General features: G+C 47.4%; 1 protein-coding gene and 1 pseudogene across 3 annotated transcripts in view; both read left to right on the top strand.

Annotated features, from left to right (window-relative positions):
• The first annotated feature begins 107941 nt into the window (after window positions 1–107941).
• LOC143975800 (inactive carboxypeptidase-like protein X2) lies at window positions 107942–270644 on the top strand. 2 transcript variants are annotated; one of them, XM_077478339.1, is made up of 14 exons: window positions 107942–108260; window positions 133077–133178; window positions 158701–158810; window positions 167774–167913; window positions 170836–170920; window positions 226414–226564; window positions 230680–230768; window positions 233152–233275; window positions 241291–241487; window positions 254273–254443; window positions 258559–258856; window positions 261128–261267; window positions 265077–265179; window positions 266074–270644. In XM_077478339.1, the coding sequence occupies exons 1-14, from the start codon at window positions 108014–108016 to the stop codon at window positions 266337–266339; spliced, it is 2223 nt and encodes a 740-aa protein (XP_077334465.1). In that variant the 5' UTR covers window positions 107942–108013; the 3' UTR covers window positions 266340–270644. The 2 variants fall into 2 exon arrangements, with proteins under 2 accessions (XP_077334465.1, XP_077334466.1); XM_077478340.1 differs by lacking the exon at window positions 133077–133178.
• Window positions 270645–286231: 15587 nt separating this feature from the next.
• Window positions 286232–288358, top strand: part of LOC143975799 (putative N-acetyltransferase camello) — an 8493-nt pseudogene continuing 6366 nt past the window's right edge. Inside the window, exon 1 of the transcript XR_013272419.1 lies at window positions 286232–286355. The product of XR_013272419.1 is annotated as a putative N-acetyltransferase camello (transcript). The remainder of the gene's footprint in view (window positions 286356–288358) is intronic.

Here is a 288358-nt window from a genome sequence, read left to right as displayed (position 1 = left end):
GACTTTGTGTAAGAAGATCTGAGGCTTGTCTCTGTGCTGTTTGGCGTATCGTAAGCCGGATACTTTGTGGCATTTGCGTAGTAATGGCTTTCTTCTGGCTATTTGACCATCTTTCTTCAAGTGCCTCCGTATTGTGCATCTTGAAAACATTCACACCACATGTATTCAGAGTCCTGTATGTCACCTGAAGTTATTTGTGGGTTTTTCTTTGCGTCCCGTACAAATTTTCCTGGCAGTTGTGGCTGAAATTTTAGTTGGTCTACCTGACCGTGGTTTGGTTTCAACAGAACCCCCTCATTTTCCACTTCTTGATTAGAGTTTGAACACTGCCGATTGGAATTCTCAATTCCTTTGATATCTTTTTATATCCCTTACCTGTTTTATACAGTTCAACTACACTTTCCAGCAGATCCTTTGACAGTTCTTTTGCTTTCCCCATGACTCAGAATCCAGAAACGTCAGTGCGGCACTGGATGAAAGATGCAAGGGTCTGCCAGGAGTCCAAAAACTCATTGACCTTTTATACACACAGACTAATTACAAGCAAACAGATCACAGGAGAGGATGGTTACCTTTAATAGCCATTCAAACCCCTTTGTGTCAACTTGTGTGCATGTTATCAGGCCAAAAATCACCAGGGGTATGTAAACTTTTGATCAGGGTCATTTGGGTAGTTTCTGTTGTCATTATGATTTAAAAAGAGTAAAACACAGTAGATTGATAATAAGTAGCTTCAGCCAAACACTAACCATGAGTGAAAGAAATGCTTTTGTGTTATCATTCATATTCTCTGAAAAATGGCGAGGAAATCATAAATTCTTCCAGGGTATGTAAACTTATGAGCACAACTGTATATAAAAATTTGCAACGTTATTCATCTTACAAAACTGCATGTAAAAAAAATTAATAAACTGTAAATTAAATTGTACTAAGCTATTTTCTCTCCAGGTTGGATGTTCTTCAACCATAAGAATGGTGTGAATCGGGATAATATTCTGTCACAACCACTAGATGGAGCTGATGGTCATACTAAATAAGTCTTAATTTCCCCCTTTGCCCGCTGCCTTCTGATATGCCCACTTCCCAGAAGGCAGTTTTAGTACCGGTCGTATGCACAGTCATGTCACTGGTGTCTTCTAAGTACGTTTGGGACCAGGCAGAGACACCTGTGTCATGTCTGTGAATGTGTGGGATATTTCATGACGGTGGCATGGGAGCAACACCGAACTTCATAGACTAGCAAGTATGCTTGCTTGGTTTTCGCATTACCATATAGGAACAGTTATTAGATGAAGGAATTTAGTTAAACCTGGGGAGAGTGAAGACCCTCTTTCAGGGGGTGTTGTCACTCTCCTTTAAGGATGGCATCTTAGGAACATCATAGAAAATTCTTACACATTGTGCCCATAACTAAGTAATTCTTAAAACATGGATTTTCCTTGATTAATTATTTTACTTGTTAATGTAAACTATTTCTCCCTGGATAATGTAGTCTAGCCAAGGAGAAATGTTTTGCCGGGTGGCTTAAAGGGTCAAACTACATTGGCCAAGGAGAAATGTCTTGCCGGTCGGCTTAAAGGGCCAATGTAGTCTGACCCTTTAAGCCACCCGGCAAAACATTTCTCCATGGATAATGTAGTCTGACCCTTTAAGTAGCCCGGGATAAATTTCTCCTTGGGTAGTTTAGTCTGGTCCTTTAAGCCACCCAGCAAAACATTACTCCTTGGCTAATATAGGCTGGTCCTTTAAGCTACCCAGCATAACATTTCTCCCTGGCAAATGTAGTCTGGCCCTTTAAGCTGCCCGGCAAAACATGTCTCCTTGGCTAATGTAGTCTGCCCCCTTAAGCTGCCCAGCAAAACATTTCTCCTTGGCTAATGTAGTCTGTCCCCTTAAGCTACCCAGCAAAATATTTATCCCTGGCTATTTGTAGTCTGGCCCTTTAAGCCACCCGGCATAACATCTCCCCCTGGCCAATGCAGTCTGGCCCTTTAAGCCACCAGGCATAAGATTTCTCCCTGGCTAATGTAGTCTGACCCGCTGCCCAGCAAAACATTACTCTCTGTTGCAGCTCATTGCAGAAGGTGTAAGACCCCAATGCGTGTCGCTGGTTAAGCTTCCTCAGGGGGTACAGAGCTATATTATTCATCCAGAATGTATTAATCCTATTCGGTGTGAATGAAGACCTGTAAGGAGAAAAACATCAGGGCAAATAAAGTTCAACAGAATGGGGCAATGGGCCCTCAAAGGGGCCAGCTAGGAAGCCCAGAGGTGACTAGCAAAGGAGGTGCAAAGCATCCACCTTGTAGAGCATTTCAAAAGATTCAAAGAAGGTAAAGATATAGGCCACCTGACCTGTATGTAAATTGTGAACTTGGTTCCTCTGACTTCCTGTGATCCCCAGGAGACCACTGTCTGATTGGACGCTGGTGCCCCATATGACTCCAGTGGCCATCTTGGGTAAGGAAAAGTCTATTTAAGACTTACTTCATGCGAGTGGTTAGCATAGGAAAAAGGCTACCTATCTAGCAGGGACAGTGTTTAGAGGCAGAGAAAAGTTCCAGATGAGTAGGGATAATGCAGGGACTATGTCTACCTTTCTCCAGAACGCCTCCCCTTTGGGTGTAGACTGGCCAGGCCACATTCCGTTCCTGTCGGCACATTCAAGTCTTCAGACTGCTGTCACAGTTCGTAAGTGGCCTTGGAAGGGTGTGCCTACCAGCTGGGCCTGAATCAGTTGTGTGGAACAATATATCGTTATTGCCTAACTTGGACTCTGCGTGTTTGCTGCCCGCCACACCACGCTCCACCCTGCTCACAAGCCTGCTGGGCATACTATTCTAAATCCATGCCCATTAATATGGAGTTAGTCCTACTTCTGGGCTTCCACTCTTCCAAGAAGGCTTTCCACAAAGTTTTGTGGAATGTCTTTGAGAATTTGTGGGCTTGCAGTCAATAGAACATTTGTGGGGTCAGAGACTGATGTTGAATGAGAAGACCTGCCTTATTTTTGGCATTCCAATTCATCCCAATAGTACTCAGTAGGGTTGAGGTCAGGACTCTCTGCAGGACTCTCAAGTTCCTCCACACCACACTCATCAAACAATGTCTTTATTAAGCTCCCTTTGTACACATGGCATGATGAAACAGAAAAAGGACCCAAACCGTTACCACAAGGTGGGACGAGCACAATTGTTCATGTATTTGTATGTTGTAGTATTAATAGGATCTTTCACTGGAAACACTTGAACTCCATTCTTTGGAGGGGGGGGTCTTCTACTTTAGGCCAGGGTTTCTCAACCAGGATTCAAAACCTAGGGTTCCTCCAGAAGTTGCTAGGGTTTCCTTGATCAATGAGCAATTTCTGCCTCTCAGATAAGTTCCTACTGACACCATTGATCTTTATAGCTACCCTGTTTCCCCTAAAATAAGACCTAGTGTGATTGTCGGTGATAGCTGCAATAAAAGCCCTACCCCCCAAATAAGCCCTAGTTAAAGTCCTTGTAGGTCTTCTTTTCAGGGTAGGGCTTATTTTTGAGGAAACAGGGTAGGGATTATTTGGGTGGTAGGGCTTATATTGCAGCCAACACCGACAATCAGGCTAGGTCTTATTTTAGGGGAAACAGGGTATCTGTAAGGGGGTAAATCTTCCCAAAAATGTAAGGAGCATTCTTTCCACTTACCATCAGCCTAATGGATCATGAGTTGTAGATATAGTCATTAATAGCAGGGGTTCCCTGAGACTGGAAAGTTATTTTGAAGGTTCCTCTGTGCTAAAAAGGTTGGGAAAGGCTGTTTTAGGCCATATATACTGTAGGTACAAATGCACACAAGTACAAGCTCCTCAATACTTATGCGAAAAAATAAAACACTACACTCCCAATCGTAACCTCCGATCAACCATCCAAAACCTCCTCCTCATCCCCAAGTCCCGGTACAAATCAAGGGGAGAACGAAGATTCGCAGTCCAAGGACCACGGCTATGGAATGCTCTACCCACCACGAACATCCGCTTGGAAGGAAACCATCGGGCCTTCAGGAAAAAAAACGCAAGACCCACCTCTTTTAACCACTTTCAGAGCGGACCAATTTGCTGGTCAAAGACCAGACCACTTTTTGCGATTCGGCACTGCGTCGCTTTAACTGACAATGGCGCGGTCGTGCGACGTGGCTCCCAAACAAAATTGACGTCCTTTTTTTCCCACAAATAGAGCTTTCTTTTGGTGGTATTTGATCACCTCTGCGGTTTTTATTTTTTGCGCTATAAACAAAAAAAGAGCGACAATTTTGAAAAAAAACGCATTATTTTTTACTTTTTGTTATAATAAATATCCCCCAAAAATATATAAAAAAACATTTTTTTCCCTCAGTTTAGGCCGATACGTATTCTTCTACATATTTTTGGTAAAAAAAAATCGCAATAAGCGATTATTGATTGGTTTGCGCAAAAGTTATAGCGTTTACAAAATAGGGATAGTTTTATAGCATTTTTAATAATAATTTTTTATTACTTTTTTTTTACTAGTAATGGCGGCGATCAGCGATTTTTATTGTGACTGCGACATTGTGGGGGACCCATCGGACATTTTTGACACATTTTTGGGACCATTGTCATTTATACAGTAATCAGTGCTATATAAATGCAGTGATTCCTGTGTAAATGACACTGGCAGTGAAGGGGTTAACCAGTGGGTGGCAGTGTAGGGGTTAAGTGTTCCTAGGGGTGTGTTACTAACTGTGGGGGGGTTGGGCTTTCATTTAGTGAACACTGATCTCTGCTCCAATCACATGGAGCAGAGATCAGCGTCACTAGTTGCTAGGCAGAATGGAGAAATGTTGTTTACAACGGCACTTCTCCATTCGGCGATCGAGTCCGCGGGTACCCGCGACCGGACTCACGGGGGTCCCGACCAGCGCGGGAGCGCGCCGGCGCGCTCCCGATGGCAGGGTGGCAAATTTAAAGGGACGTACATGTACGCCCATTTGCCTGCCCATGCCATTCTGTCGACGTACATCGTCGTGCGCTGGTCGGCAAGTGGTTAAGAAGGAATCAATGCAGGTCGGATCAAGCGCCTTGAGGCGATTAAGTTCGCATTTGCAGCGCTATACAAGTCATTCTAAACCTACTAAACCTTCAAAAGACTCATTTTAACCCTTAATGAAAAAAAGACACGATTGCATTAATAAAGTGTTACTTCCAACGCACTGCAGCTCATCCCGGGGCCTTAATTATAGTCAATTCACGATTCATTGCATTAGGAAACCTTCACCCACACAGACCTCTAATCCTGTTTGACAAGTGAAAGTCACTTATCGGGATCATTATGCAGTGATCATTAAATAGGTTGTAAACGTTGGGGACGTGGTGCGACACAAACAGAGTCAAACTGTCAAACGGGGCGAAAGAACACAGCAGCAAGCTGTGAGAACGCTGCGAGTCACAGAGCCACAGCAGGAGAAACATTATCACGGCGCACGCTATTTTTATTGCAGCACTCAGTGTGTAGAGAGCAAACAAAAAAAAAAAAAAGCCTGGTGTCTGGTGCAGGTCTGGACCGCCACAACCACTATATCCAAATACTAAATAAACACAAACTTACGAACAAAAATTGGTACGCTGTCTCTTTAAATGCAACACGCTAAATGTGGAAATATATGGCAAAATAAAATATCAAATGTTATCAATTCACATCTCAATACATTAGCAATAAAAAATAATACTGTACTATCTTCTTATTAGTTGCTAATGTGCCATAAACTAATTTTTATCATAATAAAGATATTCCGCCAAAGTGCCATGTGCATAAATTACTCCAATCAATGAAGTGGATAAAGTCCAACATAAACATATAAAAATGTCCATGCAACTCATGCATTCAAGTCTATCCACTGCACCACCACCAATGCTGTGATGACAAAACCATACCTTGAAGTGCGAGACCACCACCACAAAAAAAAAAAAAAAAAGGGTGGCTGCCTACCAAAGGACTAACCTCCACATTATAAGAGGTTAAGCCAGCAATTATTCTCCAAACTCCCCCAGGTGTCAGTTCAGAATCCGGAGGAACGCTGCAGGATCATACCTCAGACACCGTTCTCCACAGCCTCAGTGTCAGGTCACCTGAGTCCAGGTGATAGATGCACACCGTTGGAGTCAGGAGTGCACCGCTAAAAGTAGTGGACTCTACGGCTGACTGCTGCGGATGGAACTCTGGGTGGTTCAGGAAGGCAAGTCTACTGGAGCACCAACACGGATCCCACTGGGAGCTAGAGCATAAGATTCCCCAGGGCGCGAAATCTAAGAGCCAGCAGGTGTTCACCAGAGCCTCTAGTGGTGAGGGTGGACTGTGCTGCAACTGACTCCAGGTCGCGGCTTCCAGGGTCTCCCAGCTCACGGTAGGCTACAGGAGGACAGAGGGGAAGCAGTAGCCCCGGACAACAAGGGATAGTAAGGAGATAAGCCAAAGGTCAGGGTGACTAGCAGACAAGGATAGACAGAGAACACGCAAGCAGGGATAGTCAAGAACAAGCCAAGATCGGTAAACAGGATCAGACGTAGGACACAGAGCAATGAGCACAGGTTAATACAGAGTTCCCTGATAGGGGCTGGGGTGGAGCCATGCTTTGAGCAGAGATTACTTAAAGTGGAAGTAAACTCCCCTATCGTTTTCAGCCAAGGAAGCTGCCATCTTTGCCTCTGTTTAATCTTCAACTGCTATGGTGCTGCACATGTGATTCATTATGACACCAGCCATTGGACGGTTTGATAGTTTGGCTGAGAGCACAGCCAATGAGCAGTTAGCATTCCCGGCATGCCTTTTTTTTTTTTTTTTTAACTGTTTAAATTGATGGGTTTACTTCCACTTTAAGCAGCCAGGTGAGAGTGGCTGGCCTCTTAAGCTGAACACATGGAGAGGTAAGCTAACAGACAAACATTACTGCATAACCATGACACTCAGCGCTAGGAAACATGCCAGTTTCGCGCAAATAAAAAGAACATATATCATGGCCCAATATCTTCCACACTTAGTATTTATTTTATTAAGTGGTACTCAAAAGCATTGTCATGTAAAAGCATGTAAAATGGCAACACCACTGCCCAGCAGCATATGTGCTGATGTCACAAAATAAGCTCCACCCAACGTGTTTCGTGAAAAGACCACATCATCAGGGGATCGTGCCTGCACTGACACTGCACAGAGTCGACATACACAGCCGCTGCCTCCCCAGTTAGAATTCAGAACATTGTGTCCATTCTGCATGAGCTATGAATCTGGAGGGCATCAGAACAGATTTGTAAGAGTCATGTAATTATAAAAATGCCTTGATGGGTGGATGCCAGTCTAGAGGACTGGGTGTTCTTCGGTAGGCTCTCTAAGTAATGCACACATTGATGCTGATGCTGAGCCTCCACGATTGACAGGGCTGAATTCCAGTGAATGAAAGGGGCAGGCCAGGGACAGTCAAGTTGGGGAGGAAAGTGCCAGACGTTGCTGGATATTCTCTAGCCAGGAAATGGCCACTATCAAACCCAGGACTACAATGAAAAGCAGAGTCGGTTGGCTCCTGGACTGCAAGAAAAAGAACCGCTGCTGTAGGTGTATAGAGATAAGGCTGATTGGAGAATCTTGCAGAGCGTTGGCCCCGGCCCTCCTCCGTGGGAAACTTGGAAAGAAGAAAGAAATAGCTGCACATCCAGAACTTCCGATTGCCTTTTATTTTGTTTCACAAAAATAACACCAAAGACACCAAACTGTGGTCACGTGCATGACCACAGTTTGGGGTTATCTTTGTGAAACAAAATAATAGGCAAGTGTGGATGTGGGGAGAAGGGGATTATTGCGGTGCCTAGTATTAGTAGGATATGACATGAGGTACCCAGATTAAAGACAGTTAAATACAGTATATGACATCAAAAATAAACATGGGTTCTTTATTTGAAAAAATTATTCATAAAATGATGTATTATCAAAAGTAATACATTACACAACACGGTACAATAGATAAAATAATCGTCTACTCAATGTGATATGATCAAGATTTATTTTGCCGGTCAAGAGAGTCCCAACATGTTTCACCATTACCATGGCTTCTTCAGGGGAACCATTCGTTTGACCCACAGAAAGACGAGCAATAGCTATAGATAACAACAAATGAACAAACAATTATTCTTTACAATATGATTAAGTGAACACCGCCTGTTACCTTAGCCAAAGCAATTAAATGTATTAGTAATCTAATCACTATTAGGAACTAAACAGAAGGAGAATGAAATTAAGTTTGATTTAAAAAAAAATTGTTCATAGTTCCATACATACCCCTGGCTCATCCACAAGCCCACAACTGATGAGGTGCTCACAAGGGGAGGAAAAGGGGACATCCAGCCCTTTGCATCCCCAATGGTGTCTGTAGGGGGTAGAGGGGAGACCGATCAACACAATTAATAGCAAAGGAATTAGATATACATATATAGGTATGCAGGAAAAATGTATACCTCATACATACCAAATGCAGAATTAATGTAGAGAGACTACATATCAAAAACGCAGAGAATTTCTAAGGATTTAGGATAAAAGATAACACATTGTCAGGCGACCTAAATGCACACAGTGATACAAGGAGACCCAAAAGACATACCCATAAGACAAGGGGCCAATTAAGGATAACAAAAATAAAAAATTAAATAGTCCATAGATAAGCTCACCTGAACCCTAATATGGAGTTCTATAGGTGTCCACCAGCCAAAGGCAATGGTTTGTATCCAACATAAGAGCCCAGCCTGAACATAGGCTATATAGTAAGTAAGATTTTTTTTTATCAAACTTAATTTCACTCTCCTTCTGTTCAGTTCCTAAATAGTGATTACTAATACATTTAATTGCCTTGGCTAAGGTAACAAGCGGTGTTCACTCAATCATATTGTAAAGAATAATTGTTAGTTCATTTGTTGTTATTTATAGCTATTGCTCGTCTTTCTGTGGGTCAAAAGAATGGTTCCCCTGAAGAAGCCATGGTAATGGTGAAACATGTTGGGACTCTCTTGACCAGCGAAATAAATCTCGATCATATCACATTGAGTAGACGATTATTTTATCTATTGTACCGTGTTGTGTAATGTATTACTTTTGTTAATACATCATTTTATGAATAATTTTTTCAAATAAAGAACCCATGTTTATTTTTGTATGTCATGTACTGTATTTAACTGTCTTTAATCTGGGTACCTCATGTCATATCCTATTAATACTAGGCAGCGCAATAATCCTCTTCTCCCCACATCCACACTTTTCTCTTGAATTTTGGGATGAGGTGCCCTATACAGTAGATTTTCTCACCAAAACCCTCCATTTCTCCAAAATAATAGGCAATCGGAAGTTCTGGATGTGCAGCCATTTCTTTCTTTTCTCCATGGCTCCTGGACTGCAAAGTCCAACATGGGAGCAGAGAGTCAGGACTTGGAAGTATTTAGGTTTTCTTTTGGATTAGTCCAGTTTTTTTCTTTGCCAAGACAAACAATGAGATGGTTCCAGCTCTGACTCCTAAAGGTTTAGGAAACAACCAAACGGAGTTAACTGTTCTCTTTGTAAAAGGTCATTCAGACATCTCACGATGAGGATGCCCTGTAAATGCTGCAGAGCAAGCACAGGGGCTAGCACCTTAGTGAAAAACGAAAATCCTTATTGTCCACAGAGGCCAGAAAATCTCCCAGGTTTTGGAAAGCAATGACTGACCTGGTGGATTCCATTTTTTGCAATTGTACAAAGACATTGAGTGCTTTTAGATCCAGAATAGGGCGCATTGTCCATTTGGCTATGGAAACAGTGAACTGGTTTTGAGTAGAAACCCATATAAATGATGTCCTTTACACAGGCAGCAGAGATTTATTTTAATTTTAGGAGGCCACAAAGGCTAACAGATATCTCTCCACTTTGAGAGGTAGGAGAGTCTCCTCATTGTCAGGAGAATTTGCTCATAGGCTTAGAAGATTTTGGAGTCCAAGGTTTGTGATGGAGTGGAGTTCTGGAAAGTACTTATAGGTTTGGTAGAAACAAAAGGAACGCTGCTTCTTAGCCTCAGAAGTAAAAGTTTTACAAGCCTGGTAAGCCAGAAACTCGTTTGTCCAGCGATATCTTTAACCACTTTCAGACCGGACCAATTTGCTGGTCAAAGACCAGACCATTTTTTTGCGATTCGGCACTGCGTCGCTTTAACTGACAATTGCGCGGTCGTGCGACGTGGCTCCCAAAACAAAATTGACGTCCTTTTTTTCCCACAAATAGAGCTTTCTTTTGGTGGTATTTGATCACCCCTGCGGTTTTTATTTTTTGCGCTATAAACAAAAATAGAGCGACAATTTTGAAAAAAACGCATTATTTTTTACTTTTTGTTATAATAAATATCCCCCAAAAATATATAAAAAAAACATTTTTTTCCCTCAGTTTAGGCCGATACGTATTCTTCTACATATTTTTGGTAAAAAAAAATCGCAATAAGCGATTATTGATTGGTTTGCGCAAAAGTTATAGCGTTTACAAAATAGGGATAGTTTTATAGCATTTTTATTAATAATTTTTTATTATTTTTTTTTTTACTAGTAATGGCGGCGATCTGCGATTTTTATTGTGACTGCGACATTGTCGGGGACCCATCGGACATTTTTGACACATTTTTGGGACCATTGTCATTTATACAGTAATCACTGCTATATAAATGCAGTGATTCCTGTGTAAATGACACTGGCAGTGAAAGGGTTAACCAGTGAGTGGCAGTGTAGGGGTTAAGTGTTCCTAGGGGTGTGTTACTAACTGTGGGGGGGGTTGGGCTTTCATTTAGTGTACACTGATCTCTGCTCCAATCACATGGAGCAGAGATCAGCGTCACTAGTTGCTAGGCAGAATGGGAAAATGTTGTTTATACAGCATTTCCTCCATTCGGCCGCTCCGTGAGACGATCGCGGGGATGCCCGCGGCGATCGAGTCCGCGGGTCCCGCGACCGGACTCACGGGGGTCCCGACCAGCGCGGGAGCGCGCCGCCGGCGGCGCGCTCCCGATGGCACGGCGGTAACGAATATTGGACGTACATGTACGCCAATATGCCTGCCCGTGCCATTCTGTCGACGTACATCGTCGTGCGCTGGTCGGGAAGTGGTTAAAAACGTTGTCCATAGAGCCACCAAAGTGTCATTCTCCTTCAAAAGGCATACACAGTAAAGTAAGCACTTTTTTTTTGCACTGTTATGCCGCGTATACCCGATCGGTCTTTCCGATGGACTTTCGGCGGAGTTCCGACGGACTTTCTGAATGAACGGACTTGGCCACACATAATCACACCAAAGTCTGACGGATTCGAACGTGATGACGTACGACCGGACTAGAATAAGGAAGTTCATAGCCAGTAGCCAATAGCTGCCCTAGCGTCGGTTTCTGTCCGTCGGACTAGCATACACACGAGCGGATTTCTCGGTCCGGCTGAGTTCTGGTGGAAAAATTTAAAACATGTTCTATTTCTAAAGTCCGCCGGATTTTTGGCAAGCAAAGGTCCGATGGAGCCCCACACACGATCAAATTGTCCGACGGACTCGTTCCGTCGGACCTTTGCTGTCAAAAAGTCGCGTGTATGCGGCATTAGACAGCAAACCAGCACGTAAGCAAGAGTCCTTCGTATATTCACAGACAGGAGACTCATTCTGGATAGGAGATGTTTGAAATCGACAAGCCCATCAATACAGTAGTTCAGGACAACAGAACAGAGTTCTAATTGTTCCAAAACTAAACGATGAGTTAATATCTGTACAATTATATCCTTGGTCCATGCTCTCAAGTAGGGATGAGCCGAACACCCCCCGGTTCGGTTCGCACCAGAACTTTCGAACGGACCCCAAATTCGTACGAACGTTAGAACCCCATTGAAGTCTATGGGACTCGAACGTTCGAAATGAAAAGTGTTAATTTTAACGGCTAATATGCAAGATACTGTCCTAAAAAGGGTTTGGGGACCTGCCTCCTGCCCCAGGGGACATGGGTCACTGCAAAAAAATACTTTTAAAAACAGCCGTTTTGGCGGGAGCACTGATTTTAATGACGATTAAAGTGAAAAAAAAAAAAAAGTGAAATATTCCTTTAACCACTACAATACAGGGCACTTTCACCCCCTTCCTTCCCAGCCCAATTTTCAGCTTTCAGCGCTCTCGCACTTTCAATGACAATTGCGCGGTCATGCTACACTGTACCCAAATGAAATTTTTATCATTTTGTTCGCACAAATAGAGCTTTATTTTGGTGGTTTTTATTCACGACTCCGTTTTTTATTTTTGGCGATATAAGCGCAAAAAAGGCGGAAATTTGGAAAAAAAAACAATATTTTCTTTTTTCTATTTGAAAAGAAATCCAATAAAATCAAATTTGTCATAAATTTAAGCCAAAATGTATTCTGCTACATGTTTTTGGTAAAAAAAATTCCGTTAAGTGTATAATAATTGGTTTGTGTGATCACGGACATATGTACGCAAATGATCATGTACATATGTGTGCAGGTGATCACGTACATATGTGTGCAGATAATCACTGGAACATGTGATTTTAGTGGGACATATGTGGGGGACATGTGTTTTTTTATTTGGGGACATGTCTTTTTATTATTTGGGGACATGTGTGTTTTGGGGACATGTGTGTTGACATGTGTATTGTGGTGACTTGTGTGTTTACACTGTGTGGTGTGTTGTGTGTTTACACTAGACTGATGATCAGTTAGTAAAAAGCTGTAAAAACAGCCCATACTCACTGATCACCAGCCGGCTGCAGCGATCTGCTCTCCTCTCCTCAGCGATGGCTTCTGTGTGAGGAGAGGAGGAGCTGATTGCCTAGCAACCGGCTGTTTGTTTACATCACATGACGGCCGTGATTGGACACGGCCGTCATGTGATCAGGAGGGCCAATCACAGAGCCCTCCTGCCGATCCGAGATGTGCCGTGTCCGGGTGACACGAGCACATCGGGATCGCGCCGCTGCGCGGGCACGCGCGCGCGATCCCCCTCCTTCTGAGAGGACGTTCCTGAACGTCCTCTCAGAAGTAGAGAGCTCCCACCCGGCCGTATATGTACATTGGCCGGGTGGGAAGTGGTTAAATATCGTTCCTGGGGGGTGTCTATAGTATGCCTGTGAAGTGTCACGTGTTTCCCGTGTTTAGAACAGTCCCTGCACAAAATGACATTAAACGGAAATAACGTCATTTAAAACTGCTTGCGGTTTTAATGTTATATATGGTTGAAAATCATTGAGAAGAATGGCATGGGTAGCCCTCCCTGCCCATTACCAGCCTATTTGGGTCTTGGACGCATATTAAGGGGAACCCTGTACCCATATTAAAAAAAGGAAAGGCGTGTGGCCCCCAGGCCCTATATACTCAGAACAGCAGTATACAGGCGGTGCAAACAAGACAGGGACTGTGTAGGTTTGTTGTGTTAAGTAGAATCTGTTTGTAATTTTCAACCGGTACATTTTTAAAGTGTAGCTCCAGTCAAAAAAACTATTTTTAAGCTTTTTGGAAAACATAGGGAAGGGTTATCACCCCTGTATAATTTGTTTTGCCGTCCGTCTTTTTCAGAGCATGCAGACAGCACGCACAATCTGCTACCGCTGACTGCAAGCTCTATTTAAAACGAGCAAGATATTTAGCTATATAGGTGGATATAGCGGTGTATACTGGGTTCAGAGCACGCACAATCTCCCAACACTGACTGACAGCTCTATTATAAAAGATAGATATATCGCTAGCTATATAGGTGTATATAGCGGTGTATACTGCGGTCAGGGCACGCAGACAACAACCACTACAGAAGAGCAAGAACGAAAAATCGGCCGATAACGATCGGTGTGTACTGTGTTGAAGGTACACAGAACACCCACTAACTGCTACAGATGCCAACACACTACACAAGGCCGCCGCGCTGGCGGCCTTATATAGTGTGGGGCGTGTACTACACAGTCAGAGCATGCAGACAGCACGCACAATCTGCTACCGCTGACTGCAAGCTCTATTTAAAACGAGCAAGATATTTAGCTATATAGGTGAATATAGCGGTGTATACTGCGGTCAGGGCACGCAGACAACAACCACTACAGAAGAGCAAGAACGAAAAATCGGCCGATAACGATCGGTGTATACTGTGTTGAAGGTACACAGAACACCCACTAACTGCTACAGATGCCAACACACTACAGAAGGCCGCCGCGCTGGCGGCCTTATATAGTGTGGGGCGTGTACTACACAGCCTGAGCTATGATTGGCCACAGGCATCCTGCCTGTGGCCAATCATGGCTCTCCTCGCTGCCGGCGCTGTGATTGGCCAAGCATGTGGGGTCACAGTGCATGCTTGGCCAATCATGAGCCAGCAATGCACTGCGATGACGCAGTGCATTGTGGGCCCTGAGCGCCACACGAATTTGGTGCGAACGGCCCATAACGTTCGGAATTCGCCGAACGGGCGACCAGCTGATGTTCGAGTCGAACGTATGTTCAACTCGAACACAAAGCTCATCCCTACTCTCAAGTTTTGGAAAACGGACATGACAGCAATGACAGGTTGCAAGGCAAGGAATGCTAGGGTGAACAGCGATTCAGAAAGTGTTTCCAATCTCTTGTAAGCTAGACCCCTAACCACTAAAATGCCCTCAACAGAAAAGGTCAGTGTTTTGTTATGGCAAGTAATAGCTTGTAGGCAGGTACAGTCAAGTTTCTCGCTCGTCCGGAGTGGCAATGCAGCTGGAGGGATAAGTAAAGCGATACTTGGTTTCTTTAGGATTCCCTTGGGTCCCTGGAGCAGAGTTCCAGTTGGCTACACTGGATTCAGGTGACCCTGGCGGCCATCTTAAGTCATGCAGAGTCTTTTTAAGTCCCTGCCCCTAGGTTTTGCCATGCAGTTGCAAAGTGGCTAGTGTAGGGAGAGCATAGTCATCTGACCGTGACAGCACTAGCATTAGGGACTAGACATGTGCAGAGTGAAATATTTTGTTTCGGAATTTCGTTTTCGTCCGAAAAATACATTTATTTAGTTACTCCCGAACTTTGTTTTTATTTATTTCGTTTTTCGTTCAAAAATTGCATTGGTCCGAAAATCCACATGAATTACAGTCGAATCTGTCTTTGAAGGCTTATGGTGTCTGTCGAATGTATAAAGAAGATTCGACGGAGCTGCTAAACTCTATATTGCCTATAGGTGGAGCATTTGACTCCGGAAATGTAAGATTGCAGCGTCGTACAGTTTCGATGCTCCGTCGAATATCATTATAAATGTGTGTGTTTTTCGTTGCTTTGTCGAATCTCCGTCGTTCATGTTGAATGAATGGTCTAAGGCCGCGTACACACGAGAGGATTGTCTGGCCAACTAAGTCCGTCAGACAATCCGACAGACAGTCCGTCCTACTTTTGAATGAATGGACTTGACCACACACGATGAACAGACAGTCCGCTGAAAGCTTGCGCGATGACGTGTACAGCACGTACGACGGGACTAGAAATAGGACGTCCAATACACTGCAATGCAACCTTCCGCCGTGTAAATCCTTTCTGAGCATGAGCCATACTTAGTCCGTCCAACTAGCCTACTCACGAGCGGACTGTCCGCTGAAACCAAAGATGGACGGACTGTATTACGGAAATTCCGAAAGACTTAGTCCGCCAGACTGTCCGCTGAAAAAGTCTGCTGAAGCCCACACACGAGCGGACTGTCCACTGAAACACGTTTCAGCGGACTAAGTTGGACGGACAATCCTCTCGTGTGTACGCGGCCTTAGGCCGCGTACACACGCGGGGACTGTTCGCCCAACTTTGTCCGCTGAACAGTGTTTCGGCGGACAGTCCGCTCGTGTGTGGGCTTTCAGCGGACAGTTTCAGCGAACAGTCCGCTGAACAAGGTTTTTCGGAAATTCCGTAAAACTGTCCGCTGAAACTTTGTTTCAGCGAACAGTCCCCTCGTGTGTAGGCTTGTTCGTCAAACTAAGTTCCGCGCATGCTCAGAAAGGATTTACACGCCGAAAGTTATAATGCAGTGTATAGGACGTTGTATTTTCCGTCCCGTCGTACGTGCCGTTCACGTCATCGCGCACGGTTTCAGCAAACTGTTCGTTCGTCGTGTGTGGGCAAGTCCGTCCATGCTAATTTTGAGCGGACTGTTTGCTGAAACTGTTTGACGGACAAAGTTGGGCGAACAGTCCCCGCGTGTGTACGCGGCCTAAGTCTCACAGTGTCAGGTGTCGTCTTTTCTCTCTGTTGAATCTTTTCTCTATATAATCTTGAACTAATAGAGGTAAGGTTAGGCACATTCGACAAACAGGTTCAATAGACACAGATTGTTATTGTCAGGCCGCGTACACACTGGCGGATTGTCTGCCCAACTTAGTCCGCTGAACCGTGTTTCAGCGGACAATCCGCTCGTGTGTGGGCTTCAGCTGACTTTTTCAGCGGACAGTCTGACGGATTTTGTCTTTCGGAATTTCCGTAATTTTGTCCGTCCAAACTTGGTTTCAGCGGACAGTCCGCTCGTGTGTAGGCAAGTTGGACGGACTAAGTATGGCGCATGCTCAGAAAGGATTTACACGGCCGAAGGTTGCATTGCTGTGTATTGGACGTCGTTTTTCTAGTCCCGTCGTACGTGCTGTACACGTCATCGCGCAAGTTTTCAGCGGACTGTCTGTTCATCGTGTGTGGTCAAGTCCGTTCATTCAAAAGTAGGACGGACTGTCTGTCGGATTGTCTGACGAACTTAGTTGGGCAGACAATCCGCCCGTGTGTACGCGGCCTTAGAGTCACGTCGAATCTCCTATTCTATATCGAACTGTTGTAACAATGAAAATGAAAATAAAGCATTTATTTAGGTCGGATCTTTCGTTTTTCGGATTCTGCGCTTTCGTTATCGTTTGTCAAAACGAAAAGGAAAATACCTGAAATTCAGACGAAAATGCATTCGGACGAAAACGAATGCACATGTCTATTAGGGACCAGTTCCCGGAGGAGTAGGGACATCTCAGGGTCTACGCCTTTACCGGCTATACCAATAACCCCACCCCCTTTCTTTTAATGACCACACCACACATAACTGGAGTAAATTGGCTCCCTTTTGGGGTTTGACCGGCCAGGCCACATTCTACCTCCCTTGGCAGCGCTGTCTTCAGTTCAGGCTCTCCGCAACATTGATGGTAAGTTTCTGGTCGAGTAATTTCCCCTTCTGGGTTGTTGTACTGTTGGAAAATCCTTCAATACATTGGTTACTGCACTCTGGGCCTCTGTGTGTTTACTGCCGCCGCACCGCGCTACACCTATCCAACAAGCTGGGTCCACAATTCTTACAAATGCCTCCTCAATAGGGTATTGTTCAGCAAAAGGCTTTGGGAGGAGAATATCGTTTTTCAGGAATAGACCAGTCAGTTATTTTGCAGTTTAGGGACTTTTAAGGGAGCCCAGACTGGTAACCTTTGAGTATTGTAATGCAGGCTGCTCCATTTCCAGACATGGACTGCGGTAATAAGAACCAAAATTATATCCAAAGGCTTAGGAATGATGTCAGCAGACCAAATCTCCTCAGGTACAACATTATCCAAAAAGGATAGGTTGCACTCCTGATTATATTCAGCTATGTGTGCAGAAGTATCTGCAGGCGTATCAGAGACAGACTCTGTAGGAGAGGTCCTAGAAGTACGCTTATGGCCCCTGCGTTGTGAGTCACAGCAGTGATTTTTGTCACGAAGTCTGAAATAGCCACATAAAATTCCTCCCTTTATAAAGAAGAGGAGGAAGCCAAGCTGGATGGAGCAAGGGAAGACTTCAAGGAAACTGTTGACTCAAGAAGGGGACAATAGTCCAGCCTATCAGCATCAGGTCCTCGAGGAGGCACACTACAAGCGGCCCAGGAGCCGTTAGCAGCTTGTGAGCTGGAAGGGCCTGAATGACCGCTTGCTGTGCGCTTATGATCTGACATACTGAAGGTGAGTGTGGAATGTCCAGTAAAATTCTAGGCAGGTGCAGTCTACTTTCTCCACTGCAGGTGGCGCTCAACCGCAGCAGCATTGCAGAGGGAGAGAAAGTCAAGAGTAACATGGTTTCTCAATGGCTTCCTGGGCCACTGAGGGAGTGACCTGATTGGATGCTGGCCACTCATGTGACTCTGGTAGCCATCTTAGGTGTGGAGGAGGCTATTTAATCCCCCTGGCTCCTGGGTTTGATGCACATTCTAGCAGAGCCTGGGAAACATCTCCACGTGGAGATAGTGACGTTCTTCATCCAAACAGATCCATATTTGGACTTTGGCTTCAGTGGATGATCTGACCACATCCAATTTGGTGTTGTCATGGTTATGCAGTGATCTTCCTGTGTTTGCTTACCTCCCCTCATGTGTTCAGACTAAGAGGTCAGCCACTTCCACCTGGTGCTTTTTATAACCTCTCCTCTAAGCATGGCTCCACCCCAGGCCCTATCAGGGAGCCCTATATTAACCTGTGCACTGCAGGCCATCAGTGCTGATCAACCATTGTGTATACCTTTGTGTGTTGGCTTCCTGTTTCCTGCTGTGTGCTCTTCTACTGTTTTCTGTTACCGACTTTGGTGTGTCTTCGACTATCCCTGTTTGCCTGTGATCCTGACCTTTTGGCGTGTCCCCGACTATTCTTGTCTGCTTGTGGCCCCGACCTTGGCTTTGTCCCTCACCATACCTATCCTCCTGTTGCCTACTGTGGGTGTGAGCTGGGGAACCCTGGGGGTCGTGACCTGGAGCCAGTTGCCCCAGTGGGATCTGTCCCCACGTCCGCAGCAGTCAGCCATAGGGTCCACAACCTTGCGGTGCACTCCTGATCCCTACGGTGTGCACCTGTCACCTCGCCTCAAGGTGACCTGACAGGTGTGTTTCATCTCTCCAGGCCTTTTATTACTAATTTGATTTTAATTCAAAGATGCCCTGTCTCATTGCGCCCCTTTTGAAACTGACCCAAAGCATGGGTGTGGGGGATTGGGGTCCTGCGTTTGGGCCCTTGGATGGTTCTTTTCACCCTTTGTCTTTCTGGGACGTGTTTCTCCCCTCCATCTCTGGCCCTTGATTCCATCTGGGCGTAACCTTTGGGAGCCTTGTTATACCGTTGCACTTAAATACTTAATGAAGAAGCCACTTTGGCGAAACACGTAGAAGATATAAGTGCGTGTGGGCATTCAAGATAATGTAACAAGACACGGTTCAAACCAAATATATGTAATCTGTCTCTATATCTATAGGTTTTAACTTGTGTACAAATAAAACACTATTGTTTTTATACTACTCTTGTTTGTGGACTCGAATAGCACCCTACAAATCCCATCCTATATACTTTCTTCATCAGTCTAGCGCGTGGGTAGTGTAGGTAGGTCTAGTGCGTGGGTAGTGTAGAGACAGGACACCCGTCTGTCAGGGGGGATATGATCACCATGATCATTTTGCCCCCCTGTACAAATCATTAGTAAGACCTCATCTGGAATATGCAGTTCAGTTTTGGGCACCAGTTCTCAAAAAGGATATCGGGGAACTGGAGAAAGTGCAGAGAAGGGCAACCAAACTGATAAGAGGCATGGAGGAGCTCAGATATGAGGAAAGATTAGAGGAACTGAATTTATTCACTCTTGATAAGAGGAGTTTAAGGGGGGATATGATCAATATGTACAAATATATAAGGGGTCCATATAGTGAGGACAAGGGGGCACTGTTTATGTCTAGAAGAAAAGAGATTTCATCTCCAAATACGGAAAGGTTTCTTCACAGTAAGAGCTGTGAAAATGTGGAATAGACTCCCTGCAGAGGTGGTTCTGGCCGGCTCAGTGGATTGCTTTAAGAAAGGCCTGGATTATTTCCTAAGTGTACGTAATATAACTGGGTACTGACATTTATAGGTAAAGTTGATCCGGGGAAAATCCGATTGCCTCTTGGGGGATCAGGAAGGAAATTTTTCCCCTGCTGTAGCAAATTGGATTCTGCTTTTCTGGGGGGGGGGTTTCACCTTCCTCTAGATCAACTGTGGGTAAAGGATTGGGTATATGGGATTGTATGATATTTTTTTATTTTATTTATTTTATGGTTGAACTAGATAGACTTTTTTCAACCTGACTAAGAGCCCATGGACATGTCCGTGTATGGGCTCCGCTGAGCGGGGCAGATGTCAGGTCTGCAGGGACGGACCCATCAGAGCGCTGCTCTCCTCTATGGAGGATCAGGTGAAGGCGGACCGTAGACGGATGGAAAAATAGGGTTTTCCTCCGTCACACTTTTTCGGGTCGGATGTCAGCGGACATGTCATCGCTGACATGCATCCCTCCATAGGAGGTCTATGGAGTGTCCGTTCAGGTTCGCCTAAAAAAAACTGACAGGCGGGCCTGAACGGTCCGTCCGTGTGAAAGAGGCCTAACTATGCAACTATGTATTAGCGGTAGGGAAAGGTTCCAGACGAGGAGGGAAAGTGTAGGGATTTGCCACTCTCCTGGAAACCTCCCCAGTTGGGTTTGGACTGGCCAGGCCGCACTTTACACCTCGACACAGACACTGTCAGCTGAGCGGAGACCTGCTTCACTAAATGCTGCTGTGATCCATGAGCACATACTCCACTTGAGCATAATCAGCCCAGATCATTACACTATAATAATATATATATATATATATATATATATATATTATATATAGCGCCCTGCTCCCAATGAGCAGACGCTTTTTTTTTGTAAATTTAAGTTGTCTGAAGCTGCAGTTTGGCTCAGACTAATTATGTCAAAGTTCTGGTTTCTGTGCCAGTTTCCACTTGGCCGTGGGTGTCGCTGTCACCACCGGTAAGTGTTGGAAATGCAACAGGCTGGATGTATTGAGTACCCCTTTTACTCAGAAACAGCCCGGTGGGAGTGGTTCACCCGCTGTGCATTCTGGGTAAGGGTACTTAAGGTACTGACGCCATATTTGGCTCTCGCTCTTGCCATCCCGACCTCTTGGCCCTCCTGGCCTGGGGTGTGTGCTGCCTGTTTCCATGTCACGGAGCCAGGTGGCCCGGGGCCTTGTAACTGAAAGGGTGGGCCCAAAAGTCTTGGGGCCTACGGATCCAGGGGTGGTTCTGTGCTGTCTTGCCTGCGAGGAGAACCCGAGCGACTGGAGGATCCAGGGAAGTACTTTTTCAGGAGAGGACTGAGCAATAAGGCTGGTATCTCTGGAAGAGCCTGGAGACTCAGTTGGAGGATGCATCCTGGGTTACCTACCAAACAGTATCGCCATCCCGACCTCGTGGCCCTCCTGGCCTGAGGTGTGTGCTGCCTGTTTCCATTATTCGGAGCCGACTGGCCCGGGGCTTTGTAACTGAAAGAGTGGGCCCAAAAGTCTTGGGGCCTACCGATCCAGGGGTGGTCCTGTGCTGTCTTGCCTGCGGGGAGAAGCCAAGCATCTGGATGATCCAGAGGAGGACTTTTTCAGGAGAGGACCGAGCAACAAGGCTGGTATCTCTGGAAGAGCCTGGAGACTCAGTTGGAGGACGCATCCCGGGTCACCTGCCACACAGTATCGCCGGATCGGCTGAAGGAAACTGGTACTGTGTGACAAATCTTTAATTTCTCAACTAGTTGCTGGTTGTGCTTTCCTGTGGCAGAGGATCGCACAACGATTTCATTTGAATTGACAAGTCTGTGGCAGAGACTTTGTTTGAGCATCTCACCGGCTGCTAGGTCAGTGAGAGGGGCCAATAAGGTGATTGCTGGATCCAGTCTGTGGAAGCTTGTTTGTCCTCTGGATCAAGAAAATACCTCCAACCCGCAATTACAAGGTACCTGAACTTCCCTTAACCCTCTATTGCAAAACTTCATGTTTCTTTCAAATAAATCTTGGAAAAAGGACTAAGTGTCGGAGCTAACATTCTTTAATTCAAGCTACAATGGGACCCTTAAGATGGATACAGTGAGCAACTGAGGTAAGCCCAACAAAAACCAGTAGCTCCTTTGGGGGTCAGTGCTACATTATATATATATATATATATATATATATATATATATATATATATATATATATATACACACACATACATATACATACACATACATAAACATATATTATTGTAAATTCACATCAGTCCCTGCCATCAAGGAGCTTACAATTGAAGGTCCCTAACTCACATTCATGCATACACTATAAAAGTATTGGGACGCCTGCCTTTACACGCACATGAACTTTAATGACATCTCAGCCTTAGTCCGTAGGGTTCAATATTGAGTTGGCCCACACTTTGCAGCTATAACAGCTTCGCCTCTTCTGGGAAGGCCGTCCACAAGGTTTAGGAGGGTGTCTAGGGGAATGTTTGACCATTCTTCCAGAAGAGCATTTGTGAGGTCAGGCACTGATGTTGGACTAGAAGGCCTGGCTCGCAGTCTCTTCTCCCGAAGGTTCTCTATCGGGTAGAGGTCAGGACTCTGTGTAGGCCAGTCAAGTTCCTCCACCCCAAACTCGCTCATCCATGTCTTTATGGACCTTGCTTTGTGCACTGGTGGGCAGTCATGTTGGAACAGGAAGGGGCCGTCCCCAAACTGTTCCCACAAAGTTGGGAGCATGAAATTGTCCAAAATGTCTTGGTATTCTGACGCCTTAAGAGTTCCCTTCACTGGAACTAAGGGGCCAAATCCAACCCCTGAAAAACAACCCCCACACCATAATCCCCCCTCCCCCCTCACCATAATCCCCCCCTCCACCCACACCATAATCCCCCCTCCCCCCACACCATAATCCCCCCTCCACCAAATGGTTTGGACCAGTACACAAAGCAAGGTCCATAAAGACATGGATGAGTAAGTTTGGGGCAGAGGAACATAACTATCCTGACCTCAACCCGATAGAACATCTTTGGGATGAATTTGAGTGAACAGAATCTCTCCAATGGGGGTCACAGACTGTAAATGTAGATTTTTTTAACACTCTATCTGGAACTAAGAATACAAAATTTGTCTGTGGTTAGCATCCTTGCAGAAACTCTGATTGCACTTGTTTGACGTGCAAATAGCTACCAGGGTGATAATCTACATCAGGGGTCTCAAACTGGCAGCCCTCCAGCTGTTGAAAAACTACAAGTCCCATGAGGCATTGCAAGGCTGACAGTTACAAGAAAGTTACTCCCACAGGCAGAGGCATGATGGGACTTGTAGTTTCGCAATAGCTGGAGGGCCGCCAGTTTGAGACCCCTGATCTACATAATCTGCACATTAACAATGTCATTATAATAATTATTCTTAAGCCGCGTACACACGGGCGGATTGTATGGCCTACTTAGTCCGCCGAAACACATTTCAGCGGACAGTCCGCTCGTGTGTGGGCTTCAGCGGACTTTTTCAGCGTGCAGTCTGGCGGACTAAGTATTTCGGAATTTCCGTAATACTGTCCGTCGTACTCGCATTTCGGCGGACAATCCGCCCGTGTGTGTGCCAGTCCGCCGTACTTTTGAAATGAGCGGACTTTTCCCGCCCGGAGAAAAGTCCGCCCATTTCGAGCGGCTATACAGGTAGGCGGGGCCCGCGAGGGAGACGTCGCTGGCCCCGCCGCCTGGTATGGACTTAAAGGGGACCCCCCCAAGTCCACAACAGACCCTTGTCCGAGCACGCTACCCGGCCGGCCAGGAAAGGGGGGCGAGCGAGCGCCCCCCCCCCCTCCTGAGCCGTACCAGGCCGCGTGCCCTCAACATGGGGGGGTGCCTTGGGGAAGGGGGGGCCGCGACAGAAGACCGGGCCACCGCCTGTAAAAGAGCTATAAGAAGGCGCGGTGGCCCGGCAGAAGAACCGAAGAGGGGGACAAGACCCCCGAAGTCGGGAGAAGAGGCCAGCGGCGAGGAAGAAAGCCGGACTCCTCCGCTAGTAAAAGAGCTACAAGAAGATAGCGGAGGAGTCCGGCGAGAAGACCCCCCGAAGACGGAAGACCCCCGGAGCTGTGCAATAAAGTATTTTATCTCGTGTGTTGTGTTTTTTTTTGTACTTTTATTTTACAGGTGAATGGGTAGGGGTACATTGTACCCCATACTCATTCACATAGGGTGGGGGGCCGGTATCCGGGGCCCCCTTATTAAAGGGGGCTCCCGGATTCCGATAAGCCCTCTGCCCGCAGACCCCGACAACCAACGGCCAGGGTTGTCGGGAAGAGGCCCTTGTCCTCCTCAACATGGGGACAAGGTGCTTTGGGGTGGGCACCCCCCCATGTTGAGGGCACGCGGCCTGGTACGGCTCAGGAGGGGGGGCGCTCGCTCGCCCCCCTTTCCTGGCCGGCCGGGTAGCGTGCTCGGACAAGGGTCTGTTGTGGACTTGGGGGGGACCCCCACGCCGACTTTTTTCGGCGTTGGGGTTCCCCTTTAAGTCCATTCCAGGCGGCGGGGTCAGCGACGTCTCCTTCGCGGGCCCCGCCTACCTGGAGACGCGCTCGAAATGAGCGGACTTTCCTCCGCGTGTGTGGGCGAGCCCGTTCATTTCAAAAGTAGGGCGGATAGTATGGCGGACTTAGTACGCCGTATTAGTCGGCTCAAAAAGTGGTGTGTGTGGTCAAGTCCGTTCATTCGAAAGTAGGACGGACTGTCCGTCGGATTGTCTGACGGACTAAGTTGGCCATACAGTCCGCCCGTGTGTACGCGGCTTTACACAGGACTTGAATAGTGCCAAACGTTTGTACAGCTACAATACAACTCAATACACGAGGGTTAGGAGGGCCCTACTCATGAGTTTATAATCCAAAAAGGAGTTGCAAATAATGTGCAAAGTAATACCTTTTGTATATAAAATACAGCAATGAATATATTATGTAAAATGATTATCAACGATCAATATATCAATTTGGATTGTGTACACCCGATACACCCAACCTGGTAATACTGTAACCAGCACTCATTTGCCCCATTGTGCCATCAATATCATTTCATCCAGATAGTTCCATAGCTGCGAGGGTCCACATGGGTAGGTCTTTATCTATGCACAAATTTATGGCAAGTTTTGCCCATCTATTAAAGTAAAGTTGGGGGTCGGTGCCCCCCCCCCCCCCCATTCCTGACTGACGGCAGCATCTGTCGGGGAGGATGAATAAATCGCAGTCTGAGGTGGCTGAGAATCTCAGAGGCGGCCAGGCAGCTGCAGATCTGGCATCGTTCACCCCCCCCACCACCCACCCCCCCGCTAATTAACAGATTGCACTCCTAAATGATTAAAAAGTCAGAGCTAATTCAGGCGCTGGCGCTCATCACTTATGCAAGGGAAACGGCGTGCGTCGAGAAACATTGCACCCAAGATAAATTCATTTACTCCAATTAGCCCGGGCTGTCACCAGGCGTCATTGTCTGGCGCATTAAACATGCCGGCAAACTCTTTCAGCGACGGGGGGAAAAGGTGGCACCAGGCTGATGGGGTTAATCCTAAAGGAGGGCTTCTAATGCAAGCATGAAGACGCAACTGTTAAAAAATATTATCCCGCGCTCAATATCCTATCTCATGCACAAACATGTGCGAGGAACGAGCGAGAGATTTGGTCTTTCGCTGAAATTTTAGCACAAATTAAAAACATTTTAGAAAAATGGCAAAATGAGAAAAAAAAAAAGGAAAGAAAGAAAGAAAACAGAAATGAAAATAAAAAATAATAAAAAAGATTAACAAAAGAAAAGAAAAAAAATGTAAAAAAAATAATAAAAGAAAAAATGTATTCTTTCCAATTTTTCTTTATTAAAAGTCTTGCAATCAATAAGCATAAAATCACTATATATAAATATACATAAATATATACTTATTTACATAAATGAAAATAAATATAGCAAATCTGCTCTCAAAATAAACAAAAAAAACTTAACAGCAAAAACATAAATCCTATTACTACTCACACCATTACACCAGACATCAAACTTGTGAGGTTAAGAAACAATCCCGCACCTATTATTCATGCAGCCCTTCTTCAAAAGGAAGATACTAACCAACAAAAGCTAAGGAAGTGAAAGAAATAGAAAAAGAAAAGAGCTCCTCACCCAGAGATGGGCAGTTCACCAAAAGCAGGTCTGATATTCCTCCACACCCTTATCCAGACTGCCTGAGGCTCCCTGCCCCTCTCAAGACCCCAAATTTTCCCAACCTCACCCAGAATATCGTGCACCACCACCTCAACAGAGAGGACTTTCTTCCGCAGGGTAATCTGGCACCGTGCATGCCATGTGAAGTAACGGACAACTATACTAACTAAAAACAGTGTATCAAAATCCCAGCGAGTCGGGAATGCCCCATACACTCACTCCGCATAACTCATGCGATAGAAAAAGGGGATGCCTAGAGCCCAACCCCACCCATTTATACACCTCTATGTTAAAGGGACACTGCAGCAAAAAGTAGTCCATAGACTCCACTTTACCAACAAACTCTGCTCTAGGACAATCCCAATCATCCACAGGGCGATGCTTCAAGTTCTCTCTCACATAGAGCCTTCCATGGAAAGCGAGCCAGGCTTGATCCCTAAACTTCAAGGGGATTCTTTCTAAATTGATTAAACGCAACCCTTCCCTCATTACAGAGCCTGGGCAATCCCTTAAGGCCAGTGACACACTGAAAGCAGAGCTCAAAATCCTCTTCTCCGGAAGCTTCCTGGGGAGGGACTTGATATCCTCCACTGTCACCTGCCACTGTCAAAGTATTTTCAGACACGGGGCAACATAAGCTGGGAGCTTGCCATGTCGGACTCTCAGACTTTTCACTGGCCCGCCATCTTCCCAGCATCGCAGAAAAGGCCTAAAACAAGATTGAAAAATACCCAACCATCCCGGCGGGTTTTCTGCTAGCATGTTACCAAGATTGTACTTTAAAAACAGCAGAGAAAAGAAAACTATTGGGTTGACCATTCCTAGGCCACCCTCCCGCCTAGACAGGTAAGTTACATTGCGTTTGATCAGGTTCAGCCTACTTCCCCATAACAGTTGGAAAAAGCAGCTGTACACCCTTGCATAGAGAGATACTGGCAAGATACAGACGAAGCTGACATATAAAAAAATTGGGACCAGGTACGTTTTGATCAAGTCAACCCTCTCCCTCAATGAAAGCTTCCATTTCTTCCAGCTTGCTACTTTGGCATTGGCACACACCAACCTGCTTTCCCAATTTCGATGACCATAGTCACCAGGACCAAATTTGATGCCCAACACTTTAATTTCCTGCTGGAGCTCTGGGAAGGCATCCGGAAGTTCAAAGCTTTCACCTTCATCACCCATCCAGAAAACTTCACTCTTTTCATGGTTGACTTTAGAACCAGAAGCCTCCGTGTACTGCTCTATCATAGAGACCACCTCCTGCGCCTCCTCTGTTCCAGAGACAATAACAGACACATCATCGGCATAGGCCACGACCTTCAAAGGTGGCACACCAGCAATGCCCAAAGGCACCCCGCACAAAGATCCACTCTCTAGCCTTCTTATGAAGGGGTCGATTGCGAATACATATACCAGGGGGCTCAGAGGACATCCCTGGCGCACACCAGAGCCAACCTCAAAAGGCCGTCCAACCCAACCAATAACCAGTGGGAAGCTCTCAGCCCCTTTATATAATGTCTTCAGCCAATCTATAAACCTCCCCTGCAGGCCGTATCTACCAAGTAGCAAATACAGGTACTCGCGATTGACTCTATCAAAAGCCTTCGCCTGATCCAATGCCAGCAAGTACTTTCTCCATCCAGCAGCCCTGCATCGTTCCAAAGCCTCCCGGACAGCTAAAACCACTGAAAAGGTACTTCTACCTTGGACCGAGCAGTGCTGATGACTGGACAACAAATCGCCTGCCACTGACGACAAGTGCCAAAAAAGAATCTTCGCCAAGATCTTTCTATCAACATTGAGAAGACTGATGGGGCGCCAGTTCTCAATCATTGAGGGGTCTTTACCTTTTGACAGAAGAATCACAGCGGATTGCCTCATGGAGGGAGGGAGCGAACCCTCTTCTAGACAGCTGTTATAAACCTCCGCTAAAAAGGGAGCCAGAATGGACTTAAAACACTTGTAGAATTCAGCTGTCAACCCATCTGGCCCAGGCGATTTTTTGGTAGCCAGCTTCTCTATAGCATGAACTACCTCATCCACTGAAATTGGTTCTGTCAAATCCATCAAAGGCAATGTACCATTTCCCAATCCTGGAGTAGAATCCAGAAAGCTTTCCATCTTGTCCCGACAAAGGTCCTTTCTTCCTAGAAGATCTGCATAATATGATCTGAAGATCTCCAGGATCCCTGATCTGGACTTCACCAGGGAACCCGTACTATCCCTCAGGCCTATGACCGTCTTAACTGCTATGCCTTGCTTACAGTTCTGGTAAGGATCAGGCGAGTGATATTTTCCATAATCCCTCTCCAGAACCAAGGAGGCATGCCGGTCGTATTGACACTTTCTAAGAAGAAACTTCACCTCAGAGATCTCCCCTGGATCTCCTCTATACGAGACAAGACGATCAAGCTTCCTCCGCAAATGCTGGTAGGCAATGTACATACCAAGCTGCTTCTTCTTACTTATGGCCTTGAAAAGTCCAATCGCCCTTTGTTTCACAAGTTCCCACCACTCTGACTTACTGCTGCAAAAGTCCAGAATAGAAACCTGTGCCTGGAAAAAATCCTCAAAGGATTGTCTTACCTCTACATCTTCCAGGAGAGCCAAATTCAGTTTCCAGGTACCCCTTCCTTTGGGTGGAGTGTCCGAGGCATTCAGAGTTACAGACAGCATACAGTGGTCAGAGAACTCCACCGCCCTCAACTCAGGAGCCGAGAAAGCAGAGTTCTCCTTTAAAAAAAAAAACTATCTATCCTACTCTGACTATTCCCTCTCTGAAATGTGAATCCCGTGCTGCCAGGGCAGTGCTTAATATGCACATCTACCAGGCCTGCTTGTCTCACCATATCTCTAAGAAAAACGCTATTGTACGCCAGCCTGTCTATGGAGCCTCTCGTGTCTTCAGGCCTAATTATGGTGTTAAAATCACCTCCAAAGACAACCTGCTGGGACGTAAAAAGGAAGGGCTTGATCTCTGTGAGGAGACATTTCCTGCCCCATCTTGACTGCGGTCCGTAGATATTGATCAAACGCAGGTCCTGCCCCCTAACAGAGACGTCCAAGACCATGCATCTCCCAATCTCTACCTCAATTACCCGCCGGCACGTTACCATATCGGTTTTAAAAAGGACCGCAACTCTGCTGCAGGGCTCAGCCGCAAGAGACCAAAAGGAGGGACCGCATCTCAACTCCCTTTTTGCTAGATGGACATCGGCCAAAGTATTGAGCCAGGTCTCTTGCAAAAATAAAATCTCGGCATCAAACTCGCTGAGCAAAAATAAGGCAATATCACGAGCTCTTGCAGATTTAATGCTGGCGACATTAATGGTCGCCACCTTTATCGGAGTGGGAACTGCCATCAGGATGATTGGGGTAGTCATTTCTTAACCTTTGCCACACTCTCATCACCAGAAACAGCTCTCTTCAAACTATGTGACACCCCCTCATCCATGGATGATAAAGAAAAAGATATATCAGACATCCCATCACCTGACAAAACTGAGAAGGTGTTTCCAAGAGGAACCCCTCCTGGGTCTGACTCTGAGGAAGAAATAACTACTTTATTTGTCTTCCTCTTCTTCTTTTTCTTCCTCCTAAACGTCTCCCACCCCTCATCATCCGAATCCCCCCCAACAGAGGGTGAGACATGGGATATGGACACCCTTCCATCAGCCCCACCCCCATCCAGCACCCCCACATTCCCCTGACCACGTTTGCGCTGCCGGGGGACAGGGACTGGCGGCTGAGAAGGAAGATGCGCTAAACCTGCCCCCCCAGCAGCTTCCGGTAGTCTGGAGGATCTACGTACAGCAGGAATAGGGACCACCACATGGGGGACAGAATTAGGGACCACATCACTAGAGGGAACAGAATCTGAAGCAACAGAAGGAACTGACACAGGAGGGACAGACTCAGGGACCACATTACCAGGGGAAACAGAACCTGAAACAGATGGAACAGACACAGGAGGGACAGACTCAGGGACAACATTACCAGGGGAAAAAGAACCCAAAACAACAGATGGAACAGACACAGGAGGGACAGACTCAGGGACCACATTACCAGGGGAAACAGAACCTGAAACAGATGGAACAGACACAGGAGGGACAGACTCAGGGACAACATTACCAGGGGAAACAGAACCCAAAACAACAGATGGAACAGACACAGGAGGGACAACAACAGTTACAGCGGCCTCATCCTCCTTATTCAGCCTCTGCAGCTCAGCCTCCAATCCTGACAAGTTATGTAAAGCCTCTGGACACTTACTATAAGGATGGCCAAGCTTTTGGCACAGATTGCACCGAATTTGGGTACAATCCTTTGCCAAATGGTCCAGATCCTGGCATAGCGAACACTTTTTACGGGTGCAGGTAGATGCAAAATGACCCTTTTCACCACATTTATTACAAACTTTGGGCTGACCCTGATAGAATATAGTCAGCCGATCTCTTCCCAGAAAAGCTGAGCAGGGCAGATGTTGGACTACATTGCCCAGCACCCCCAATTTTAGCGACACTGTCCAGGCCCCTGTCCATATCCCATGTTCATCCAGGACCTTCCGCAGTGGAGTGAGGACCTCACCATATCGGCGTAGCCATACTATCAAATCAGCCTCTGTATGGATTCGTTACGCACCAGGATGGTCACCGATTTTATCAGAGGCTGCCTGGAAATCACCTTTGGCACCAAACCACTCCACTGCGGAAGGCCCTGGCACCTCCTATGTCGCTCCCAAAATAAATCCAACCCCTCAGGTTTTACAAAAGATAAATCAAATTCATAACTCCCCACTGGGCAAATCAAAGCAAAAATATTCACAGCTTTAAACCCCACTTCCAAAATCAACTCAGCCACCCTCCCCCTCACTGGTGGGGTCCCCTCCCCCTCCCACTTGAACTGAACCACATTCCTCCTCCTGTACCCACCACCAAAACTGCCCAAATTGTGACCACCAATATTTACAGCATTCCCCCCACCCTCCTTGGTGCGACTCCCCAAAACAGATGCATAACTCCCCATATTCCTCCCAGCAGAAGAGACATTTGTTTGTTTTGAACTGTCTGAGAGATCTCTAGCAGATATCGATTGTACAGATTTGGTCTGCACAATCGATGAGTCTTTCCTCTGCTGAGCAGAGGGAGGAATGTCATTTTTATTTTGCCCAGCAATATTAACCCCTCCACCACCACCACCCATCACATTCACTGTCTTATCAATAATATTACTGTCATTATTTCCTGTCACATTCATAGTTCCTGCCGTGTCCTCAGTCACTGCTGTCCCCATACACACGTCACCTCCAGGCCGACTCTTCTCCTCCATCAGGACAGGACTATCAGCTGAGCTGGGTGAATGTTGTTCTAATACAGCAACAGGTGAATCACTGCAGGAGACTTCCATGGCTGTCTCCACTTCACATGCTGCACTGTGCAGATCCCCTCCCCCACCTGCATCAATCAGCCCAGGTGAAGGAGAAACAGGCTCTCTGGAGCTGGCAGCCATCTTGCTTGTAGGACTACAAGTCTCAGCAGTAGTAGCAAAATCCATGCGTGGGGTGCATGATGGAGATCCATCCACATGGTGGGCTGATGACACCTCTGCCAGGGGCTTTCCCTCCATGTCTGCAGAAAGTTTCTCCACAGCAGAAACTCCAACAGGCAGCTGTCTGCAGATCTCCTTCCCTCTCTGTTCCTCAGCCGGGACACCATCCACTACAGCAGGTGGGGCAGACATGTTGGATGGAGGCTGTACAGCGCACTGGGATCCCTCTACCAGTGCTGGCTCTGCCGGTCTGTAATCCCTCCGCTCATCCTCAGGGACCTCCGATGGCTCACCAACAGACCTGTCTGCCCTCAGGGGTGACTCCATCTGCTGGATGAACTGCAGGGTGCCATGTTGACTCTCAACCCCCTGGCTGGTTGCCGCTGGCGATTCCCCAGCCTGACATGGGGGGAGAGGTGCAGAGACAGATGAAGCCGGGTTGTCTGTTACCTGCGGCTGCTGATCCACAGAACTCACCGATGCCTGGCTGGAAAATCTCCTCTCATTTTTAAATTTTTCTGAAAAAGCTCCGCTTCTGTCCTTCAATTTATTCAAAAATAAAGATTGCTTCTTTACCTTCTCCTCCATCTGCTGCAACTCTGGCTTCATGGCCAAACGTTTTTTTTTTTTTGTAATTCCTTTATTATTTTCCACAATGAAACAATTTCACATACCATAACAAAAAATGACAGTAATTAAGATAAGAAACAGAGACAGGAATCAGATGCAGTGTGGCATAACAACAGCATTATCAAATATCAGACAGTAGATAGTAAACATCAAATCTCAAAACCCGAGGCTGTGCATCCAGTAACAAACATAAATGGTTATGAATACGAATAACGGCTAGTGGTACATCGCCCCGGGGGGAACCATCCGACCGTTATCTCAGCAATCTCCTACCGCCAGTTGAGTCACCAGGGCTAAACTGTAGTAGACTCACTGAAACCTGTCATGGAGAACTGACCCACCACCAGCTAGGCCCGGCCGTGTGGTGCACCTGATAAGTTATGAAGAATAGGATATTCAAAGTATCTGAATGGGCCGGCCTAGGGTGGGAGGCGAATCAGGTAAAGGGAAGGGGAACAAAGGGAGTGAAGAGGCAGGAAGGTGGGGATGGGAGAGAAAACAGAGAAGCAAAGCAAGGGAAAGCGGGGTGGAGTGGCGGCACCTCCTGATCATAGGACGGAGTACATTACAAAGACTGATCAGGGATAGCAACCTCGCGGAGGTAGTCTTCCGTGTAGATGTATTGTAGCCATGGTCGCCATATCTCCCGGAAGGCCTCCTCCCCCCCACGCAGAGTGGCAGTAAGATCTTCCATGTTTCTGATTTCATTCACCTTGGCATACCACAAGGATTTAGTTGGCGGAATCTCCGATCTCCAACACAAGGGAATGCATGCCTTGGCGGCATTCAAGAGATGAATGGTAAGAGAAGCTTTGTACTTCTTTATCGATCGCTTAGAGAGGTGTAGTAAACAAGCCGCGGGGTCTCCCTCCAGAGCAGCACCAGTCAGGTGTTCGATCGTGCGTGCCACCTCCGCCCAGTAAGGTTGAATTCCGGGGCAGTCCCAGAAAATGTGCAGCATCGTCCCCTCCCCCACATTGCACCGCCAACATAGACTGGGGACCTGCGGGAAGAAACGGTGTAGAGAGGTGGGCACCCTATACCAGCGGGTCAAAATTTTATAGCAGGATTCCTGAACCCTAGTGGCAATAGAGGACTTCTGGGCGAAGTAGAGGATCTTCTCCAGCTGTGGGCTAGTAAATTGGACACCGAGGTCCAGCTCCCATTTGGCGAGATAAGGGGGGACAGACCCTGCAGGCGGAGAGATCAGCGAGGAGTAAATCAGAGATAAACAGTGACGAGTCGGTTCCCTATGGTAGCAGATGCGCTCCAGCTCCGTGAGCGGGCGCGATATGCCGGGTGTCCTTGCACATCTGCGCAGAAAATTGCGAAGTTGGAGACTACTCCAGAAGTCCAATGGGGGGTCAAAAGTGGATAGCCTTGCTTCTAGTGCAAGTGTGCCGTCCAGATCCAGGAAGTCATAAAAATGAGAGCGCCCCGCTGATGCCAATCGCCCAAAAGCGGGGTTCTGCCTGCCAGGCGGAAAGTCAGGATTACCCAAGATGGGCACCATGGGGGAGGGCATCGGGGAGATCGAGGAACGGCGAAAAGTGTCCCTGATCACCCGTAGGGTACTGCCTAGCGTAGGATGGTCATTTAGGTCCCTCGGAAACGGGGTAGCGACCCATGGCCAGCACCCGGCCATACCCTCAGAGTCTTCCAGTTCCATCGCCACCCACTGCTTGGCCTCTGCATGGCAATACCAGTCGACCAGTCTAGTAAGGTGGGCCGCCCTGTAATACGCCTTGATGTCTGGGAGACCGACTCCTCCCCTGTGCTTAGCCATATGAAGGATCTGCAGTTTGATGCACGGTTTTTGATGGGACCAAATGAAGTCGCGAAACAGCGAGTCAACACGCTTGAAGAAAGACGGAGGGAGACGGATGGGGAGGGCTTGTAACAAGTACAATATCCTAGGCAATACGGTCATCTTAATGGCGTTGCAGCGGCCGAACCAGGTTAAAGTAAGAGAATTCCAGTGTTGAAGATCGGACTTGAGTCGGTGGAGGAGCGGAGTAAAGTTCGCCTGGTACAAGTTAGAGGGATCCGCACAGATCTCGACACCCAAGTAATGAATGGTATCAGTCGCCCAGCGCAGCTGATGAGCTGCGCGCAAGTGGCCGACAACGGCCTTGTCTACCGTAATGTTCAGGAGGGATGATTTAGTCAAATTGATCGAAAACATAGAGAGGGCTCCATAGCACCGCAGGGACTGGAGAAGGTTGGGGAGCGAATTCAGAGGGTCTGTTAGGAAAAAGATTAGGTCATCCGCAAAGGCGGCCACCTTGTGGGACCCAGAGGATTTATGGAAACCTGCAATGCCAGAGTCCTCCCGAATCCTGCACAGGAGGGGCTCCAGCGAAAGTATGAAAATCAGGGGGGACAAGGGACAGCCCTGCCGAGTGCCGTTGCGGATGTCAAAGAAACCGGATCTCGTTTCATTCACTTTGACCGCAGCCGTGGGATGAGAGTAGAGGGAAAGGATCCACCCAAGCATCGAGGGACGAAGACCTATGTGTTCCAGGGTGGCCCGTATAAAGGACCAGTCCACGCGGTCAAAAGCCTTCTCCGCGTCAGTGGACAGCAGGAGAAGGGGTCGTGCCGAGGATCTGGCCGCGTGGACTAGGTTCAACACCCGAATGGTGTTATCCCGGGGCTCCCGATGTGGGACAAAACCCGCTTGGTCCCTGTGAATCAAAGCCGGGATATGTGGGAGCAGCCTATTGGCCAATATCTTGGCGAACAATTTAAGGTCGGTGTTCAGGAGGGCTATCGGACGGTAACTACCGCACTGAAGTGGATCCTTCCCCTCTTTCGGAATGAGAGATATGTAGGCTCGCAGTGTGTCCACCGGAAAGGAATTACCATCCGTAATCGAGTTAAGGGCCGAGACCAACGGGTGAGAGAGCGTCTCAAAAAACGTTTTATAATAGGTTGGAGTGAAGCCGTCAGGGCCAGGGGCCTTCTTCGGCTTCGAACTAGCTAGCGCAGCCCCCAACTCCGTGATCGTAATAGGCTCCTCCAGTTCCATCTGAACCTCGGCCGGGAGTGAGGGCATGCCAGACGTGGCCACATAGGACTGTGGGGTGAACCCACCGGCAAAGTCGGAAGCGGCCGAATGTGGCCTGCCCAAATTGTAAAGGCCTTCAAAAAACGATCGGAACTCCGATGCTATGCCAGAAGATGTGGTTGCTTTTTGGCCAGTAGACGTCAGGATATGAGGAATGTAAGTTTTGGTGCGAGGACCACGCAGAGCCCTAGCCAGCATGGAGCCGGGTTTATTACTAAATTCATACATCGAGCGGTGAGCCCAAGCCAATTTTTGTTTTGTTTTATGGAACAAAAGTAAGCGAAGCTCTTCGCGTGCTTTAAAAAGGTCCTGATAGGTGGATCGCGCAAGACTGGCTTTGTGGGCACATTCTAAAGAGCGGATCAGGGCGAAAAGCTCATCCACTCGACGTGTCCTCTCCCGTTTCAATCGAGCCCCTATGCGGATTAAGGTGCCCCTTACCACCGTCTTGTGGGCCTCCCACACCGTCAGAGGGTTGGCAACTGAGGCCACGTTGACGGAGAAGTACTCCCGTATCGAGGCCAAGACCTCTGCGCGGATCTCCTCCGACTGCAACAGGGCCTCGTTTAGTCTCCACGACGGGGGGGACTGAGTCACAGGGCCCAACTGAAGTGTCAGATGGATCGGAGCATGGTCCGAAAAGGAGATAACATCTATGGCAGTCGAAACCACCCGGGGCAAATCCTTGTGGGATATCAGCAAGTAGTCCAACCGCGTATAGGAGTGATGGACGTGAGAAAAATAGGAATAATCGCGGGCCTGCGGATGTAGTACACGCCAGGGATCCACCAAGCGTAGAGTATGTAGATCCGCTTTCATCCGCTTAAGCCGAGCGTATGAGAGATGGGAGGCGCCACGAGAAGCATCCAACAAAGGGTCCATAGCAAAGTTAAGATCTCCCCCAAAGATAAGTATACCCTCCGAGAACTCTAACAGTTGGGGTAACAACTTCCGTAGAAATTGTGGATGATCAACATTAGGGAAATAGACATTGGCGAAAGTGACCTGCACATCGCACACCCTTCCCTTCAGAAGGAGGAAACGGCCTTGGGAGTCCACCCGTTGTGCCTCATAGACCCATGGCAGCGACTTGGCCAGGAGGATGCCAACCCCCTTGGACTTGGAGATAGGCGATATACTGTGGTATGCCGTCGGGAAGGCCCCGTTCGTCAGTTTCGGAATACGCTCTCCATGGAAATGCGTTTCCTGCAGGAAGGCAACGTGGGTTCCACTTTTGCGCAAGCTAGTCAGGAGCTGCGAGCGTTTTTCCGGGACGTTAAGGCCTTGTGCATTGAGGGAGGTGACCTTCAGGAGACCCATAGTGCCGTCCAATGTGGCTGCGACCGTTAAATAACGGACAGAAAAGATGGCCCGACCTCACCAGAGACCCCACCAGGAGGCACCACCACCCAGGGGAGGGGGAGTAGAGGAGGAGAGGGAGGGGAGGAGGGAGACAAGGAGGGAAGATAAGAGGGGAGAGGGAGGGAAGGGTAAAAAGGTAGGAAGGATGGGGAAACCTGAGTACCAAATACTAAAGCTCAATAAACCCCCGTTGAGCACTGGCGGTGCCCAAGCAAGGAGTCGCCCTAATTGGGGGTGGGCAACAGAACTAATGTAGCTACAGACTAAACAACAATATAACAGATAAAATACAAGTAAATGCAAAAAACATGTCAGGAGATGCACAGGATAAGAGCAGCGAGAACCATAAAAGAAAAAAGAGAAACAGTAACACAGAGAGAGGACACAAGTGCCATCGTTTTATCTAGCAAAACAAAAAGAGAGATCCCCGGTGACCGAGATCAAGTGCCCGTGTTGCGAGCAAGCAGGACAAGCCCCTCCCACATGACCTACACCCATCATCTAAACAGACCCAGAACCCCTCCGCCCCACCCACCCGATGCCAGGGCCCGAGCGCGGCCCCCTCCGTAACGTCCACACTTACCATATACGGGGAGGCTATAGGGTCACGGACGTAAAAAAACATATCTGGGTACAGAAACATATCACCGTCCGTCGTCCCACAGAGGGCCCATCCGCCCAACCAGCCCCACCACCCCCCACCATGGGGAGGCCGGCGGCACAAGCCCCGCAGGACGGGAGGGGGGAGGGCACGACCCAACGGATACACCCGCAACCAATACAACAGTCCCCCCCACCCCCCAAAGAGACATGATCACCCCGACATGAAGTACTGGCCAAGGGGTGCTACCCAGAGCAAGAGGCCCGTCCTCCTCCGACCCGCCGGGCAAAGCGCCCATCCCCTAACACAGGGAAGTGCAGGCCGAGAGAGGAGGGGGTGCCCATCTGTGAAAGCCAGCACCGGCCCAACTGAAATAATAAACAGAGTACATTGAGGGAGAGATACATACAGTCCCCCCTGGCAGAGTTCTTGGTAAGTCAAGGGGGTCCGCCACAATCCGAGGCCTGGCGAACCCGATAGTCAGGAGGGCTTGGGTAGATGAGGTCCGGAGAGAGGGCCAGGATGTCGCAGGCAGGCCAGCAAGGGGGGATAAGGCAAAGTCTTACCAGTCCACAAGGTCGACATCACGGTCACGCCTCAGAGGATGTTGGATGCAGCCTGGTGATCTCTCGATTCGGTGCACGGGAGCGGGACCGCCGTACCCGCTGTCGCCTGGGCAAGGGTGGGCCAGATGAATCCTGGGTGAGTAGATAGTCAAACCAATTCGGAACAGTGATGGCCGCCCTGTCGATGAAGCCAAACAGATCAGGTAGTTGGTCAGGTGAGTGAAGATGGAACTCCGCACCACGGTTCCGAACAATCAGGTGGAAGGGATGGCCCCAACGATACGTGGCATCAGCCTCCCGTATCAGATCCAGGAGCGGCCTCAACATACCACGCATGACACGGGTCTGCCTGGAGACATCAGGGAAGATTCGTATGGAGGCACCGTCGAAGTCAATCGCGCCCTTGTCCCAGGCCAGGCGCAGGATCTCTTCTTTAATGGTGAAGTAATGCACCCTGCAGAGGACATCTCGCGGGTAATCCAGAGGAGTCGAGGGCGCTGATGCTGCAGGGGGGGCCCTGGGGCCCGGCACACGATGGACCCTGTCCAATTCCAGCGTCGCAGTAGGAGGCTTGTCAAGAACCTGGTTCAGGATAGCCGTAACAGTGGCGCGGAGATCTGGGCCCGCTGTGGCCTCGGGGATACCTCGGAGGCGCAGATTGTTTCGCCTACTTCTATTCTCGCCATCGTCCAGGCGAAGCTGGACATCCACAAGATGGCGGCGGAACGCCCTGTGTTCAGTCTCCAGGGAGGTGAGGCGGGCCTCGGTGGAAGCATTGGAGTGTTCAATAACATTAACCCTCTCCTCCACTGTATCGACTTGCTGCTTGAGGTCATGTAGTTCCCTCGTGAGGGCATTAACAATGGAAGCCGCCATGGCATTTAAGTCCTGCTTGGAAGGTAGGCCGGAGACCAGCTCCCTAATGGATCCCTCTGAAAGGCCACTCACCTCCCCTGCATGCTCAGTGTGCAGCTGCGAGTCCGTGGCTGGGATGGATGGGGATGGAATAGGAGAGTGTGCCCCGGGAGCAAGGGGGGGGAAGTCCTCCTCCGATGTCGCGGTCCCCGCTGCAGCGCCCTTCTTGCCTGTGCTTGCAGCGCTCGTCCGGGGAGCGCGCGGCGGCGCCATCTTGGTCCGCGCGGCCGGCGAGGAGATCGGATCCTGCCGCAGAAAGTACTGTGAAATTTCGGGACCCCTCCGATCCTCCGTGGCCAGCGGGTGTTTGCGGTCTCCGGGCATGTGAAGCTGGCTCGGTTACGTGCGTGCTACGGGCGGTTCTCGGCTCGGTCCCGTGCAGAGCTCCTGTCTGTGCTTCCTTACTCCGCCATAGCTAGGCCACGCCCCTCCAAACGGTTTTTACTCCAGGCCTGGAAATATTTGGTCTTGAAGTTTTTATGTTCAGATTTTAAACATTTAAGTTTCTTCTCAGCCCTTCCGATTGCCCGAAAACGGTCCACAATCTTCTGTCTGTAGGCATCCACGTTCTCAGCAGGGCCTGGACCCACAGACAGATCCTCCACCTCCTCCTCCTCACTAGGCCCCATATCATCAGGGGAATCCATCCCAGGGCCTCCCCCAGGATCAGGCATTATTCCTGGGCCGAGCTAGCAGGCAAGGCCCAGGCTTGAATAAAAGGTGTGGTTCTCAGAGAGCTCCTTGGGTGTGTCCTCCTCCTCCTTCCCACTGATCACCAATGTAAGGAACATTCTTCCCACTGATCACCAATGTAAGGAACATTCTTCCCACTGATCACCAATGTAAGGAACATTCTTCTCACTGATCACCAATGTAAGGAACATTCTTCTCACTGATCACCAATGTAAGGAACATTCTTCTCACTGATCACCAATGTAAGGAACATTCTTCTCACTGATCACCAATGTAAGGAACATTCTTCTCACTGATCACCAATGTAAGGAGCATTCTTCTCACTGATCACCAATGTAAGGAGCATTCTTCTGACTGATCACCAATGTAAGGAACATTCTTCTTAATGATCACCAATGTAAAAGTCATTTTCCCACTGAGCCCCACTGAATTGGTTTCAGCAGGGGTTGCCTAATACCTGAAAAGGATGTCACGTACACCTCCGGGGTAAAACGTTTGAGAAAGGCTGCTTTAGCCTCTTCTCACAATAGCCTGTATGGTTTTATTGATTAAGAAATAATATTACCTTTAAAAAATGTACAATACTGGGTGCCATTCTGTATTGTGTATAATATATCCCATGATCTCCTGTGGCCCATGTCTCAAAGAGGGTCAGTCTGAACCGTGTTCCATTGAATTTTAGCCATAATAAATAACCATAGGTTTGGATAAGTATGGAGAACAATCTGCAATATATGAGCTCGGTCCTTGAATCTACAGTTTTGGGCCCTAGTTTACAAAAAAAGTTGTTGCAGGCCTGTTGAGAGTACAAAGAAGGGCTGTATTTGTTATGTTCCTATATATATTATTATTATTATTATTTTCAAATGTATTTATATAATAAATATGTAAAATAAACTTGGTGTAAATAAAAGCCAGCTTCAGCCGGAGGATGTCAAACTTGATGTCCTACGTAAGGTGAAGGCTGAACCAAACACCCAGATCATTGCCACTACTAGTGTGCAAGACCAGAACGTATGAAGGCCCGGTCCCATCGTAAAACCCTATGTACCTCCTGGACCACCCTACTCCACAACAATCCTGGAACACCAATCCTCCTGATGCTAGGAGCCCAGCTGACAGCCATTAGGTCTGACATCAGCCCTCTTGGCCCCCCAATGAATGAAGGAGTATCCCAAAATCCAAACGAGGCAAGCATGATCTGAAAAAAAATACATAAAACATAACACGGAACCTGCCACAAAAAATGCATATTAGCACACGTAATAGGAATAACACATAAGATGCTTCAGGAATCCGGTGGTGCTTAAACCAAATGAGGACATCCATAAAGTTTAAACCTGTTCGACTCCCACCTGCTGTTGCGTTTTACCACCGAATATCAAAATGCTCAGTGAGGTGCTGAACCGTAACCAGCAGAATACCACATAAATTCGAAGAGGGAGGGCCAAAAACAGAAAGTCCTCCAATAATGAATAACTGAATTGAACCCCGCCACGTGACGAACCACCCATTCAAGGATAAAGCTAAAGGTCTTGAAAAAGGCGCAAGAGATGCAACAGCCCATAGGAAGGCAGCGATCCACATAAAAGGTGCCCAACCATCTACAACCCAAGAGATGAAAATTGCGTAGGTTGACCGGCGAGAAGCAAAAGGTAGAGTCCATGTCAGTCTGAGCCATAGGAGCACCCTTGCCGTAGTGCCGTACCTAAAAACTGCAGCATCAAATGAGGTATAAAACACCACGCATGGCTCAGGGTCAATAGCATCGTTGACCGACCCACCTTTTGGGGACGAAAGATAGTGAATCAATCAAAACTTATTGGGCTTCTTCTTTGGGAACAGAGTGTAAAAGAGCCGACCACAAATTGTCTGCCACGGGAGAGATCTCAGAAAGAGAGCAATGGATCAAGAAACCTTCAGTGAAACCCACCTGCAACAACCAGGCTGCAGGCCAGTCCAGATATCTGCTTAAAAAGGGGGCCATCCTGTCCACCCTCACCGCCGTCTTGCCTTTTTCACTAGAAAAGTCCCTGCCGGCCTTAAAACAAAAAGACAGGGGGTGAGCCCCCCCGCAGTGAAAGCATTCGTGCTTGTTTCGGCAGCCCTGCCGAATCTGCAAGAACCCTCATCGAACAAGCAACACTGACCCCGCAGTTTTGCAGTCAGTTGTCTGGGGACAGTCGGACTCCTGGCCCCCCCGCTGTAAAAAACGAAGTGGAGGCCCGTGCCGAGGACATACGTTTCGTCCATAAACTGACGTCCTTATGATCCCAGTGCAAAGAGGGCCAAATAGACTTACGTTGACTAAACTGTTCATCATAACACAGCCAAGCCACACCCCCATACACTCTCTGGGCCCCGCTGATGGCATCTAGATAACCAAAGAGGGGGGAACAATTCTCAGCACATTTTTTCCCCGATAACGCTTGCAAAAATGGCGAAGGCCTGGAGCCAGTTACGAAACATCCGCGGAATCAGATGGTAGCAACGTTTTTCCTCATCCTCTTTCTTGGATTCTTCCGGTTTAATCCTATCCAGGTTAAACTTCTCAAGAGGCAACAATGTGACAATATCCACATAATCCCCCGCCGCCAAATTTTTCCCGCACCCCAGATTTGAGATGCACACCCAAAGGACCCTCAAAACAGACATACACTTCGCATTTTGTCGAATCGGCCAAGCGAACCCTGTCTGGGCTTTTACTAACATCTCTTGGCCGCAAGAGTCCGCCGAGGTCTTTGCAGCTATCCCCAGAGCTGCCGTGTCCCCCGATGTCCCTCAAGACACCTGCCCCTGACCCAGCGCAGTAACAGAAACAGCTGGGGTATGAGCTAGAAGCCTAGCCTGCATCAAAACTCTGTACCAACGAACGCAAGCTAGCCAAAAAATAATGGACGGCGGGCCCTGGGAGGGGGGGGTGAGGGGGTCTTCGCTGCAACATCCTGCTGAGTCCTCCAACGAGGAGGGACCTGGGACAACACAGAGCTCCGCCTGCGATGCGCGCCCCGGAGCTAACCAGTGGAGGCTGAGCCAGCTGGACTGGAGGGTCCAGGTCTGGGCTCCCTGAATGGCGCTGAGCTCGTGAGGGAGGTGAAGGGCTGTGCCCACTGAGCACGTCATGCCAGTGCATCTGCTGCAGCCGAGGAAGAGGCTCCCAGCATGTAGGATACCTGTGACTACAGCCAGTCTGTCCCCATCGATGCCACCATGGAGCGGAGCTGCTCCTGCAGGGTTTTCAGGTCCGCCATGGAAGAGCCAGCAGAGGTGTGGGCGCAATGCTTCTTGAAAGCTTCTCCTCCTCTTGTCTTCCCCCTGGATGTCCAGTTCCATGTACATCCTCCAAGACTACCCCTCCAGCCACTCCACCTGCTGGCAGCCCAATAAACATCAAGGCTAAGTAACTGACAAATGTTTTAACCCCTGACTTCCCTGGATGGCCCTGTGCCCCTTTTCATGCTAGCCCTGCGCTTGTTTTTTGGGGTTTTTTTTTTTTTTGCTTCAGGCTATACTTTGCCATGGGTGTAATTCATGGGCTGTTTCGAACTGATCACTGATCACCGATTACACATTGGTAACCTATGATGCATTGATCACCCATGATGTTTTAAACCCCTTGACAAACCGATCAACCATGATGCATTGATCACCCATGTCTAACTGATCACCCATCATGCATTGATCACCCATGACAAACTGATCACCCATCATGCATTGATCACCCATGACAAACTGATCACCCATGACACACTGATCATCCATGATGCATTGATCACCCATTAAACACTGAACACATATGATGCATTGATCACCCATGACGCACTGATCACCCATGATGCATTGATCACCCATGACATACTGATCACCCATGACGCACTGATCACCCATGATGCATTGATCACCCATGACATACTGATCACCCATGACAAACATCACCCATGACATACTGATCACCCATGACATACCGCTCACCTATGATACACTGATCACCCATGATGCACTTATCACCCATGACAAACATCACCCGTGACATACTAATCATCCATGACATACTGATCACCCATTATGCATTGATCACCCATTACACACTGAACACACATGACGCATTGATCACCCATGACACACTGATAACCTATGACACATTGATAATCCATGATGCATTGATCACCCATGACTAACTTATCACCCATGACAAACTGATCAACCATGACACACTGATCACCCATGATGCATTGATCACTCATTAAACACTGAACACACATGATGCATTGATCACCCATGACATACTGATCACCCATAAAGCACTGATCACCCATGACACACTGATAACCTATGACACATTGATAACCCATGATGCATTGATCACCCATGACAAACATCACCCATGACATACTGATCACCCATGACGCACTGATCACCCATGACACACTGATAACCTATGACACATTGATCACCCATGATGCATTGATCACCCATGACATACTGATCACCCATGATGCACTGATCACCCATGACAAACATCACTCATGACATACTGATCACCCATGACGTACTGATCACCCATGACACACTAATAACCTATGACACATTGATAACCCATGATGCATTGATCACCCATGACAAACTGATCACCCATGGCATGCTGATCCCCCATGATGCATTGATCCCCTGTGATAAACGGATGCATCGAGGGTGGCCGGTGCATCATGGGTGATCAGTTTGTCATGGGTATTCAATACATCGTGGGGGGTCAATACATCATGGCTGAGCAATGCATTGTGGGTGATCAATACATTGCGGGGGAATCAATCACCCATAATGTATTGATCACCCATGATGCACTGATCACAATGCTCTGCAAGCTTTGTAAAAAAAAAAAATGTGATCATTAGATCAATGTTTCTCATTTATTACTTTTTGCAAAAGGTGGACAGAGCCTTTAAGTGTTCAGAGGATGGGGGTTTCATTGTATTTCTCTTCTGCATGAAGTCACTGAACATATGTCTTCCTTTTTAACCTGATTAACTCTATAACTCTACATAACCATATAGTCTTGACTCCACAACAACCCCCCCCCCCCACCCCCGTTTCATTTATTCATTTATCGGCACCGATCCTTGCCTTCAGCGCGCCCGGACAAATAGCTGAACATCTTTTCCTCCCCTTCCCAGGAATTCACACGATGGATCCCGTGTGGACCATCCCGCTGCCTAATGAAAGCGCTCACCAGCTGCCGTTGGGTTATTATACATGTGCCCATGCCGGAGGCAATGCGGGGAATTAGTCTTTTCATGCCACACACAGCCTGGCCTGAGATCGACGTGCCAGCCAGGAGGTCCCAGCTCAGCCATTTCTACATGGAAGATAAATCTCTCAATTACCGGATATGGCCGGTGAAGGACTCAGAATGTGTCGCGGCATAGATTCAACGAAGGAAGCGTTTGCTGGCTTTTCGGGGGAATGTTAATTCATATTATTATTTTTTTTTTCCAACAATCAAAACCAGGTGGCATCCATGACATTCGGTTTCCAGCAGATACTGGGATTTGTGATAAGAAAACCCCAGCACTGGTTTTAATGGTTGTAAAGTAAGTAAAGATGGCCCCACCAGTGCTAGGGGGTGCGTCCCTGGTTTGCACCCTGATCTGATCTCTCCTGCAAAATACATTGCTCTAATGCCGCGTACACACGACCGAACTTTTTGACGGACTTGGTCCGGCGGACAATCCGACGGGCTTTGCAGCTGAGGTCCGCCGGACTTTTCAAACGAACGGACTTGGCCACACACGATCGCTCCAGAAGTCTGACGGATTCGAGCGTGATGACGTAGAATAAGGAAGTTCATAGCCAGTAGCCAGTAGCTGCCCTAGTGTTGGTTTTAGTCCGTCGGACTAGCACACAGACGAACGGATTGTCCGCTAAAAGCCGAGTCCGGCGGACAAATTTGAAGCCAGTCTTATCGCTAGGTCTTGGGAAGAAAAAGTCAGCTGGAGCCCACACGCGATCGAATTGTCCGACGGACTTTGGTCCGCCCGGAAAGTCTGATCGTGTGTACGCGGCATTAGACTTGTGTCCTGAGGGAGGTGTGAGGACTGCCACTGTTGGCTTCTTTCTTAAAACAAAAGAGGCTTGTTGCTTTTTTACGTACTGTAAAATGAATGTCAGAAAAGTGTCAGAATTTCTTATCTGCATGCTGCTCTGGGTCAAACGTAGGGCAGCACACAGTCACTGGAACCTCAGTACTCATAGTGTTCTGGGGCAGCTACAGGATGACCTCAAGGGGGGCAGCAGCCCCCCTGACTGAGGACTTCTTCAGTAGGAAAAAAAATGGAAAATTGTATACTTACCTTTCCGTAATTTTCCTTTCCTGTCGCATCTTCATGGCAGCATACACTCTGGGTTGTGACTCCGCCCCCACAACCTGATAGGACCACATAGCTATAAGATGAAGATACGCCCCCCGCCCCGGTATTCTCTGTATATATGAATCACCTTTGTGGGTGGGATATTGTATGCTGCCATGAAGATGCGACAGGAAAGGAAAATTACGGAAAGGTAAGTATACAATTTTCCATTTTCCTGTCGCATCATGGCAGCATACACTCTGGGGATTAACTCGCAGACTGGGTGGGAGATGCAAAGGTAAACGTTTATTAGCAAGGAATAGAAGAGTTGGCTTGAATAATGGACTTTCCCAATTCTACTGTTGATAACTGAGCTGAGTCCACCTTGTAGTGAGAGATAAAGGTGTTCCTGGAGGACCAAGTGGCCGCTCTGCAGATGGTTTCCGCTGAGACCCTACAATACACTGCCCAGGAGGTGGCCACTGCTCTGGTGGAATGAGCCCTCAGGTCTTCAGGAATTTGCGACTCACTCAGCAAGTAGGCCTTCACTAACCAGGAGGCAATGGTTCGGGCCGATGTTGCTTGACCTCTCCTAAGGCCATAGGGAATGATGAAGAGGTTCTCCGATCTTTTAAAGGATTTGGACAGGGAAAGATATTTTATGATGTTGCCCCTTACATCCAGAGGATGAGGGTCGCCCTGGTCTGTGTTAAGAGCTGGCAAGTTGATTTCCTGGTTGAAGTGAAAAGAGGATGCCACCTTTGGGATAAAGTGATCCAAGGGTCTTAGAACTACCCTGTCTGGATGAATGATCAGATACGGCTCCTTAATCAGTAATGCTTGCATCTCTGAAACTCTCTTCGCTGATGTGATTGCGACCAGGAAAGGTGACTTTTAGTGTCAGGTGCCAGAGGGAGATGTTTTCCAGCGGAAAACAGGGTTCTTTGGATAGTACCTCTAAGATGACTGATGGGTCCCATGTTGGAAAGGAAGGCTTCCTAGGTGGTCTTAGTTTAAGACAGGCCTTCTGAAATTGTATAACAAGGGGATCGTGAGCCCATTTAACCCCTGTCAGGGCGGATAGAGCTGACACCTGAACTTTCAGAGTACTAGAGCTAAGACCATTGTCTAAGCCTGATTGCAGGAACTCTAGGATCAGAGGAGCCGAAAGGGAGGACAGATCCCGGCCACGGTCCTGAGAGAAGGCAACAAACTTCTCCCAGACCCTGCAGTAGGTGCAGTTGGTGGTAGGTTTTCTGGCCTAGAGCAGGGTATCAGCTACCTTCTGGGAGCAGCCCTGACATAGATACCTAGCCCTCTCAGCCCCCAAGTGCAGCTTCCCCGAATCTGGGTGTAGTAGCTGGCCCTGGGAGAGCAAGTCGGCTGACAGGGAAGAGCAAGAGGGTCTGCCGTGCTCAGTTGTAGGAGGGTGGTGAACCATGGCCTCCTGAGCCAAAAAGGAATCACCGCCATCACCAATGCCGTTGATCTCTTGAGCCTTAAGAGAAATCTCGCATCAGGGGAGTCAGAGGGCAGATATACCCGAGATGGAAGTTCCAGGGATGCTGGAGGCAATCTGTCCCCTCCGCTAAGTGAAAGGGAAACCTCGACAGGAACCTTCGGCATTTGGAGTTTGCCAGAGTCGCAGCAAGGTCTATGTCTGGTTGACCCCAGGTCTGGCAGATGAGGGAGAAGGCCTGAGGGCTCAGGGACCACTCGTTGTTGAAGGCAAACTCCCTGCTGAGCGTGTCGGCTAAGATGTTCTCGAACCCCTGGATGTAAGTCGCCCTCTGGTTCAACTGTGCCCATTCAATCACAGGGAGAACTTCCCGCATCATGGAGGGACTCCTGGTCCCTCCCTGTCTGTTTATGTAGGCGACAGCAACCTTGTTGTGCATCGTTAAGAGGACCTGCTTCCCCCTTAAAAGGGAGCTGAAAGCCAGGAGAGCCTGGAGGGCCGCCCTCATCTCCAGCACGTTCGATACCAAGTCCCGTACTTCGAAAGGTCAACGGCCCTGCGCTGCATGGGACTGGTAGTGGGCTCCCAAACCTTCTAGACTGGCGGCCGTTGTCACTACCTCCTGAGGAGGGATGACTATGTGTTTTCAATTGTTTAAGTTGTGGGGACCACAACGCAATGAGCGCCTGACTGTCTCCGAGATCCGGATCGTCTGGGTCATGGATGAACCATCCCACTGATGTAGGAAGGAGTTCTGCAGAGGTCTGGTGTGCCACTGAGCCCAACGGACCATAGGAATTGTCGCTGATAGGGAGCCTAGAAGGCTGAGGCATACTCTGGCCGAAAGGGATCTTGCTAGAATGGCCTTCTTCACCTTCCGGACCAACAGGACTTCTCCGGAAGCAGCTGCACTGTATTCAACTGGGCTCCTAAGAAGATCATTCTCTGGGTGGGCCGAGTCTGGCTCTTCCCACAGTTTATGAGCCATCCCAGATTCTGCAGAGTGGAGACGAGGATCTTTTGATGCTGTAACAGCGACTCCCGGCTGTCTGAGAGGAGGAGAATATTGTCCAGTTAATGGTGGACTCGCAGCCCCCTCTCCCTCAGATGCGCGATAACGGGAAGAAGGACCTTTGTAAAGGTCCTGGGAGCCACAGAAATTCCAAACTGAATACTTCAGAACTGAAAGTGTCTGTGGTTTAGCGAAAAACTGAGGAACTTTTGGAGTTCTGAATGGATAGGGATATGGAGGTAGGCGCCCTGTAGATCTATGGAGAGCATCCAGTCCCCCAGATTTATGGCCTGGAGGATAGACTGTAGGCTCTCCATTTTGAATGCTTCTACCTGGATAGAGCGGTTTACGTTTAGATCCAGGACCGGACGTAGGTCCCCTGATTTCTTTTTTACTAGAAATAGAGGGGAATAGAACCCCCGACCTCTTTGGGATAGGGGCACCTCGGTAATTGCTTCCTTTTGGAGCAGATCCTGAACATATTGGGTCAAGGCTAACCTCTTTTGCCGGGATGACGGGAGGTTTGTTGGGCAAAAATGGTCCCCTGGGGGAAGTCACCTGAATGACCATCTGTGCCCGATGCGAACGGTGGTTAACGCTTATTGTTTCCCCCCAGACCAGCGTGAACTTTGAGAGTCTGGCCCCCACCACTGCTGGCTGGGTGGACGCACCTTCAAAAGGACTTCTGGTCAGTAGATGCCGGGGTCCTGGGCTTCTGGGACGTCAGGAAGGACGTTTGATGGGCCTTCCAGTTCCTTCTGTACTCCCTACCAGGCCTGTAGGACTTGGCATCCCTGTACCTGTCCGGGAGGTTACGCCTAAAGGGAGGAGGCCTCTGAAGCTTTGGCTTTCTATCCAAGGGGATAAGCCCTGATTTTCCGCCAGTAACCTTAGAAATAGCAGAGTCCAATATTGCGCGGAAAAGGTTCTCACCATCATACGGGATGCGGCACCAATTGGACTTGGAAGCAGGATCTGCTGCCCAGGGTTTGAGCCAGAGAGCCCGTCTGGCCATTACCGAGGACAATATAACCCTGGATGCAGACTTAATAGCATCCACAGATGCCTCTGCCACAAAATCCCCTGCAAGGCTTAGTTCTTGCAGGGCCCTAACTATCCGGTCCTGATCAGAGTCTTGGATACAAGCTTTTCTGTGCTTGCTGACCAACTGGCAATAGCCTTACCCACAGCTGCAAGAACCACTGCTGGCCTGCATACGCCTCCTGCTGCTAAGTAAGCTCTTATGAGATCAGTATCGATCTTCCTATCCAGGACATCCTTGAATGACACAGCGTCCTCGATAGGGAGCGTAACGTGTCTGGCCACGCGCATGAGGGATGCATCCGCCACTGGCGGGGACACAAGAGATTTAATTTTAGCCTCCTTTAGAGGATATAGTTTGGCAAGCCGATTGTTAAGATTTGCTTTCTTCTCGGGTCTCTGCCACTCGTCTCTGATAAGTTCTTCCAACTCATCAATGAAGGGGAAGGCTTTGGGTTCTCTCATCAGGTTCGGGAAATATTTTCTCCTTTTGGGTTGGGCCTCCTGGGGTTCCTCCCAGCTAATGGCCCCCTTCACTGACCTCACAAAAGCTCTATTAGGGAGAAGTCAAAGCCCGCTGAAGCCTCTAGTTCTTCCTCATCTGAAGGAGACTCATGCTCTCTGGAAGTACTTGGGGGAGCCAGCGAAGCACCCCGTGGAGATAACTCCGTGTCGGGAGCGACACGTGGGGCAGAAGACTCTGTGAGCTCTCTGTGTTCTTGCCCTTTCTCTCTGGTGGCTTCTTCAAAGCACCGGCGGCATGCCGACATATCTGGAAGGGCAATGGCCCCGCATACCCAGCAGGTATTTTCAGAAGGATGGCAGTGGCATGCTGGTGAATGGCACCTCCGGTCAGGGGGATCTTCTTTGGCGCGAATGGCTGCGCCTTGAACAAGACCTGGAGCGACTCCTTCTGCGACTCCCTTTCCCTGAGCGACTTCCTCCACCCGAATGGCTCTGCCTATGGCCAGAGCGGCTTCTTCTATGCGAGGAATCTCTGCGAGATGATCTTGTGGACCTGATGGGGCTAACCATTTAGGTAGCGCTAGTGCGTCCTGCTCTCTTTTTCGATCTTCTCTACTTACCAAACTCCTCCCCTCTTACCTATTACGCTGGTGGTGATCTGCTGGAGCAGTGGTCTCCATGGATAGGGAAACAGAGGAAGCCTGAAGACACAGGTAACACAAAAAGGGTAAGGAAGATAAAGCCATAACAGAAACAAGAGGGGAATAGAGAGAAGAAAAATACAGGGGAGATACTTACCAAACAGAGAGGCAACACTGGGGTAGAAAAAAACAGAAATGCAGCAGTCATGAAATTCAGCTAAGCACAAAAAACAGGCAAAAAAAAAAGGCATCTGCGTTAAAAAAGGCATCTTCCCCTTTTAAAATTGGAGCCGGGGTCATGTCCCGTCTGCACATGCTCAGTAGTGCCATGCGGCCCCCGGCGCCATCTTGGAAAAGGGAAAAGACATAGATAGACATACACAGGCTGCCCAAAGTGCACAGTGAGCATGTGCAAAGCGGCAGAGTGACCAGGAAGAGTGGTGATGTTGATGTGAGACTACAGAGCTAAGGAAAAGGAAGTAAAATATGGCAGAAAGGCAACACTGGGGTAAAGGCACCAGAAAACCTAAGGTGACAAGAGATACTGAAGGCAGAGAGTATGCTGTCAGGTTGCAGACAGAGTGACACCAGGGAGGAACAGGAAACTGGAGACCACCGCAGGTACTAAGCCTGTTTAAGGCTTAAAGACCGATCTTTTTATTTTATGCCTTCAGCCTGTTTAAGGCTTACTTTCAACGGCTATAGAGGCAATGCTCTGTTTGCAGAGAAAAAGTATTCATACCCCTGAGATCACCAGAGTGGGGTTCCTTCCATTTAGCTTCCTTTAGAGGCTGTACCGGTAAGGACTTCCACCCAGGAGAGGCTAGAACCTGGCTGGGGCGAAACGGTAAGAGGGTGATGATCCATGCGGTCCCAACAGGTGAGGAAAAATAAGAGAATACCGGGGCGGGGGGCGTATCTTCATCTTATAGCTATGTGGTCCTATCAGGTTGTGGGGGCGGAGTCACAACCCAGAGTGTATGCTGCCATGATGCGACAGGAAACAAGGCTGCACCCCGCATTATTTATGTTCCCCCCAGCCACCTACTGGGTACACCTCCAGAGGGATTGGCTGAAGCACAATAAATATTCAGGCTGCCTGTTTGACTTTTCCCAGCCCTCTATGTTCTGGAAGCCTCCAGAATGCAGGGGGGGAAGCAATTAAACCTGCAGCCTGTGAAGTCTAGAACAGCCCCAGCGATTATAGCAGAGCCAAGAAACAAAATGTACCTAATGTGAGGGGGAAAAAGATCCCCTGCTGATTTTATTTTAGATTTCTGAGAAATGTTCAGTCTATAATTGTAATGGTCAGTTTATTTTAACAATGGTGAGACAGAACAACAACAAAAATATCCAGAAAAGCATTGCAAAAAAAGTGATTGATGTGAAAATACAGTAAGTATTTGATCCCCTATCAATCAGCAAGATTTCTGGCTCCCAGGTGTCTTTTATACAGGTAAAAAGCTGAGATAAGGAGCATTCTCTTAAAGGGAGTGCTCCTAATCTCAGCTTGTTACCTGTATAAAAGATACCCGTCCACAGAAGCAATCAATCAATCAGATTCCAATCTCTCCACCATGGCCGAGACCAAAGAGTTGTCCAAGGACCCAGGTGTCTTTTATACAGGTAACAAGCTGAGATTAGGAGCATTCTCTTAAAGGGAGTGCTCCTAATCTCAGCTTGTTACCTGTATAAAAGACACCTGTCTACAGAAGCAATCAATCAATCAGATTCCAATCTCTCCACCATGGCCAAGACCAAAGAGTTGTCCAAGGATGTCGGGGAGAAGATTGTAGACCTACACAAGGCTGGAATGGGCTACAAGACCATCGCCAAGCAGCTTGGCGAGATGGTGACAACAGTTGGTGCGATTATTCGCAAATGGAAGAAACACAAAATAACTGTCAATCTCCTTCGGTCTGGGGCTCCATGGAAGATCTCACCTCGTGGAGTTTCAATGATCATGAGAACGGTGAGGAATCAGCCCAGAACTACACGGGAGAATCTTCTCAATGATCTCAAGGCAGCTGGGACCATAGTCACCAAGAACACAATTGGTAACACACTACACCGTGAAGGACTGAAATTCTGCAGCACCCGCAAGGTCCCCCTGCTCAAGAAAGCCCATGTACAGGTCCATCTGAAGTCTTCTAATGAACGTCTGAATGACTCAGAGGAGAACTGGGTGAAAGTGTTGATGAGACCAAAATCGAGCTCTTTGGCATCAACTCAACTCGCCGTGTTTGGAGGAGGAGGAGGAATGCTGCCCATGACCCCAAGAACACCATCCCCCACTGTCATACATGGGAAGTGGAAACATTAGGCTTTGGGGTTTTTTTCTACTAAGGGGACAGGACAACGTCACCGCATCAAAGGGACGAGGGACGGGTCCAGGTACTGTCAAATCTTGGGTGATACTGTCAAATCTTGGTTGAGAACCTCTTTTTCCTCAGCCAGGGCACTGAAAATGGGTCGTAGATGGGTATTCCAGCATGACAATGACCAAAAACACATGGGCAAGGCAACAAAGGAGTGGAAGCGCATTTAGGTCCTGGAGTGGCCTAGCCAGTCTCCAGACCTTAATCCCATCGAAAATATGTAGAGGGAGCTGAAGGTTTGAGTTACCAAACGTCGGCCTCGAAATCTTAACCACTTGCCGCCCGCCATATAGCAAAATGACGGTGGGAAAGTGGTTTCAATACTCTGACATATGACATCTTCAGGATATTGAGCCGCTGCATGCCCCCCCCCCCCCGGGGGTGTGCATCACGCCGATCGTTGTTGCGGGGCGTGAGTTTGACACCCCACAACACCGATCTAGGTAAAGTGTAAGGATGAGCTCAAGCGTGTTCACATGCCAGAAAGCCGGGCACTGAACATCGCTAATCACAGGCAGCGAGACATTGCCCCGATGCGTGGCTGCAGAGATCGGGAAATGTCTCACTACCTGTGATTAGCGCAACGAAGCGCCGACTTCCTGGCGGGCTCTGCACGTGGAGCGTGCGAACACGCTGGACCTCATCCTTAGTAAAGAGTTTCTGACGGAGACTTTACCACGTGATCAGCCTTGTCCAATCACGGCTGATCACAGTGTAAATAGGAAGAGCCGGTGATCGGCTTTTCCTCACTCGTGTCTGTCAGACGCGAGTAGAGGAGAGCCGATTGGTTGCTCCTCTGAAGGGGGGGTCTGTGTTGATTGATTATCAGCGCAGCCCCCCCTGAGGATGCCCACACTGGACGACTAGGGACACCACTAGGGCCACCAGGGACGCCACTAGGGCCACCAGGGTCGCCACTAGGACCACCAGGGATGTCACCCTAGACCACCAGGGATGCCAATCATTGCCCACAATGGATGCCAATCAGTGCCCACAATGGGCATCACTGATTGGCAGGCATTATTGTTTGGCACTGATTGGCATCCATCAGTGACATACATTACAGTACTTCAGTGCCATCTATCAGTGCCCATCCATGCCCATCCGTGCCACCTATCAGTGCCCATCCATGCCACCTATCAGTGCCCATCTGTGCCGCCTATCAGTGCCCATCCATACCGCATATCAGTGTCACCTATCAGTGCCGCCTATCAGTGCCCCATTAGTGCCACATGTTAGTGCCCATCATCAGTGTCCATCAATGCCACCTCATCAGTGCCGCCTTATCGGTGCCCATCAGCGCAGTCCCATCAGTGAAGGAGAAAACGTACTTATTCACAACGTTTTGTAAATGAAACAAAAAAAATGTTTTTGTTTAAAAAAAGAGGTGATCAAATACCACCAAAAGAAAGCGCTATTTGTGGGAACAAAATTATAAAAATTTTGTTTAGGTGCAGTGTAGCATGAACGCGCAATTGTCATTCAAAGGGCGACAACGCTGAAAGCTGGTCTGGGCAAGAGGGTGTATGAGTGCCCGGCATTGAAGTGGTTAACGGCTTATGCCACGTGCACACGACCGGGACTTTCCAGCAGACTAGGTCCGAAGGGATTAGTCCGTTGGTCAATCTGATCATGTGTGTGGGCTAGTCCGATAGTTTTTCGTAAAAAAAAAAATAAAAAAAAAAATAAAAAAAAAAAATAAAAATCAGACAGAAATAGAACATGTTTCAAATATGTCCGACGGACTCAACTCAGACGGACTAAAAATCGGGGAAAACCGTTCGCCTGTGTGCTGGTCCGGCGGACCAAATACGACGCCAGGGCAGCTATTGGCTACTGGCTATTGAACTTAGTCCCGTCTTACGTCATCACGTTCAAAACTAACAGACTTACGAACGGAACGCTCATGTGTGGCCAAGTCCGTTTGTTTGGAAAGTCCGTCGGACCTCCGCTGAAAATCCATCAGGGAAGACCGCGGGGACCTAGTCCGCCGGACAGTCCGGTCATGTGTAGAGAAGGTCTGTAAGGAAGAGAGGACCAAAAATCCCTTCTAAGATGTGTGCAAACCCGATCACCACCTACAAGAAACGTCTGACCTCTGTGACCGCCGACGAGGGTTTCTCCACCAACTACTCAGTCATGTTCTGCGAAGGGGGTCAAATACTTATTTCACTCATTAAAATTCTATTTCACAACTTTTTTTGAAATGTGTTTTTCTGGATATTTTTGTTGTTATTCTTCCTCTCACTGTTAAAACAAACCGACCATTAAAATTACAGACCGATCGTTTCTTTTGTCAGTGGGCAAACAAACAAAATCAGCAGGGGATCAAATAGTCCCCCCCCTCACTGTAGCATCTTATACTGGGAGGGTACTACACATAACTCCCCCCAAACACAGAGACCACGTGATGATGTCACTGGTTGTAAACTGCCACAGGCTATCACAGGGGATGTTGTTCACCCCTTGTAAAAACAAAGTTAATCCAAAAAAAAAGTATAGTGTAAAAAAACAAAACAAAAAAACACATTTAGGCTACGGGCCCATGGACGTTTTAAAAAATGAGCAGCAAAGCCAGGAAAAAAGCGGCGTTAAAAACGCAATTTTTTTTTCATGTTTTGCATTGGCGTCAATGCGCGTTTAGCCGTGTTAGCTTTCAGCTGTGTTTCTCTGTCTCTATTCAAAATCAACGGTTCCCAATGGGAGCCCATTGATTTGAATAGAAGGCGCACCAGAAGTTCTCCCCTCTCTGGTTCTTCTCCAGTTCTTCTGCCCTCTCCGGTTCTTCTGCCCTCTCCAGTCCTTCTGCCCTCTCCAGTTCTTCTCCCCTCTCCGGTTCTTCTCCCCTCTCCAGTCCTTCTCCCCTCTTCAGTTCTTCTCCAGTCCTACTCCCTTCTTCAGTTCTTCTCCCCTCTCCGGTTCTTCTCCCCTCTCTGGTTCTTCTCCCCTCTCCGGTCCTTCTCCCCTCTCCGGTTCTCCTCCAGTCCTTTTCCCTTCTCCGGTTTCTCTCCCCTCTCCAGTCCTTCTCCCCTCTCCAGTCCTTCTCCCCTCTCTGGATCTTCTGCCCTCTCCAGTCCTTCTCCCCTCTCCGGTTCTTCTGCCCTCTCCGGTTCTTCTCCCCTCTCCGGTTCTTCTCCCCTCTCCGGTTCTTCTCCCCTCTCCGGTTCTTCTCCCCTCTCCGGTTTCCCTCCAGTCCTTTTCCCTTCTCCGGTTCTTCTCCCCTCTCCAGTCCTTCTCCCCTCTCCAGTCCTTCTCCCCTCTCCAGTCCTTCTCCCCTCTCCGGTCCTTCTCCCCTCTCCGGTCCTTCTCCCCTCTCCAGTCCTTCTCCCCTCTCTGGTTCTTCTGCTCTCTCCAGTCCTTCTCCCCTCTCCGGTTCTTCTCCCCTCTCTGGTTCTTCTGCCTTCTCCCCTCTCCGGTTCTTCTGCCTTCTCCCCTCTCCAGTTCTTCTCCCCTCTCCAGTTCTTCTCCCCTCTCCGGTTCTTCTCCCCTCTCTGGTTCTTCTGCCTTCTCCCCTCGCCGGTTCTTCTCCCCTCGCCGGTTCTTCTCCCCTCTCTCCGCTATCTTCTGCTCTTTTGCTGGGTCTTCTCCCTCTGTTCTTCTTCCGATGTTCACTTGACGCGATCTCCCGGTGTAATGCTGGGTCCGCCGTGTGCAATGACTTATATTGGCATGGGGCGGGGCCATCCGATGACGTAAGTTAGAGGCCATGTCCCTTGTGATGCCATCACCCGGGGCATGATGGGATGATCCGAACACTTTAGCTGCTCATGGCAATTTTTTCTTTTTTTAAGGAGGAGGAACGCTGTGGACTCAGGTATAAAGGAGAACTCTGATATATGGGGGTTTCTTACATACATCAGAGTCCACAGGGCATCCCTTACATCAGAGTCCACAGGGCATCCCTTACATCAGAGTCCACAGGGCATCCCTTACATCAGAGTCCACAGGGCATCCCTTACATCAGAGTCCACAGGGCATCCCTTACATCAGAGTCCACAGGGCATCCCTTACATCTGAGTCCACAGAGCATACCTTACATCTGAGTCCACAGGGCATCCCTTACATCTGAGTCCACAGAGCATACCTTACATCAGAGTCCACAGGGCATCCCTTACATCTGAGTCCCTCTTACCTTTGTGTATTCACTAACTCGGAGGCAGGAGAGAGAAGGGAGGGAAGGGGGGGAACTTCAGTCACAGACATTAGAAGGCATCGACAATGGTCATCAACAATATACCTGCCGGTTGCTGAGCTTCAGATTTCCAGCCAACACATCCATTTCCTGAGGCACAGAACACCAGGGATTGGAGTGTGGGTGGGCAGACAGAGGGGTAGGGGCGGGAGGATGAGGAGCAGATCAAGCCCTCTCTCCTCTCCTGTCCGTGTATGGGAATTGGTCGTGTGGGCAGCCCTATGCACTCGGCGGTAGTGGTACTCGGTTTCTTGGGGAGCCGCAGTCCATTATGAATATTGTGTCCGGGTTTCAGGTGGTCTGAAACCTGGACACACAATTCAAAATCTGAACTCTCCGGGTGAATCCCGGATGTGTGGCAACCCTAGTTGCAGCTTAGGCGGTAGGTTTAACCACTTGCCGGCCACCTCATGCCGATTCACGTCGGCACGATGGCAGCAATGGGCAAATGGGCGTACCTGTTCGTCCCCTTTAATTCATGGGGCTAGCAGGTACAAGCGCCGCGTACAGCGTGACCGTGCCCGCCGGACCCGTGGACTCGATGTCTGCTGGTCTCACGGCTATCGTGTCAAGGAGCCGCAGAAAGGGTAGATGCAAATGTAAAAAAGGCATTTCCCTGTTCTGCCTAGCGACATTACAGAGATCTACTACTCAGGAGCAGTGATCGCTGTCATGTCAGTGGTAGCTCACCCCCTCCCCCCCCCACAATTAGAATCACTCCCTAGTGTTTAACCCCTTCCCTGCCAGTGACATTTTTACAGTAATCAGTGCATTTTTATAGCTCTGATCGCTGTATAAATGCCAATGGTCCTAAAAAGTGTCAAATGTGTCCGCTACAATGTCGCAATCCCGATAAAAATCGCAGATCATTGCCATTACTAATAAAAAAAAGTAATAATAAAAAATGCCATAAAACTATCCCCTATTTTGTAGACGCTATAACTTCTGCGCAAACCAATCAATATGCGCTTTTTTATATATGTAGAAGAATACATATATAAATAATATGTATAATATAATACATATATAAAAAAAAATTAATAAATAAAATGCCATAAAACTATCCCTTATTTTATAGATGCTATAACTTTTGCGCAAACCAATAAACATATGCTTTTTTACCAAAAATATGTAGAAGAATACATATATATTAAAAAAATTATAATAAAAATGCCATAAAACTATCCCTATTTTGTAGATGCTATAACTTTTGCGCAAAACCAATCAATATAAGCTTATTGCAATTTTTTATTTTTATTTTTTTACCAAAAATATGTAAAAGAATATATATCGGCCTAAACCGAGCAAAAAATTGTTTTGTTTTTTTTAAATATATATTTTTGGGGGATATTTATTATAGCAAAAAGGAAAAAAAAATATTGCGTTATCTTTTTTTTTTTTTCACAATTGTCGATCTTTTTTTTGTTTATAGCGCAAAAAATAAAAAAAAATAAAACGCAGAGGCGATCAAATACCACCAAAAGAAAGCGGTATTTGCAGGGGGAAAAAAAAAAAGGATGTTTGGGTGCAACATCGCGCCAAAACGCGCAATTGTCAGTTAAAGCGACGCCGTGCCAAATCGCTAAAAAAGTGTTCTGGCCAGGAAGGTGGATAAAATTATTCCGGTGCTGAAGCGGTTAAACAGCGCCGTTTTTTATAGAGATATAGAGAGATAGAGATAGAAATAGAGATAGAAAGAGATAGAGAGAGACAGAGAGAGACAGATATATATATATATATATATATATATATATATATATATATATAGAGAGAGAGAGAGAGAGAGAGAGAGAAATAGAGGGATAGAAAGAGAGAGAGGGGAAATAGGGAGATAGAAAGAGAGAGAGAGATAGAGAGATAGAGAGAGAGAGAGAGAGAAATAGAGATAAATAGAGAGATAGAAAGAGAAAGAGAGAGGGGGGAGAGATAGAGAGATAGAAAGATATATATATATATAGAGAGAGAGAGAGAGAAATAGAGAGAGATAGAAAGAGAGAGAGAGATAGAGAGTGAGATATATATATAGAGAGAGAGCGAGAGAGAGATAGAGAGATAGAAAGAGAGAAATAGAGAGATAGAAAGAGATAGAGAGAGAGAGAGAGAGAGAGATAGAAAGAGAGAAATAGAGAGATAGAAAGAGATAGAGAGAGAGAGAGAGAAATAGAGAGAGAGAAAGAGAGAAATAGACAGATATAAAGATATATATATATATAGAGAGAGAGAGAGGGAGAGAGAGATAGAGAGAGATATAGAGAGAGAGAGAGAGAGAAAGAGAGGGAGAGGGAGAGAGAGATAGAGAGAGATATATATAGAGAGAGAGGGAGAGGGAGAGGGAGAGGGAGCGGGAGAGGGAGAGAGATAGAGAGAGATATAGAGAGAGAGAGAGAGAGAGAAAGAGAGGGAGAGAGAGATAGAGAGAGATATATATAGAGAGAGGGGGAGGGAGAGGGAGAGGGAGCGGGAGAGGGAGAGAGATAGAGAGAGATATAGAGAGAAAGAGAGAGAGAGAGAGAGGGGGAAAGAGAAATAGAGAGATAGAAAGAGAGAAAGAGAGAGAGAGAGGGAAAGAGAAATAGAGAGATAGAAAGAGAGAGAGAAATAGAAGAGAGGAGGGGAAATAGGGAGATAGAAAGAGAGATAGAGAGAGAGAGAGAGAGAGAAATAGAGAGAAATAGAGAGAGATAGAAAGAGAGATAGAGAGAGAGAGAGAAAAAGAGAGATAGAAAGAGAAAGAGAGAGGGGGGAGAGATAGAGAGATAGAAAGATATATATATAGAGAGAGAGAGAGAGAGATAGAAAGAGAGAGAGAGATAGATAGAGAGAGAGATATATATATAGAGAGAGAGCGAGAGAGAGAGATAGAGAGATAGAAAGAGAGAAATAGAGAGATAGAAAGAGATAGAGAGAGAGGGAGAGAGAGATAGAAAGAGAGAAATAGAGAGATAGAAAGAGATAGAGAGAGAGAGAGAAATATAGAGAGAGAAAGAGAGAAATAGACAGATATAAAGATATATATATATAGAGAGAGAGAGAGGGAGATATAGAGAGAGAGAAAGAGAGAGAGAGAGAGGGAAAGAGAAATAGAGAGATAGAAAGAGAGAGAGAGATAGAGAGAGAGGGAAAGAGAAATAGAGAGATAGAAAGAGAGAAAAAGAGAGAGAGAGACATTATATATATATGTAAAACGCTGTATAAGTACCTGTAATGAATAAATATTAATAAGTAATAAATAAATATAAATATGAATTGGCTTGGGAGGGGGGGGCGGAGTCAAGTATTTAATCCAAAAGTTTCCCGTTCTTTTTCCTCTGCTATAAAATTGATACATTTCAGGAATCTTTCGATACAATAAAACTTCATCGCACTTCTTCTTTAGGACTTTTTTCTCCCCCCCCGGTGTGCACAGAATGTAAGGAGGGCCTCTCAGGTTCCCCTTTCCATCTCGTTATGCGCCTCGTCTCCGGCGCTCGCCTGCCTCGTTCCCATATTATTAGCCGCCCGTGCCTGCTCTCCCCTCATTTGCACAGCGGAAGGGTGGGGGGGGGGGAAACATTGCGGCTCTGCGGGCCTCGGAGGTACGCCGCGCCTGTCAAAAGCATCTCCATAAATAAATACGTGATGAACGCCGAGAGACACAGGTGCAGCGCCGGATACAAACAACGGCGAAGAAGCCAGGACGGAACGTGCGGGGAGTGGGGGGCGACGACGTCACAATCACCAACAGGGGGAGCTACGAGCCGCCTGACCACTTTAAAGCTCCGCTCTGCCAATCCGAAGACTAGAGGCCATCACCCTCCGACGACACGGAGGTGACAGTGAAGGGTTACATTAGATATAAACCATAAATCATCGAAGGCATTCATTCAAGTCATTGTTTAACCGCTTCAGCCCCGGAAGATTTCACCCCCTTCCCGACAGGAATACAGCACTTTCTTTTCTGATTCGGCGCGGCGTCGCTTTAAACTGACAATTGCGCGGTCATGCGGTGTTGCAGCGAAACTAAACTGGCATCCTCCCCCCCCCCCCCCCCCCACAAATAGAGCTTTCTTTTGGTGGTATTTGATCCCCTCTGCGGTTTTTATTTTTTGCGCTATAAACAAAAAAAAAAGAGCGACAATTTTGAAAAAAAAAATTTTTTTACTTTTTGTTATAGTAAATATCCCCCCAAAAATATATTTAAAAAAAATATATTTTTTTCCTCAGTTTAGGCCGATATGTATTTTTCTACATATTTTTGGTAAAAAAAAAAAAAAAAAATCGCAATAAGCGTATATTGATTGGTTTTGCGCAAAAGTTATAGCGTCTACAGAATAGTTTTTTGGCATTTTTATTATTTTTTTTTAAAAAAATATAAAGAACTAATTTTTTCCTCACTTTAAAAAAAAATAAAAAAAATCGCAATAAGCGTATATTGATTGGTTTTGCGCAAAAGTTATAGCATCTACAGAATAGTTTTTTGGCATTTTTATTATTTTTTTAAAAAAATATATAAAAAACTAAATTTTTCCTCACTTTAAAAAAAAAAAATCGCAATAAGCATATATTGATTGGTTTTGAACAAAAGTTATAGCGTCTACAGAATAGTTTTACGGCATTTTTATTTATTTTTTAAAAAAATATATAAAAAACAAATTTTTTTCCTCAGATTAAAAAAAATAAATAAAATCGCAATAAGTGTATATTGATTGGTTTGCGCAAAAGTTATAGCGCCTACAAAATATAAATTATTATAATTTTTTGATTATTATTAGTAATGGCGGCGATCAGCATTTTTTTGTTTTTAACGTGACTGCGACATTATGGCAGACACGTCGGACACTTTTGACACTGTTTTTTCGGACCGTTGTCATTTATACAGCGATCAGTGCTATCAAAAATGCACTGATTTCTGTGTAAATGATGCTGGCAGGCAAGGGGATTAACCGCTAGGGGGACGATCAAGGGGTTAAGTGCATCCTCGGGAGTGATTCATAGACACCTTTCACACTGCGGGCGTTTTTTTCAGGCGCTACAGCGCTAAAAATAGCGCCTGAATAGCGCCTGAAAGAAGCGGCTCCATTCGCTCCAGCGCTGGCGGGGCATCACAAAAAGTCCTGCCAGCAGCTTCTTTGGAGCGCTCCTCCCCCGCTGCTCCCCATTGAAATCAATGGGGCAACGCTGCGATACCGCAGGCAAAACGCTGCTCTGTCGGCTAGCGCCCGAATAGCGCCGCTAAAGCAACGGTAAACCGGCGTTAAAAATAGCGCCGCTTTACCGCTGGCGCCCTAGGTGGCTCGGTGTGAAAAGGGTCTCACTGTGTGGGGGAGGGGCTACCACTGACATGGCAGTGCCCACCGCTCAGGAAGCATTGGCCTCTATCATGGCACAAGTCAGAACGGGGAAATGCCTTGTTTACATAGGCACTTCCCCGTTCTGCCTCTCCGAAAGACACCATCGCCGGCGGACGTCAATTCCGCCGGTCCCGCGGGGGCACGGTTACACTGTGCGCGGCGGGCGTGCGTGCCCGCTAGCCCCGCCAATTTAAAGGTGACGTACAGGTACGCCCATTTGCCCGCCCACCGCTGCCATTGTACCGACGTATATATCGGCGTGCGGCGGTCGGCAAGTGGTTAATCTTTTTTTTAAATCTGCAGCTTTCAGTAAAATAAGCCCTGGTGATCCCGCCATGGAGGACCCTGTTCAGGCACTTCCTGTTGTAGAGTGACAACGCTCCGCCCCCAGATGAAAAAAAAAAAAAGAAAAGGTGTCACTAGGAGACTTATTACAATGTCCAGCCTTTTTATTGGGAGATCACAGAAGAATATTTCTCAGCCAACGCTCTGCCCCCTCCCCCCCCCCCCTCCATATTGTGCTCTGGCATCGTCACCCTCCCACGCGGGCTTTTCCTGGAGGCTGCAAGTAGTTGTTTAAACTTTCATGACACAGGCATGGCCTGCTGTTGTCACCATCAGGGAACCGCCCCCCCCCACCCCCGCGCCCTGAGATGTACCATGCAGTCATTCCTGGGAGTGCATATAAAACAGAAGTGGCTGCAAAGAGGCTGCAGCAGATCAGCAGCACATGAAACATGGAGAAAAAAAAATAAAAGAAGAAGAAAAAGATTTTGGGAGAAAACGTTGCAGTTGTTTGGATGACTTTAAGACCCCTTTCACACTGGGGCATTTTTCAGGCGCTTTAGCATTAAAAAAAAAGTGCCTGTAAAAAAAGCGCTTGTAATAAAATAACAAAAATAATTAAAAAAATAAAATATCAAAAATAATAAAATAACTAAAATGCGCCTGTAAAGCACTTGAAAGAAGCCTCCGCTGCAAGGAAGCTGCTTGCGGGACTTTTTTTTTTTTTTTTGATGCCCTGCCAGCGCAGCGCCCCAGTGTGAAAGCACTCCGGGCTTTTACATTGGCATTGCAGATGAGGCTTCTTTCAGGTGCTTTTTTTTTTTTTTTTTTAAAGCTAAAGCTCCAGAAAAACGCCTGAAAAATGCCCCAGTGTGAAAAGGGGTCTTAGTTTGCTCTGTGCCTTGTGAATGCATACAAGGCAACTATAAAGCTGTGTAATAGCACCCTCTGGTGGCTGGAAAAGAGACCATTCATTCCAATGTGTAACTATAAAGCTGTGTAACAGCTCCCTCTGGTGGCTGGAAAAGAGACCATTCATTCCAATGTGTAACTATAAAGCTGTGTAACAGCTCCCTCTGGTAATAACAAAAATAAAATAAAAAATTGTTAAAAAAATAAAATAACTAAAATGAATAAAAAAATGTTAAAAAATAAAATAATAAAAAATAGTTAAAAAATAAAATAACAAAAATAATTAAAAAAATAAAATATCAAAAATAATAAAATATAGTTAAAAAAATAAAATAACTAAAATGCGCCTGTAAAGCACTTGAAAGAAGCCTCCGCTGCAAGGAAGCTTCTTGCAGGACTTTTTTTTTTTTTTGATGCCCTGCCAGCACAGCGCCCCAGTGTGAAAGCGCTCGGGGCTTTTACATTGGGATTGCAGATGAGGCTTCTTTCAGGCGCTTTTTTTTAAAAAAAAAAAAAAAAAGCTAAAGCGCCTGAAAAACGCCCCAGTGTGAAAAGGGGTCTTAGTTTGCCCTGTGCCTTGTGAATGCACACATGGCATTTTAACAGCCGCTTTTAGCAGCCGCGGGCGTTTTTTTAATTTTTTTTATTTTTACAATTTAAAAACGCCTCTCTGCGTTATTCTATGTGCCCATGCACACATGGGCTTTTTTAGGAGCTTTTAGTTGTATTTTCAAGCTGCAAAAAAACAAAACAAAACAAAAAAAACAGAGCCAGCGTGTTCTGGAGCAGCAGCGTTACGACTATAAAAAAACGCCTAGCGCTACTAAACGCGGCTAAACGCCGTATACGGGTCGCGTCAGGCGTTTTTTTTTAAGCTGCAGCAATTGTATTTGGGAGTGGAACTGGTTTTGCAGCTTTTTTTTTTTTTTTTTAACTCCCTTTGTGCACGAGGCCTTACAGTTTAAATATAAACAAATGTAACTAATATATTATATTAACCGCTTCGGCCCCCCCACCCTGGAAGATTTTACCCCCTTCCTGACCAGAGCATTTTTTTTTTTTGCGATTCGGCACTCCGTCACTTTAAATGACAATTGCGCGGTCGTGCGACATGGCACCCAAACAAAATTTACGTCCTTTCCCCCCCCCCCCACAAATAGAGCTTTTCTTTTGGTGGTATTTGATCGCCTCTGCGGTTTTTATTTTTTGCGCTATAAACAAAAAAAAAAAAAAAAAAAAAAAAAGAGCGACAATTTTGAAAAAAAAAAAAGCAATATTTTTAACTTTTTGCTATAATAAATATCCCCAAAAAATATATAAAAAAAACGTTTTTTTTCCTCAGTTTAGGCCGATACGTATTCTACATATTTTTGGTAAAAAAAAAAAATCGCAATAACCGTATATTGATTGGTTTGCGCAAACAGTTATAGCGTCTACAAAATAAGGGATAGATTTATGGCATTTTTATTATTCATTTTTTTTATTTTTATTAGTAATGGCGGAGATCTGCCTGAATTTTAACGTGACTGCGACACTATGGCGGACGCATCGGGACACTTTTGACACTGTTTTGGGACCATTGCCGTTTATACAGCGATCAGTGCTATAAAAATGCACTGATTACTGTGTAGATGACACTGGCAGGGAAGGGGTTAAACAATAGGGGGCGATCAAGGGGTTAAGCGTGTACTAGGGAGTGGCTCTAACTGTAGGGTGGGATGGGCTACCACTCACATGACATCGATCACTGCTCCACGATGACAGGGAGCGGTGATCGCTGCCATGTCGCTAGGCAGAACGGGGGGGAAATGCCTTGTTTACATAGGCATCTCCCCGTTCTGCCGCTCCCCGTGACACGATCGCCGGGACACCGGCGGACATAGAGTCTGCAGGTCCCGCGGGCGCGGTTCCGGAGCGTGCCGCGGTGGTAGCACAAAATGCCGTTTTTGAAAGGGGACGTATCTGTACGCCCTTTTGCGCAGCCGTGCCATTGTGCCGACGTATATCGCCGTGCGCTGGTCGGCAAGCGGTTAACTAATATACAGTACATAGGATGATGTACACTTTTCTGAAGTGGATGGGCCCTTCCATGACAGATCCTGCCGGCCAGCTTGGGGATCTTATATCTAAAGGGATAGAGAGAATAAAATGTCCGGACAGAGTTCCTGTACATCTCACTATCCTTTTTTTGGATATAAACTCTATAGATTGTTTAGAGGGGCTCCTGGCCGTTTACACATCTATCACTGATCAGGCACATGAAATTCTAATTGTATAATCTGTTTCAAAGATATTTTTTAAAGCTCTGCCTAACATGTCGGTGCTTTAAAAAACATGGTATAACCATATTAAAATACTAGAATTATTAACATTATTCCTCTGCAGTGTAACAGCTCCCTCTGGTGGTTGGAAAAGAGACCATTCATTCCAATGTGTAACTATAAAGCTGTGTAACAGCTCCCTCTGGTGGTTGGAAAAGAGACCATTCATTCCAATGTGTAACTATAAAGCTGTGTAACAGCTCCCTCTGGTGGCTGGAAAAGAGACCATTCATTCCAATGTGTAACTATAAAGCTGTGTAACAGCTCCCTCTGGTGGTTGGAAAAGAGACCATTCATTCCAATGTGTAACTATAAAGCTGTGTAACAGCTCCCTCTGGTGGCTGGAAAAGAGACCATTCATTCCAATGTGTAACTATAAAGCTGTGTAACAGCTCCCTCTGGTGGTTGGAAAAGAGACCATTCATTCCAATGTGTAACTATAAAGCTGTGTAACAGCTCCCCCTGGTGATTGGAAAAGAGACCATTCATTCCAATGTGTAACTATAAAGCTGTGTAACAGCTCCCTCTGGTGGTTGGAAAAGAGACCATTCATTCCAATGTGTAACTATAAAGCTGTGTAACAGCTCCCCCTGGTGGCTGGAAAAGAGACCATTCATTCCAATGTGTAACTATAAAGCTGTGTAACAGCTCCCTCTGGTGGTTGGAAAAGAGACCATTCATTCCAATGTGTAACTATAAAGCTGTGTAACAGCTCCCCCTGGTGGCTGGAAAAGAGACCATTCATTCCAATGTGTAACTATAAAGCTGTGTAACAGCACCCTCTGGTGGTTGGAAAAGAGACCATTCATTCCAATGTGTAACTATAAAGCTGTGTAACAGCTCCCTCTGGTGGTTGGAAAAGAGACCATTCATTCCAATGTGTAACTATAAAGCTGTGTAACAGCTCCCTCTGGTGGCTGGAAAAGAGACCATTCATTCCAATGTGTAACTATAAAGCTGTGTAACAGCTCCCCCTGGTGATTGGAAAAGAGACCATTCATTCCAATGTGTAACTATAAAGCTGTGTAACAGCTCCCCCTGGTGGTTGGAAAAGAGACCATTCATTCCAATGTGTAACTATAAAGCTGTGTAACAGCTCCCTCTGGTGGCTGGAAAAGAGACCATTCATTCCAATGTGTAACTATAAAGCTGTGTAACAGCTCCCTCTGGTGGTTGGAAAAGAGACCATTCATTCCAATGTGTAACTATAAAGCTGTGTAACAGCTCCCCCTGGTGGCTGGAAAAGAGACCATTCATTCCAATGTGTAACTATAAAGCTGTGTAACAGCTCCCTCTGGTGGTTGGAAAAGAGACCATTCATTCCAATGTGTAACTATAAAGCTGTGTAACAGCTCCCTCTGGTGGCTGGAAAAGAGACCATTCATTCCAATGTGTAACTATAAAGCTGTGTAACAGCTCCCCCTGGTGATTGGAAAAGAGACCATTCATTCCAATGTGTAACTATAAAGCTGTGTAACAGCTCCCCCTGGTGGTTGGAAAAGAGACCATTCATTCCAATGTGTAACTATAAAGCTGTGTAACAGCTCCCTCTGGTGGTTGGAAAAGAGACCATTCATTCCAATGTGTAACTATAAAGCTGTGTAACAGCTCCCCCTGGTGGCTGGAAAAGAGACCATTCATTCCAATGTGTAACTATAAAGCTGTGTAACAGCTCCCTCTGGTAATAACAAAAATAATAAAAAATTGTTAAAAAATAAAATAACAAAAATAATTAACAAAATAAAATATCAAAAATAATAAAATATAGTTAAAAAAATAAAATAACTAAAATGAATAAAAAATAGTTAAAAAATAAAATAACAAAAATAATAAAAAAATAGTTAAAAAAATAACAAAAATAATAAAAAATAAAATAACTAAAATAATAAAAAATAGTTGAAAAAATAAAATAACAAAAATAATAAAATATGCTTAAAAAATAAAGAAACAAAAATGAATAAAAAAAATGTTTAAAAAAATAAAATAACTAAAATGAATAAAAAATAGTTAAAAAAATAAAATAACTAAAATGAATAAAAAAAATAGTTAAAAAATAAAATAACTAAAATGAATAAAAAAATAGTTAAAAAATAAAATAACAAAAATAATAAAAAATAGTTAAAAATAAAATAACAAAAATGAATAAAAAATAATTAAAAAATAAAATAACTAAAATAATAAAAAAATAGTTACAAAAATAACTAAAATGAATAAAAAATAGTTTAAAAAAAATAAAATAACAAAAATAATAAAAAATAACATATAACTATAATGAATAAAAAATAGTTAAAAAATAAAATTACAAAAATAATAAAAAATAGTTAAAAAATAAAATAACTAAAATGAATAAAAAAATAGTTAAAAAATAAAATAACAAAAATAATAAAAAATAGTTAAAAAATAAAATAACAAAAATGAATAAAAAATAGTTAAAAAATAAAATAACAAAAATAATAAAAAATAGTTACAAAATCAAAAATGAATAAAAAATAGTTACAAAATAAAATAACAAAAATAATAAAAAAATAGTTACAAAAATAACAAAAATGAATAAAAAATAGTTAAAAAAAAATAAAATAACAAAAATAATAAAAAATAGTTAAAAAAATAAAATAACTAAAATGAATAAAACATAGTTAAAAAATAACAAATAATAAAAATAGTTAAAAAAATAAAATAACAAAAATAATAAAACATAGTTTAAAAAAATAACTAAAATTAATATAAAATAGTTAAAAAATAAAATAACTAAAATAATTAAAAATACTGACAATAGTGGTGGAACTACCAGGGTCATAAGTGTACTTACGACTGGCTCATAGAGAATGACCCAGGCTTTTCATGGTTTCTTGCACTGGGGCCCTGATGGTTCTAGTTGTCTAAGTGGGAATTCAGTCTACCATACATACATAAATCTTTGAACAGGCAAGGTGCCCATGGCAGAACACACCACAGAGATAGACGCTTCTCTACAAAAAAAAATATTGCTGCGTGTCTAAAGTTTGCCAAAGAGCACCTTGATAAACCGCAACACTACTGGGAAAATGCTTTGTGCATTGCATGAAACATAAGTTGAATTGTTCAGGGAGAATTCTCAGCATTATGTGTGTGTGGCACAAAAAGGGTACAGCTACTTACTAACATCAAAACATCTTCCGAACCATGAAGTATGGTGGAGGGAACATCATGATGTGGGCTTGCTTTGCTGCCTCAGGTCCTGGACCATCATCAAGGGAAATATGAAATATGAATAAGTCACCAAGTCTCCAAAGTGTCCTGCAAGATAATAACAGGGTGGCCGTCCGACCAGCTGAAGCTTGGTAGAAGTGGGGTGACGAAGCAGGACAATGACCCTAAGAAGTAAATCCACCACAGACTGGCTTCAGAAAAAGAAAATGTGCCTTTTTTGGAGTGGCCCAGTCAGAGCCCAGACCTATGGAAGGACCTCAAGAGAGACGTTCACACCAGACGTCCTACAAACGTGTCTGAGCTGAAAGCAGTTTTGTAAAAATTAATGGTCAAAACTTCCTCCTGAACGTTGTGCCGGACTGATCCAGAGCAACCAAATGCTCTTGGCTTTAAGTCATTGCTGCCAAAGGAGGTTTAACCAGCTTCTTCCCCCCCAAGGGTTCACATACTTAGTCCTTCAGCACTGTGAATGTGTAATGCAGGGGTCTCCAAATTTATTATTCAAAGGGCCAGTTTACTTTCCTTAAAACTTTAGGAGGGGCATCAGGAGTAGAAAAAGTTCCAGCATCAGTTGGTGTAAACAATGTCCCATCTTTGGTGTCATCTTTGGTGTCAGTGGCAGGAATTGTGCCCTATCACTGGTGTCATTGGGTGGAATTGTGCCCCATCTTTTGTGTCATTGGGTGGTATTATGCCCCATATTTGCTGTCTTTGGGTGGTATTGTGCCCCATATTTGCTGTCATTGGGTATAGTTGTGCCCCATCTTTGCTGTCATTGGTTGGTATTGTGCCCCATCTTTGGTGTCTTTGGTTGGAATTGTGCCCCATCTTTGGTGTCATTGGGTGGAATTGTGCCCCATCTTTGGTGTCATTGGGTGGAATTGTGCCCCATCTTTGGTGTCATTGGGTGGAATTGTGCCCCATCTTTGGTGTCATTGGGTGGAATTGTGCCCCATCTTTGCTGTCATTGGGTGGAATTGTGCCCCATCTTTGCTTTCATTGGAAGGAATTGTGCCCCATATTTGCTGACATTGGGTGGAATTGTGCCCCATCTTTGGTGTCATTGGGTAGAATTGTGCCTTATCTTTGCTGTCATTTGGTGGAATTGTGCCCCATTTTTGGTGTCATTGGGTGGAATTGTGCCCCATCTTTGGTGTCATTGGGAGGAATTGTGCCCCATCTTTGGTGTCATTGGGAGGAATTGTGCCCCATCTTTGGTGTCATTGGGTGGAATTGTGCCCCATCTTTGGTGTCATTGGGTGGAATTGTGCCCCATCTTTGGTGTCATTGGGTGGAATTGTGCCCCATCTTTGCTGTCATTAGGAGGAATTGCCCCCCATCTTTGGTGTCATTGGGAGGAATTGTGCCCCATCTTTGCTGTCATTGGGTGGAATTGTGCCCCATCTTTGCTGTCATTGGGAGGAATTTTGCCCCATATTTGCTGACATTGGGTGGAATTGTGCCCCATCTTTGGTGTCATTGGGTAGAATTGTGCCCCATCTTTGCTGTCATTTGGTGGAATTGTGCCCCATCTTTGGTGTCATTGGGAGGAATTGTGCCCCATCTTTGGTGTCATTGGGAGGAATTGTGCCCCATGTTGGTGTCATTGGAAGGAATTGTGCCTTATCTTTGCTGTCATTTGGTGGAATTGTGCCCCATCTTTGGTGTCATTGGGAGGAATTGTGCCCCATCTTTGGTGTCATTGGGAGGAATTGTGCCCCATCTTTGGTGTCATTGGGAGGAATTGTGCCCCATCTTTGGTGTCATTGGGAGGAATTGTGCCCCATCTTTGGTGTCATTGGGAGGAATTGTGCCCCATCGTTTGTGTCATTGGGAGGAGTTGTGTCCCATGTTGGTGTCATTGGAAGGAATTGTGCCTCATCTTTGGTGTCATTGGGAGGAATTGTGTCCCATGTTGGTGTCATTGGGTGGAATTGTGCCCCATCTTTGGTGTCATTGGGAGGAATTGTGCCTCATCTTTGGTGTCATTGGGAGGAATTGTGCCTCATCTTTGGTGTCATTGGGAGGAATTGTGCCTCATCTTTGGTGTCATTGGGTGGAATTGTGCCTCATCTTTGGTGTCATTGGGTGGAATTGTGCCTCATCTTTGGTGTCATTGGAAGGAATGGTCCCCCATCATTGGTGTTATTGGGCCCCATTGTTGGTGTCATTGGGAAGAACTGTGCCCCTTTGTTGGTGTCTGTAAATGAAATAGTGCCCCAAGGGCCAGATAAAAGCAAGCAAAGGGCGGCAGTATGGAGACCAATGGTTTAATAAGTGTGTTCAATGAAGACACAAGAAAATGACAATGGTTTGTGTGTTATCAATCTTAAAGCACACTGGGGTTTATTTACTAAAGGAAAATAGTCTGTGCACTGCAAGTGCAGTTGCTCTAGATCTGAGGGGAACATGCTTGCACATGATTGGATGAAAGAAATCAGCAGAGCTTTCCCTCATTTCAGAGCTTCCCCGCAGATCTAGAGCAAACGCAGTTGCAAATGCGCAGTATATGTTCCCTTTAGTAAATCAACCTCGTGGTGTCAATCTATTGTTGTGACTTTTTATGACAAATTACTGCAGAAAAAACAGTTCGTTCCAAGGGGTTCACATTTTATTTTCTTTTTTTTTTCTTGCCACTGTACATTAAATGACGCCTTTCTGTTTTTGTTGTGTGTTTTATGTTATTGCTGTGTATTGCATTAAAAAAAAAAAAAAAAAAAAACATGCAAAAAACAGGTGTGCAAACTAATTTCTCACTTTAGTGAATCGGGTGTCTTGTCTTTGTCACTGGGCCATTGTTTCCTTGGTTCATTTCATTGCCATTGTCTCATAGAGACAGCATTGTGAAAAGGGGACAGTATTTTGCTGCCATCTTGTGGAACAAATGCTAACTGCGCACCCTGCAAAATCATGAATGTCCATAGGTCATAACATTTATTAACAAGCAGCAAGTTCCTAAAGCCCCCGACCTGAAAGTGAATATGGGGGGGGGGGGGGGTGTATTTGAATAAAACTGACACCAAGTGAAGCTGCCAAACCACTGGGAAATGGAAAACTGCATATACATAAAACTAAGGTAGCGCTCCATGGGGAAAAGTCTAAACTTATGCCCATATATGTATTAAAGCGGAGGTTCACCCTAAAGTGGAGCTTCCGCTCATCAGAACCCTCCCCCCTTCCGGTGCCACAATCGGCACCTTTCAGGGGGGAGGGGGGTGCAGTTACCTGGATAATCCAGGTAACTGCACCCACTTCCGGGACAGCTCTCTGCGGAAAGGGGCGTAACTTACGCCCATTTCCACAAGTGCCCGCCCCTTCCCGCAAGTGCCCCGCTGCCTGCTGGGAAACACACAGCTCCCAGAGGCAGCGGGGAGCGTCCTTATTGCGCAGCGCAATTCACGCATGCGCAGTAGGGAACCGGGAAATGAACCCAAAAGGCTCCATTTCCTGATTCCCATACCCAAGATGGCGGCGGCAGGACCCGACAGACGACCTAGCGATCGGCTTCGGGTGCCGACATCGCGGGCGCGCTGGACAGGTAAGTGTCACTATTTTAAAAGTCAGCAGCTGCAGTATTTGTAGCTGCTGGCTTTTAAAAAAAAAAAAAAAAAACGTGGAGTCCCGGTGGACTCCCGCTTTAATATATAAAATTGTATACACCTTGGAATCAATGAAAAAAAAAAAAAAAACTATTTATTGCGCTTAAATTAGAGCCCAACAATATCCATAGGGCTATGGATGTTAGTGTAGACCAGCCTTTCTCAACCTTTTCAACACAGAGGAAGCCTTGAAATAGTTCTCCGGTCTCAGGGAACCCCTGATAAAAATGAGAAATCTACAACTCATGATACAATAGTGTGATGGTCATTGGGAAGAACGGTCCTTACACTTGTGGTCAGTGGGAAGAATGGTCCTCACACTTGTGGTCATTGGGAAGAATGGTCCTTACACTTGTGGTCGTTGGGAAGAATGGTCCTTACACTTGTGGTCATTGGGAAGAACGGTCCTTACACTTGTGGTCGTTGGGAAGAATGGTCCTCACACTTGTGGTCATTGGGAAGAATGGTCCTTACACTTGTGGTCGTTGGGAAGAATGGTCCTTACACTTGTGGTCATTGGGAAGAATGGTCCTTACACTTGTGGTCATTGGGAAGAATGGTCCTCACACTTGTGGTCATTGGGAAGAATGGTCCTCACACTTGTGGTCAGTGGGAAGAATGGTCCTTACACTTGTGGTCGTTGGGAAGAATGGTCCTTACACTTGTGGTCAGTGGGAAGAATGGTCCTTACACTTGTGGTCATTGGGAAGAATGGTCCTTACACTTGTGGTCAGTGGGAAGAATGGTCCTTACACTTGTGGTCGGTGGGAAGAATGGTCCTTACACTTGTGGTCATTGGGAAGAATGGTCCTTACACTTGTGGTCAGTGGGAAGAATGGTCCTTACACTTGTGGTCATTGGGAAGAATGGTCCTTACACTTGTGGTCGGTGGGAAGAATGGTCCTTACACTTGTGGTCATTGGGAAGAATGGTCCTTACACTTGTGGTCGGTGGGAAGAATGGTCCTTACACTTGTGGTCATTGGGAAGAATGGTCCTTACATTGGTGATCAGTGAGAAGAAAGTTCCTTACATTGGTGATCAGTGAGAAGAAAGTTCCTTACATTGGTGATCAGTGGGAAGAATGTTCCTTACATTGGTGATCAGTGGGAAGGAGGAGGAGGACACACCCAAGGAGCTCTCTGAGAACCACCCTTTTATTCAAGCCTGGGCCTTGCCTGCTAGCTCGGCCCAGGAATAATGCCTGATCCTGGGGGAGGCCCTGGGATGGATTGGGAAGAATGGTCCTTACACTTGTGGTCATTGGGAAGAATTACCTCCTTTCAGCTAAAAAGATCAATGGTGTCGGTAGGAACTTATCTGAGAGGCAGAAATTGCCCAATGCCGAAGGAACCCCTAGCAACCTCTGGAGGAACCCTAGGGTTCTACGGAACCCTTGTTGAGAATCACTGGTGTAGACAGTAGTAGAACAAAATTATAACTATACAATGGAAAAAAAAGTTTAAAAATGGTACCACCTTATAATCTTGAAAGAGAGGGCTTAGGTGCTCTCGGGAAGTTCACACACCTCAGGAGAACTTTTTTCCATCAGTGAACGGCGGAAGACAATCTAGCTCCAATCTGAAGGAGTGGGGTGACAGAGAACTCCGCCTTCTGACACAAGATCGATGGGTGTGCAGATGGAAAGCAGAGGGAACTCCCGTCGGGGCGCTCACTTCTATGGTCCCCAAGCACGGGGTCTGACTCAGGTGGCGTGTGGGCGTCCGTCACTATGGTGGAGCCGAGCCAGAAGAGACGGAAGTACCACATGGGCATGTGCGTGTGATGTCAGCCCCTCCTCCGGGAACAGGAACCTGATCGATGAAGGTGGACCACAGACTGAAGGGTGGCAGTAGCTGACATGTTTTGCGTGCCTGCGCTTTGTCAAAGCTCAGGTGTGCAAACTAATTTCTCACTTTCAAGGCCGGTGCCACCACTAGGCAAACTAGGCAGCTGCCTAGGGTGCACTGCTGCCTAGGGTGCCCGGTCGCTGGTGTTCCTACTTTCTCCTCTCTGCAGCAAGCAACTAAGTCTCAGCATCAGCAGGCACATAGTGGCAGAGGCGGCAGAGGACTGTGTCTGTGTCCCAACTCCCTGATGAATGGAAGCAAGCAAACATTCATTGATGGGCACTGGTGAGGCTGCATTGATCGGCGCTGGTGAGGCTGCATTGATCGGCGCTGGTGAGGCTGCATTTGATGTGCGCGTGATTAAAAAGGTAGGGTATACATAGACAGGAAAAAGGGGTGGGGTCAGGGGTGAAGCCAAGGGGGGGGGCAAAATGAGGTTTCACCTAGGGCAGGGATCTTCAAACTACGGCCCTCCAGTTGTTCAGGAGCTACAATTTCCATCATGCCTTTTCATGTCTGTGAATGTCAGTTTTACAACGCCTCATGGGATGTGTAGTTCTGCAACAGCTGGAGAGCCGTAGTTTGAAGATTCCTGACCTAGGGTGTCAAAAATCCTTGCACCAGCCCTGCTCACTTTAGTGAATCAGGTTTCTTGTCTTTGTTGTTGGGCCATTGTTTCTTATGCCGCGTACACACGATCAAACAAGCGGGTGGAAAAGTTCGGCAAACTGAAGTCCGCCGGACAATCCCCCCGTGTGTAGCCTCCGGCATACTGTTTTGACCCGAAAGTACGGTGGACTTAGAATGTAGTTTTACACTCCAATCTTCCCGCCGGACTCGCATTTCGGTGGACAATCCGAGCGTGTGTGTGCCAGTCCGCCGTACTTTTGAAATGAGCGGACTTTTCCCGCCCGAGAAAAGTCCGCTCATTTCAAGTGGGTTTCCAGGTAGGCGGGGCTGGCCCCGCCACCTGGTATGGACTTAAAGGGGAACCCCAATGAAAAAAATCGGCATGGGGGTCCCCCCAAGTCCACAACAGACCCTTGTCCGAGCACGCTACCCGGCCGGCCAGGAAAGGAGGGGCGAGCGAGCGCCCCCCCTCCTGAGCCGTACCAGGCCGCGTGCCCTCAACATGGGGGGTGCCTTGGGGAAGGGGGGGGCGTGCAGCCCCCCACCCCAAAGCACCTTGTCCCCATGTTGATGAGGACAAGGGCCTCTTCCCGACAACCCTGGCCGTTGGTTGTCGGGGTCTGCGGGCAGGGGGCTTATCGAAATCCGGGAGCCCCCTTTAATAAGGGGGCCCCCGGATACCGGCCACCCACCCTATGTGAATGAGTATGGGGTACAATGTACCCCTACCCATTCACCTGTAAAATAAAGTACAAAAAAAAACCACAACACACAAGATAAAATAATTTATTGCACAGCTCCGGGGGTCTTCCGTCTTCGGGGGTCTTCTCGCCGGACTCCTCCGCTATCTTCTTGTAGCTCTTTTACTAGCGGAGGAGCCCGGCTTTCTTCTTCGTCGCCGCGGCCTCTTCTTCCGACTTCGGGGGTCTTGTCCCCCTCTTCGGTTCTTCTGCCAGGCCACCGCGCCTTCTTATAGCTCTTTTACAGGCGGTGGCCCGGTATCCTTCGCGGGCCCCGCCTACCTGGAGACGCGCTCAAAATGAGCGGACTTTCCTCTGCGTGTGTGGGGGAGTCCGTTCATTTCAAAAGTAGGGCGGATAGTAAGGCGGACTTAGTATGCTGTATTAGTCCGCTGAAAAAGTGCCGTGTGTGGGCAAGTAGCCCGTTCGGAACGTCCGACGGACAGTCTGGCGGGAAGTCCGCCAGACTAAGTACGTCGGACAGACGGCTACGTGTGTACGCGGCTTTAGAGACAGCAATGGGAAAGGCCACAGTATTTTGCTGCCATCTTGTGGAATAAATGCTAACTGCGCACCATGCAAAATCCTGAATGCCCATAGGCCATAACATTTATTAAAGCCCAGTGGAACCTTTGTTATTTATTACAGTAATGCAACCAGGCTGTTAGCACATTAATACATACGGGGCTCTTAAAGATCCCATTCACATGGGTGAGGGGAGGTAAAACCCTGTGGTTGAGTCATTTTTACCTTCTGTCCCCATTTGCTCCCCTTTTAGCTGCAGAGGCTGCACACATGCTACGGCTGTGGCAGGAATTATACCCCATGTCACTTTCGGTGCGTGTAGCACCCCTTTCAGCAAATGGGGACACTTTGCAAGTGCCCTGCAACCACGTGTTTGCCTTCTTCTAATGAGGGGTTCGAGGTGGTAAAGCAGAAGGTGAGGAGACATTGCCCCCTCCCCTGCCAAATGCTCTCTGAAGAGCAATCTGAGCGCAGATCTTTATAGACCAAAGCAAGTGTGAACAAATCCTTACTTGGTTGTTGGATGAAGCCGCACCACTTGGGGTCCTCTGTAAAAAAAACTAAAAATGTTTGCTGTGCGTAAGTGACGAATACAGATCTAAAACATGTAATTCCTATATCATCAGCGCCATCTAGTGACCATCGTGGGGGGGGAGGTTAATTACTAAAAGTGAAGAGTGCAAAATCTGGTGCAGCTCTGCATAGAAACCAATCAGCTTTCAGGTTGTTTTCTTCAAAGCTTATTTGAACAAGCTGAAGTTAGAAGCCGATTGGCTCCTATGCACAGCTGCACCAGATTTTGCACCCTCCAGTTTTAGTAGATCCACCCCCACTGTGTTTCAGGGAATAAAACATTACGGCCGCTCAACTGAATCCTCCTTACCCGTGTCCAGACTGATTTGTTCGGTGGAAAATCCAGAATTTCATAAAGATTCACCATATTTATCACAGCGTCACCAATCAATAAACATTGACATTTTCAAATGGGAATACATTCATTTTGTCAATGATTTTCCATGGATTCCCATTATGCCCTCAGTCTGAATTCATCTGTATTCATTGTATGACAACTGAGGATTTCAGCTCCGGTATAACAGCTTGGTGGGTTGAAGGTCTACCTCATGACTTGGCACCAGCCACAGGCCGCTTAACTCTTCAGTAAGACACAGAGGTTGAGTCTAATACATTTTTACTTTAGCTAATTGCAGTACAGGGGATGTTTTTCCAGTCCTTTTGAAGTTTAAGATGGACAATAACTTTCCTAAACTCTGTCTCTGGAAATAACTAATACTGACTGAGGAAACATGGAAGAAATAAATTAAAGGTCTATCTAGGAAACATGGAAGGAAGGAAGGAAGGAAGAAAGGAAGAAAGAAAGAAAGAAAGAAAGAAAGAAAGAAAGAAAGAAAAGAAAGAAGGAGTTTAGCTAGGAAACATGGATGAAAGGAAGTTTAAAAGGACAATAACTTTCCTAAACTCAATCTCTGAAAATAACTAACACTGACTGAGCAAACATGGAAGAAATGAAAAAAAAAAGAAAGGAAGGGTCTAGCTAGGAAACATGGAAGAAAGAAAGGAAGTACCTAGCTATGAAACCTGAAAGAATGAAAGGAAGAGTTGAGCTAGGAAACATGGAAGAAATGAAAAAAAAAGAAAGAAAGGGTCTAGCTAGGAAAAACTGAAGAAAGAAAGGAAAGGAAAGGAAGGAAAAGTCTATCTAGGAAACATGGAAAAAATAAATTAAAGGTCTAGCTGGGAAACATTGAAGAAAGAAAGGAAGGGTCTAGCTAGAAAATATGGATGAAAGAAAGGAAGGGTCTAGTGAGGAAACATGGAAGAAATAAATCAAAAGGTCTAGCGAGGAAATATGGATGAAAGAAAGGAGGAGTCTATCTAGGAAACATGGAAGAAAGAAAGAAAGAAAGAAAGGGTCCATCTAGGAAACATGGAAGAAAAAGAGGAGTTAAGCTAGGAAACATGGAAGAAAGGAAGTTTAAGAGGACAATAACTTTCCTAAACTCAATCTCTGCAAATAACTAACACTGACTGAGGAAACATGGAAGAAAGAAAGGAAAGATCTAGATATGAAACATGAAAGAACGAAAGGAAGAGTTGAGCTAGGAAACATGGAAGAAAGAAAGGAAAGGAAGGAAAAGTCTATCTAGGAAACATGGAAGAAATAAATTAAAAGTCTAGCTGGGAAACATGGAAGAAATAAATTAAAGGTCTAGCTGGGAAACATTGAAGAAAGAAAGGAAGGGTCTAGCTATAAAACATGGACGAAAGAAAGGAAGGGTCTAGCGAGGAAACATGGAAGAAATAAATCAAAGGTCTAGCGAGGAAATATGGATGAAAGAAAGGAGGGGTCTATCTAGGAAACATGGAAGAAAGAAAGAAAGAAAGGGTTAAGCTAGGAAACATGGAAGAAAGGAAGTTTAAGGGGACAATAACTTTCCTAAACCCAGTCTCTGCAAATAACTAACGCTGACTGAGGAAACATGGAAGAAAGAAAGAAAGGAAAGGTCAAGCTAGGAAACATGGGAGAATGAAAGGAAGAGTTGAGCTAGGAAACATGGAAGAAAGGGGGAAAAAAAAGTCAGAAAGGGCCTAGCTAGGAAAAACGGAAGAAAGAAAGGGAAGGTCTAGCTAGGAATCATGGAAGAAAGAAAGAAAGGGTTAAGCTAGGAAACATGGATGAAAGAAAGGAAAGGTCTAGCTAGGAAACATAGAAGAACAAAAGGAAGGGTCTAGTGAGGAAACATAGAAGAAATAAATTAAAGGTCTAGCCAGGAAACATGGAAGGAAGAAAGAAAGGAGGGGTCCATCTAGGAAACATGGAAGAAAGAATGAAAGAAAGAGTTAAGCTAGGAAACATGGAAGAAAGGAAGTTTAACAGGACAATAACTTTCCTAAACCCAGTCTCTGCAAATAACTAACTCTGACTGAGGAAACATGGAAGAAAGAAAGGAAGTATCTAGCTATGAAACATGAAAGAACGAAAGGAAGAGTTGAGCTAGGAAACATGGAGGGAATAAAGGAAAGTTCTAGGTAGGAAACATGGAAGAAAGAAAGGAAGGGTCTAGGTAGGAAAAAAAACTAACTAGCACTAAACAGTAGGGGAGGATGGAGGGAGAAACGAAAGTCACTTTTATAAACAAGCTGTAGTGGTCCAAAACCACCTCTAGATGTCAGCATACTACAAAACAATGATAATCTCATGTAGTTGAACACACCACTGAAAATCACATGAAAGTGGGGCAGAACAGTTCCCATTCACACAACATACCTAAAATAATTGAAAAAATATATACATTTTTTTACTTACTTCTTTTAGAACAGGATTATACATAGACATCTTTAAGTAGCTTGTATGGCTCAGAATAGCTTACAATGTGTAATTAGGGGACAGACTGAGGGGCCGCACATTACCATACAAAATCCCTCAAGCCTTGATATCTTTAACCCTTTGTTAGGACACACAGTATACACATCTAGTTTACAACTGACAGAGATCTGCAAGCACAGCATGGACAGGGCTAAAGAGGAACTTTAGGCAATTTTTTTTTCCTAGGGAGATGCTTTATAACCCCTGTTGGGGTTTTACTGCCATCTGTGTCCCCATTGGGATGCTTTCACTTCACTTCCTGTCTTATTGCCAAAACAGGAAGTGAGAGGAAATCCCTCCAAGGTGAGGGAATTCCCAGCCCTCTTGCATATATGGAAAAGCTAAAGTAGGATTTTACAGGAAGTAAAAAGTTGAGCAGCAATTTTTAAATATTTTCAGTTCTGTTCTGTGAATGTGGAACGATAAATATAAAGTAAGGCATTATCCCAATTTGGCTGGAAAAGTTAAAGTACCCTTTAAAAGATGCACAAACAGGATGTTGGCGTGTTTGTGGAGATACATGGGGGGGGTCCATTTATAAGATATTTATTGTCTGAACGGCAGAACCATAGAGAGGAAATGTCCCCAAGGGGTTTTGTGTTGCAGACAAAAATTCTATTCAGCCACCAATTGTCCAAGTTCTTCCACTTATAAAGATGAGAGAGCCCTGGAATTGTCACCATAGGTGTCACCTCAACTATGAGAGACAAAATGTGGAAACAAATCCAATCACATTGTCTGATTTTTGAAATAATTTATTTGCAAATTATGGTGGAAAATAAGTATTTTGTCAATATCAAAAGTTCATCTCAATACTTTGACCTCTGTCATTGCCAACAAAGGATATATAACAAACGTTTCCTGTAAGTCTTCACAAGGTTGTCACACACTGTTGCTGGTGGTATGTTGGCCTCCATGTCCTCCATGCAGATCTCCTCTAGAGCGGTGATGTTTTGGGGCTGTCGCATAGCGCAGCATATTTACAGTATGAAAATTGGTAATCAATTTCTGCCACTTGGTAGACACAGTCTCCAAACATGGCTACCAGATGCCCAAACTGTCCTTCGTCGCCCTGGACTGGATACACATTCCTGCCAGGGGCGGCGATTGGAATAAACCCATAGTTGCCAACTGTCCCGAATTTCCCGGGACATTAGCAGGATTAGGACATTTGTCCCGAATTAATTTTGTCCCGGGAAATGTTCCGGGAAATTCGTTTTTTTGCCGCCAGCCGCTAGAGGTCTGCGGCCGGCGGAGACAATGTCTCCGCTGGCCGCTATTTTTAAGAAGACCAGAAGCTGGTCTTCAATAGAGAACCCGCGCGGCAATGTGAAGGACGGTATGTAGGGGGCCAGTCTGTGAATGGGATGTCAGAGGGGGCCAGTCTGTGGATGGGATCTCAGAGGGGGCCAGTCTGTGGATGGGATCTCAGAGGGGGCCAGTCTGTGGATGGGGTGTCAGAGGGGGCCAGTCTGTGGATGGGATGTCATGTCAGAGGGGGGGGGCAGTCTGTGGATGGGATGTCAGAGGGGGCCAGTCTGTGGATGGGGTGTCAGAGGGGGCCAGTCTGTGGATGGGGTGTCAGAGGGGGCCAGTCTGTGGATGGGGTGTCAGAGGGGGCCAGTCTGTGGATGGGGTGTCAGAGGGGGCCAGTCTGTGGATGGGATCTCAGAGGGGGCCAGTCTGTGGATGGGATGTCAGAGGGGGCCAGTCTGTGGATGGGGTGTCAGAGGGTGCCAGTCTGGGGATGGGGTGTCAGAGGGGGCCAGTCTGTGGATGGGGTGTCAGAGGGTGCCAGTCTGGGGATGGGGTGTCAGAGGGGGCCAGTCTGTGGATGGGGTGTCAGAGGGTGCCAGTCTGTGGATGGGGTGTCAGAGGGGGCCAGTCTGTGGATGGGGTGTCAGAGGGGGCCAGTCTGGGGATGGGGTGTCAGAGGGGGCCAGTCTGGGGATGGGGTGTCAGAGGGGGCCAGTCTGTGGATGGGGTGTCAGAGGGGGCCAGTCTGGGGATGGGGTGTCAGAGGGGGCCAGTCTGTGGATGGGGTGTCAGAGGGTGCCAGTCTGGGGATGGGATGTCAGAGGGGGCCAGTCTGTGGATGGGGTGTCAGAGGGGGCCAGTCTGTGGATGGGGTGTCAGAGGGTGCCAGTCTGGGGATGGGGTGTCAGAGGGAGCCAGTCTGTGGATGGGGTGTCAGAGGGTGCCAGTCTGTGGATGGGGTGTCAGAGGGGGCCAGTCTGTGGATGTCAGAGGGGGCCAGTCTGTGGATGTCAGAGGGGGCCAGTCTGTGGATGTCAGAGGGGGCGCCAGCGAGTCTGGATGTCAGAGGGGCACCAGATGTTAGGAGGGGCTCTGCTGATGGACACCCGATGTGAGGAAGGCTGCTCTGATGGGGCACCTGATTTAAGGAGGGACTCTGATGGGGCACCTGATGACATCTGGTGGCTGGCAAAGTGGCTAGTGACGCGCTCTGGGCTCCCACTGATTCTGCATTATGTAGAGTTGAATGATTTCATTTCATATTACAATGTAATAATAGAAGTAATGCGCTTCAATCATCCTGAGACCATAACAATCATGGCGCCGGGATGATTGAAGCGCTAACACCAGGTATTAGGAGTATCTTTATCTGCTGATTGTCAAACTCTGGAAAACACATTGCTATTGTGGTGTAGGATCGGGGGGCTGCTGTCCCTCCATCCCCCCCCCCTTCCCTCTCCCTCTCCATCCCGCATTCATCTCAGACACTAACCACACCCCTTTGAGCCATGCCCACTATTTTACATAAACCACGTCCATATTTTGCAGCTACACGCGCCGCATTTTATCCTTTTCCTATGCCACACCTATAACCCCATGCCCCGTCCCCTAATTATAACACAACTCTGCCTACTACCAAAAAAGTGCCCCGAATTTTTTTTTTTACAATGTTGGCAACTATGTAAACCCCTCCTCCAGCGGGAACAGAGGTTTATATTCAGGCTGCAGGCAACAGTCTGTCTAGGCCCGAACGAGTGCATCAGGCAAAGCACCCTTTTAGGCCTGGCGCCCTTTTGCAATTTTTTTTGTGTAATTTGGTAGTTTTCTATGGTTTTTGACAGAACGTTGATTCTAGAAGATGCTCATGTATTGCGGGCGGCATGACGGCACCATTTGCTGTCCTTTTCCCTCAGTACCTGCGTTCCCAGGTGGCCTTCTTTTAGCTCTCCGCCAGAGGGAGCACTTCCCTGCCGGCGGCGTCCTGAGATCACTCCGTGCCTCTACGATTTAATGGTCGAAACGTGTCGGGGGGGGGGGGGGTGTTATAGCATGACTATATATACCTATACCATGCTATGTTGCTCATGTAACTGTACGGTTGTATTACCTTTTGTATGTGCAATGGCCTCACTTGCAGAGCTCATGTTTTAACATTTTTTCATGCAATTGTATGCTAATACTTTTCAATAAAATCTTTCTATTTTTCTATTCCAATTAGAATTTTTGTCTGCAAAAACAAAACCCCTCGGGGACATTTCCTCTCTATTCATACTCATCGGGGTGTGAAGCAACCCTTATCTTACCATTTGTATCACTTCCTTTTTTTTTTCGATTATTGTATTTAGGTGGTTAAACACCCGTTCCCCACTTTTCGATACCTTGTGAGTTAAGACCTACGTTTTTCTACGTTTGATGTTACCTTAGATGTTTTGTTGATGAACTGTATGTTTTAATAGTTATTTTGGCATTATGAATACCTTTCAAGCATGGGCGTCCGCAGGTAGGGGCAAGGGGGGGCGAGTGACCCCCCCTGGAATCGGCAAGGGTCTGCCTTGGCCACATCTGTAGCTGTGTTGGCTCTCTGGGTAAGTGCAAGTTGGCTCCACAGCTGCTGCTGACCAGTGTCACTGAACTTACAGAGCTCTTTACTGCCACCTCTGGCTGCTTCCTGTATGTGCGCCCCTCGTGTTTGCTTTGTTGCCTGTTGTATTTTCACAGGGACATGTGGAAACAGGACTTGGGAGAAGGAAGACCACCTTACAAGTTGGGGCTGTGAGTACAAGTGAAGGGAGGAGGCTGTTTGTGTACAGGGGGGGCATTGTTGTGTGTATGTGTGTGGGCCTCACATATATACAGAGTAGGGTTGCCACCTTTTCTTCAAGTCAAACCCGAACACTTTAGCGGCGCACAGCAATTTTTTTTATAGTATAAACTATATATAAAGCATATATTTTGCTATTAAATAACATTTCTAATCATATGAAGTTAAGAACAAGAGTCCCCCTTTACATCAGAGCCCACAGAATTCCCCTTTTCAATCTGAACTCGCTGAGTTCCCTTTTACTGTAAGGGGGGACTCTGCAGACTCTGATGTAAGGGAGAACTCTAACATAAGGGATGCTCTAGGAACCCTGATTTAAGGGGGGACCTTGAGAACTCTGATGTTCGGATGACGGAGAAGACTCTGATGTAAAGGGGGAACACTGTGGCCTCTGGTGTAAAAGGGAAATCTGATGTAAGGGGTGCTCTGAGAACCCTGATTTGCCTTGGTGTACTTACTCAGAGGCAGAAGAGAGAAGGGGGGAGACTTCAGTCACAGACAGGGATGGATGGTGAGCTCACTCACCACCTCTCATCCAGATGTATCTGAGGCTGCTGGAATTCAAATTTCTGGCCCGACTTACTTTCTTATTCTGGGGCTCAGCACCAGGGATTGGAGTGTGGGCAGACACAGAGGGGTAGGGGTGGGGGGCGCAGATCGCGCCCTCTTTCCTCTCCTGTATGTGTGTTTGGGGGGATTGTTAGTGCTGGCTTTGGGCAGTGTTAAAGAGTGTAACAGACACTCTCAGTTTAGACAACTGCATGCAGCAACCCTGCTGGGAGGCCATAGTCCAGTGTAAATAATGTGTCCGGGTTTCAGGCAGTCTGAAACCCAAACGCATGACACCAAACCCGAACTGTCCGGGTGAATCCTGGACAGGTGGCAACCCTAATACAGAGGAGGGGGCAGGTGATCTGAGTGCATACAGGTATGATCAGTGAAAGGGGTGCCAGATAGAGGGAAGATCATATCATCTGTCCTGTCCTGTATACAGCTATATACACCCATCTTCCTTCCTGAATTCCTCCTTTATCACTGACTGCACATATACATCATCTGTCCTGTATATATAGCTGTATACAGGACAGATGATGTATATCTGCAGTCAGTGACGATGGAGGAAGGTCTCTATATACAGGTAGCAGTATATACCCACCTTCCTTCATGTATATAGAGACCTTCCTCCATCATCACTGACCGCAGCTATACATCATCTGTCCTGAATACAGCTATATACACCCACCTTCCTTCCTGTATATACTAATACCATCCACCCCCTATATATACACATACTGTACACCCTCCGTACTGTACAGGCCAAATTTGATGGGCACAATGAGGCTGCAATTGATGGGCACATGCCTGCGCTTTATGAGATAATGACTAAGCCCCTCCCCTTCATGACATTGTTGAAAAGGGGTGGAGCATGGGCAACCTAAAATTATGCCCCCCCTGAAAAAAGTTCTGCAGACGCCCATGCTTTCAAGGGGCTAATTTGATGTCGGGTTATGAAACCGAGTTTGGAAAGGGAGATAAAATTGAAACTCAAATTTCCTCCATTTTCCAAAATTGAGGTCGCATCTTAGTAAAAAAAAAAGTCTACACTTTTCTGGCGTACCAAATCTTTTGATAAGTATGTGAGGGAACTCATTAACCTCTATGGGTTACGTATGTACATTTTTCCCAACATTGAACATATCGGCGTTGAATGTAAGAAGGAATGGGAAGACAACTTGAAACAATGTTCTCGGGAAATGATGCTCATCCTCACTAGGGAGCATAATAGGCAAATTTCTGTCTTGGACAGTGAAATCAACAGTTTGGAATCTCCTTTGGCCTCTTTTTTTCGGGCCATCAGCTGTTTTCCAAGCTACAAGTTAAATTAAATGAGAATCGATCTATCTTTAACAAACATATTCTACAGAAGAAGGAGATAAAATTCTGGAGGGACCAGTCGGCCTTCTCAGAGGGGTGAGCTTACAAATGGCACACTACCAATTTACAATCTAGAAAACTACATCAGTTGGAGGGACACTAAACCTAATGTGGATTTTTTTAAAACGAATGGCGCGTACACGCGACCGGACCTTTCGACGGACTAGGTCCCGACGGTCTTCCCGACTGACTTTCTGAACGAATGGATTTGGCCACACACGACCGGACTAAGTCTGTTAGAAGAAGTCAGTTCGTTTTGAACGTGATGACGTAAACGGGACTAAACAAGGATGTTCAATAGCCAGTAGCCAATAGATTCCCTTGGTTGTCCAAAAAGGACTTCTACTGGGGCATCAACCTACTCCCCTATATTGCACTTATATATATAAAAAACATACATGAACCAAAAACAATAATTAACCAATCAGTGATGATTAAAGTAAGAAGGTCACTGGTTGGGCGAAAACCGGTCACATGATCACATGATCAAATGGACTGGAGTTCACCATGATGATATTATGTCTTTGTTGAATTCTAATGACAGAGGCATACATCTGATATCCATGAGGCTAGCCTTACCTCTTTGCATTTATTGGACCTTGAAATCAAGGTGGTTGACCATCATTTGGAATTTACCACCTATTTCAAACCTACAGACCGGAATGGGTACATTCCGGTTGATAGTTGTCACCATCCTTCCTCAGTAGCTTAAGTCTGTACCACGTAGTCAGTTCCTCCGATTATGGAAGAACTGTACTAGAGTGGAAGATTTTACCATTCAGCCTGCCATCTTGAAGGATAGATTTTTGGAAAAAGGCTATGCTTCCATGGACCTTGACACTGAGATCGATCGGATCTCTCGGATCGATCAAAACTCACTGTTACAGGTGCATCCTAAAAAGGCAATGGAAAATTAATTTAGATGGTCTTTTTTTTTTTTTAACCACCTATTCGATTCAATCCAGACAGATTAAGGAGATTTTCAAAAAACATTGGGGAGTTCTCCAAAATGACAGATATCTGGGATCCGTACTACCTGAGACGGCTGGTGTGATTTTTTTTAGGGGGGCTCGGTCCATTCAAGGCCAGATTGCCCCGAATGTGATAGACCCCCCTAAAAAAGTTTTCTTTTTTTCACAAAGCAAAGGGATATTTTCCTTGTCGAAAGTGCAAATATTGTTCAAAAGTTATGGAATTCCTTAATGGAAGAGGGTGAAAACTATCGGCAGGTAGCACAGTGTTTCCAGCCATCTCGTTCCCAAATAGAGTGCTGCACTGTCTCCGTTCAGCAGTTGAAGATAGCCCAACGTCAAGAAAGGTAATGGTGCTGCGGTCAAAGGTCATGGTAAATTTAAAATTTTGATTATTAATATTAATCTGATCAAAAAACTTTTTGAGCATATCTTCTGAGCCCTTCCAGACGATGAAGACATCGTCGACGTACCTGAGCCATGTTGTGATATGGATGTGAATGGAGAAAATTATTGCGCTTACCCAAAAGATAAAAAAGGGCATGAGCAGCTACACAAGAATGTGACAAAATTCAAAAAAAGATGTGGGTGAAAGTGTAGCGCTAAATAATCAAACCAGTGAAATGTGTATAAGTCACTGAGAGTAAAGGAGTAAAACCAACGTGGAAAATAATATTAAAGTGAGACAAATAATATTAAAAGTCCACCAAAAAAGCTGAAATAATAATAAAAATGTCCATCATGGAGGTAGAAGAATGTTTTACGGTAACGATGTCACAAAAGCCATATAGACCATCACATGGAGATTTCTTTCAAGCAAGTGGTATGACTTAAACATGCTTACCGGAACGGTTGGACCCGACTGTCAGCGACAACAGGTCAATCAAGCTAGGATTACCCCAATTGGCAAATGGACCAAACTGTCACAGGAGTCCTGGAGGATAGAGGGTAACGCCCCGCTGATCTCCCGATGCTTTTTTTTAACTTTATATCTTTATTCATTTCTTTTTCAATTCAATACAACTCATACAACCTTCCAATAAAAAAAACAGTATTAACACAATACCTGTTTGCATATCCCTCTCCCATCCTTCCCTTCCTACATTCATCACCTACCCCACTCATACATTCCCATTCATCATACTTCCTTCTTACTAAGAGGTACCTTCATTCATCATTTTTGCACACCATTCCCTCCATATCTTATCAAACTTTTTAATACCCCCTTGTCTCATATACGCTACTCTCTCTTTAAGGATAACCCTATTCATATTTTGCACCCACTCTCCACTCGTGGGGGGTGTGGCAGATTGCCATTTCTGGGCTATGAGTTTTCTAGCCTGAAAGAGACACCTTACTTTGGCTAAATTGCTATCCTTAGGGTGACTACTCCCCTTGATCCATCCCAATACACATCCCATTGGTTCCATTTCCACTGCCATCTCAAAAACCCTGCTAACTATCATCACAACCTCCCTCCAATACCGATGTAGCTTGGGACATCTCCAAAACATGTGGATCATATCTCCTTCTGTCCTTCCACATCTCGGACACGCTGCATCACTCCTTCTACCAAATTGGGCCAACCTCTTGGGGGTGTAGTATGCTCTATACCAGGGGTCTCAAACTGGCGGCCCTCCAGCTGTTTCAAAACTACAAGTCCCATGAAGCATTGCAAGGCTGACAGTTACAAGCATGACTCCCTCAGGCAAAGGCATGATGGGACTTGTAGTTTTGCAGCAGCTGGAGGGCCGCCAGTTTGAGATCCCTGCTCTATACAATAAAAGTAGATGTGAGAACTTTTGAGATGAGGAAATGGACACCCATGGCGCCACCTCGAGGATCCTCTCCCATTGATCCTCCGAGATGTCACCCACATCGGACTCCCATTTTTTCCTGTTTTTTTGACCCAGTTTTTTTTCCTGAGATTTCTTACACAACTCCACATACACTTTAAATATTAAACCTTTCCCTGATTTTGCTCGTAATATGTCCTCTATTACGGGTATCTGACTCCATACCATTACTGTTCCCTGGAACTGTTTATCCAGAGCATGCCTGATCTGCAGGTATCTAAAAAAAGATTTTTTCGGAATTAGGAACTGATTCCTTAACTCTTGAAATTGTTTTATTCTACCGTCTCGATAGATCTGATGAACCAAGTGTATACCCCTTTTTTCCCATTCCCTTTCTAATTTTTAAAACCTCTTCCAACTTATTATTTGCCCATAAGGGGGAATATTCTGTAAGTCCCTCATAACCCAATATTTTTTTAGTTGTCTCCCACACCTTGATCATTAATCCTAGGGTAGGGACCTCCCGTATGAATGCCCCTGCCTCTAATGCTACTACTAGTGACCTTCCGAGGAATTGCGTGAGAGGAGAACCCTTTTTCCACCCCTCTCCCCCCACTTCCTCTCCTGATAGGTGTTGTAGCTGAGCTGCCATGAAGTTATTAAATGGGTGTGGGAGCGCAACTCCCCCTCCATTACTTGGAAGTTGCAGAGTCTTTAACCCAATGCGTGCTCGTCCCCCCTTCCACATCAGTTCTCTAAATATGGAATCTATCTTATGGAACCAGTCCTTATATATCCATACTGGGGAATTATGTAATACATAGAGAAGTTGCGGCAAATGAATCATTTTAATAAGGTTGCATCGACCTGCTACTGAAAGTGGTAATTTCTTCCATATCTTAATTTTTTGTTTAAATTTGAATAACAGTGGAACCAAGTTATTTATCACATATTGCTTAGGGTCTTTAGAGATGCAGATACCCAGATATTTCATCTTACTCACTATCTGAATATGTGCAGCTTCACAAGGTAGGGGGCTATCTAATGGGTCTATGGGCAATATACAAGATTTGTCCCAGTTTATTTTTAAGCCCGCAAGATGTCCAAAATTAGTAATTCTATACATCACTTCCCCTATTGAATGCTGAACATCTCCAAGAAGCAAAAGGAGATCATCTGCGAATAATACTACTTTTTCTTCTTCCTCCCCTCTCCTAAAACCTTTTATTCTCGATCTCCCGTTGCTGTTAACGGCAAGAAAACCACTGGGCCACTCACAATCACTCGGATGTCGATCTCCAATCATGTAGATGGATCGAGTAGCCAGAGGTGTCAGCAAGGAATCCAAAGGGGACCAGTGGGTGAATATGGAGTACCCCCAAAAGGGTAACCCAAACACAATAAGGAACCCAAAAAAGGCTTTTATCCACAGAACATAGGAAAAAAAGAGAAAAAATGGAGCAGGTCAAAAATGGTAGGTTTTAATTCATAAAAACCGACATACATGAATAAAAGTGATCACAATTTGAAATAAAAGCAATATGGGGAAATGGTGTACCTGGTCCGATGCGTTTCGTCGAAAAAGGACTTCTACTGGGGCATCGACCTACTCCCCCATATTGCACTTATATATATAAAAAACATACATGAACCAAAAACAATATTTAACCAATCAGTGACGATTAAAGTAAGAAGGTCACTGGTTGGACGAAAACCAGTCACATGATCACATGATAAACTGGACTCGAGTTCACCATGATGATCTTTTGGCAATCTCTGGGCATAGCACCTTGGAGGCCATCCATACGGCCGTCAGTGGTAAATATGAGCTTTAAACTGTATATTGTTTCCTTTTTTAATGTGCAACTATTGACTCACATTGTTGTTTAAATGCAAGTATTTTCACAATACGTCCTCTTTGTAGAGTTCTTGTACCCCTTTCCCCGAGAAGACGACCTCCACGATTTAATGGTCGAAACGTGTCAGGGTGTACTAGCATGGCTATATATATACCAATACCATGCTATGTTGCTCATTTGACTGTACGGTTGTATTACCTTTTGTATGTGCAAGGGCCTCACTTGCAGAGCTCATGTTTTAACATTTTTTTCATGCAATTCTATGCTAATGCTTTTCAATAAAATCTTTATATTTTTCTATTCCAATTAGAATTTTTGTTTGAAACACAAAACCCCTTGGGGACATTTCCTCTCTATTCCTACTCATCGGGGCGTGCAGCAACCCTTATCTCACCATTGGTATCTTCTTTATTTTTTGAACAGCAGAACCATTCATGGCAAGCTGGCCCAATCGTCCCGTATCTTTTCTAATAGATCAATTCCCCTTTCATGAGCTCCATCTGGTGGCCAAAATGGGGTATAGCTTTCTGAAATTCCTCAATGAGAAAATATACCACATTTTGGCCACTAGATGGAGCTGTCGATATAGGAGAGCAAACATACTTGGGGTTTGTGGATGCTGATGTATGACATATGTTGGTTGTCAGCAAAAGGGGGATTAACCTGGGGAACCCGAGGTTTCGAATCCAAAGATGCAAAGTCTAATAGGAGGGCCAGACCAATGGGGGAAGAGGAGTATTTATAAAAACGTTGTCCATTAACATGACCCGTAGATCCATCCTGTGCTCTCCTTGGGCTATATTCTCTGCAGATTAAAAGTTATGCTTTGAAAAAAAAAAATGTGAAATAGTGTGAATTGGGGGCAAAAAATACAGCCACCAGATGGCGCTGAGTAACATAGGAAAAAGTATAAGAAGAGTAAATACTTGATGTAATTGTAACCGTTTACTAGATGTGGCCCGGCCTTCTCTCACCGCCGCCTCTTCTTCCGACTTCGGGGGTCTTGACCCCCTCTTCGGGGATCTTGTCGGGCCTCCGCTTTCTTCTCCCAGCTCTTTTACTAGCGGTGGCCCGGTCTTCTATCGCCGCCTTCTCTTCTCTTCTTCTTCTCTTCTTCCTTGAGATGTTGACTCGACGCTCTCTCTGGCCGCAATCACAGGGACGCGTTGTGCGGCGACTTATATAGGGACAATGGGTGGGGTCACCGGGTGATGTCCCCGCCCCTCATGATGTCACAGTCCCGGAGGATGCTGGGACTGTGACGTCATAAGGGGACGGGGTCACCATGTGACATCACCCAGTGACCCCGCCCATTGTCCCTATATAAGTCGCTGCACAACGCGTCCCTGTCATTGCGGCCAGAGAGAGCGTCGAGTCAACATCTCAAGAAAGAAGAGAAGAAGAAGAGAAGAGAAGGCGGCGGCGACAGAAAACCGGGCCACCGCTAGTAAAAGAGCTGGGAGAAGAAAGCGGAGGGCCCGGCAAGAAGAACCGAAGAGCGGGACAAGACCCCCGAAGTCGGAGGAAGACCCTCGGATGGCGGCGACGAAGAAGAAAGCCGGGCTTCTCCGCTAGTAAAAGAGCTAGCAGAAGATAGTGGAGGAGTCCGGCGAGAAGATCCCCCAAGACAGAAGACCACCGGAGCTGTGCAATAAACTATTTTAAAAACATGTGTTGTGTTTTTTTCTTTACACTTTTTTCACCAGGTGAATGGGTAGGGGTACATGAAACCCCAATACTCATTCACATAGCGTGGGGGCCCCCTTTTTAAAGGGGGCTCCCGGATTCCGATAAGCTCCCCGCCCACAGACCCCGACAACCAACGTCCAGGGTTGTCGGGAAGAGGCCCTTGTCCACATCAACATGGGGACAAGGTGCTTTGGGGTGGGGGGGCCGCATGGCCCCCCTTCCCCAAAGCACCCCCCATGTTGAGGGCACGCGGCCTGGTACGGCTCAGGAGGGGGGGGGGGCGCTCGCTCATCCCCATCCCCTTTCCTGACCGGCCGGGCTGCGTGCTCGGATAAGGGTCTGATATGGACTTTGGGGGGACCCCCAGGCCGTTTTTTCGGCATAAGGCTTCGCCTTTAAGTCCATACCAGGTGACGGGGCCAGCGACGTGTCAATCTCGCCCCGCCTTCGGCGACATTGACCTCCTGCGCTAGTCCCGTCTACCTGGAGCCGCGTTCAAAATGAACGGACTTTCCTCCGTGTGTGGGCAAGTCCGTTCATTTCAAAAGTCCGGCGGACTCCCGCCATAGTCCGGCAGTTTGTTCGCCGGAAAAGTGTGGTCATGTGTGGACAGGTCCGCTCGTTTGGAAAGTCTGGCGGACCTCCGCTTCAAAGTCTGGCGGCTCGGCAGCACGGCCGCCCTGTAGCTGTAAAACATTCGATCTGCAGGGAAACATGTATGAGAACATTCAATTTTGCTCCATTTGTACAAAAATAAATTACATGCAGTTTTGAAGACATAATAAAAATAATAATAATAATAATAATAAAAAATATTAAATATATTAATATAAATAAATAATATTATATATATATATAGATCTAAAATATATTATTTATAAACTATATAAAATATAATATATATATTTTATATTTATAATAATATAAATAAATAATATAAATATGGTATATAAATGAATATATTAAGTAAATTAGTTAAAGCATCTTAATAATAAATATTAAATAATAATAATAAATATATAACATTTTAAAATAATGCTATATTTACCCTACGGTAATGTGTTTGGCTTTGCCTGCAACTTTCCGAACCATTTGGTTAATGCTTTGTTCTTTCCAGGACAAACAATTCTACTACTTAAAGAGGAAGTAAACCCTGATGGGTTTACTTCCTCTTTTTTTCCCTGCAAAGGTAAAGCATAATGGACTACTATGCATCGCATAGTAGCTCATTATGTGTCACTTACCTGACACAGGAGCCAGCGAAGTCGCCGCTGATCCCTGTAGTCCGCTGCGTCCATCTTGCTGGTGGCGTCTCGCAGCTCCGACCAATGACAGCGGCGCAACCGCGATGACGTCACTCCCGCGCATGCGCGCGGGAGTCGCGCCTCGCAGCTCCGTTGCTGTCATACGGCGAAGCCGCGATGACGTCACTCCCGCGCATGCGCACGGGAGTCGACAAATTTGGCAAATCCATTCTTGGATTTGCCGCATTTAGTGCGCCTGCGCGCCGCTGTCTACGGCGCATGCGCCGTAGACAGCGGTGCCCATTTTCGGGCAAATATCTCCTAAACCATATAGGTTTAGGAGATATTGCTTGGACCTACAGGTAAGCCTTAATCTAGGCTTACCTATAGGTCCAAGTTGTTTGGAAGGGTTTACAACCACTTTAAAACTTTTATGTGTCTTTTCTTTCCCTTCAATTTCCTTCCCTATCTACTACTACTACTACTACTACTACTACTACTACTTAAGCATATTTTGTTCTGCTTAATTTTGAAAAACAATAAAAATAGTGCTATAAAAAGAAGAAGAAACAAAAAAAAACAACATAGTAATAATGGCAGCAATGGCAGCTCTCGTAAAAAAAAAAAAAAAAAAAAACAACCCCACCCAAAAAAGATAATGAATGATAATTCGCTATATAAACAAAATAATAACGAATTTGTTATTATTATTATTATTATTAATATTAATAACAACAATAATAATAGTAATAACGTATATATTAAATATTATTAAATTAACTTAACAGGCAATGGCAGCTCTTGTAAAAAAAAAAAAAAAAAAAAAAAAAAAAAAACAACCCCACCCAAAAAAGATAATGAATGATAATTCGCTATATAAACAAAATAATAACGAATTTGTTATTATTATTATTATTATTAATATTAACAGCAACAATAATAATAATAGTAATAATGTATATATTAAATATTAAAATTAATTAATTGAATTAAATTATACACACTTAAAGCGGAGTTCCACCCAAAAGTGGAAACTTCCGCTTTAAGTACTCGCGACCCCCTGACATACCACATTTGGCATGTAATTTTTTCCGGGGGGGGGGGGGGGGGGGGTTGGGAGGGGTGGATCGGTTACCTAGTTTTGACAGGTACCCAGTTCCCACTTCCTCCCATGGCGCCGCGGTGCAGAGAGGAAGTTCACCTCCCCCATCCCTCCCTGCAATCTTCTGGGACACATCACAGGTCCCATAAGATTGCCTAGCCGTTCAAGATACAGCGCAGCGCAACTTGCGCATGCGCAGTGTAACTCGCGCCATGCGCAGTGTGCGCCCCGGCTGTGATCATCAGAAATCCAATGACACCAGTGTGAGTAAAATGCAGCTAGTATAAACACCCGAGGTCTTTGATCTATATGACCTTAGTGACGCGGCCTGCGCTTTATACATGTAATGCAGGCGGGGCCTCTGATAAGGCAGTACAGCCGGTCCTGTTGTTCTGGGTCCAGGCCCCATCAGCTAAATGGGAAGGTGGGGGGGGGGGGGGCAGCTTTATTGTTCATTTCTTCTTAAATGAATATTTTTTTTATTTATTTTTTAGTAGACCCCCCCCCCCAGCTCCTACTTGCTTACCAGGGCTTAAATTACATTTCCCAGGGCCCCATCAGGTTAACAGAGGGGCCAAGGGGGGTGGGGGCAGAGGAGGGACTTTTTTTTTTAATGTTCAGGGTGTAGGTGGATAAAGTCAGCGCTGCCTTTTCACTGCACCTCGGTGAGGGTAGGTGTTGTGTAGGCGTGGTTGGGGGGCTGTATGGGGCCCCCATGTTTTCTATCAGTGGCCCCTACATGCAGGAGCTCATTACGAGGGGCTCCCTCCATCCCTGATGGATTTTTTATTAATTTTTTATTCATTTCATATTATGGGGGGTGGAGCCCGGGGCACACTACCTAAAAAGCTAAAAAGGTACATCAAGGAGATCTCACAGTGAATTCAAGGCCTATAGCAAAGCATGGGAGGGGGAGGAGCTATACTACACAGCACCCCACCAGCCACGATCTGCCTGCATTGCCTGGAGAAGCACAGAGACTGGCTCTTAAAGGAGATGTGTAATGAATGTTAAGGGATGGGGGGGGGGGGGGAGGGGAAGGGATTAAACTTCAGATGTGAGACTTGCCGTCTGTTACAATCAGATAAAGACTGGAAGAAGAAAAAAAAAAGTGTTGTCTGCCATCCAAAGCCTGACTCCGCAGCTGAACAAATAAAAAAAATAAAAAATAAAAAAAATAAACCTCTCACCCTCCGGTGACAACACACAAAGCCGAGGAAGTCATTACACCGACAATACAAAGGATACAATGATAGAGCAGAATCTGGCATCTCCGTACTGTACAGAGACCACGGCAGTGGGGGGGAGGGGGGTTAGGGTGGTAGGAATGATGAGAAATCCAGACACGTCTACAATTCTACTCAGTCAGTCTTGTGATTAGCAGCCTGTTGGGGGGTTTTTTTGTATTTTTTTTTTTTTTTTTGCCCATTTGCCCCGCTTTCAGTGGTCACATTTTTTTTAAAAACTGAAAATATCGCTTACTGCCACTAGATGGCACTAAGTATCATCATACCTAGCACCACCTAGTGGCCAAATTCAGTCATTTCTGTTTTCGATGAAAAGTCTTATACTGATTTAAAGTACCCTGACACCTAGCACCATCTAGTGGCCAAATAATTTTTTTTATTTTATTTTTTATTTATTTTTTTAATCAGTAAAAAAAAGAAAAATTTGGACCAGCATAGGGAATGGCTGAAAATTGATTTAAAATGAAAAAAAAAAAAAATAAATAAAATAAATGCATTTGGCCACTAGATGGCCCTAGGTATCATGATATAAATCCGATTGCCTCTCGGGGATCAGGAAGGCATTTTTTCCCCAGCTTTAACAAATTAGATCATGGCTCTGCTGGGGTTTTTTGCCTTCCTCTGGATCAACTGTGGGTATAGAAATGGGTATATGGGATTGTATGATATTATTATTATTTTTTTTTTGTGGTTGAACTGGATGGACTTGTGTCTTTTTTCAACCTGACTAACTATGTAACTGGTGGCAATATTCTGTCATTTCTGTTTTTAATGAAAGGTTTTATACTGATTTAAAGACAGTAAATACCACATTGGTACCCTGACATCTAGCACCATCTAGTGGCCAAATGCTTTTCTTTTTTTTAATCAGTAAAAAATAAAAATTGGACCAGCATGAGGAATGGCTGGAAATTGATTTAAAATGAAAAAAAAAAAAAAAAGAAGAAATGCATTTGGACACTAGATGGTGCTAGGTATCATGATACCTAGCACCATCTAGTGGCCAAATGCATTTTTTTCCATTCCCTGTTTCGGTTAATAAAAAAAAAAAAAAAAGCATTTGGCCACTAGATGGTGCTAGGTATCATGATACTTAGCACCATCTACTGGCCAAATGCAGTATTTTCTGTTTTAATACAATTAAAAAAAAAAAAAAACATTTGACCAGCACGGGAAATAGCCTAATACCTTTTTTTATTTTATTTTATTTTTTTATACACCCATTGGCACAGGACTAACTCTTTATGGCCCTTCGCTACTTCACCCCAGCAAGTGCCCAAATGTGGTATTTTCTGTTTTAAGTCAGTATAAAACCTTTAAAAGCATACAGACTGATTTTACTGTTGTGGATTTAGTAGCACTTTGTCAGCTATTTCCTGTGTTGGTAGATTGTTTTTCATTGATTTAAAATGAAAAAAGACATTTTGGCCACTAGATGGTGCTAAGTGTCACGTGACTTATCGCCATCTAGTGGCCACATGCATTATTTTTTCTATTTTAAAGAGAATCCGTCCAGTGAAAGTGCGTGATTTTGCCAATGTGACAAATTGCTTTGCAAAGTATTTCTTGAAATACCCGCGGAGTGGAGTGGATAATATTGTTCTTTCCACTGAATATAATTACTATAAATAGCAACAATTTCCAGGTTCTTTTTTTAAATCATAATATTCCGTTTTTGACTTTTTTTTCATTCTTCTTTCTTCATCTCAGTGCTGCTGTTCTCCTCCAGACCTTTTCAGCCACTTCCTGTCTGCATGTCAGTACATTATATAACAGTGTGTCAGTACATTAAGTAGCAGTGGATCAGTGTCAGTACATAGCAGTGTGTCGGTGTCAGTACATTATATAGCAGTGTGTGAGTGTCAATACATAGCAGTGTGTAAGTATTAGTACATTATATATCCGTGTGTCAGTGTCAGTACATAGCAGTGTGTGAGTGTCAGTAGATAGCAGTGTGTCAGTACATAGCAGTGTGTCAGTGTCAGTACATAGCAGTGTGTCGGTATATAGCAGTGTGTCGGTATATAGCAGTGTGTTGGTGTCAGTACATAGCAGCGTGTTCAGGTCAGTACATAGCAGTGTGTCAGTACATAGAAATGTGTCAGTGTCAGTACATAGCAGTGTGTGAGTGTCAGTACATAGCAGTGTGTAAGTACATAGCAGTGTGTGAGTGTCAGTACATAGCAGTGTGTGAGTGTCAGTACATAGCAGTGTGTGAGTGTCAGTACATAGAAATGTGTCAGTGTCAGTACATAGCAGTGTGTGAGTGTCAGTACATAGCAGTGTGTCAGTACATAGCAGCGTGTCGGAGTCAGTACATAGCAGTGTGTGAGTGTCAGTACATAGCAGTGTGTGAGTGTCAGTACATAGCAGTGTGTCAGTACATAGCAGTGTGTCGGTGTCAGTACATAGCAGTGTGTCGGTGTCAGTACATAGCAGTGTGTCAGTACATAGCAGCGTGTCGGAGTCAGTACATAGCAGTGTGTGAGTGTCAGTACATAGCAGTGTGTGAGTGTCAGTACATAGAAATGTGTCAGTGTCAGTACATAGCAGTGTGTCGGTGTCAGTACATAGCAGTGTGTCGGTGTCAGTACATAGCAGTGTGTCAGTACATAGCAGTGTGTGAGTGTCAGTAGATAGCAGTGTGTCAGTACATAGCAGTGTGTCAGTGTCAGTACATAGCAGTGTGTCGGTATATAGCAGTGTGTCGGTATATAGCAGTGTGTTGGTGTCAGTACATAGCAGCGTGTTCAGGTCAGTACATAGCAGTGTGTCAGTACATAGAAATGTGTCAGTGTCAGTACATAGCAGTGTGTGAGTGTCAGTACATAGCAGTGTGTCAGTACATAGCAGCGTGTCGGAGTCAGTACATAGCAGTGTGTGAGTGTCAGTACATAGCAGTGTGTGAGTGTCAGTACATAGCAGTGTGTCAGTACATAGCAGTGTGTCGGTGTCAGTACATAGCAGTGTGTCGGTGTCAGTACATAGCAGTGTGTCAGTACATAGCAGCGTGTCGGAGTCAGTACATAGCAGTGTGTGAGTGTCAGTACATAGCAGTGTGTGAGTGTCAGTACATAGAAATGTGTCAGTGTCAGTACATAGCAGTGTGTCGGTGTCAGTACATAGCAGTGTGTCGGTGTCAGTACATAGCAGTGTGTCAGTACATAGCAGTGTGTCGGTGTCAGTACATAGCAGTGTGTCAGTACATAGCAGTGTGTGAGTGTCAGTACATAGCAGTGTGTTGGTGTCAGTACATAGCAGTGTGTGAGTGTCAGTACATAGCAGTGTGTGAGTGTCAGTACATTGCAGTGTGTCAGTACATAGCAGTGTGTGAGTGTCAGTACATAGCAGTGTGTCGGTGTCAGTACATAGCAGTGTGTCAGTACATAGCAGTGTGTGAGTGTCAGTACATTATATAACAGTGTGTGAGTGAAAGTACATAGCAGTGTGTCAGTACATAGCAGTGTGTCGGTACATAGCAGTGTGTCGATGTCAGTACATAGCAGTGTGTCGGTACATAGCAGCGTGTCGGAGTCAGTACATAGCAGTGTGTGAGTGTCAGTACATAGCAGTGTGTCAGTACATAGCAGTGTGTCTGTGTCAGTACATAGCAGTGTGTGAGTGTCAGTACATAGCAGTGTGTCAGTACATAGCAGCGTGTCGGAGTCAGTACATAGCAGTGTGTGAGTGTCAGTACATAGCAGTGTGTGAGTGTCAGTACATAGCAGTGTGTCAGTACATAGCAGTGTGTCGGTGTCAGTACATAGCAGTGTGTGAGTGTCAGTACATAGCAGTGTGTCGGTGTCAGTACATAGCAGTGTGTGAGTGTCAGTACATAGCAGTGTGTCGGTGTCAGTACATAGCAGTGTGTCGGTGTCAGTACATAGCAGTGTGTCAGTACATAGCAGTGTGTCGGTGTCAGTACATAGCAGTGTGTCAGTACATAGCAGTGTGTGAGTGTCAGTACATAGCAGTGTGTTGGTGTCAGTACATAGCAGTGTGTGAGTGTCAGTGCATAGCAGTGTGTGAGTGTCAGTACATAGCAGTGTGTCGGTGTCAGTACATAGCAGTGTGTGAGTGTCAGTACATAGCAGTGTGCCGGTGTCAGTACATAGCAGTGTGTCGGTATCACTACATAGCAGTGTGTCAGTACATAGCAGTGTGTGAGTGTCAGTACATAGCAGTGTGTCGGTACATAGCAGTGTGTCAGTGTCAGTACATAGCAGTGTGTCGGTGTCAGTACATAGCAGTGTGTCAGTACATAGCAGTGTGTCGGTGTCAGTACATAGCAGTGTGTCAGTATATAGCAGTGTGTCGGTGTCAGTACATAGCAGTGTGTCAGTATATAGCAGTGTGTCGGTGTCAGTACATAGCAGTGTGTCAGTAGCAGTGTGTCGGAGTCAGTACATAGCAGTGTGTGAGTGTCAGTACATAGCAGTGTGTGAGTGTCAGTACATAGCAGTGTGTCAGTACATAGCAGTGTGTCGGTGTCAGTACATAGCAGTGTGTCGGTGTCAGTACATAGCAGTGTGTGAGTGTCAGTACATAGCAGTGTGTCGGTGTCAGTACATAGCAGTGTGTCGGTGTCAGTACATAGCAGTGTGTTGGTGTCAGTACATAGCAGTGTGTCAGTACATAGCAGTGTGTCGGTGTCAGTACATAGCAGTGTTTCGGTGTCAGTACATAGCAGTGTGTCAGTACATAGCAGTGTGTCGGTGTCAGTACATAGCAGTGTGTCAGTACATAGCAGTGTGTGAGTGTCAGTACATAGCAGTGTGTCGATGTCAGTACATAGCAGTGTGTGAGTGTCAGTACATAGCAGTGTGTCGGTGTCAGTACATAGCAGTGTGTCGGTGTCAGTACATAGCAGTGTGTCAGTACATAGCAGTGTGTCGGTGTCAGTACATAGCAGTGTGTCAATACATAGCAGTGTGTCAGTACATAGCAGTGTGTCGGTGTCAGTACATAGCAGTGTGTCGGTGTCAGTACATAGCAGTGTGTCAGTACATAGCAGTGTGTCGGTGTCAGTACATAGCAGTGTGTCAGTACATAGCAGTGTGTGAGTGTCAGTACATAGCAGTGTGTCGATGTCAGTACATAGCAGTGTGTGAGTGTCAGTACATAGCAGTGTGTCGGTGTCAGTACATAGCAGTGTGTCGGTATCACTACATACAGTGTGTCAGTACATAGCAGTGTGTCGGTGTCAGTACATAGCAGTGTGTCGGTATCACTACATACAGTGTGTCAGTACATAGCAGTGTGTGAGTGTCAGTACATAGCAGTGTGTCAGTACATAGTAGCGTGTCGGAGTCAGTACATAGCAGTGTGTGAGTGTCAGTACATAGCAGTGTGTGAGTGTCAGTACATAGCAGTGTGTCAGTACATAGCAGTGTGTCGGTGTCAGTACATAGCAGTGTGTGAGTGTCAGTACATAGCAGTGTGTCGGTGTCAGTACATAGCAGTGTGTGAGTGTCAGTACATAGCAGTGTGTCGGTGTCAGTACATAGCAGTGTGTCGGTGTCAGTACATAGCAGTGTGTCGGTGTCAGTACATAGCAGTGTGTCAGTACATAGCAGTGTGTCGGTGTCAGTACATAGCAGTGTGTCAGTACATAGCAGTGTGTGAGAGTCAGTACATAGCAGTGTGTTGGTGTCAGTACATAGCAGTGTGTGAGTGTCAGTGCATAGCAGTGTGTGAGTGTCAGTACATAGCAGTGTGTCGGTGTCAGTACATAGCAGTGTGTGAGTGTCAGTACATAGCAGTGTGTTGGTGTCAGTACATAGCAGTGTGTGAGTGTCAGTACATAGCAGTGTGTGAGTGTCAGTACATAGCAGTGTGTCGGTGTCAGTACATAGCAGTGTGTGAGTGTCAGTACATAGCAGTGTGTCGGTGTCAGTACATAGCAGTGTGTGAGTGTCAGTACATAGCAGTGTGCCGGTGTCAGTACATAGCAGTGTGTCGGTATCACTACATAGCAGTGTGTCAGTACATAGCAGTGTGTGAGTGTCAGTACATAGCAGTGTGTCGGTACATAGCAGTGTGTCAGTGTCAGTACATAGCAGTGTGTCAGGTGTCAGTACATAGCAGTGTGTCAGTACATAGCAGTGTGTCGGTGTCAGTACATAGCAGTGTGTCAGTATATAGCAGTGTGTCGGTGTCAGTACATAGCAGTGTGTCAGTATATAGCAGTGTGTGGGTGTCAGTACATAGCAGTGTGTCAGTATATAGCAGTGTGTCGGTGTCAGTACATAGCAGTGTGTCAGTAGCAGTGTGTCGGAGTCAGTACATAGCAGTGTGTGAGTGTCAGTACATAGCAGTGTGTGAGTGTCAGTACATAGCAGTGTGTCAGTACATAGCAGTGTGTCGGTGTCAGTACATAGCAGTGTGTCGGTGTCAGTACATAGCAGTGTGTCGGTGTCAGTACATAGCAGTGTGTGAGTGTCAGTACATAGCAGTGTGTCGGTGTCAGTACATAGCAGTGTGTCGGTGTCAGTACATAGCAGTGTGTCAGTACATAGCAGTGTGTCGGTGTCAGTACATAGCAGTGTGTCAATACATAGCAGTGTGTCAGTACATAGCAGTGTGTCGGTGTCAGTACATAGCAGTGTGTCGGTGTCAGTACATAGCAGTGTGTCAGTACATAGCAGTGTGTCGGTGTCAGTACATAGCAGTGTGTCAGTACATAGCAGTGTGTGAGTGTCAGTACATAGCAGTGTGTCGATGTCAGTACATAGCAGTGTGTGAGTGTCAGTACATAGCAGTGTGTCGGTGTCAGTACATAGCAGTGTGTCGGTATCACTACATACAGTGTGTCAGTACATAGCAGTGTGTCGGTGTCAGTACATAGCAGTGTGTCGGTATCACTACATACAGTGTGTCAGTACATAGCAGTGTGTGAGTGTCAGTACATAGCAGTGTGTCAGTACATAGTAGCGTGTCGGAGTCAGTACATAGCAGTGTGTGAGTGTCAGTACATAGCAGTGTGTGAGTGTCAGTACATAGCAGTGTGTCAGTACATAGCAGTGTGTCGGTGTCAGTACATAGCAGTGTGTGAGTGTCAGTACATAGCAGTGTGTCGGTGTCAGTACATAGCAGTGTGTGAGTGTCAGTACATAGCAGTGTGTCGGTGTCAGTACATAGCAGTGTGTCGGTGTCAGTACATAGCAGTGTGTCGGTGTCAGTACATAGCAGTGTGTCAGTACATAGCAGTGTGTCGGTGTCAGTACATAGCAGTGTGTCAGTACATAGCAGTGTGTGAGAGTCAGTACATAGCAGTGTGTTGGTGTCAGTACATAGCAGTGTGTGAGTGTCAGTGCATAGCAGTGTGTGAGTGTCAGTACATAGCAGTGTGTCGGTGTCAGTACATAGCAGTGTGTGAGTGTCAGTACATAGCAGTGTGTTGGTGTCAGTACATAGCAGTGTGTGAGTGTCAGTACATAGCAGTGTGTGAGTGTCAGTACATAGCAGTGTGTCGGTGTCAGTACATAGCAGTGTGTGAGTGTCAGTACATAGCAGTGTGTCGGTGTCAGTACATAGCAGTGTGTGAGTGTCAGTACATAGCAGTGTGCCGGTGTCAGTACATAGCAGTGTGTCGGTATCACTACATAGCAGTGTGTCAGTACATAGCAGTGTGTGAGTGTCAGTACATAGCAGTGTGTCGGTACATAGCAGTGTGTCAGTGTCAGTACATAGCAGTGTGTCAGGTGTCAGTACATAGCAGTGTGTCAGTACATAGCAGTGTGTCGGTGTCAGTACATAGCAGTGTGTCAGTATATAGCAGTGTGTCGGTGTCAGTACATAGCAGTGTGTCAGTATATAGCAGTGTGTGGGTGTCAGTACATAGCAGTGTGTCAGTATATAGCAGTGTGTCGGTGTCAGTACATAGCAGTGTGTCAGTAGCAGTGTGTCGGAGTCAGTACATAGCAGTGTGTGAGTGTCAGTACATAGCAGTGTGTGAGTGTCAGTACATAGCAGTGTGTCAGTACATAGCAGTGTGTCGGTGTCAGTACATAGCAGTGTGTCGGTGTCAGTACATAGCAGTGTGTGAGTGTCAGTACATAGCAGTGTGTCGGTGTCAGTACATAGCAGTGTGTCGGTGTCAGTACATAGCAGTGTGTTGGTGTCAGTACATAGCAGTGTGTCAGTACATAGCAGTGTGTCGGTGTCAGTACATAGCAGTGTGTCAGTACATAGCAGTGTGTGAGTGTCAGTACATAGCAGTGTGTTGGTGTCAGTACATAGCAGTGTGTGAGTGTCAGTGCATAGCAGTGTGTGAGTGTCAGTACATAGCAGTGTGTCAGTACATAGCAGTGTGTCGGTGTCAGTACATAGCAGTGTTTCGGTGTCAGTACATAGCAGTGTGTCAGTACATAGCAGTGTGTCGGTGTCAGTACATAGCAGTGTGTCAGTACATAGCAGTGTGTGAGTGTCAGTACATAGCAGTGTGTCGATGTCAGTACATAGCAGTGTGTGAGTGTCAGTACATAGCAGTGTGTCGGTGTCAGTACATAGCAGTGTGTCGGTGTCAGTACATAGCAGTGTGTGAGTGTCAGTACATAGCAGTGTGTCGGTGTCAGTACATAGCAGTGTGTCGGTGTCAGTACATAGCAGTGTGTCAGTACATAGCAGTGTGTCGGTGTCAGTACATAGCAGTGTGTCAATACATAGCAGTGTGTCAGTACATAGCAGTGTGTCGGTGTCAGTACATAGCAGTGTGTCAGTACATAGCAGTGTGTCGGTGTCAGTACATAGCAGTGTGTCAGTACATAGCAGTGTGTGAGTGTCAGTACATAGCAGTGTGTCGATGTCAGTACATAGCAGTGTGTGAGTGTCAGTACATAGCAGTGTGTCGGTGTCAGTACATAGCAGTGTGTCGGTATCACTACATAGCAGTGTGTCAGTACATAGCAGTGTGTCAGTACATAGCAGTGTGTGAGTGTCAGTACATAGCAGTGTGTCAGTACATAGCAGTGTGTCAGTGTCAGTACATAGCAGTGTGTCGGTGTCAGTACATAGCAGTGTGTCGGTGTCAGTACATAGCAGTGTGTCAGTACATAGCAGTGTGTGAGTGTCAGTACATAGCAGTGTGTCGGTGTCAGTACATAGCAGTGTGTGAGTGTCAGTACATAGCAGTGTGTGAGTGTCAGTGCATAGCAGTGTGTGAGTGTCAGTACATAGCAGTGTGTCAGTACATAGCAGTGTGTCGGTGTCAGTACATAGCAGTGTGTCAGTACATAGCAGTGTGTGAGTGTCAGTACATAGCAGTGTGTCGGTGTCAGTACATAGCAGTGTGTGAGTGTCAGTACATAGCAGTGTGTCGGTGTAAGTACATAGCAGTGTGTCGGTGTCAGTACATAGCAGTGTGTCAGTACATAGCAGTGTGTCGGTGTCAGTACATAGCAGTGTGTCAGTACATAGCAGTGTGTCGGTGTCAGTACATAGCAGTGTGTCGGTGTCAGTACATAGCAGTGTGTCAGTACATAGCAGTGTGTCAGTACATAGCAGTGTGTGAGTGTCAGTACATAGCAGTGTGTTGGTGTCAGTACATAGCAGTGTGTGAGTGTCAGTGCATAGCAGTGTGTCAGTACATAGCAGTGTGTCAGTACATAGCAGTGTGTCGGTGTCAGTACATAGCAGTGTGTCAGTACATAGCAGTGTGTGAGTGTCAGTACATAGCAGTGTGTCGATGTCAGTACATAGCAGTGTGTGAGTGTCAGTACATAGCAGTGTGTCGGTGTCAGTACATAGCAGTGTGTCGGTATCACTACATAGCAGTGTGTCAGTACATAGCAGTGTGTCAGTACATAGCAGTGTGTGAGTGTCAGTACATAGCAGTGTGTCAGTACATAGCAGTGTGTCGGTGTCAGTACATAGCAGTGTGTCGGTGTCAGTACATAGCAGTGTGTCGGTGTCAGTACATAGCAGTGTGTCAGTACATAGCAGTGTGTCGGTGTCAGTACATAGCAGTGTGTCAGTACATAGCAGTGTGTGAGTGTCAGTACATAGCAGTGTGTTGGTGTCAGTACATAGCAGTGTGTGAGTGTCAGTACATAGCAGTGTGTCAGTACATAGCAGTGTGTCGGTGTCAGTACATAGCAGTGTGTCAGTACATAGCAGTGTGTCGATGTCAGTACATAGCAGTGTGTGAGTGTCAGTACATAGCAGTGTGTCGGTGTCAGTACATAGCAGTGTGTGAGTGTCAGTACATAGCAGTGTGTCGGTGTCAGTACATAGCAGTGTGTCGGTGTCAGTACATAGCAGTGTGTCAGTACATAGCAGTGTGTCGGTGTCAGTACATAGCAGTGTGTCAGTACATAGCAGTGTGTGAGTGTCAGTACATAGCAGTGTGTTGGTGTCAGTACATAGCAGTGTGTGAGTGTCAGTGCATAGCAGTGTGTGAGTGTCAGTACATAGCAGTGTGTCAGTACATAGCAGTGTGTCGGTGTCAGTACATAGCAGTGTGTCAGTACATAGCAGTGTGTGAGTGTCAGTACATAGCAGTGTGTCGATGTCAGTACATAGCAGTGTGTGAGTGTCAGTGCATAGCAGTGTGTCGGTGTCAGTACATAGCAGTGTGTCGGTATCACTACATAGCAGTGTGTCAGTACATAGCAGTGTGTCAGTACATAGCAGTGTGTCAGTGTCAGTACATAGCAGTGTGTCGGTGTCAGTACATAGCAGTGTGTCGGTGTCAGTACATAGCAGTGTGTCAGTACATAGCAGTGTGTGAGTGTCAGTACATAGCAGTGTGTCAGTACATAGCAGTGTGTCGGTGTCAGTACATAGCAGTGTGTCAGTACATAGCAGTGTGTGAGTGTCAGTACATAGCAGTGTGTTGGTGTCAGTACATAGCAGTGTGTGAGTGTCAGTGCATAGCAGTGTGTGAGTGTCAGTACATAGCAGTGTGTCAGTACATAGCAGTGTGTCGGTGTCAGTACATAGCAGTGTGTCAGTACATAGCAGTGTGTGAGTGTCAGTACATAGCAGTGTGTCGGTGTCAGTACATAGCAGTGTGTCGGTGTCAGTACATAGCAGTGTGTCAGTACATAGCAGTGTGTCGGTGTCAGTACATAGCAGTGTGTCAGTACATAGCAGTGTGTCAGTACATAGCAGTGTGTCGGTGTCAGTACATAGCAGTGTGTCGGTGTCAGTACATAGCAGTGTGTCAGTGCATAGCAGTGTGTCGGTGTCAGTGCATAGCAGTGTGTTGGTGTCAGTACATAGCAGTGTGTGAGTGTCAGTACATAGCAGTGTGTTGGTGTCAGTACATAGCAGTGTGTGAGTGTCAGTGCATAGCAGTGTGTGAGTGTCAGTACATAGCAGTGTGTCAGTACATAGCAGTGTGTCGGTGTCAGTACATAGCAGTGTGTCAGTACATAGCAGTGTGTGAGTGTCAGTACATAGCAGTGTGTCGGTGTCAGTACATAGCAGTGTGTCGGTATCACTACATAGCAGTGTGTGAGTGTCAGTACATAGCAGTGTGTCGGTGTCAGTACATAGCAGTGTGTCAGTACATAGCAGTGTGTCGATGTCAGTACATAGCAGTGTGTGAGTGTCAGTACATAGCAGTGTGTCGGTGTCAGTGCATAGCAGTGTGTCGGTGTCAGTGCATAGCAGTGTGTCGGTGTCAGTGCATAGCAGTGTGTCGGTGTCAGTGCATAGCAGTGTGTCAGTACATAGCAGTGTGTCGGTGTCAGTACATAGCAGTGTGTCAGTACATAGCAGTGTGTGAGTGTCAGTACATAGCAGTGTGTCGGTGTCAGTACATAGCAGTGTGTCGGTATCACTACATAGCAGTGTGTGAGTGTCAGTACATAGCAGTGTGTCGGTGTCAGTACATAGCAGTGTGTCAGTACATAGCAGTGTGTCGATGTCAGTACATAGCAGTGTGTGAGTGTCAGTACATAGCAGTGTGTCGGTGTCAGTGCATAGCAGTGTGTCGGTGTCAGTGCATAGCAGTGTGTCGGTGTCAGTGCATAGCAGTGTGTCGGTGTCAGTGCATAGCAGTGTGTGAGTGTCAGTACATAGCAGTGTGTCGGTGTCAGTACATAGCAGTGTGTCAGTACATAGCAGTGTGTGAGTGTCAGTACATAGCAGTGTGTCAGTAGCAGTGTGTCGGTGTCAGTACATAGCAGTGTGTCGGTGTCAGTATATAGCAGTGTGTCGGTGTGGGCTCTCTGTGGCCTCAGTGGGGCTGGTTGAGGAATGTTGGGTTGGGGGAGGTTGTGGAGGAGAGGAGGAGGAGGGGGGATGAGGTTGGGACGGAGGGGGGAGACTCTATAAAGCTGCTCTCAGTGATTCTCTCTCTATAACACTGACTGGCTGCTCAGTGCTGTGTAAGTCTGTGCAGAGCTGTCAGTGCCATGTACCTGTGCCCATTGCTCCTGCTGGCCTCCTGGCTCTGCCTGGCATCCCCGGCCCCCCACACCAGCACTGCCAGCACTGTCTCCAGCACAAAGAGGACTCCCACCAGATCCAGCAGCCCCAGATCTACTCCGGGAGCCAATGGGACCGCTCAGCCTCCGGACTATGTCAGTGAGGACCTGGATGAGCCAATACCCCGAGACCGCAGGATAAGGATATCAGAGGAGAAGACCAAAGACAAGACAGGTGAGGATCACCATCACTGCTCACTGCATGCCTGGCTGTCAATTGCTTCTCTACCTATCCTGGCACTATGGGGTCCCCTGGGGATTACCAACTCTGAAATGGGGAAAAAGGGGTGCATGGGGAGAATGCATACAGGAACAGGGTCTATAGAAAGACTATGTGCAGGAACAGGGTCTATAGAGGGACTGTTTGCAGGAGCAGGGTCTATAGAGGGACTGTGTGCAGGAGCAGGCTCTATAGAGGGACTGTGTGCAGGAGCAGGCTCTATAGAGGGACTGTGTGCAGGAGCAGGGTCTATAGAGGGACTGTGTGCAGGAGCAGGGTCTATAGAGGGACTGTGTGCAGGAGCAGGGTCTATAGAGGGACTGTGTGCAGGAGCAGGGTCTATAGAGGGACTGTGTGCAGGAGCAGGGTCTATAGAGGGACTGTGTGCAGGAGCAGGGTCTATAGAGGGACTGTGTGCAGGAGCAGGGTCTATAGAGGGACTGTGTGCAGGAGCAGGGTCTATAGAGGGACTGTGTGCAGGAACAGGGTCTATAGAGGGACTGTGTGCAGGAACAGGGTCTATAGAGGGACTGTGTGCAGAAACAGGGTCTATAGAGGGACTGTGTGCAGGAACAGGGTCTATGGAGGGACTGTGTGCAGTAACAGGGTCTATAGTAGGACTGTGTGCAGTAACAGGGTCTATAGAAGGACTGTGTGCAGGAACAGGGTCTATAGAAGGACTGTGTGCAGGAACAGGGTCTAGAGGGAGACTGGGTGCAGGAACAGGGTCTAGAGGGAGACTGTGTGCAGGAACAGGGTCTAGAGGGAGACTGTGTGCAGGAACAGGGTCTAGAGGGAGACTGTGTGCAGGAACAGGGTCTAGAGGGGGACTGTGTGCAGGAACAGGGTCTAGAGGGGGGCTGTGTGCAGGAACAGGGTCTAGAGGGGGGCTGTGTGCAGGAACAGGGTCTAGAGGGGGGCTGTGTGCAGGAACAGGGTCTAGAGGGGGCTGTGTGCAGGAACAGGGTCTAGAGGGGGGCTGTGTGCAGGAACAGGGTCTAGAGGGGGGCTGTGTGCAGGAACAGGGTCTAGAGGGAGACTGTGTGCAGGGACAGGGTCTAGAGGGAGACTGTGTGCAGGAACAGGGTCTAGAGGGGGACTGTGTGCAGGAACAGGGTCTATAGAAGGACTGTGTGCAGGAACAGGGTCTATAGAAGGACTGTGTGCAGGAACAGGGTCTATAGAAAGACGGTGTGCAGGAACAGGGTCTATAGAAAGACTGTGTGCAGGAACAGGGTCTAGAGGAAGACTGTGTGCAGGAACAGGGTCTATAGAAGCACTGTGTGCAGGAACAGGGTCTATAGAAGGACTGTGTGCATGAACAGAGTCTATAGAAGGACTGTGTGCAGGAACATGATCTATAGAGGGATTGTGTGCAGGAACAGGGTCTATAGAGAGAATGTGTGCAGGAACAATGTCTATAGGGAGAATGCATGCAGGACAAGCAGGAACAGGGTCTATAGAAGGACTGTGTGCAGGAACAGGGTCTATAGAGAGAATGCATGCAAGAACATGGCCTATAGGGAAATGCATGCAGGAACATGGTCTATAAGGAGAATGTGTGCAAGAACAGGGCATATAGAGGGATTGTGTGCAGGAACAGGGTCTATAGGAAGAATGTGTGTAGGAACAGGGTCTACAGAGAGAATGCATGCAGGAACAGGGTCTATAGGCAGACTATGTTCAGGAACAGGGTCTATAGGGGTAATGTTTGCATGACCAGGTCTATAGAAGGACTGTGTGCAGGAACAAGGGCTATACAAGAAATGTGTGCAGGAACAAGGACTATAGAAGGACTGTGTGCAGGAACAGGACCTATAAAAGGATTGTGTGCAAGAACAGTGTCTATAGAAGGACTATATGCAGGAACAGGGTCTATAGAAGGACTGTGTGCAGGAACATGGTCTATAGAAGGACTGTGTGCAGTAACAGGGTCTATAGAAGGACTTTGTGCAGGAACAGGGTCTATGGAAGGACTGTGTGCAGGAACACGGTCTATAGAAGGACTGTGTGCAGGAACAGGGTCTATAGACGGACTGTGTGCAGGAACAGTGTCTATAGAAGGACTGTGTTCAGGAACAGGTTCTATAGAAGGACTGTGTGCAGGAACAGGCTCTATAGAAGGACTGTGTGCAGGAACAGGGTCTATAGAAGGACTGTGTGCAGGAACAGGGTCTAGAGGGACTGTGTGCAGGGACCGGACCTGTAGAAGGACTGTGTGCAGGAACAGGGTCTATAGAAGGACTGTATGCAGGAACAGGGTCTAGAGGGACTGTGTGCGGGAACAGGGTCTATAGAAGGATTGTGTACAGGAACATAATCTATAGAAGGACTGTGCACAGGAACGGGATCTATAGAAGGACTCTGTGCAGGAACAGGGTCTATAGAAGGGCTGTGTGCAGGAGCAGGGTCTATAGAAGGACTGTGTGCAGGAACAGGGTCTATAGAAGGACTGTTTGCAGGAACAGGGTCTATAGAAGGACTGTCTGCAGGAACACGGTCTCTAGAGGGAATGTGTGCAGGAACAAGGCATATATAGAGAATGTGTGCAGGAACAGCGTCTATAGAGGGAAAGTGTGCAGGAACAGGGTCTATAGGGGAAATGTGTGCAGGAACAGAGTCTATAGAGGGACCGTGTGCAGAAACAGGGTCTATAGAGAGAATGTATGCAGGGACAGGGTCTATATGGAGAATGTGTACAGGACATGCAGGAACAGGGTCTATATAAGGACTGCTTGCAGGAACAGCTTCTATAGTGGGAATGTGTGCAGGAACAAGGCATATATAGGTAATGTGTGCAGGAACAAGGCATATATAGGGAATGTGTGCATGAACAGGGTCTATAGAAGGACTGTGTGCAGGAACATGGTCTATAGAGGGAATGTGTGCAGGAACAGGGTCTATAGAGAGAATGCGTGCAGGAACAATGTCTATAGGGAGAATGCATGCAGGACAAGCAGGAACAGGGTCTATAGAAGGACTGTGTGCAGGAACAGGGTCTATAGAGAGAATGCATGCAAGAACATGGCCTATAGGGAAATGCATGCAGGAACATGGTCTATAAGGAGAATGTGTGCAAGAACAGGGCATATAGAGGGATTGTGTGCAGGAACAGGGTCTATAGGAAGAATGTGTGTAGGAACAGGGTCTACAGAGAAAATGCATGCAGGAACAGGGTCTATAGGCAGACTATGTTCAGGAACAGGGTCTATAGGGGTAATGTTTGCATGACCAGGTCTATAGAAGGACTGTGTGCAGGAACAAGGTCTATACAAGAAATGTGTGCAGGAACAGGGACTATAGGACTGTGTGCAGGAACAGGACCTATAAAAGGATTGTGTGCAAGAACAGTGTCTATAGAAGGACTATATGCAGGAAAAGGGTCTATAGAAGGACTGTGTGCAGTAACAGGGTCTATAGAAGGACTTTGTGCAGGAACAGTGTCTATAGAAGGACTGTGTGCAGGAACAGGGTCTATGGAAGGAATGTGCAGGAACACGGTCTATAAAAGGACTGTGTGCAGGAACAGGGTCTATAGAAGGACTGTGTGCAGGAACAGTGTCTATAGAAGGACTGTGTGCAGGAACAGGTTCTATAGAAGGACTGTGTGCAGGAACAGGCTCTATAGAAGGACTGTGTGCAGGAACAGGGTCTATAGAAGGACTGTGTGCAGGAACAGGTTCTATAGAAGGACTGTGTGCAGGACCAGGGTCTAGAGGGACTGTGTGCAGGGACCGGACCTGTAGAAGGACTGTGTGCAGGAACAGGGTCTATAGAAGGACTGTATGCAGGAACAGGGTCTAGAGGGACTGTGTGCGGGAACAGGGTCTATAGAAGGATTGTGTGCAAGAACATAATCTATAGAAGGACTGTGCGCAGGAACGGAATCTATAGAAGGACTCTGTGCAGGAACAGGGTCTATATAAGGGCTGTGTGCAGGAGCAGGGTCTATAGAAGGACTGTGTGCAGGAACAGGGTCTATAGAAGGACTGTGTGCAGGAACAGGGTCTATAGAAGGACTGTCTGCAGGAACACGGTCTCTAGAGGGAATGTGTGCAGGAACAAGGCATATATAGAGAATGTGTGCAGGAACAGCGTCTATAGAGAGAATGTGTGCAGGAACAGGGTCTATAGGGAAAATGTGTGCAGGAACAGAGTCTATAGAGGGAACGTGTGCAGAAACAGGGTCTATAGAGAGAATGTATGCAGGGACAGGGTCTATATGGAGAATGTGTACAGGACATGCAGGAACAGGGTCTATATAAGGACTGTGTGCAGGAACAGCTTCTATAGTGGGAATGTGTGCAGGAACAAGGCATATATAGGTAATGTGTGCAGGAACAAGGCATATATAGGGAATGTGTGCATGAACAGAGTCTATAGAAGGGCTGTGTGCAGGAACATGGTCTATAGAGGGAATGTGTGCAGGAACAGGGTCTATAGAGAGAATGTGTGCAGGAACAATGTCTATAGGGAGAATGCATTCAAGAACATGGCCTATAGGGAAATGCATGCAGGAACATGGTCTATAAGGAGAATGTGTGCAAGAACAGGGCATATAGAGGGATTGTGTGCAGGAACAGGGTCTATAGGAAGAATGTGTGTAGGAACAGGGTCTACAGAGAGAATGCATGCAGGAACAGGGTCTATAGGCAGACTATGTTCAGGAACAGGGTCTATAGGGGTAATGTTTGCATGACCAGGTCTATAGAAGGACTGTGTGCAGGAACAAGGACTATACAAGAAATGTGTGCAGGAACAGGGACTATAGAAGGACTGTGTGCAAGAACAGTGTCCATAGAAGGACTGTATGCAGGAACAGGGTCTATAGAAGGACTATGTGCAGGAACAGGGTCTATAGAAGGACTATATGCAGGAACAGGGTCTATGGAAGGACTGTGTGCAGGAACATGGTCTATAGAAGGACTGTGTGCAGTAACAGGGTCTATAGAAGGACTGTGTGCAGGAACAGTGTCTATAGAAGGACTGTGTGCACTTATAGAGCCCTCAGACATTTTACTGAAGCAGAGTCTCAGAGGAGCACTTTTAGAGGAGGTTGGTGAGGATGTCAGCAGGTGGACTATGTGCAGGAACAGTGGTCTCCTGTAGAAGAGAGTGTAGAAGGGGATTGCACACAAGATCTGCAGAAAACTGTGCAGGAACATCATAGTGTCTGTATGCAAAAAAACAGGACTGTCGGCTAGACCACACAGAAAGAGCATCTCCTGGAAGACTTAATGCAGGAACAGAACGTTCCTAGAGAATGTAGGCAGGAACAGAACGTTCGTAGCGTTTGTATGTGGGAACAGATCTTTCATAGAGTCTGTATGCAGGAACAGAATGTTTGTAGAGAATGCATGCAGGAGCAGAACGTTCATAGAGACTCATTGCAGGAACAGGACTCTCAGGGAAGCTACCTGCAGAAAGAGCGCCCCCTGGAGCGTTTCTTTATTCTTTATTACTCCTCTCTTCTTCTCTCCTCTCCTCTTCTCTCCTCTCCTCTTCTCCTCTAATCTTCTCTCTCCACCTCTCCTCTTCTCTCCTCTTCTCTCCTCTTCTCCTCTCCTTTCCTCCCCTCCCCTCTCCCCTCCGCCCCTCTCCTCTCCACCACTCTCCTCTCCACCCTCTCCCCTCCGCCCCTCTCCTCTCCTCTCCCCTCCACCCCTCTCCACTCCTCTCCTCTTCTCTCATTTCCTCTCCTCTCCGCTCCTCTTCTCTCTTCTCCTCTCCTCTTCTCTCCTCTCCTTTCCTCCCCTCCCCTCTGCCCTCCTCTCCTTTCCTCTCCCCTCCGCCCCTCTCCTCTCCCCTCCGCCCCTCTCCTCTCCTCTCCTCTCCGCTCCACTCCTCTCCTCTCCGTTCCACTCCTCTCCTCTCCCTTCCTCTCCCCTCCGCCCCTCTCCTCTCCGCCGCTCTCCTCTCCTCTCTGCCCCTCTCAGCTCCTCTTCTCTCTTCTTCTCTCCTCTTCTCTCCTCTCCTCTTCTCTCCTCTCCTTTCCTCCCCTCCCCTTTCCCCTCTGCCCCTCTCCTCTCCTTTCCTCTCCCCTCCGCCCCTCTCCGCTCCTTTCCTCTCCTTTCCTCTCCTCTCTGACCCTCTCCTTTCATTTCCTCTCCCCTCCACCCCTCTCCTCTCCTTTCCTCTCTCCTCCTCTCCTCTCCGCTCCTCTCCACCCCTCTCTGCTCCTCTCCTCTCCCTTCCTCTCCCCTCCGCCCCTCTCCTCTCCGCCGCTCTCCTCTCCGCCCCTCTCCGCTCTTCTCTCCTTTCCTCTCCTTTCATTTTCTCTCCTCTCCACCCCTCTCCGCTCCTCTCCTTCTCTCTCCTCTCCTCTTCTCTCTCCTCCTCTTCTTTCCTCCCCTCCCCTCTCCTCTCCACCTCTCTCCTCTCCTGTTCTCTTCTCTCTTTTTCTCTCCTCTCCTCTCCACCCCTCTCCATTCCTCTCCTCTTCTCTCCTTTACTCCCCTCCCCTCTCCTTTCCTCCCCTTCCCTCTCCTCCCCTCCCCTCTCCTCTCCTCTCCACCACTCTCCACTCCTCTCCTCTCCTTTCCTCTCCTCTCCTCTCCTCCTCTGCAACGCATTTCACTATAATTTAATGTGAAAATATGTGCCATGCTTCATTAAACTCACCCCGATGAACGTTCTAATGTTCCCTATAGTATCACATGGGTCACTTTCCTCTCCTCTGCTTTCCTCTCTTCTCCTTTCCTCTCTTCTCCTCTCCTCTATAGTATCACATGTTATTTTATGTATGCCTAGAACGGCACCTCTCCTCTCCTCTCCTCTTCTCTCCTCTCCTCTCCTTTCCACTCCTCTCCTCTTCTCTCCTCTCCTCCTCTGCAACGCATTTCAGTATAATTCAATGTGAAGGTATGTGCCATGCTCCATTAACCCCCCCCCCCCCCCCCTCGATGAGCGTTCTAATGTTCCTTGTCTCAGAATATAAGAACTTATTTACATCGGAACGGGGAAATGCCTTGTTTGCGTCTCCCCGTTCTACCTCTCCACACCGTAATCGCCGGTCACCTGGCGAACGACGAGTTCACGGGACCCGCTCCCTCCCTCCCTATCACATCTGAGCAGCCCATATGACTATAGAGTCACACATGTGGGGCGTATACACAGTGGTAAATGACAGCCCGCTCCCTCCCTCCTCCTCCATGCCCACTAACCAACATGGGGGGGGGTGGGATAATACATACATAATAGATTGATGGAGGCTTCACCTTCCTCTTGCTCTAAGACATAGGCTGGAGACAGCAGAAATCCGCCCACACCATGTTTTTGCCAAAAAAAACAATAAAGATTTGATTTCAAATATATATTTGTATGAAAATGTAAAACATTTTATTGATATTAATTATTTATTTTTACTCTGTATTCCAAAGGCTGTTTTTTTTTTGTTTGTTTGTTTTTTCAACATGTGACCAGCAGCAGAGGACTAGAAGCTCCTCCTGCTTATGTTTCCCTGCAGAGAGGCTGGGAGAGAGCCGGGTCATGTGACAGCTGGATATCGTTTAGGAAATAGGATACTTAGTTGTGTTTTTTTTTTTTACTCAAAATAATTACACAGCCCTAACGTGTGCTTGTTATTGGTGTAGAATGGTATGAAGAAGCACTACTGACAGTGTGAAACGTGTCACCTCCTGGGTCCCGCGTCTTGGCGGCTGCCATGTGGGATCAAATAAATCTCGTCGGATCGTTTCCGTTGGTGTGCAGCCTTTCCTTCTTTTCCCATTAGTGTAGAATGGTTGGTGTAGGGACATTTTATTGCAGCTCAGGGCTAAGCCAGGAGGAGAGGCTGCCCTGGGCACTGTGGTATGGGAGGGGGATGTCACAAGGAGATTGGGGGAAGGCTGGGGGGGGGGGAGGGAGAGACTTCTCCATTACCAGGATGCAGGCGGTTATTGCCACCTAGGGTCTTCCATTGCTAAGATGCAGACAGGTATTGCCATCTAACATCTGCAGTTGCTAGGATGCAGGCAGCTATTGTCACCTAATAACTTCCATTACTACATTATAGGATGCAGGTGGCTGTTGGTACCTAGGTTCTTCCGTTGCTAAGATGCAGACAGCTATTGCCATGTAACATCCTCAGTTGCTAGGGTGCAGGCAGCTATTGCCACCTAATAACTTCCATTACTACATTATAGGATGCAGGTGGCTGTTGGTACCTAGGTTCTTCCGTTGCTAAGATGCAGACAGCTATTGCCATGTAACATCCTCAGTTGCTAGGATGCAGGCAGCTATTGCCACCTAATAACTTCCATTACTAGATTATAGGATGCAGGTGGCTGTTGGTACCTAGGTTCTTCCGTTGCTAAGGTGCAGGTGATTATTGCCACCTAGGGTCTTCTGTTGCTAAGAAGCAGGCAGTTATGGCTGCCTAGCATCCTCCATTACTAGGATGCAGGCAGTTATTGGCACTTTAGTTGCTAAGATGCAGGCAGCTATTGTCATCTAACATTGCCAAGTTGTGGGTGGCTGTTGCCAGCTGGCATCCTCCATTACCAAGATGTAGGTGGTTATTACCACCTAGGGTCTTCTGTTGCTAAGATGTAGGCAGCTGTTGTCACCCAATGCCCTCAGTTGCTAGGATGCAGGAGGCTATTGCCACCTATCATTCTCCATTTCTGGGATGCAGGTGGTTATTGCCACCTGGGGTCTTCTGTAGCTAAGATGCAGGCAGCTATGGCTGCCTAGTATCCTCCATTACTAGGATGCAGGCAGTTAGTGGCACTTTAGTCGTTAAGATGCAGGCAGCTATTGTCATCTAACATCCTCAGTTGTCAAGATGTGGGTGGCTATTGCCAACTAGCACCCTCCATTACTAGGATGTAGGTGGTTATTACCACCTAGGGTCTTCTGTTGCTAAGATGCAGACAGCTACTGTCATCTAATGCCCTCAGTTGCTAAGATGAAGGAGGCTATTGCCAGCTAGCATCCTCTGTTACTGGGATACAGGCGGTTATTTCCACCTAGAGTCTTCTGTTGCTAAGATGTAGGCAACTATTGCCATCTAATGCCCTCAGTTGCTAGGATGCCAGCAGCTATTGCCACCTAGAATCCTCCATTATTAGGATGCAGGCGGTTATTGCCACCTAGGATGCAGGTGATTGACACCTGGGGTCTTCTGTTGCCAAGATGCAGGCAGCTATGGCTACCTAGCATCCTCCATTGCTAGGATGCAGGCAGTTATTGGCACTTAGATGACAATAGCTCCTTGCTTCTTAGCAACTAAAGACCCTAAGTGCCAATAACTGCCTGCATCCTAGTAATGGTGCTAGGAAGCCATAGCTGCCTGTATCTTAGCAACAGAAGACTCCAGGTGGCAATCACCACCTGCATCCCAGTAATGGAGAATGATAGGTGGCAATAGCCACCCACATCTCAGCAACTGAGTGCATTAGATGACAGTAGCTGTCTGCATCTTAGCAACAGAAGACCCTAGGTGGTAATAACTACCTACACCCTAGTAATGGAGAGTGCTAGGTGGCAATAGCCACCCACATCTTGGCAACTGAGGATGTTAGACGACAGTAGCTGCCTGCTTCTTAGCAACTAAAGAGCCTAACTTCTTCAGTTGCTAAGTTGCAGGTGGCTATGGCTGCCTAGCACCCTCCATTACTAGGATGCAGGTAGTTATTACCACCTAGGGTCTTCTGTTGCTAAGATGCAGACAGCTATTGTCATCTAATGCACTCAGTTCCTGAGATGTGGGTGGCTATTGCCACCTAGCATCCTCCATTACTAGGATGCAGGTGATTACCTCCTAGGGTCTTCTGTTGCTAAGATGCAGGTGGCTATGGCTGCCTAGCACCCTCCATTACTAGGATGCAGGTGATTGCCACCTAGGGTCTTCTGTTGCTAAGATGCAGGTGGCTATGGCTGCCTAGCACCCTCCATTACTAGGATGCAGGTGATTAACACCTAGGGTCTTCTGTTGCTAAGATGCAGGTGGCTATGGCTGCCTAGCACCCTCCATTACTAGGATGCAGGTGATTAACACCTAGGGTCTTCTGTTGCTAAGATGCAGGTGGCTATGGCTGCCTAGCACCCTCCATTACTAGGATGCAGGTGATTGCCACCTAGGGACTTCTGTTGCTAAGATGCAGGTGGCTATGGCTGCCTAGCACCCTCCATTACTAGGATGCAGGTGATTGCCACCTAGGGTCTTCTGTTGCTAAGATGCCGGCACCTATGGCTGCCTAGCATCCTCCATTACTAGGATGCAGGCAGTTAGTGGCACTTTAGTCGCTAAGATGCAGGCAGCTATTGTCATCTAACGTCCTCAGTTGCCAAGATGTGGGTGGCTATTGCCAACTAGCATCCTCCATTACTAGGATGTAGGTGGTTATTACCACCTAGGGTCTTCTGTTGCTAAGACGCAGACAGCTACTGTCATCTAATGCTCTCAGTTGCTAAGATGAAGGAGGCTATTGCCACCTAGCATCCTCTGTTACTGGGATACAGGCGGTTATTTCCACCTAGGATGCAGGTGATTGTCTTCTGTTGCTAAGATGTAGGCAACTATTGCCATCTAGTTCCCTCAGTTGCTAGGATGCCAGCAGCTATTGCCACCTATTCTCCAATGCTAGAATGCAGGACCTTAAGATGCAGATCTTTCTTTCTATTTTAAGAATACAGCGTCTTTGTCCATAGAAGTCACGTGACCCCCATCGAACGATCGCACATGTGTTTATGTTGGAGAGCGGGCTCTACATTCTCTTCTCCTGATATCCTGTTTATAGAAGACTACGGAGGAGACAGATGAGAGTTCTCCCCTGGGGGGGGGGGGGGGGGATTCTGCTGAGATCGGCAAATGGCGCCAGTTTACCCTCTTGCTGCCCCCAATACGGGGATCAGACCACATGTTATTAAGAAGACGCCTGCGCTTCTACCTGACATTCAAGACGTTTTATGAGCTCCTCTCCTAACTGAAGAGCGGGCTTTTCTTGGGGCTCTTGCCTGGGACTGCGACTTCTTGTTGGATGATTCCACGTTGTGCAGCCTTCCTGAGAACTTCAGAGGGCGCTGTTTGGGGGCCACTCATGAGGTGACCTAAGGTTAGGATCCCACTTGTCCATTCTGGTCATTTAACACCTTCATGTTAGGGTTGCCACCTCATCCCTTTAAACCGAACACCTACGAAGGTGGTTACTAACCCTTTCATGCCTGAGCCTATTTTTTTTTTTTCAGAAGAGACCCTAGAGCAGTTGTTCTCAACCTGGGGGGTCCAATGACGATTTGCCAGGGGTCACCGAATCCTGGGCTGTTCCTAAAGCCGGCAAAGCTCTCCCAGACTTTTCGCGACTGCCCAACAGCCTCTGCACAGCCGCCCATTCAGTTCATGGCATGGGTGGGGGGCAGAGACTAGAGGTCAGCTGACTGGTGAGGAATGTGAAGTGGGAGGGGCTGGAGGAGACCCCATCTCCTGATTTCGGCATAGGTGTCACTGCTGCGAGACACCACAAAGTCGGAGACACAGTGAGTCACACTACCTGTGATTAGAGTTGCCAATAAAAGTCCTCACTATAGTTCTCAGAGCATCAGATGACCTCGATCAAGAGCACCTTTGGCCACTCATCTCGACTCCCCGCCAGCACTGCCACTCATCCCCACTCCCCACAAGCACTGCCACTCATCCCAACTCCCCGCCATCACTGCCACTCATCCCCATAGCCCGCCAGCACTGCCACTCATCCCCACTCCCCACAAGCACTGCCACTCATCCCAACTCCCCACCAGCACTGTCACTCATCCCGACTCCTCGCCAGCACTGCCACTCATCCCAACTCCCCACCAGCACTGCCACTCATCCCAACTCCCCGCCAGCACTGCCACTCATCCCAACTCCCCACCAGCACTGCCACTCATCCCCACTTCCCGCCATCACTGCCACTCATCCCCACTCCCCGCCAGCACTGCCACTCATCCCAACTCCCCACCAGCACTGCCACTCATCCCAACTCCCCACCAGCACTGCCACTCATCCCAACTCCCCACCAGCACTGCCACTCATCCCCACTTCCCGCCATCACTGCCACTCATCCCCACTTCCCGCCAGCACTGCCACTCATTCCAACTCCCCGCCAGCACTGCCACTCATCCCAACTCCCCGCCAGCACTGCCACTCATCCCAACTCCCCGCCAGCACTGCCACTCATCCCCACTTCCCGCCATCACTGCCACTCATCCCCACTCCCCGCCAGCACTGCCACTCATCCCCACTCCCCGCCATCACTGCCACTCATCCCAACTCCCCGCCAGCACTGCCACTCATCCCAACTCCCCGCCAGCACTGCCACTCATCCCCACTTCCCGCCATCACTGCCACTCATCCCCACTCCCCGCCAGCACTGCCACTCATCCCCACTCCCCGCCATCACTGCCACTCATCCCCACTTCCCGCCAGCACTGCCACTCATTCCAACTCCCCGCCAGCACTGCCACTCATCCCAACTCCCCGCCAGCACTGCCACTCATCCCAACTCCCCGCCAGCCCTGCCACTCATCCCCACTTCCCGCCATCACTGCCACTCATCCCCACTCCCCGCCAGCACTGCCACTCATCCCCACTCCCCGCCATCACTGCCACTCATCCCAACTCCCCGCCAACACTGCCACTAATCCCAACTCCCCGCCAGCACTGCCACTAATCCCAACTCCCCGCCAACACTGCCACTAATCCCAACTCCCCGCCAGCACTGCCACTTATCCCAACTCACCGCCAGCACTGCCACTCATCCCAACTCCCCGCCGTCATTGCCACTCATCCCAACTCCCCACCAGCACTGCCACTCATCCCCACTCCCCGCCATCACTGCCACTCATCCCGACTCCCCGCCAGCACTGCCCCTCATCCCCACTCCCCGCCAGCTCTGCCACTCATCCCAACTCCCCGCCAGCACTGCCCCTCATCCCAACTCCCCGCCAGCACTGCCACTCATCCCAACTCCCCGCCAGCACTGCCACTCATCCCCACTCCCCGCCAGCACTGCCACTCATCCCAACTCCCCGCCAGCTCTGCCACTCATCCCAACTCCCCGCCAGCACTGCCCCTCATCCCAACTCCCCGCCAGCCCTGCCCCTCATCCCAACTCCCCGCCAGCACTGCCCCTCATCCCAACTCCCCGCCAGCCCTGCCCCTCATCCCAACTCCCCGCCAGCACTGCCACTCATCCCAACTCCCCGCCAGCTCTGCCACTCATCCCAACTCCCCGCCAGCACTGCCACTCATCCCCACTCCCCGCCAGCACTGCCCCTCATCCCCACTCCCACCAGCACTGCCACTCATCCCCACACCTCGCCAGCACTGCCACTCATCCCCACTCCCCGCCAGCACTGCCACTCATCCCCACTCCCCGCCAGCACTGCCACTCATCCCAACTCCCCGCCAGCACTGCCACTCATCCCTACTCCCTTTTCCTGTCTTGGGTGCTGACAACCCAGTCTACGAAAATAATTGTACTGCTAGGGGGTCCCCACAACTTGAAAAATGTTATCAAGGGGTCACGGCACCAGAAAGGTTGAGAGCCATTGCTCTCTAGAGAATAAAATGGCAAGCTCTTATTTTTTTTATTTTTTTTTTAACATTGTCCCTAAAAAAACAAAAAAAACAAACAAAAACTCTGATCATTTTTTATTGCTGTCACAAGGAAGGTAAACATTCATTGTGACAGTAATAGGTGGTGACAGGTCCTCTTTATGGAGGGATCGAGGGGTCTAAAAGACCCCAAATCTTTTCTTTGCACTTAAAAGTATTCAAAATCTGCTTTTCTGAATACTGTAATTTTTTTTAAATCGGTGCCATTGGCAGCCGAACAAAAAGGAAGTAGCGTTGTGATGTCACTTCTGGAATTCAACAAGAAGGGAGAGAAGAATCCACACACAGCCCGTTCTATGTGTTCGATCTCTGCGCTGATGTTGGACAAGAATGCCTGGCTTAAAGTCTCTGCTCTAATTCATTCCATAGGTGTTCTATTGGCCTGCACAGAGTCCTGCACAGGACTCTGTGCAGGCCAGTCAAGTTCCTCCACCCCAAACTCGCTCATCCATGTCTTTATGGACCTTGCTTTGTGCACTGGTCCAAACCATTTGGTGGAGGGGGAATTATGGTGTGGGGGAGGGGGGATTATGGTGTGGGGGAGGGGGGATTATGGTGTGGGGGGTTGTTTTTCAGGGGTTGGGCTTGGCCCCTTAGTTCCAGTGAAGGGAACTCTTAAGGCGTCAGCATACCAAGACATTTTGGACAATTTCACGCTCCCGACTTTGTGGGAACAGTTTGGGGACGGCCCCTTCCTGTTCCAACATGACTGCGCACCAGAGCACAAAGCAAGGTCCATAAAGACATGGATGAGAGAGTTTGGGGTGGAGGAACTTAACTGGCCTGCACAGAGTCCTGACCTCAACCCGATAGTACACCTTTGGGATGATTTAGAGTGGAGACTGCGAGCCAGGCCATTTCATCCAACAATCAGTGCCTGACCTCACAAATGCGCTTCTGGAAGAATGGTCAAACATTCCCATAGACACCCTCCTAAACCTTGTGGACGGCCTTCCCAGGAGAGTTGAAGCTGTTATAGCCGCAAAGGGCGGGGCCAACTCAATATTGAATCCTACGGACTAAGACTGGGATATCATTAAAGTTCATGTGCGTGCAAAGGCGGGCGTCCCAATACTGTGTGTGTGTGTGTGTGCGCTTGTGCGTGCGTTTGTGTGTACGTGCGTGCGTGTGTGTGCGTTCGTGTGTGCGTGTGTGTGAGTTTGTGCGCATGCGTGTGTGCATGCATGTGTGCGCCAAGAATACACTTCACCATTTAAATATGATGAACATATACGGCAGCTGAAAGTCGGTGGGATAGGTTTATAAACAATGTTACGTTGTATCTCTCCATCTCCTGTCTGATCAATGTTTATAAACAATGTTACGTTGTATCTCTCCATCTCCTGTCTGATCAATGTTTACAAAGTAACATTGTATTCCTCTATCCCCCGTCTGATCAATGCTTATAAACAAAATAACATTGTTTATAAACATTGATCAGACAGGAGATGGAGAGATACAAAGTAACATTGTTTATAAACATTGATCAGAAGGGAGATGGAGGGATACAAAGTAACAGTGTTTATAAACATTGATCAGATGGGAGATGGAGAGATACAAAGTAACATTGTTTATAAACATTGATCAGAAGGGAGAAGAGGAGATACAAAATAACATTTGTGAAGATTTAATAAAGCTAGAGAGTGCCAAATCGGATGCAGATCTGCATAGAAACCAATCAGCTTCCAGGTTTTGTTGTCAAAGCTTAATTGAACAAGCTAAAGTTAGAAGCTGATTGGCTACCATGGACAGCTGCACTAGATTCTGAGTGCTCCAGTTTTAGTAAATCCCCCCCCCCCCCTTGTTTATAAACATTGGTCAAAAAGGAGATGGAGAGATTCAAAGTAACACTGTTTATAAACATTGATCAGACGGAAGATGGAGAGATACAAAGTAACATTGTTTATAAACATTGATCAGACGGGAGATGGAGAGATACAAAGTAACATTGTTTATAAACATTGATCAGACGGAAGATGGAGAGATACAAAGTAATATTGTTTATTAACATTGATCAGATGGGAGATGGGGAATTACAAACTAACATTGTTTATAAACATTGATCAGAGGGGAGATGGAGAGATACAAAGTAACATTGTTTATAAACATTGATCAGACGTTAGATGGAGAGATACAAAGTAACATTGTTTATTAACATTGATCAGATGGGAGATGGGGAATTACAAAGTAACATTGCTTATAAACATTGATCAGAGGGGAGATGGAGAGATACAAAGTAACATTGTTTATAAACATTGATCAGATAGGAGATGGGGAGATACAAAGTAACATTGTTTATAAATGTGAATTAGATAGGAAATGGAGAGATACAAAGTAACAGTGTTTATAAACATTGATCAGAAAGGAGATAGAGAGATACAAAGTAACATTGTTTATAAATCTGAATTAGATAGGAGATGAAGAGACACAAAGTAACAGTGTTTATAAATGTAAATTAGATAGGAGATGGAGAGATACAAAGTAACCTTTGGGACGATTTACTAAAGCTAGAGAGTGCAAAATCTGATGCAGATCTGTATAGAAACCAATCAGCTTCCAGGTTTTATTGTCAAAGCTTAATTGAACAATCTAACATTAGAAGCCGATCACTTTGTATTCCTCTATCCCCCGTCTGATCAATGCTTATAAACAATGTTACTTTGTAAAAATTGATCAGAAAGGAGATGGAGAGATACAAAGTAACATTGTTTATAAACATTGATCAGACGGGAGATGGAGAGATACAAAGTAACATTGTTTATAAACATTGATCAGACAGGAGAGGAAGAAATACAGACGAAGACATACAAAGTAACATTGTTTATAAAAAAATTAAGGGGGTAAAATCTTCCGGAGCCCAAGTGGTTAAACCTTGTTCAGATAGGAGATGGAGAGATATAAACAATGTTACTTTGTATCTCTCTATCGCCTGTCTGATCAATGTTTACAAGAGAAGAGGAGAGTAACATTGTTTATATCTCTCCGTCTGGTCAATGTTTACAAGAGAAGAGGAGAGTAACATTGTTTATAGTCTCCTCTCAGAACAGTTTTAATATAAAAATAAGAGATACCAATGTTACTTAGTCTCATTCATATGCAGGTAATGGGAGGAGCTTCGATCTGCATAGGATGTCAGTTAAAGAAACCCGACAAGTACAATAAATAAATAACAATAACTTGTTAACTGTTGATAACTGTCGTTCCCATTTAAACCGTTAGCCCTAAATCTGGCCATACATGGATTGAAGTGGGGCCAGGTCAGCGGGGCTCCTCTATGGTTGAATATGATCATCCACCATGTTGGGTTTTGGCCACTGAACCAGCTCTGTGGGATATAAACACAGATCTATACCCAAAGTCAAAAATGTAAAAAAAATAAAGCAGGGGGTGCCCACCTTGGACCGCCTTGTCTTTTTCTGCCATCACTTCTATATTTCTATATAAAAAACCTCAAAGTCAGGGAATGAATGAGGCAGCCAGATAACTGGCATTTTCAGGTGGAGAGGCCAGCAGTGACAGCCTGTGCATTCCCCCTGTATAATTGGGAACTGTAGTGTGTTTGTATATGATGGGAGTGGGGTGTAATTACTATCGCTCACACTCTGTGTATAGAAGCTCGGCACGCATTGCGCTGATTAGATGAGGATTTTCTTACATTTGGAAGCAGCTCTGGAACAGATCCATTGCCTTGTGAGTGGAGAATCAGGTTACTGAATACATGAGGAACAGAACCATCCACATGGAGTAGTGCAGACCCCTTATTTTTTACTATAAGGTTTGTATTATTATAGGCTGCATGCATGGTGCAGAAGATAACCCCGGCTGCTGGTCAGTAAACCCATAAGAGACATAAGGAAGTAAAAATATCTATTAATAGGTTGTTATTTATAGCCCGAAAAATGATAGATCTAAAGTGGGGGTCTTCTGGTGCACCCACATATGAGGAACGGAGGTTACACGTTAATGATGCCTTATTAAAAGAAAGAGAGGTATATCAGAGTAGGGGTTTGCTAGATAAATTGGGAACCATGGATAGTAGCACCTGGCTTGGCGCCTTTCTCCATAATACCTGACTGTACTATAAGACCCCTTTCACACTGGGGCCCCTAACCCCAACCCTAAACCCTCAACCCCAACCCCAACCCTATCCTCAACCCCTAAACCGTAACCCTAAACCCCAACCCCTAAACCGTAACCCTTAACCCCAACCCCTAACCCGTAACCCCAACCCCTAATCTCAACCCCTAAACCGTAACCCTAAACCTCAACCCTAACCCCAACCCATACCCTAACCGTAACCCTAAACCCCAACCCCTAATCTCAATCCCTAAACCGTAACCTCAACCCCTAAACCGTAACCCTAAACCCCAACCCCAACCCTAACCCCAACCCCTACCCTAACCCCAACCCCTAAACCGTAACCCCAACCCCTAATCTCAACCCCTAAACCGTAACCCTAAACCCTAACCCCAACCCATAACCTAACCGTAACCCTAAACCCCAACCCCTAATCTCAACCCCTAAACCGTAACCCTAACCCCAACCCCTAACCTCAAACCCTAAACCGTAACCCTGAACCCTAACCCCAACCCTAAACTGTAACCCTAACCCCAACCCCTAAACCGTAACCCTAAACCCCAACCTGAACCCGAACCCTAACCCAAACCCCTACCCTAACCCCAACCCGTAACCCTAATCCCAACCCCTAATCTCAACCCCTAAACCGTAACCCTAAACCCCAACCCCAACCCTTAAACCGTAACCCTAAACCCCAACCCCTAATCTCAACCCCTAAACCATAACCCCAACCCCTAAACCGTAACCCTAACCCCAACCCCTACCCTAACCCCAACCCCTAAACCATAACCCCAACCCCTAATCTCAACCCCTAAACCCCAGCCCTAACCCCAACCCATACCCTAACCGTAACCCTAAACCCCAACCCCTAATCTCAACCCCTAAACCGTAACCCTAAACCCCAACCCCTACCCTAACCCCAACCCCTAATCTCAACCCCTAAACCATAACCCCAACCCCTAAACCGTAACCCTAAACCCCAACCCGAACCCTAACCATAACCCCTACCCTAACCCCAACCCCTAAACCGTAACCCTAACCCCAACCCCAACCCCTAATCTCAACCCCTAAACCGTAACCTTAAACCCCAACCCTAACCCAAATCCATACCCTAACCGTAACCCTAAACCCCAACCCCTAAACCATAACCCTAACCCCAACCCCAACCCCTAACCTCAACCCCTAAACCGTAACCCTGAACCCCAACCCCTACCCTAACCCCAACCCCTAAACCGTAACCCTAACTCCAACCCCTAATCTCAACCCCTAAACCGTAACCCTAAACCTCAACCCCACCCTAACCCCAACCCATACCCTAACCCCAACCCCTAAACCATAACCCTAACCCCAACCCCTAATCTCAACCCCTAAACCGTAACCCTAAACCCTAACCTGCGTAGACTCATCCCCTTCATCCCGGAAGGAGATGCAGCAGCAGTAGTTGGAACAATCATCAATTCCCGACCCGACTACGCAAATTCCCTCTACCTAGGACTTCCAAAATACCAAATTTCACGTCTACAAACCGTCCAGAACACAGCAGCCAAACTGGTAACTGGAAAAAAAAACCCTGGGAATCAATCACCCCGTCCCTGAGGACCCTCCTTCGGCTAGACGTGAAGGATCGAGTCACATTCAAGACCCCCTGCCTCACTCACAAGTGTGTACAAGGAAAAGCCCCGCAATACCTCTGCCACAAAATAAAATACTACACCCCAGGTCACCCTTTCCGATCAACTAACCAGAACCTCCTCCACATCCCCAAGAGCCGTTATAAATTAAAAGGAAAACGAAGGTTCGCAGTCCAAGGACCACGGCTGTGGAACGCTCTACCCGCGGACATCCGCTCGGAGGAAAACTATCTAGCCTTCAGGAAGAAGCTCAAGACCCATCTCTTCTGAAAACCCAGACGGACATAGGCAGCAAAAGCGCCCTGAGGCAATTTAGTTCACATATTTAGCACTATACAAGTAATTCATTCATTCTAACCCTAGCCCCAACCCCAACCCCTAAACCATAACCCCAAGCCCAACCCCAACCCCTAAACCGTAACCCTAAACCCTAAACCGTAACCCTAACCCCAACCCCTAAACCCTAACCCCAACCCCAACCCCTAAACCGTAACCCTAAACCCCAACCCCTATTCCATAACCCGAAACCCCAACCCTAACCCCAACTCTAAACCCTAACCCCAACCCCTAAACCGTAACCCTAACCCCAACCCGCCTGCTGACCTTTGACCTTTGGATGAGGTCCCTATTCCAATCCCTGAGTCCTAACCTTGTTCTTCAAGGGGAAACCCTAACTATAACCCTAACCACTAACCTTAACCCTAACCCCTTAACCCTAACCGCTGTTTAAAGGGTGCTTTTTTGCCGCTAGCGGGGCGCTTTTAACCCTATAGAAAGGGGTTAAAAACTCCCGTGTTGCAGAGCTTCTGAAGTGTTGCCCATTTATTCCAATGGGCAGTTTAATTACAACGCTCCCAACCCACCCTGAAGATGCTCCTTGCCAGACTTTTCGGAACATCCCGCAAGCGCACCGCCCGAGTGTGGAAAGTGACACAATGGGAGGCGGTTTTCAGGCGCTTGGCACTTGGCAGAGGCTATTTTCAAGGGCTAAAGAGCCTGAAAACTGCCCCAGTGAGAAAGGGGTCTAAGTGTGGATGGATTATCCTTAGAGAGGAAGTAAACCCTGATGAGTTTACTTCCTCTTTGATTCCCTGCAAAGGTAAAGCATAATGGACTACTATGCATCGCATCGCATCGCATTGCATCGCATAGTAGCCCATTATGTGTCACTTACCTGACACAGGAGCCAGCGAAGTCACCGCTGCCCCCTGTAGTTCAGAGCCTCCATCTTCTCGGTGGGTCTCCGTGGGTCTCGCTGTTCTGGCGCTGTGATTTGCCAGGGCAGCGATAACATCACTCCCGCGTATGCACACGGGAGCCGACACTCGCGGCATACCGCCACGATCTGCGGCTTACCCAGTGTGCCTGCACGCCGCTGTCTACCGTGTAGGTTTAGGAGATATTTCTTGGATCTACAGGTAAGCCTTATTCTAGGCTTACCTGTAGGTCAAAGTGGTTTGTAAGGGTTTACAACCACTTTAAGATACAGGGGGATTTAGGAATGATAATTATACCCAAATAGGCCTTAAAGCGGGAGTCCACCGGGACTCCGCGTTTTTTGTTTTTTTTAAAAGCCAGCAGCTACAAATACTGCAGCTGCTGACTTTTAAAATAGTGACACTTACCTGTCCAGCGCGCCCGCGATGTCGGCACCCGAAGCCGATCTCTAGGTCGTCTGTCGGGTCCTGCCGCCGCCATCTTGGGTATGGGAATCAGGAAATGGAGCCTTTCGGCTTCATTTCCCGGTTCCCTACTGCGCATGCGCGAATCGCGCTGCGCAATAAGGACGCTCCCCGCTGCCTCTGGGATCTGTGTGTTTCCCAGCAGGCAGCGGGGCACTTGCGGGAAGGGGCGGGCACTTGCGGAAAGGGGCGTAAGTTACGCCCCTTTCCGCAGAGAGCTATCCCGGAAGTGGGTGCAGTTACCTGGATTATCCAGGTAACTGCACCCCCCTCCCCCCTGAAAGGTGCCGATTGTGGCACCGGAGGGGGGGAGGGTTTCCGATGAGCGGAAGTTCCACTTTAGGGTGGACCTCCGCTTTAAACATCTAGGGGAGATATATGTTCTGTAGGGGGGGGGGGGGGGGGGTAGGAAGGAAGGGGTAAGAATATAAATTGATGAAATATATACAGTTGTGGTCATAAGTTTACATACCCGGGCAAAATGTATGATTTCTTGGCCTTTTTTTCAGAGATCATGGATGGTAACACAAAAACTTTTCTTTCACTCATGGTTAGTGTTTGGCTGAAGACATTTATTATCAATCAATTTCTGTTTACTCTTTTTATATCATAATGGCAACAGAAAGTACCCAAATGAAAAAAAATAAAATGAAAATAAGATTTTTATCTAAAAATGTCTCCTTCCCATTTCCTCCATTTCCCTTCCCACAAAAGTGAAATTTTAATTGTGATTACCCACAGCGCCGGAGCCGCGATACCCGGAAGACATGCCGAGGGAACATGTCAGCTCCCTCGGCGTGGACCGGGACAGATGTCGGGGGCCTCGTTCTAAGGTAAGTATTTCATAATGAGCTAGTATGCTGTGCATGCTAGCTCATTATGCCTTTTCCTTTGCAGGTCAGCAAAAAATAAATAAAAAATCAGCGGGTATACAACCGCTTTAATTTATTTAGGGGTGAATACTGAGACAGCAATATACACCTATCCACCCGATTCCCCTAGATGCCTGTGTCCTCAAATATTTTTCCTAGTGAATTCCTTTATCCTAATACTAGAAATCATAAATTCCGAGAGGGTGTGCAAACTTATGAGCACAGCTGTAGGCGTATGGTGAAGGTAAAGTGAAAAATAAAGAAATCGGAAGTAAAAAATGAGCTAATAATGAAATGTTGCTATGATGCGATAATATGCTTGGGAATAATATGTATTTTTTTTTTAATCTTTTATTTTCTTTTATTTATTTATTTATTTATTTTTTAATTTGGTGTTGTTTGTTTTTATAGGTTGTAATAGGAAAATTGTGTTAATAAAGGGAAATTTAAATGAAATGGGAAAATTTATTGAGTCGGGGTACACCCAATAGGCTTTTTTTTGTATTAAAGAAAAATAAAATAAAAAATTCTCTTAATAAAAAGAATACATAAAAAGAATACATTTATAAGAGACACTACAAACAGCAACAGCAAGTAACTCATTTAAAGAGACCCTGTCACTGACTTAAAACACAAAGAGGTATTTTCAATGTTAGCTTGCAGTGATTTTTATTTTATTTTTTATTTTTTTGCATAAATAATTTTTTTTTATTCACTTACATTGTGCCTCTGAACATGCTAGAAAATATGACTACTCCAAGAAGAGTCAATTCCCTAGCACAGAATGCTTCCGCTTTGCACTCAGCATAGCCCTCTCCCCTTTTCTGTGACTGTCTGATTACTGCCTATGCTGACCCAGCTCCTCTATCTCTTCCTTCGCCTTTCTACCTAATGTTTTATATAGGAGGAGTGAATGGGGAAAACTATAGAGACACTTGAGAGTCTGCTGGGAACATTGACACATCACCAGAGATCAAGATGGCAGTGCCCAGCAGCAGTCTCAGGGCATCTGGATGTCTACACGAGGGAGGATTTTACCCCAGGGGCGGACTGACCGTTTGGCCACTCGGGCACTGCCCGAGGGCCCCAGGCTTCTAGGGGGGCCCCATCTGGGTTGCCAGCCTCAGTAAAACCAGGGACAGTATGTAAAAATCTGTGGTTTTTGTTACATCTGTCTCTGAAATGTCCCTTACCGACATCCTTTTAGTCTAAAAATCCCGAGATTATAGATGCCCCACCTCTCCAGTACCTTCTCAGCCAATAGAAACATGTCTGTGTATACTGTGTGTACATGTATGTGTATACTGTGTGATTGTATACTGTGTGTGTGTATACTGTGTGGCCTCATAATCTCTGATTGCCTGGGGGGCCCCGTAATCTCCTTTTGCCCGGGGGGGCCCCATGAGTTGTCAGTCCGCCCCTGATTTTACCCTTAACCACTCGCCGACCAGCCGCCGCAGTTAACTGCAGCAGAATGGCACGGCTGGGTTAAACGACGTTATGTTACGTCGCTTCGCCCTGTGGGCACCAGGGGCTGCTCACCCCTGGAGCCGAAGCGAGTGCTCGGCGGGTGTGATGACACCGAGAAGCAGGATCTGCGTGTTTGAACACACAGATCCCGGTTCTCCGAGGGGAGAAGAGACTGATCGTGTGTTCATACAAAGTGTGAACAGCGATCTGTCATCTCCCCTAGACAGTCTCCTCCCCCCTTCAGTTAGAACACACTGAGGGAACACATTTAATGCCTTGGTCGCCCCCTAGTGTTAACCCCTTGCCTGCCAGTGACATTTTGACAGTAATCAGTGCATTTTTATAGCAGCGATCGCTGTATAAATACCAATGGTCCCAAAAAGGTGTCAAAATTGTCCGATGTGTCCGCCATAATATCACGGTCATTCTATGCATGAAGGTAAAAAAAACGTTTGTGTGCAGCTCCCCCCCCCTCCCGTATACTTACCTGAGCCCCGTCTTGATCCAGTGATGTGCATAAGAACACCAGTTCTCCCAGGTCTCACTCTCTCATCATTGGCTCACACAGCAGCAGGAGTCATTGGCTCCTGCTGCTGTCAATCACAGCCAGTGAACCAATAAAGGAGACAGCAGGGGGCGGGGCCAGTCTGCGCTCTCTATGTGTGTGAATGGACAATGGAGCGAGCCTGATTGAGTGCCGAATTGCTACTGGGGGCACATGGTGAGGGGGGGGGGCTTAGGGGCCAGGACTGCTGGTGGGGGACCCAAAAAGAAGAGGAGGATTGGAACTGCTCTGTGCAAAATCATTACACAGAGCAGGTAAGTATGACTTGTTTGTTATTTATTTTTTTTTTATTACAAAATTTAGAAGCACTTTAAATTGCAATACACACATAATATAATGGGAAGATTGTTGTTGGAATAAATGAACTCTTCCCTACTCTAATCTAAAACAGATGTCCCATTTTATTACAGTCTGTGACTCCACTGTGAAGATTTCTCTCACTTCCTGTTCCAGTGACATTATTGTAACACATTAGGGGAGTGGGGCAGGACTCAGGCTGCAACAAAAAACCTGACAAAAGATGTATTGTCTACCCGCTTTTCTAAAGAAGATTGTTTATGTTTAAATCTCTATCTACACTGAAGAATAGAACAATACATACGGGCTACATGAATTCATTTTCTGAATGAGCTGGTGGTGTGCCTAAAATTACCGCTTTCTGGTTGGCATAATTTCAAGCTCAGAAATGGGGAGTCTCGGAATAAAATGTTTTTGGTGAATGTCTAATGTTGAGATGACACTGAGCGTGTGGTGGGGGTACATACAGTATGTTGTGCTGCTCGTGTATGACTATTTTTGTGCTGCTCGTGTATGACTATTTTTTCCCCGATATCTGTTAGCAGAGAATGACCCTCTATACTCTTCTGCATTTTTCCAGCAAAGGTGGCGAAAAAAGTTAAAATAGTAAAAACGGTGAAAGTCTTGAAGAAGGCCAAAAAAGAAACTAAGGCAAAAAATTCAGGAGGACCCCAACAAGAACGTATGTACTGCATGAACAATGACGCTTTATATACTATAGGACACTACGACAGGGCCCTGCACCCTCCTGCTGGCTTCCTGCCTGTGCACACAGCATGTTTTCTGCCATGTACAGGGCACCGAGCACCTCCTATACTGCCTGACTCTCTGCTTTCCCATGCCGATCCTTATCAGCCATGTACAGGGCGCAGAGCACCTCCTACACTGCGTGACTCTCTCTCTGCTTGTCAATACCAATCCTTATCAGCTATGTACAGGGCACCGAGCACCTCCTATACTGCCTGAATCTCTGCCTTCCCATACTGATCTTTATCAGCCATGTACAGGGCACCGAGCACCTCCTATACTGCCTGACTCTCTGCCTGTCCATACCGATCCTTATCAGCCATGTACGGGGCACCGAGCACCTCTTATACTGCTTAACTCTCTGCCTATCCATACCGATCCTTATCAGCCATGTACAGGGCACCGAGCACCTCCTATACTGCCTGACTCTCTGCCTATCCATACCGATCCTTATCAGCCATGTACGGGGCACCGAGCACCTCCTATACTGCCTGACTCTCTGCCTTCCCATACCGATCCTTATCAGCCATGTACAGGGCACTGAGCACCTCTTATACTGCCTGACTCTCTGCCTTCCCATACTGATCTTTATCAGTCATGTACAGGGCACCGAGCACCTCTTATACTGCCTGACTCTCTGCCTTCCCATACCGATCCTTATCAGCCATGTACAGGGCACCGAGCACCTCCTATACTGCCTGAATCTCTGTCTTCCCATACCGATCCTTATTAGCCATGTACGGGGCACCGAGCACCTCCTATACTGCCTGAATCTCTGTCTTCCCATACGGATCCTTATCAGCCATGTACAGGGCACTGAGCACCTCTTATACTGCCTGACTCTCTGCCTTCCCATACTGATCTTTATCAGCCATGTACAGGGCACCGAGCACCTCCTATACTGCCTGACTCTCTGCCTTCCCATACCGATCCTTATCAGCCATGTACAGGGCACCGAGCACCTCCTATACTGCCTGAATCTCTGTCTTCCCATACCGATCCTTATTAGCCATGTACAGGGCACCGAGCACCTCCTATACTGCCTGAATCTCTGTCTTCCCATACTGATCCTTATCAGCCATGTACGGGGCACCGAGCACCTCCTATACTGCCTGAATCTCTGCCTGTCCATACCGATCCTTATCAGCCATGTACGGGGCACCGAGCGCCTCTTATACTGCCTGACTCTCTGCCTATCCATACCGATCCTTATCAGCCATGTACAGGGCACCGAGCACCTCCTATACTGCCTGACTCTCTGCCTTCCCATACCGATCCTTATCAGCCATGTACGGGGCACCGAGCACCTCCTATACTGCCTGACTCTCTGCCTTCCCATACCGATCCTTATCAGCCATGTACAGGGCACCGAGCACCTCCTATACTGCCTGACTCTCTGCCTATCCATACCGATCCTTATCAGCCATGTACGGGGCACCGAGCACCTCCTATACTGCCTGACTCTCTGCCTTCCCATACCGATCCTTATCAGCCATGTACAGGGCACCAAGCACCTCCTATACTGCCTGACTCTCTGCCTTCCCATACCGATCCTTATCAGCCATGTACAGGGCACTGAGCACCTCTTATACTGCCTGACTCTCTGCCTTCCCATACTGATCTTTATCAGTCATGTACAGGGCACCGAGCACCTCCTATACTGCCTGAATCTCTGTCTTCCCATACCGATCCTTATTAGCCATGTACGGGGCACCGAGCACCTCCTATACTGCCTGAATCTCTGTCTTCCCATACCGATCCTTATCAGCCATGTACAGGGCACTGAGCACCTCTTATACTGCCTGACTCTCTGCCTTCCCATACTGATCTTTATCAGCCATGTACAGGGCACCGAGCACCTCCTATACTGCCTGACTCTCTGCCTTCCCATACCGATCCTTATCAGCCATGTACAGGGCACCGAGCACCTCCTATACTGCCTGAATCTCTGTCTTCCCATACCGATCCTTATTAGCCATGTACAGGGCACCGAGCACCTCCTATACTGCCTGAATCTCTGTCTTCCCATACTGATCCTTATCAGCCATGTACGGGGCACCGAGCACCTCCTATACTGCCTGAATCTCTGCCTGTCCATACCGATCCTTATCAGCCATGTACGGGGCACCGAGCGCCTCTTATACTGCCTGACTCTCTGCCTGTCCATACCGATCCTTATCAGCCATGTACAGGGCACCGAGCACCTCCTATACTGCCTGACTCTCTGCCTTCCCATACCGATCCTTATCAGCCATGTACGGGGCACCGAGCACCTCCTATACTGCCTGACTCTCTGCCTTCCCATACCGATCCTTATCAGCCATGTACAGGACACTGAGCACCTCTTATACTGCCTGACTCTCTGCCTTCCCATACTGATCTTTATCAGCCATGTACGGGGCACCGAGCACCTCCTATACTGCCTGACTCTCTGCCTTCCCATACCGATCCTTATCAGCCATGTACAGGGCACCGAGCACCTCCTATACTGCCTGAATCTCTGTCTTCCCATACCGATCCTTATTAGCCATGTACAGGGCACTGAGCACCTCCTATACTGCCTGAATCTCTGTCTTCCCATACCGATCCTTATCAGCCATGTACAGGGCACTGAGCACCTCTTATACTGCCTGACTCTCTGCCTTCCCATACTGATCTTTATCAGCCATGTACAGGGCACCGAGCACCTCCTATACTGCCTGACTCTCTGCCTTCCCATACCGATCCTTATCAGCCATGTACAGGGCACCGAGCACCTCCTATACTGCCTGAATCTCTGTCTTCCCATACCGATCCTTATTAGCCATGTACAGGGCACCGAGCACCTCCTATACTGCCTGAATCTCTGTCTTCCCATACTGATCCTTATCAGCCATGTACGGGGCACCGAGCACCTCCTATACTGCCTGACTCTCTGCCTTCCCATACCGATCTTTATCAGCCATGTACAGGGCACCGAGCACCTCCTATACTGCCTGAATCTCTGCCTTCCCATACCGATCTTTATCAGCCATGTACAGGGCACCGAGCACCTCCTATACTGCCTGAATCTCTGCCTGTCCATACCGATCCTTATCAGCCATGTACAGGGCACCGAGCACCTCCTATACTGCCTGACTCTCTGCCTTCCCATACCGATCTTTATCAGCCATGTACGGGGCACCGAGCACCTCCTATACTGCCTGACTCTCTACCTTCCCATACCAATCCTTATTAGCCATGCACGGGGCACAGGGCACCTCCTATACTGCCTGACTCTCTGCCTTCCCATACAGATCCTTATCAGCCATGTACGGGGCACATGGCACCTCCTATACTGCCTGACTCTCTGCCTGTCCATACCAATCCTTATCAGCCATGTTCAGGGCACAGAGCACCTCCTATACTGCCTGACTCTCTGCCTTCCCATACAGATCCTTATCAGCCATGTACAAGGCACGAGAACCTCCTATACTGACTGACTCTCTACCTTCCCATACCGATCCTTATCAGCCATGTACAGGGCACCGAGCACCTCCTATACTGCCTGACTCTCTACCTTCCCATACTGATCCTTATCAGCCATGTACGGGGCACAGAGCACCTCCTATACTGCCTGACTCTCTGCCTTCCCATACCGATCTTTAGCCATATACAGGGCACAGAGCACCTCCTATACTGCCTGACTCTCTGCCTTCCCATACCGATCTTTATCAGCCATGTACAGGGCACAGAGCACCTCTTATACTGCCTGACTCTCTACCTTCCCATACCGATCCTTATCAGCCATGTACAGGGCACCGAGCACTTCCTATACTGCCTGACTCTCTGCCTGTCTATACCAATCCTTATTAGAAATGTACAGGGCACCGAGCACCTCCTATACTGCCTGACTCTCTGCCTGTCCATACCAATCCTTATTAGCCATGCACGGGGCACAGGGCACCTCCTATACTGCCTGACTCTCTGCCTTCCCATACAGATCCTTATCAGCCATGTACAGAGCACCGAGCACTTCCTATACTGCCTGACTCTCTGCCTGTCCATACCAATCCTTATTAGAAATGTACAGGGCACCGAGCACCTCCTATACTGCCTGACTCTCTGCCTGTCCATACCGATCCTTATCAGCCATGTACAGGGCACCGAGCACCTCCTATACTGCCTGACTCTCTGCCTGTCCATACCAATCCTTATTAGCCATGCACGGGGCACAGGGCACCTCCTATACTGCCTGACTCTCTGCCTTCCCATACCGATCCTTATCAGCCATGTACAGGGCACCGAGCACCTCCTATACTGCCTGACTCTCTGCCTTCCCATACTGATCTTTATCAGCCATGTACAGGGCACCGAGCACCTCCTATACTGCCTGACTCTCTGCCTGTCCATACCAATCCTTATTAGAAATGTACAGGGCACCGAGCACCTCCTATACTGCCTGACTCTCTGCCTGTCCATACCGATCCTTATCAGCCATGTACATGCCTGGCTCCCTGGCTGTTCAGTGAGAGAAAGAGCTGGGAACACACCGCTCAAAGCCACCTGTGAGGATCTGATGAGCTGCTGAAGAGATCCGGGTGCCTGCCTTGTCCGCAGCCAGGGAAATCCAATGGAAACAAAGGAGAATGGCGGCACATCCGGAGGTAAAATCAACAGTATTTATCGAAAGCCCGTAAAATCAAGCGAACACTCAGTGGACGCGTTTCACAGAGATGTGCTCATCACGTGATGAGTAACCATGTCTGTGTGAAACGCGTCCACTAAGCACCTTTTTTTTTGGATTGATGTTTGTCATGTTCGCTTGATTATATGGACTTTCAATAAATTCTTTCGATTTTTCTCCCGGCTGTGCCGCCAATCTCCTTTGTTCTCTGGCTTCTCAAACAACATTTTGCTAGAGGGGACGCTGTGCTGACTCATTTGCATGTGTGTGTGTGTGTGTGTGTGCCAGCTTGAGCTACTGAGCTCTGTAAACAACAGCAACAGGGTTCTTCAAGAAAAGCTGATCAGGAAACACTGCTTAGCTTGTGAAAATGAGACAAAAGCTCCTCCAGCTGGCCGTTTATAACATTTCCAAAAGTCTTTACCATACAGTACGGGACACAGGATTGATATTCATGGATATGGGGTTATAGGTAGCTACTGGCAAGTGATTGGACACTGGTAAAGGCTTTGATGGGCACTCCCCCTATGCATACTCCTATTGCCCTACTCCGCCCTGTGAGACTTCAGATTTTTCTAGTGTACTTGGCAACATCCATTGCATCAATTCTTTATTGGCTACATGGCAGGACACAGCAGTACACCAACGTGTTTCAGCCGAAAGCCTTACTCATAGGAATAAGTATGGCTTCAGCCGAAACGCGTTCGGGTGTTACTGCTCTATGTTGCCATGTAGCCAATAAAGAATGAATGCAATGGATGTTACCAAGCAGCTGGCTTCATTATATTATAGGGTTATTGCTACATCCCTGAACTCCAAGCTTTGGGGATGGCCTGTAATGCTACTTCGGGCACTGGATCCTACATGGCCACTCACCTTGGCACTGAATTCAATAAGTGTGGTGCTATACAGGTGCGGGGCTGTGGTCAGTTCCTATGTTTCCCAGACTCTGAAGACCCCCCTCCAGGGGGTATCCCCACCATGCCAGGTGAGGTCTGGACCCCACATAAGGACCAGAGACATGAAAAGTTAAGACAGGCTATTGGACCGATACTGTCAATTCAGGGCAAATACAGTGGAACCTCGGTTTTACGAGTAGCATGGTTAACGAGCGTTTTGAAAGACGATCGACTTTTAAAAAAAAATTCTGACCTGGTTTGCAAGTGTTGCCTTGCAAAACAAGCAGAATTCAAGCTAATAGGGTGTGCAGTACCGCATTTGGCCAGAAATGCGGGGGACACCAGGGACACTCGGAACGGTTCGAAGCCGTTCGCAAATACTCGGAATCACTCAGAAATACTCAGAAACACTCGGAAATACTCCATTCCTGAGTGTTTCTGAGCCTTTCCCAGTTCAGCCAAGCTGTCCCCAAGTATTTCTGAGGCTCCCCGGCACCCCACCCCCCCACCTCTGGCCACATGCAATATTGCATGCAATAGGAGTCAATGCGGAACAAATTATCTTAGTTTCCATTGACTTCTATGGGGAAACTCGCTTTGATATGCGAGTGCTTTGGATTACAAGTATTCTCCTGGAACGGATTATGCTCGTAATCCAAAGTTCCAATGTATGAGACTAATATGCAATACTTCATAACTCCCTAACTTAAAAAAAATATATAAATAAAAAAAATGATATATACACACACACTATATATATATATATATATATATATATATATATATATATATATATATATATATATATATATATATATAGTGTGTATATATATATATATATATATATATATATATTTTTAGGTTAGGGAGTTATGAAGTATTGCATATTATATATATATATATATATATATATATATATATATATAGTGTGTGTGTATATACCATATTTTTCGCTCCATAAGACGCACCTGACCATAAGACGCACCTAGGTTTTAGAGGTTGAAAAAAGAAAAAAAAAATTCTGAACCAAATGGTGTACTAAAATATTTTCCAGTGCCCATGAAATGCAGAGTGACCATTACCATAGAAAATGCAGAGTGACCATTACCATAGAAAATGCAGAGTGACCATTACCATAGAAAATGCACAGTGAACATTACCATAGAAAGTATTGGCAGGGTATGGCAGAGTATTGGCAGGGTATTGGCAGGGTATGGCAGAGTATTGGCAGGGTATGGCAGAGTATGGACAGGGTATGGCAGAGTATTGGCAGGGTATTGCAGAGTATTGGCAGGGTATTGCAGAGTATTGGCAGGGAATTGGCAGGGTATTGCAGAGTATTGGCAGGGTATTGCAGAGCATTGGCAGGGTATTGCAGAGTATTGGCAGGGTATTGCAGAGTATTGGCAGGGTATTGCAGAGTATTGCAGAGTATTGGCGGGTATTGCAGAGTATTGGCGGGTATTGCAGAGTATTGGTGGGTATTGCAGGGTATTGTAGAGTATTGGCAGTGTATTGGCAGGGTATTGCAGAGTATTGGCAGAGTATTGGCGGGTTTTGCAGAGTATTGGCAGGGTATGGAAGAGTATTAGCAGGGTATTGCAGAGTATTGGCAGAGTATTGGCGGGTATTGCAGAGTATTGGCAGAGTATTGGCGGGTATTACAGAGTATTGGCAAAGTATTGGCGGGTATTGCAGAGTATTGGCGGGTATTGCAGAGTATTGGCGGGTATGGAAGAGTATTGGCAGGGTATGGAAGAGTATTAGCACTTAGCAGGGTATTGCAGAGTATTGGCAGACTATTGCTGGGTATTGCACAGTATTGGCAGAGTATTGGCGGGTATTGCAGAGTATTGGCGGGTATTGCAGAGTATTGGCGGGTATGGAAGAGTATTGGCAGGGTATGGAAGAGTATTAGCAGGGTATTGCAGAGTATTGGCAGAGTATTGGCGGGTATTGCAGAGTATTGGCAGAGTATTGGTGGGTATTGCAAAGTATTTGCGGGTATTGCAGAGTATGGAGGGATGGCTGTGACTGCACTTGTCACAGAGCAGCACTGTGGGCACTACAGATGCAGCGCACAGCATGACGCCGGTTTGTTTACAAGTGATCGCTCCGCGATGGAGCGATCACATTGCAAACGGCGGGTGCACCAAGATGGCCGCTGCTCCAGAGCTAGGCCGAAGGCATGGCCTTTCCTAAGGCCGAGGCCGCAGACCGCTCCGGATTGTGGCGGGGGCGATGCCAATCGTATATTCGCACCATAAGATGCAGGCACACTTTCCCCCATATTTCTGGGGGAAAAAAGTGCGTCTTATGGTCCGAAAAATACGGTGTATATGTATGTGTGTGTATATATATATATATATATATATTTTTTTTTTTTTTTAACTTAGGATATAGTGTGTGTGTATATAAGTTAGGATATAGATATTTTTTATTTTTAAGTTAAGAATATATATATATATATATTCTAACTTAAAAATAATATATAGCTACAGATATAGATATAGTGTGTGTGTGTATATATATTTTTTTATTTTTAAGTTAAGATATAGATACAATAGATGGATAGATAGCTATATACACATTTATTCATTTAATTAAAAAGATTATACAAAAAAGAAGCCTCTTTGAAGGTTCCAGAAGTGGCGCCAGTTTAAAATGTATTATTCAGCATTAAATTACATTCCCCAGTGTAGAGCATAGTCCTCCTGTGCCTCCGCCCGGTGTCCAGCTGTTTCTTCTCTTCTGGAAGGGAATGGTACAGAGCTCTCTTCATGTCCTCCAGAGATACTCACAGAGGTCATTAGAAGTGGGAGATCATTGTATGTAGCAGAGGATGGAGTCAAGTATCTCTACAGAGGGCCCTCCTCCTCCTCCTCCTCCTCCTCCTCCTCTTTTGGGCTCTGATCTGATATTTGCTACATTATATTACGGCTCAAAGATTCAACACAGGAAGTAAAAAAAATAAACCAAAAAAGTAGCGAGGTTAAAAAAATAAAATCACAGCTTGACACACAACATTCCATCTTCAGGTATTTTCCATGCAATGCCCCTCCCCTCCGACCGCTGGCCCCCCCTCTCATGCATTTCTTTGTCTTTGACAGGATAGAAAAAGCTAGAACCAATCAACTTCCAGGTTTTTTTTTTTCCTGTCAAAGCTTTCTTGCTGAAGTTAGAAGCTGATTGGCTACCATGCACAGCTGCACCAGATTTTGTACCGCTCCGGTTTTAGTAAATCAACCCCACCGTGTTTATAAACATATTTTAGGAATAGAGATAAAAGGTAACATTGTTACTTTTGTGTCCGCTCTGCTTTGTCTTTTTATTAAAAATTGTTCCATATTAAACACTTGCCGACCGGGCCATAGCCGAAAGACGGCTAGTTCTAGGAGGGCATTTAGGGACTTCCTCCCGAACTCGCGCCCCCTGGGGTGAGCACATGGAAGTGTCTGTGATGGCCGTGTCGCCCGGACCTGGCGCATCACGGATCGGTGTAAAGGGCCGATGACAGCGGCACTTTACCTTGTGATCGCGCCATTCAATGAAGGAGCGAACACTTGTAAACAAGTTGGCATCATGTCCAGTTCACTGATTGCTACGGTGTGTAAGGAGAAAGGGGGGAGGAGGGAGCCTTAGTGCCGCAATCAGTGCTGCAGTCAGTGCCAATCGGTGCCAATATCAGTGCCGCTATCAGTGCCTCAATCAGTGATGCCCATTAGTGCCAATCAATGCTGCCAATCAGTGCCACAATCAATGCCACTATCAATGCCACAATCAGGGCCCATCAGTGCCAATCAGTGTCACCTATCAGTGCTGCTAGCAGTGCCAATCAATTCTGCCAAACAGTGCCAAGCAGTGCTGCCCATCAGTGCCAATACATGCTGCCAAGCAGTGCCTATCAGTGCTGCTAGGAGTGCCAATTAGTATTTGCCCATCAGTGCCAATCAATGCTGCCAATCAGTGCCCATCAATGCTGCCAATCAGTGCCACAATTAATGCCACTATCAATGCCACAATCAGGGCCCATCAGTGCCAATCAGTGTCACCTATCAGTGCTGCTAGCAGTGCCAATCAATTCTGCCAAGCAGTGCTGCCCATCAGTGCCAATACATGCTGCCAAGCAGTGCCTATCACTGCTGCTAGCAGTGCCAATTAGTATTTGTCCATCAGTGCCAATCAGTACTGCCAATCAGTGCCCATCAATGCTGCCAATCAGTGCCCATCAGTGCCACAATCAATGCCACTATCAATGCCACAATCAGGGCCCATCAGTGCTGCTAGCAGTGCCAATCAATGCTGCCAAACAGTGCCAAGCAGTGCTGCCCATCAGTGCCAATACATGCTGCCAAGCAGTGCCTATCAGTGCTGCTAGCAGTGCCAATTAGTATTTGCCCATCACTGCCAATCAATGCTGCCAATCAGTGCCCATCAATGCTGCCTATCAGTGCCGCTATCAGTGCCAATCAGTGCAGCCTATCAATGCCACTCAGTGCTACCCATAAGTGCCCATCCATACTGCCCATAAGTGCCCATCAGTGCCGCCATCAGTGCTGCTATCAGTGCCCATAAGTGCTGCCTATCAGTGCGCATCAGTGCCGCTATCAGTGCTGCCTATCAGTGCCGCTATCAGTGCCCATAAGTGCTGCCTATCAGTGCCGCTATCAGTGCCAACCAGTGCTTCCCATCAGTGCCAATCAATGTTGCCAATCAGTGCCCATCAATGCTGCATATCAGTGCAGCTTATGAATGCAAATCAGTGCTGCCTTTGAGTGCCAATCAGTGTCTATCAGTACTGCCAATCAGTGCCACCTATCAGTACACTGAGCGCAGGGATGGGGAGATGAACTCTGTAGCCAGGCACATTGTTCATGGGGGGGGGGGGGGGCCTGGTGGGGCAAAACTGAAATCTGTCGATGTTTATTAATGCCACAAATGCCGATCTTTAGTATAATATGTAATCACCACACTACTATTTACAATAAACTACTGGAGGTAAAATTAAAAAAAGTGTTAGTAAAAGGCCTCCCGCTAAGCACTGTTATGTGTTCCCACACCACAAAAAAAAAAAGTGTAGCGCTAACTTACTGATCAATAACTTAACAATAATGGTGGAACCCTCCAATGTATGGAAATCTCAATAAACTTCAATATTAGCACAATACCGATCTCAGTGATATGTATCAAACTGAAGATAAGACATAACAAATGAAACTTAGCAGGGATGGTGGAAACCCCTCTACAGATAATTGCAAAACAAATTAACTTCAAGTGCAACAAATTTTTAGTTGGGAGGTTCTCACCATTACTGCGCTTTGGAATTTTTATTTATTTTGATTGTTACACTTATTTTATATGTTTTAGTTACTATTATAATGTGAATTATTGCACTTGAAGTAAATTTTCCTCCACCCCAAACTCCCTCCTCCATGTTTTTATGGACCTTGCTTTGTGCACTGGTGGGCAGTCATGTTGGAACAGGAAGGGCCCGTCCCCAAACTGATCCCACAAAGTTGCTATATATTTTTATTTCAGATTTTTACCATTAGAGGTCATATTTAATTCTTCTCAAAGTTGGGATCATGAAATTGTCCAAAATGTCTTGGTATGATGACGCCTTAAGAGTTCCCTTCACTGGAACTAAGGGGCCAAACCCAACCCCTGAAAAACAACCTCCCCGCACCATAATCCCCCCTCCCCCCACACCATAATCCCCCCTACCCCACACCATAATCCCCCCTCCAACAAATGTTTTGGACCAGTGCATAGAGAAAGGTCCATAAAGACATGGATGAGCGAGTTTGGGGTGGAGGAACCTGTCTGGCCTGCACAGTGTCCAGTCCTCAACCCGACAGAACACCTTTGGGATTTGAATTTGAGGGGACAGTGTGAACCAGAGGCAGCCAGAAATTTTGTATCTTTCAGACATTTATATGGGAGCATATGGCACAAGACAGTAGTCTGAGATCCGGGATCTCTCTCTTTTTTTTTTTTTTGTTCAGAGGAAAAATTGGGGCATTTCCGCTCTTCTGCTGGGAAATCTTCACTCTGATTTGTAATTCTGAGCAGGATGGTTAGCTGCAGGGGATGTTTGGGGGGGGGGGGGGGGGAGAGAAAGATTTGGGATAATAAAGTGATTCAGCTGCTTTGGGGTCACACATTGTTCACATATGTTGTATTCACTTTATGCCGGACCTCCGACCACAGAAGAGATGAGTCACAAAAGTCAAGGGGCGGTCATCATCTTTTTTCCGATGATGGATTGAACAGAGCTCTGTGAGATGTTCAAAGCTTGGGATATTTTTTTTTATAACAATAACCCTGCTTTATACTTCTCCACAACTTTATCCCTGACCTGTCTGGTGTGTTTCCTTGGCCTTCATGATTCTCTTTGTTCACTAAGGTTCTCTAACAAACCTCTGAGGGCCTGAAAGGAAAACCTGTATTGAGAAGTATAAAGCGGGGTTGGGTTATAAAAAAAAAAAAATATCTCAAGCTTTGAACAAATCACGGAGCTCTGTTCAATCCATCATCTGAAAATGGAAAGGGTATGGCACAGTTCTCGTGGTCATTTCGCCTCCTCGTGTCCAGAGATGGGGCATCTGGCTAAGGATAACAATAAGATCAAAAGCAATCTTTGTGATGAGTTTGGGCATGCGGCGTACAGCCAGTGTCCTGAGGCAGTGCCGGGACACGGTCATCTAGAGCCCAGGGCGACCATGCCAAATTGCGCCCCCCCATATGTATGAGCATTATGTGTAAGCAAAAAAAACCCCACCCTTCCAAAAAAAATTTATACTAATAAGCATGCTCAATTCCTAAGGAAGAATTCCCCCTCCTCTCAGTACAAATCCACCTCCCTCCAGAAATTGCCGCTCCGAGCAAATCTTTGCCCCCTATTACCCCAGCTCAAATTCTCTCTACCCATATGGCTCTAGCACAAATATCCCCCCCCCACCACCCCCACAACATATCCCCTAACCCTCAAATTACCCATCTAAGCACAAATCCTCTCCCCCCCCACTCCAAATCCCCCCTTCCAGCACAAAGTCCCCTCCCCAATCTGGCACAAATTCCCCCCAGCACAGATACCCCCAACCATCCCTACTAACACAAATCCTCTTCCCCTATCCCCCCTCCCAACACAAATCCCCCCCATATCACCATTTCTAGCACACCTCCTCATATTTGCCCTCCTAGGACATTTCTTACCCGCTTCCACACCCCCCCCAAATTCCACTTCTCAACACAAATCCCCTCCCTCATCTCCTTGTGGTGCCCCCCCCCCGCACTTCACATGATACCACAGTGCCCAGGGCAACCGTCCCTCCTGCCCACCCCTTGTCCCGGCCCTGTCCTGAGGCCTTGCGTGATAAGTTTGCTATGGTGGAAGAGTTTTTTTTTTCGTCTGGACATGAAGCAGGCAGAGGAGAGCGAGTCAGTGTCCATGGATGTTGTGTCTGATCCTTCTGTGTCAGTCTCCCCAGAGGTAGTGGGGGCTGTGGAGGGAGCTGGACCAGTGTATATGGTTGCACCACCGACCCCCCCCCCCCCCACCACCAACACTCTCCGGTGTCTGTCGACTGAAGGGCGCGAGGTGCCGGGGGAACGGAGTGAATGATGGTGGGGGTGCTGGGGTGAAGGGTGGGGGGACTGCTGTGGGGAGTGGCATGAGTGGGGTGGATGATGTTGTGGGTGATGGTAGAATGGAAGGGGAGGAGGCTTTGCGGTCAGGATTGTCTCATGATGATATGGGGTGGTTGGAGGCAAAAAGAAAGTCTGGGAAGAGGAAGAACAAGAAGGATGTGCCTGTACCTGAGGTTGGAGGTGTCCAACACGTTTCCAGTGCCTTCTGAGGTGAAGGGTGCGGGTTCTTTATGTGATGATTCTGTGGTTTCAATGGAGGTGGAATCACAGAGGACATTGAAGCGTGTAGGGTCTCCAGGTAGTGGGGGGGGTAAGCAGGCTAAGAAACGTTTATCTCAGTCATCCTGACTGAAATAAACCCTTGTGTTGTGCCCCCCCGAGTCAGTGTCCATGGATGTTGTGTCTGATCCTTCTATGTCAGTCTCCCCAGAGGTAGTGGGGGCTGTGGAAGGAGCTGGACCAGTGTATATGGTTGCACCACCGACCCCCCCCCCCCCCCCCAACACTCTCCGGTGTCTGAGGACTGGAGGGCGTGAAGTGCCGGTGGACGGAGTGAATGATGGTGGGGGTGCTGGGGTGAAGGGTGGGGAGACTGCTGTGGGTAGTGGCATGAGTGGGGTGGATGATGTTGTGGGTGATGGTAGAATGGAAGGGGAGGAGGCTTTGCGTTCAGGATTGTCTCATGATGATATGGGGTGGTTGGAGGCAAAAAGAAAGTCTGGGAAGAGGAAGAACAAGAAGGATGGGCCTGTACCTGAGGTTGGAGGTGTCCAACACGTTTGAAGTGCTTTCTGAGGTGAAGGGTGCCGGTTCTTCATGTGATGATTCTGTGGTTTCAATGGAGGTGGAATCACAGAGAACATTGAAGCATGTAGGGTCTCCAGGTAGGGAGGGGGGTAAGCAGGCTAAGAAACCTTTATCTCAGTCATCCTGATGGCGGTTCCCGCTCCTTTGAAAGTGGCGACCATTAATGTCGCCAGCATAAAATCAGTAAGTGCTCGTAACATGGCCTTATTTTTGCTCAGTTGGTTTGATGCCGATATTTTCTTTTTACAAGAGACCCGGTTGTCTAGTTTGGCTGATATTCATCTGGCGAAGAAAGAGTGGAGACGCCGCCCCTCCTTCTGATCTCTTGCGTCCGAGCCTTATACTGGAGTTGCGGTACTTTTTTCCCAGCATGGTAACCTGTTGGTGGATTATTGAGGTAGAAATGGGGAGATCCATGGTCTTAGACTGCCATGAGGGGGCAGGACCTGCGCCTGATCAACATCTATGGGCCACAGACAAAATGGGACAGGAAATGCCTCTTCATGAAGATCAAGCCTTTTCTTTTCACAGCCCAGCAAGTTGTCTTCGGTGGTGATTTCAACACCGTCACTAGGACTAGGGACAGGAAAGGTACCGGAGCCAGGCTGGAATGTGAAGGCTTTTTTTTTTAAATAAAGTAGTTAGAGAGGCAGGTCTGGTTGAGGTGCACATTCATTGCTGCCAAAGGACACGGGATTCACTTTTCAGCGAGGTAATAGAGTAGAATAGATTTTTTTTTTTTGTTTTCCGATCACTGTATTCTATCTGTGACGCTGAATAGCCCTGTGATAAACAGTATGTTAAGGCTTCTGGCTCAAAGATCAATCAGAATAAGATTGTTTTCTGGAGGATGATGGCTTCATGGTTCTGGACACCTTCCCAGAGCCCCGACAGGAAATTAAAGTTTTAGGCATCAAATTTGGTCCCGGCGATTACGGCCTTGCAAATCGGGCTACAAGATGCTGATGCCAAGGTTGCCAGCTGGAAGGATTGGAAACTCTCTTATAGGGAAAGGATTGACCTGATTAAAACTTACCCGGTATTTCTGTATGTCAGCTTTCTCCGTGTTTTGTCAGTGTCTCTCTATGCGAGAATCTACAGCTGTTTCTTCCAACTGTTATGGGGGAACAAACTGAATCTCATTAAGAGGTCTGTAACCCACCTTCCCAGGCAGATGGGTGGTCTAGGTATGGTCAACCCGGTGGTATTTTTCTCTCTGATGCTTTTGAAACCTAATTTTGCTAACATGATGGCAGAGGAACCACCTGGGTGGGTTGGTATTCTTCAGCCCTGGTTCAGGCCTTTTCTGCGAAGCTGGAAGAATGGTGGGCCAGTGAAGTGCCTGAGGGTCTGACATGGTGAGCTCCTGGCTTATGTTGCCCCTTGCCTGTCAATGCTTTCGGCAGTGGGGAGTGACGGCAGAGGAAATTAAGTCTCTTCCTAGCAAGGCCATGCAGGGGCGGATCCAGGGGGGGGCAACGGGTCAATTGCCCCCTCCGAGAATACCGCCAGCTGATGACAGAACGGCCGGTTCCGCGGGTCCAATCGCGGCCGGTTCCGCGGGTACCCGCGGGCCGGTTCCGCGGGTCCAATCGCGGCCGGTTCCGCGGGTACCCGCGGGCCGGTTCCGCGGGTCCAATCGCGGCCGGTTCCGCGGGTACCCGCGCGGCCGGTTCCGCGGGTACCCGCGCTGAGTGGACGGGTGAGGGGGGGGGCAGCTGGGCGGCTTAGGAGGGCTGCTGGCCAATCAGGAAGCCAGCAGGCAGGGGAGCAGGGAGATGACATCATCTCTCACTGCCCTGCATCCCTCCAGTTCCGCCCTCACTGTGTAGGAAGCTGTGTGCAGCAGAGAGATTGCATCATCTCTCTGCTGCCTATGTTCACTCTGTAACCCAACAAAAGACCACCAGTAGGTGACAATCCGCAATGTGTGGCAGGCTACGTGGCAAGTGGCAATCCGCAATGTGTGGCAGACTACGTGGCAAGTGGCAATCCGCAATGTGTGGCAGGTGACGTGGCAAGTGACAATCCGTAATGTGTGGCAGTTGACGTGGCAAGTGACAATCCGCAATGTGTGGCAGGTGACGTGGCAAGTGACAATCCGCAATGTGTGGCAGGCTACGTGGCAATCCGCAATATGTTGCAGGCAACGTGGCAAGTGACAATCCGCAATGTGTGGCAGGTGACGTGGCAAGTGGCAATCCGCAATAAGTGGCAGGCAACGTGGCAAGTGACAATCCGCAATGTGTGGCAGGCAACGTGGCAAGTGACAATCCGCAATGTGTGGCAGGTGACGTGACAAGTGGCAATCCGCAATGTGTGGCAGGCAACGTGGCAAGTGACAATCCGCAATGTGTGGCAGGTGACGTGGCAAGTGACAATCCCCAATGTGTGGCAGGTGACGTGGCAAGTGGCAATCCGCAATGTGGGTCAGGCAACTTGGCAAGTGACAATCCGCAATGTGTGGCAGGTGACGTGGCAAGTGGCAATCCGCAATGTGTGGCAGGCTACGTGGCAATCCGCATCTGGTGGCAGGCGACGTGGCAAGTGACAATCCGCAATGTGTGGCAGGTGACGTGGCAAGTGACAATCCCCAATGTGTGGCAGGTGACGTGGCAATCCGCAATGTGGGTCAGGCAACTTGGCAAGTGACAATCCGCAATGTGTGGCAGGTGACGTGGCAATCCGCAATGTGGGTCAGGCAACTTGGCAAGTGACAATCCGCAATGTGTGGCAGGTGACGTGGCAAGTGGCAATCCGCAATGTGTGGCAGGCAACGTGGCAAGTGACAATCCGCAATGTGTGGCAGGTGACGTGGCAAGTGGCAATCCGCAATGTGTGGCAGGCAACGTGGCAAGTGACAATCCGCAATGTGTGGCAGGTGACGTGGCAAGTGACAATCCCCAATGTGTGGCAGGTGACGTGGCAAGTGGCAATCCGCAATGTGGGTCAGGCAACTTGGCAAGTGACAATCCGCAATGTGTGGCAGGTGACGTGGCAAGTGGCAATCCGCAATGTGTGGCAGGCTACGTGGCAATCCGCATCTGGTGGCAGGCGACGTGGCAAGTGACAATCCGCAATGTGTGGCAGGTGACGTGGCAAGTCACAATCCGCAATGTGTGGCAGGTGACGTGGCAAGTGACAATCCCCAATGTGTGGCAGGTGACGTGGCAATCCGCAATGTGGGTCAGGCAACTTGGCAAGTGACAATCCGCAATGTGTGGCAGGTGACGTGGCAAGTGGCAATCCGCAATGTGTGGCAGGCTACGTGGCAATCCGCATCTGGTGGCAGGCGACGTGGCAAGTGACAATCCGCAATGTGTGGCAGGTGACATGGCAAGTGGCAATCTGCAATGTGTGGCAGGCTACGTGGCAAGTGACAATCCGCAATGTGTGGCAGGTGACGTGGCAAGTAACAATCCGCATTTGGTGACAAGTGACAATCCACATTTGGTGGCAGGCGACATGGCAAGTGACATCCTCAGGGCTCCCACTGATTCTGCATTATGGTGAGTTGAACCATTTAATTTTATATTACAATGTATTAATAGAAATAATGCGCTTCAATCATCCTGACACCATAACAACCATGGTGCCGTAATGATTGAAGCGCCAATACCAGCCATTTCCCATGTAAATTGCCCCCCAAAAAACATATTTTATAGCAGTGCCCCTCCCGAGATTAGACTCTGGATCCGCCCCTGAGGCCATGGAGAGGAGGGTTGTTGAATCTGCCTTTAGTGAGCCACTGGCCTTGAGGGATTGCCCAGGCCCTGTTGTGAGGGAGGGTCTGCGTTTGCTTAATCTAGAGAGAATCCCTTTAAAGTTTTGGGATTTGGCCTGGCACTCGTCCCTTGGAAGACTCTATGTCAGGGGTGCCCAACCATGTGGCCCGCGGAGCCCTCTGATGTGGCCCGCAAACTCCTGCTCTGGGGTGGCGGGTTGGCAAGCCCAGATTGCAGGTTGCCTACCCGACATGCTAGAGCATCAGCGTTGTGAATTAAGCCAGCGTAGAGCTATAGCACCGGCTCCTGTCATAGGCGGAGTGCTACCAAATGGGACAGCAAATTTATTACTAAAATCACAGTGTATATATGAACATATCTGTTCTGCAGTGGTTACTGGGCTGCTTTCAAACTGATCTGCAGGTGTAGTACAGAACACCTGTGGCTTACCTGCACTGAGCCATAGACTTCTGGTTTTACCTGTGGGTTTGGTGCACTTTCAGAAAGTGCACCACACCTGCATGATATAATAGAATTCTATGGCAAAGTACAGCTAACCTGCAGAAAAAGCCACAGGTGCACTGCGCTGCACCCACAGTGTGGGTAGACCACAGACCATCAGTGTCTGACCCAATCGGACCCTCCATTCACCACTCTGGAGCGGCAGATGTAAACAGACTTGTGTCCGTTTATACCCGCCGACCTCCAACCGGATCTGCTAAAAAAACAGAAGCGGATCCATCCATCCCCATTTGATCAGATCAGAGGGCCCATAGAGAAGAGTGGGCTGTGTCTGTGTCTGCTTTGCATAGGCAGAGAGGACGCAGAGCTGTTGTCTGCCCACTCTGCTCATTGTGACCCGCAACTGGTTTACGAAGTCGCTTAAGTGGCCCTCGCTCTTCAAAAGGTTGGGCACCCCTGCTCTGTATGAAGGGCAACCTGAAGCATTGCTCTGCTGAGAAATGTGGATGTCCAAGAATGGAGTGTGGTGGGGTGGAGGAGACAATGGACCATTTCTTGCTTCAGTGCCCCTTCAATGTAGAAGTCTATAAGCGGGAAGGTGGGGCTCTGGGTATTCCTTTCTTTTCCCGCTTGAGTTATGTGGAGTGGTCGTACGGGGGGCTTTTGAGACACTTTTCCTAGTTAGCTTAGTAGTTCGTTTCTTCACATGAAATGCACGGCGTCAGGTTTCCATTCGGAAAAAGGTCCTTCCTGTCGAGGTGGTGGTGCACGACATTCTGGGTGAGGTTGGGAAGATTTGGGGTCTTGAGAAGAACAGGTGGCGGCCGGGGGCCTGGACAAAGGCGTGGAGGAATGTCAGGTCCCCGTATCTGGTGTCTGTCAGTCTCTTGGTGTGTGGCTTGCTTTATGTCCTTTTACGTCCCCCTAGATTTTTATAAGATCAGATTTTTGGAAAAAGTCTGCATGCAAGGGATCAATGTGTAATCGTTTCTTAGCCTGAGGCTTTGTTTAGGTGGAGGTTAGGGCTTTGTTTTGCACATTTTTTTAGCTTGCTAGTAATACATTTATGTTTCTTTGTATATAGTTCTATTTATGCTTTTTGGCAAAAAGCCATTTGCTTTTTTGTTATCTTTTGATGTAAGCCTGTTTGTTTTTTGTATGCTTTTTTAGATATTCTTTTTTATTTATTTTTGCATAGATGTAAATTTGTTTTAATACCAAGCTGTATGCTTGCAAGATTTTTAATAAACAAAAATGTACACTCCAATGTCGCCCGCACAGTCACACACTATTATTATTATACATTTATATAGCTCTCACATATACCGCAGTGCTGTACAGAGAACACTGAGCCAGTCACATCATTTGGGCGGCACAGTGGTGTAGTGGGTAGCACTCTCACCTAGCGGTAAAAAGCGTTGCTGGTTCAAATCCCAACCACGACACTACCTGCCTGGAGTTTGCATGTTCTCCCTGTGCCTGTGTGGGTTTTCTCCAGGTACTCCGGTTTCCTCCCACACTCCAAAGACATGCAGGTAGGTTAATTGGCTTCTGTCTAAAATTGGCCCTAGTATATGAATGGGGACCTTGGATTGTGGGCTCCTTGAGGGTAGGGACTGATGTGAGTGTGCAATGTACAGGGATAGGGACAATTGTGGACACCTCACTCAGGATGGACTGGTGTCTTTATTCAACCTTACTAACTATGTATGTAACTATATCAGTCTCCGTACCAGAGGAGCTTGCACTCTAATGTCCCCCCTAAAGGTAGACACATTTTATAACTTTGTTTCCTTAAATCTATTTCTTTCCTTCCTCCTCTGCGACCAGAGCCATGTACTTTAGCCAATGGAGAGAAGTCAAGAGCTTTATTACATTTACTGCAAGAATGTGCTTATTATGAATCAGAGGGAAATGATCTGAAATTCAGCAAAAAGCAGATTCAGAGACTATTATACAGCAGCTAGAGATTCAGATACTTATATACAAACCTCCTGTTAATACACTATACCAGATTGCTACCACACTGCGGATTGTGTTGAGACAGATGGTTGTAGGAAGGGGGCAGGGCCGTTTTTAAGGCAGGGCAAAAGGGGCAGCTGCCCTGGGCCCTGTCATTGTTGTGGGGCCCAAAGCAGCTGCCTCATACTTGCCAACTATCCTGGTTTAAATTCCCTCGTCCCTTGAGCTTTTAGCCCCGTGCTGTGTCCCGATATCTCAGTGTGAAGTGCTGCTACTAATGCTGCCCATTTCTGCCCCATTGTTGTGTAAAGATGACTCACCTGCAGACCCTGTGTTTTACATGTAAATTACCGGCATTCAAATGTAAATAGGGGCGGCTGGCGGCATTGATATGTATATCATGATGCCCCCCCCCCCGAGGTCATATCCACAGTAATCTCTAGCAACCAATCAACAAGCAGAATTCATGTGCTGTAACCTCTAGCAACTAATCAGTGAGCCGTAATGTGTGCTGTAACCTCTAGCAACCAGTCAGTGAGTGGTAATGGTACACTGTAACCTATAGCAACAAGTCAGTGAGCAGTAATGATACACTGTAACCTCTGGCAACCAATCGCAATAGCTGTCTGATCTGATTCAGTAAACCGATTTTGTGTCTAGCTGCTATTTAGTGTATGTTTCGGAACAGGCGGAGAGCAAAACTGTATGGGGGGGGCCCCAAAAAAAGTTTTGCCCAGGGTCCAATCAATATTAAAGACGGCCCTGGAAGGGGGTCAACATATTTCCCTTAGCTTTTTGCCATCCCTTAAGGGAAATGACTGGTTAATCCCGATCTTTTGGCAGGTCCCTTCATTTAGGGTGAATCCAGTCTATTGGAGAAAAGTAAAGTAAGACCTACCTCAGAGAAGGAAGATGTAGGTGCAGACTAGTGAAACAGTGTTCGGTACCTCCTCATGGGCTTCCTTTGTCATGGGCCTTAAGACACCCAACACTCATCACTGACCTGGGAGTAAAGACTTAAGAAATATACCAGATATGGGTACTATTGGCTGTAACAAGATGTGCCTTTCATATGATACCACTGTTTGGACGTTGTACCAGTTATTTGCAAACAGCGATACCTCCAGCCAGAAGACAAAATCTTCTTCTTTTACCTTCAGCAAAGGGTGTCTTCATGCTGTAGTATCAGCTTGTAAAGTAGGAGTGCATACCGTTGGGCCACAGACCGCCATACATGTAAATATATTCTTAGGGTCTGCTGGATTGGAAGTTTTATCAGGGTCCTAGGACCAAGGTACATGGTGTAAACATGGTCATGCTTGGAGATAATAGAGGATAATGGCTAATAGTTGTGGCCAGTGAAAAGAGGTCTACCCTCCTGGTGGTGATTAGAATATACAACAAATGAAACAGGTGTCAGGTGACTAAAGGCCCTGGATCTCACGGGCCCCGAGTACACGGTCAGATCCCCCGAGCCATAGCTTGTAACCATGAGGAAATGTGAGGCCTTGCTCAATGAGTGGCTCCCGATATGGGTGGTCAGTGCGTGGTGAACGAGGGAGTGGCATAGTAGGGTTTAAAACCAGCCATCCATACAATGGAGAGCAGACAGTACAGGTCTGCAATGGGCTTTGAAGTGGGAATGGGCAAGAGGCATAACTAGAACCATCATGGCCTCAATGCAAGAAACCATTAAGTTTCCTTGACTGTCAGGGTGTTTTCCATCGGTTTCTCTGCCCTTTCCTCCAAGCCCAGGGCCCTTTACTCCTGCAGCGGTCTTCTTTCACATGTTCTGCAGCGGCCCCCTTCCTGTTGTCTTGGGCCCCCCCCGCGGTGGTGGAATGCCAGGCCCTGGTCTCAGATATGGCCTTTGTGACCCTGGTAGTTCCATCATTGGGTCCAACATCTGAGTAGCCCTTGCAACATTTCGATTCTCTGAGAAGAGGGTGTGAGATTTACAAAAAGTGGAACCATCCTCTTCTAGTTAGATATTCCTATCCTTAGTGTCAGGAAGGCTTCATAGATGTTAATCCTACACGACTGAATCTGTGAATTAACATCTCTACCCCAGTGTTTTGACAGTAAAACAGTATTAAATGTGGAAAATAGATGATGTTGAATGTCCCCTTTAAGCTTTCTTTCTAGAGAAGAATAGGGCTTTGTAGGGTTTGGAGATAGTGTTTACTAGTTGGAAGGTGTCTATCCTCGTGGAAGTCAGTAGAGGACCCCTCAAATGAAACAGGCATCGAAAATTGTGGAATCAATCTCTTCTAGTTACATAACCTCATCCTTATGTCAGGAAGGTTTCATAGGCCCCCTTTAAGCTTTATTTCTCGGAAGACTAGAGTTTTGTAGAGTTTGGTCACGGTCAGTAGAGGGTCCCTCAAATAGAACACACATCGAAAATAGTGGAACCACCCTCTTCTAGTTACATAATCTCATCCTTGTGTCAGGAATGCTTCATAGGTCCCCTTTAAGCTTTCTTTCTAGGGTAGACAAGGGTTTGGAGATGGTGTTGGCTAGTTGGAAGATGTCTACGCTACTGGCGATCAGTAACTAATCCCTCAATTGGAACAATTATTGAAAATTGTGGAACCACCCTCTTCTAGTTACATAATTTTATCCTTCTGTCAGGAAGGCTTCCTATGCCCCCATTAAGCTTTCTGTCTAGGGGAGACTAGAGTTTTGTAGGGTTTGGAGATAACACTGGCTAGCTGGAAGATGTCTACCCTCGTGGCAGTCACTAGAGGATCCTTCCAATTTAACATGCATCAAAAATTGTGGACCCACCCTCTTCTTGTTACAAAATCTCATCCCTGTATCAGGAAGTCCTCATAGGCCTACTCATCCTTGTGTCATCCTTGTGTCAGGAAGGCCTCATAGGCCTACTCATCCTTGTGTCATCCTTGTGTCAGGAAGGCCTCATAGGCCTACTCATCCTTGTGTCATCCTTGTGTCAGGAAGGCCTCATAGGCCCCCTTTAAGCTTTTTTTCTAGAGGAGACGTCTGTCTGTACCTGGTCAACCTAACTAAGGTCGGCCACCTACATTACAGTCTGATTGTACAATGTCCTTCAGATTAGCCAACAACTATGGGCCTACTTGATTAGCTATTGAATTGTATGGATAGTTTAGGTAGGACTTTAAGTTATGCTTCTTTTTGTAAGATATTGTACATTCAGACTGTAATTTGTATGACCAGCGTTAAAGAATTGTCATGGTTCTGCTCAAGGTTCAAAGGACTTCAGCATTGACCTGCTGGTTGTGTACATCATGTACCAGCGGTAATCGTTGAGAAGTTCTTGAGCTCGAGCATGCTTTGGGAAAAGAGAATGACCAGGCCACAAATAGACACAAGATAAGAGTGATCTGGGTTGTGCTTAGTAAATAAACACAGGTCCATTGATTCAATCCAGAATCATCCAGCGTCTCCTTGGCGTAAATGGGGTATTGAGAAATCCTCTTGTGTTCCCAGCAGGTTTCAGAATTTTTGGAAAGTGGCCATCCAGCATTCCTTAAATATAATATCATTCTCAGATTGTACCCATCATTTTCTGCTTATCTTATAAACTGTGGCCAAAGCCAAGTCACAGAATTACGGAGAACTGCTAAGAAGGGTCACAGTGTGCTGAGGATTCCCAATAGAGAAAGCAAGTTCTATTACTTGTGATTATGTGATCAGACATATATTTGAAGTGCAATAATCAGAGCATTACTGGCCACATTCACTCTATTGCCTGTATTTATGAATTTTATATTTACATAGTTTGCAGCACAGAATTATTCATGTCAATACCCACCCCTGAGGAACTTACCCCCTAATTTAGAATGACCTTAAATTAATCCAACAGAGGTAGCGCCAATAGCCCATACCAGTGTCATAACTAGAACCTTCAGGGCCCCGATGCAAGAAACCATGAAGGGCCCCCCTGAACCCCAGCCAGGGTCCTTCCCTCTGAGTCCATCGATGGAACTCCAGGGCGTGGTCACAGGTATGACCTTTGTGAGCCCTGTAGTTCCACCACTGGTATCAGTAGTTTTTTTTTTTTTTTTTTACATTTTTAGGTGCCCCATTGGGGGACTGTCCCTAGGGAAGATTGGGTCCCCGTCCCCAGAACAGATGAGGTCCTTTTCTCCAGGGCAGATGAAGTTACTGCCCCCAGGTGAGAAGGGGCCCCTGTCCCCAGGGGTATATGGAGGGGGTATGTAATAGTGTGTGCTAGCTGCCTATGCTGCTGCTGGCCATATGTAGAGGGGGCTGCAGGGGCCCCCTGCATCACAGGGCCCAGTTGCGGTCGCGACTGCTGCACCCCCGATAGTTACGCCCCTGGCTCATACCAATATTCTAAATAATACAAGCCACAGACTTCTAATAAAGTCTGAGGAACTGAAGGGCGGCAGCAACCTTAACGTTTGTTCCCCTTTTTCCTAAGCGCGGCTACCTGTACACACATTTTCTATTAGAATGACCTATGCTGCCTTTATTTTCTGCTACAGTTAGCTCTACGAAGGTCTACTTATTCCCGGATCTACACACCTGCTGTGGCCATTGTGAAGGGTTCCCACCATCCCTGTGCTGAATTCCTTGGTCTGCAGACCTGCTACGTATGTCCATTATGAGAAGCTCTCACCACCCCTGAGCTGAGTTCCTGGGTTTGTACACCTAGTGTGCCCATTCCAAGGGGTTCCCACCATCCCTGCTCTGCGTTTCGGGGTCTTCATACCTGCTGTGTCCATTTTGAGGTGATCCCACCATCCCAGCACTGAGTTCCTGGGTCTTCATACCTGATGTGTCCATTGTGAAGGGATCCCACCATTCAAGCACTGAGTTCCCGGGTCTGCACACCCACTGTGCCCCTTTATGGGGGGTTCCCACCATCCTTGCTGGATTTATATTGTGGAGATGGTGAAAGAAGGAGCTAGAACACATAAAGATAGGTGGGAACACCTAACAATGCCATGTGCAGAAGCAGAGCTGGGACTCTCACTGGTGGGGTCTCCAGTAAGAAGACAGTTGAAGTGACTAAAATAGTAACTGACCCTTTAAAGGTTATTCCCTGGTAAACCTGAAGTTTCAGCCACTGGTGATACGTGGCCTGGATTTGCCTTGCCTTACTGTCCCAACACTACCACAGATACTTTGTACCTGTAAAGTAGACTCACCCCTTCTGCTGCATTACCTGCATTTTTGAATCCTCTGACATCGTGATTTGTTTTCACCCTCTGTAGTCACACTTACTCTTGTGGGGTTTAATGTTGGACTTGTCACTGTTTTTAGTAATGAATGGCTTATGCTTTTACCTTGCAGCGTGTCCCCCGTTGGGATTAGAGTCTTTGAGGGTCTCAGACTACCAACTGCGTGCGTCCAGCATCAAACGCTATGGCCTGGGGGCCCACCGTGGACGCCTTAATATTCAGGTGAGATGGCTGGGTGGGCAAAAATCTGTTTGGGCTCACATGGATGGTGGCACTATGCACAGAGAGTCTGAGTGGGCTAGGTTTGGCACACATGGACAGGCAGCCAGATTGGGCTAGACTGATCACACATGGATGGTGGCACCATGCACAGAGAGCGATGGTGGGCTAGATTGGGCACACATGGATAGTGGCGCCATGCTCAGGCAGCCAGAGTGGGCTAGATTGGGGGAGACTTGGATAGTGACACCAGGCACAGACAGCCAGAGTTGGCTAGATTGGGCACACATGGATGGTGGCGCCATGCACAAAGAGTCACGGTGGGCTAGAGTAGGCACACATGGATGGTGGCACCATGCACATAGAGTCAGAGTTGTCAAGACTGGGCACACATGGATGGTGGCACCATGCACAAATAGCCAGAGTGAGCTAGATTGGGAACAAATGGATGGTGGCGCCATGCATAAAAAGCCTGAATGGGTTAGATTTGGCTGCCTGAGCATGGTGCCACCATCTACTACTAAAGAATATCTTTACACAAAATATAATGTATTGTAGCTTACCAGTCCTCACATGTGGGGCTGCATTCGTTTTCCTTTGAATGATAAGAACATTTATAAAAAGCAAGTATATAATATATTTGTCAATTATGCCAAAAATGCAGTGTCCTTGTCACTTTCTGTGAACTAAAAGGAAAGCAAAGAAAGATTTACCTGTATTCTGAAACTATTAATGCGATCAATCCACTCTCTACTAGAGATGAAGAAAGACAGACATGTTTGAAGTCTGATCTGCGTGACAACCATGACACCCACCAGGGGCGGACTGACAACTGATGGGGCCCCCGGGCAATAGAAGATCATGGGGCCCCCTGCGTCCCAAGCCACACCTTTGGGGGGGAGCACACAGGGGGACACTGTGGGGGGAGAGCACACAGGGGGACACTGGGGAGGGAGGAAGCACACATGGGACACTGTGAGGTTGGAGAGCACACAGGGGGACACTGGAGGGGGCGCACACAGGGGGACACTGGGGAGGGGGGAAGCACACAGGGGGACACTGGGGAGAGCACACAGGGAGACCCTGGGAGGGGGAGAGGGCACAGGGGGACACTGGGGAAGGGAGAAGCACACAGGGGACACTGTGGGGGTGGAGAGCACACAGGGGAACACTGGAGGGGGGCACTGGCGGGAGAACACACAGGGAAACACTGGGGGCGGGGAGAGCACACGGGGGGGACACTGTGGGTGGGGAGAGCACACAGGGGGACACTGGGGGGAGAGCACACAGGGGGACACTGGGGGGAGAGCACACAGGGGGACACTGGGGGGAGAGCACACAGGGGGACACTGGGGGGGAGCACACAGGGGAACACTCGGGGGGACACACAGGGGAACACTGGGGGGGAGCACACAGGGGAACACTGGGGGGGAGCACACAGGGGAACACTGGGGGGGAGCACACAGGGGAACACTGTGGGAGGGGGAAGAGCACACAGGGGGACACCGTGGGGGGGGAACACAGTGGGACACCATGGGGGGGGAACACACAGGGGAACATTGGGGGGAGAGCACAGAGGAGAACACGGGGGGGGGGACACACAGGGGAACACTGGGGGGAGAGCACAGAGGAGAACACTGGGGGGGGGAAACACACAGGGGAACACTGGGGGGTGGGACACACAGGGGAACATTGGGCGGGGGACACTCAGGGGAACACTGGGCGGGGGAACACACAGGGGAACACTGGGGGGGGGACACACAGGGGAACACTGGGGGGGAACACACAGGGGAACACTGGGGGGAACACTGGGGGGGACACATAGGGGAACACTGGGGGGGAGCACACAGGGGAACACTGGGGGGAGGGACACACAGGGGAACACTGGGGGGAGAGCACAGAGGAGAACACTGGGGGGGGAACACACAGGGAAACACTGGGGGGGAAAACACAGGGAAACACTGGGGGGGGGCACACAGGGGAACACGGGGGGAGCACACAGGGAAACACTGGGGGGAGCACACAAGGGAACACTAGGGGGGAGCACACAGGGGAACACTGGGGGGAGCACACAGGGTAACACTGTGGGGGAGCACACAGGGGGACACTGTGGGGGGGGAAGCACACAGGGGGATACTGGGGGGGAGCACACAGGGGGACACTGGGGGGGGCACTGGGGGGAGAGCACACAGGGGAACACTGGGGAGGGGAAGCACACAGGGGAACACTGGGGGGGAAGCACGCAGGGGGACACGGTGGGCACACAGGGGGACACTGGGGGGGGCAACACACAGGGGAACACTGGGGGACACACGGGGGGACACACAGGGGGACACTGAGGGGGGGACACATAGGGGAACACTGGGGGGGACACACAGTGGAACACTGGGGGGGAGAGCATACAGGGGGGTAGTATGGGGAGAGAACATTGAAGTCTGGCCTGGGCCCCATACATCTGTACTACAGTCACCCCCTCCCTCCGATAACAGGCTGTTGGCGGAAAATCCGACCGTTTGTGCGCTCCATCGGACAATTGTTGTCGGGTTTTCCGCGGACAAATGTTGGATGGCAGGCTTATAAATGTCTGTTGGCGGATTTTTCGAGCGTGTGTACACAAGTCCGTCGGACAAAAGTCCAAAGTGCAAACACGCATGCTCGGAAACAAGGACTATCCGGAAGCGGTCGGTCTTGTAAACTAGCGTTCGTAACAGAGAATTAACATTCGTGACGTGGCAAATTATGAAATGTGGAAATGCAGCGCACAATTCTCTTCTTCTATAATGGGATAACAATGAAGCTGCTTTGCTGGTGATACTGATGGAGTTATTGCAAACGGATTTTAAAAAGCTTTTATTTTCTAGTGATATCAAGAATAATATTATTATGCTTGTTATTTTTATTTTTTTAAGATCAAAGATACAACTATGTTGGTGTCCCTTGTTAATTTTACATTGTATTTTTTTTAAATGTAACTGCCGACTCCCCAACTGTCATTTGAAGTAAAACACACAGCCAAGTATTATTCTACACAATTTTTTTTATTGTGCATTAAAAAAAGGAAAGAATTAAAATCAGACATGCTATCTGCCAATAGAACTGAACCAAAAAGTGCATTCTATGCATCCAAAAATATAGAAAATATACCAAATCAAATCATTATTATTCAACCAAAAAATAATATAAAAGCCTCATGCATGTTTCCTGCTTCTTATTATAGCGGGTCACCAATGTCAAGAGTTGGTGAAAGCAGGGGTCCGCCATCTGGAGATAATTCCGAAAATCATCCGGATTATTCCCTTGGAGCTCCCGCAGCAAAGGCATATGACAGAATTGGTCACCAGTAATAAAGCAACCAATTTTTGGTCCAAGAAATCCTCTTCCTTCTGTTCCTGGACTGGACTTGGGTCAAAGCAATAACTCCAAGGCCAGTCTTGTGCCATCGGAGCTCTTCAGCCAAGTCTGCTCAGCTATTTCCTCTCAGGCCCTCTGTTGCATGCCATAATTCTTGTAATGAGGATCACTGGGGTTGTAGAGGTTCTTATTATAGCACTACCCCCGAAGGAGCTGCTGGTTAGATTTGGGCTTACCGTTACCTTCTTCCTCCTCACTTCACATCTAGGGGTGTCCCGTGGTAATGGCCCAGTAACTCGAGAGACAACAGATCCACTTGAATGGATTTTATTTGCAAAACGTAGACAATGAACAGTCTCTTAAATTGGGATCAGAGGGTTGGAAAGGAAGTTCAGGTTCTCTTAGTGTCAAAGTCAAAATGTTGAAGAACTTGCTTACTTTGACTGCATCCAGAGAATAGCCATTCACAACTGGATGTTCACTCAAGTTGGACAGTCCTTCTCTCACAAGGCCTAGCAGCCAAGAAGGTGCTTACTCAGGAACAAGTCTCTGCCACAGATGTTATTGTAAAACGTACAAGATAATGTCTCTGCCACAGACGTTGTTGTAGAACACGTAGGGAAACTAAACTTGAAGAACACTTGTAGGATACCTGGATCTTTCAGCCAGCTTGGCGATATCCACGAGAACGGATTCTCTTGGCTACTTCAGCCCTTCCAAGCTCTTACTAAGAAACCAACCCGTATGTGGTCTTCTTCTGAAGAGTCCTCCCCTGGAATGCTTGAAGTCACTGGGTCTCTCCCAAACTGGAGACGGCACCCAACCACCTCAGAATCCTCCTTTAGTTTCCTTGCCTCGGGCTAGCTAGCCCCGAGACATCAAGATCGGGTGGATCCGCACCCCAGGCCATAGCCTTCCTGGGGGCTGGTCAGGAGGACCAGGACCATGAAGTCAGTACATCATTCTGGACCGGAACCCCGAACCACGTGACGTCTGCACCTTAAATACCCTTTCCCAGAAAGCACAGCGAGAGCGCCACTCCCACTGTGCGGGTTCCGAGAGATAGTAAATTAAGCACCTAACCAGACCATAGTTCCATGCCTGCCAGAAGAAACAGTGCCCCCTGTGGCCAGGCTGAACATCTCACAGTTCAGTCAGACTGATGCTGAAGTCTAAATTTAGACAATTGTACCCAAACCAAACTGCAGTTCAGGCAAACTTTAACTTTGAAAAACGCATAGCGCGTGCTCTTCAGGAGCCGCCGCTACATTATAATGAGCATCACTCAGGCCGTAGAGGTTCTTGTAATTGATTAATACCTGGGAGCTCCCCTCACTTTAAAAGCTATGAATGAGATCTCACTTAAAGTACTTAGTCCGTGATCTTCTTTCTTCGCTAGCTAAAATAACTCCTTTGTGATTTTGTAATCCACAGTCTATGAAAAGTTAGGTTGAGGTGCTCCTGGTGTGGCTCCAATAACTAATTTACAATGCTTGAGGCGCCAGAGTAGATAGGCCTCAAGCCTACTCAGTGTCAGTTGCTCTGCTCCTCCTCCGTGGAACTACAAATTCCAGTGAGGCCTGTATGTGAGTCTAACTGCTTGTAAAAGTTAACAAACGTTGGGCCGTAACCTGCTCACCAACTGGATCGGAGCTCCGTGTGGTAACTTGGGTCCGGTGACTGCAGCTTGCTTCTCTGTCAGCTGGGCCAGTCCCTCTGTACCGCTCCGTTGGATGTATCCGGTCCTCCACTGCTCCGATGAGTGTCGCTGGACCTTCTCAATCCGGTAACCGTCTCTCAGGCACCATCAGGTCACTCCACAAACAAACGGAGTTGCACTCCGCAATGGCTGTGGGCCACTGTCTCCAGGGAGCCTCCTCACAGATTCGCAGAGGCCGGCAACGCAATCCCAAGAGAGCTAAAATGGCCGCTCGGGTCCCTTTTATCCCCTACCCAGCATGCACTGCGTAAGAGAGTGTTCATGGGTAGGTCACACAGACTCCTGGGTAACAAGGTCAACCTTCTGAATCAAAACAACAGTCACTTCCTGTATAAGTCTTTTGGGTTGTTCAGAGTTAACAATATACAAGTGCATTACCCATATTTGGTCACTAGATGGCTCTGGATACAGAACCATAGTAATGCCCATTAACCTTATATTACAGTATGCATAACCACATCAATAGAAAAGGATGTCAGCGCTACAGACATCACATGGGTCATAGTCTTTTTTGTAATGGACATCACTGGGGTTGTAGAGGTTTTTGTAACAGACATGACAGTGGTTGTGGAGGTTTTTGTAATAGGCATCACTTGGGTTGTAGAGGTTCTTCTAGTGGACATCACTGGGGTCACATAGGTTCTTGTAATGGACACCACAGGGGTCATAGAGGTTTTAGTAATGGGCATCACTTGGGTTGTAGAGGTTCTTACTGTATAATGGACATCACCTGGGGTCTTGGAGGTTTTAGTAATGGACATCACAGGGGTTACAGAGGTTCTTATAATGGGCATCTCTTGGGTTGTAGAGGTTCTTGTAATGGACATCACTGGGGTTGTAGATGTTTTTGTAATGGAAACCACAGGAGTCATAGAGGTTTTTGTAATGGACATCACTAGGGTCATAGACCTTTTTGTAATGAGCATCACTCGGGTTGTAGGGGTTCTTGTAATGAACATAATTAAGGTTACAGAGGTTCTCATAATGGGCATCACTCGGGTTGTAGAGGTTCTTGTAATGGACATCACTGGGGTCATAGAGGTTTCTTTTAATGGACATCACTGGAGTTGTAGAGGTTTTTGTAACGGACATCACAGAGGTTGTAGAGGTTTTTATAATAGGCATCACTTGGGTTGTAGAGGTTCTTGTAAATGAGGTTATATAGATTCTTAATATGGGCATCACTCAGGTTGTAGAGGTTCTTGTAATGGACATCACTGGGGCCATAAAGGTTTTTGTAATGGACACCACACGGGTCATAGAGGTTCTTATATTGGGCATCACTTGGGTTGTAGAGGTTCTTGTAATGGACATCACTGGGATCATAGAGGTTCTTGTAATGGACATCACTGGGGTCGTGGAGGCTTTAGTAATGGACATCAGAGGAGTTATAGAGGTTCTTATAATGGGCATCACTTAGGTTTTCGAGGTTCTTGTAATGGACAACACTGGGGTCATAGAGGTTTTTTTAATGGACACCACAGGGGTCATAGAGGTTTTAGCAATGGACATCACTTTGGCTGTAGAGGTTCTTGTAATGGACATCACTTGGGTTGTGGAGGTTTTAGTAATGGACATCACAGGGTTTACAGAGATTCTTATAATGGGCATCACTCGGGTTGTAGAGATTCTTGCAATTGACATCACTGGGGTAATAGAGGTTTTTGTAATGGACACCACAGGGGTCATAGAGGTTTTAGTAATGGGCATCACTTGGGCTGTAGAGGTTCTTGTAATGGACATCACTGGAGTCTTAGAGGTTCTTGTAATGGACATTATTGGAGTCATAGAGGTTTTTGTAATGGACATCACTGGGGTCGTGGAGGTTTTAGTAATGGACATCACAGGGGTTACAGAGGTTCTTATAAAGCCCCATACACACTATCAGTTTTTCTGCTGAGTTTTTCCTTCAGGTTTACCAAAACCATGTAGTGCAAGGGCCTGCCTGATTGCATACACATTGAAACTCCTAAGGTTTGACCTCATATTATATGGTTTTGGTAAATCGGAAGGAAAAACTCAGCAGAAAAACTGATCGTGTGTATGGGGCTTAATGGACATCACTTGGGTTGTAGAGGTTCTTGTAATGGACATCTCTGGGGTTGTAGAGATTTTCGTAATGGACACCACAGGGGTCATAGAGGTTTTTGTAATGGGCATCACTTGGGTTGTAAAGGTTTTTGTAATGGACATCACTGGAGTCATAGAGCTTTTTGTAATGAGCATCACTCGGGTTGTAGGGGTTCTTGTAATTGACATCACTGGGGTTACAGAGGTTCTTATACTATAATGGCCATCACTCGGGCTGTAGAGGGTCTTGTAATAGACATCACTGGGGTCATAGAGGTTTTTGTAATGGACATCACTGGGGTTGTAGAGATTCTTATAATGGACATCACTGGGGTTGTAGAGGTTTTTGTAATGGATATCACGGGGGTTGTATAGGTTTTTGTAAAGGGCATCACTTGGATTGTAGAGGTTCTTGTAATGGACATTACTGAGGTCATAGAGGTTTTTGAAATGGACATCACTGGGGTTGTAGAGGTTCTTGTAACTGAGGTTACAGCGATTCTTAATATGGGCATCACTCAGGCTGTAGAGGTTCTTGTAATGGACATTACTGGGGTCGTAGAGGCTTTAGTAATGGACATCATGGGGGGTTACAGAGGTTCTTATATTGGGCATCACTTGGGTTGTAGAAGTTCTTATAATGGACATCACTGGGGTCATAAAGGTTTTTGTAATGGACATCACTGGTGTCGTAGAGGTTTTTGTAATGGGCATCACTGGGGTTGTAGAGGTTTTTGTAATGGACATCAGTGGAGTCGTAAAGTTCTTCTAGGAGCAGGAGACCACATGTTATGTTCAAAAACATGTTAAAAATTTGCTAAATTGCTTGTGTCACATGTGTTGATCCTATTATCTATGGGGTCAAAAATGCTTGATTCTGTCCTAAAATAAAATCATATACTGTGTAGTGCGAGAAGGGGCAGTAAGATGCTCAGTTGTGAATTGGCACTATTGATTAAACTGGGAATCTTCATGTTGAGTGTTATATTGTTTGGGGGAAAATGCAACAAATTGCTTTGGTGATAATGGGGGCTTAAGGACATTTGAGAATGAATAACTTCACAGTACAAGCAGTTTGAGAGGTCAGTGATGGCTCATTTTAAAGCTCTTTTACTGGCTGTTAAGAATATGTCAATTGTTTAATGTCCATAGTCTGGGAGGGGACTTTGATATCTAAAATGTCATCATCATGTTGACATGAAGGGGGGGGGGCAAGGAACCAGGAAGTCAAAATATAAGAAGATTACATTTCAGCTTCACTAACTATCCCCCTTTAAAATAGTTATATGGTGCAGAATTTTGGAAATGTAACACTCAGCGCCAGTATTAGTCATTTCATGTAACATCGAGCACCGATCTCAGAAGAAGGTTTCCATCACTGTTCTGACTGCCCCATAGCTGGAAACTTTCTGCAAATAGACCATTAAATCTACTTTCAAGGAAAATGTGAGGGCGGCTGTTTTCATTTTTATAAGGACTTTCAGCAAATTTTCAACTTAGCTGAAATATGGACTTACACTCGGCTGATTTTAGTTCTGGGAATGTTTGTGCTTTTCAGAAGCACATTAAAAGTAACACATGGAAAATGGAAAGTGTCCAGTCTTCCAGCAGAGTATTTCAGGAGAGGAGAGTTAGATAGAGGAAGGAGCAGAGTCCTCCGGTAGTGCACAGTATTTCAGGAGAGGAGCATTAGAGATGTGTGGACTCTTCTGTAAAAATATGGAGCCACCCTGGAATGTTTTATGTGTACCCCTCTCCTTATATGCAAGAATTCCCCAGTTAGGAAGAACACCTTTCTTACGCTTTGTATTTCTCTTCTTCTCAGTCCGGGATCTATGACGATGACTTCTACGATGGTGGCTGGTGCGCCGGTGAAACGAACAAGAACCAGTGGTTGGAAATAGATGCCAGGAGACTAACCAATTTTACTGCAGTCATCACACAGGGCAAGAACTCAATATGGACGTGAGTATACCACACAGCTCTGACACACTGAAACCCTAATGCCGCGTACACACGGTCGGACTTTCCGACCGAAAATGTGCGATCGGAACCTGTTGTCGGAAATTCCGACCGCGTGTAGGCTCCGTCGGACAGTTTCCATCGGAATTTCCGTCGCACAAAATTTGAGGTCTGGTTCTCAAATTTTCCGACAACGAAAACCGTTTACGGAAATTCCGATCGTGTGTACGCATGCTCGGAATCAAGCAGAAGAGCCGCACTGGCTATTGAACTTCATTTTTCTCGGCTCGTCGTACGTGTTTTACGTCATTGCGTTCTTGGCGTTCGGACAACTTTGTGCGGCCGTGTGTATGCAAGACAAGTTTGAGTCAACATCCGTTGGAAAAAATCCCATGGATTTTGTTGTCGGAATGTGCGATCGTGTGTACGTGGCATCCTAGATTGTAAGCTCTAACGAGCAGGGCCCTCTGATCCCTCCTGTATTGATTTGTATTGTAAGTGTACTGTCTGCCCTCATATTGTAAAGCACTGCGCAAACTGTTGGCGCTATATAAATCCTGAATAATAATAATAATATTTAAAGTACCTACAGGACCATTCTGGGGACAGGTCCATAGTCTAATGTGACCATCTGCCCCAGGGCCCATTCACACTTGTGTGCACAAGTTGCTACTTGGTTCGAAAGGTGTTTTTTAAAGTGGAACTGATATTTTCTGGGTGGGGGTGGGCTCTTGTCTTTTAACGCTGAAGACTTTCAGCAGTGAGCTTGTTATATTTCCTCCTTCCCGGTCCCCCCTCTGTGATGTCACCATTAATATCAACAACACAACCATTGGTCCCTCCACATGCCAGGGTCCTGGGTGTAATCCTTGACTCTGACCTCTCCTTCAGCCTCCATATCCAATCACTGGCTAAATCCTGCCGCCTTCACCTCCGCAACATCTCCAGAATTCCACCTTCCTGACTAATGACACCACAAAGCAACTCGTTCACTCCGCGATTATTTCCCACCTTGACTACTGCAACTCTCTCCTTAATGGCCGACCCTTACACAGGCTCCTCCCCCCTTCAGTCTATTATGAATGCGGCTGCTAGACTAATACACATCACTAACCAATCCGTGACTGCCGCCCCTCTCTGCCAATCCCTTCACTGGCTTCCCCGACCCCACCGTATAAAATTCAAAATGCTAACCACAACATACAAGACCATTCACAACATCGCCCCCCCATCTACATCACCAACCTCATCTGCAGATATCGCTCAAACCGCCCCCCCCCCCGCTCCTCCCAGGACCTCCTGCTCTCTAGCTCCCTTGTTACCTCCTCTCATGCTCACCTTCAGGACTTCTCCAGAGCCTCTCCCATCCTCTGGAACTCCCTGCCCCAGTCTGTCCGATCAGCCCCTACCCTGTCCACCTTAAGGAGATCCCTGAAAACTCACTTATTCAGGGAAGCCTATCCCACACCCACCTAACAACTGTCCCCGAGTCACCCCCATCAAATCATTCCCCACATCTATTACCTTTTGTACCACCACCCCTTCCCTTTAGAATGTAAGCTCCTCAAGCAGGGCCCTCCTGTCCCTTCTGTATTGGACTGTACTGTAATTGTGCTGTCCCCCCTCTACATTGTAAAGCGCTGCATAAACTGTTGGCGCTATATAAAATCGACAGAAGAGACAAGTGCAGCAATTTCAGAATTAGGGCAAAATCAGTTGATCCCCTAGCAATTGGCCAAGGCAATCACCTGGTAAATAAATTTAAGAGCAGCCCTGCCTAAGCATCAGGGTGCTACACCTGTAAAGGCAGAAAATTGTTATTTTGGAGCTATCTTCAAGATGGTGGGTTTCAGTGAGGGTTAGGGTTGGGCCATAGTCAATCCTTTCTGCTAGTGGATAAAAAAAGACCCCTTCTTATGCCCCGTACATACGATCTGGCTTTCCGACAACAAAACCGTGGATTTTTGTTCGAAGGTTGTTGGCTCCAACTTGTCTTGCATTCACACAGTCACACAAATGTTGGCCAACAATTACCAATGTGGGAACGTGGTGACGTGCAAGACGTACGACGAGCCGAGAAAAAAGAAGATCAATAGCCAGTGTGGCTCCTTCTGCTTGATTCCGAGCATGCATGAACTTTTGTGCGACTGACTTTGGTGCACACGATCGGACTTTCTGACAACAAAGTTTTGTTGGCGGAAAATTTGAAAACCTGCTAGCCAACATTTGTTGGCGGAACGTCCGACAGCAAATGTTTGATGGAGCGTAGTCATAGTTAGTAAGGTTGAATAAAGACACCAGTCCAACCTGAGTGAGTATCTACATTTGTCCCTGTCCCTGTACATTGCACACTCACATCGGGCCCTACCCTCAAGGAGCCCACAATCCAAGGTCCTCATTCATATATTAGGGACAATTTTGGACAGATGCCAATTAACCTACCTGCATGTCTTTGGATTGGGAGGAAAACTGGAGTGCCTGGAGGAAACCCACGCAAGCACAGGGAGAAAATGCAAACTCCAGGCAGGTAGTGTCATGGTCGGGATTCGAACCAGTGACCCTTCTTGCTGCTAGGTGAGAGTGCTAACCACTACACCACTGTGCCGCCCACATGGTGCTTTCAGCCAATAAGCTCAATCCAACATTTCCCATTGGAAAATCCGACCGCGTGTACGCGCCATTAGAATACAACAGTTGTCATGTTGTTTATTGAGTATTTTGTTTTAGTTATGTATTATTTGTTAAATGTTCCAATGAGTTTAAATAAAGTACTACTGAGGCCATTGCAAATTTATGAATCATGATCATGTATTAATAGGGGTTCACTGGGGGGAGGGGGGTAGTTTAAGGGATGAATCCAGCAGTCATGTGAAATTTATTTTAAAATGACATTGTCTCATATGTGCTATATGGTTTCCTTTCCAGGGATGACTGGGTGACATCATACAAGGTCCAGGTCAGCAATGACACTCACAAATGGAAGACTTGCAAGAATGGGACAGAGGATGTGGTAAGTGGATGAATCCCATGTGGTTGGTTCATTGTCTTATGGTGGCTCTATGGCTGACAAATGATTACATCAATATTCTGATCAAGTCTAGCAATTGTACCCCAACAAAGCCACTGGTTAACTTTGATATTATTCCCCCAGTTAGAACACACACAGCCAGAAGCATAGCAATTTCTCCATTATTTCACGGCTCAGAGGAACAGTCTAGGGCAGTGATGGCAAACCTTGGCACCCCAGATGTTTTGGAACTACATTTCCCATGATGCTCAACTATGCTGTAGAGTGCGTGACCATTATGGGAAATGTAGTCCCAAAACATCGGGGGTGCCAAGGTTCGCCATCACTGGTCTAGGGGTATTTTTTTTAGGTTTTATTTGAACGTAGAACTTTAATTGGGTGACAGGGCATGAGGTACCAAAAACTGGAGAACTGAACATTTTGAGGACTCTTCTTTAGCTTGCTCAGTTACACAAAAATGTCTCACTGAATCTGGAGTAGAGCTGTCTTCCCAATGGACTGAATAAAGCCACTAACTTCCAGGACCAGATCCATTACTCCCATGGCCACAGGATCATCAGTTGCCTCCTTGCCCGATATCCCCTGGGCACTCTCCAGTGAAAGAGACACAAAGTCACACCACCATAGGACAGCTGGACACTTCTTCTCCAACTTCCTCCTTGTAATCTCTCCAGTGACCTTCTCTAGACCCAAACAAACTCCAGGGCTATGCTTTTGTGAATAGCCCCCATGGTACCAGACTACATCCTCAGGTGACAGCCCCTCATTTCGGCTTCAGGAACTCTCAGCAAAGTAGGCCTCCGGCCAGCCCAACTGGGACCTCGATGAACCTCAGGCACATGGCTGAATTCCTAATGTCACTCCAGCAACACTAATGCCCCATACACACGGTCGGACATTCCGACCACAAAATCCATCTGATTTTTTCCGACCACAAAACCCGTCTGATTTTTTCAGACGGATTTTGGGCCAAACTTGTCTTGGCATACACACGGTCGCACAAAGTTGTCGGAAAATCCGATCGTTCGGGAACGAGGTGACAAAACGTACGACGGGCAGTAGCTAATAGCTTTCTTCTTTTAGTTTGTTCTGAGCATGCGTGCCACTTTGTCCGTCGGAATTGTCTACACACGATCGGAAATTTAAAGGATCGGATCACGTTGTCGAAAAATTTTAGATCCTGCTCTCAAACTTTGTGCCTCGGAAAATCCGATGGAAAAAGTCAGATGGAGCCCACATACGGTCGGATTTTCCAACAACACGGTCCGATTTTCCGTTTTCTGTCGGAGAAGCCAATACCTCCCACTGATAGAAGTGCACATGGTGGATAAAAAACAGTCAATTCCCATTCATTGACAATTGACAGTCCATAAATTGTTGCTTGTAGTAAACTTCAAATCACCAAAAGTGAGGTAAACGTGACTCTCTGCGTGCCACCCCCACTCACCGGTAATCATTGCCTCTCATTTCTGATTGGCAAAACCCGCTTTATACTCCAATCACATCACGGATTAACAAACTAGTTCCCGAATGCCACTGGTTGATCCTGCCATTTCTCCATTTCCTGGCGTCTGTGAGTAGCTTCAGCCTGCAAAAAAAAACTGCTGCTCAAGTAACACTGGGAGGTGGTGGCTTCTCTATCCAATTACTTTTGGTTAAGTGCTGCTGGAGTGACGTTAGAGATTGTGTATTTTTCACTCTGTGTATGAATTGAATCAATGGAGATTAAGGGGTGTGTAAACCCTTGTGTTTTTTTCACCTTAATGCATCCTATGCATTAAGGTGAAAAAACTTCTGTCAGTCACCGGCCCCCCAGCCCCCCTGTTTTATTTACCTGAGCCCTGGAATTTCCAACGGCGAGGACATGCTGTGCATCTCTCCGGCGTTCTCTGCACTTGATTGGATAGATTGATGGCAGCGCAGCCACTGGCTCCCGCTGCTGTCAATCAAATCCAGTGATGCGGGCGCTGGGTGGGCGGGGGCCGAGTCCCACATTCGTGTCTATGGACGCAAATTCTAGATTTGGGAGCATGCCCGCAAGCTACCCCCCCCCCCCCCCGGGAGAGCACTTCTCCTAGGGGGTTGTCTAATGTGGGGAGGAGCCGCGAGTGCCAGCGGGGACCCCAGAAATTGAGGATTGGGCCCACTCTGTGGAGGTAAGTATGATATGTTTGTTATGTTAAAAAAAAAGCTTTACAATCACTTTAAGCAGCAGCTGCCTTGAGTTATAATTTATTTTATTGTGTTGATTTACTTACTTCCAGGAGCGCACAGTATTGAGACGATTTGCAATATGTTTATGTAGGACATGTCAAGATAGGTTCCACCTGCTGGTGGTGCTGTCGGACATTTGGCTTACAGTACTGATGTCCACCAGCGGGTGTCTCCTGGCAGTCTGGAACTATCAGGAGAGGTTTCACCTGCTAGTGGCACTATCTAATCCTGGGGTTGCAGTATTGGCATCCACCAGCGGGTGTTTCCTGGCAGTGTGGAGCCGACATTATCTCCTGTGATCAGGCGTCACCTGAGCCTGCTTGAGAGGACAAACGAATAAGCCTGGACGGCAGGATTTTAACCCAATAAAGGTGTTGTATCGGAGTGCTGCCGTCCAGGCTTATTTGTTTGTTCTCAGGTGCTCAGGTGCAGGCTCTGCTGGCATCAATCAAGGGTGTGTATCATTTGGAACCTGTGCTTTGAGAGCGGCCTTTCTTTTTCTACACTTGCCTTGGCATCGTCCTTGCGCCCTGACCTGAACCTATGATCTCTGAACCTGGCCTTGTTTCTGAACCTGTTACCTTAACCCTGTGCCCTGTACCTGAACCTGACCCTCCTGTAACCCTGTTACCTTTACCCTTGCCCTGCAGCCTGATCCATCCATCCTCTCCCTGTCCTGTTTGCTCCCTGCCCCCATCTGCTGATCTCCCGTTGATGACCCTGGCCTGGCTACGTTTATGATTCTGGTATTCCCCATTTATTGTATACACCTGTCTGAATGTTGTTATTTGTGGGTCTCTGTTTGGTAGCAGGTTTGTTGTGCACTGTGTTGTATTGGAGGTGTCTAATAAAGTAAGTGAAATATAAATACAAATGACTCCACTTTACATACGTTTGGTTTCCTCTGCTGCTGTCCAAGCATTCTTCTTCACACCTGATTCATGAAAACATGGCTCAATTACCAGGGCAGCATATAGCCCCCCCCCCCCCAGGCTGTGATAACCTCAACAGGGGGGAAAAAAATACTGAGTATTTATACACACTCCCAGTCACCATCTGGGAACCTCTCCCCAGCGATTGGCAAAAGCCGCATAAATACTCAGCTGCTGTTTAGACTCTCCCTGCCCACTATCTTCCAGAATATTTCCTGACACATAGGGAGAAGCAGTTAATTCTGCAGCCAATGAAGCACAGAATAGATCAGAACAATTACAGTGATTTACGGTGAGCCAGAGCTAAATTTGCTCAGCAATGAAATGCAGCTCCATTGGGTACAGTGACCTAGAACCAAATGTACGTAACCTAGCACCTATCTAGGAGGGTGCTACGAGCATGCGTTAGATTGATTTTGCAGGATCAAATAAAAAAATAAAAAATATAATATTTTGTAATATTATATATCACAGTTCCAAAGGAGAAAGTTTAGTGTCCTCAAATTGCTACTAATGGTTAATGGAGTATCCTACAGAGTAAGCAGCCTGAATATTTATGGGACTTCGGCCAATCCCCGGGGTGGTGTGCCCAGAAGGTGATGGAAGAGCCCATAAATAGGCTGGGGACTGAGGCAGAGGCAGTAGTGTTCCTGGGTCCGGTCCTGCTGGAGGATACCCCTGGGATGGGATTTCTGAAGGTGCCACCTAGAAGACATCAAGGACTCAGCTGAGGCTTCAACAAGGGGGTGGGGGGGGGCGGGGTTATGTGGCTATTTACAAAAGCATATCCCTGGAGTTTGCTTGGGTCTGGAGAAGCTCACTGGAGAGATTACAAGGAGTAAGTTGGAGAACACATTATAAAATATACGACACATAATATCGTATCAATGAAGTGAAGAATTTTTGGAAAGTAGGGACTTTCAGGAAGCCATGGTCTGGTAAAACCGTGTGTTTCCATCCCTAGGGACTTTGAGTGATACCATGATTTGGTAAAGTCATGAATATCCATCCCATTATCATAAAGGAAGAAATTATATAAATATACAGAACACCGCATACTTATACAGAAGAGCAATAATATCGTATGATGTGTGGAGCAGTTTATTGGTTTTGAAATATCCGCTTCCGACTAAAGTTTACACAATAAAAGTAATGGGATTCATGTTGAGGCATGTTCCTACTGATTTAGCCCACCAAAGCTTTACTTGTAATTGAAACAGCATTTTCATTGTTAGACTGACCCTCTAATATGAAGGCAACATAAGAGCTTCCACCTTATATCAGCTGTTCGAAATTTATGGCGCAGAGAAAAAAAGGATTCATTTTGAAATATATATCTCAGTTTTAGGAGCCTGTGGCCAAGATGGTCTGAACAATAGCTGATTATAGACTGCGAGGTTCTGGTTACACCGAAGTCTGTTTTCAATTTGTTTGTGGGCGAGCGCGCTGTGTATTCAGATGGAGCCGGGATAAGGTGGGAGGGGGGAGCTCAGTGTGTGATTTGGTCTCCTTCCCTGGCTGGAAGTCTCTGGATTTCTGCTCCGAGTTATTCCAATTTCTGCTGAACTTGACAGTTCCCAATGTGGCCTCTGCCAACGGAGCTTATGTAAGAGTGCCAGTCAATCGTGTCCTTAAAGAGGAAGTAAACCCTGATGGGTTTACTTCCTCTTTGATTCCCTGCAAAGGTAAAACATAATGGACTACTATGCATCGCATCGCATCGCATCGCATCGCATAGTAGTCCATTATGTGTCACTTACCTGACACAGGAGCCAGCGAAGTCACCGCTGTCCCCTGTAGTCCTGCGCATCCATCTTCTCAGTGGGGTCTCGCTGCTCCGCCACTGTCATTTGGCGAAGCCGCGATGACGTCACTCCCGCACATGCGCACGGGAGCCGCCACTCGCTCAGTGTGCCTGCTCGCCGCTGTCAACGGCGCATGCGCCATAGACAGCGGTGCCTGTCTTTCGGAAAATATCTCCTAAACCGTGTAGGTTTAGGAGATATTTCTTGGACCTACAGGTAAGACTTAATCTAGGCTTACCTGTAGGTCAAAGTGTGTTGTAAGGGTTTACAACCACTTTAAAGACTCATAGAAGCAGAATATCAGTGTGTCTTAATGTTTTACAGTACAACTTTACATTAAAAGGGAACTACAGGTAAAATAAAACATGACATACACTCACCAGCCACATAGTTGCATAGTAGGTGGGGGTCGTAAAAAGACACAAGTCCATCAAGTCCAACCTATGTGTGTGATTATATGTCAATATTACCTTGTATATCCCTGTATGTTGTGGTTGTTCAGGTGCTTATCTAATAGTTTTGTAGCGCCGGCTCCTGAAGAGCACGCACTATGTGTTTTTTTTCTGTTTAAAGTTCCTAAAACCACAGTTGGGTTTTAGGGTCAATTATACCAAATTATGGTTTCAGTACCAGTCTAGCTGGATTGCACTGGGTTCTGCTTGGCCACAGGTGGCGCTGTCACTACTGGCAAGCGTGAGAACGCAGTTTAGCTAGGCGCATTGAGTGCCATTCTTTCTCGGGAACCAGCCCAGTGGGAGAGGGTACTTAAGGTACTGACATCACGTGCTTCTGGGTTCCGGTCCAGAAGATCTTTCTGTCTGTTTGGTCCTGGTCCTCCTGACCAGCCCCCATGGCCCTCATGGCCTGGGGTGCGGATCCATCCAATTCCAAGTCTCGGGGATGGCTAGCCCGAGGCAAAGTAACTGGAAGGAGGATTCAAAGGTGGTCCGGTGCCATCTCATCTGTGGAGAGGCCCAGGAACTGGAGAAGCAACCAGGAGAGGACTCTTCGGGAGAAGGCTACGCTGAAGGCTGGCTCCTCAGAAAGAGCCTGGAGGCTCAGTTGAAAGACACCAAGTGAATCTACACTCATACGGTATCGCCGGACTGGCTGCGAGATACTGGTACCGTATGATGGCTCTCTAAATTTATCTACATCCTTCAGTTACAAAAGAAAAGAAAAAATGTAGCGCTAAAAAATGTGAAGTAAATCAGTGATGAAATCAAAAAGAGTCCATACGGTATCGCCGGACCGGATGCGAGATACTGGTACCGTATGATGGGTCTCTAAATTTATCTACATCCTTCAGTTACAAAAGAAAAAAAGTAGCATCAAAAAATGTAAAGTAAATCAGTGATGAAATCAAAAAGAGTCCACTAGAAGAACATCTAGATGGATAATGGGCCACCAAGACTCGGAGATCAATCCTGCACAGGGGAAGCCAACAGTCGACTGTACTTCGAAGAATAGTAAAATCCAAACAGGTAAATATGGTTAAACACTCTTACCAGAGTTGGTGGACCTGTATGTCACAGTATCGCCAGACCGGCTGTGAGATACTGGTACCGTATGATGGCTCTCTAAATTTATCTACATCCTTCAGTTACAAAAGAAAAGAAAAAATGTAGCGCTAAAAAATGTGAAGTAAATCAGTGATGAAATCAAAAAAAGAGTCCATACGGTATTGCCGGACCGGCTGCGAGATACTGGTACCGTATGATGGCACTCTAAATTTATCTACATCCTTCAGGTACAAAATAAAATAAAAAATGTAGCGTTAAAAAATGTGAAGTAAATCAGTGATGAAATCAAAAAGAGTCCACTAGAAGTCCATCTAGATGGATAATGGGCCACCAAGACTCGGAGATCAATCCTGCACAGGGGAAGCCAACAGTCGACTGTACTTCGAAGAATAGTAAAATCCAAACAGGTAAATATGGTTAAACACTCTTACCAGAGTTGGTGGACCTGTATGTCAGTGACACCAGATCTTACACGCATGGAACGAAAACCACTTGGAAAGCAGGTTATATGTATATGGTCCTTCATCGGTATCGATCGTCTGGGATGTCCAGCACCCCCGAACACAGGTACCAAAGAGGTCCGAATGTATATTTCTCGGAATGGTCAATGCATTCGTGGAGCAAGTGTCATGTAAAAAACATAAAAAAGACAAGTTCCCAATGGTGTAGATCCAAAAATAAGTGTTGGCGTTTTTATTTGCAAAAAAATACCAACAAGATTATGACAACAAGGCATAAAAAAATGAAATAAATAAAAATAGTGATCACATAGTTTAAAAAGCAATATGGGGAGCATAAAAAGTGGCCCTTTTATCCTTCAGTTACATCAAGTCTGTGGCAGAGACTTTGTTCAAGTCTTCTATACGCAAAGTCTGTGGCAGAGGCTTCGCTTTATTCAAACACTCTATCGGCTGCTGGGCCGTGGCAGTTCTTTGGATTTCTATAGTGAGAGACTTCCAATCTTTTACAGTTCCAAGAGTACCTGAATTTCCTACCTAACCTTCTACCCTTCATTGAGAGACTTTTCTGTCTACTTGTTGTCCAATAAATATACTCAAAGTGGATCCAATGTCAGTCTCTGCAGTTCTTTGGGCCATCTACCTCAGGAACGCCCTAGACCAGTGATGGCGAACCTTGGCACCCCAGATGTTTTGGAACTACATTTCCCATGATGCTCAACTACAATGCAAAGTGGATGAGCATCATGGGAAATGTAGTTCCAAAACATCTGGGGTGCCAAGGTTTGCCATCACTGCCCTAGACACACAGGAGGTCAAGAAGGTAACGGTAAGCCCAACAAAACCAGCCGCTCCTTTGGGGGTCAGTGCTACAGTTTCTTGAAACGATTGATGCCCCCCGCTGAGACCTCCGCCTGTGGAAGGGAATTCCACATCCTTGCCGCTCTTACAGTAAAGAACCCTCTACGTAGTTTAAGGTTAAAGCTCTTTTCTTCTAATTTTAATGAGTGGCCACAAGTCTTGTTAAACACATAATTAGGTACACCTTGCTGGTACCGGGTTGGACCCCCTTTTGCCTTCATTCTTTGTGGCATAAATTCAACGAGGTATTGTTCAGAGATTTTTGACATGATGGCATCACGTAGTTGCTGCAAATTTATTGGCTGCACATCCATGATGCCAATCTTCCGTCCTATCACATCCCAAAGGTGCTCCATTGGATTGAGATGTGGTGAGTGTGGAGGCTCATTGGAGAACAGGGACCTCATTGTCCAGTTGGTGAGATGATTGGAGATTTGGGACATGGGGCATTATCCTGCAGGAAGGAGCCATCAGAAGATGGGGACACTTTAGTCATAGAGGGATGGACATGGTCAGCAGCAATACTCAGGTAGGCCGTGGGGTTTAAACCATGCTCAGTTGGTATTTCAAAGTCACTTAAATCCCCTTTCTTCCACATTCTGATGTTCGGTTTAAACTTCCGCAAAGGGTCCAGTGAGTTTATATGATACAGTCTTCCAGTCACATTAACACAGCAGTATTTGCATTTCTTAGGACCCCCCATAATACAGTTGTATTTCCTGCTCACCCGTTCAGTAGATCCATTTTTTTCCCACTTCCTGTGAATGGGTGACAACGCTGTTCTTTCTGCAGTGAAATCACAGCAGTGTTGTCACCCCATGGACAGGGTTGTCTTAACCTAGCCCTACACTATGTGAACTTTGGCTAGTTCCTGATGAACCAGCCAAAATTCACTCTGTGAGTAGCAAGTGGAGTGGCGTCCATTAAGGGTGCACGAGCGCCGCCCCCTCTCTCCAGCCACCCCCCTCTGTGTAGTATGGATAGATTCATGTATTGCATGAATCTATCCATGGGTGCTGTAGCCACCCCCTATTCAGGCGTTTGGCCCCTTTTTGGATGCCAGGCGCCTGAATTACAGCTGCAGGGGGTGTTTTTGATGAACCTGATTGAAGCCATAGGCTCTAATAGGCGCAAACCATTGCGCTCTCAGTCCACCCAGGTGTGCTAGCAAAACAAATAAATATCTGCTTTGCTAACACAGAACCGCCTGTCAGCCAATCAGGAGGCGCAGATGTAATACCGGTCACCTGATTGGCTGAAGGCAGAGGTGATCCCAGTGGCCGCCTAGCAGAAAGGGAAGAAAACGTGCACGGAGGACACAGGAGCCATTGCCGCGCTACCCGTCCCACTGTGGGCAAGCAGGCGGGGGGGGGTACAGTGGCTGCATTTTATGGGCACAGAGGCTGCAATTGATGGGGCACAGTTGGCTGCATATGATTAGCACAGAAGCTGTATTTGCTGGGCACAGAGGCTGCATATTATGGGCACAGTTGGCTGCATATTATGGGAACAGTTGGCTGCATATTATGGGAACAGTTGGCTGCATTGGCTGGGCACAGAGGCTGCATATGATGGGCACAGTTGGCTGCATATTATGGGTACAGTTGGATGCATTTGCTTGCTACAGATGGATGCATATGATGGGCACAGTTGGCTGCATATTATGGGAACAGTTGGCTGCATTGGCTGGGTACAGAGGCTGTATATGATGGGCACAGTTGGCTGTATATTATGCATACAGTTGGATGCATATGATGGGCACAGTTGGCTGCATATTATGGGAAAAGTTGTCTGCATTGGCTGGGCACAGAGGCTGCATATGATGGGCACAGTGGCTGCATATGATGGGCAGAGCTAAATTCAGTTCCTCTAATCTTTGCTCATAGCTGAGCTCCTCCGTGCCTCTTATCAGTTTGGTTGTCCTTCTCTGCACTTTCTCCAGTTCCCCGATATCCTTTTTTGAGAAACTGAACTGCATATTCCAGGTGAGTTCTTACTAATGATTTGTATGGGGGGGGATGGGGGGGGGAATTATATCTCTCTCTCTGGAGTACATACCTCTCTTAATACAAGAAAGGACTTTACTCGCTTTGGAAACCGCAGCTTGGCTTGGCATGTTATTATTGAGCTTATGAACTACCAAAACCCCCAGATCCTTCTCCACTATGGACCCCCCCAGTTGTACTCCCCCTAAAATGTATGATGCATATTCTTAGCCCCCAAGTGCATAACATTAGATTTATCAACATTAAAGCAAATTTGCCACTTAGTTACCCAATAAGAGAGAGCATTGAGGTCGGCTTGTAAATTGGAGACATCCTGTAAGGCATAGCTCAGTGTCATCTGTAAAGACAGTGTAGCACTGACCCTCGAAGGAGCTGCTGGTTTGATTGGGCTTACCATTACCTTCTTCTACCAGACACGGCACCCAACCACCTCAGAATCCTTCTTTAGTTTCCTTGCCTCGGGCTAGCCAGCCCCGAGACAATAAGTCAGGTGGATCCGCACCCCAGGCCATAGCCTTCCTGGGGGCTGGTCAGGAGGACCAGGACCATGGAGTCAGAACATCCTTCTGGACCGGAACCCCGAACCATGTGACGTCCGCATCTTAAAGTGGGATGCCCCTAAAAAAAAAAATAATAGTAGTCAGCAGCTACAAATACTGCAGCTGCTGACTTTTAATAATTGAACACTTACCTGTCCCAGGGTCCAGCGATGCGGGGGAACAAAGCCCTCCCTCGTTCCCCGCTCTGCTCACGGTGCCGTCGTTCGTGCTGTGGGCACCCGGCTGTGGCTTCACAGCTGGGCACCAACTGCGCATGCACGAGCGGCGCAGGGCGCCGTGATACGCGCACAGTCATCTGGGACACGTGACAGGAAAAGCTGCAAAGCTTTTATCAGGTGGCAATTTCTATGGTTGGCTACTAAAAAATAAGCAATATTGTCAAAAGTATTGGGGTGCCTGCCTTTACACACACACATGATCTTTACTGGCATCCCAGTCTTAGTCTATAGAGTTCAACATTGAGTTGGCTCACCCTTTGCAGCTATAACAGCTTCAACTCTTCTGGGAAGGCCGTCCACAAGGTTTAGGAGTGTGTCTATGGGAACGTTTGACCATTCTTCCAGAAGTACATTTGTGAGGTCAGGCACTGATGTTGGATGAGAAGGCCTGGCTCACAGTCTCCTCTCTAATTCATCTCAAAAGGTGTTCTATTGGGTTGAGGTCAGAACTCTGCGCAGGCCCGTCAAGTTCCTCCACCCCAAACTTGCTCATCCATGTCTTTATGGACCTTGCTTTGTGCCCTGGTCCAAATCATTTGGTGGAGGGGGGATTATGGTATAGGGTTGTTTTTAAGGGGTTGAACTTGGCCCCTTATTTCCAGTGAAGGGGACTCTTAAGGTGTCGGCATACATTTTGGACAATTTCATGCTCCCAACTTTGTGGGAACAGTTTGGGGACGGCCCCTTCCTGTTCCAACATGACTGCCCACCAGTGCACAAAGCAAGGTCCATAAAGACATGGATGAGCGAGTTTGGGGTGGAGGAGCAATGATTTTATAACAAGTGAAAAATAACTTTTTTTGTATTAAAAGCAAATTCCTTTGGGAGACGTAACGGGGTCTGACGCTGGTCCCAACAACAGATGTTCTTCAGATCTCTTCTGCGGGGTGTTTTTATGTTTATACAAGTATCACAAGATGTTGCAATTCCTGGAAATTTATCTGTTGCATCTGTGTCCTATTACTGCACACATCTGTGACTCATAGTATAGTAGACAGAATTGTTACTATATATATATATATATATATATATATATATATATATATATATATATATATATATATATATATATAAATAAAACAGAGCAAAAAGTTGTATCAAGGCCTACAAATCACACCAACTCAGCGCCAGTTCTGACCTCTAACAGATTAGCAGCAGAATAAATAATCACTTTCAAGATATAATAAAATATCTAAAAGGCATAAAATGCAGCAGCTGTTTAAAATCGCATAAAATTTCTAAAATTTTAGTAAAAATTATTCACAGTCCAGTTGCTGAAAATAAAATTACTAAAACAGCGCTAGCAAACTGATAATAGCCCCATATCAATTATATGTAATCATCACTACACACTGCACTTGAAATTTGATGTGTAGATAAATATATAGGAGAGTTCATGCAGGAACTTGGTTCTAGACGTAGACTAAAGGTAAAGGCTTTATATATATATATATATATATATATATATATATATATATATATAGAAAGGCCAGTATGGTGGCCTGAAATTATGGGAGGAGCCCGGTGGTGTATATAACCTGCCGTCCGCCCATCTTCCTCGTCGGTTCCGGTGCGCGATACCTGATACGTCAGATATCAAGGGCCGACTATCCAGATCAGACGCAGCGAGCCTGTTCGGCGGTTCCCGCGTTTTCGTCTTCACTTTGACAATCCCGTCTCGTCCATCAGCGTCCGTAGATTCGTCGTCGTTATACCCATCGAATTTGTCGCTCGGGCCGGCTGTCGCAGGTAGGGCTTCGGCACCCTCTTTTCATTACGTTTTCGATGTACCGTTATTTTGCTTGTACGCACGAGCCGCTCTGTTCTGTCATATCGAATGTTTCGGTGGCCTCGTACGCTTGTCACTGTATGCTACTTTCGACGTAGGCGTTGTCATCATTCGACACGTTCGATTACGCCACGTCAAGCGATTCATTCGCAGCTACGGCATTCGAAACCGTTCGACTGCCCGTGCATTTCTATTGTAGCGGTCGAATCGTTCGACCCACAGCCGACTGCTTGTTACGACAAGGCAATCAGTCCGCACGTTTCGCTTGCTCTGCTCCAGTTCGAATGTGTCTCTTCATTTCTTGCAATTATGTTATGTGTCTCATTTCACCTCGTTCAAACATTTCAGTCCCAGTCATTTCTGCTGCTCCAATATCATTTCTGTCACTAGTCGCGCTCCGTCGCGAATCCTGTCGCACCGCTGGTGCACCGATTCGCTTTGAAGTGCCCCAGGGTTCGGCCTCATTTCTGTACATGCTCCAGAGACTGAATCACTTGCAGGTTCACGCTCGGTCCCTGATTCTTGTCTTTGTCATGGCATATCATTTCTGTCACTTATTACGCTCCAATTCGAATCCTGTCGCATTCCTCTATGCACCGATTCGTCCTGGTGCGCCCAGCTGCTACGCCTCATTTCAGTACATGCTCCAAAGACGGGATTCATTTGTTAGGTGCATGGGCTCGTCTTCTGATTCCAGTCTTTGTCATGGGTTTCATTTCATTTCACCTATCACGTTCCGGTACGAATAGTCATGTTCATGGACCAATTCGTCCCGGCGTGCCCCAGGAATGGCCTCATTTCAGTACATGCGCCAGAGACGGATTCATTATTTGCTACCATCGGTCCACTCGTTGAATCTTGTCTCTGTCATGGGATATCATTTCTGTCACTTATTACACTCCAATTCGAATCCTGTCGCATGTTATTATGCACCGATTCGTTCTGGTGTGCCCAGCTGCTACGCCTCATTTCAGTACATGCGCCAGAGACGGATTCATTATTTGCTACCATCAGTCCAGTCGTTGAATCTTGTCTCTGTCATGGGATATCATTTCTGTCACTTATTACACTCCGATTCGAATCTCGTTGCATTTATTTGATGCACCGATTCGTTCCGGTGTGCCCAGCTGCTACGCCTCATTTCAGTACATGCTCCAAAGACGGGATTCATTTGTTAGGTGCATGGGCTCGTCGTCTGATTCCAATCTTTGTCATGGGTTTCATTTCATTTCACCTATCACGTTCCGGTACGAATAGTCATGTTCATGGACCAATTCGTCCCGGCGTGCCCCAGGAATGGCCTCATTTCAGTACATGCGCCAGAGACGGATTCATTATTTGCTACCATCGGTCCACTCGTTGAATCTTGTCTCTGTCATGGGATATCATTTCTGTCACTTATTACACTCCAATTCGAATCCTGTCGCATGTTATTATGCACCGATTCGTTCTGGTGTGCCCAGCTGCTACGCCTCATTTCAGTACATGCGCCAGAGACGGATTCATTATTTGCTACCATCAGTCCAGTCGTTGAATCTTGTCTCTGTCATGGGATATCATTTCTGTCACTTATTACACTCCGATTCGAATCTCGTTGCATTTATTTGATGCACCGATTCGTTCCGGTGTGCCCAGCTGCTACGCCTCATTTCAGTACATGCTCCAAAGACGGGATTCATTTGTTAGGTGCATGGGCTCGTCGTCTGATTCCAATCTTTGTCATGGGTTTCATTTCATTTCACCTATCACGTTCCGGTACGAATAGTCATGTTCATGGACCAAATTCGTTCCGGCGTGCCCCAGGAATGGCCTCATTTCAGTACATGCTCCAGGTTCCGTTTCGTGCTCGGTCGCAAGTTTGTGGCATGGCGATTCGGATCTCTGTCATGGCAGATTCACTCATTTCACGGTCACGTATCACTTCCCGCTTCTAGTCCAGTTGATTCTTCAACGTTGGATTCTTATCGGGGGGCCCTTGCTCATCAGCCTCATTTCACTAAAAAAAAAAAAAAAAAAAGGGGGGAGGGAAAAAAAAAAAAAAAAAAAAAAAAAAGGAAAAAAAAAAAAAAAAGGGGGGGGGGGCGATTCAGGGGGGTGGGAAGAGGAAAAATTTATTTCCTTCTTTGGTGTCGTTTATCTCATGTGTGACGTCTCACCTCCACTGTTAGCTAGCCTTCGTCAGGTGGGAGTCTCAAACAAACTTCACCTTCATCTCCTCAGGTCAGTCGAGTTCAGTAGGTCCAGCCTGCACCTGGTCAGACGGTGCCTTCTTAGGTAAGCATAATCATCTAGCGGGGAAACGCCCTTCAGCAAAGCTGCCTTCTTTGAAACAGGTATTTCTTTAGGAGTCTCCAACCAGTTGTAATCCATGTCACCCCTTATAGGTCCGTATTAGGAGAAAGACTCGCATCAGAGGGCTTGTGGCCTCGTCAGACCCAAATTCCGCCACCATGTCCCAGGCCGGCAGCGAGGACCTCACGGCTCCATTGTCTCCATCCGGTTCAGAGAATGGCAGCCAAAGGGCCTTCAGAGCTTGGACCATTCCCAGGCTAACAGCCGAGCTGAGACGCAGGGGTGTCCCCTTTCCAGCAACAGCCAGAAAGGCAGAGCTTTTCCGGCTCCTGTTTCCTCCTCCCGCGGCGGTGGAGGCTTCTACTCAGCAGGCCTCCTTAGGCTCCATCGCCTCTTCTATCTCCCAGCTCCACACCCTGGTGTCATCCATCACGACCTCGATGACAGATCTGCAGGGCCGAGTAGCCCTCCTCGAGACCCAACCCTCTGTTTCTCCGCCTGTACCAGCATCCCTACCAGTTGTGAGCCCTCCTGCAGGTATCCCCGGAGCTGCACCAATAGTGTACCCATCTCATTTGGTGTCAGCAAACATCAGGAATGACATCTTAGAGGGAAAGGACGTCAATTTGGCTTCCCTGCTGATCTCAATTCATGAGCTGGCAGAGAATAAGGCCTATACTTGGGGGGACGTATCAGTGGTCCTCAAAGCTAAGGACCCCAGATTAGATAGGAAGCTCTCAGTTACTGAGTTTACCTTAGCTTTTGGCATGATGAGGGACATCATTTGCTCAGCCTCCCCTGGCAGGAGGGAGGAGCTGGATCGGTACCTCCATGTGGTAGTTGACCTGGGCTACAAATACGGCGGATCTTCTTTTTATGACTACCACCGATCCTTCTCCGCTAAAGCAGCCGCCAGGCTTTCCCAGTTCCAGACCCCTACGGATTGGAGCACCATGGACACAGAACTGTTCTGCCGCCACTTCGCGGGGCTTCGGTCCCCTCTGTGTACAATCTGCCAGTCAGCAACACATACTGCGGCCTGGTGCGCTACCTCAGTGGCAGCCCCGCCCTTCGTCGGCCCATCTACCTCGGGGGCCGCTCAGGGCCTGCAAGCGCCAGCTCGCCCGCCACAGACCGATAAGCTAGGGCGCCCAGTTAAGACCATGGGCGGTGCTTCGATCTGCAATAATTATAACAGTGGGTCGTGTAATTTCAGCCAGTGTAGGCTGCTCCATGTGTGCACCCAATGTCATAGAGCTCACCCCCGGCTCATGTGCGAGATCAAGCAGCTCAAAAGGTCCTGACTAAGCCGGCTCAATGTGTCGTGGCTTAGCGTCTACCTATCCAGCCACCCTACCCCCTCACTGTCCACCTTCCTCGTCCAGGGCTTCACGGAAGGCTTTCACACTGGACTTGTCTCTCTCCCTCACGTCACACACGAGTGCCAGAACCTCCGCTCAGCAGCCACGGATGAGCTAGCCATCGACCAACTGCTGCAATCTGAACTAGATCAGGACTTTGTCATCGGCCCTTTCGTACAGCCCCCATTCGTCACCTGGCGAGTCAGCCCTATTGGGCTTGTCAAGGGCAAGTTCTCTAATAAACTCAGATTGGTTTATGATTTGTCAGCGCCTCATTCCTCTACGGTCCCCAGTCTCAATTCCCTTATTCCCTCTGAGGAGTTCTCCCTTAAATATGCATCAGTAGACATGGCCATCCAGGCCATTCTTAAGACAGGCACAGGTACCTGGCTCTCCAAGGCCGACATCTCAAATGCTTTTAAACTTCTTCCTATCCATCCTTCCCTCTGGTGCTGGCATGGAATCAAGTGGAGGCAGCAGTACTACTTTGCCACTAAGCTCACGTTCGGGTCCAAGAGTAGTCCTTGGCTCTTCGACACCTTCGCACAGGCTCTTGCTTGGATCTTGTTACATGTAGCCCAGTGTCGGGAAGTCATTCATTATCTGGATGACTTCCTGCTGATAGAGCCGCCCGGCTCTCCCCCACAAGATCTGGCTAAGTTGAGGGGAGTCTTCCGTAACCTTAATGTCCCCATTGCCGAGCACAAGGTGGAGGGTCCGTCGCAGGCTATCACCTTTCTCGGGGTCAGCCTAGACACTAATACCATGCAGGCCAGCCTTCCCCCGGATAAACTGACCCGCATCAGGACGGTCCTGAGGGACTTTACTCATGCCAGGACTTGTACCAAGAGACAGCTCCAGTCCCTCCTTGGTATGCTCAATTTTGCTATGCGCATCATCCCCCAGGGGCGCTCGTTCGTGTCACGCCTGCTGGCCTTATTATCCCACTCTCAGGACCCCGAGCAAGTACTCAACCTGGATTCCGCGGCTATTGCAGACCTAGCCATGTGGGAGGAATTCCTGTCCTCCTGGAACGGAGTGTCCCTGTTCGTCCCCTCCGTGTCCGCCCTTTCACCTCGGGTGGTGACCGACGCAGCGGCCTCCACGGGCTTTGCGGCTATTTTTGGCAACCTCTGGCTCGCAGCCCCCTGGCCTCCACAGATACTGGCTATTCCTGGCTTCACTGAGACGTCCTCCCTGTTTGAGCTATATCCCATTGTAGCCGCTGCACACACCTGGGGCCGCAGCTGGTCGGGCCAGACGGTGGTCTTTTCTACAGATAACCTGGCCACTGCGGAGATTGTCAATAAAGGCAGGTCCAGATCTCTACAGATTATGTCCTTCCTGCGGCGACTGACCCAGCTCTCATTATTGTTTCAGTTCAACCTTCATTGTTCTTTTGTCCCCGGCAAATTTAATCAGGCGGCGGATGCCCTCTCCCGCTTTAACTTTGTTTCGTTTTTTGATCAGGTACCCGGAGCCGGACCAACTTCTGCAGCTATCCCGGACTGGTCTCAACTGACATTGGATTAGCCCCGCACTTGTCAGCAGCGACTCAACTTATTGATCACTCCCTCTCAGACAATACCCGCAAGGCCTATCAGTCGGCCTGGAGGGCCTTTACTCGCTTCATATCATCCCACAATACAGAGACCTCCCGGGTCAAGCAAGTCCTTGCCTTCCTTTCCTACTGCCATTCGGACTTGGCATTATCTTTCAACACAATCCGATTGTACTTGGCCGGGGTACAACACTTCACGTCCCTCCAGGACCCTACCAAGCCCTCCTTATTCACCTGTCACGCCGTCCGGGCACTCATGCGCGGCATTCAGAAACGTCGGCCGGTTTCCAGCATCAAACGGCTGCCTATCACGGGCGAAGTATTCAGGGACATGTCAGACATTCTGGCCTCCTCACCTTTCGGTCTCCATGTCAGTGTCGTCCTGCAAGCAGCCATACACCTGGCCTTCTACGGCTTCTTGCGGCCAGGCGAGTTTACCTGCAGTAGCCCCTCGGCACGTATGCTGTGCAAGCACCATCTAGTAAGGTTTGAGGACCATTTCATCCTACATTTAGCGGTCTCAAAGACACAGCAGCTTGGCCCAGGTACGGACATACATCTCTATAAGACCCACAACCGCTGGTGTCCGGTTGCTGTCCTCACCCGCTTGCTGACCCTTTTGGCCGATCAACCAGGGACTGGCCCACTTCTCCCCTTTCACTCCAAACCTCTCAACGCAGCCCAGTTCATGGAGCATGTCAGGATACTCCTGGGCATCCTTCACCTCAATCCTGCGCACTACTCGGGACATTCGTTTCGCATCGGGGCAGCTTCAACGGCCTCCCGCCAAGGGGTCCCGGTCCACGTTATCAAAAAGTTGGGTAGGTGGAAGTCCTCCTGTTTTGCCCGTTATGTACCCAATCCGCAAGTTGAGATGGCTCAGGCCTTTGTCAAACTTACCCAGTAACAGTCTTGGTTCAATAAAATGCATCCCCTACCTGAGTGTTTTGCCCCCTTATTTTGGTATACCGTACGTTAGACCAGGGCACACTTTCAGGTCCATTTCAGGTAGCGAGTTTATGTTGTCCTTGTCTATCATCCTTGTCCGTATCGGTCAGAGGGCTCTTCACCATAAATAGAAAGGCCAGTATGGTGGCCTGAAATTATGGGAGGAGCCCGGTGGTGTATATAACCTGCCGTCCGCCCATCTTCCTCGTCGGTTCCGGTGCGCGATACCCGCCCACCCGTCCCCTTTTATCAGGCCTTCACTCTAGCATACTCCTCATATGAGTACTCATTTCACCCATTTCATATTCATTTCATTTTAGGGTATGCCCCCTTATTTTGGTATACCGTACGTTAGACCAGGGCACACTTTCAGGTCCATTTCAGGTAGCGAGTTTATGTTGTCCTTGTCTATCATCCTTGTCCGTATCGGTCAGAGGGCTCTTCACCATAAATATATATATATATATATATATATATATATATATATATATAAAATCCCCACTGATAGGGTGATTTGTTCCTCGTATTTCCTGTATACTTCCTGGAGAGATGTCATGTTGGACTCCCGATTAATCCACCAAATATTCAATAAAAGAAAGGAAGGGTCACAATTTCCAGTGCAAAAAGTTATAAAAAGTATATATATAGTAGTATTGTATATATATATATATATATATATGAAATTATGTCTATTCTGCCTACTATATCTTTGGTGTGTATATATATATATATATATATATATATATATATATATATTTACAAGGCTCGCTTTACTGGCACATCCGCACTTCCCAGCAAACAAAGGGACAGGTCTGACAGCGTGCCCATAAACACTCCATATAAAACTGAAATTTTACTCTAAAGAATTATTATAATGATTGAGATAGATTTTATATATTAATCAGTGCACATGTAGAGGTTTTTCAATTTCTGACTTTTGGCTTTCTAAGGGCTCATTTACACTTGTTTTGGCTTCAACACACATTAAAGCTCCTACTGCTTCAAAGTGCTTTTATAATGTGTTTTTGATGCTTCGGTGGTGCTTCGCTGAAGCGTCTGTGATGCTTCGGGGAAGTGTCCGTGATGCTTCCATGAAGCTTTGTTGAAGCTTGACAGATGCCCTATGTGTTTGCGTGGATATCTCATACCTGCAATTTCTCCAAAACAAAGCGAAGCTAAAGCTGAATTCAAGCCTCTCAAAAGCAGCAGGTGCTTCAAGACTCATAGACTTCTCTGGAGGCTTTGAAGACTCTTTGAAGCACCACTAAAGTGACATGGGGTATCATTTTTTTGAACAAAGCCGAAGCAAAGAAAAATCAAGGTGTAAACAGGACAGTCAAGCCCCGTACACACGAGAGGACTTATGTCCGACAGACTTCCGAAGGAGTTCTGCCGGAGTCCTGCCGGAGTTCCGACAGAGTTCTGACGGACTTTTCGACTGAGCGGACTTGGCCACACACAATCACACCAAACTCCGACGGATTCGAACGTGATGACGTACGACTCGACTCGAATAAGGAAGTTCATAGCCAGTAGCCAATAGCTGCCCTAGCGTCGGTTTTAGTCCGTCGGAATAGCACACACACGAGCAAATTTTTCGGAGGGACCGGGTCCGGCGGAGTTCCGTCGGAAAAAGTTGAAGCATGTTCCATATTCTAAAGTCCGTCAGAATATGGCGAATCAAAAGTCCGTTGCAGCCCACACACGATCGAATAGTCTGCCGGAATCAGTCCGTCGGACTTTGGATGTTGAAAAGTCCGCTCGTGTGTATGCGGCATAAGATAACCAATTCATTTAGTGACAGGGGCTTTGACTGGCATTCACAGAGCTTTACCAAAGCATGTCCGAAGCCTTGTTTTGAAGCAAGTGTAAACTAGCCCTAAAGGAGATAGAAATGATTTAAAGTATCTTATTTGTTTTTTAAATTCCCCTGCACATGGCTTTACTGTCTTTTACTTTATGAATTCCCCTACTCTAGCCATAGCAATTGGGTGGCAGTCTAAAGAAATGGGTTTATTTGTTTTGTTCCTCCTAAACTGCCCAACAGAAGTGTGAAGGATGTGAGCACCAGAAGCCTGTAAGTGGTCTAGTAAAAATGTATTTATTTTGATAGGTACATCCAACCCGTTTCGAGGGCTCACAAATTCCTCTTCATCAGGGGTTTGTCTGTAATTCACACTGTCGTTATGATTTGTGATCTTCGTTCCTCTGCTCCAGTGTTTCCCCCGATCACCGCATCACAAACCATCACAAACCACCACCCCATGAACGGGGATTTGTAAGCGCTAGAAACCCGTTGGCTGCACCTACTGCCTTTTTATCGCATTTATTAAATTTTTACTGGACCACTTATACACAAGTTGTTGAGCTCTAACTTATCACACTTTCCTTGCCTCTTTCGGGAGACCCAAAAGCTGACCATAAACTACTAGAATTTGATTCAAAATGTTTTATTTTTAAAAAGTTCATTTGAGTTTCTAATTATTAGTGGGGTCAAAATGATTTCAGTGTCAGTGACGAGAAAATTAGAAGGAGTTTTTGGTGAAGTGACCACCAGATTCAGGTTTTGGGTGAAGTGACCACCAGATTCAGTTTTGGGTGAAGTGACCACCAGATTCAGTTTTGGGTGAAGTGACCACCAGATTCAGGTTTGGGTGAAGTGACCACCAGATTCAGTTTTTGGGTGAAGTGATCACCAGATTCAGTTTTGGGTGAAGTGACCACCAGATTCTGTTTTTGGGTAACGTGACCACCAGATTGAGTTTTTGGGTGACGTGACCACAGATATAGTTTTGGGTGACGTGACCACAGATTCAGATTTGGGTGAAGTGACCACCAGATTCAGTTTTGGGTGAAGTGACCACAGATTCAGTTTTGGGTGAAGTGACCACAGATATAGTTTTGGGTGAAGTGACCACCAGATTCAGTTTTTGGGTGATGTGACCACCAGATTCAGGTTTGGGTGAAGTGTTCCTCAGATTCAGGTTTGGGTGAAGTGACCACCAGATTCAGTTTTGGGTGAAGTGACCACCAGATTCCGTTTTTGGGTGACGTGACCACCAGATTCAGTTTTGGGTGAAGTGACCACCAGATTCAGGTTTGGGTGAAGTGACCACCAGATTCAGTTTTTGGGTGAAGTGACCACCAGATTCAGTGTTTGGGTGACGTGACCACAGATTCAGGTTTGGGTGAAGTGACCACCAGATTCAGTTTTGGGTGAAGTGACCACCAGATTCAGTTTTGGGTGAAGTGACCACAGATATAGTTTTGGGTGAAGTGACCACCAGATTCAGTTTTGGGTGAAGTGACCACCAGATTCAGTTTTGGGTGAAGTGACCACCAGATTCAGTTTTGGGTGAAGTGACTACCAGATTCAGGTTTGGGTGAAGTGACCACCAGATTCAGTTTTGGGTGAAGTGACCACAGATATAGTTTTGGGTGAAGTGACCACCAGATTCAGGTTTGGGTGATGTGACCACAGATATAGTTTTGGGTGAAGTGACCACCAGATTCATTTTTTGGGTGAAGTGACCACCAGATTCAGGTTTGGGTGAAGTGACCACCAGATTCAGTTTTTGGGTGAAGTGACCACCAGATTCAGATTTGGGTGAAGTGACCACCAGATTCAGGTTTGGGTGAAGTGACCACCAGATTCAGTTTTGGGTGAAGTGACCACCAGATTCAGTGTTTGGGTGAAGTGACCACCAGATTCAGTTTTGGGTGAAGTGACCACAGATTCAGTTTTGGGTGAAGTGACCACCAGATTCAGTTTTGGGTGAAGTGACCACCAGATTCAGATTTGGGTGAAGTGACCACCAGATTCAGATTTGGGTGAAGTGACCACCAGATTCAGGTTTGGGTGAAGTGACCACCAGATTCAGTTTTGGGTGAAGTGACCACCAGATTCAGTGTTTGGGTGAAGTGACCACCAGATTCAGTTTTGGGTGAAGTGACCACAGATTCAGTTTTGGGTGAAGTGACCACCAGATTCAGTTTTGGGTGAAGTGACCACAGATTCAGTTTTGGGTGAAGTGACCACCAGATATAGTTTTGGGTGAAGTGACCACCAGATTCAGTTTTGGGTGAAGTGACCACAGATTCAGTTTTGGGTGAAGTGACCACCAGATATAGTTTTGGGTGAAGTGACCACCAGATTCAGTTTTGGGTGAAGTGACCACCAGATTCAGTTTTGGGTGAAGTGACCACAGATATAGTTTTGGGTGAAGTGACCACAGATATAGTTTTGGGTGAATTGGCCACCAGATTCAGTTTAAGGTGAAGCGACCCCCCCCCCCCATTCAGATTTGGGTTTAGTGGCCCCCTATAAATCAGTATGTAGGATAATGGAAGCCCATGCAGGCATGAATGTTGTACGCACTCTGCTGTTACATAATGCTGCCACCTGTATAGAGTGAGTCAATGGCTCCTCTGTTCCCTGGCACTGGGAGGTTATACTGGGACATGGCACACGTCTCTCCCTGGCTCCTTGTCCTGCAATGGCAGCTGCCCTCTCCTTTCTGCGGGACCCAAGCCCACCCCTGGCATGCCTGCAGTAACAGCACACACATGATGGGGGAGGGGAGGACAACAGCACCATTATAGAGGAACTATGATCCATTTACTGTTTTTTTTTATTTGGATACACGTGTGACAACCTAAAACTGACTATTACCTTGTATCACATTTGTATTATTATATGGCAAGAACCTTGCTGTTTAACCACTAGCCTACAGGGCACTTTCACCCCCTTCCTGCCCAGGCCAATTTTCAGCTTTCAGAAGTTGTTGCAAAGAGGCCACAGGGGATCAGCAGCACTGAGATGCAAGAAAGATAAGAAAAAGTGGAAAGAGAATTTTACTACTACTACTAATAATAATACTTATTAGTATTAATATTATTATTATTAGTAGTAGTAGCAGTGGTAGTGGTAGTAAAAATAATAATAATACAAAATGATAATTTTTTATTATTATTAATATTATTATTAGTAATAGTAGTAGTAGTAGTAATAGTAATGCAAAATAATAATGTATTATTATTATTATTATTAATAATTATTATTAGTAGTAGTAGTGGTGGTGGTAGTAGTAGTAATAATTATACAAAATTATAATGTTTTATTATTATAATAATAGTAAAACATTGTAATAATAGTAATACAAAATGATAATGTATTATTATTATTATTATTAGTAGTAGTAGTAGCAGTAATAATAATTATATAAAATTATATTTTATTATTATTATTATTAATATTATTAGTAATAGTAGTAGTAGTAGTAATAATAATTATACAAAATTATCATTTATTATTATTATTATTATTATTAATATTATTAGTAGTATTAGTAGTAGCAATAGTAGTAGTAGTAGTAATAATAATACAAAATTCTCTTTTTTTTATTATCAGTAGTAGTATTAATAATAATAATAATTATACAAAATTATCATTTATTATTATTATTAATATTATTATTAGTAGTAGTAGTAATAATAAAACAAAATTATATATTTTTTTATTATTAATAGTAATAATAATTATGCAAAATGATCATTTATTATTATTAATATTATTATTATTATTATTAATGTTTTTATTATTAGTAGTAATAATAATACAAAATGATAATTTTAGTATTATTATTAATATTATTTGTAGTAGTAATAATAATACAAATTATAATTTGTTTATTATAATTATTAGTAGTAATAATAATTATACAAAATGATAATTTATTATTATTATCAATATTATTAGTAGTAGTAGTAGTAGTAATAGTAGTAGTAGTAGTAATAATAATAATACAAAATTATCTTTTTTTATTATCAGTAGTAGTAATAATAATAATAATAATGATTATACAAAATGATAATTTATTATTATTATTATTAATATTATTAGTAGTAGTAGCAATAATAATACAAAATTATATTTTTTTATTATTAGTAGTAGTAGTAGTAGTAATAATAATTATACAAAATTATAATTTATTATTATTATCAATATTATTATTATTATTAGTAGTAGTAGTAGTAGTAGTAGTAGTAATACAAAATGATCATTTTTGTATTATTATTATTATTATTATTATTATTATTAGTAGTAGTAGTAGTAGTAGTAGTAGTAGTAATACAAAATTATAATGTATTATTATTATTATTATTATGTTTATTATTATTAGTAATAGTAATACAGTTGCACAATATTATTATTATAAGTAATAATATTATTATTAATAATAATACAAAATTAGAATTTATTATTATTTGTATTATTAGTAGTAATATTATTATTATTATTATTATGTTTATTATTATTAGTAATAGTAATACAGTTGCACAATATTATTATTATAAGTAATAATATTATTATTAATAATAATACAAAATTAGAATTTATTATTATTTGTATTGTTAGTAATATTATTATTATTATTATTATTATTAATAGTAATAATATTACTACCTCTACTAATACTTAAATAAAGAAGTAAAATAAAATAGCAAGTTATGCTGCACAATGATTGATTCAGCAAATGTCATTCGGAGTTCATGCATTACATTCACAATGAAGCATTTTTAAATGTAAACAGCGTCCCCCTTAGTTGGCCCCTTTCCTGGCCAGCCTGGGGGGGGGAGGGGAAATGGCAATGGTTGCCCCTTGTGTGTGGCAGGTCAGGCGGGTGAATATAAACACACGTGGATGAAGTCTGAGGCCGGAGGGGGAATTGTACATGAATGTCTGATCTCCACTGTGTTACATGGAAATATTTCCCTCTATTTGGCCTGGTTATAATGAGCCGGGGCCGGCGCTCTGCCATACATTTCACCTCTAATGTAAAGTTCACTGAGCTGTGAAAATGTGAAGGGCAAAAAAAAAAAAAAAAAGACTCAACTAGGAGAAAAAAAGAAGAGAACGAAGGAGAATGAAAGAATGATAGAGAAAGAAAGAAGGAAAGAATCACAAGAGAAAGATAGAAAGAAAGAGAGAGAAGGAAAGAAAGAACAAGAGAAAGAGAGAGAGAGAAAAAGAAAGAAAAAAACACTTAAATATTTATTTTAGTTAAGGAAAAATAAATACATATATAAAAAAAATAGATATGCATACGCACATTGTTTTGGGGGGTGGGGGGGGGGGATGGGTGAATATTGAGTGTGGTGGAGACGTAGAGGGAGAGGGGAAGATCAGAATTCTGTATGCCATCATTGTGGACCATACCACTGCAGAGCAGGGTAGTTAGGGTTGCCACCTGTCCAGGATTCACCCGGACAGTTCGGGTTTGAAATCATGTGTCCAGGTTTCGGACTGTCTGAAACCCGGACACATTATTTAGTCTGGACTATGGCTTCTCAGCAGGGTTACTGGCTGCAGTTGTCGCAGCTGAGAGTGTCTGTTACACTCTCTTTCACACTGCCCAAAGCCAGCACTAACAAACCATACCCTCTCCCCCCCCCCCAAATACATACAGACGGGAGAGGAGAGAGGGCCTGATCTGCACCTCTTCCCCTCATCCCTACCCCTCTGTGTCTGCCCACACTCCAATCTCTGGCGCTGTCCCTCAGAAAAGGAAGGTGGGGCCGGAAATTTGAAGCCTCAGATCCATCTGAATGAGAGGTGCTGACTGCCAAGGGGGTGAGTGAGCTCACCATCCATCCCTATCTCTGACTGAAGTCTCCCCCCTTCTCTCTCCTGCCTCTGAGTGAGTACACTAAGGCAAATCGGGGTTCTCAGAGTACCCCTTACATCAGAGTTACCCTTTACACCCAGAGGCCACAGTGTTTCCCCTTACAGCAGAGCCCTCTCCGTACATTAGAGTTCTCAGTGTTCCCCCCATAAATCAGGGTTTCCAGAGCCTCCCTTATGTCAGAGTCCCCAGAGTTCTCCCTTACATCAGAGTCCCCCCTTACAGTGAAAGAGAACTCTGCGAGTTCAGATGTAAAAGGGGAACTCTGATATAAAGGGGGACTCGTTATATCAGACTTGTTATTAACTTCATATGATTAGAAATATTATTTAGTAGCAAATTATATATGTATAGTTTATACTATAAAAAAAATAATAATTGCTGTGCGCCACAAAACCGTTGGGGTTTGACTTGAAGAAAAGGTGGCAACCCTAAGGGTAATGCATTTAATGGATTGTACAAAAAAAATGTTAGATATTTTCCTAAATATTCTTGTAGCTTTTCAAATAAATAAGAATATCTTTTAAAAAAATAAATCTTTTTTGCAGACATAAAATATGATATTTTAGATGAAGATTTCCAAGCACCAGCTGGTCTTTTAGATTCCATACCGGGCTGTTCCTAGCTATCCTGGTGAAGAAGGACCTCAGTAGCTCAAGCCAAAAAATTTTACACACACAACTATTAATAAGAGGAGTAGCGCCCCCTATTTTCAGCTTTCTGTCTGCTTTTTTTGGGGGGGCATTGGGATTCAGCAAGGACTGGACAAATTTCGATTCCATGTATGGGCAGGCCACGTTGATCAATGGATTGACTTGAGCGCAACCAACCTATCACAATTCATTGTGTTCTCCCAGCTGGAATGACTCCCTGTGCCCCCCCCCCCACCAGCAAAACACGATGGCACTGCCGGAGGGATTCAATCAATATAGTCTGTGTTGATGGGGGGACTGAACTCATTTTCTACCATGGGTGGAAGGAAATAAATCTGCTGTCTTCCACTTCAGCCCCGCAAAGGATTTACCCCCTTAACCACTTCAATACCGGGCACTTATACCCCCTTCCTGCCCAGGCCATTCTTCACCTTTCAGCGCTGTCACACTTCGAATGACAATTGCGCGGTCATGCTACACTGTAACCATGTGACATTTTTATAATTTTCTTCACACAAATAGAGCTTTGTTGTGGTGTTATTTAATCAGCGCTGTTTTCTTTTTTCTTTTTTACAAAAAATTAATAAAGACCAAAAAATTTGAAAAAAAAAAATTCTACTTAGTTTCTGTCAGTAAATTTTGTAACAAAGTATTTTTTCTCCTTCACTCATGTGCGCTCATGTGGCGGCACTGATAGGCTGAACTGGTGGGTGCTGATGAGGCACCATTTGTGGGCACTGATTAGGTGGCACTGATGAGGAGGCACTAATATGCTGCACTTATGGGCACTGATAGGTGGCACTGATATGTGGCACTGATGAGCACTGATGGGCACTGTTAGGTGGCAATGATGGGCACTGATTAGGTGGCACTGATGAGGAGGCACTAATATGCCGCACTTATGGGCACTGATAGGTGGCACTGATATGTGGCACTGATGAGCACTGATGGGCACTGATTAGGTGGCAATGATGGGCACTGATTAGGTGGCAATGATGGGCACTGATTAGGTGGCATTGATGAGGAGGCACTAATATGCCGCACTTATGGGCACTGATAGGTGGCACTGATATGTGGCACTGATGAGGAGGCACTAATATGCCGCACTTATGGGCACTGATAGGTGGCACTGATATGTGGCACTGATGAGGAGGCACTAATATGCCGCACTTATGGGCACTGATAGGTGGCACTGATGAGCACTGATAGGCGCCACTGATGGGTACATAATTTATATTTGGAGGAGTTATGCAAATATCTAAATGCGTTGATGGGTGGATGTCAGGCTGGGGTGGGCGTTCTTAGACAGACTTCATCTGCATGCAGATCACCCTAGGCAGGGGCGTTGCTAGGTCTACAAAAGATCTGGGGCTAGAGCCCATAGTAGTGTAGTAAAGAAAGTTATATGCTTTTGCAGGCATACACATGTATATACAGTAATATACATGTGTGTGTGTGTGTGTATATCACCAGAGAGCCCCCACTTATATCAGGGTCTCCAGAGAGCCCCCCTTACATCAGAGTCCCCAGAGAGCCTCCTCTATGCATCAGGGTCCCAAGAGAGCCCCCCGCTTACATCAGGGTTCCCAGAGAGCATCCTCCTTGCATCAGGGTCCCCAGAGAGCCCCCCGCTTACATCAGGGTTCCCAGAGCGCCCCCGTACATTAGGGTCCCCAGAGAGCCCCCTTAAATCAGGGTCCTCAGAGAGCGTCCTCCTTGCATCAGGGTCCCCAGAGAGCCCCCGTACATTAGGATCTCCAGAGAGCCCCCACTTACATCAGGGTTCCCAGAAAGCCCCCCACTTCCATCAGGGTTACCAGAGAACCCCCCATACATTAGGGTTCCCAGAAAGCCCCCCACTTACATCAGCGTTCCCAGAGAGCCCCCCGCTTACATCATTGTTTCCAGAGAGCCCGCGTACATTAGGGTCCCCAGAGAGCCCCCCTTACATCAGGGTTCCCAGAGAGCCCCCACTTACATTAGGGTTCCCAGAGAGCCCCCGGTACATTAGGGTCCCCAGAGAGCCCCCGATTACATCAGGGTTCCCAGAGAGCCCCCCGCTTACATCGGGGTTCCCAGAGAGCCTCCCACTTACATCAGGGTTCCCAGAGAGCCCCCCGTACATTAGGGTCCCCAGAGAGCCCCCCGTACATTAGGGTCCCCAGAGAGCCCCCCGCTTACATAAGGGTCCCAGAGAGCCCCCCCACTTACATCAGGGTTCCCAGAGAGCCCCCGTGCATTAGGGTCCCCAGAGAACCCTCCGCTTACATCAGGGTTCCCAGACAGCCCCCGTACATTAGGGTTCCCAGAGAGCCCTCCACTTACATTAGGGTTCCCAGAGAGCCCCCCGCACATTAGGGTCCCCAGAGAGCTCCCCGCTTACATCAGGGTTCCCAGAGAGCCCCCATACATTTGGGTCCCCAGAGAGCCTCCCCCTTAAAATCTGGGTCCCCAGAGAGCCTCCCCCTTAAAATCAGGTTCCCCAGAGAAACTCCCCTCGCCTTGGGGACCCCTGCAGAGATTCGGAGCTATGGGCCCCAGATTTGGGGCTATAGCCCCAAAAGCCACCCCCTAGCGACGCCACTGACCCTAGGTAACTCCCACATGTGATGATGATCCTCCATGATTGAAAGAACTGAAATCTAGTGAATGTAAGGGGAGAAGCCAGGGACAAGCAGTCTGAGGATGAAAGGACTATCAGGGGTGTCAAACCAGCGCCCCTCCAGCTGTTGTGGAACTACAAGTCCCATTATGACTTGTGGGAGTCATGCTTGTAACTGTCAGTCTTGCAATGCCTCATGGGACTTGTAGTTCCGCAACAGCTGGAGGGCCACCAGTTTGACACCTGCGGAGTAGAAATCATGGGTGCTCAACCTACGGTCATCCAGTTGTTGCAGAACTACGAGTCCCATGAGGCATTGCAAGGCTGGCAGTTACAAGCACGACTCCCAAAGGCAGAGGCATGATGGGAATTGTAGTTCTGCAACAGCTGGAGGGCCGCAGGTTAAGTAACAATGGATTAGATCAGGAGTCTCCAAACTTTCTAAACAAAGAGCCGCTTTACTGTCCTTCAAACTCTAGGGGGGCCGAACTGTGGCCAGTGGGAGAAGAAAGTACCACCAAGTATTATTGGTGTCAGTGGGAGGAATGGCGCCCCTTCATTGGTAACAGTGGGAGGAATGGCGCCCCATCATTGGTATCAGTAGGAGGAATGATACCCCATCATTGGTGTTAGTGGAAGGAATAGTGCCCCATCATTGGTGTCAGTGGAAAGAATGGCACCCCATCATTGGTGTCAGTGGGAGGAATAGTGCCCCATCATTGGTGTCAGTGGGAGGAATAGTGCCCCATCATTGGTGTCAGTGGGAGGAATGGCACCCCATCATTGATGTCAGTGGGAGAAGTGGCGCCCCATCAATAGTGTCAGTGGAAGGAATGGGGCCCCATCATTGGTGTCAGTGGGAGGAATAGTGTCCCATCATTGGCGTCAGTGGGAGGAATGGCACCCCATCATTGATGTCAGTGGGAGAAGTGGCACCCCATCAATAGTGTCAGTGGAAGGAATAGGGCCCCATCATTGGTGTCAGTGGGAGGAATAGTGCCCCATCACTGGTGTCAGTGGGAGGAACAGTGCCCCATCATTGGCGTCAGTGGGAGGAATAGTGTCCCATAATTGGTATCAGTGGCAGAAATAGTGCCCCATCATTGGTATCAGTGGGAGGTGTAGTGCCCCATCATTGGTGTCAGTGGAAGGAGTAGTGTCCCATCATTGGTGTTAGTGGGAGGAATAGTTCCCCATCATTGATGTCAGTGGGAGGAATAGTGCCCCATCATTGGTGTCAGTGGGAGGAATAGTGCCCCATCATTGGTGTCAGTGGGAGGAATAGTGCCCCATCATTGTTGTCAGTGGGAGGAATAGTGTCCCATCATTGGTGTCAGTGGAAGGAATAGTGCCCCATCATTGGTGTCAGTGGAAGGAATAGTGCCCCATCATTGGTATCAGTGGGGGGGAATAGTGCCCCATCATTGGTATCAGTGGGAGGAATAGTGCCCCATCATTGGTATCAGTGGGGGGAATAGTGCCCCATCATTGGTGTCAGTGGGAGGAATAGTGCCCCATCATTGGTATCAGTGGGGGGGAATAGTGCCCCATCATTGGTATCAGTGGGAGGAATAGTGCCCCATCATTGGTGTCAGTGGGAGGAATAGTGCCCCATCATTGTTGTCAGTGGGAGGAATAGTGCCCCATCATTGGTGTCAGTGGAAGGAATAGTGCCCCATCATTGGTATCAGTGGGGGGAATAGTGTCCCATCATTGGTATCAGTGGGGGGAATAGTGTCCCATCATTGGTATCAGTGGGAGGAATAGTGCCCCATCATTGTTGTCAGTGGGAGGAATAGTGTCCCATCATTGGTGTCAGTGGAAGGAATAGTGCCCCATCATTGGTATCAGTGGGGGGAATAGTGTCCCATCATTGGTATCAGTGGGGGGAATAGTGCCCCATCATTGGTATCAGTGGGGGGAATAGTGTCCCATCATTGTTATCAGTGGGGGGAATAGTGCCCCATCATTGGTGTCAGTGGGAGGAATAGTGCCCCATCATTGGTGTCAGTGGGAGGAATAGTGCCCCATCATTGGTATCAGTGGGAGTAATAGTGCCCCATCATTGGTATCAGTGGGGGGAATAGTGTCCCATCATTGTTATCAGTGGGGGGAATAGTGCCCCATCATTGGTATCAGTGGGGGGAAGAGTGCCCCATCATTGGTGTCAGTGGGAGGAATAGTGCCCCATCATTGGTATCAGTGGGAGTAATAGTGCCCCATCATTGGTATCAGTGGGAGTAATAGTGCCCCATCATTGGTGTCAGTGAGAGTAATAGTGCCCCATCATTAGTATCAGTGGGAGGAATAGTGCCCCATCATTGGTATCAGTGGGAGTAATAGTGCCCCATCATTGGTGTCAGTGAGAGTAATAGTGTCCCATCATTGGTGTCAGTGGGAGGAATATTGCCCCAGTGTCGGTGGCAGAAAGTATGCCCCACTGTTACTGACAGTGGGGGGAATATTGCCCCAAGGGCTGGATAAAAGCGAGCAAAGGGCCACACCCGGTTCCCGGGCCGCAGTTTGGAGAACACTGGATTAGATGATGCTGGACGTCCTCCAGCCAGGAAATGAGGGCGGGGCTCTATCTGACTTGCTGCAGCTTCTGATGTACATTGTGAGAAGCTCACAGTGTGCAGTGACATCGGGGGAAGCCGTTTCAGTAGAGGAGAGGAGCGTCGGTACAACCGTACAAGACTGAAGGAAAGGCCGGAGGTCACATTTTAGAAAAATAAAATCTCCTTTAATGGTAGAGCTGGCTGTACTTCCTCTTTCAAGCAGCATCTGATTGTCATTTAACGGGCGCTCATCGCTCGCTGCTCATCGCTCGCTGCTCATCGCTCGCTACTCATCGCTCGCTGCTCATCGCTTGCTGCTCATCGCTCGCTGCTCATCGCTCGCTGCTCATCGCTCGCTGCTCATCACTCGGGACTTTCCCAGAGGCCTCCATCAGCTCACCAGACACCAAACAGCGGAAACCTTCTATCAGACACCATAAGGACAATCCTGTACCAATTAAGGGTTTTCCTCCAGATCAAAGTGTCCCCCCCCTCCCCCTATCGGCAGTGACACATCTCAGGGGACTCCTCCGGGAAGAAGGAGACAGATGGCGGCCCCTTTAATGTGGTCACCGTGTCTCGGTGCGGCGGTCGCGGTGACCCCCCCCCCCGTCCAGTAAAGGGTTTTATTCGTCTTGTGTGGAAGGTGTTGGACAAACATTAATAAGTCCCATCTTTCTTCTCCGCTGACACACCGCGCTGTATCCTCAGCTCTAAGCACTCGGGCCTTTGCGGTTCTTAGCTTGGCGCTCTTCCCGTTCCTGGAGCGAAAGTTGGCGACGTTTCGCGTTCTTGCTGATCTTGGCCCGGGAGGGGGGCGAAGTTTGCAAATAGATTAACTCCTGCATGTCTGGATAGCGATTCCTGTATTGTGCATGAACCACTTCAGCTCCCACCACCCTGGGACCCCGGAGATTGTAACCAATCCGCTTTATGTTGAAATCATTTTGTTGTTACAATGGTAACTTTGTCCTAGCAAAAATTATAGATCTGTATGTCAATTAATGCAGGGCTTGACAAATTTGCTTGGAATCTGGGAGCCAGCTAAAAAAGTTAGGAGCCGGGTTGGTAACGGCGATCCGGACCTGTCCCTGGCCTGACATGGAAACAAGTGAAGGGAAGATAGCCACCCCCCCCCCCCCCCCCCCCCCCAGCTGTCTCCAAGTCATTGCCCATAGCTCTTAGAGGGACATTTTATTTATTTATTTTTCAAATTACAATTTATTTTTATTTTTTTATTGCATTTTAGTGTAAATATGAGATCTGAGGTCTCTCTGACCCCCCCCCCCCTCCCCCGGATCTCATATATAAGAGGACCTGTCATGCTTTTTTTCTATTACAAGGGATTTTTACATTCCTTGTAATAGGAATAAAAGTGACACAATTTTTTATTTTTTTTTTAAATAAAAATAAAAGTTAAAGGTAAGAAAATAAAAATAATTTTAAACGCGCCCTGTCCCGCCCGCATATGAAAGCGGTGTGCAAACCACACATGGGAGGTATCGCCGTGATCGGTAGAGCGAGAGCAATAATTCTAGCCCTAGACACTCCTCTGCAACTCAAAACGTGCGACCTGTAGAATTTTTTTTAAACGTCGCCTATGGAGATTTTAAAGGGTAAAAGTTTGTCGCCATTCCGTGAGTGTCAAATATAAAGTGTAATTATATGCTGCCGTGATAATCAGAATATGAGGTGAAAACAAAGAATAATAAATATGAAAAAAATAAACAACATATATACTGAAAAATTTGTCGCTATTCCATGAGACCCCTTTCACACTGGGGCGTTTTTCAGGCGTTTTCATGCGCTTTAGCGTTAAAAAAAGCGCCTGAAAGAAGCCGCAACTGCAATCCCAATGTAAAAGCCCGAGTGCTTTCACACTGAGGCGCTGCGCTGGTGGGGCATCAAAAAAAGTCCTGCAAGCAGCTTCTTTGCAGCGCTTTTGGAGCGGTGAATACAACGCCCCTTCCCAATGGGAAGCGCCTGTAAAACGCCTGAAAAATGCTATTGGCAGCAGCGTTTTGTGGGCACTTTTAACCCTTTATTTGGCCACTAGCAGGGGTTAAAAACGCCCCAATAACGCTCGAAAAACGCTGGCAAAGCGCTGCTAGTTTAAGCGGCGCTTTAAGAGCATTTTTCGGGCACTGACATTGTGAAAGGGCTCTTAAAGCACTTGGGCTTTCACATTGGGACTGCACTGCAGATGAGGCTTCTTTCAAGCGCTTTACAGGTGCTTTTTTTAACGCTAAAGCGCCGGAAAAACGCCCGAAAAACGCCCCAGTGTGAAAGGGGTCTGAGTAGGGCGCAATTTTGAAGCGTGACATGTTGGGTATCGATTTACTAGGCGTAACATTATCTTTCACAATGTAAAAAAAAAATTGGGCTAACTTTACTGTTGTCTTATTTTTTTTTTACTAAATAAATAATTTTTCCCCAAAAATGTGCGCTTGTAAGTCCGCTGCGCAAATACGGTGTGACAGACAGTATTGAAACGACCATCATTTTATTCTTTAGGGTGTTAGAATAAAAATATATATATATATATATATATAATGTTTAGGGGTTCTAAATAAAGGGAAGGAGATAGGCAGGCAATAAAAAACAGGCAGGGGAAGCTCCATTAGCATTTCTGGTTGTCACACCAACGGCCCCCACAAGAGGGTGCCAGATTCCAGAAGGAATCATAGGACCGCAGAAGGCCTCAAAGTCGCGACCTCAATTACTGTCCTCCGGTGGAACGGCCCGACGCGATCACGCCGAGTCCACGGAGACAGGATACCCCCAGCTGTGCTACCCCAGGCGCCAGGTCGCTAATTCTAGTCGCAAATGCGACCTGGCGCCCGGGTTTTGTCGAGCCCTGAATATATGACAGTCAAAGCTTTCTTTTGGTGATCAAGTCCGGGGGGGGGTGGGTGGGGGTCTTCAAACTTCGTTCACCCTAGTGTGACTTGTCATGCAACTTTGTACATATCATAGAAAACACTTTTTGATAGATAAAAAGTGCATTTTCTATATCAAAATGAGGGACAAATGAGGAGGAATGAGGGACAGAGGGACATTGCTCCAAATCAGGAAAAGTCCCTCGAAATCAGGGACAGCTGGGAGATATTCAATCATAATGGTCATGTGCATGGTCAGCCCCCTACCCGGGCGCAAAGCCCCATTTACTGCCACCGCTGAGGTTTTAGAAACTGGGTCAGGCCCCATTTCCTCTATAATTATCTTATGTAGAACTGCCCCCCCCCCCCCCCCCCGAAGGAGCTGCTGGTTTTGTTGGGCTTACCGTTAGCTTCTTGTTTGCTTCTTTGTCTAGGGATTCCTGTGGTAGATGGCCCTAAGAATGTGGAAGCTGACACTGAACCCTCTTTTTTGGGTTATTTATTTGTAACAGAAACTTTGGCTAAGATCAAGTGTAGTATCTGTTCTTATCAGTTACCAGGAGGTGGCGCTGGCTTCCGTCCCTGCTCTACGGCTAGGTGGAGCAGGGTTGGCGGTTGCTATGCAAAACCTGCTGGTGTGAAGGTAACCCGGAGCGGTCCGTAGCCGAAAAGGGAAGCCTTCTGATGGGGATGGAGAACCACTGGTCGGCGCCAGGGGAGGGGACCCTGGCCTTCTGGCCTGGATTGGGGCGGCTTTAGCTCCGGTCAGTTTTTCGGGAGGGAACGCTGGTTCCCCTTTCTCCCACCGGGGGAACGACCAGTACTTCCCGAATGTAATTAGATAGGAGTGATGGGAGCGAGGGTGAGGCCTGATGGCAAAGGGCTCTCACTAAGCTCCTGGATCTCCATGCCTTTCTGGCTGGGGTGGGGGCTGCTGTGGTCTGGGCTGGGGGGGGTTGGGGATGCTTTTGTTGAAAAGCCTATGGTGATGTGCCCCCTGAAGTGGCAGTTCAGGGGTAGCTTACATTCACTGTGCTTTGTCACTTTGAAGTCTGGAACCATGGTCACTTCACTATAAACACGCTTTTTCACACCTGCCTCTAGGGCCGGGCCTTTTGGCTAGGACCAGAGGAATTTTTGATTCCTGGCTGGAGGGCCTGGTCATTGTATTCACAATGGCCACCTTTTCACTCTCCTTCTTCACTATCCCTTCCCCACTTTATTTATTTTCATTGTGTGTCACGTTTTATGTTGTCACTGCACGTCTGATGACTAGGGTGTCGGGCCTCGGGCCAACCATGAAAGTCTTGTTGGAGGGGGTGGACATGTGCCTTCTGGCTTGGTTTGCCCTCCCTTTGGGGGGAGCCTCTACCCTAGTACCTGGGTGGGTCTGTTTCGGGAGACCTTCCGGAGAAAGGCGGTTGTCTGGTTTCGGCCAGATGGGCCATGTATTGATACCTCAGTCCCCGTCTGGAGCCTAATGCCCCGGGGGATCAGGGTAAGGTCCTTCCTAGTGGAGGACAGTAGGGCGCCCGTTGCACGTTTTTGTGTTCACTCTTGATGTGTGGGCACTTTTTTTGGCACCGGGTGGAAGTTTTTGGGTGTGTTTTGCACGCTACAGGCAAATAAGAAAAATTTGTAACAGAATTAGTCTTTAAATGAAGGGTAGAGGGTTAGGAATGAGTTCAGGTATTTATATTGCAGACATTATGGAAGTCTTTATAGAAAATCCAGAGAATAAAGATCATTTCACAGCTGGATTTAACAACCCCCGTATAGACCTCCTCTCACAAGGCCTAGCAGCCGGTAGGATGCTCGACAAAGTCTCTGCCACAGACTTGTGAGATACACTTGAGCGTTACTGAGGGACGTAGATAAATTTAAAAAGAGCTATCATACGGTACCAGGTTCTCTCAGCCGATCCGGCGATACCGTATGAGTGTAGATCCAGGTTGCGTCCTTCAACTAAACCTCCAGGCTCCTTCAGAGAAGCCAGCCTTGCGCAGGCCTTCTCCTGAAGAGTCCTCCCCTGGGGTTCCTCAGTTGCTGGGCCTCTACCTTCAGATGAGACGGCACCGGACCACCCTTGGATCAGTAGGCCCCAAAATCCAGTCAGGCCTGTCCCTGCAGTTGCGTCGCCTTGGGCCGACCAGCCACCTGAGACTTAGGATGTATGGTCCCGCACCCCAGGCCAGGAGGGCCATGGGGCTGGGTCAGGAGGACCACCAGAACCTAACAGACAGAAAATAACAGCTCCAACCCCAAAGCACGTGGCGTCCGTACCTTAAATACCACCCCCCCCCAGAATGCACAGCAGGAAAACACTCCCACTGGGCTGGTTCAGAGAGAACAGTGGCATTGAATGCACCCAGCTAAACTGCGTTCTCACACTTGCCGCCGGTGACAGCGACACTTGCGGTCAAGGAGAACTCAGTGCAACCCAGCTGGACTGGTACTGAAACCATAAATTTTGAGAAATAGTCCTGAAACTCAACTGTGGTTTCAGGCAAATTAACTTTAGAAAAAAAAACATAGCGCCTGCTCGTCAGGAGCCAGCGCTACGCTTATAATAAATAAACCTGATGAATGGACTACGACTTTCCTTCTTTAACCACTTGCTGACCAGCGCACGGCAATATACGTCGGTACAATGGCAGGGCTGGGCAAATGGGCGTACAGATACGTCCCCTTTAAGAAATGGCACTACAGATATGGGCCGCGTACTCCATGAGCGTGCCCGCTGCATACTCTGTGAGCGTGCCCGCGGGTCCCGTGGACTCGATGTCCGCTGGGGCACCCACGATAGTGACACGGAGCGGAAGAACGGGGAGATGCATATGTAAACAAGGCATTTCCCCATTCTGCCTAGCTACAGTCATCGGAAGGGGTGATCTCTGTCAAGTTGTAGTGAGCTTATCCCCCCTACAGTTAGAATCACTCCCTAGGACACACTTAACCCCTTGATCGCCCCCTAGTGTTTAACCCCTTCACTGCCAGCAAAGGCATATGACATAATTGGCCATAATAAATATTTGGTCCAAGAACTTCTCCTCCTCCTGTTCCTGGACTGGACTTGGGTCAAAGCAATAACTCCAAGGCCAATAATAAATAGCACGTTATCTCCTCCAATTCCACAACATGTCTGGTTGACGAACGACTGTTCAGAAACAAACTGAAAAGTGCAAAATGAAAAACACGAAATGAAAAGCGCAAATCAACACTCACCAAACTTCTACTTATGCCACATACACACGATCGGATATTCCGGCGGACCAGATTCAATCATGTGTGGTGCTCCAGCTGACTTTTTCTTCCCAAAAGTCCAGCGGACCTAGAAATTTGTTTTCAAATTTGTCCGCCGGACTCGGCTTTTAGCGGACAATCCGTTCGTCTGTGTGCTAGGCCGACGGACTAAAACCGACACTAGGGCAGCTACTGGCTATGAACTTCCTTGTTCTACGTCATCACGTTTCGAATCCGTCTGACTTTTGGAGTGATCGCGTGTGGCCACATCTGTTCGTTTGAAAGTCCGGCGGATCTCAGCTGTAAAAGTCCGTCGGATTGTCTGCTGGACCAAATCCGCCGGAAAGTCCAATCGTGTGTACATGTCATAACACGAAATTAGCAGAAGGAGCCCAAAGGGTGGCGCTAAAGAGCTGAAAAACCACGTAGTACGTCACTATGTTCGTTTTTGTTGGCCGAAAATTCCTTTGCCGTTTTGTATGCAAGACAAAATCCAGGCACACGCCTTCGGACAAAAGTCTGAGGTTTTGTCTGCGGAAAATCTGATCGTGTGTACGAGGCTTTAGATTCTGGAAGGAGTAATGCAAATATTAAAAAGCCTTTGTGGGTGGGTGTCAGTGTGGAGGAGCGGCCATTCCTAGGCAGGCTTTATTTGCATGCAGACCACCCTAAGTAATTCCCACATATGATGCTGAGCCTCATACTGATTGATAGAAGTAAAACACAATAAATGAAAGTGGTGGGCCAGGGACCATCAGGCTGGGGACCAAAGGACTAGATCGGGTCTCCAAATTATGCCCCGATGGCCACATCCGGCCCACAACAAGGTTTTTTCTGGCTTTCGGCTAGGGTCGGATGTGTACTCATTGAGGATCAAGGTCAGCAGAGGCTGCATATGGTCTCTACTATTGATGTAGGGAGGGAACTTTGACTAATGCCCCGTACACACGAGCGGACTTTTCAACATCCAAAGTCCGTCAGACCGAGTCCGTCAGACTATCCGATCGTGTGTGGGCTGCAACGGACTTTAGCTTCGCAAAAGTCTGACGGACTTTAGAAATGAAGCATGCTTCAAATTTTCCCGACGGAACTCCGCCGGACCCGGTCCCCTTCGAAAACTCCGCTCGTGTGTATGCTACTCCGACGGACTAAAACCGACGCTAGGGCAGCTATTGGCTACTGGCTATGAACTTCCTTATTCGAGTCCAGTCGTACGTCATCACGTTCGAATCCGTCGGAGTTTAGTGTGATTGTGTGTGGCCAAGTCCGTTCGGCCGAAAAGTCTGTCAGAACTCCGTCGGAATTCCAGCAGAACTCCGACGGAACTCCTTTGGAAGTCTGTCGGACTTAAGTCCGCTCGTGTGTACGGGGCATTAGAATAAGTATAAGACGTGGGTGCTAAAGGCAAGTATGGCAGAACCAGGCAGAGCCCACCCAGAGCTCTAGAACCCACGAGTAAGACCCACCAACAAGTCAACTCTGGATTATGGGGTGCAAAACAATGGATTCTATCTAATAATTGAGCATGCACCTACTGCTTCTCCTTGAACTACTCCTTAAAATCTTAATAATATATGTATAAAGGATGGATGTAGATCTCAAATTATGTACAATAGAGCCAAAATTACTCCTCCATTAAAATATTGGGACCATGAGCCCTCCTCCATAGAAGGTATTATTTCCATGCACTGCACTGATGATGACCACAAGCTAGAAACATCTTTTCTAGGAGTGTAAATACAGTGGTCGCAAAAGGTTGCAGTTGGGGGCCCCTGCGGCTCCCCTGAATATCAGGATAAGAGGGGTGGCATATAGAGGAACTGGTGCCCTCCATGTTTCTCCTTCAGCCATTGAATGCCCCCTTCTCCTCCTCTTACTCCCGCAGGCATTCAGCAGCTGCAGGAGGATCATGGAGGGGATTGGTTCCTCTATATGGCATCCTTGTGGCCCTTCCTACCCAGCTTTTTTCTGATGCCCCTGTGCTCTCTCCCACCCCCCCCCCCCCTCATCTTCCGCAGCACTGAAGGGTTCCCCCTTTCTCCACTCCCTCCAACTGCTGTGGGGGATGCTGTCAGATGTTGAGTGGAGAGGATGTCATTTACCGGCCTCTTCCTTGTATGAATAGACAGAGTCAGTGATCTGTGCCGATCGCTGACTTTGTCCATTCATAACTGAAGCATAGTAAACTGTGCTTACTATCCGTCGGATTGTGAAAGAATGGGAAGCCTCTGCACAGAGATATTCCTGTCCATTCATTCTGTGCAGCTGAGGCTGCAGAGATGGAGATTGAAGGCTGTGTGCTCAATCTCCTTTCTCCGTCTCAAAGGTGGAACATCAGAGCTCTGTTTAGACCCCTGATATCTCACCAAACTAACAGGGCTAATAAAAAAAATGGTAAAAAAATATTGTAAAATAAAATAAAATAATAAAATGGTAGAAAATAAATAAATCAAACAAGAAAAATAAAAAAAACTACTGACACCAATGGCAGAACTACCATGGTCGCAAAGGTCCCACTTCCACCACCAGACTCAAATGGAAAGGCCTCTGCCAGGGGTCAGGGGGGGGGCCCTTCATGGCTTCTTGCATAGGGGTCCTGAAGGTTCTAGTTAAGCCTCTGATCTGCATGCAGTTTTGACATAGATGGCTCTATAATATCTGGCTGTATCCATGTTTAAAATGATCCATTCTGGATTTACAGTTGACCAAAATTGGGCAATGAGGACAATTCTCCTTTTTGATATGAAATGCGACATATAAATACCTTCAGTTCTTAGAAGGCTCTGTGGTGCCCTGCCCTGGTTCAATGGGGGCTTTTTGAATACTATTAAGCCCGTCTCGCCATAAGCTGTCTGGTTGTTTCAAAATTTTACTCCAAGTATGGTAGAAAAAGGAGATTCTGTTTTTATTTTTTATTTTTTTTTACAGTTCCAGAACAAATGTTGGGAACCCGAGAAAGTTTAGGGGCAACTGCATACAAAGGCTGAGCCCCACTGGAGTGCTGACACTTGGGAAAATCAAGTTGATGATTTTGGATTCTATGAGATTTTCCCAGTCTAAGGACCTGCCAAAGAGCAAATATTGTGCCCACAACTGGGTCCAGTGTCCATATTTACAGTACTCTGCACACCGAGAGAATTATTATTACAGACCTCACACTGTGCCCAAATACACAATTCTTCTTAGGTCTTTCTTCTATTTTTCAGAAAGTGTAGCTCTATTAAAGGGAATAGAACACCATTTTTTTCCCTGATTTCCTTAAATAAGGGTTCTCCATAGTGGTTTCTATTGAGAAAGGCCAAATTGGACTATCCAAGAGCCCAAAAAATGACTGAGGGTCAAAAGTGGTCAGTATATGTCTTTTAGTCAATAGGTGTTCAGTATATGTCTTTTGGTCAATAGGTGGTCAGTACATGTCTGGTGGTCAATAGGTGGTCAGTATATGTCTTTTGGTCAATAGGTGGTCAGTACATGTCTGGTGGTCAATAGGTGGTCAGTATATGTCTTTTGGTCAATAGGTGGTCAGTATATGTCTTTTGGTCAATAGGTAGTCAGTACATGTCTGGTGGTCAATAGGTGGTCAGTATATGTCTTTTGGTCAATAGGTGGTCAGTATATGTCTTTTGATCAATAGGTGTTCAGTATATGTCTTTTGGTCAATAGGTGGTCAGTACATGTCTGGTGGTCAATAGGTGGTCAGTATATGTCTTTTGGTCAATAGGTGGTCAGTACATGTCTGGTGGTCAATAGGTGGTCAGTATATGTCTTTTGGTCAATAGGTGGTCAGTATATGTCTTTTGGTCAATAGGTGGTCAGTACATGTCTGGTGGTCAATAGGTGGTCAGTATATGTCTTTTGGTCAATAGGTGGTCAGTATATGTCTTTTGGTCAATAGGTGGTCAGTACATGTCTGGTGGTCAATAGGTGGTCAGTATATGTCTTTTGGTCCATAGGTGGTCAGTATATGTCTTTTGGTCAATAGGTGGTCAGTATATGTCTGGTGGTCAATAGGTGGTCAATAAAAAAATAGGACGATGGGGGTCAATTAATCTTTAAGGTTGCTGTAGAGCTCCATACCAGTCACTAGTCCAGGAGGTGACGTGGCTAATGGAAAGACGGTGTTACCAAGGGTAGGATGGTCAGCTGACTATCACCTGGGTGTTGTTACTGGTCATGTTTAGATCCAGTGTTTCACCCACCTCAAATTCTGTTGGAGACCAGTAACTACACCCACTACAAACTCTGTTGGAGACCAGTAACTACACCCACTACAAACTCTGTTGGAGACCAGTAACTACACCCACCTCAAACTCTCTCAGGAAAACCAACGAATACACCCACCTTGAGTTCTGTTGGAAAGACAAGTGACTACACCCACCTAAAACTCTGCTGGAGACCATTGACTACAACCTTCTCAAACACTTTTTGGAAGACTAGGTTGCACACCCACTTCAAACACTGGTGAAGAGCCAGAGAATACACTGACCTCCAACTCTAGTGAAGAGCTAGTGACCACACTCACCCCAAATTCTGTCGGAGATCCAATGAATACAACTACCTCAAACTTTGTTAGAAAGCCAGTGACTATACCAAACTCCATTGGAAAGCTAGTGACTAGATCTACCCTCAAACTCTATCTAAGCTATAATTAAGCATCTATATTGATGTGAAACACGTTAGCCTGTCTGTACCTTTCATCACCATGATGTAAGAGATTTTGTATCTTCTACACTGTTTTGCCACAAATAAAAGGTGTTATTCGGAGTGCGGACATTCAGCTTTTTTCTTCAATTTTCTACACAGCCTGCAATGGAAGTTGTGAGTGGAGAGGGCAGCTATTAGAGACACCAACACGCCTGGAGCGGCATCGCTACCTCGTGCCCTCAAACTCTGTATCTACACCCACTCTCCATTTGTGGCTGACATCAGACCATTGGTTATTCCCCGTATTTTCTCCCACAGACAGGGTTTGGGGTCATTTATTTTTCCTTACTGGATCTGATACCCACTTGTGGGGTTCGTTACTGAGAGTGGAGTCACCTCTCTCTTATCTCCCCCTGCCCCTCCACAGCTCCCGGTTGGAAAATAGTGGACCTTGGGGTTACTTTATTCCGGGCCACTGCTACCACATACAGTATATCTGGAACATTTGGAAAAGATTTGATAATAATCTACCTGCTGGCGATATCACCACTGAGGTGGAAGCTGGCCACTACTTTCTACAAATTATACTCTCCTGTGCTTCTGCTGAAGAAGCAAGGTCCTCCTTCCAAAACGCGTTGAGAATGTTAGCACAGATTTTTCAGATTGATGGGGGATATTCAGTGCCTTTTAGGTTCTATGTTCAAGGTTTCTGTATTTGAACCATGTTCATTATCTCTTATGTATTTTTGAATATTAATTCATGTACTATTTGTTGTTTTTAAATGTATGTCAATACATTTTTTTTTTATTCATGTTTGAGGCTTGACTTATTAAAAGTCCTGTGGGCATAAGATTGTTGTTGTATCAGTATCCCAACCTCTGTTAGAGACCAGTATCTACATCCAACTCAAAATCCGTTGGAAAGCCAGTGACTACATCCACCTCAATCTCTGTTAGAGACCACTATCTACATCCAACATTAAACTCCATTGGAAAGCAAGTGACTACACCGACCTCAACCCCTGTTAGATACCAGTATCTACATCCAACATTAAACTCCATTGGAAAGCCAGTGATTACACTGACCTCAAACTCCATTATAAAGCCAGTGACTACACCTATACCTCAACCTGTGTTAGAGACCAGTATCTACATCCAACTCAAAACTACACCTATACCTCAACCTCTGTTAGAGACCAGTATCTACATCCAACCCAAAATCCATTGGAAAGCCAGTGGCTACACCCACCTCAACCCCTGTTAGAGACCAGTATCTACATCCAACATTAAACTCCATTGGAAAGCCAGTGACTAAACCGACCTCAAACTCCATTGGAAAGCCAGCGACTACACTGACCTCAAATAGTGATGGACGAACTTCCGACGGGACGTTTCGCGAACGCGAAACGCGAACGGGCACAAACGTTCGCGAAAACGACCGTTCGCCGCGGGCTCCATTGACTTCAATGGGAGGCGAATTTCGCAAACCTTTAGGTCGAATTTGCGGCCACGGGGTAATTATTAGGGGGTAGCACGTAGTCCCACCACCTGGACAATAGCATAATACATGTATGAGGTGAATTTGGGATCGATAACTACAAGCATTTTTTTTTTATTTGGGAAATTGTTCTGACAATTCAGGACTATGGAGCTAATGAAGGCAATGGAGGAGAGGGAAGGTCAGGGACCAGGGTAGGCAAACAAGAGGGTGCAGGAGATACAGAGCACTGACAGCAGCACCGTAATACAGAGCACTGACATCAGCACCGTGACATACAGCGCTGACAGCAGCTCCGTGACATACAGCGCTGACAGCAGCTCCGTGACATACAGCGCTGACAGCAGCTCCGTGACATACAGCGCTGACAGCAGCTCCGTGACATACAGCGCTGACAGCAGCTCCGTGACATACAGCGCTGACAGCAGCACCGTGACATACAGCGCTGACAGCAGCTCCGTGACATACAGCGCTGACAGCAGCTCCGTGACATACAGCGCTGACAGCAGCTCCGTGACATACAGCGCTGACAGCAGCTCCGTGACATACAGCGCTGACAGCAGCTCCGTGACATACAGCGCTGACAGCAGCACCGTGACATACAGCGCTGACAGCAGCTCCGTGACATACAGCGCTGACAGCAGCTCCGTGACATACAGCGCTGACAGCAGCTCCGTGACATACAGCGCTGACAGCAGCTCCGTGACATACAGCGCTGACAGCAGCTCCGTGACATACAGCGCTGACAGCAGCTCCGTGACATACAGCGCTGACAGCAGCTCCGTGACATACAGCGCTGACAGCAGCTCCGTGACATACAGCGCTGACAGCAGCTCCGTGACATACAGCGCTGACAGCAGCTCCGTGACATACAGCGCTGACAGCAGCTCCGTGACATACAGCGCTGACAGCAGCTCCGTGACATACAGCGCTGACAGCAGCACCGTAAGCAGCCCCAGGAGGAAGTCAGCACAGCACAGGGATGGTGTGATCCCCTCATAATAAGAACCCCCAGGAGGAAGTCAGCACAGCACAGGGATGGTGGGAGCCCCTCATAATAAGAACACCCAGGAGGAAGTCAGCACAGCACAGGGATGGTGGGAACCCCTCATAATAAGCAGCCCCAGTAGAAATATGACACCGCTCAACCTCTTCAAAGAGGAGGGTAGGGGCATATAGTACGGTGTGCTTTTTTGGGTCAGGGAAGTGAGCCAAATGAATTAAGAAGGTCTGTGTGCTTGATTCCAAAAATTGTTTATAGACATATACATGGTCTACTGATCACATGTGTTGAATTCCTCCGAGATCCATGCCTCATTCATTTTTAGAAATGTGAGGTAGTTAACACTGTGGTGAGCTAGGCGAGTACGCTTATCGGTCACAATCCCCCCTGCTGCGCTGAACGTCCTTTCGGACAGGACACTGGATGAGGGGCAAGCCAACAGTTCGATTGCAAATTGGGCAAGCTCTGGCCAGAGGTCAAGCCTGCCCACCCAGTAGTCTAGGGGTTCATCACTCCTCAGAGCGTCCACATCGGCCGTTAACCCAATGTAGTCGGACACCTGACGGTCTAGGCGTTCCCTGATGCTGGATCCGGATGACACCTGTCGATGGGTCGGCTGAAAGAATGACCTCATATCCGAAGTCACCAACACATCTTCAAACCGGCCTCTTCTTGCAGGCGCTGTTGGATTGGTACCCGCAAATCCTTCTCTGGGAGTGGGAATTGCTCCTCTGCCAGCGCACGCAAAAGCAGAATGCAGCATTTCTCGAAGCAAGGCCTGGAAGTGCTGCATTCTGACAGCCCTCTGCGACGGCGGTAACATTTCCGCCATTTTGTGTTTGTACCGGGGGTCTAAGTACGTTGCCACCCAGTACTGGTCCTTGACCCTCATGCTTTTTATACGGGGGTCCCTATTAAAACACTGGAGCATGAAGGCCCCCATTTGCACTAAAGTGGAAGCGGTGTGGTGGCCTGGCTCCTGCTCATCATCCAGGATAATGTCGTCCTCTTCATTCTCCTCTCCCCATCCTCGCACAACAGGGATCCCAGAAAGGTTTAAAGCATGCTCTTCTTGCTCCTGCTCATCCGCCCCGGCACCATCCTCCTCTGACTCCTCATCAGACTCCTGTTGTTGACTTGTCTCAGATAGAGTAGCCCCCCCTGGGAATTCATCCAGCATTGCGACTTCCTCATCTTCCCGCTCCTGCTCCTCCACAGCCTGATCAATGACACGACGCAATGCACGCTCCAGAAAGAAGGCATAAGGTACCATGTCACTGATGGCGCCATGGCTGCGACTGACCAGTTTGGTGATCTCCTCAAATGGCCGCAGAAGTCTGCATGTGTCGCGCATGAGCAGCCACTGGCGCGGTGAAAAAAAACCCAGCTCCCCAGAACCGTTTCTTTCGCAGAGTTCATACAGGTAGACGTTAACTGCACGTTTCTGCTGGAGCAGCCTATCAAGCATATAGAAGGTTGAGTTCCATCGCGTCGGGCAATCGCAAATAAGACGTCTGACCGGCAGATGGTGTCGCCGCTGAATGTCAGCAAGGCGAGCCATGGCCGTGTAAGATCTTCTGAAATGGGCCGAGATTTTCCTTGCCTGCCGCAAGATGTCCTGGACCCCAGGGTATTTGACAAGGAATCGCTGCACGACCAAGTTTAAGACGTGTGCCATGCACGGCACGTGCGTGATTTTGCCCTGTTTCAATGCGCTAAGCAGATTGGCACCGTTGTCACACACCACTTTACCAACTGTCAAATTGAGCGGTGTTAGCCACTCATCTGCCTGTGAACGCAAAGCTGAAAGGAGTGCCGGGCCAGTGTGGCTCTTTGCTTCCAGGCACAACAGACGCAGCACGGCATGGCAACGTCTCACCTGGCATGTGGAATAGGTTCTGGGGAGCTTGGGCGGTGCAGTGGAAGAGACGCTAGCAGCGGAAAAGGAGGAGGCAGCTGAGGAGGAGAGGGAGGAGGATGGAGTAGGAGGAGGAGAAGAAGAGTCAGGCCTGCATGCAATCCGTGGCGGTAAAACCAAATCTACACGGGTGCCACGGGTTACATGCTTGACGGCCGTCAGAAGGTTCACCCAGTGGGCAGTAAAACTGATATACCTTCCCTGCCCGTGTTTGCTAGACCACGTGTCTGTGGTCAGATGTATCTTGGCACCGACACTGTGTGCCAGAGATACATTCACTTGCCGCTGAACATGGCCATATAGCTCTGGGATGCCCTTCTCTGAGAAATACTTCCTTCCTGGGACCTTCCATTGTGGTGTTCCAATGGCCACAAATTTGCGAAAGGCCTCCGAGTCCACCAGTTTATATGGCAGTAGTTGGCGGGCTATGAGTTCTGACAAGCCAGCCGCCAACCGTTGGGCAAGAGGGTTATCCGGCGTCATCATTTTTTTACGCTCAAACATTAGGCCCACGGAAGCCTGCCTTTTTGCAGAAAAATGTGAGCTTGGCGTGATGGAAGGTGGAGTGGAGGACAATTGTGAGGAGAGAGGAGAAGGAGAAGTAGAAGACGAGGCTGGACGGTGAGAGCCTGCAGTGTGGCTTTGTGTGTTCCGTTGCTCCCACTGGGCTCGGTGATGGCTGCTCATGTGCCTTCTTAAGGCGGTCGTCCCTAGGTGAGTATTGGGCTTACCGCGACTAACGCGTTGACTGCAAAGATTGCAGATGGCAACGCTATTGTCAGCAGCGGACACGTTAAAAAAAGCCCACACTGCGGAGCCATGTGCCGGTGTCCTGGGAGCGCCAGATGTGACCGTACATGGTCGATGACTCGCTCCTGATACATTTGCAGTCTGCTTTGTCCCTGCTGTGCAATGTAAGTCATTGCTGCTTCTCCTCCCTATCTGCTGGTCCATATCTCCCTCTGAACTCCCCTCCTCTTCCTCTCTTGTGGGCACCCACGTGACATCACTAGACACGTCATCATCAACGTCACCTTCCCCACCGCTATAAGTAGAGTAGGCAGCAACACCGGGGACCAACCTCCTCCTTGGGCTGATCTGGGTACTGGCGTCAGACTGCTGAGTAGCGCTTGTTGCTACCTCCTCTTCCTGATCCAATACCAAGAGTGGCTGCGCATCAGAAATGTCCTCTTGATATGGATCGGAAAATAATTCCAGTGACTCAAGCGGAAGGTATGTGGTGGTGGTGGTGGTGGTCGTGTTGTTGGTGGTAGTGTCTTTGGGGGTGCACATAGCAGAGAGTGAAGAAGAGGGTGCAGATCGAGAGGATGAGGAGGGTGCAGAAGAGTAAGGCTGAGCGAGCCACTCAACCAAGTCTGGTGCATCCTTTAAAGTAATTGAACGCACCTTCTGCAACTTCCCACTTTGGCTCAAGCCTGTTGCTCCTGCCCTACCCCTACCACCCCTGCGGAAGGGCCTGCCTCTTCCTCTGCATGTCATTTTTTAAATGACCCTGTGACAAAACTCTTAGTCCCTATACCGCTGAAGGACTGCTGCAGTATAGGTGAGCGGTCAGCAGTGGTGCACGTCAACCCTATCTATTGTGGACCTATAGCGGTCCTTACAGAACAGCAGACTGTACCGCACTCAAGCCTATGTACCGTAGCACCCTATACCAAGTTACCAGTCCTTATAAGAACTTTTGTGGACCAAGCAGGTTGTGTATTAGTGTTTAGCAGACTGTACGTCAGTCCCTATACCGCTGAAGGACTGCTGCAGTATAGGGCAGCGGTCAGCAGTGGTGCACGTCAACCCTATCTATTGTGGACCTATAGCGGTCCTTACAGAACAGCAGACTGTACCGCACTCAAGCCTATGTACCGTAGCACCCTATACCAAGTTACCAGTCCTTATAAGAACTTTTGTGGACCAAGCAGGTTGTGTATTAGTGTTTAGCAGACTGTACGTCAGTCCCTATACCGCTGAAGGACTGCTGCAGTATAGGGCAGCGGTCAGCAGTGGTGCACGTCAACCCTATCTATTGTGGACCGATAGCGGTCCTTACAGAACAGCAGACTGTACCGCACTCAAGCCTATGTACCGTAGCACCCTATACCAAGTTACCAGTCCTTATAAGAACTTTTGTGGAACAAGCAGGTTGTGTGTTAGTGATTAGCAGACTGTACGTCAGTCCCTATACCAATGAAGGACTGCTGCAGTATAGGGCAGCGGTCAGCAGTAGTGCACGGCAACCCTATGTATTGTGGACCGATAGCGGTCCTTACAGAACAGCAGACTGTAACGCACTCAGGCCTATGTACCGTAGCACCCTATACCAAGTTACCAGTCCTTATAAGAACTTTTGTGGACCAAGCAGGTTGTGTGTTAGTGATTAGCAGACTGTACGTCAGTCCCTATACCAATGAAGGACTGCTGCAGTATAGGGCAGCGGTCAGCAGTAGTGCACGGCAACCCTATGTATTGTGGACCGATAGCGGTCCTTACAGAACAGCAGACTGTAACGCACTCAGGCCTATGTACCGTAGCACCCTATACCAAGTTACCAGTCCTTATAAGAACTTTTGTGGACCAAGCAGGTTGTGTGTTAGTGATTAGCAGACTGTACGTCAGTCCCTATACCAATGAAGGACTGCTGCAGTATAGGGCAGCGGTCAGCAGTAGTGCACGGCAACCCTATGTATTGTGGACCGATAGCGGTCCTTACAGAACAGCAGACTGTACTGCACTCAGGCCTATGTACCGTAGCACCCTATACCAAGTTACCAGTCCTTATAAAAACTTTTGTGGACCAAGCAGGTTGTGTGTTAGTGTTTAGCAGACTGTGCGTCAGTCCCTATACCGCTGAAGGACTGCTGCAGTATAGGGCAGCGGTCAGCAGTAGTGCACGGCAACCCTATGTATTGTGGACCGATAGCGGTCCTTACAGAACAGCAGACTGTAACGCACTCAGGCCTATGTACCGTAGCACCCTATACCAAGTTACCAGTCCTTATAAGAACTTTTGTGGACCAAGCAGGTTGTGTGTTAGTGATTAGCAGACTGTACGTCAGTCCCTATACCAATGAAGGACTGCTGCAGTATAGGGCAGCGGTCAGCAGTAGTGCACGGCAACCCTATGTATTGTGGACCGATAGCGGTCCTTACAGAACAGCAGACTGTAACGCACTCAGGCCTATGTACCGTAGCACCCTATACCAAGTTACCAGTCCTTATAAGAACTTTTGTGGACCAAGCAGGTTGTGTGTTAGTGATTAGCAGACTGTACGTCAGTCCCTATACCAATGAAGGACTGCTGCAGTATAGGGCAGCGGTCAGCAGTAGTGCACGGCAACCCTATGTATTGTGGACCGATAGCGGTCCTTACAGAACAGCAGACTGTAACGCACTCAGGCCTATGTACCGTAGCACCCTATACCAAGTTACCAGTCCTTATAAGAACTTTTGTGGACCAAGCAGGTTGTGTGTTAGTGATTAGCAGACTGTACGTCAGTCCCTATACCAATGAAGGACTGCTGCAGTATAGGGCAGCGGTCAGCAGTAGTGCACGGCAACCCTATGTATTGTGGACCGATAGCGGTCCTTACAGAACAGCAGACTGTACTGCACTCAGGCCTATGTACCGTAGCACCCTATACCAAGTTACCAGTCCTTATAAAAACTTTTGTGGACCAAGCAGGTTGTGTGTTAGTGTTTAGCAGACTGTGCGTCAGTCCCTATACCGCTGAAGGACTGCTGCAGTATAGGGCAGCGGTCAGCAGTAGTGCACGGCAACCCTATGTATTGTGGACCGATAGCGGTCCTTACAGAACAGCAGACTGTAACGCACTCAGGCCTATGTACCGTAGCACCCTATACCAAGTTACCAGTCCTTATAAGAACTTTTGTGGACCAAGCAGGTTGTGTGTTAGTGATTAGCAGACTGTACGTCAGTCCCTATACCAATGAAGGACTGCTGCAGTATAGGGCAGCGGTCAGCAGTAGTGCACGGCAACCCTATGTATTGTGGACCGATAGCGGTCCTTACAGAACAGCAGACTGTAACGCACTCAGGCCTATGTACCGTAGCACCCTATACCAAGTTACCAGTCCTTATAAGAACTTTTGTGGACCAAGCAGGTTGTGTGTTAGTGATTAGCAGACTGTACGTCAGTCCCTATACCAATGAAGGACTGCTGCAGTATAGGGCAGCGGTCAGCAGTAGTGCACGGCAACCCTATGTATTGTGGACCGATAGCGGTCCTTACAGAACAGCAGACTGTAACGCACTCAGGCCTATGTACCGTAGCACCCTATACCAAGTTACCAGTCCTTATAAGAACTTTTGTGGACCAAGCAGGTTGTGTGTTAGTGATTAGCAGACTGTACGTCAGTCCCTATACCAATGAAGGACTGCTGCAGTATAGGGCAGCGGTCAGCAGTAGTGCACGGCAACCCTATGTATTGTGGACCGATAGCGGTCCTTACAGAACAGCAGACTGTACTGCACTCAGGCCTATGTACCGTAGCACCCTATACCAAGTTACCAGTCCTTATAAAAACTTTTGTGGACCAAGCAGGTTGTGTGTTAGTGTTTAGCAGACTGTGCGTCAGTCCCTATACCGCTGAAGGACTGCTGCAGTATAGGGCAGCGGTCAGCAGTAGTGCACGGCAACCCTATGTATTGTGGACCGATAGCGGTCCTTACAGAACAGCAGACTGTAACGCACTCAGGCCTATGTACCGTAGCACCCTATACCAAGTTACCAGTCCTTATAAGAACTTTTGTGGACCAAGCAGGTTGTGTGTTAGTGATTAGCAGACTGTACGTCAGTCCCTATACCAATGAAGGACTGCTGCAGTATAGGGCAGCGGTCAGCAGTAGTGCACGGCAACCCTATGTATTGTGGACCGATAGCGGTCCTTACAGAACAGCAGACTGTACTGCACTCAGGCCTATGTACCGTAGCACCCTATACCAAGTTACCAGTCCTTATAAGAACTTTTGTGGACCAAGCAGGTTGTGTATTAGTGTTTAGCAGACTGTGCGTCAGTCCCTATACCGCTGAAGGACTGCTGCAGTATAGGGCAGCGGTCAGCAGTAGTGCACGGCAACCCTATGTATTGTGGACCGATAGCGGTCCTTACAGAACAGCAGACTGTACCGCACCCAAGCCTATGTACCGTAGCACCCTAGACAGACCAAGTTACCAGTCCTGATAAAGAGCTTTGTGGAACAAGTGAGTTGTGAATGATTAGCAGACTGCAGCAGAAGGGCAGCAGTCAAGTATAATATTCTTTCTATATTTGGAAGAAAGAATATTATACGTGTACAAGCCTATTACCGTACCACTGATACCAGTCCTGAAAAGAACCTTTGTGGAACTAATAGTAACAGCAAGTCTTTAAAATTATCCTCACTGCCTGACACACTGCTTCCTGCCTGTCCCTATACAAATTGGCAAAAAAGAGTAGGCTGGAACGATTAGCTGGAACAGCTCTTTTGTGGACCTGATAGTAACAGCTAATGATGATGATGATGATGATGATGAAGAAAGACTAATCTGGCTGAGCTGTCCCTAAAATAGCAGCATACAGCGCTCTGTCCCTTTATCTAAACTGACAAAAGAAACTCAGGCTGCTGACCTAACACCTATACCAGTCCTGAAAAGAACTTTTGTGTACCAAATAGCTAGCGTTTTCTCTGTCCCTACTCCACACAGGATCCTTTCCCTACAGTGACAGAAGAAAGAATGTAAAATGGCCACCGGATCGGGTGTATTTATAGGTTAGGGGGAATGTCCAAGTGTCCATGAGCTGTCATGTCTCAATTGGTTGTCCTGTAACACATGATAAACGTGTCACGAAAGGTTAAAGTTCTTGTATACATTAAACACGTAAGTCCGCCGGGGCGAACGACGGAAAAAGGCGTTCGAACCCGCGGACGGCGAAAGTCGGAAATTCGCCGCGAAACGACCGCCGGGCGAACCGTTCGGCCATCACTAACCTCAAACTCCATTGGAAAGCCAGTGACTACACCTATACCCCAACCTCTGTTAGAGACCACTATCTACATCCAACATTAAACTCCATTGGAAAGCAAGTGACTACACCGACCTCAACCCCTGTTAGATACCAGTATCTACATCCAACATTAAACTCCATTGGAAAGCCAGCGACTACACTGACCTCAAACTCCATTATAAAGCCAGTGACTACACCTATACCTCAACCTCTGTTAGAGACCAGTATCTACATCCAACTCAAAACTACACCTATACCTCAACCTCTGTTAGAGACCAGTATCTACATCCAACCCAAAATCCGTTGGAAAGCCAGTGGCTACATCCACCTCAACCTCTGTTAGAGAGCAGTATCTACATCCAACATTAAACTCCATTGGAAAGCCAGTGACTACACCGACCTCAAACTCCATTGGAAAGCCAGTGACTACACCGACCTCAAACTCCATTGGAAAGCCAGTGACTACATCCACCTCAATCTCTGTTAGAGACCACTATCTACATCCAACATTAAACTCCATTGGAAAGCAAGTGACTACACCGACCTCAACCCCTGTTAGATACCAGTATCTACATCCAACATTAAACTCCATTGAAAAGCCAGCGACTACACTGACCTCAAACTCCATTGGAAAGTACACCTATACCCCAACCTCTGTTAGAGACCACTATCTACATCCAACATTAAACTCCATTGGAAAGCAAGTGACTACACCGACCTCAACCCCTGTTAGATACCAGTATCTACATCCAACATTAAACTCCATTGGAAAGCCAGCGACTACACTGACCTCAAACTCCATTATAAAGCCAGTGACTACACCTATACCTCAACCTCTGTTAGAGACCAGTATCTACATCCAACTCAAAACTACACCTATACCTCAACCTCTGTTAGAGAGCAGTATCTACATCCAACATTAAACTCCATTGGAAAGCCAGTGACTACACCGACCTCAAACTCCATTGGAAAGCCAGTGACTACACCGACCTCAAACTCCATTGGAAAGCCAGTGATTACACCGACCTCAAACTCCATTGGAAAGCCAGCGACTACACCTATACCTCAACTTCTGTTAGAGACCAGTATCTACATCCAACTCAAAACTACACCTATAACTCAACCTCTGTTAGAGACCAGTATCTACATCCAACCCAAAATCCATTGGAAAGCCAGTGGCTACACCCACCTCAACCCCTGTTAGAGACCAGTATCTACATCCAACATTAAACTCCATTGGAAAGCCAGCGACTAAACCAACCTCAAACTCCATTGGAAAGCCAGTGACTACACTGACCTCAAACTCCATTGGAAAGTACACCTATACCCCAACCTCTGTTAGAGACCACTATCTACATCCAACATTAAACTCCATTGGAAAGCAAGTGACTACACCGACCTCAACCCCTGTTAGATACCAGTATCTACATCCAACATTAAACTCCATTGGAAAGCCAGCGACTACACTGACCTCAAACTCCATTATAAAGCCAGTGACTACACCTATACCTCAACCTCTGTTAGAGACCAGTATCTACATCCAACTCAAAACTACACCTATACCTCAACCTCTGTTAGAGAGCAGTATCTACATCCAACATTAAACTCCATTGGAAAGCCAGTGACTACACCGACCTCAAACTCCATTGGAAAGCCAGTGACTACACCGACCTCAAACTCCATTGGAAAGCCAGTGACTACACCGACCTCAAACTCCATTGGAAAGCTAGTGACTACATCCACTTAAAACTCTGTTAGAGACCAGTATCTTCACCCACCTCAAACTCTGTTGAACAGCCAGTCCCCACACCCACCTCAAATTCTGTTGGAGAGGCAGCAAATTCATCCATAGTGATAGGACTGTTAGCAAAGAACTGATTTATTAAAATGCGGCTTTGCAAGAACCATAATGGCAGTTGCTGACACCAAGAGGAAGCACTGATAGTATTTACATGAATATTATTATTAGTAGTAGCAGTACTAAAGTAGTGCTTTAGCCGACTGTCAGCTGATTTAGGATCACAGGAGAGCCCAAGTAAAGTGCACTCATGTGACCCACAAGAGAAGTATGACCACAAAAAAGCTTTACCCATACTACTCTCTTAAACTAAATGTTTCCATTGGCTATGTGCGATCTTGCAACCTAGTCCATATTTACTTTTTAAACTAATAAAAAATATTTGATGTTTAAATGTGTGTATTGTGGCAGAACTCGTAAAATCTTTATTTTTTTTATTTTTTAGATATTTAAAGCAAACAAAGACCCAGAAACACCAGTCCTGAACCGACTGCCGACCCCAATGGTTGGGCGCTACATAAGGATCAATCCGCAGAGCTGGTTTGAAAATGGCACCGTCTGCCTGAGAGCTGAGATTCTGGGATGCCCTCTTCCAGGTGTGCTTTCTGGAGCTCCTCCTACTCCTTCCTTCCTCTCCCTTTCTCCCCTCCCACCTTCTTTCTTCCTTCCCCCTCCCCCCTCTTTCTATCCTCCCCTCCCTCCTTCTTCCTTCCTCCCCTCCCACCTTCTTTCTTCCTTCCCCTCCCCCCTCTTTCTATCCTCCTCTCCCTCCTTCTTCCTTTCTCCCCTCCTTCCTCCCTCCCGCCTCTCTCCTTCCTGCCCCCTCCTCTCTCCTTCTTTCTCCTCTCCCCTCCTCTATCCTTCGTTCCTCCCCCCTCCTTTCTCAACCTCCTTCCTTCCTTCTCATCCTCCCCTCCCACTTCCTTGCTCTCCTCCCTCCTCTTTCCTTCCTTGCCTCCCTCCTTCTTCCTTCCCCCGCCTCTCTCTTTCTTCCTTCCTCCCCCTCCTCCTCTCTCCTTCTTCCTTCCTCTCCCCTCCTCTCTCCTTCTTTCTTCCTTCCTTCCTTCCTTCTTCCTTCTTGTCCTCCCTCTTTCTTCCTTTCTCCCCCCTCCTTCTTCCTCCCTACCACCTCTCTCCTTCTTCTTCCGTCTTCCTTCCTACCCCCTCCTCTCTCCTTCTTTCTTGCTCACCCCTCCTCTCTCCTTCTTCCTTCCTTCCCATCCTCCCACTTCCTTGCTCTCCTCCCTTCTCTTTCCTTCCTCCCTTCCCTCCTTCTTTCTTCCTCCCATCTCTCCTCCTCCTTTCTTCTCCCATCCTCTCTCCTTCTTCCTATCTGTCCTCTACTCCCTCCTTCTTCCTTCCTCCTCCCTACTTTCTCATTTTTCCTTCCTCCTTCCTTCCTGTCCTCCGTCCTTCTTCCGCCCCCCCCCCCCATCTCCTTCTGCCTTCTTCCTTTCTCCCCTCACTCCTTCTACCTTCCTCCCCTCCCTTCTTCTTCCCCTTCCTCCTTCTTCTTTCTTCTTTCTTACTTCTCCCTCCCCTCCCTCTTTTTTTTCCTTCCTAATTCCTTCTTCCTCCGTCCCTCCACTTCCTTATTCTTCTTTCCTTACTTCTTCTTCCCTTCTCACTCTCTTCCTTCTTCCTCCTTCTTCTTTTCTCCCCTTCGCTCCTTCTTTCTTCCCCCTTCCTCCTCTCCATCCTTCTTCCTTCATCCTGCCACCCCTCCTTCTTCCTTCCTTTCTCCCCTACCTCCCTCCTCCTTCTTCCTCTATCCTCCTTCCTTCCTGCCCCTCCCCTCCCTACTTCTTCCTTCCCCCTCCCTCCTTCCTTTCCTATTTAATAGGATAACAATTAGGTTCAAGAGGTGGCTTGAGGGTAACGATTGGTGTCAGACATGGCCATGCCGAGTCAGAAAAGACACCCACTTTGAGCGCCATTGCTTCAAAGGGACACATATCGGGCAAGGGCCGATCCTACCTCTGCAGAAGGCCATTTCCGGTACTGTGTAGGTCTAAGCTGTCAAACTGATAGCTCAGTTCTGCAGATTACAGTGGGAGATTACACAGGGAGAGCGACAATCAGGCAATCTGCTGTCAGGGTGAAAGCCGCCATCGCCGCCGCTCTATATCTGGATCTCTGTAATGATAAACAAGGCATTATGACAAAGCTCCGATGATTACACAGGGAAAGCTGCATTCTCCCAGTGTAATCTGCAGGACTGAGCTGTCACAGAGTGGCGATTGGGAACTGGTAGATTAGACTCCTGGTCATAAACAATGTAGGAAAGACACATATGAGAGAGATAAAAATCTGCGCCGCCCTGAGAATAAATTCTATTATGTGGAAAGGTTTTCCCCAATGGGGCTTTAAAATACTATAACAAGGTCAAAGAGATTTTTTTTTCTTAATTAATTAATATATAGAAAATTGTTTATTTAAAAAGATGTCCAATATCAGATGTCATGGTACAATTGAATACGATAGTCTAAAGTGATACAATACATGTTTCACAATGTAATAAACAAGCACGTTTGTGCACATCATTACATTTACATAATCATATATGATAAGCGAGATCCGCCACGTTTCGACCTAAGTACGGTCTCTTCTTCAGGGGGACAAATGGATCTAATATATATATATATATATATATATATATATATATATATATATATTACCTGTATTCAGAATTAGAAAAGCATGTCTTCGTACAACACATTCAATAAGTCATGGCAGTATATTTACCGCTCAAAGATGGAATAAATTAAGTGATACAATACAAGTTTCACAATGTAATAAACAAGCACGTTTGTGCACATCATTACATTTACATAATCATATATGATAAGCGAGATCCGCCACGTTTCGACCTAAGTACGGTCTCTTCTTCAGGGGGACAAATGGATCTAATATATATATATATATATATATATATATATATATATATATTACCTGTATTCAGAATTAGAAAAGCATGTCTTCGTACAACACATTCAATAAGTCATGGCAGTATATTTACCGCTCAAAGATGGAATAAATTAAGTGATACAATACAAGTTTCACAATGTAATAAACAAGCACGTTTGTGCACATCATTACATTTACATAATCGTATATGATAAGCGAGCCCCGCCACATTTCGACCTAAGTACGGTCTCTTCTTCAGGGGGACAAATGGATCTAATATATATATTACCTGTATTCAGAATTAGAAAAGCATGTCTTCGTACAACACATTAAATAAGTCATGGCAGTATATTTACCGCTCAAAGATGGAATAAATGTTCTATGACCAGAAAGTAGTAAGAGCCGTTGAACAATCCGATGGGGGCCCATGGGTCACCCCCCGGAGAGAAGAGCCCACCCCGAGGGGCTTGCAAGGAGCCACACTGTAAACGCCCTTTGGGGGACGGGGGGGGGGGAGAACACGCCTGCAATGAATACCCAATAATAGCCATTTATTAATTAGAAAGAATTGAATTGACGTTAACTCATAGCAAATCCGCTAGAGTAAAATTTTTATTAAAGAGATATTTCTAAATGTATATATTGAAACTGACAGTAAATATCGTTTATCGATATATATAAATTCGTCACGGTATCATTTACATCCCATGGAAATGTCTGACCAATATTTAATAATCATTAATTAAAACACTATGGCAGGGATATGCAATTAGCGGACCTCCAGCTGTTGCAGAACTACAAGTCCCATGAGGCATAGCAGGACTCTGACAGCCACAAGCATGACACCCAGAGGCAGAGGCATCATGGGATTTGTAGTTTTGCAACAGCTGGAGGTCCGATAATTGCAGATCCCTGCACTATGGTGATGGAATAATATAAAAAAAGCGTATTGATAGTTCATTAACAATAGTGTTAAATGATACTGTGGGTGAAAAAATGTTTGGTATAATACGGAGAAAGTGCAGAAAAAATATAAAGTGTATGTGTAAAAGACTGCCAATTATCGCAGTCAAAACTTGCACGATGTGCTATATAATAATGTAGCTTGAATAGTTTAAAAAAAACATTGCATAATGTCTGCCAATGAGGTGCTGGCGTGATGCGAAAAAAGTTAAAGACTCCTGGTCATATGACCACTGTGTGACAGCCAATCACCCGATAGGGGGAAAACCCATGAAACCCCTCCCCTATACATCTCTTCCTTCTTCCGAACATCCAAGTTGTCAATCCACAAAGCAGTGGGCGGGACTAAATGTGGCTCAGACAACATCTTCTCCTCCCACTGCAGTGCAAGCATGAGAGCGACAACTCTGCTCTGAACCCAGCAGCAGTGCAGCATTGTTGCCACCCCATTACAGGAAGCTGAATTAAGGTGGAGGATAAACAGGTATTTTGTGGGACTTTGCAGGGGGACTAAGAGAAAAAGTAGACATGCGGATGTATTTATAACTGAGCGGTGTGTATTTTTTTATTATTATTTATTTATTTAATAGAGAACAAAATTCTACATGACCAGTTTAGTTTAGGGTTACATATAGGTTCTGTATTCAGGACTACGCTGAGAATAAGGGGTTAAGGGGTTAAGCACGCAGGCCTGTCCCCAACTCCAGACACTGGCAGGAAGGCGCTGCGCACCCTCCGGGCAGCGTAACCACGGGACAAACACGGCCGGCCGCAGTCCGCAGGGAGGTAAACACTGCAAGCAGTATGTCAAAGTGTGGTTTCTCTCTCTCTCTCTCCGCAGACCCAAACACCGTGTTCATGTGGGAGCACGAGCCACAACCGACTGACAAACTGGAGTTCAAACACCACAACTACAAGGAGATGAGGAAGGTAATTACAAGACAGACAGACTGGGATCTATAGTAAACACAAACTGGCTAAATATTATATTATATCTATATCTATCTATCTATATATATATATATATATATATATATATATGATATCTCTCTCTCTCTCTCTCTATATATATATATATACACACACACACACACACACATCCATGCCTCAGTGGGTTATGGTGGTCATAATGTTAGGGCTGATAGGTATATACACTATATTAGCAAAAGTATTGGGACACCTGCCTTTACACGCACATGAGCTTTACTGGCATCCCAGTCTTAGTCCGTAGGGTTCAATATTGAGTTCAGCTATAACAGCTTCAACTCTTCTGTCCACAAGGTTTAGGTGTGTGTCTTTGGGAATGTTTGACCATTCTTCCAGAAGAACGTGTCCTATTAGTAGAGTATTAGTGAATATTAGTGAGTATCAGTAGAGTATTAGTAGCATATTAGTAGAGTATTAGTGAGTATCCGTAGAGTATTAGTAGCATATTAGTAGAGTTTTAGTAGAGTTTTAGTGAATCTTAGGCCGCGTACACACGCGGGGACTGTTCGCCCAACTTTGTCCGTCAAACAGTTTCAGCGGACAGTCCGCTCAAAATTGGCATGGACGGACATGCCCACACACGACGAACGAACAGTTTGCTGAAACCGTGCGCGATGACGTGAACGGCACGTACGACGGGACTAGAAAACGACGTCCTATACACTGCAATGCAAACTTCGGCTTGTAAATCCTTTCTGAGCATGCGCGGAACTTAGTTTGACGAACAAGCCTACACACGAGGGGACTGTTCGCTGAAACAAAGTTTCAGCGGACAGTTTTTCGGAATTTCCGAAAAACTTTGTTCAGCAAACTGTCCGCTGAAACTGTCCGCTGAAAGCCCACACACGAGCGGACTGTCCGCCGAAACACTGTTCAGCGGACAAAGTTGAGCGAACAGTCCCCGCGTGTGTACGCGGCCTTAGTAGAGTATTAGTATTAGTAGAGTATTAGTAGCATATTGGTAGAGTATTAGTAGAGTATTGGTGAGTATTAGTAGCATATTAGTAGAGTTTTAGTGAGTATTACTAGCGTATTAGTGAGTAATAGTAGAGTATTAGTGGAGTATTAGTGAATCTTAGTAGAGTATATTAGTGAGTATTAGTGGAGTATTAGTGAATCTTAGTAGAGTATTAGTGAGTATTAGTGGAGTATTAGTGAATCTTAGTAGAGTATATTAGTGAGTATTAGTGGAGTATTAGTGAATCTTAGTAGAGTATTAGTGAGTATTAGTGGAGTATTAGTGAATCTTAGTAGAGTATATTAGTGAGTATTAGTGGAGTATTAGTGAATCTTAGTAGAGTATTAGTAGAGTATTAATAGAGTATTAGTAGCATATTAGTAGAGTATTAGTAGGGTATTGGTAGCATATTAGTAGAGTATTAGTGAGTATTCATGAGTTTTAGTAAGTATTAGTGAGTATTAGTAGAATTTGAGTGAGTTTTAGTGAGTATTAGTAGAGTATTAGTGAGTATTAGTGAGTATTAGCCCTTGTACACACGGTCGGAGATTCCGACGGAATGTGTCCTAACGGACCGTTTTGTCGGATAATCCGACTGTGTGTGGTCTGCATCGGACTGTTTCCTTCGGAATATCCGTCGGACCCAATTTTCCAACTTGTTGGAAATATTTTCCGTCAAACTGGTCCGATCGGACATACTCCGACCATGTGTAGAGAATTCCGATCGGACAAAGTGCCACGCATGCTCAGATCAAATTCCTACACCAAAGCTATTGGCTACTAGCCTGAACGTAGTCCTGTCGTAACGAAATAACGTCATCACGTTCCCAACGATCGGATTTTCCGACAACTTGGTCCGACCGTGTGTATGCAACAGTTTCGGACACAATCCGTCGGACAAAATCCAACGGATTTGGTTGGCAGAATGTCCGACCGTGTGTACAAGGGCTTAGTGAGTATTAGTAGAGTATTAGTAGAGTATTAGTGAGTACTAGTAGAGTACTAGTAGAGTATTAGTAGAGTATTAGTGAGTACTAGTAGAGTATTAGTAGAGTATTAGTGAGTACTAGTAGAGTATTAGTAGAGTATTAGTGAGTACTAGTAGAGTATTAGTAGAGTATTAGTGAGTACTAGTAGAGTATTAGTAGAGTATTAGTAGAATTTTAGTGAGTATTAGTAGAGTATTAGTGAGTACTAGTAGAGTATTAGTAGAGTAATAGTAGAGTAGTTTGGTATCAGGTAAATTTTGACTATTTGGGACATTTCCAGGCACACAATGGGAGAAACCTTGTGGACCTGTTGTAGTGGGGGGACAGTTGGGAACCAGGTGATTATGGGTTTTGTAATGATGTCTCCCCATCTTTCCAGTTGATGAAGAGGGTGAACGAGGCCTGCCCAAACATCACCCGGGTGTACAGCATTGGTAAGAGCTACCTGGGCCTGAAGATGTACGTTATGGAAATCTCCGACAACCCGGGAGAACACGAGCTGGGTGAGGACATCATGCATTACTACTCCAGCCCTTCTCACCCTTTTTTTATCCAAAGGGAACCCTTGAAATAATGTACAGGTCTCAGAGAACCCCCCAGCTTTAGTATATTGTATCAGCAGCTCACAGCACATCACCGTGATCAATAAAATATACCAATAAAAGACAACCGTACTGTGCTGGTCAGTGCAGAGCCTCGTGGCCTGTGAATTGGTGGTCATTGTGAAGAAAGCCCCTTCCATTGAAGGTCATTGGGAACAATCTGTCCTTTAAAAACCACTTAAGGACTGGAAGGACTTGCCCTCTTAATGACCGGGCCATTTTTTTTTTTTTTTTTTTTGTGATTCGGCGCTGCGTCGCTTTAACTGACAATTGCGCGTTTCGTGCGACGCTGACTCAAACAAAATTGACATCCTTTTTTTTCCCCCCACCAATAGAGATTTCTTTTGGTGGTATTTGATCACCTCCTGCGTTTTTTATTTTTTGTGTTATAAACAAAAAAAAAGAGCAAAAATTTTGAAAAAACCCCCCAAAAAAACAATATTTTTAAATTTTTGCCATAATAAATATCCAAAAATAAATTTCTTCATCAGTTTAGGCCGATATTTATTCTTCTACATATTTTTGGTTAAAAAAAAAAAAGCGTAAATTGATTGGTTTGCGCAAAAGTTATAACGTCTACAAAATAGGGGTTAGATTTATGGCATTTTTATTATTAACCCCTTCCCGCCGAGCGTACGCAGATCTGCGTACTCGGCTTCCGGGGGGTATACCGGGATGATGCCCGCACCTGCAGGCATCATCCCGGTACCGTTTTTTACAGCGGGCGATTGGCTTTCCAGCCATAACAACCGATGCGGCTAAAAGCCGCTCGGCTGTTATGCCGGAGGAGCGGGAGGGGACGTCCCCCCCTCCCGCCGCCTCTCGCCGCTGTTACCGGTGCTCCCGCTCGATCGGGAGCACCGATTCCCTGTCCGACGCCTCCGGCTGCTGGGGAGGAACTGGAACGAAGCCGTAATCGGCTCATCGTAAACACGGAAGCGACGTCATGACGTCACTTCCCGTTTACTCGGCTGCCAATGGCGCCGGTTTTAAAAAAATATCCGGTATTCAGAATCGCCGTTTTCGGCGATCTGAATACATTGAAGTGTAAAGGAGGGGTGGGGGGTCTTTTAGACCCCCGATCCCTCCATAAAAAGTACCTGTCACCACCTATTACTGTCACAAGGGATGTTTACATTCCTTGTGACAGCAATAAAAGGGATCAAATTTTTATTTATTTTTTTAAAAACAATTTAGTCATTTTAAAATAAATAAAATAAATAAAAAAAAAAAAAATAATTTTCAAAGCGCCCGCCGTCCCCGCGAGCTCGCGAAGCAAAGAAAACGCATACGGAAGTCGCGCCCGCGTATGTAAACGGTGTTCAAATCACACATGTGAGGTATCGCCGCGATCGTCAGAGCGAGAGCAATAATTCTAGCAGTAGACCTCCTCTGTAACACTAACCTGGTAACCGTAAAAAATTTTTAAAGCGTCGCCTATTGAGATTTTTAGGTACCGTACTTTGTCGTCAATCTACAAGTGCGCGCAATTATAAAGTGTGACATGTTTGGTATCTATTTACTCGGCGTAACATTATCTTTCACATTACGCAAAAAAATTGGGCTAATTTTACTGTTTTGTTTTTTTTTTTATTCATGAAAGTGTCCCTTTTCCCAAAAAGTTGTGTTTAAAACACCACTGCGCAAATACCGTGTGACATAAAATATTGCAACAATCGATGTTTTATTCTCTAGAGCCTCTGCTAAAAAAATATATATAATGTTTGGGGGTTCCAAGTAATTTTCTAGCAAAAAATATGGATTTTAACTTGTAAACACCAAATTCCAAAAATAGGCTTAGTCATGAAAGGGTTAATCATTTTTTTACTAGTAATGGCGGCGATCTGCAATTTTTTTTATTAAATTCTTTTTATTGAAGTTTACATTTAAGGCAAACAAAAAACGAAAAACAAAAAACCACAAAAAAAGGACCACGCAGGGTCCAGTCATTCCTGACTAACATTGATAGCTCCTACCTACCACCCAGAACACCCCCCCCCCCCACCCCACCCTCCCCAAACCCCACCCTCCCCAAACCCCCTCCCATATTGTAACAGCTCACAGTGGATCGCAGAGACCCAGGTCAATAACAGAATGTCCCCATTAAATACCTTCTTTTATTGCCATTCACATATATGTCCTCAGCCGCTGTAGGGCTCTCCCCTCACATATCTACAACCCAAATTCTCCCCCTTCCATACACCATACCATGTCCAGTTGTATTGCAGGGGTCATTGTGCACACAATAAATCAGTATCATCATCCCCAGGGGACCATCACCCCACAGTGTCATCAGCCTCATACCACACCCTCCACACTCTATCAAACTTCTTAAGACACCCCCTGGCTATATATGTAGCCTTGTAATATGGCAGCATACCATTAACCACTTCAGATCCGCGCTATTGCCAAATGACGGCATTAGCGCGGACCTACATTTCCGGGACTACGTCTATTGACGTCGTCCCGGTTACGAGCGGCCTGCGCGCCCCCTGAGGGGCGCGCGCGGCGCGCTCTGTGATCGGCGAGTCCGTGAGACTCGCCTGATCACCGATCCGTGTAAGGGGTCGATCCCGACCCCTTATCACGTGATCAGCTGTCAGCCAATGACAGCTGATCATGTGATAGAACGGAGCCGGTAATCGGCTATTATTCCTCCTCGCGCTGACAGCGCGAGGAGAGAAAAAAAAAGCCGATCACCGCGGCCGTGATCGGGACATCAGTCCCGATCATGGCCATCAATACAAGGGACCACCTGCCACCTGCCTGTGCCCACCTGCCTCCCGCAGTGCCATCCTGAAGTAAAATAAAAGCAAAAGTAAGTGCCCCCCGTCAGTGCCCATAGTGCCCACAGTGCCACCCACAGTGCCACCCACAGTGCCACCCACAGTGCCACCCAATCTGCCTCAAAGGTGCTGCACCCCAGTGCCGCCCATCAGTGCCCAGCAGTGCCGCCCATCAGTGCCCAGCAGTGCCGCCCATCAGTGCCCAGCAGTGCCACCTATCAGAGCCACCTATCAGTGCCACCTATCAGTGCCCATCAGTCCCATCTATCTGTGGTACCTATCAGTGCCCATCCGTGCCACCCATCCGTGCCACTTATCCGTGCCACCCATCCGTGCCATCTTATCTGTGCCCATCTTTGCCCATCAGTGCCGCCTTATCTGTGCCCATCGGTGCCGCCTTATCTGTGCCTATTAGTGCCGCCTTAACTATGCCTATCAGTGCCCACCGGTGCAGCCTATCAGTGCCCACCAATGCAGCCCATCAGTGCCCACCCATGCAGCCCATCAGTGCCCACCAATGCAGCCTATCAGTGCCGCCTAATCAGCGCACTTCAATGAAGGAGAAAAATGACCCGTTTGCAAAATTTTATAACAAACTATTAAAACATGATTTTTTTTTTTTTTTTTGCATCTTTTTTTGTTTGTTTAGCAAAAAAGAAAACTCCGAGCTGTAACTAAATACCACCAAAAGAAAGCTCTATTTGTGGGAAAAAAATGATAAAAATTTCATTTGGGTACAGTGTTGTATGACCGCGTAATTGTCATTCAAAGTGCATCAGCGCTGAAAGCTGAAAATTGGTCTGGGACTGAGGGGGGTTTAAGTGCCCAGTAAGCAAGTGGTTAACCAAGCTTTTCCAAAAGTTAAGATCAGGAGCACTAGCAGATTTCCATTTAAGTAATATTGCCTTTTTCCCATAATACAAAAGGATAGTGAGTAGGGTTCGCAAGGCCCTCGTAGGCACTACCTCCTCTACCAACCCCAGCAGGCAAACCTTCACAGTTAGTGGAATGTGCACCATCAAGAGATCTGAAATACATATCGTGACCTCCTTCCAAAAATCTTGTACGTGTGAACATAGCCAAAAAATGTGCCTGGCATCAGCTGGGGAGACTGAACATCTCCAGCATTCCGCCCGATCATGGCCATAAATCGTTGCCAGTCTTGCTGGCGTGTAATAGCTCCTGTGGAGAAATTTAAATTGGATTAGCCTATCCCTGGCAGATATCAGGTGTTTAAAGGGTTGGGACCACAAATCATTCCAATCTTCCCCTTGGATGTCCGGCACCTCCAATTCCCACTTAGCTCTGCAGGTCAGGACAGCCTTCCGCGTTAACTTAAAGAATTCCTTGTATGACACCAAGAGAACCTTTTCAAGGTCCACTCGGGACAACGTGGACTCGAGACATGACGGGAGGGACTCTATCCTTAAATCCCCAAACTGTTTCTGAAAGGCATGCCTAATCTGAAAAAAACGAAAAAGATATGTGTTAGGTAGTTCGTGTCGCGTCTGGAGTTGGGGGAACGTCAGCAAGTCACCAAAAGAGGTAATATCCTTAAGCGTTTTTACTCCCCTCACCGCCCAAATCATCGGATCCGGCAAATTGTAGAAGTGAGGTGGTAAATGGTTCATCCACAGCGGGGTGGATGGGGAAAGTCCTCTGTAACTAGGGGCCGCCAGTTTCACCACCTGGCCCCAAGCTCTAATAGTGGCCCGCATTGTTTGTGTCAGAGGCAGGTCCGACCCGCCCCCCCCCCTGAATAGAGCCAAACGCAGACTCTCGTACGAACCCAGCGAGGCAGCTTCTAAAACGGTAGCCGCATCACCGTCATCCGACACAAGCCATCTGCGAGCAAACACCATCTGACCAGCCAAATAGTACTTGTGCCAATCTGGCAAGGCTAATCCCCCTCTCTCACTGGGTTCCTGTAGTACCCTAATCCCTATCCTTGGGGGCTTGGGGGCCCATACAAAGGAGCTCACAACTCCCTCAATCTGCCTAAAAAAGCTTTTGGGTATCCATAGTGGCGCATGGCGCAGGAAATATAGTATAATTGAGAGGATCTTCATCTTGATCAGACTAATTCTACCTATTAAAGAAAGCGGTAGTTTAGACCACACCTGCGTTTTGTGTCGGAGGAGGGTCAATAGGGGAGTCAGGTTCAGAGGTGCGATCTGCAATTTTTAGCGTGACTGCGACATTGCGGCAGACAGATCGGACACTTTTGACACTTTTTTTTGGGGACCATTGACATTTATACAGCGATCAGAGCTAAAAAAAAAAAAAAGCCACTGATTGCTGTCACTGATAAATGTCACTGGCAGGAAAGGGGATTAACACTAATAATGAAGGGGTTAAGTGTGTTCCCTGGGAGGTGTCTCTAACTGTGGGGGGAGGGGGGGGACTGACTGGAGGAGGAGAGAGATCTGCTGTTCCTGATCACTAGGAACAGCAGATCTCTCTCTACTCCCCTGAAAGAACAGGGGGATCTGTTTGTTTATGTACACCGGCTCTCTGTGAAGCGATCGTGGGTGGCCGGCGGACATCGCTAAATTAAAAATATGGGCACTGAGCAGAATATGGGCACTGAGCAGAATATGGGCACTGAGCAGCGCTGTGGGCTTGATCTGTAGTGCCCACAGCGCTGCAAACAATTTCTCCCTCTCTCACTGTACCGATCGGTACAGAGAGGGGAGGAACCGGCGTCATGACGTGATGCCTGGTTTGTTTACAAGTGATGCTCCGTCATATGACAGAGCGATCACGTGGTAAATGGCCGCTGTCAGCGGCCATTTACGGGGGACCCGGCGGTGTTCCCGGGTGCGCGCCCCAGGGGGCACGCCGGAGCAGGATTCTGTGAGGACGTCCACCCAGAATAAGCCGACCGCCCTGTAGCCGTCTTTTTTCGGCTATGGCCCAGTCGGCATGTGGTTAAAGGAAAGCCAAAATGGCTTTGAGTCAGATTTACTTAAAGTGGTTGTAAACCCTTACAACACACTTTGACCTACAGGTAAGCCTAGATTAAGGCTTTCCTGTAGGTCCAAGAAATATCTCCTAAACCTACACGGTTTAGGAGATATTTGCCGAAAGACAGCGGCGCGCAGGCGCACTGAGCGCGCTGCGGTCAACGGCGATATGCCGCGAGTGGCGGCTTTGCCGAATGACAGCGGCGGAGAGGCGAGACCCACCGAGAAGATGGACGCTCGGAACTACAGGGGACAGCGGTGACTTCGCTGGCTCCTGTGTCAGGTAAGTGACACATAATGGACTACTATGCGATGCGATGCAATGCGATGCATAGTAGTCCGTTATGCTTTACCTTTGCAGGGAATGTAAGAGGAAGTAAACTCATCAGGGTTTACTTCCTCTTTAAACTTTAATTGAAAGTGGCTGCAAAGTCTTCCATACGCCCAGCAAAGTGTCTGGCCTCAGGTGATACACAGAGATGAAACAAATCCTCCTACATAAGTTGTGCCTGTGTATCTGCAGTCTTCTCTTCTCTACATCCCTTCAAAGTCCAGAATTAAAGCTGAGTTCCGCTTAAAAAAAAAAAATGAAAGTTAGCAGCTACAAATACTGCAGCTGCTGACTTTTAATAATCAGACACTTACCTGTCTCAGAGTCCAGCGATGCGGGGGGGAACAAAGCCCCACTCGTCTCCCCCCTCCTCTCTAAGGCGCCGGCATTTTCACTGTGGGCGCCCGGCTGTGGCTTCACAGCCGGGGGACACGCACTGCGCATGCGCGAGCCGCGCCGTAACTGGCCAGGCAATCATCTGGGACCTGTGACGTGTCCCAGATGATTGCCGAGAGGGAGGGGGGAGAGGTGAACTTGCTTCCGGTGCCGTGGTGCACCGGCAGGAAGTGGGAGCCTCTATAAAAGAGGGTATCCGCTCCCCCCCCCCAAAAAAAAAATTACATGCCAGATGTGGCATGTCAGGGGGTCACCTTCTCTTAAAGCGGAAGTTCCATTTTTGGGTGGAACTCTGCTTTAATACAGCTTGTCTGAGCTTTACAAAGCAGGGGCCGGGAGCTGAAATTACACACTGCAGAGCTCAATGAGGAGAGTTCTGAGAGCTGATTGGTGGGAGGAGACACACACCCCCTTCACACAGCACACAGGAGCAGAGCTGAGGCTATCAATCACAGGCTGTGTGTCCCTGTCACCTATGCTCTCTTAGTGTCAGGAAAACTTGTCAGAAGTGACTCATGCAGATAGGCGAGGAACGGGGCAGCAGAGAGTAATTACACTTAGTGCGCTGGTTTGAGACAAGTACACACTATATAGGGATATGCTTTATTCACATTTCATGTCGGAGCTTTACAACGTGCTTTAGGCCATTTCGCCAGAGCAGAAAATTTAAGAAAACAGCTGAAGGGCCGCACTCCGAATAACACCTTTTATTCGTGGTAAAACAGTGTAGAAGATCCAAAATGTCTTATATCATGGTGATGAAACGTACAGACAGGCTAACGCGTTTCACATCAATATAGATGCTTAATCAGAGCACTATGAGTTTTCTAAAAAGACAGCAGAACATTAGTGCAGACGTATATTTCGCCCAGTGCAAAAGCACACTAATGTATGGTATGCGGCCACAAAATTTCCGTTGCCGCTTTTTTGGCAGCACACCAAATCACAACAACATGTGTCCAGCAGAAGGTGCATTGGAGTGCCCTTCAAAATAAGAGTTGCATGTGATTTGCTGCATTACGCAAGGAGGTGGTCTGAAAGGGTCCATGAGTCATTTCCTTTTAGGCAGGCTGTCTTTGATTGAAACCTTACCCAAGTTTGAGCCTTACACAAGAAGAGGGTGAAGACATGGCTCTGATGTATTAAGATGTGTGTAAACTGCAGTTTGAGCTAATGGGCTCTGTTAGGAACCTGATTCAGCTGCTTTCTGGCTATGAAAATATTCCTAAATGTTCATAAGCACCATATACCTGGTTCAAAAAGAGCAGTGAGGCCTTCAAAGCGGTTGAGGTTCCACCAGACTCCACTTCACTCAAACATCACTTATGGATTCACCCGACTCTTCAAACAAATACAAAAAAAGAATATTTGTAGGGAAATGGAAGTATGTGGATGGCATGTACCAATCTTTGTTCTGTATCTTCTGTCCTATTACAGGGGAGCCAGAGTTTCGCTATGTGGCCGGCATGCACGGGAACGAGGTCGTGGGTCGGGAGTTGATGCTGAACCTGATGGAATATCTCTGCCAGGAGTACAAGAACAAGAACCCCAGAGTAGTGAGGCTGGTCACTGAGACCCGCATCCACCTCCTGCCCTCCATGAACCCCGATGGATATGAGATGGCCTACAAGCTGGTAATACCCTTCCCTCATCCCAAGACATTCCCTCATCCCGAGATGTTCCCTCGCCCCGAGACGTTCCCTCAACCCAGAGACGTTCCTTCACCCAGAGACGTTCCCTCACCCCGAGACGTTCCCTCAACCTGAGACATTCCCTCGCCCCGAGACGTTCCCTCGCCCCGAGACGTTCCCTCACCCCGAGACGTTCCCTCACCCCGAGACGTTCCCTCGCCCCGAGACGTTCCCTCGCCAAGAGACGTTCCCTCACCCCGAGACGTTCCCTCACCCCGAGACGTTCCCTCGCCAAGAGACGTTCCCTCACCCCGAGACGTTCCCTCACCCCGAGACGTTCCCTCAACCTGAGACGTTCCCTCGCCAAGAGACGTTCCCTCACCCCGAGATGTTCCCTCACCCCGAGACGTTCCCTCAACCCGAGACGTTCCCTCACCCCGAGTCGGTCCCTCATGTTCGACTCGAACATTGCCTGTTGGCCTGTTCAGCGAACAGTGAACAATTTGGGCTGTTCGCAGCAAATTCGAAAAGCCGGAACACCCTATACAAGTCTATGGGAGAAATCTAAAGTGCTCATTTTAAAGGGTAATATGCAGGTTACTGTCCTAAAAAGTGTTTGGGGACCCGGGTCCTGCCCCAGGGGACATGGATCAATGCAAAAAAAAGTTTTAAAAACTGCCGTTTTTTCAGGAGCAGTGATTTTAATAATGATTAAAGTGAAACAATAAAATTGTAATATTTCTTTAAATTTCGTAGCTGGGGGGTGTCTATAGTATGCCTGTAAAGGGGCGCATGTTTCCCGTGCTTAGAACTGTCCCTGCACAAAGTGTCATTTGTGCAGGAAAAAAAGTCTTTTAAAATCACTTGCGGCTAAATTGTCGGGTCCCCGTAATACAGAGAACACTCAATGAGTGTTCTCTGTATTAGCCGACAATTCATTCATTCATTGATAAAAAAAAAAAAAAGCGTGGGGGTTCCCCTAAATTCAATTACCAGGCCCTTCAGGTCTGACATGGATATTAAGGGGAACCCCATGTCAAATTAAAAAAAAAAATTGACGTGGGGGTCCCCCTAAATATCCATACCAGACCCTTCAGGTCTGATATGGATATTAAGGGGAACCCTGCATCAAATTTTTTTAAAAAATTGACGTGGGGGTTCCCCTAAATATCCATACCAGGCCCTTCAGGTCTGATATGGATATTAAGGGGAACCCCGCATCAAATTAAAAAAAAAAATTGACGTGGGGGTCCCCCTAAAAATCCATACCAGACCCTTTATCCGAGCACGCAACCTGGCAGGCCGCAGGAAAAGAGGGGGGGATGAGAGAGCGGCCCCCCTCCCTCCTGAACCGTACCAGGCCACATACCCTCAACATTGGGAGGATGCTTTGGGGGTCTGTGACCCCTCAAAGCACCTTGTCCCCATGTTGATGAGAACAAGGGCCTCATCCTCACAACCCTGGACGCTGGTGAAGGGAGCCAGGGGTTCCCCAGTGACGTATGGGTGACCCCGCCCTCTCTGATGTAACGGAAACCTGCGTTACATCAGAGGGGGCGGGGTCACCCACACGTCTCTGGGGAACCCCTGGCTTCCCTCTCCAGCGTCAGAGGGGCGGGGTCAGGTGATGGGTGGCCCCGCCCTCCTAATATAAGAAACGTCAGCGCTGGGATCTCCGCAGTGTCCGCAGTGGAGACAGAAGACGGATGTATGGACAGCGCTGGACTGAGAGATCCCCCGTCGCTGGATATGATCATCCATCGCTGGACCCCGGAGATCCGTCGCTGGATAGCAAGAGTGGATTAGCACCGCTGGAATCTTTTTTTTATTTTTTTTATTTTTAATAAAGGAATTTTTCAAAAGTGTGTTCGTCTTATTTAACCATTTTTACACTTTCTTTGTGAAATGGTAGGGGTACTTTTGTACCCCCTTACCATTTCAAACGGGGGGGGCGGGATCTGGGGGTCCCCTTGTTAAAGGGGGCTTCCAGATTCTGATAAGCCCCCCGCCCGCAGACCCTCACAACCACCGGCCAGGGTTGTGAGGATGAGGCCCTTGTCCTCATCAACATGGGGACAAGGTGCTTTGAGGGGTCACAGACCCCCAAAGCATCCTCCCAATGTTTAGGGTATGTGGACTGGTACGGTTCAGGAGGGAGGGGGGGCCGCTCTCTCGTCCCCCCCCTCTTTTCCTGCGGCCTGCCAGGTTGCGTGCTCGGATAAAGGGTCTGGTATGGATTTTTAGGGGGACCCCCACGTCAATTTTTTTTTTATTTGATGCGGGGTTCCCCTTAATATCCATATCAGACCTGAAGGGTCTGGTATGGATATTTAGGGGGACCCCCATGTCAATTTTTTTTTTAATTTGACACGGGGTTCCCCTTAATATCCATGTCAGACCTGAAGGGCCTGGTAATTGAATTTAGGGGAACCCCCACGCTTTTTATTTTTTTTATTTTTTATCAATGAATGAATGAATTGTCGGCTAATACAGAGAACACTCATTGAGTGTTCTCTGTATTACGGGAGCCGACAATTTAGCCGCAAGTGATTTTAAAAGACTTTTTTTCCTGCATGAATGACACTTTGTGCAGGGACAGTTCTAAGCACCAGAAACATGCGCCCCTTCACAGGCATACTATAGATACCCCCCAGCTACGAAATTTAAAGGAATATTACACTTTTATTGTTTCACTTTAACCATTATTAAAATCACTGCTCCTGAAAAAACTGACGTTTTTAAAACTTTTTTTTGCATTGATCCATGTCCCCTGGGGCAGGACCCGGGTCCCCAAACACTTTTTAAGACAGTAACCTGCATATTACCCTTTAAAATGAGCACTTTAGATTGTGAACGTTCGAGTCCCATAGACTTTAATAGGGTTCTAAAGTTCACACGAAGTTCAGGTCTGTTCGCAGGTTCTGGTGCGAACTGAACAGGGGGGTGTTCGGCTCATCCCTACTTGCCAACTATCCCAGTTTAAATTCCCTTGTCCCTTGAAGTCTTAGTCCTGTGCTGTGTCCCGATATCTGGTACTAATGCTGCCCAGCTCTGCCCTATTGTTGTATACAAGTAACTCACCTGTAGACCCTGTGTTTACATGTAAATAAGTAAGTAAATAGATGCGGCCGGCGGCATTGATATGTAAATAAAGGCAGCATTCAATTCATATGTATATCATGCTCCCCTGCAGTGAGGTGATGATGTGCTGTAACCTCTAGCAACAAATCAGTGAGCCATAATGTGTGCTGTAACCTCTAGCAACCAGTCAGTAAGCAGTAATGATATGCTGCAACTTCTTAAAACCAATCGCAATTGCTGCCTGATCTGATACAGTAAACTGATTTTAAGTCTAGCTGTTATTTATTGTATGTCTCAGAGCAGGTGGAGAATGAAATTGCATGGGGGGGGGCCCAAGAAAATTTTTGCCGAGGGTCCAATTAATATTAAAGACGGCCCTGGTTTGTTTATAAGAAGACACATTTTCAGTGTATTCATAATTGACTACTTCTCATATGCCACTAGCCAGGCCTTAAAAGTTACTCGCCACCAGTTGCCCCGCCCCTAAGCCCACCCCTAAACACGCCCTCGTAAATTATCTCATGAAATTACACTTGTAGACATGTCACTGGAGAAGTGATCGAGGGGGTGTACATCTCACCTAGGTTGCTACACAGTGTGAGATGGTAAATCCAGGATGGATCAGTTTCTCAGCAGCGATATGCTGCTGAGTTGTTATTTAATTTTGCCGGGCCTGGGTTTATATGGAATGGCAGGTAGGTTTGGTAGAGGGACCTGTCATTCCACATCCCCCGATCCAGTTCTGGGTTTGGGATCAGGTGAGCTTTGATCCTAATTAGCCTGGGAAGCTAAAGGACCTGCAGGGTCTGCAGGTGATTGCTCTCAGCCAGGGAATGAACAATCTGTGTGTTGGAGGAAGCTGCAAGCACAGCCACTGCTGGAGCTAAAACTCACCCTGCGATATCCAGGCGAAAGACGCTGTGTTTGTAAGTGTCAGATAGGTGAGCAGAACCTGTTAGTAAGCGCCCAGCCGGGCTAGGACTTTTATTTTTGTTGTACTTAGAAAGCACGGTGTTGCTGTATATTTTGTTTGCTGGACTGTTTGTACCACGAATAAACGCCAAGATCTGCTTTATAAATTCCAAGTCTGCTGTGAACTGTGTCCAAACACACCCTACCCCGGGAAGATCCCTTACAATTGGTGGAGAATGCGGGCAAAGTCGGTTGCTAGGGGCAACGGTGTGGACAGACTTGGCTACAGCTGCTTATGTCTTGGGTGAAAGCTGCAACGACACTCCAAGAACAGTCCAGCAACATGGAGGAGATGCTGAAGCAGTTTATGCAAGTGAGTTTGCAACAACAGCAACGACATGAACAGTCCATGGCTGCACAACAGCAGGCTCAGATAGAGGCCAATAGACGACATGAACAGTCCATGGCTGCACAACAACAACTTATCGAGCACCTGATAGCAAATCGAGAGGCGCCTGTGGTGATGGGAGCCGCTCCAGAGATTTTTTCTGGGAGAAGGACTGTGCAGAAAGCGCTGCAAAAGATGACTGCTGAGGACGATGTTGAGGCCTATCTAACAGTATTTGAGCGCGTGGCTGAGCGAGAGAAGTTACCAGCCGCTGAGTGGGCAGAGGTAATTGCGCCCTATTTAACAGGTGAACCTCAAAAGGCCTACTATGACCTCAGTGAGCAAGAGGTTAAGGACTATACTCGGCTAAAAGAGGAGATGCTTGCCCGACTAGGAGTTACTACTGCAGTCCGTGCCCGGAGGGTACGCAACTGGAGCTACAGTCTGGACAAATCAGCGAGGTCCCAGATGTATGACCTAATCCATTTGGCAAGAAAGTGGTTGGAGCCAGACACTTCTACTCCTGCACAAATCCTAGAGAAGGTCGTGATGGATCGCTACCTCCGAGCACTTCCTACTGACCTGCAACGCTGGGTGGGACAAGGTGATCCTAAGAATGCAAACGAACTTGTCAACCTTGTGGAGAGGTTCCAGGCGACTGAGGACTACCTCCGTGATGTTCCTGCAGCATCTTCACCTCCCCGGAGCGCCAGATCTGTGCCGTCAGCTGGTAAGAGACTTCCATCTATTGGGGGAGTGTGGAGGGGTGCTGATGGAGGAAAAAGGGCTCAAGTGGTGTCTCAGGGACAAAAGACTGGTGATGGTCCCGGGTGGCTAAGGGGCTCTGAAAAGGACTCCTTGCCAAAGAGACCAGGCCCTATCCAGTGTTGGAGATGCCATGAGGCGGGACACGTGTCGGCCCATTGCCCTCTTACCTCTGAACCCATGGAATGTGACGCTAGCCGGCGTCAGTCGCTATTTGCGGAACCATCTTGTGCTGCAGTTCCTGGACTAGAGACTGAACCGCAAATCTGCGATATTACAATCAATGACTTTCCTGTTAAGGCGTTAATGGACTCGGGAAGCCTCGTAACCTTGGTGCATGCTAGTCTGGTGGCTGGGGACTTAGAGTCTAAAAAGCATATGAGTGTTATGTGCATACATGGTGATACAAAAGTGTACCCTATAGTGCTGGCTAAAGTCGGGACTGAACAAGGCACAGTACAATATGAAGTGGGTGTGGTTAAAAACCTCATGCATAATGTAATATTGGGGCGCAATTTTCCTTTATTCTGGGCTCTCTGGGAAAAAAAGAAAAATCCCCAAAAGGAGTGAGGATACCTCTAAGGGGGTTGCCTTGTCCACTGTGAATGATAAAAATGTGCAGGATGAAAATGATTGTTTTCCTTTACAGGTCCTGGCTGGGGAGGAGGAGGCTCCTCCCACTGAGCAAAATATACTAGACTTAGAGGTGTCTAGCGATAATTTTGGGGCTGCACAATTACAGGACCCCACTCTCAAAAATGCGAGAGAGCAGGTTGCTGTAATGAATGGGGTACCTCAGGAACCAGATGCTGAAAAAAGATTTCCACATTTTTCGGTGACTAATGATCTTTTCTATAGAGTCAATAAGGTTAAAGATGAGATTGTGGAACAGCTTCTGGTACCTAAGCCGTACCGGCGTCAGGTGCTTGACATGGCACATAACCATGTTCTTGGGGGACACTTGGGGACTGACAAAACGAGGGAGAGGGTTCTCCAGAGGTTTTTTTGGCCGGCGATATATGATGACATTAAAAAATACTGCGAGTCGTGCCCCACATGTCAGGTTAGTGCCCCAGTGTCACATTTTCGCAGTCCTTTGGTTTCACTCCCTATTATAGAGGTGCCTTTTGAGCGTATTGCCATGGATTTAGTGGGTCCCATTGTAAAGTCAGCTAGAGGACACCAGTATATTTTGGTAGTCCTGGATTATGCGACCCGCTATCCTGAGGCTGTACCCTTAAGGAACACTGCATCTAAAACAATTGCACGTGAGTTGTTTTATATGTTCTCTAGGACTGGGATCCCCAAAGAAATCCTAACTGACCAAGGTACGCCATTTATGTCGAAAGTAATGAAGGAATTATGCAGACTATTTAAAATCTCACACATCCGTACCTCTGTGTACCACCCCCAGACGGACGGATTGGTGGAGAGATTTAATAAAACTTTGAAACATATGTTGAAGAAAGTGGTGGCAAAAGATGGTCGTGACTGGGATCATTTATTACCCTACCTCATGTTTGCTATTAGGGAAGTGCCCCAAGCGTCCACAGGGTTCTCACCATTCGAGTTGGTCTATGGTCGTCACCCTAGGGGTCCACTGGACATTGCAAAAGAGACATGGGAGAATGAGTCCACCCCATACAAGAGTGTTATTGAGCATGTAGCACAAATGCAGGACCGTATAGCCACTGTAATGCCCCTGGTAAGGGAACACCTCCAGAGAGCTCAAGAGGCCCAAAGTAGAATTTACAACCGGTCCGCAAGAATCAGGACATTCAACCCAGGCGATAGGGTCCTTATACTAGTCCCCACTGTTGAGAGTAAATTCTTGGCGAAGTGGCAAGGTCCTTATGAAATTGTTGAAAAGATCAGTGAGGTGAACTACAAGGTGCACCAACCAGGTAGAAGGAAGCCTTTCCAAGTTTATCACATAAACTTGATCAAGCCCTGGAAAGACAGGGAATCCTTGGGGGCGACAAATACTGTTAATAATTTGTCACAACCAATCCCTCCAGTCAAGGTAGGTGATACTCTATCAGTGTCACAGAAACAGGAGGCTCAGGAATTTTTACAGAAAAACAAAAACAAGTTCTCTGACCTCCCAGGGCGTACCCACCTCATCCATCATCACATTGAAACTGAGCCTAGAAGCAGAGTAAACCTTAAGCCCTATAGGATACCGGAGGCACGTAGGGAAGCCGTATCTGCCGAGGTAAAACGTATGCTTGATCTGGGGGTAATTGAGGTGTCACAGAGTGAATGGTCCAGACAGATGCCTCTAACACAGGCTTAGGTGCAGTACTCTCACAAGTAGTGAATGGTGAGGAGCATCCGGTGACGTACTTGAGTAGAAAATTAACCCCGGCCGAGAAAAATTATGCCATTGTGGAGCGAGAATGTTTGGCAGTAAAGTGGGCCCTAGAATCGTTAAAGTATTACTTGCTAGGCAGGAAATTCAAGTTGGTGACAGACCATGCCCCCCTAACATGGATGAAGTTAAACAAGGAGAGAAATGCAAGAGTGACTAGATGGTTTCTCTCCCTACAAAACTTTAATTTCACTGTGGAACACAGGCCAGGGAAATTACAGGCAAATGCTGACGCATTGTCAAGGGTAAGTTGTCTGTGGGGACAAAAGGCTCAGCCCTCCGGTCTGAAAAAGAGGGGGGGGATATGTAGACATGTCACTGGAGAAGTGATCGAGGGGGTGTACATCTCACCTAGGTTGCTACACAGTGTGAGATGGTAAATCCAGGATGGATCAGTTTCTCAGCAGCGATATGCTGCTGAGTTGTTATTTAATTTTGCCGGGCCTGGGTTTATATGGAATGGCAGGTAGGTTTGGTAGAGGGACCTGTCATTCCACATCCCCCGATCCAGTTCTGGGTTTGGGATCAGGTGAGCTTTGATCCTAATTAGCCTGGGAAGCTAAAGGACCTGCAGGGTCTGCAGGTGATCGCTCTCAGCCAGGGAATGAACAATCTGTGTGTTGAAGGAAGCTGCAAGCACAGCCACTGCTGGAGCTAAAACTCACCCTGCGATATCCAGGCGAAAGACGCTGTGTTTGTAAGTGTCAGATAGGTGAGCAGAACCTGTTAGTAAGCGCCCAGCCGGGCTAGGACTTTTATTTTTGTTGTACTTAGAAAGCACGGTGTTGCTGTATATTTTGTTTGCTGGACTGTTTGTACCACGAATAAACGCCAAGATCTGCTTTATAAATTCCAAGTCTGCTGTGAACTGTGTCCAAACACACCCTACCCCGGGAAGATCCCTTACACACTGTTAAATGTTTTATGCAGAATTAAGTTCCAAAAATAAATATTAACAACAACTTTAACAATATTAACATAAAACATATCAGTGCAGCCTACCAGTGCCCATCACAGTGCAGCCTACCAGTGCCCACCAGTGCAGCATACCATTGCCCACCAGTGCAGCATACCATTGCCCACCAGTGCAGCCTACCAGTGCTCATCAGTGCTAATCAGTGCAGCCTATCAGTGCCCATCAGTGCAGTCTCATCTATGCCCATCAGTGCAGCCTATTATTGCCCATCAGTGCAGCCTACCAGTGCCCACCAGTGCAGCATACCACTGCCCACCAGTGCAGCCTATCAGTACCCATCAGTGCAGCCTATCAGTACCCATCAGTGCAGTGTATCAGTGCAGCATACTGCTGCTCATCAGTGCAGTGTATCAGTGCAGCATACTGGTGCCCATCAGTGCAGCCTCATCAGTGCCCATCAGTGCAGCCTCTTCAGTGCCCATCAGTGCAGCCTTTTATTGCCCATCAGTGTAGCCTACCAGTCCCCATCAGTGCAGCCTACCAGTGCCCACCAGTGCAGTATACCACTGCCCACCAGTGCAGCCTACCAGTACCCATCAGTGCAGCCTATCAGTACCCATCAGTGCAGCCTATCAGTGCAGCATACTGGTGCTCATCAGTGCAGTGTATCAGTTCAGCCTACCAGTGCCCACCAGTGCAGCATATCAGTGCCCACCAGTGCAGCATATCAGTGCCTACCAGTGCAGCCTGTCAGTGCCCATCGGTGCAGCCTGTCAGTGCCAATCAGTGCAGCATACCAGTGGCCATCAATGCAGCGTAACAGTGCAGCATATCATTGCCCATAATCGCAGCCTCCCATTGCCCACATGTGCAGCATATGTTTGCTAGGAAACCCCCCCCCCCCCCTCCGGGCCACTCTGATGACCGCACCGATTCTGCCAGAAGCCATCGGCCAGGAAAATGTCAGCCTGGTCCTCCCCTGCTCCTCACTGGGATTTTTGAGGGCTGTCGTATGTATGTTCCATTATTGTTGTTGTAAAATATTTATAAGAAAAGAAAACTAAGATAAGAAAGATGAGAAAACCTTTTTTTCAAAAAAAAAAAAAAAAAAAAGTTTGTATTAAAAAAAAATTAAAATAAAGCCAAGTTTCATAAACAAACAAAAATATTACAGAAGTGCAACTTTAAAATACAAAAAAACTCCAAAAACTGTAAACTCTATTGGCTGTAATGCCATTGCACATATAACCTGAATATATTACCAACATTAAATATTAAGAAAAAAAAAAAAGAAGACTCTTTCTTACATTTTTTTTTTCTCTTTCAGCAGCTTAGTACAGTAGATGCCACCTTACTTATGGTGATGCGGTAGTGGAATAGTGCAATACGTGTTTAAACTTTTAATGTGCCGTTATTATAGGATCTGGGTGGAATCGTGTTACCGATTTTAGAAATGGCCAGCAGAGTAGTCTTTCATTTCGATTTAGTTTTAGTCATAGTCTTTTGACTAAAATGCCATTGTAGTCGTATTTTTTTAGCCTTATGACTAAGATGCCGTTTCAGTTTTAAGTCGCATTTTAGTCATCTGAATTGTTTTAGTCTTATTTTAGTCAACTAAAATAGTGTTCATTTAGTCGCCGAAAATATTTTAGCCTGACGAAATTGACCACAGCAGCTAGCTACCATAACCCCCGGTATCCTCGTGTTCGGCCGGCAGTCCGGTTTCTGATAAGAGTGGTCTCTGTGGCGGATTTGCCGCGAGATCACTTTTATTGGCGGTGGGAGAGTGGGCCCCCCCCCCCCCCCCTCCGGACACTCTCCGGTGCCCTCCGCCGCTTACCGGATCCATCGGCAGCAGCGGAGGCGATCGGATCTTCACCCTGGCTGGGCATGGAGACGAGTGAGGGGAAGATGCCCCCCCCCCCCCTGTCTCCATAACAATGCAGGGAGGAAGCGACATCAAAACCTCACTTCCGCCCACAGCTCTTAACCGCTTCCCGACCGGCGCACGCCGATGTACGTCGTCAGAATGGCACAGGCAGGCAAATGGGCGTACCTGTACGTCCCTTTAAATTTGCCGCCCTTAAATTTGCCGGTCGGGACCCCCGTGAGTCCGGTTGCGGGTCCCGCAGACTCGATCGCCGTGGGCATACCCGCGATCGTCTCTGAACGAGGAAATGCCATTGTAAACAGCATCTCCCCATTCTGCCTAGCAACTAGTGACGCTGATCTCTGCTCCATGTGATTGGAGCAGAGATCAGTGTTCACTAAAACAAAGCCCAACCCCCCCCACAGTTAGTAACACACCCCTAGGAACACTTAACCCCTACACTGCCACCCACTGGTTAACCCCTTCACTGCCAGTGTAATTTACACAGGAATCACTGCATTTGTATAGCACTGATTGCTGTATAAATGACAATGGTCCCAAAAATGTGTCAAAAATGTCCGATGTGTCCGCCATAATGTCGCAGTCACAATAAAAATCGCTGATCGCCGCCATTACTAGTAAAAAAAAAAAAAAATTATAAAAATTCCATAAAACTATCCCCTATTTTGTAAACGCTATAACTTTTGCGCAAACCAATCAATAATCGCTTATTGCGATTTTTTTTACCAAAAATATGTAGAAGAATACGTATCGGCCTAAACTGAGGGAAAAAAATGTTTTTTTATATATTTTTGGGGGATATTTATTATAACAAAAAGTAAAACATTTTCCTTTTTTTTTCAAAATTGTCGCTTAATTTTTGTTTATAGCAAAAAAAAAAAAAAAAAACGCAGAGGTGATCAAATACCACCAAAAGAAAGCTCTATTTGTGGGGTAAAAACGTAAAAAGGACATCAATTTTGTTTGGGAGCCACGTCGCATGACAGCGCAATTGTCAGTTAAAGCGACGCAGTGCGGAATCGCAAAAAGTGGTCTAGTCTTTGACCAGCAAAATGGTCCGGGGCTGAAGTGGTTAAAGGGCCATTTAAAAAAAAAAAACATTTTTAAATGACAATTTTTGTTTTTATTGCATTTAAGTGTAAATATGAGATGTGAGGACTTTTTGACCCCCCCCCCCCCCCAGATCTCACATTAAAGAGGACCTGTCGTGCTTTTTTTTTCTATTACAAGGGATGTTTACATTCCTTGTAATAGGAATAAAAGTGACACAATTTTTATTTATTTTTTTAAAACAGTGTAAATTAAAAAATAAATAAAATTCTTATTTATTTTTCCTTTTATTTATTTTAAATACGCCCCGTCCCGCCGAGCTCGCGTGCAGAAGCAAACGCATACGTGACTAGCGCCTGCATATGAAAACGGTGTTCAAACCACACATGTGAGGTATCACCGCGATCGGTAGAGCGAGAGCAATAATTCTAGCCCTAGACCTCCTCTGTAACATAAAACATGCAACCTGTAGAATTTTTTTAAACATCACCTATGGAGATTTCTAAGGGTAAAAGTTTGTCGCCATTCCACACGAGCGGGGCGCAAATTTGAAAAGTGACATGTTGAGTAACAAATTTACTCTACGTAACATTATCTTTCACAATATTTAAAAAAAAATGGGCTAACTTTACTGTTGTTTTATTTTTTAATTCAAAAAAGTGTATTTTTTTCCAAAAAAAAAATGCGCTTGTAAGACCGCTGTGCAAATACGGTGTGACAGAAAGTATTGCAACGACCGCCATTTTATTCTCTAGGGTGTTAGAAAAAAAAATGTATAATGTTTGGGGTTCTAAGTAATTTTCTAGCAAAAAAAAAAAAAACAGTTTTTAACAACAAATCTCAGAAAGAGGCTCGGTCCTTAAGTTGGTTAAAACACTGGTTAGGGCAGCCCATTCATTGGCCCCTGGCGGGCAGTGCACAATAACGCGTGAAGAAAAAAAAAGACCTGTTTTTTTTTTTTTTTTTTTTTAAACCCAGAACACCTTTACGTAGCCCACGTGCATTGTGGTGTGCTGCAGTACCTGTGTGTCGCCACTGATGTGGGGGGGGGGGGGGGGGGGGGGGGGGCAGCACAATAAATTATTATACAGGATTTATATAGCGCCAACAGTTTGCGCAGCGCTTTACAACATGAGGGCACTAGAGGGCCCTGCTCGTTAGAGCTTACAATCTAGATGGCAGGGTAGCCCACCACACTGCAGTGTGTGCATTAATGTAATACATGGTAATGTGTGCTTCCATAAGGCATAAAAAGTCCCATAGACCGATCATATGGTTGTAGGAAAGGCAGGTATCCCATTGTACACTGGAATAACCTTTAATATCTTCAGAACAGAAGCGAGTAAGAATGTTTTTCACTCCCAGGCCTTTTCCTGTGTATTTACTGCCCTGCCTGTGCCTCCCTCCTCTGTAGGGCTCAGAGCTCTCCGGTTGGGGCATCGGCCGCTGGAATTACCAAGGACTGGATCTGAATCACAACTTTGCCGATCTGAACAATCCGATGTGGGATGCCGAGGACAATGAGCTGGAGTTTCCCAATCACTACATCCCCATCCCGGAGTATTACACCCTGGAAAATGCTACGGTCAGTAACTAAAGTAACATCTGCAGAATATATTATCGGGGCGGGGGGGGGGGGGGGAGTTACAGTTTTTATTTACCTCCCTTAAATATGTTCAGGAACTAAATTATACCACAGTTATTAACATTTGATTGGAAGTTTTCCTAAGGCCCTAAAACACCAGAACAGTACGAATACCCCCCTCAAATTACCCCTTTTTTGGAAAGTAGACAGTCCAAGGTATTTAGTAAGAGGTATGGCGAGTTTTTTTGAAGTTTTTTTTTTTTTGGCACAATTGTTTGGAAAATTAAGAAATTAAATAAAAAAATAAAAAAAAGTTTCACAAATTATTTTTTTTACATACTGTCACCAGCGCAGTACAGTGTTATCATATAACTGGTGTGGCGGTTATCAGGGACAATAACTGGTGACAGTATGTAAAAAGAAATAATAATATATTTTTTTTAATTTTCTTTCTTTTTTTAATTAAAATTTTTTAGTTTTTTATTAACACGCTGTTATCATAGAAACACCGTACTTTTTAAAAAAAATTTACCCATTGTGGTTGTTTATAGGGGTGCGCATCTTCACTGGTCTCACGACTTGATTTGATTACAATAATCCTGTCCACGATTCGACTTGATTCCGAAAATGCATCACGATTACTGCGCAAGTGCGCATGGCTGAAAACTTTTTATCCAAAAATTCAAGCAGTCAGAAAAACACATTTTTTATCCAGTGGCAGAGGGATGGCAGGGATCAGGGGCAGAGGGATGGATGGGATCAGGGGCAGAGGGATGGATGGGATCAGTGGCAGAGTGGGATGGTGGGATTAGGCACAGAGGCGGTAGGATCAGAGGCATGGTGGGATGGTGGAATCAGAGGCATGGTGAGATGGTGGGATCAGGCAGAGAGGTGGTGGGATCAGAGGCATGGTGGGATGATGCAGAGAGGTGGTGGGATCAGAGGCAAGGTGGGATCAGGCGGAGTGGTGGTGGGATCAGAGGCATGGTGGGATCAGGCGGAGTGGTGGTGGGATCAGAGGCATGGTGGGATCAGGCGGAGTGGTGGTGGGATCAGAGGCATGGTGGGATTGGGCAGAGTGGTGGTGGGATCAGAAGCATGGTGGGATGAGGCAGAGAGGTGGTGGGATCAGAGGCATGGTGGAATGGTGGGATCAGGAAGAGTGGTGGTGGGATCAGAGGCATGATGAGATGGTGGGATCAGAGGCAAGATGGGATCAGGTAGAGTGGTGGTGGGATCAGAGGCATGGTAGGATCAGGCAGAGTGGTGGTGGGATCAGAGGCATGGTGGGATCAGGCGGAGTGGTGGTGGAATGAGAGGCATGGTGGGATTAGGCAGAGTGGTTGTGGGATCAGAGGCATGGCGGGATGGTGGGATCAGGAAGAGTGGTGGTGGGATCAGAGGCATGATGAGATGGTGGAATGAGAGGCATGGTGGGATTAGGCAGAGTGGTTGTGGGATCAGAGGCATGGCGGGATGGTGGGATCAGGAAGAGTGGTGGTGGGATCAGAGGCATGATGAGATGGTGGGATCAGAGGCATGGTGGGATTGGGCAGAGTGGTGGTGGGATCAGAAGCATGGTGGGATGAGGCAGAGAGGTGGTGGGATCAGAGGCATGGTGGAATGGTGGGATCAGGAAGAGTGGTGGTGGGATCAGAGGCATGATGAGATGGTGGGATCAGAGGCAAGATGGGATCAGGTAGAGTGGTGGTGGGATCAGAGGCATGGTAGGATCAGGCAGAGTGGTGGTGGAATGAGAGGCATGGTGGGATTAGGCAGAGTGGTTGTGGGATCAGAGGCATGGCGGGATGGTGGGATCAGGAAGAGTGGTGGTGTGATCAGAGGCATGGTGGGATCAGGCAGAGAGGTGGTGGGATCAGAGGCATGGTGGGATCAGAGGCATGGTGAGATGGTGGGATCAGGCAGAGAGGTGGTTGGATCAGAGTAACGGTGGGATGGTGGGTTCAGGCAGAGTGGAGGTATGATCAGAGGCATGGTGGGATCAGAGGCATGGTGAGATGGTGGGATGAGGCAGAGAGGTGGTGGGATCAAAGGCATGGTGGGATGATGTAGAGAGGTGATGGGATCAGAGGCATGGTGGGATCAGGCAGAGTGGTGCTGGAATGAGAGGCATGGTGGGATTAGGCAGAGTGGTGGTGGGATCAGAGGCATGGAGGGATGAGGCAGAGAGGTGGTGGGATCAGAGGCATGGTGGCATGAGGCAGAGAGGTGGTGGGATCAGAGGCATGGTGGGGTGGTGGGATCAGGAAGAGTGGTGGTGGGATCAGAGGCATGGTGGGATCAGGCAGAGAGGTGGTGGGATCAGAGGCATGGTGGGATCAGAGGCATGGTGATATGGTGGGATCAGGCAGAGAGGTGGTTGGATCAGAGGAAAGGTGGGATGGTGGGTTCAGGCAGAGTGGAGGTATGATCAGAGGCATGGTGGGATCAGAGGCATGGTGAGATGGTGGGATGAGGCAGAGAGGTGGTGGGATCAAAGGCATGGTGGGATCAGGCAGAGTGGTGCTGGAATGAGAGGCATGGTGGGATTAGGCAGAGTGGTGGTGGGATCAGAGGCATGGTGGGATGAGGCAGAGAGGTGGTGGGATCAGAGGCATGGTGGGTTGGTGAGATCAGGAAGAGCGGTGGTGGGATCAGAGGCATGGTGGGATGGTGGGTTCATGCAGAGTGGTGGTAGGATCAGAGGCATGGTGGGATGGTGGGATCAGGCAGATTGGTGGTGGGATCAGGCAGAGAGGTGGTGAGATCAGAGACATGATGGGATCAGGCAGAGGAGTGATGGTAATGGAGGGATGGGATCAGTGGCACTCACCAGCTCTCAGTGTCAGTCGATTCCCCCTCCTCCATGCTGCACAGTCTGTCTTCCCCCTTTCGGTGCCTCCAGTGATTCCTCTCCTCATGTTGGGTCTCCTCGAGCCCCTCCCACCTGCACTATACTGGCTGTCAGCTCATCAGCTGACTTTCTTCTTCAGTGAAGGGGAGGGGGGCTTCCTCCAGCATACAGGCTCTGCCTCTGTGTTTCTCCCGGAGAGACAGAGCACCGCACAGAGCGACGGATGACGTCACCAAACATCGATTCGGCCGTCTCGCACCATCGGTGCAGCATTGTGAATGTCTGAATCGTGATGCATCGATGCTGCCATTATATTCCACACCGCTAGTTGTTTATACAAGTGATTCATTCAGTGTGTTTTGTTGTGATTAGTTGATCACATGGTACAGATGGGCTGTGATTGACCCTGTCTGTACCACGTGATCACTGTGACCAATCACAGATAGCAACACATTTGTACACAATGAATGGCATGAAAGGAAGCCATCCATTGTTTACAATTGTCAGGTGATCTGCTGTGATTGGTCACAGCTAATCGCATGGTACAGATGGGCTGTAATTGGCCCTGTCTGTACCATGTGATCACTGTAACTAATCACAGCTAGCAACACATTTGTACACAATGAATGGCATGAAAGGAAGCCATCCATTGTTTACAATTGTCAGGGGATCTGCTGTGATTGGTCACACCGATCACATGGTACCAGCAGCGGGCTGTTACACTGATCAGTCATTGGCTGTGTCCAGCAGACACAGCCGGTGACAGATCATGCTGCAGAGTGGCCTAAGAGCTGCATGCAGGGCGCTGGACAAGCTCCAGGAAGATGTCAAATGACGTCCACCCAGAACGCCAGAAGTCCTGCCCGGCATATAGAAAAATTAATGGTGGGATGGAGAGCTGGCAACTCATTCTTCTGAATATAATGCTTTATTAATACAAGTGGAGTGTACAAAATCGTACAGTGACGTACGAGTTTCGACTGTTAGCTAACAGCCGAAACGCGTAAGCCGCTGTATTTTGTATGCTCCACCAGTATTGATAAAGCATTATATTTGAAAGAACGAGTTGCCAGCTCTCCATCATACTTTTCCATGTTGTGCTTGGGTGCAAGACACCATGAGCTAGCGCACCTTCTACCTGCCTCCTTGGGGAATCCATCTGGGCGCTGTCTCTATTTCTACATGATAGAGCCAATGAAAGGTCATGAGTGCATGCTGGGAAATCTCTGCTGTCCTTAGTTTGTGGTTTATGAATCCCCAGGTGGCCCCGGAGACTCGCGCCATCATTGACTGGATGCAGAAAATCCCCTTTGTCCTCAGCGCCAACCTCCACGGAGGGGAACTGGTGGTCTCCTACCCCTTCGACATGGCTCGTTCTTATTGGATGGCCAAGGAGCTGACCCCGACCCCAGACGACTCCATGTTTCGCTGGTTGTCCACAGCCTATGCTACCAGCCATCGCATCATGTCGGACGACAACCGCCGCATCTGTCACTACGATGACTTCATCAGAGTCGGCAACATCATCAACGGGGCAAACTGGCACACCGTGGCCGGAAGTGAGTACAAAATGAGCTGTGAGCATTCCCATTACCATGTTATTAAAGGGAACCTGGCGTGGCAGAAAGGAAGGCCATCTTCTGTAACTATGGTCATCCAGGGGTTGCTGGATTTTAACGGGTCCTCTTGACCTTTCTGCTGGTGATTTGCCCTATAAATGCCTCTCTAAAAGGCAACAGACAAACTGACTTCCACTTGTTTTTGCTTCGTTTTTGGGCTCCTTGTCCATCGAAGAGACAGTCAGGGGTACAGGATACTCAAAAACAGCAGCAAAAATCCCCTCTGCTCAGTAGTATCTTTACTACTACTTTACTTTAAACTCTCTGTCACAGGCTAGTGCAGATTTGGTAGTTTTAGGTATCTTCAGCCCCTCTCACAGGTCAGTTGTAGACCTTTAATCCCAAATGGGTAATTGATTAAGGAGGGTTCTTCTTCCACTTCCTCCCCAGTAAAGGGGCCAGAGAGGCATGGGCATGAACCAGACCTCCCAGTAACTGAACCCTCCCCAGGGGGCAGCAGACCAACTCTCATCCTCCTCAGACAACAGGTCCAGGAGGCAAGGGACCTTCTACCACTAGCGCAAAGCCTGGGAGGGAAAGGACCTCTCTATAAGGGGTGCCCACAATCCCTGTGCTGAGTTCCTGGATCTGTACATTACACCTGCTGTGCCCATTCTGCGGGGTCCCCCCCATCCCTGTGCTGAGTTCCTGGGTCTGTACACCTGCTGTGCCCATTATGAGGGGTTCCTGCCATCCCTGTGCTGAGTTCCCGGGTCTTTACACCCGCTGTGCTCATTATGAGGGGTTCCCACCATCCCTGTGCTGAGTTCCCAGGTCTGTACACCTGCTGTGCCCATTATGAGGGGTTCCCACCATCCCTGTGCTGAGTTCCCAGGTCTGTACACCCGCTGTGCCCATTATGAGGGGTTTCCACCATCCCTGTGCTGAGTTCCGAGGTCTGTACACCTGCTATGCCCATTATGAGGGGTTCCCACCATCCCTGTGCTGAGTACCCGGGTCTGTACACCCGCTGTGCCCATTATGAGGGGTTCCCACCATCCCTGTCCTGAGTTTCAGGGTCTGTACACCTGTTGTACCCATTATGAGGGCTTCCTGCCATCCCTGTGCTGAGTTCCAGGGTCTTTACACCTGCTGTGCCCATTATGAGGGGTTCCCACCATCCCTGTCCTGAGTTTCAGGGTCTGTACACCTGTTGTACCCATTATGAGGGCTTCCTGCCATCCCTGTGCTGAGTTCCCAGGTCTGTACACCCGCTGTGCTCATTATGAGGGGTTCCTGCCATTCCTGTGCTGAGTTCCCGGGTCTGTACACCCGCTGTGCCCATTATGAGGGGTTCCCACCATTCCTGTGCTGAGTTCCCGGGTCTGTACATCTGCTGTGCCCATTATGAGGGGTTCCCGCCATCCCTGTGCTGAGTTCCCGGGTCTGTACATCTGCTGTGCCCATTATGAGGGGTTCCCTCATCCCTGTGCTGAGTTCTCAGGTCTGTACACCCGCTGTGCCCATTATGAGGGGTTAATTTTGTTTATTGAAAATCTTACAAACAACAACTTATATACAATAAAACCATAATAAATAAATAAAACATATTTACAAAATAATTGAATATGACTATACAAACCAGAAAGAACAAGAACAAAATAAATGGTGCAAACTAAATTGCGCACAACATAATCCCTACGGGAGAGCCAGACTAAGGAACATCACCGTCACCATGCATGGAGCCTTCTATCAAAATTATATTTGATCTGAAAATCGAAGGGAGTGAAAGAAGAATACAAAGAAAAGCCGCACAACCCGAGATCAACAGGCAGCAGCTACAGAGCCCTGATATTCCTCCACACCTTTATCCAGGCCTTCTGCCGCTACCTGTCTTTCTCAAGACCCCGAATCTTCCCAACCTCACCCAGAATGTTCTGCACCACCACTTCCACAGGGAGGATTTTACCCCGTAAGGATACCCAACACCGTGCACTCCACGTGAAATAACGGACTACTAAACTAACTAAAAAAAAGCGCTTCCGAATCATAATCCCGACGAGTCTGGAAAGCCCCATACACCCACTCTGCATAACTCGTATGCATAGCCCATTATGAGGGGTTCCCACCATCCTTGCACCCAAAACTCTAAAGGTAGTAGATATAATATCTCGTCTTTATTCAACTTTCACTGTATATAGTATATGAATTCTGATTTCACCTCCAGCTCCACTTTCATGTCCAAACTGTCTTCCCTTCTGCACCCTCCAGGTATGAATGATTTCAGTTACCTTCACACCAACTGCTTTGAGGTGACGGTGGAGCTGTCCTGTGATAAGTTCCCTCACGAGGTGGAGCTTCCGACAGAGTGGGAGAATAACAAGGAGTCCCTGCTCATCTATATGGAACAGGTTGGTTTTGTACACCCCCATTCAAGCTATGAATTCTACAGATAAAGGCCATGACTTGTATAACTGTCCACCCCCATGTAGTTGGCAATTATCAAAGAATCACTGGAGTGAAGCTCAGATTACACACACCAGCTGTGGCTTATATTTAGGCATCTCTGGCAACAGTATATATAAAGTCCATACCTGCCAACAGTCCAGATTTTCCCGGGACATTCACGGATTTCAGCCCTATTTCCTGGGAAGTATCCTGAAAAATCTGTTTTGTCCCAGGCAAGGGCCGACCTGGCTGGAGTGTTTGTTCCCACCTTAAAAATGTTTCACTGTTTCGTCATCACCCGGCGCCACCCAGTGGCATCGCTAGAGGGGGCGATTGCCACACCTAGATTATGCCTTGACCCCGTGTGCCCCCCCCCCCCCCCGCTAAATTTCCATAGTTGCCAACTGTCCCACCCACCCAGCAGCTGTTCTGTGTACTGGTGGGTGGGTTTACAAGCACAGGTCTCTAGATGAGCAGTATAGCTAACCAATAGTATTGCTCATCTAGGAGAAAGAGAGAGATATCTCCAGTGCTATGTCTGCAGTCACTGACCGTCTCTTGTATCATGTCTACAGTCTCTGACCGTCTCTTGTATCATGTCTACAGTCTCTGACCGTCTCTTGTATCATGTCTACAGTCTCTGACCGTCTCTTGTATCATGTCTACAGTCTCTGACCGTCTCTTGTATCATGTCTGCAGTCTCTACACCGTCTCTTGTATCATGTCTGCAGTCTCTACACCGTCTCTTGTATCATGTCTGCAGTCTCTACACCGTCCCTTGTATCATGTCTGCAGTCTCTACACTGTCTCTTGTATCATGTCTGCAGTCTCTACACCGTCCCTTGTATCATGTCTACAGTCTCTGACCGTCTCTTGTATCATGTCTGCAGTCTCTACACCGTCTCTTGTATCATGTCTGCAGTCTCTACACCGTCTCTTGTATCATGTCTGCAGTCTCTACACCGTCCCTTGTATCATGTCTGCAGTCTCTGACGTCTCTTGTATCATGTCTACAGTCTCTGACCGTCTCTTGTATCATGTCTGCAGTCTCTACACCGTCCCTTGTATCATGTCTGCAGTCTCTACACTGTCTCTTGTATCATGTCTGCAGTCTCTACACCGTCCCTTGTATCATGTCTACAGTCTCTGACCGTCTCTTGTATCATGTCTGCAGTCTCTACACCGTCTCTTGTATCATGTCTGCAGTCTCTACACCGTCTCTTGTATCATGTCTGCAGTCTCTACACCGTCCCTTGTATCATGTCTACAGTCTCTACACCGTCCCTTGTATCATGTCTACAGTCTCTACACCATCTCTTGTATCATGTCTACAGTCTCTGACCGTCTCTTGTATCATGTCTACAGTCTCTAAACCATCTCTTGTATCATGTCTGCAGTCTCTGACGTCTCTTGTATCATGTCTACAGTCTCTGACCGTCTCTTGTATCATGTCTGCAGTCTCTACACCGTCTCTTGTATCATGTCTGCAGTCTCTACACCGTCTCTTGTATCATGTCTGCAGTCTCTACACCGTCCCTTGTATCATGTCTACAGTCTCTGGCCGTCTCTTGTATCATGTCTACAGTCTCTAAACCATCTCTTGTATCATGTCTGCAGTCTCTGACCGTCTCTTGTATCATGTCTGCAGTCTCTGACCGTCTCTTGTATCATGTCTACAGTCTCTGACCGTCTCTTGTATCATGTCTACAGTCTCTATACCGTCTCTTGTATCATGTCTACAGTCTCTGACCGTCTCTTGTATCATGTCTACAGTCTCTGACCTTCTCTTGTATCATGTCTACATTCTCTGACCGTCTCTTGTATCATGTCTGCAGTCTCTGACCATCTCTTGTATCATGTCTGCAGTCTCTGACCGTCTCTTGTATCATGTCTATAGTCTCTGACCGTCTCTTGTATCATGTCTACAGTCTCTATACCATCTCTCGTATCATGTCTGCAGTCTCTAAACCATCTCTTGTATCATGTCTGCAGTCTCTGACCGTCTCTTGTATCATGTCTGCAGTCTCTGACCGTCTCTTGTATCATGTCTACAGTCTCTGACCGTCTCTTGTATCATGTCTACAGTCTCTGACCGTCTCTTGTATCATGTCTACAGTCTCTAAACCATCTCTTGTATCATGTCTGCAGTCTCTGACCATCTCTTATATCATGTCTACAGTCTCTGACCGTCTCTTGTATCATGTCTACAGTCTCTGACCGTCTCTTGTATCATGTCTGCAGTCTCTACACCATCTCTTGTATCATGTCTGCAGTCTCTACACCTTCCCTTGTGTCATGTCTACAGTCTCTACACCGTCTCTTGTATCATGTCTACAGTCTCTGGCCGTGTCTTGTATCATGTCTACAGTCTCTGGCCGTGTCTTGTACCATGTCTACATTCTCTGACCGTCTCTTGTATGATGTCTAAAGTCTCTGACCATCTCTTGTATGATGTCTGCAGTCTCTGACCATCTCTTGTATCATGTCTGCAGTCTCTGACCATCTCTTGTATCATGTCTACAGTCCCTGTATCTGTTTAAGGAGGGGGATGGAAAATAACACTTTCACTGCCATAACCATAAATACAGGGGGGGGGGGGGGGCGGGTTGGGGGTTAACACATTTACTGCATTGTGCTGCACTACAAAAAATGCAGCAGGACTGAAATTGTAGAGTGTTGAGGTGCGAAAATGCGCTGCTATTGCACGGCTCTATGAAAAATCTCGGGGGCTGCACTTCAGGTCCCCTGAAAGTATTCCAGTTAACAGTGCTGTACATGAATAAAACAGGGTAAATACAAAAGTAACAATGTTATTCTATCTCACATCTGATGAATGTTTATAAACATAATAAACTTTGTATCTCTCTATCTCCAGTCTGATCAATGTTTACAAACAATGTTACTTTGTATTTCTCTAGCTCCTGTCTAAACAATATTTATAAACAATGTTACTTTGTATCTCTCTATCTCCGGTCTGATCAATGTTTAGAAACAATGTTACTTTGTCTCTCTCTATCTCCGGTCTGATCAATGTTTATAAACAATGTTACTTTGTATCTCTCTATTGCCTATCTGATCAATGTTTATAAATAATGCTACTTCGTATCGTTATCTCCCTTCTGATTAATTTATATAAACAAAGGGGGTATATAGATAGAGATACAAAGTCCTATCTGTCCCAAGAAAAACGTGTATAGTATGTTGGGGAAACCTACAAAAGCCAAAATGTGTAAGGTCCAGAATCAAGACAAAAATGAAAAAAAATAAATAAATAAAATGTTTTGGAACGTAAGTAGTTTGTAGAGGGGAACGGGTACAGGGACTTGAGTTGTAATTGAAGTGGAAAAAGTCAGTTCAATCTCCAGGCTGTGTTGTCCGGAAGGGGAGCCTAGATCACATGACCAGATAAATGAAATGACAAATTCTTTAGTAAGCAGGGCCATTCATATTCCATATGTTTATCTATATGCCCTGGTTACAGCTTTAAACAATAGGATGTTATTCTGTACATACCCTGTTTCCCCTAAAATAAGACCTAGTGTGATTGTCGGTGATAGCTGCAATAAAAGCCCTACCCCCCAAATAAGCCCTAGTTAAAGTCCTTGTAGTCTTCTTTTCAGGGTAGGGCTTATTTTTGAGGAAACAGAGTAGGGCTTATTTGGGTGGTAGGGCTTATATTGCAGCCAACACCGACAATCACGCTAGGTCTTATTTTAGGGGAAACAGGGTAGCATCTAGATGTAAGAAGGATTATTTTTTTTTCTATTTGTAGGTCCATCGGGGGATAAAAGGCGTGGTCCGGGACAAGGACACAGGCAAAGGTGTTCCTGAAGCCATCATAGCGGTAGATGGACTCAACCATCACATCCGCACAGGTAAGCGGTTCCATAAAGTACCTGTGACAATGGCAGCTGAAAACAACTATAGCGGACTCGAGACTCTCAGAAATTTGAGATATCCAGGAGGAGCATTGATCTTCTGGTTCCCCGCTGTGCTCAGTGTTTCTCCCACCAACCTCTACACCACCTCTTGTAGTGACCACCACTGAGCCCAGTGTTGGATCAGGAGAACCACTCTCCTAGCCCCTGTACACACGGTCGGACATTCCGACAACCAAACCTGCCGGATTTTGTCCGTCGGATCTTGTCCGAAACTGTTGCATACACACGGTCGAACAATGTTTTCGAAAAATCAGATCTTTCAGAACGCGATGACGTAATTTCGTTACGATGGGACTACGTTCAGGCTAGTAGCCAATAGCTTTGATGTAGGAATTTGATCTGAGCAATGATCGGAGTATGTCCTATCGGACCAGTTGGTCGGAAAATATTTCCAACAAGTTGGAAAATTTGGTCCGACGGATATTCCGACGGAAACAGTCCGATGCAGACCACACACAGTCGGATTATCCGACAACACGGTCCGATAGGACACATTCCGACGGATTCTCCGAGTGTGTGTACAAGGGCCTAGACGTGTCAGGGAGCCCATAACTTTTGAGTATGTATCTTTATTTTATATAAGCCTGATAGATATGCGTAAATACGTGGTGACCCTGCCAGTCCTGTTGTATTCTTCTGCAATATTTTGATGATACTAAAATATTTCAGAAGAATAGCGCTGTGTTGGTCAGTTTGCATCCTTTAGAACCTAAATTGGAGCTGCAGTACAACGTGTTGACACACAGAGTGCATATAGTTCTGTAGTCCACCTGGTTTGGCCTGGAGTAAAGATTCAAAAAAAAAAAAAATCTGTTTCTCTTTCTTCAGCTCTTGATGGAGACTACTGGAGGCTCCTCAATCCAGGAGACTATGAGGTCACCGCTAAGGCTGAGGGCTATCACTCGTCTACCAAGTCGTGTCACGTCTCTTATGAAGACCGACCCACCATCTGCGATTTTTACATCTCCAAGACACCCAAGCAACGTTTGAAGGAACTGCTGGCCAAAGGAGCAAAATTACCAAAAGAGCTAATTCTACGTCTGCGCCAGATTCAAACTCGCAAGCTGAAGGCCAGCGCCAAGAAATCCAAGTGAAAGAGGCCAAAGTATTACTAACAAACTCTGGTCACCCAGTTCCAAAATCCTTCACCCGACATAAAAATGAATTTGTTCTTCCCATCCATAGTACCGCTGGTGGGACGTTCTGAAATCATCATTGTGCGCATTTACATATGATAGAGAAGTCTGAACGGTAACATATAAACCTTTCAGATGTTCTGTAGGTTTAAGGACGTTTAAAGGTCCTAAAGTTGAAAAGTCATTGCTAAAGAGTTTGATTTTCTCTACTTGTTTTATGAAAAAGGTGAATTCTTCGTTTCTAGTTGGAACAATCCACCAAATATGGCTCAGACGTTTAAGAGTTAGTAGTAGTTGGTCACATCCAACTGGACTTGTTCTCTAATGTTGAAGATGTTCCATAGCTTCTCCAAGCCATTTCCCCAGTTCTGATGAGTGTCTGGGACATACCCCAGCAATGTAGCCACAAAGGTAGCACAGACACCTTGATCCAATCACCAATGAAACGTGTAGATGTTGACTGTCCAAGAATGGGATGGGAGGTGTGAAAGTCCTGGAACCACCATGTTGCAGTTTCATAATCCCACCCTTGGTGTCCTCCTAGGTTCTAGTCACCTTGTCATTGAATCGACATAGAGGTGTTACTTGTTTTATGAAAAAGGTGAAGTCTACGTTTCTAGTTGGAACAATCCACCAAATATGGCTCAGACATTTAAAAGTTAGTAGTAGTTGGTCACATCCAACTGGACTTGTTCTCTAATTTTGAAGATGTTCCATAGCTTATCCAAGCCATTTCCCCAGTTTTGATGAGTGTCTGGGACATACCCCAGCAATGTAGCCACATAGGAAGCACAGACACCTTGATCCAATCACCAATGAAATGTGTAGATGTTGACTGTCCAAGAATGGGATGGGAGGTGTAGAGGACCTGGAACCACCATGTTGCAGTTTTATAATCCCACCCTTGGTGTCCTCCTAGGTTCTAGTCACATTGTCATTGAATCGGCATAGAGGTGTTACTTGTTTTATGAAAAAGGTGAAGTCTACCTTTCTAGTTGGAACAATCCACCAAATATGGCTCAGACATTTAAAAGTTAGGAGTAGTTGGTCACATCCAACTGGACTTGTTCTCTAATGTTGATCAAGGTGTCTGTGCCACAAAGGAAGCACAGACACCTTGATCCAATCACCAATGAAACGTGTAGATGTTGACTTTCCAAGAATGGGATGGGAGGTGTGAAAGTCCTGGAACCACCATGTTGCAGTTTTATAATCCCACCCTTGGTGTCCTCCTAGGTTCTAGTCACATTGTCATTATTAGGTCAATGATGTCACCCCAGCCATTTCCCCAGTTCTGATGAGTGTCTGGGACATACCCCAGCAATGTAGCCACAAAGGAAGCACAGACACCTTGATCCAATCACCAATGAAATGTGTAGATGTTGACTGTCCAAGAATGGGATGGGAGGTGTGAAAGTCCTGGAACCACCATGTTGCAGTTTCATAATCCCACCCTTGGTGTCCTCCTAGGTTCTAGTCACCTTGTCATTGAATCGGTATAGAGGTGTTAAATGGATTATACCTGGAAGACAGAATGCAATGCCCCCCACCCCGGTTGTCCTCTTTGTCCAACATGTGTACCTTACTCTCTCTTTTTTCCTTAAGGTTTGAGAAAATTGGGATGAACTTGGGGTTTGGTCAGAGCCGGGTTCAGTCAAAAACCAGCTGTTGTTGTTGGGGTAATGAGCTGCAAGTGGGGGAATCCTTGCCCGGACACTGACATACACAAAAGGAACAGGGGTGCTCATGACATCATTAATATTGGCACACTGCCATTGGCCTAATATGGTCATGTGTCCATATTAGGTCAATGATGTCACCCCCACCCCTTTGTGTACGTCAACTGCGAGCCAGGGAATCTCCATTTTCACAGCACATTGGGCAGTCAATGGCAGCTATCGTATGGGTTTGGACTGAACCCAAGCTCCACACTAGTCTTGGCCAGTAGAATTTGTCCTCCTTTGCTGGACCGTTCTTTGTTATCTCTCAATGCATAGGTATGTTCCCATCACTCATTAGAACTGAAGAAATGGCTTTGGATAGGCTATGAAAATTTCTCAACAATACGGAAGAAGTAGAGTTGACAAACTACTACTAGATCTACCATGACCTGGAGAAACGAGAACTTTCACAGAGACATTTGAAGGCATTATTTCAATATTCATAAGATCTATGAGGGCCTAGCTTCTTTATCGTTAGTTGTTAATAACGATGGCAATCTGAAGACATTGGATGATCTGCTGGAGTTTTTTGGATCCGTAATTAGGAAATGAGATTGAAGCGGATGCGAATAGCACTGGTCTATTCTCGTTCACCCGGATATTAGTAATAAACGTGCAGATTTTTTGTTGCTGGTTCGAGTTCTGGGGACTCTGGTGGTGACATCTCTGCACCCATGTTCTCCATTAAGCCAACCATAGATGGAGTGATTTTCTTTCCTGCAACCACAAATTGCAGGAAAGAAAATCGCTTGATTCCCCCATCAACACAGTGTTGTTGGGGGAATCTCTCCCACGGAGCCATTTTGTTCTCCCGGCAGGTACGGCTCCCCCCCCTCCCATAATAACCCTACCCCAACATGGTTCGAATCTCGACCAGTTTAGCAGGAACCAGCCAAGATTCAAACCATGTATGGGTTGATAGCGGCAGGGATTCCCCTGAGCCATTTTGTTCTCCCGGCAGGGACGGCTCCCCCCTCCCATAATAACCCGACCCCTACATGGTTCGAATCTCGGCCAGTTCAGCAGGAACCAGCCGAGGTTCGAACAATGTATGGGTTGATGGGGGAATCCTTACCGCTGAGCCATTTTGTTCTCCCGGCAGGGACGGCTCCCCCCTCCCCATAATAACCCCACCCCTACATGGTTCGAATCTCGGCCAGTTCAGCAGGAACCAGCCGAGGTTCGAACCATGTATGGGTTGATGGTGGAATCCTTGCCACTGAGCCATTTTTTTCTCCCGGCAGGGACGGCTCCCCCCCTTCCAATAATAACCCCACCCCTACATGGTTCGAATCTCGGCCTGTTCAGCAGGAACCAGCCAAGGTTCGAACCATGTATGGGTTGATGGGGGTATCCCCGCCGCTGAGCCATTTTGTTCTCCCGGCAGGGACGGCTCCCCCCCTTCCCATAATAACCCCACCCCTACATGGTTCGAATCTCGGCCAGTTCAGCAGGAACCAGCCAAGGTTCGAACCATGTATAGGTTGATGGGGGAATCCTTGCCGCTGAGCCATTTTGTTCTCCCGGCAGGGACGGCTCCCCCCTTCCCATAATAACCCCACCCCTACATGGTTCGAATCTTGGCCAGTTCAGCAGGTACCAGCCAAGGTTCGAACCATGTATGGGTTGATGGGGGAATCCTTGCCGCTGAGCCATTTTGTTCTCCCGGCAGGGACGGCTCCCCCCTTCCCATAATAACCCCACCCCTACATGGTTCGAATCTCGACCAGTTCAGCAGGAACCTGACGAGATTTAAATCATGTATGGGAAAGCTGAAAGTACCCAAGTTGATCAATCGAAAAGGCTTGTTGTACCGAAGTTGATCGATTGATCAACTTGGGTACTTTCAGCTTCCCCATACATGGTTTAAATCTCGTCAGGTCCCTGCTGAACTGACCGAGGTTCAAACCATGTAGGGGGGCAGGCTGAATGTACCCAAGTTGATCGATCTATAAATTTTGGGTACAACCAGCCTGAAGGATTTTACATTCGAACCGTCTATGGCCAGCTTTAGGTTTATCCTACATTGCGGAGAATACATCAGATGAATAAGATCCCTCCTACTACAACAGGAGGAACAAAGGACCATCACCATTTCTGGTGTGGAAATCTAACCAACTGCTGAGTAAATCAGGTCATCGGCGCCCACTAATACCACAAATATGACTGTTTGTGGACTGACCATTCAAAAAAATAAAAATAAATCATCTGCTTTATATTCACTTAAAGCAATTTATAAATTTAAAGTGACTGCACTGTCCACATATGCTGCATTTTTCAATGTTTGGGATTTTTAATGACCACATGACCCCATGGAGAACCATCTTCTATTTCATTTAGTAGGCATTGCAGTGGTGGACGGTGACGTGTGTATGGAAGATGTTCTTACAGGCTGGGACTGCTTAGAACAAGTTGTGTACATAATGTAACTTCTAATCTTTTCTATACTTTGTGAGCTGTTGTTGAAATGCCGGCATTCATATATATATACTTGCTAGTCAAGTGACATCGGTAGGATCTAATAAAATATAATTGCCTCAAACTTGTCTGATTTTATGTTGTACATGCAAAATGTTCCAAGGGCTGGGCAGTGGACTTTCTACAATCTACTGGGTCACTGGGAACTGGCAATCGACACTATATTTTTCAAAAGTATTGGGACACCCGCCTTTACATACATGCGAACTTTAATGGCATCATAGTCTAAAGCTGGCCATACACCATACAATTTTCTTATTCAATTTCCTTTAGATTTACCTTTAGACTATGTAGTACAAGGGCCTGTCTGATTGCACACAAATTGAAAGTATTTAGATTTGACCTCATATTATATGGTTTTGGTAAATCTATAGAAGAAAATTTTATAATATATGGCCAGCATTAGTCCGTAGGGTTCAATATTGAGTTGGCCCACCCTCTGCAGCTTCAACTCTTCTGGGAAGGCCGTCCACAAGGTTTAGGAGTGTGTCTATGGGAATGTTTGACCATTCTTCCCAGAAGAGCATTTGTGAGGTCAGGACGAGAAGGCCTGGCTCTCAGTCTCCAATCTAATTCATCCCAAAGGTGTTCTATCGGGTTGAGGTCAGGACTCCGTGCAGGCCAGTCAAGTTCCTCCACCCCAAACTCGCTCATCCATGTCTTTATGCCCCTTGCTTTGTGCACTGGTCCAAATCATTTGGTGGAGGGGGGATTATGGTGTGGGGGGGTTGTTTTTCAGGGGTTGGGCTTGGCCCCTTTAGTTCCAGTGACGGGAACATTTAAGGCGTCAGCATACCAAGACATTTTGGACAACTTCATGTTCCCAACTTTGTGGGAACAGTTTGGGGGACGGCCCCTTCCTGTTCCAACATGACTGCCCACCAGTGCACAAAGCAAGGTCCATAAAGACATAGAGGAGCGAGTTTGGGGTGGAGGAACTTGGCTGGCCTGATTTCAACCTTTTATAGAACATCTTTGGGATGAATTAGAGCAGAGACTGCAAGCCAGGCCCTCTCGTCCACATCAGTGCCTGACCTCACAAATGCGCTTCTGGAAGAATGGTTGAACATTCCCATAGACACATCTCCTAAACCTTGTGGACGGCCTTCCCAGAAGAGTTGAAGCTGTTATAGCTGCAAAGGGTGGGCCGACTCAATATTGAACCCTACGGACTAAGACTGGGATGCCATTAACGTTCGTGTGTGTGTGTATATATATATATGTAAATGCAGGTGTCCCAATACTTTTGACCATGACTGGATCACAATGGCTGGGCGATATACTTTCTAATGGACCACTATGGCTAGGTCATATACTTCCTACCTGACCACCAGAGATTGGGCAATATAGCTTCCACTGTGCAATGTAGTTCTACTGGGTCACTAGGGACTGGGCAATATGATTTCTAATGGGAGACCATGTCTTCACATTAAAAATCCTAACTTGACCACCAGAGACTAGACAATATGGTTCTACTGGGCCACCATGACTGAGCGTTACAAATCCTACTGAGCTATTAGAGACCGGCCAATATATTGCCTAGTCTCTGATGGCCCAGAACTATGATTGCAGCTTGGTAATTTTTTTACTTTTTGCTATAATAAATATCCCCCAAAAATGAATAAAAATAAGCATATATTGATTGGTTTGCGCAAAAGTTATAGCGTCTACAAAATAGTTATTATTTTTTTTTTTTTTACTAGTAATGGCGGCGATCTGCGATTTTTATCGGGACTGCGACATTACGGCAGACACGTCGGACAATTCGGACACATTTTTGGGACCATTGTCATTTATACAGCGATCAGTGCTATAAAAATGCACTGATTACTGTAAAAATGTCACTGGCAGGGAAGCAGGTTAACACTAGGGGGCGATCAATGGGGTTAAGTGTGTTCCCTAGTGTGTGTTCTAACTGAAGGGGGGAGGGGACAGTGTAGGGGAGATGACGGATCGCTGTTCATGCTCTGTATGAACACACGATCTGTCTCTTCTCCCCTCAGAGGACCGGAAACTGTGTGACTACACACACACACAGATCCCGGTTCTCCGTGTGTTAGAAGCGATCGCGGGTCACGATCACCGCCGGGCACTCGCATCGGGCTTCATTCCTAGTGGCCACAGGGAGAAGCGACGTTATATAACGTTGTTTCGCCCAGTCGTGCCATTCTGCCACAGTACAACTGCGGCGGCTGGTCGGCAAGGGGTTAAAAAGAGGCACATCTAAATATGCAGGCATCGGGGGTAAAGCTGTCTACATAGACCATCCTCCGCACCGCCATCATCTCTTTCACGCTGCGCTCCACAAGCACTTCAAGCCTCGCTTTCAGATCGTTCTACTGCAGGATAGTCTTCCCGGGTCACGATTGCAGACTGACATCGGTGAGAGCCGGCAGTGTGGAGGACGGTCTTTACCCCGGATCCCTACATACTTAGATGTGCTAAAGTCTTGTACCTTCATTAAATGTAACCATATTGCTACACTTAGGAGGCGCCTCTCTTCTCTTTTATACTCTGGAGCGCCTGCTGGATTTTACTTCTAACCCCCTTGTGGAGGCTTCCATTTGTGGATGGACGTTTTATGGTTACACAACCTGATCACATTGCTAGAATCTTTTCATATGGACTATAAGCTATATGGTATAAATGGTTGTGGAACGAATCATCTGAGTCTCCATTATTTCTTATGGGGAAATTCGCTTTGATATACGAGTGCTTTGGATTACAAGCACATTTCCGGGAACAAATTATGCTCGCAATCCAAGGTTCTACTGTATAGGCCTAAGTGTTTAGCCAATGTACCTTTGTGTTGGTGGATCCCCTCAAGCCAACGCGTTTCTCAACTAGTTTCTTCAGGACCAGTTGAGGATCATGCATGCAGGGCCAAACTCGGCCCGGTGCACACAGAGCCTTTCGCTTTCTTTGCTGTTGTACGGGTGCCTTCCGGCCACCAAGATAAATACACCTCCTTGGGATGAGACATTTTGAAGGAGGCGCCATATTGCAGTGTCCCGTTACACCAGTCCAGCTAGGCCGCGTACACACGGGCGGACTGTTGGCTCAACTTTGTCCGCTGAACAGTGTTTCAGCGGACAGTCCGCTCGTGTGTGGGGCTTCAGCGGACAGTTTCAGCGGACAGTTTGACGAACAAAGTTTTTCGGAAATTCCGAAAAACTGTCCGCTGAAACTTGGTTTGAGCAAACAGTCCGCCCGTGTGTAGGCTACTTTCGAAATGAGCAAACTGTTCCCGCTCGGAGGGAAGTCTGCTCATTTCGAGCGCGTGTGCAGGTAGGTGGGGCCCGCGACGGAGACGTCGCGGGCTCCGCCGCCTGGAATGGACTTAAAGGGGAACCCCAACGCCGAAAAAAATCGGCGTGGGGGTCCCCCCAAAGTCCACAACAGACCCTTGTCCGAGCACGCTACCCGGCCGGCCAGGAAAGGGGGGCGAGCGAGCGCGCCCCCCCTCCTGAGCCGTACCAGGCCGCGTGCCCTCAACATGGGGGGTGCCTTGGGGAAGGGGGGGCCGTGCGGCCCCCCCACCCCAAAGCACCTTGTCCCCATGTTGATGAGGACAAGGGCCTCTTCCCGACAACCCTGGCCGTTGGTTGTCGGGGTCTGCGGGCGGGGGGCTTATCGGAATCCGGGAGCCCCCTTTAATAAGGGGGCCCCCGGATACCGGCCCCCCACCCTATGTGAATGAGTATGGGGTACAATGTACCCCTACCCATTCACCTGTAAAATAAAAGTACCCAAAAAAAAACACAACACACGAGATAAAATATTTTATTGCACAGCTCCGGGGGTCTTCCGTCTTCGGGGGTCTTCTCGCCGGACTCCTCCGCTATCTTCTTGTAGCTCTTTTGCTAGCGGAGGAGTCCGGCTTTCTTCCTCGCCGCCGGCCTCTTCTCCCGACTTCGGGGGTCTTGTCCCCCTCTTCGGTTCTTCTGCCGGGCCACCGCGCCTTCTTATAGCTCTTTTGCAGGCGGTGGACCGGTCTTCTGTCGCCGCCTTCCGTTCTTCTGTCGCCGCCTTCCGTTCTTCTGCCGGGCCACCGCGCCTTCTTATAGCTCTTTTGCAGGCGGTGGCCCGGTCTTCTGTCGCCGCCGCCTTCCGTTCTTGTTCTTCTTCTTGTTCTTCTTGTTCTTCTCCAGGAGATGTTGACACGTCGCTCTCTCCGGCCGGAATGCCAGAGCCGCGCTGAGCGGCCACTTATATAGTGACAATGGGGCGGTGTCACATGGTATATGTCACATGGGTTGGTCACATGGGTTGATGTCACATGGGGACTATGACATCGTAAGGGGGCGGGGTCACCATGTGACCAACCCATGTGACATATACCATGTGACACCGCCCCATTGTCACTATATAAGTGGCCGCTCAGCGCGGCTCTGGCATTCCGGCCGGAGAGAGCGACGTGTCAACATCTCCCGGAGAAGAACAAGAAGAACAAGAAGAAGAACAAGAACGGAAGGCGACAGCGACAGCGGCGACAGAAGACCGGGCCACCGCCTGCAAAAGAGCTATAAGAAGGCGCGGTGGACCGGCAGAAGAACGGAAGGCGGCGACAGAAGAACGGAAGGCGGCGACAGAAGACCGGGCCACCGCCTGCAAAAGAGCTATAAGAAGGCGCGGTGGCCCGGCAGAAGAACCGAAGAGGGGGACAAGACCCCTGAAGTCGGGAGAAGAGGCCGGCGGCGGGGAGGAAGAAAGCCGGACTCCTCCGCTAGCAAAAGAGCTACAAGAAGATAGCGGAGGAGTCCGGCGAGAAGACCCCCAAAGACGGAAGACCCCCGGAGCTGTGCAATAAAATATTTTATCTCGTGTGTTGTGTTTTTTTTTGGGTACTTTTATTTTACAGGTGAATGGGTAGGGGTACATTGTACCCCATACTCATTCACATAGGGTGGGGGACCGGTATCCGGGGCCCCCTTATTAAAGGGGGCTCCCGGATTCCGATAAGCCCCCCGCCCGCAGACCCCGACAACCAACGGCCAGGGTTGTCAGGAAGAGGCCCTTGTCCTCATCAACATGGGGACAAGGTGCTTTGGGGTGGGGGGGCCGCGCGGCCCCCCCTTCCCCAAGGCACCCCCCATGTTGAGGGCACGCGGCCTGGTACGGCTCAGGAGGGGGGGCGCGCTCGCTCGCCCCCCTTTCCTGGCCGGCCGGGTAGCGTGCTCGGACAAGGGTCTGTTGTGGACTTTGGGGGGACCCCCAAGCCGATTTTTTTCGGCGTTGGGGTTCCCCTTTAAGTCCATTCCAGGCGGCGGAGCCCGCGACGTCTCCGTCGCGGGCCCCGCCTACCTTGACACGCGCTCGAAATGAGCGGACTTGCCTCGTGTGTGGGCGAGTCCGCTCATTTCAAAAGTTGCGCGGACTTAGTACGACGAACAAAGTTTGCCCTATTTGTCCGCTCAAAAAGTGCCGTGTGTGGGCGTGTTCGTTCATTCAAAAGTTTGAGCGGACTGTTTGACGAACTTAGTTTCGGCAGACAGTCCCCGCGTGTGTACGCCGCCCTAGACTCTGCCACCCATCTCCAAGTGGCAGAACAGATCCCGGCAGGAAACCAGTGCGGACCCCATGCATGTGAGTAAATCACTTTTCTGTACCATACGGCTAGGTCCCTAGGGTCTCCACCACGGGGGGGGGGGGTCTGGTCCCAGTGGCTGGGTCACCTAGGAGGTAGGCTCTGAATTGCTCTCCTCACTATACTGGTGGTCTCCACCACGGGGTAAGGGTCTGGTCCCGGTGGCTGGGTCACCTAGGAGGTAGGCTCTGAACTGCTCTCCTCACTATACTGGTGGTCTCCACCACGGGGTGGGGGTCTGGTCCTGGTGGCTGGGTCACCTAGGAGGTAGGCTCTGAACTGCTCTACTCACTATACTGGCGGTCTCCACCACAGGGTGGGGTTCTGGTCCCGGTGGCTGGGTCACCTAGGAGGTAGGCTCTGAACTGCTCTCCTCACTATACTGGTGGTCTCCAGCATGGGGTGGGTCTGGTCCCGGTGGCTGGGTCACCTAGGAGGTAGGCTCTGAACTGCTCTCCTCGCTATACTGGTGGTCTCCACCACGGGGTGGGGGTCTGGTCCCGGTGGCTGGGTCACCTAGGAGGTAGGCTCTGATCTGCTCTCCTCACTATACTGGTGGGCTCCACCATGGGGTGGTTCTGGTCCCGGTGGCTGGGTCACCTAGGAGGTAGGCTCTGATCTGCTCTCCTCACTATACTGATGGTCTCCTCCATGGAGTGGGTCTGGTCCCGGTGGCTGGGTCACCTAGGAGGTAGGCTCTGAACTGCTCGCCTCACTATACTGGTGGTCTCCACCACGGGGTGGGGGTCTGGTCCCGGTGGCTGGGTCACCTAGGAGGTAGGCTCTGATCTGCTCTCCTAACTATACTGGTGGTCTCCACCACGGGGTGGGGGTCTGGTCCCGGTGGCTGGGTCACCTAGGAGGTAGGCTGTGAACTGCTCTCCTCACTATACCGGCGGTCTACACCATGGGGTGGGTCTGGTCCCGGTGGCTGGGTCACCTAGGAGGTAGGCTCTGAACTGCTCTCCTCACTATACTGGTGGTCTCCACCATGGGGTGGGTCTGGTCCCAGTGGCTGGGTCACCTAGGAGGTAGGCTCTGAATTGCTCTCCTCACTATACTGGTGGTCTCCACCACGGGGTAGGGGTCTGGTCCCGGTGGCTGGGTCACCTAGGAGGTAGGATCTGAACTGCTCTCCTCACTATACTGGTGGTCTCCACCACGGGGTGGGGGGTCTGGTCCTGGTGGCTGGGTCACCTAGGAGGTAGGCTCTGAACTGCTCTACTCACTATACTGGCGGTCTCCACCATGGGGTGGTTCTGGTCCCGGTGGCTGGGTCACCTAGGAGGTAGGCTCTGAACTGCTCTCCTCACTATACTGGTGGTCTCCACCACGGGGTGGGGGTCTGGTCCCGGTGGCTGGGTCACCTAGGAGGTAGGCTGTGAACTGCTCTCCTCACTATACCGGCGGTCTCCACCATGGGGTGGGTCTGGTCCCGGTGGCTGGGTCACCTAGGAGGTAGGCTCTGAACTGCTCTCCTCACTATACTGGTGGTCTCCACCATGGGGTGGGTCTGGTCCCAGTGGCTGGGTCACCTAGGAGGTAGGCTCTGAATTGCTCTCCTCACTATACTGGTGGTCTCCACCACGGGGTAGGGGTCTGGTCCCGGTGGCTGGGTCACCTAGGAGGTAGGATCTGAACTGCTCTCCTCACTATACTGGTGGTCTCCACCACGGGGTGGGGGTCTGGTCCTGGTGGCTGGGTCACCTAGAAGGTAGGCTCTGAACTGCTCTACTCACTATACTGGCGGTCTCCACCATGGGGTGGTTCTGGTCCCGGTGGCTGGGTCACCTAGGAGGTAGGCTCTGAACTGCTCTCCTCACTATACTGGTGGTCTCCACCATGGGGTGGGTCTGGTCCCGGTGGCTGGGTCACCTAGGAGGTAGGCTCTGAACTGCTCTCCTCACTATACTGGTGGTCTCCACCACGGGGTGGGGGTCTGGTCCCGGTGGCTGGGTCACCTAGGAGGTAGGCTCTGAACTGCTCTACTCACTATACTGGTGGTCTCCACCATGGGGTGGTTCTGGTCCCGGTGGCTGGGTCACCTAGGAGGTAGGCTCTGAACTGCTCTCCTCACTATACTGGTGGTCTCCACCATGGGGTGGGTCTGGTCCCGGTGGCTGGGTCACCTAGGAGGTAGGCTCTGAACTGCTCTCCTCACTATACTGGTGGGCTCCACCATGGGGTGGGGGTCTGGTCCCGGTGGCTGGGTCACCTAGGAGGTAGGCTCTGATCTGCTCTCCTCACTATACTGGTGGTCTCCGCCACGGGGTGGGGGTCTGGTCCCGGTGGCTGGGTCACCTAGGAGGTAGGCTCTGAACTGCTCTCCTCACTATACCGGCGGTCTCCACCATGGGGTGGGGGTCTGGTCCCGGTGGCTGGGTCACCTAGGAGGTAGGCTCTGAACTGCTCTCCTCACTATACTGGCGGTCTCCACCATGGGGTGGGGATCTGGTCCTGGTGGCTGGGTCACCTAGGAGGTAGGCTCTGATCTGCTCTCCTCACTATACTGGTGGTCTCCACCACGGGGTGGGGGTCTGGTCCCGGTGGCTGGGTCACCTAGGAGGTAGGCTCTGATCTGCTCTCCTCACTATACTGGTGGTCTCCACCACGGGGTGGGGGTCTGGTCCCGGTGGCTGGGTCACCTAGGAGGTAGGCTCTGAACTGCTCTCCTCACTATACCGGCGGTCTCCACCATGGGGTGGGTCTGGTCCCGGTGGCTGGGTCACCTAGGAGGTAGGCTCTGAACTGCTCTCCTCACTATACTGGTGGTCTCCACCATGGGGTGGGTCTGGTCCCGGTGGCTGGGTCACCTAGGAGGTAGGCTCTGAATTGCTCTCCTCACTATACTCGTGGTCTCCACCACGGGGTGGGGGTCTGGTCCCGGTGGCTGGGTCACCTAGGAGGTAGGCTCTGAACTGCTCTCCTCACTATACTGGTGGTCTCCACCACGGGGTGGGGGTCTGGTCCTGGTGACTGGGTCACCTAGGAGATAGGCTCTGAACTGCTCTACTCACTATACTGGCGGTCTCCACCATGGGGTGGTTCTGGTCCCGGTGGCTGGGTCACCTAGGAGGTAGGCTCTGAACTGCTCTCCTCACTATACTGGTGGTCTCCACCATGGGGTGGGTCTGGTCCCGGTGGCTGGGTCACCTAGGAGGTAGGCTCTGAACTGCTCTCCTCACTATACTGGTGGTCTCCACCACGGGGTGGGGGTTTGGTCCCGGTGGCTGGGTCACCTAGGAGGTAGGCTCTGATCTGCTCTCCTCACTATACTGGTGGGCTCCACCATGGGGTGGTTCTGGTCCCGGTGGCTGGGTCACCTAGGAGGTAGGCTCTGAACTGCTCTCCTCACTGTACTGGTGGTCTCCACCATGGGGTGGGTCTGGTCCCGGTGGCTGGGTCACCTAGGAGGTAGGCTCTGAACTGCTCTCATCACTATACTGATGGTCTCCACCATGGAGTGGGTCTGGTCCCGGTGGCTGGGTCACCTAGGAGGTAGGCTCTGAACTGCTCTCCTCACTATACTGGCGGGCTCCACCATGGGGTGGGGGTCTGGTTCCGGTGGCTGGGTCACCTAGGAGGTAGGCCCTGATCTGCTCTCCTCACTATACTGGTGGTCTTCACCATGGGGTGGGTCTGGTCCCGGTGGCTGGGTCACCTAGGAGGTAGGCTCTGAACTGCTCTCCTCACTATACTGGTGGTCTCCACCACGGGGTGGGGGTCTGGTCCCGGTGGCTGGGTCACCTAGGAGGTAGGCTCTGAACTGCTCTACTCACTATACTGGCGGTCTCCACCATGGGGTGGTTCTGGTCCCGGTGGCTGGGTCACCTAGGAGGTAGGCTCTGAACTGCTCTCCTCACTATACTGGTGGTCTCCACCATGGGGTGGGTCTGGTCCCGGTGGCTGGGTCACCTAGGAGGTAGGCTCTGAACTGCTCTCCTCACTATACTGGTGGGCTCCACCATGGGGTGGGGGTCTGGTCCCGGTGGCTGGGTCACCTAGGAGGTAGGCTCTGATCTGCTCTCCTCACTATACTGGTGGTCTCCGCCACGGGGTGGGGGTCTGGTCCCGGTGGCTGGGTCACCTAGGAGGTAGGCTCTGAACTGCTCTCCTCACTATACTGGCGGTCTCCACCATGGGGTGGGGATCTGGTCCCGGTGGCTGGGTCACCTAGGAGGTAGGCTCTGATCTGCTCTCCTCACTATACTGGTGGTCTCCACCACGGGGTGGGGGTCTGGTCCCGGTGGCTGGGTCACCTAGGAGGTAGGCTCTGATCTGCTCTCCTCACTATACTGGTGGTCTCCACCACGGGGTGGGGGTCTGGTCCCGGTGGCTGGGTCACCTAGGAGGTAGGCTCTGAACTGCTCTCCTCACTATACCGGCGGTCTCCACCATGGGGTGGGTCTGGTCCCGGTGGCTGGGTCACCTAGGAGGTAGGCTCTGAACTGCTCTCCTCACTATACTGGTGGTCTCCACCATGGGGTGGGTCTGGTCCCAGTGGCTGGGTCACCTAGGAGGTAGGCTCTGAATTGCTCTCCTCACTATACTGGTGGTCTCCACCACGGGGTGGGGGTCTGGTCCCGGTGGCTGGGTCACCTAGGAGGTAGGCTCTGAACTGCTCTCCTCACTATACTGGTGGTCTCCACCACGGGGTGGGGGTCTGGTCCTGGTGACTGGGTCACCTAGGAGATAGGCTCTGAACTGCTCTACTCACTATACTGGCGGTCTCCACCATGGGGTGGTTCTGGTCCCGGTGGCTGGGTCACCTAGGAGGTAGGCTCTGAACTGCTCTCCTCACTATACTGGTGGTCTCCACCATGGGGTGGGTCTGGTCCCGGTGGCTGGGTCACCTAGGAGGTAGGCTCTGAACTGCTCTCCTCACTATACTGGTGGTCTCCACCACGGGGTGGGGGTTTGGTCCCGGTGGCTGGGTCACCTAGGAGGTAGGCTCTGATTTGCTCTCCTCACTATACTGGTGGGCTCCACCATGGGGTGGTTCTGGTCCCGGTGGCTGGGTCACCTAGGAGGTAGGCTCTGAACTGCTCTCCTCACTGTACTGGTGGTCTCCACCATGGGGTGGGTCTGGTCCCGGTGGCTGGGTCACCTAGGAGGTAGGCTCTGAACTGCTCTCATCACTATACTGATGGTCTCCACCATGGAGTGGGTCTGGTCCCGGTGGCTGGGTCACCTAGGAGGTAGGCTCTGAACTGCTCTCCTCACTATACTGGCGGGCTCCACCATGGGGTGGGGGTCTGGTTCCGGTGGCTGGGTCACCTAGGAGGTAGGCCCTGATCTGCTCTCCTCACTATACTGGTGGTCTCCACCATGGGGTGGGGGTCTGGTCCCGGTGGCTGGGTCACCTAGGAGGTAGGCTCTGATCTGCTCTCCTCACTATACTGCTGGTCTCCACCACAGGGTGGAGGTCTGGTCCCGGTGGCTGGGTCACCTAGGAGGTAGGCTCTGATCTGCTCTCCTCACTATACCGGTGGTCTCCACAACGGGGTGGGGGTCTGGTCCCGGTGGCTGGGTCACCTAGGAGGTAGGCTCTGAACTGCTCTCCTCACTATACTGGTGGTCTCCACCATGGGGTGGGGGTCTGGTCCCGGTGGCTGGGTCACCCAGGAGGTAGGCTCTGAACTGCTCTCCTCACTATACTGGCGGTGTCCACCATGGGGTGGGGATCTGGTCCCGGTGGCTGGGTCACCTAGGAGGTAGGCTCTGATCTGCTCTCCTCACTATACTGGTGGTCTCCACCACAGGGTGGGGGTCTGGTCCCGGTGGCTGGGTCACCTAGGAGGTAGGCTCTGATCTGCTCTCCTCACTATACTGGTGGTCTCCACCACGGGGTGGGGGTCTGGTCCCGGTGGCTGGGTCACCTAGGAGGTGGGCTCTGAACTGCTCTCCTCACTATACTGGCGGTCTCCACCACGAGGTGGGGGTCTGGTCCCGGTGGCTGGGTCACCTAGGAGGTAGGCTCTGAACTGCTCTCCTCACTGTACTGGTGGTCTCCACCATGGGGTGGGTCTGGTCCCGGTGGCTGGGTCACCTAGGAGGTAGGCTCTGAACTGCTCTCATCACTATACTGATGGTCTCCACCATGGAGTGGGTCTGGTCCCGGTGGCTGGGTCACCTAGGAGGTAGGCTCTGAACTGCTCTCCTCACTATACTGGCGGGCTCCACCATGGGGTGGGGGTCTGGTTCCGGTGGCTGGGTCACCTAGGAGGTAGGCCCTGATCTGCTCTCCTCACTATACTGGTGGTCTCCACCATGGGGTGGGGGTCTGGTCCCGGTGGCTGGGTCACCTAGGAGGTAGGCTCTGATCTGCTCTCCTCACTATACTGGTGGTCTCCACCACAGGGTGGGGGTCTGGTCCCGGTGGCTGGGTCACCTAGGAGGTAGGCTCTGATCTGCTCTCCTCACTATACCGGTGGTCTCCACAACGGGGTGGGGGTCTGGTCCCGGTGGCTGGGTCACCTAGGAGGTAGGCTCTGAACTGCTCTCCTCACTATACTGGTGGTCTCCACCATGGGGTGGGGGTCTGGTCCCGGTGGCTGGGTCACCCAGGAGGTAGGCTCTGAACTGCTCTCCTCACTATACTGGCGGTGTCCACCATGGGGTGGGGATCTGGTCCCGGTGGCTGGGTCACCTAGGAGGTAGGCTCTGATCTGCTCTCCTCACTATACTGGTGGTCTCCACCACAGGGTGGGGGTCTGGTCCCGGTGGCTGGGTCACCTAGGAGGTAGGCTCTGATCTGCTCTCCTCACTATACTGGTGGTCTCCACCACGGGGTGGGGGTCTGGTCCCGGTGGCTGGGTCACCTAGGAGGTAGGCTCTGAACTGCTCTCCTCACTATACTGGCGGTCTCCACCACGAGGTGGGGGTCTGGTCCCGGTGGCTGGGTCACCTAGGAGGTAGGCTCTGAACTGCTCTCCTCACTGTACTGGTGGTCTCCACCATGGGGTGGGTCTGGTCCCGGTGGCTGGGTCACCTAGGAGGTAGGCTCTGAACTGCTCTCATCACTATACTGATGGTCTCCACCATGGAGTGGGTCTGGTCCCGGTGGCTGGGTCACCTAGGAGGTAGGCTCTGAACTGCTCTCCTCACTATACTGGCGGGCTCCACCATGGGGTGGGGGTCTGGTTCCGGTGGCTGGGTCACCTAGGAGGTAGGCTCTGATCTGCTCTCCTCACTATACTGGTGGTCTCCACCATGGGGTGGGGGTCTGGTCCCGGTGGCTGGGTCACCTAGGAGGTAGGCTCTGAACTGCTCTCCTCACTATACTGGCGGTCTCCACCATGGAGTGGGTCTGGTCCCGGTGGCTGGGTCACCTAGGAGGTAGGCTCTGAACTGCTCTCCTCACTATACTGGCGGTCTCCACCATGGGGTGGGGGTCTGGTCCCGGTGGCTGGGTCACCTAGGAGGTAGGCTCTGATCTGCTCTCCTCACTATACTGGTGGTCTCCACCACAGGGTGGGGGTCTGGTCCCGGTGGCTGGGTCACCTAGGAGGTAGGCTCTGATCTGCTCTCCTCACTATACCGGTGGTCTCCACAACGGGGTGGGGGTCTGGTCCCGGTGGCTGGGTCACCTAGGAGGTAGGCTCTGAACTGCTCTCCTCACTATACTGGTGGTCTCCACCATGGGGTGGGGGTCTGGTCCCGGTGGCTGGGTCGCCCAGGAGGTAGGCTCTGAACTGCTCTCCTCACTATACTGGCGGTGTCCACCACGGGGTGGGGGTCTGGTCCCGGTGGCTGGGTCACCTAGGAGGTAGGCTCTGAACTGCTCTCCTCACTATACCGGTGGTCTCCACAACGGGGTGGGGGTCTGGTCCCGGTGGCTGGGTCACCTAGGACGTAGGCTCTGATCTGCTCTCCTCACTATACCGGTGGTCTCCACAACGGGGTGGGGGTCTGGTCCCGGTGGCTGGGTCACCTAGGAGGTAGGCTCTGAACTGCTCTCCTCACTATACTGGTGGTCTCCACCATGGGGTGGGGATCTGGTCCTGGTGGCTGGGTCACCTAGGAGGTAGGCTCTGATCTGCTCTCCTCACTATACTGGTGGTCTCCACCACAGGGTGGGGGTCTGGTCCCGGTGGCTGGGTCACCTAGGAGGTAGGCTCTGATCTGCTCTCCTCACTATACTGGTGGTCTCCACCACGGGGTGGGGGTCTGGTCCCGGTGGCTGGGTCACCTAGGAGGTAGGCTCTGAACTGCTCTCCTCACTATACCGGCGGTCTCCACCATGGGGTGGGGGTCTGGTCCCGGTGGCTGGGTCACCTAGGAGGTAGGCTCTGAACTGCTCTCCTCACTATACTGGTGGTCTCCACCATGGGGTGGGTCTGGTCCCAGTGGCTGGGTCACCTAGGAGGTAGGCTCTGAACTGCTCTCCACACTATACTGGTGGTCTCCACCACGGGGTGGGGGTCTGGTCCCGGTGGCTGGGTCACCTAGGAGGTAGGCTCTGAACTGCTCTCCTCGCTATACTGGCGGTCTCCACCACGGGGTGGGAGTCTGGTCAGGGTGGCTGGGTCACCTAGGAGGTAGGCTCTGAACTGCTCTCTTCACTATACTGGCGGTCTCCATCACAGGGTGGGGGTCTGGTCCCGGTGGCTGGGTCATCTAGGAGGTAGGCTCTGAACTGATCTCCTCACTATACTGGCGGTCTCCACCACGAGGTGGGGGTCTGGTCCCGGTGGCTGGGTCACCTAGGAGGTAGGCTCTGAACTGCTCTCCTCACTATACTGGAGAGTCATCACCCCTGGCAGTACCGCTCACCCGCTTTCTGGCTATCATGTCATCCTTCCCTTGCGCTTGTTTTTCCTAGTGATGTCTTGTCCCCACCTCACCTCCGGTGTGCGCATTACAGCCCTGTCCATCTACACCCCAATACCACCATGCACCCCTTTAAGTATCTTCAGACCAGGCATGCCAATGTTACAAATCTCTACTGGAATAGTGCAGCCTGATGAGCAGAGTTGGTGCGAACGGCTCGGCCCGAGCATGAGTTCAGGCCGCACATTGGCTCTTCGCAGAGCTTTGCCCAATCAGAGCGTAAAGCTGGTTGTTAAGGAGCGGGCCAGGAAGTCGGCCATGGCGCCCTTAAACTGACGAGTCCTCAGCTATCCAAGGGCTTCCCCGCTGACAGCTGAATACATTTGAATTTATTCTCTAGGGTGTCTGCTGTCAGAAAATATGTTTGGGGGGGTTTCATGCAGTTTTCAGGCCTAAAATGTTTTTTTTTTTTTTTTAAACATGTGTGCACCACACGTTTAAAAAAAAATAAAAACTGTTGGCACTATATGCATCCTGTATAATAATATAAAATAATAATGTGTGCAAAAAAAAAAAGAAGCAGCAAAAAACGTTTCTGGCAGTGAGGTCTGTGCACATAGCAACCTGTGTTCCAACATAGAAACCTGTGTGCACACATAGCAACCTGTGTACGCACATAGCAACCTGTGTGCGCACATAGCAGCCTGTGTGCGCACATAGCAGCCTGTGTGCGCACATAGCAAACTGTGTGCGCACATAGCAACCTGTGTGCGCACATAGCAACCTGTGTACGCACATAGCAGCCTGTGTGCGCACATAGCAAACTGTGTGCGCACATAGCAACCTGTTTGCGCACATAGCAACCTGTTTGCGCACATAGCAACCTGTGTGCGCACATAGCAACCTGTTTGCGCACATAGCAACCTGTCTGCGCACATAGCAACCTGTCTGCGCACATAGCAACCTGTCTGCGCACATAGTTACCTGTCTGCACACATAGTAACCTGTGTGCACACATAGTTACCTGTCTGCTCACGTAGCAACCCGTGTGCTCACACAGCAACCCGGGGGCTCACATAGAAACCTCTCTGCTCACATAGCAACCACTTTCCTATTGTGCGCGGACACAGACAGCAGCACCCCCTGTTACACTGTATGAAAGCTCAGTTATTTGAGACCTGTAAAGCACTGACAGTACACCAGCGCCCCCTGCCGGTCACCGCCCTGTCTGCAGCTTTCTATAGCGCTTTGGCGGGCGGCCATGTTTCCGGAGACCGGCGGACTTCAACAAAATGGCGTCCGATTTGTTTCTTATAGCTCTAGGAGACGGGTCTGCTGGAACTGGCAGCCGATGACGTGTTATTCCCGCGACTGGGGACACAGAGGGTGCAGGTGAGAGGAGAGGACAGGCTGGGGGTGAGATGGAAGGGACTTCAGTACACTGAGCAGGGGGAGGGGGATATGTCCTTGTTTTACTGTACAGGGGAAACCTTTATTGTTAGTATGGGCTATGACTGGTGTTATTATTATTATATCAGCTCCTTGCTGCATCCATGATGATATATATATATATAAAAAATTCTAGAACTGAATGTATTTGTATATCTGCTTCCTGCTATATATGATATTAGGGGGACGCGCCTCCTCTGTGCGCCCCTCTGAAGATAGTTTCACTTTGTTATTGGACTTCAGAACTAAGTTCTTCCTGCTGCCTCCCCCTCGTCCAATGAGAACGCTTCTATGTGAGGCTGTGGCGCTCTGATTGGACGGCGGGTGAGTTGGGTGAAAAAAGTTTTTTTCTTTGTTTCTGTTAAAAATAAAATTGTAAATAAGTGAGTTTTCTCCTTCAATGATGTGCACTGATAAGGCGGCACTGATGGGTACTTATGGGTGGCACTGATGGGCACTCAGGTGACACTGATGGGTATTTATGGGTGGCATGGATGGGTACTGAGAGGTTGCATTCGATCTGCCGCATAATGTTGCCAGTCATTGCCCATTTGTGGGCACTGATTGGCATATATTTGTCATATTTTTGTATATGTGGATGGCCATGGGGTACATACCTGGCCATGCACATGTTAGGGGCTTCCCTGGTGGTCCATTGTGGGCATCCAAGGGGGGGGCTGCTCTTATAAACAATCAGCACAGACACCCCCCCCCCGCTCCCCCCACAGCGGCTGTTATCTTGCAGGACATCATGTGACGCCCAGTCAGCATAACTGAGCCACCGCCTGGCCGTCATTCTGCTATAGGCCGGGCGGTAAGTGCAGTGCAGCCTCATCAGTGTCACCTATCAGTGACCATCAATGCAGCCTCATCAGTGCCTCTTCAGTGTCACCTATCAGTGCTGTCCTTTTTAGTGCCACCTATCAGTGCTTTTTAGTGCTGCCTATCATTGCCCACCAATGCAGCCTGTCAGTGCAGCCTCATCAGTGTCAACTATCAGTGCAGCCTCATCTGTGCCTCTTCTTCAGTGTCACCTATCAGTGCTGCCCCTTTTAATGCCAACTATCAGTGCCCATCAGTGTCACCTATCAGTGCCTTTTAGTGCTGCCTATCGGTGCCTTTTAATCCTGCCTATCAGTGCCCACCAATACAGCCTGTCAGTGCAACCTCATCAGTGTCACATATCAGTGCCGCCTCCTCAGTGCCTCTTCATCAGTGTCACCTATCAGTGCCCTTTAGTGCAGCTTCATCAATGTCACCTATTGGTGCTGCCAATCAGTGCCCATCAGTGTAACCTATGAGTAATACGCTATCATTGCAGCCTCATCAGTGCCTTTTAGTGCTGCCTATCGGTGCCCATCAATGCAGCCTGTCAGTGCAGCCTCATCAGTGCCTCTTCATCAGTGTCACCTATCAGTGCTGCCCTTTTTAGTGCCCCCTATGAGTACTACCCTATTATGTCGCTTATCAATGCCCATCAGTGCAGCCTCATCAGCACACATCCATGATGGAGAAAACTTACCTATTTTCAACATTTTATAACAAACTATGAAAAAACATATATTTTTTTTTTCAAAATGTTCAGCTTTTTGTTTACCAAAAAAATATATAAAAACCCAGTGGTGAGTAAATACCACCAAAAGAAAGCTCTATTTGTGTGGGGAAAAAAAGATAAAAATGTCATATAGGTACAGTGTAACATGACCGCGCAATTGTCATTCAATGTGTGACATCGCTGAAAGCTGAAAATTGGCCTAGGCAGGAAGGGGATAAAAGTGCCTGGTAGGCAAGTGGTTAAAGTAGAACTGACAGCGGTAATAAATACCAAACCAAAAATGTGATCTATTGCAGTTTGCCAAATATTAGATGTGGCGGCTGCATTTGTTTTCCTTTCCAGCAGAGCTGGGGTTTACTCCTGAGCCAGGGATCGGCAAGCTGGGGTTTACTACTGAACGGAGGATCGGCAGAGC

Source organism: Lithobates pipiens, unplaced genomic scaffold (genome assembly GCF_037356315.1).
Source record: "Lithobates pipiens isolate NorthernLeopardFrog02 unplaced genomic scaffold, aLitPip1_a1.2 Scaffold_13, whole genome shotgun sequence".
Taxonomy (NCBI): Eukaryota; Metazoa; Chordata; class Amphibia; order Anura; family Ranidae; genus Lithobates; species Lithobates pipiens.
Note: the sequence above shows the minus strand (reverse complement) of the source record. Positions and strands in the feature narration are given on the sequence as shown.

Excerpts from the sequence above, each read along its gene's own strand:
- LOC143975800 (XM_077478339.1), top strand. The coding sequence starts at position 108,014 with ATGTACCTGTGCCCATTGCTCCTGCTGGCCTCCTGGCTCTGCCTGGCA. Across the intron at positions 254,444-258,558 it reads ACACCCTGGAAAATGCTACG|GTGGCCCCGGAGACTCGCGC; the intron begins GTCAGTAACTAA and ends ATGAATCCCCAG. Across the intron at positions 258,857-261,127 it reads CTGGCACACCGTGGCCGGAA|GTATGAATGATTTCAGTTAC; the intron begins GTGAGTACAAAA and ends TGCACCCTCCAG.